Genomic DNA, 246,020 nt, shown 5'->3' on the forward strand with positions numbered 1-246,020 from the left:
ACCCTGGAAGAATGGCAGATGAAGGTGATGGACTATATGGAATTGGCGGAAATGACCGGCAGAATCCGAGACCAGGGAGAAGGGTCAGTGGAAGAAGATTGGAAGAAATTTAAAGACTATTTACCGAAATATTATAAAATTAATGAATGTTAAAATGACGTCGGATGGAGGTTAAGGGGTTATTAGCAATAATGTGGTGAAGGAGTATGGCAAATTCGAAGGCTAAAAATGAAGAATTAAAAATATAACATATTAAGACAAAGATAAGGATAAGACAGAGGGAAGGGATTTGCTGAATAAATATCTGATTTGGAATACAGAGAGGGGAGGGGAGGGGAAGTCTGGGAAACAAGCAAATGTAAGAAATATTATGAAAATGGAACTGTTTTTATCTGTTTTTATTTTTATTTTGTATTTTTCTTTTTCTTTTTTATGTGAAACTCCTAATAAAATATTATATATATATATATAAAAGAAATTGTACTTCTTTTAATTGGCTCCTGGAGCAGTAATTAAAGAGACACCCCCAATTTACCACTTGGCACCCCATCTTCTGGCACAGCCCCCAGGTTGGGTTTAATCCGTGCGATTTTAAGGCCTTTCGCCGCCCCTTCTTTGAACGGAGAAAGCTCCGGGAGGAAAGGAGGAACCTCAGTGGCTAATTCTACCCCACACCCCACCCCAGAACGTGCTCCAATTGTTTCCGGGCACGAGAAACGATGACGGTGAAATTGGGGGGAGGGCCCAGGGGGTACTTTGCAGTGGTACCTTGGTTCTCAAACTTAATCCGTTCCGGAAGTCCGTTCCAAAACCAAGGCGTGCTTTCCCATAGAAAGTAACGCAAAATGGATTAATCCGTTCCAGAAGTCCGTTCCAAAACAAAAGCGTTCCAAAACCAAGGCGCGCTTTCCCATAGAAAGCAATGCAAAACGGATTAATCCGTTCCAGACTTTTAAAAAGAACCCCTAAAACAGCAATTTCACACGAGGCCATTGATCCATGAAATGAAAGCAATAATCAACGCACTGTACTAGAAAATAAGATGGTACAGTGGTACCTCGGGTTACAGACGCTTCAGGTTACAGACTCCACTAAACCAGAAATAGTACATCGGGTTAAGAACTTTGCTTCAGGATGAGAACAGAAATTGTGCACCGGTGGCACAGCGGCAGTGGGAGGCCCCATTAGCTAAAGTGGTACCTCAGGTTAAGAACGGTTTCAGGTTAAGAACGGACCTCCAGTTCTTAACCCGAGGCACCACTGTATTGTAGATGATAAAAATAAAAATTATTTTTTTCCCTTACCTTAACTGATGATAGTCATTGTTTAAATGGGGGGCTTTTATCCATTTCTGCAGTCACACAATCAATCAGTCAGTAGCTGAACTGGGTTCCACACAGTCACAAAAACAAATTAACTGAAAAAGCCACAAAAACAAAAACACAAAATAAATAGCAAAAACAAACGCGCCAAACTTAATCCGTTGCAGAAGTCCGTTTGACTTCCGAAATGTTCGAAAACCAAGGCGCGGCTTCTAATTGGTGCAAATGCCCCGGAAACAATAGCCGACAGCCACATCGGACGTTTGGCTTCCAAAAAACGTTCAAAAACCGGAACATTTACTTCCGGGTTTTCGGTGTTTGAGACCCAAGGTACCACTCTACTTGGGAGTTGAGGACTCAGCTGTACTGGAGGTTTTTAAGCAGAAGTTGGATATCCAGTGACTGCAGGAGATTCGAACTCGCTCCCCCAGGAGGCAGGGAGAGTGGGAAACCTGGATGACTTTAAGAGGACTGAACGAATTTGGCTACTAGCCAGGATGACTATGCTCTGCCTTCACGCAGCAATGCTTCTGAAGACTAGTAGCTGGAAACCGCAGGAGGGGAATGTGTGCTCTGTATTCGAATCCTGCTTGTAGGTTTCCCATGATGGGCATCAGGCTGGCCAATGACCCATCAGGATGCCGGACTAGATGGGTCATTGGTCTGATGAAGGGAACGCAGTGGATGTAGCCTACCTTGATTTCAGCAAGGCATTCAACAAGGTGCCCCATGATATTCTTGTAAAGAAGCTGGTAAAATGCGGTCTTGACTATGCTACCACACAGTGGATTTGTAACTGGCTGACCGACCGGTCCCAAAGGGTGCTCATCAATGGTTCCTCTTCATCCTGGAGAAGAGTGACTGGCAAGCAGACCTAGTGGTGGGAGGAAAAAATCCTTAAATAAGAGACACGGGGGAATGACTAATGGACTTCAATGTCTGTACACTAATGCACAAAGCATGGGAAATAAACAAGATGAGCTTGAGCTCTTGGTACAGCAAACTAAATATGACATAATAGGCATCACTGAAACCTGGTGGGATAAGTCCCACGATTGGAATGTAAAAATGGAGGGATACAATCTATTTCAGAGAAATAGACCAGACAAGAAAGGAGGAAGAGTGGCGTTATATGTCAGGGATGTGTATACCTGTGAAGAGATCCAAGATTTAGAACCTCAAAGCCAAAGTGAGAGCATTTGGGTCAAAATTAAGGGAGAGAAGAATAACAGTGACCTCATTGTGGGAGTTTACTTTAGATCCCCAAGCCAAACGGAGGACATAGATGATGCCTTCCTGGAACAGATGGCCAAGCATGCAAAAGGAAGGGAGATAGTGGTAATGGGGGACTTCAATTACCCAGATATTTGTTGGATGTCAAACTCAGCCAAGAGCATAAGGTCAAACAGATTCCTCACTGGCCTTGCAGACAACTTCATTGTCCAGAAAGTGGGAGAAGCAACAAGAGGAACAGCCATTTTAGATCTGGTCCTAACCAATGTTGATGACCTGGTTAATGGGGTAGAAGTGGAAGGATCATTAGGCGCAAGTGATCATGCTCTTCTGAAGTTTACTATACAATGGAAAGGAGCAGCCAAGCATACTAGGACTCAATTTCTTGACTTTAAGAAAGCCGACTTCATAAAACTTAGGGAAGTGCTGGGTGAGATCCCATGGACAGTAATACTAAAAGGAAAGGGAGTTCATGATGGCTGGGAGTTTGTTAAGAGGGAGATAGTAAAAGCACAACTTCAGGCAATACCAATGAGACGGAAACATGGAAGGTGCCTAAAGAAGCCAGGGTGGCTATCTAAAGAACTTTTAACTGAGTTAAGATTAAAAAAGGATGTGTACAAAAAATGGAAAAGGGGGGAAACCACCAAAGAGGAATTCAAACAAATAGCCAGCACGTGTAGACACAAAGTCAGAAAAGCTAAAGCACAGAATGAACTCAGGCTTGCTAGAGAGGTTAAAAGCAACAAAAAAGGCTTCTATGGGTATGTTCGTAGCAAAAGGAAGAACAAAGAAACAGTGGGGTCACTCAGAGGAGAAGATGGTGAAATGCAAACAGGGGACACAGAAAGGGCTGAACTCCTCAATGCCTTCTTTGCCTCAGTCTTCTCCGATAAAGAAAACAATGCCCGACCTGAAGAATTTGGAGCAAATGATTCAGCAGAGAAAACACAGCCCAGAATAACTAAGGAGATAGTACAAGAATACTTGGCTAGTTTAGATGTATTCAAGTCTCCAGGGCCAGATGAACTGCATCCAAGAGTATCAAAAGAACTGGCAGATGTGATCTCAGAACCACTGGCAATCATCTTTGAGAATTCCTGGAGAACAGGCGAAGTCCCAGCAGACTGGAGGAGGGCAAATGTTGTCCCTATTTTCAAAAAGGGGGAAAGAGAGGACCCAAATAATTACTGCCCAGTCAGTCTGACATCAATACCAGGGAAGATTCTGGAGCAGATCATTAAGCAAACAATCTGTGAGCACCTAGAAAGGAATGCTGTGATCACCAATAGTCAGCATGGATTTCTGAAAAATAAGTCATGTCAGACGAACCTGATCTCATTTTTTGACAGAATTACAAGCCTGGTAGATGAAGGGAACACAGTGGATGTAGTCTACCTTGATTTCAGCAAGGCATTTGACAAGGTGCCCCATGATATTCTTGTAAAGAAGCTGGTAAAATGCGGTCTTGACTCTGCTACCACTCAATGGATTTGTAACTGGCTGACTGACCGGACCCAAAGGGTGCTCATCAATGGTTCCTCTTCATCCTGGAGAAGAGTGACTAGTGGGGTGCCATAGGGTTCTGTCTTGGGCCCGGTCTTATTCAACATCTTTATCAACGACTTGGATGATGGACTCAAGGGCATCCTGATCAAATTTGCAGATGACACCAAACTGGGAGGGGTGGCTAACACCCCAGAGGACAGGATCACACTTCAAAATGACCTTGACAGATTAGAGAACTGGGCAAAAACAAACAAGATGAATTTTAACAGGGAGAAATATAAAGTATTGCACTTGGGCAAAAAAAATGAGAGGCACAAATACAAGATGGGTGACACCTGGCTTGAGAGCAGTACATGTGAAAAGGATCTAGGAGTCTTGGTTGACCACAAACTTGACATGAGCCAACAGTGTGACACGGCAGCTAAAAAAGCCAATGCAATTCTGGGCTGCATCAATAGGAGTGTAGCATCTAGATCAAGGGAAGTAATAGTGCCACTGTATTCTGCTCTGGTCAGACCTCACCTGGAGTACTGTGTCCAGTTCTGGGCACCACAGTTCAAGAAGGACACTGACAAACTGGAACGTGTCCAGAGGAGGGCAACCAAAATGGTCAAAGGCCTGGAAACGATGCCTTATGAGGAGCGGCTAAGGGAGCTGGGCATGTTTAGCCTGGAGAAGAGGAGGTTAAGGGGTGATATGATAGCCATGTTCAAATATATAAAAGGATGTCACATAGAGGAGGGAGAAAGGTTGTTTTCTGCTGCTCCAGAGAAGCGGACACGGAGCAATGGATCCAAACTTCAAGAAAGAAGATTCCACCTAAACATTAGGAAGAACTTCCTGACAGTAAGAGCTGTTTGACAGTGGAATTTGCTGCCAAGGAGTGTGGTGGAGTCTCCTTCTTTGGAGGTCTTTAAGCAGAGGCTTGACAACCATATGTCAGGAGTGCTCTGATGGTGTTTCCTGCTTGGCAGGGGGTTGGACTCGATGGCCCTTGTGGTCTCTTCCAACTCTAGGATTCTATGATCCAGCAGCCTCTTTTAGCAAATGACTTATTTTCCTCTCCCATCCCCTGCTGCCTTTTCTTCTCCCTGCCTTCACTAAACACTGCTGAAGCCTAGAAACTAGTTATTTGTGTTACCTGCACTCATCACCATGTTACTAATACCTTTGCAGGTAAGGAGAAGGGGGAAATGTACTTTCCAGTTTTAAAATGCATTTGCCATTCGGTGTGAATTGGGACATTCACCTCTAGCAGGGCATGACCCACAGAAACAGAAGAGAGGGCCCTTCCTTTTCTAAGCAAGCCCATATAAAACACTGGCCTGCGAGCGCTCCAGGTGGAGAACAGCCTTCACCAAAGGTGTCACGGGCTTTGAAGACGCTTGAACTCAGGATGCAAGGGAGAAAGGTGCTAAGAGGAAGGCACGCTTGGCAAATCCACACCGCGATCAACTCCCGCCCGGAAACCAATGTCCCCACTGTGGAAGGATGTGTGGATCCAGAACTGGCCTCCACAGTCATTTACGGACTCATTGTTAAACCCGTGTTTATGGAAGACAATCTTACTCGGCTATGAGGGATCGCCAAAGAAGCAGCAGCTCCCAGATCTTGGGTTGTACCTACAGCATGCACTTAAAGCAAGTGGCTTTCCCCAGAGAATCCTGTGAGCTGTAATTCTGCCCTTGCAGAGCCATAATTCCCATCAGCAAGCAACAGTTCCCAGGAATGTGATGTAGCATGAGGACTAGGACTAGAAGCCTAGGGTGGAATCTGACGTCTGGTTATGTTGAATGCCCCATCTGTACAAGCATATATCAGTTTGCCAGATAGAATGACAACCTTCCCCTCACAAACTGTACTGGGGGAATTCTCCCGACAGCCCCAGAACCATAGCTGTCAACTTACAGATTTGAAAATAAGGGACCAGCAGCCTCGAAAATAAGGGATCAGCAGCCAGAATAAGGGATTTTCAGGGCACAGGTATGTTCGACTTCTGAGCCCCTCCGAGCCAAAGGCAGAAAGCCCGGCCAGCAGCCCAACGAAGCCTCAAGCGGTGGTTCCCACAGTGCAGCAACCCGGCAAAGGGGATGCAGCAAGGAAAACCACCGTCACCTCTCCGCTGGGAAGCACTGAGCAAAGGCGAGTCCCCAGGCAACGTGGCCGATTTGATCGGCACAAGGCATGCAAGCTCCACCCCCCAGTCGTTCTTAGACTCCTTATTGGGTGAGCAACGCAGCCAAGCAACACAGTTGGAGCCTCCCTCCTCCCTGGCAGGGAGGGAGGGAGGGAGAGGAGCTGCTTCCTTTGAAACCCAGGAAATTTAAGGGACATCATCAATAAGGGACAGCAGCGGGACACGGTGCTGGGATAAGGGACTGTCCTGCCAAATAAGGGACGGTTGACAGCTATGCCCAGAACCTATTTCAGGGAGTGGAACAGCCTTGCTGTGGAAGTGCTCATACAGGGCGTTCGTTGGTGAATCATGCCTCCTATTTTCTTTAAGAGAAAGGCTAAGGTAAAAGCCGTCTCAAGGATCATAAACTTCCACTGCGGAAAAAGACACCACTTTTTTTTTTTTCAAACGCCGCAGGAAAACCCAAGAGCGGCCGTTGTTCTTTCATTGCCGTTTTATTTAATTTTTTAATTTTTTTCTTTTACATAAAAACTTCAGTAAAAATTGGATAAAGTAAAATGATTTAAGCAGTAAAATCAATCTTATCAACATAGCACGCGGCTTGCCAGAAACCCTGAGGCAGCCAGTTCGCAAATATTTACATGATAACAGAGTAACCTTGCAGAGAACGAAAAAAAGAAAGGAAAACGGAAACAAACAAACAAAACAAAAAAAAAAACCCACCCCACCCCTTTCTCAAAACTATTCTTACAAAGTGTTCCCATGATATCAACACGTTTCGGGCTAAAGGGGGGCGGGCGGGGGTGGGTGGGAGAACTCAATATATTCACATATACGTTAAAATATGATACAGATCTCGCGGGGGAAGAGACGAGACGCGCTTTCGAGTTTGTTGCGCTAAAACAGCACCAAACGGACCGGAAGTTCCGGCTTTCCTTGCAGAGAGGGAACGAACGATGGGGTGAGTGAGTCACAACTGTACCATGGGGTGGGTGTGTTTGTGCGAGTTAGTTTCTCCCCCCCCTCCTACACACACACTGCAGTTTCTGCCTGGCCTCCTCAAACCCGACTTGGAAAGATCGAGAGAGAGAGAGCCGGAAATCCTGTGGAAAACAAAAGGAAAATAAGAAATGTCCTTGTTAGGGGAGCTCCTAGATTGGAAGCAAAGATGCCTTTTCTGCCGCGACTGCTACTCCAAGTCCGTGTCCTCTTTGGGCTTGTAAACGGACCCAAATTTCTGCATGTACTTCTTTATGTACTCCTTTGTCTTGTGTTTCACGTTCTCGTTGCACTCAAGGTCCTCGGGGTTTTTGCAGTACTTCAGCTCCTTGTTCATGACCCCGTGGGTCAGCTGCGGGAGAGGAGAGGAAACAGAGAGAGAGGGCGGGTTAAGGAGATTGTAGGGATCCACTGGTGAAAGGAGGGAGCAGCTCTCCACAAAGGCTGAACTGCGCTGGAGAGGGGGAATCAAGACAAAACAAGGCCCCTCGCTCAAGGGATGCTTCGGAAAACCTGCTCCCTTTTGTGCCACCCAGGTTCAAGGGGAAAGCTCCGTCAGCTCAGTCTCATCAGTGGAAATGGGAGCGAGATTTTAGAAAGAAAAAGAGTGTTGGATATGATGAACAGAACTCTAGTCTGTGAAAGCTTAAAAAGGTAAAGGGACCCCTGACCATTAGGTCCAGTCATGACCGACTCTGGGGTTGCGGAGCTCATCTCGCTTTATTGGCTGAGGGAGCCGGTGTACAGCTTCCGGGTCATGTGGCCAGCAGGACTAAGCCGCTTCTGGTGACTGGCCCAATGCCACCCAGCGAGTTTCACGGCTGAGGATTTGAACCTTGGGTCAGTGTCGGAGCTTCATGCTCTGGCACTGGGGGGCGGAGAGCAGGCGGGGCGGGGCTGGCGTGCGTCCCGGGGGGCGTGGTGTGCCACCTGTAGGGGCATAGTGCCCAGCACAGGCAGGCAGCTGCGATGGCACCCCGCCGGGATTGCGCTACCGGTGGCAGTGCGCTCCCCCCGCACGCCTCTTCCTCCGCCGGTGCCCTGCGTCCCCCAGGTCCTAGCCCAAGAAGAAGAAGAAGAAGAGTTTGGATTTGATATCCCGCCTTTCACTCCCTTTAAGGAGTCTCAAAGCAGCTAACATTCTCCTTTCCCTTCCTCCCCCACAGCAAACACTCTGAGGTGAGTGGGGCTGAGAGACTTCAGAGAAGTGTGACTAGCCCAAGGTCACCCAGCAGCTGCATGTGGAGGAGCGGAGACGCGAACCCGGTTCCCCAGATTACGAGACTACCGCTCTTAACCACTACACCACACTAGCCCAACCACTATGCCACACTGGCTCTCGTTGCTTGATGGCTGCCCATTTCCCCCTTCCAGAGAAGGAGCCTGACAGTCGAAAGCTAGCCGCTCTGGTCAGCAGCAGGAGAGGCTGCGGTCAACTGTAGGCCACCAACTGCCCGGGGTATCTTCAACACCACCCTGGGGCTGCTGGCTCTGGGAACAGAGGTGCTGGCTGAGCGAGAGAGCGCAACAGAGCAGTGCTCAGAAGACAGAGGGCCTCGTGCGGGTCCTCTTACAGAAGAGGAAACTTGGCACGGGCTTCAAAGGCAGCACTTTGTCTCCAAATGGTGCTGTTGGCACACACAGTTCCCATTTCCACTCTTCAAGCTCAAAGGCACACAGAGTTTCCTTCCCCTCTCTCCGGCCCCCACACATAAGGCACTTTCCTGCCTGCCTGCCCTGGCTTTTTCCATCCCATCCGCAACTCAAGCCTCAGCAAGCAAGTCTCTGCAACCATCTGGCCTTGCAAGCAGCCAGGTGGATCCCTGCAAATGGCTCCTGCCTTGGAAACGATTCCCACCCTCCGCAGATCAGGGAGAAACGGAATCGCTTTCTGAACCAGAGGAGTTTTGTCGGCGGTAGCTCCTCCCGATGCAAACTCGGAAAAATGCTTCTCGCTGATATGTCTAGGGACCTGGTCTTCCAGAGATGCCTCTGGGGGAAATGGGAGCAAATGCCCAATCCTGTGGGCACCCCTGAAGCAAGAAGGTCCCTACAGTATTCCCAAGGTCAGGCCTTCAAAGGAAGGATAATCCAGGAAATCTTCTGTTTTTAACCCAGGTTTTTTTCCCCCTCCAGGCTTCCTTCCCCTTAAAGCTCATTTCCTGGCCTTAGCTTGGCCGGCGTCACCGGCAGCTTGAGTGGAAACGGAGATGAAGAAGAAGAGTTTGGATTTGATATCCCTCTTTATCACTACCCGAAGGAGTCTCAAAGCGGCTAACACTCTCCTTTCCCTTCCTCCCCCACAACAAACGCCCTGTGAGGTGAGTGAGGCTGAGAGACTTCAGAGAAGTGTGACTGGCCCAAGGTCACCCAGCAGCTGCATGTGGAGGAGCGGGGAATCGAACCCGGTTCACCAGATTACGAGACTACCGCTCTTAACCACTACACCACACTGGCTCTCGAGGAAAAGGCATGCCATACCTTCCGTGCAAGGTGCTTGAAATCTTCGGTTGTGGTTATCCGCCCAACTTTGCAGTCTGGTTTGCGGTAGGGGTTCAGGCATTGCACGATGAACTGAGACATCTGGAAACAGGGGGGGAACGTTAAATGACAATCCTTAGTTAGAGCCACTGACAATTTCTCCCTAATTCAGCAAGAGAAGAGGGGGGCTGGGCTGGGCTGGGGGAGGGAGGGAGGGAGAAAGTGCATGCAGAAGCTGTTGGGACGCATGAGCAAAAACCTTCTTGAAACATCTTCTCAGTAATAATAATAATAAATAAATAATAATAAAATTTTATTTATATCCCACCCACCCCAGCCAAAGCGGCTAACAGTAAAATAATACAGCATTCTAAAATCAATTCATTATAAAATCAGTTCAAATCAAATTGATGGCAACCATTGGGCTAGAGTTCTGTTAGGATTACCAAAGGAGGGGGTCAGGCTGTGCCTTGGCCAAAGGCCTGGTGGAACAGCTCTGTCTTGCAGGCCCTGCGGAAAGATGTCAAGTCCCACAGGGTCTCTTGTGACAGAGCGTTCCACCAGATCGGAGCCACAGCCAAAAAAGCCCTGGCTCTGGTACAGTCATACTTTGGTTTTCGAACAGAACGCAGTCTGTTCAACTTCTGAAATGTTCTGAAACCAAGGCGCGGCTCCCAATTGTACAGGAGCGCCGGGAAAAATAGCAGAAGCTTCATCGGACGTTCGGCTTCCAAAAACAAAATCGAAAACCACTTCCGGGTTTCCATCGTTCGGGAGCTTAAACGTACGAGCAGTGGTGTAGCGTGGGTTGTCAGCACCCGGGGCAAGGCAAGTAATTTGCGCCCCCTAACCCGTGGATTTGCGCCCCCTAACCCTAACCCCCAGATGTTGCGCCCGGTGCAGCCGGCCCCCCTGCACCCCCCACGCTACGCCACTGCGTACGAGTACCAAGGCGTTTGACAACCAAGGCACGACTGTGTATCATTTGGAAACTTGGTCCAGGACAAGAATGCAAGAATGTTGGGGTGGTATCAAACCAAGTGTTACTCAGAGTAGACCCACTGCGATTAACAGCCCTTGGTCATGTTTACTAATTTCAACTGGCCTACTCAAAGTAAAACTTTGTTGACTACCACCCCTTAATATGGCACTACTGTGGATCTTTCTCAAACACCCACTAATTCAAAGGGCACAGGAGGAACCCATCCGCTGCAGCACCAGTAGCTCAGCCCCAGAGGAGGAGCAAAAACGTCACCCACTACGAAGCTGGAAAACTCACCTCCTTCCGAAAGACTTCCTTGCTTTTCTTCGCCAGCTCGCTGGAAGTGTCTGCTTCTGCTGTTTTGGGTTTTTTGGAAGACTGCAAAGAGACAGAAAGGATAGAAATTTCATTTTTGGAGGTGCCAGTTTCATCTCACAGAGAGAATGAAATGCCTGTGGTGCCCGCTGAGTTCTTTCCCTTCTTAGCCAAGCAGCAAAAGACTGGAGCAGATCTCTGTTACATGTCAGCTGAGACAGAGAGAAATTTGGAGACACCTGCCCTGGGAATTCAGAACATTCATTTTTTAAAAAAATAATATTTTATTAAGATTTTCACATAAAAAAAGAAAAAGAAAAATACAAAAACAAACAAACAAACAATTCGGTTTTCATAGTATTTCTTACATTTGCTTGTTTCCCAGACTTCCCCACACCTCCCCTCTCTGTATTCCAATTCAATTATTTAGTCAGCAAATCCCTTCCCTCTATCTTATCTTTATCTTAGTATATTATACCTTTAATTCTTCATCTTTTTAACCTTCCATTTTTCCATACTCCTTCACCACATTATTACTAATAACCCTTTAACCTCAATCCAACACCATTCTAGCATTCATTAATTTTATAATATTTCTGTAAATAGTCTTTAAATTTCTTCCAATCTTCCTCCACCATCTCTTCTCCCTGGTCTCGGATTCTGCCGGTCATTTTTGCCAGTTCCATATAGTCCATCACCTTCATCTTCCATTCTTCCAGAGTGGGTAAATCTTGTGTCTTCCAATACTTTGCGATGAGTATTCTTGCTGCTGTTGTAGCAGGAATTCAGAACATTCAGACTCACACTTTGCATGACGAGGTCACGCTATTTTAGGGGAGCATGTTGAGAAGAGTGTGCAGCTCAGAGAGGAACCCTCAGACTTCTCTTGCCAGATCTGTCATGCTGGGCTGGATCCCAGGGTATGAAAGATAAGCAGCTGGTGGGATCAGAGCTGGTTTGAGGAGCCCAGTAACATAAAATAAGGTGTTTGACTTATACAGTCAAACGCTCGAACCACAGTCTTTTAACAAATGCACAGATAGATAGATAAATAAATAAATAAATTTTATTTATATCCCGCCCTCCCCAGCCGAAGCCGGGCTCAGGGCGGCTAACAACAATCAAATAATCAAACAATCAAATAATGCAACATCCTAAAACATTTTATTATAAAAATTAATTAAAATCAAATTAATGGCAACCGTTAAGCAAAATTCTGTGCAGGTTGCCAGAGGAGGGAGTCAGCCTGGGCCCTGACCAAAGGCCTGGTGGAACAGCTTTGTCTTGCAGGCCTTGCGGAAAGATGTCAGGTCCCGCAGGGGCCTAGTCTCTTGGGACAGAGCGTTCCACCAGATTGGAGCCGCAGCCGAGAAAGCCCTGGCTCTAGTTGAGGCCAGCCTAACCTCTCTGAGCCCTGGGACCTTCAGGATGTTTTTATTTTCAGACCGTAGGTTCCTCTGTGGGGCATACCAGGATAATTTTGCTACTCGGCACTGACGAGAGGAATGAATTCTGCTTCATTTAAGGTGCTTTAATTTATTCTACAATGATGTATCTACGGACAACCTTACATTGCCACCAGGCATGCAAATGTGTTTCTCATATTGTCTCTGAGCACCAGCTGAGTCCACAGAATCTTGCAAAGTTGCATAGGCAAAGACAGGCAAGTCCTTGCCACCAAACAGCTTGCAGTCGAAAATAGACAGCAGGGAAAACAAACAGATATAAGGGGGTAATTCGGTTTGCTTCAGCTGCACGGCATTCTTGCCAAGTTTGGGGAAGCAAAAATTCTTAGAGCAGTTTCTCAAGAGTCTGAAGTAGTGCCTTTTGTTGAAATGTGTCCAAAATAGATTCTACAAATATGAGATCTGAAATGCTTGTTGAATTCTGCAGGGATTTCCCATTTAATACATTTGTTTTTTCTAGATCATCAGGTTTAAACTATTCCACAACAAACTTTTTTTTCCAGTTCTTCTGAACATTTTGGTGTTTTATCAATACAGAATCATATAGCCGCAATGGATCGCAAAGACCACCAGACTCAACCCCTTCTCCAACCTCGTCCCCCGCCAGCAGCTTTCGACTACAACTCTCATGAGCCAAAGCAAGCATGTCCCATAGCTAGGAATGATGGGAGCTTTAGACCAAAGCTGCTGAAGGGCATCGGTTTGGGGAAAGCCAATTTAGTCCACCTGACGCCCCCTCCCTGTTCGTTATTTACTATCACTTTCAGAAGGTCTTTCTCAACATCTTAAACTATCAATCTTGTAAATAAATGGAGTGGGCTAGAGGCTGAGTGGGATGCGGGTGGCGCTGAAACTCTAACTCTTGTTTCGGTGCCACAATACAATTCGCAAACTAATAATAAGAGTCATTTTCCCACAGTCTACCACCATAAATCTCCGTACCTTTAAGTCGTAAATAAATAATCTTCAAGTTTTCTAATATGACTTCCATCTACCTCACTATCGGCCCTTTCTTCCCTTTTTTTTTTTTTTTTTTGAACTGCGTCATTTTTCACCTTATCAATCATCAGCATTACATTATACATCTGTCTTGCAATTTGCGAAAATTAATCAAAGCACACCAAGAATTTTATTTGGGAGCAATGTGCTTTTTTTAAGTGCCCTCCATAGCATTCCCACTCTTTAAATTTTTTGGGGGGGTTGTTTGATTCCTGATTACGGGACCGCCTCTCCTGTATGTCCCACAGAGAAATTTACGGTCTGCAAATAAAAACATCCTGAAGATCCCAGGCCACAGAGAGGTTAGGCTGGCCTCAACTAGAGCCAGGGCTTTCTCGGCCGCAGCTCCAATCTGGTGGAACGCTCTGTCACAAGAGACTAGGGCCCTGCGGGACCTGACATCTTTCCGCAGGGCCTGCAAGACAGAGCTGTTCCACCAGGCCTTTGGTCAGGGCGCAGCCTGACCCCCTCCTCTGGCAATCTGCACCGAATTTTGCTTAATGGTTGCCATCAATTTGATTTTAATTAATTTTATAATGAATGTTTTTAGAATGCTTCGGCTGGGGAGGGCGGGATATAAATAAATATAAATAAATTTTATTATTATTATTATTATTATTATTATTATTATTATTATTATTTCTCTCATTTCCCATTCATTCAGCAATCCAGCCTCCTGGTGCAGAGGCTGTCAGAGTGGAAGCAATGGCACCATGGCTTGCAGGTGTACCTCTAGCCACGAGCAGATTCTGGTTTGCCACCTGAGCACCAACAGGGCTCAACACATTACGATTATCACATGCAACAATAGCTCTATACTACCTTTTGTCTAGGGGCCGCGGGTGGCGCTGTGGGTTAAAGCCTTAGTGTCTAGGGCTTGCCGATCAAAAGGTCGGCAGTTCGAATCCCTGCGGCGGGGTGCGCTCCCGCTGTTCGGTCCCAGCACCTGTCAACCTAGCAGTTCGAAAGCACCCCTAAGTGCAAGTAGATAAATAGGGACCGCTTACAGCGGGAAGGTAAACGGCGTTTCCGTGTGCTCGCCAGAGCAGCGATGTCATGCTGGCCACGTGACCCGGAAGTGTCTTCGGACAGCGCTGGCCCCTGGCCTCTTGAGTGAGATGGGCGCACAACCCTAGAGTCTGTCAAGACTGGCCTGTACGGGCAGGGGTACTTTTACCTTTACCTTTTGTCTGGAGGTTTATGCAACCGGTCTGGGCAGATCAGCTCTGTGGCCTATGAGAAAGCTTAACTTCATTTTCCATGTCTGGAGGAGATAAATCACCTTTTGAGCTAGGAACCTATACTTATCCTTAGTTTGCTAGGAACAAGCCGAGTTACTACTATGCAGGTAGTTTCACCTGCTAGTCAGATGAACTCACCTTCATGGGGTTTTCGTCGTAAGTTGGGGTTCCAAGATCCATTTCAGCTTCGTGCTCAAGGCTGGCATCATCTTCCGGACTGTCCCAGTTTGGAGGGTCCCACTGGGTTTGCCTATAATAATAATAATAATAATTTATTATTTATACCCCGCCTATCTGGCTGAGTTTCCCCACCACTCTGGGCAGCTCCTAATCGAGTGTTAAAAACAATACAGCATTAAATATTAAAAACTTCCCTAAACAGGGCTGCCTTCAGATGTCTTCTAAAGAGAAGATAGCTGCTTATTTCCTTCACATCTGAAGGGAGGGCGTTCCACAGGGTGGGCGCCACCACCGAGAAGGCCCTCTGTCTGGTTCCCTGTAACCTCACTTCTCGCAATGAGGGAACCGCCAGAAGGCCCTCGGCGCTGGATCTCAGTGTCCGGGCAGAATGACGGGGGTGGAGATGCTCCTTCAGGGATACTGGGTCTTTGAGGCCATTTAGGGCTTTCAAGGTCAGCACCAATACTTTGAATTGTGCTCGGAAACGTACTGGGAGCCAGTGCAGATCTCTCAGGACTAGTGTTACGTGGTCCTGGCGGCCGCTCCCAGTCACCAGTCTAGCTGCCGCATTCTGGATTAGTTGCAGTTTCCGGGTCACCTTCAAAGGCAGCCCCACGTAGAGCGCATTTGCAGTAGTCCAAGCGGGAGATAACTAGAGTATGCACCACTCTGGCAAGACAGTGGTGCCTACAGAAAGGAGACCATGATCCATGAACAAGAAAGACTGCTCTGACCCCAAAGACAAGCAAGACGCCACAGCAAAGGCGTAGCATGGGCAGGGCGAGGGGAGCTGTTGCCCCAGGTGCACATTTTGCTCCTCATGCAGGCTTTGCGGGTCTGATCCTACACTCCAGCCTCGCAAAGCAGCATGAAGAGGACGCAACAGCCCTGCACCCTTCCAAGAACCCCAATCAGAGGGATTGGAAGGGTGCGTGCCTGCCCTGCTGTATCATCCTCCCATCCCCCTTCCAGCCCGCACAAAGCGAGGGCGAGACTGGGATCGAAGAGCCCATAGCTGCTGCATCCTTCTCACGCCACCCTCCCCGAGCTGCTGGTGAATGCCCCCCCCCCCATCACACATGTACCCACTCTGAGTGCCATGAAGACACCTTCTGTCACTGGCCGCCAGCTGTAAGGATCAGCCAAGGTTTGAATTCTCTATTTGTTGTTTTTTTAAATATATTTTTATTCAATTTACAACTGAAACAAATTAATACAATTCATACATCTTTTTTACATCCAATCTCTCTTTTTTTGACTTCGCTCAACTTGACTGGTACTCCCTCCCTTCTTAATTTCTGACACATTTCTGAAGTCACACCCATTATTTGTATGTTAAATCTTATTTCACTCAAGTTCAAACATTTCTTTTTTACAGAGATTCATTAAAGCTTACAAGCGTTATTTGTTTTTCACTTAAATTATGCATATACAGTGGTGCCCCGCAAGACGAATGCCTCGCAAGACGGAAAACCCGCAAGACGAAAGGGTTTTCCGTTTTCAGAGGTGCTTCGCAGGACGAATTTCTCTATGGGCTTGCTTCGCAAGACGAAAATGTCTTGCGATTCTTGAGGTTTTTTCCCGCTCCCCAACCCCTTTTTCTAAAGCGCTAAGCTGCTAATAGCCTTTTAACAGCTAATCCGCTAATCCCTTAAGCCTTTAATAGCCGTTAATAGCCCTTAAACTGCTAATAGCGCTAATAGGGTTGCTTCGCAAGACGAAAAAACCGCAAGACGAAGAGACTTGCGAAACGGACTCTTTTCGTCTTGCAAGGCACCACTGTACTCTGTAAACTTTTACAGTTTACAAGGTTTGAATTCTCAAAGGAAATCCGGTCCGAATATGTGATGTGGGAAGGGGTTTCTGGAGGGGATCGGAAGAAAGCAAGTGCTTTCTCCTACAACGGCTCTTCAAAGCATAAGAAGCTAGCTAGCGCTAGATGCCTGAACATCTGGTTTCTCTTAATGCACATGTTGAACAGCGGTTAGCACCAATTCTAAGGGAAGAAGTGGTCCAAGAAACAAAAGACAGTGGATGCTCGGGTTGCGAATGTGATCTGTGCAGGATGCACATTCGCAACCCGTGTCTGTGCGGGTTGCGATTCGGCACTTCTGCGCATACACGAAGAGTGATTTAGTGCTTCTGCGCATGCGCGGCCACCGAAACCCAGAAGTAACCCATTCCGGTACTTCCGGGTGTCGGCAGTCCGTAACCTGAAAAAATGCAACCTGAAGCGTCTGTAACCCGAGGTATGACTGTAAAGTCGTCGGTGAATACTAGCCTTGAAGCCAGCTGCCTCTCAGCAAGGCGACCTGTAGTGGGATGTGAACGCTGCTGTAAGGAAGGTTTCTGATTAAAGCTTCAGGTCTCTGACCTAAAAAAATGCTGTATCTGAGCACAGCGGGCCAAAAGACAGTGAGGCAAGTACAGTGGTGCCCCGCAAGACGAATGCCTCGCAAGACGGAAAACCCGCTAGACGAAAGGGTTTTCCGTTTTGGAGGTGCTTCGCAAAACGAATTTGCTATGGGCTTGCTTCGCAAGACGAAAATGTCTTGCGATTCCGGGGGGGGGGGGGTTCCCCTCCCAGCCTTTTCCCCAAGCCCCTAAGCCGCTGAACAGCTGATCTAAGCCGCTTATCAGCTGATCTAAGCCGCTAATAGCCTTTTAGCAGCTAATCCGCTAATCCCTTAAACCTTTAATAGCCGCTAATAGCCTTTTAGCAGCTAATCTGCTAATCCCTTAAGCCTTTAATAGCCGCTAAACCGCTAATGGACTTGCTTCGCAAGACGAAAAAAACCGCAAGACGAAGAGACTCGCGGAACGGATTCTTTTCGTCTTGCGAGGCACCGCTGTACTTCAAAAAGGGGGAGTTCTAATGCTCTTAACTTGGCTGAACAAACCAGACGCCTTGCAAATCCTGCCACAAAGGTTGTGCTGACACCACCATCAATGCTGTGTGCACTACAGAACAGGCAGGGGCAAAGTCGCAGGTGCCTGTGGGTTGAGGGGCTTCGAGGTCAACAGGCAGCGGGTCTCCTCCTCCTTGCCTCTGTGATAGGAATTTTGAGGTCTTAGATATATATTAAATGTTCGTAAGTGTACCAACCAAGCACGTACATAGATCAGCACAGGAAGGCCAACCTGAAACCATTTTGATTCCTAAACTGAGCAAATGTTTTCTCTGCAAAGGAAAATGGAAAAGCCTCCCCATTGTTGTTTCCTTCACAAATCCTGTCTTAAGGGCACATTTAAGATATGAATAGGGTGTGAGCCTGTGACCTGGCCCAGGAACCAAGTATTTATCATTACAAAAGACTGGCCAGGCTCCTCAGGCAATCCAGTCAAGTAAGCAGGGTATCCAATCGAGTACCCTGCCAGACAGGAGATAAACAGGAAAAAATATATATTCAAATTTCTGTTTTAGACCGCCTTTTCTGTGATGTAGGTATGATGTATCTGAGGGGTGGTCTTAGGTTACACCCCTTCTGTGCTGTATGTATGATGTATGGAGGGGTGGTCTTGAGCTCCAGGGCAGGGAATTAAAATGTCTATATAAGGCCTTGCGCACCATTGTTCTGGGTTCCTCCTCCTTTCCTGCTTGTGAGGGGAGCACCCTGTTGCAACAGATCAATAAAGATCAGGCTTACTAGCTGCTTTGCTTCTCAATATTCTCTGGTTGGCCTCTGTTATTTTCTCCTACCAACAAGGAACCTACGTAAGGACTCTATATGGGCTCTTGGATACCCCATAAGGGAAAAACAGCAGATTTTTGTTTTACAACACCTCAAAGCCACCGTATAAGATGTGCCTTACATTCTCAAATGATAGTGTTTCACTGAGCTGAGAGTGTCATTCAGAAAGTGATTCCCTATCCACTCAGTTCAGGTTCCATGCACCCAGCTCCTCCCCATCATGTGAAATACCCAAAACAACAGACATTAAAAAAGAGAACAACAGGTTGCTGGCAGGCATAAATAGCAGAACAAATATGAAGAGGTCGCTGACCTGGTGGCCACGTGATAGTAGTAGATCTTCCCCTCGGGATCCCGGGCTGTTTTCCAGTTCGGAGGGAGGACAATGGTTTTGGGTTTGGGAGGAGATGGAGGGGGCAGGTCCAAGAGGTTGTTGGTGACCACCAGCTCCGGCTGGAAGGGGCGAGACAAGGAGAGCAAACATGAAAAATACTGATCTGTAGCAACGGAACTGAAAGAGGGCCAAACGCATCAACAAAAAGGAGAGAAGTGGAGCATTTTCTTAAGCGAGGTAAGGACCACAATCCATTCCTGATTAACCTTGAATCTTCTGCTATTGTCCTGTCCAGTAATTTTTCAGAACATTTGTAAAAATAAAAATCCTCTCTCTGAATAGTAATACAGTGGTGCCCCGCAAGACGAATGCCTCGCAAGACGGAAAACCCGCTAGACGAAAGGGTTTTCTGTTTTGGAGGTGCTTCGCAAAACGAATTTGCTATGGGTTTGCTTCGCAAGACGAAAATGTCTTGCGATTCCTGGGGTTTTTTTTCCGCTCCCCACCCCCTTTTTCTAAGGCACTAAGCTGCTAATAGCCTTTTAGCAGCTAATCCGCTAATCCCTTAAGCCTTTAATAGCCGCTAATAGCCGCTAAACTGCTAATAGCGCTAATCCGCTAATGGGCTTGCTTCGCAAGACGAAAAAACCGCTAGACGAAGAGACTCACGGAACGGATTCTTTTCGTCTTGCGAGGCACCACTGTACTCCAAGGATCCAGAAATAGCAACATTGATGTGAAGCGCTATATTTGAGAACAAAGCTGGCCATAATCTTTCAACTCTCTGCCTTCTTCTTAGTTTTATAAAACAGAGTTAGAGCCACTTGGCTACAGTCTTCCTATGCAGAAAGAATTTTGATTAGGAAAACGCAAGAAATTGTGCACACGTCATTCACAAGCCAATTTTTATGCATCTTCTTCTACCTTTGGTAATCAAATCTGCTAAAGTTTTTAAACACGCACCCAGAGAAAGGTTGTGTTATACTGGGGAAAACAGATCCCAGGGCCAAGACACTGAGAACTGCGTTTTTCATTCCTGCATTGCACAAATGATGTCAGATTTTCAAACAGGCATTTCACTTGAACAACTGGACCTAATCTCTTTCATCTGCAACTTGTGAGAGCGGAAGGTTTTGCGAAGGTTCATTCCGGTCGGCTAAGAGGAGGCCCTTCTAAAAGTCCAAGAAGGACCGCACTCCCCAAACCTTACCTGCTGTATGGGCGGGGGCTGTCCTGTGGCTACGATAGTTGTCACTGCCGTCGTAGGCTGCACCACAACGCCCTGGGGGTGAGCAGTGTAAATCTGCTGCCCCTGGATATACTGGAGACCTGGCTGTGCGTAGCTCTAGGGAGAAAACAAGAGAGCAGTGGGGAAATTACTTGGGAGAACCCCACTAGTGCTTCTGAAGGAGGGGAGGAGAAAACAACAGCTTATTTGAGACAAACAGCTGGGTGTCTTCCATACTGCACTGTAACAATTTCTATTGATTTATTATTATTATTATTATTATTATTATTATTATTATTATTATTAGAATTCATATTCATTAATTGAATTCACCCTATACCTGGAGGTCTCAGGGTGGTTCACAGAAAAGTTCAACATAAAAACCACAATATAATCAAAATAAAAGCAACAACCCAATAACAGCGCCTCCGTCAAAAAAAGAGTAGTCCTGTGTTTCCACTAGAAAGATTTAACAGATACTAGGCAGATCTGCATTCCATCGTTTTTTTTAGCATCAGCAGCTGCAATCTCAGGCTCTGTTGTGACAAGGATACTAAATCAGAAAAGCTAAAGAATACCGTATTTTTCGCCCTATAGGATGCACTTTTTCCCCTCCAAAAATGAAGGGGAAATGTGTGTGCGTCCTATGGGGCGAATGCAGGCTTTCGCTGAAGCCTGGAGAGCGAGAGGCATATGTGCGCACCGACCCCACTTGCTCTCCAGGCTTCAGGAGAGCCCCAGCGCCAGCCCCACAAGGTCGGGGGACAGAGGGAGGCGGAACGCCGCCATCCCGCTGTCTCCCGAAGTGGTTTGGAGGCTGACGGCGGGGAGACCCCGTCGCCAGCCCCGCAAGCTCCGGGGACAGTGGGGAGGCGCAGCGCGTCCTGATCTGAAGGCGGGCGGCGGGGAGAAAAGCGCTTCTCCCCGCTGCCTGCCCCACAAGCTCCGGGGACAGCTGGGAGGCGCAGCGCACCTTCCCGCTGTCCCTGGACCTGGTCTGAAGGCGGGTGGCAGGAAGAAGAGCGCTTCTCCCTGCTCCCGGCCCCACAAGCGCCTGGGGGGGAAATAAATTTTTTTTCTTTATTTCCCCCCCAAAAAACATGGTGCGTCCTATGGGCCGGTGCATCCTATGGGGCGAAAAATACGGTAGTTTGAGGTCAAATTAAGCACGTGCAAAATGCTTACCCATCACTGAGTATCAGCAACCAGCCATTAAAAATAGAGATTTGGAGCAGGACTTCTAGGGCAGAGGAAATGACTTCTAGGCAACACATTGCACCTCCTGCCTTGAGAAACTGAGCATTGCAAAGAAGCCCAAGAAGCTACAATGCTTGTGCAGACCAGACACCCAAATGTATAGTCCTTTTATGCTGTAGACAGCATAAGGCAAAACAACTATTTCAGATTAATAGAAGTCTGTTGCCCTAGTCAGTCGCAGCAGTCTTGAACATCAGAACTCAGGAGCGCTTCAGCCTTGTTTTTGAGTTTCTGCCCTGTTTTAGAGCTTGTTTGAAACTTAAACAGCTTATCTCGTATTCCTTTGTAAGTTTTTCTTAAAACCTTTCCTGTAAACTCAGAAAAGCATTCCAGCCTTGCTCTTGAGTTTGCTGGAAATCATTGAAAACCATTTGAGGTTTATAATGTTCTCTTAAATAGGGCTAAGTTTAAAACTTGTCACTGAGGTTTTTATACCTTTTTTGTAAACTCAAGGAAGCGTCTCAGCCCCGCTCTTGAGCTTCTTTGATATCACTTAAAATTATTTAAGGTTTAAAATTCTTTATTTCCTTCTGAGGAAACTGATTAGTTCAGTGAAACGAGTTCTGTAGCCGGCATCTCGTTAAGTCTTTGTTTAATTCTAGGTTAATTTTTCCTTAATTTTTTTTTAAAAAAATTTGTTATTCAATTCTATATCCGATTACCTCTCGTTTCAGGGATTTTCACGGCAATTCTTTTGTTTTGTTTTGTGTAATCGTTGCTGAGGCTGAAGTTCTATCCCATTGCAGTTATATAGTTACTATGCTTCTTGAACCCTAGAAGTTCCTGATGAACCTATTCAACTGCAGGCACATAGGCTGACCAAGGTGCCAGGGGGACTGAGGGTTTGGGCTCACAGATCTCTTCCCTTGCCAATTTCCACTTCTCTCTGCCAAGCGGGCAGTAGATATTTATTTATTTATTTCATAAAATTTATATCCCGCTTGTCCATAAAGAAACCTCAAAGTGGTTTACGGAGGAGAAACAGTAAAATCAAGGGGTGTGTGTGTGTGTGAAATCCACAATCATATTTTAAAACATACAAAAGTTAAGATACTAAAGTAGATTAAAATTACACCAACTTTCTAAGCATCTGGGTAGGCTTGGCTAAACAACGTTTTTAGCAGATGCCGAAAGCAGAAAAGTTCTCAAGAACTGTGCTCTCAATAGACAAGGAGTTCTCAATGCGCAGGCAGCGCCACACTAAATGGCTGAGTTCTTACAAACACAGAACGAGTATTATGTGGCAATTCTGCTGGGCACATGTGGTAAACCGGCCCCAAGTTCTTAAGGGCTTTATATATCAACACTAATACGTTGAATTTGGCCTGGTAGCAAATTGGCCAAAAGGGCAGATCTCCGAGCAGCGGTGCGATGCGCTGACAAGGCCTTGCTCCTGCCAGCAATTGTGCTGCAGCATTCTGCACTAACTGCAGCTTCTGGATTAAGTGCAAGGAGAGCCCTGCCCAACTCTACTGAGTAATGAGTATGGAATGGAGCATGTAAAACAAAAAAACCCTGTTTCTCAAAATGCAATGGACCACTGTACTTCTTAAGCCTTGAAGAGCACACCAAAATCACTTGGGGCCCTTGCACTGCGCAATTTACCGTATTTTTTGCTCTATAAGACTCACTTTTTCCCTCCTAAAAAGTAAGGGGAAATGTGTGTGCGTCTTATGGAGCGAATGCAGGCTGCGCAGCTATCCCAGAAGCCAGAACAGCAAGAGGGATTGCTGCTTTCACTGCGCAGCGATCCCTCTTGCTGTTCTGGCTTCTGAGATTCAGAATATTTTTTTTTCTTGTTTTCCTCCTCCAAAAACTAGGTGCGTCTTGCGGTCTGGTGCGTCTTATAGTGCGAAAAATACGATACCTGCACGATGGGTGGCGTAGTCTGCGAGTAGGGCGACGCGACTCCGTAAACAGCCTGGCAGGCCTGCCCTTGGTAGTAGATGGCCGGCTGGGACTGGGCTGGAGAATAGGGCGGCTGCACTGCTACCGTCTGCTGGCTGGAATCCCAGACTCCATAGCTCTGTCCTTGCACCGGGGCCGGCACCGGCAAGACCGCGACGCTCTGCTCCTGGTGGACCACCGGGTCGCCCTGCGTTACGTACTGCGGAGCGGACACCTCCAGGGTGCCTGCTGCTACGTGCTGAACGACGGGCACCGGCTGAGGGGGGGCCAGGGCCGGCTCGATCGTGTGCCCGACCAAAGTCTGGGGGTGCTCGTAGGCGGCCGGGGAGCACATGGGGTCCATGCTAGGGGTGGGGAGAAGCACCTTCCCGGCATTGGGGTTGCTGGGGTCCACGTAGGCCTGCATGGGGTAGCCGGGCGGGTAGCCCATGAAGGTCTGGTGCGCGACGCTGTAGCCCAGGGAGTCGTAGGGAAGAGGGGAGGCCATCCCAAGGGTCTGCAGCTGCTGCTGCTGCTGCTTCTGGGCCTCACGCTGCGCAACCTCCTGCTCAAAGAGCTTCCGGCGTTCCTCCGTGGACAGCTTGTTGCGGTCCTTGATCCGGACTTTCTTCTTGGAAGTGGTGGCTGGTGTGTCGTATCTGGGGGAGAGGAGACGAAGGGAGTGTCAAACAATCCTGGCCTCAACATGCTGGTATGCCCCGCAGAGGACCTTCAGGTCCATGAATAACCATAGTTTAGAGGTCCCGGGCCCTAATGAAGTCAGACTATCCTCCACCAGGGCCAGGGCCTTTTCAGTTATGGCTCCGACCTGGTGGAATGCTCTTTCCCATGAGACCAGGGCCCTGCAGGATTTAACCTCTTCCGTCGGGCCTGTAAGACAGAGCTATTCCGCCTGGCCTTTAATGTGAATTCAGCCTGAGCTTCTTTTTCCCTTCTCTTCCCTCCCCCCTCCCCTTTTATGAAGATTACCCACTCTGAGACCCCACAGCTAATTTTCCCCCGGCCTCCTTACTGGCCCAAGTAGGACTAATTCAGCCAGCTAGCCCTGGTGATTATCTAACGCTTATTAGATAGATTTCCCCTAAATTGATTTCTGAACTTTGAATTTTATTGTTATTCATGTTTTTATACTGCATTTTATGTTGCTTTTGCAATTAAGTGTTTTAGATTTGTTGTTAGCCGCCCTGGGCCCAGTTTTTGAACCGGGAAGGGCGGGGTATATATACAAAATTATTGTTATTATTATTATTAGCTGCCACTGCTATGATCCCATGGCTATTAGCCTGGGGTAAGTGGGCAAATGCCAGCATAGCATTGTGGCTGGCTGTGAATGCATCATCATTATAATTATTATTATTATTAAAATTTGCATACTGCCCTTCATCCGAGGATCTCAGGGCAGTTGGCAGCAGAGAAATACAAGTTGAAAACGCAAAATGCGTAATAAAAGCAAGAACAAAACAAACCAATAACCCCCCGCCCAACACACACAGGTGAGGATTGGGGCCTTAGGCAAGTCACTTAGGCAAGACTTTAGGCTGCTGGATAAAGCCAAAGGCCCATCTAGTCTTGCTTCATGTTCTTCCAGTGGGTGACTTGAAGTCTATGGAAAGCCTGAAAGCAGGTACAGTGGTGCCCCGCAAGACGAATGCCTCGCAAGACGGAAAACCCGCTAGACGAAAGGGTTTTCCGTTTTGGAGGTGCTTCGCAAAACGAATTTCCTATGGGCTTGCTTCGCAAGACGAAAATGTCTTGCGAGTTCCTGCGATTTTTTTTCACTCCCCACCCCCTTTTTTCTAAGGCACTAAGCTGCTAATAGCCTTTTAGCAGCTAATCCGCTAATCCCTTAAGCCTTTAATAACTGCTAAACCGCTAATAGCGCTAATCCGCTAATAGGGTTGCTTCGCAAGACGAAAAAACTGCTAGACGAAGAGACTCGCGGAACGGATTCTTTTCGTCTTGCGAGGCACCACTGTACTGGCATCCTTTGGGAGGAAGAACAACATCATCATCACCATCACCATCATACCTGGCTTTCAGGTGCTGAAATGAAACCAACTGCAGGAAGAGGGACCTAGCCACTTTTAACTGCTTTGTTTAGATTCAATTTCACATTCATTTTTAATTGTCTTGTTACCTCCCTAAGCCTTCCAGAGGAGTGGAAAAATGGGAGGGATGGAGGAGATTCTCCCCTAATGTCTTTGCTGCAGCCCAGCCCAGGCAGAGATTCATTTTGCTCCTTGCCCTCTTTATCGCCTCTCCCGCTCTCAACTTGAAAATGGGTTCTCTGCCTTCTTCTTATGCGGGGTAGAGTTATGAAAAGGCTGACATGTAGAGTTTGAAAAACCATAGTTTGAAAAGCCACATCAGACATCGCTGACCGATGTCTAGAATGGATCTTCAAACAAGATATAGCACAAAACAATAGATAAGCTTTTTTTATCAAGACTTGGCTCTATGTGGGCCATTATTGATAGTCTTTGGAGAAGAAGCACAGATCATCTAAATAAACCTCTCTCTGTTATTATCACTTGATGATTTCAAACCAGGAAGCTCAGAACCCCAAGCCTTTATCTGGAGACGTGTAAAAAGAAGAGAACAACTTGCCTGTCATCTGGTCGTTTGGTGCCTCGTTCATACGCCGACGGGGGTGACAAAGAATCTCTGCGTTTTTTCTTTTCCTTGCTCTGGCTTTGCCTTTCGGGGTCCCGTTCTCTGCTCAGGTTTTTTGGGGTAGCGGCTGGGTCTCGGCCTGCTGACTCTCTCCCACGATCTGCTGTCAAAAACAGGCAGACGTTGTTAGCGTGGCTTATGTCAACCACCAGAGACGCAAGATCTTCCCAGAAAAAAAGATTTCCTAGATAAGATTTCCTAGCCACTTCAGGAAAGCTATCTGTACAGGGTACGATCCAGCCAAACTTAAGCCATTTTAAGTGCCAATTATTTCAGAATGCTAAACTCTTCTTTGAATGAACTTCGTGCAATACTGAAGTGCGTAACACTGGGTGGATTGTTCCTGTTTGTATTTTAGATCTACAAGAGGTTTTGATTTATTTTTTTTAAATCCTCATAATACAGCTCTACTATTAAAATTTCTGTTTACCTGCTTAAAAAAACGACTGTGGTTCAGACATCATGATAAACCACAGCAAGCCTCGGGCTCACCTCATTCTCCTTTGGTGTAGCCACACGGAGTCTGAAGGCTTTTGCTTCTGTTCTTGACCTCAGCTTATCGTTTTGTCCGTTTGAAGTGGGTTTGTTTGAAACAAACCATAGTTGAGATTTAGAGCAGCTTGTCAAGTAAGGACTAAAGGAGAAGCTGCAGTTAAATCTTTAAAAAGCTTACAAATGCCTTGCAGCTACATTGAAAAGGAACAGGAGCACAGGCTTCAGCAAGTCTGAGGCTTGCTTCAGCTTGTTTCTATTATGATAAACCATGGTTTTGTGGTCAATTGATACTATAAAATATTTTAACTCAAGTTTGATTCCCAGCCTCCTGCCTCCATTTAGGCCACGAAGCCTCAACTTTTTGGGCAGAACTTGCAGATCTGAAGCTGCAATAAACTGAAGGCGTGCTTGCAGTATTTCTGATCTTGGTCAAATTACAGACTATGCAGAAAGTCTCTAAACCTGGGGAATTAAACACTATGCCATTTACTTCTTTGTTCTGTTCCAAATAATCATTTGGCCCTCATGGACCTGTACGCGAAAGTAGAATATTGTTCTGAGTGTGGAGAAGCGAGAAATGTATGGTGTTTGGGAAAGACTGCCACCAACCCAAGGAACTCGCAGAGCAATTCTGTGCATGTCAATAATCCAGATGTCGAGAATATTTAGTTCCAAGTTGTCAGGGAACTGCCATCGGAGCCAGAAGGAGAGGGAGGGCTCCAGAGGGATTCCGGAGAGCGTCCCAGGAGGGAGAGAAGCAGCACATCTTCTGGGGAAGGAAATCAGCGTAGCACCAGTGGAGAAGGGGGACAGATGGGGGAATCTGCGAGGTGGCTCCAAGACTCCTCGCCGGGGACCAGCGGGGAGAGCACGGGTCCTCCGATGCCCACACCCTCCCTGCGCAGAAGGCTTCCACGCAGGGAGAGCAGGCGGCAACTAGGCGTCAAAGAACTTTTATGCTGGAAGAAGTTCAAGAAACGCCCACTGACGGATTCTGCCAGCGATTGAGACAGCCACGGGTGAGTGGCTGTCCAGACAGAAAGGGTTCACTCAGGCAACCCACCCAGGTGTGGCGCCGATTTACACACGAGCAACCCCTAGAACCATTACACAAGTAAAGGGGCAAAGGATTGAGCAAGGGTTTTAACAATCAACACACTCTTCACTGGCTCTTTGGAGTTGCTTCACCCACAACAGTTTTCTTTATTAAGAGACTGAGTTATGAAATCAGGATACTGCCCTGGTGCAAATGTCACCTCCACAGTGAATTCACTACGTGACCTTTGGGCAAGTCATAGCTTTTGCTCCCCTCCTTGACCCCCCTGAATCTGATCTGGAACATGGAGATAATAATACTGACCTAGCATACAGAAGTGAGCCAAAAGAATCACACTAAGGTAATTTATATAGAGTGCGTTCAACACCCTCAATTGTAAATCATTATTTAAGTCCCGTCTGTACACCTGAAGGCAAGCCACGTTAGCTCATGTATTGAAATATCTAACAAAATGTATATACCGTTTGATTGTACATAAACCCCTAAATGGATGACAAAATAACCCAAATGTTAAAACTGTCAGTAAAAGACAAAGTGAAAAAGTTTTTTTTAAAAAATACGATAACCAAGAATCGGCTAAAAACAGATTAAAACACTTGCTAATTTCTATGAATCTGCATAGGCTTGTCTAAACAAAGATCTTTCTAGGTCCAAAAAAAGAGTACAGAGAAGATACCTGACTGATGCTGATATCTTTTATTTAACAAAATCTATATAAGGATTTATGGTACGTGGGTGGAGCTGTGGTCTAAACCACAGAGCCTAGGGCTTGCCAATCAGAAGGTCAGCGGTTCGAATCCCCACGATGGGGTGAGCTCCCGTTGCTCGGTCCCTGCTCCTGCCCACCTAACAGTTCGAAAGCACGTCAAAGTGCAAGTAGATCAATAGGTACCGCTCTGGCGGGAAGGTAAACAGCGTTTCCGTGCGCTGCTCTGATTCGCCAAAGCAGCTTAGTCATGCTGGCCACATGACCCGGAAGCTGTCTGTGACAAACGCCGGCTCCCTCTGTAGAGCGAGATGAGCGCCGCAACCTCAGTCGTTCGCGACTGGACCTAATGGTCAGGCGTACCTTTACCTTTGGATTTATATTTAAATGTAGGGAGATCTTGACTTCCAAGGAACTCCGAGAAATGGTTTTTCAAACTCTCTTTTTGCTCCTGCTAAGGAACAAGTGCTGATCAACACCAGAGCTTGAACCACGTGCCACCTTTAAGCCTGTCCTCCTCCCAGGTCTCAGGGAAGTCTTCTGTGGTCAAGCAAGGCTATGCTGTTTCAGTAGAGCCACAGGAAGAGAGCAACGAAGGAAGAGAAGGATAGAACAAAGGAGCATCCCTATAAAGTCATGCAGCGCTACTGAATCACAGAGTGCTTTAAGTCCCGTCTGTACACCTGAAGGCAAGCCATGTACAGTGGTGCCCCGCAAGACGGAAAACCCGCTAGACGAAAGGGTTTTCCGTTTTGGAGGTGCTTCGCAGGACGAATTTCTCTATGGGCTTGCTTCGCAAGACGAAAATGTCTTGCGATTCCTGGGGTGTTTTTTCCGCTCCCCACCCCCTTTTTCTAAGGCACTAAGCTGCTAATAGCCTTTTAGCAGCTAATCTGCTAATCCCTTAAGCCTTTAATAGCTGCTAATAGCCGCTAAACCGCTAATAGCGCTAATCCGCTAATGGGCTTGCTTTGCAAGACGAAAAAACTGCAAGACGAAGAGACTCACGGAACGGATTCTTTTCGTCTTGCGAGGCACCACTGTATTTAAATATCTAACAAAATGTATATACCGTTTGATCGTACATAAACTACTCAAGAGTCCCAGAGGATTATGCTCTGACGGGGGCTTTCAGTGCAGTGTTTTTGTAATCAATGGCCTTCTTATCAACCTGATCGATACCCAAAGAAGAGCATCTACGAGTACATACCAGTGGTCTCCTTTTCCGCTTGGCTCTTCTTCGGGATCCTGTACACCTCCTGCAAAAACAAGTCACAGAAACCAAGTCAGGTTTGGCGGCTGATTTAGGCCAAATTCATACGCACAGGGCACATGAAGGAATCACAACTACAGAATCCCGAGCATTTCCTCAAAAGGTATTTAAAGACCATGGCTGCATCCTAGTGATCCTTCAAGCCATGGCTTGGGGAAACTGCCAATGAACCAAAAGCTTTAGCGGATGCCCCTCCAGCTGCCTTCGTTCTTGCACTATAGTTTGGACATAATGGAAAACCATGGTTTGGATGGCAACTGGCCAGAATTACAGCCCCTACCCTGTATCAAAGAAAGAGAGAGGGAGGGAGGGGGAAGAAGGAAGAAGCTAAAGGCCATGGCTTGTTCACAATTTTATGACCCTTTGAAGTGCTGCATCTCCCAATGCTTTCCACTGTTGTTCAGAATATATTTGTTTCTTGCTTTTAAGTAATAATTTATAATTACAGTGGTGCCTCGCAAGACGAAAAGAATCCGTTCCGCGAGTCTCTTCGTCTTGCGGTTTTTTTCGTCTTGCGAAGCAAGCCCATTAGCGAATTAGCGCTATTAGCGGTTTAGCGGCTATTAAAGCCTTAAGGGATTAGCGGATTAGCTGCTAAAAGGCTATCAGCGGCTATTAAAGGCTTAAGGGATTAGTGGATTAGCTGCTAAAAGGCTATTAGCGGCTTAGATCAGCTGTTAAGCGGCTTAGATCAGCTGATATAAGCGGCTTAGATCAGCTGATATAAGCGGCTTAGATCAGCTGTTAAGCGGCTTAACGATCAGCTGTTAAGCGGCTTAGGGGCTTGGGGAAAAGGGTTGGGAGGGGGAAAAAACCCCAGGAATCGCAAGACATTTTCGTCTTGCGAAGCAAGCCCATAGCAAATTCATTTTGCGAAGCACCTCCAAAACGGAAAACCCTTTCGTCTAGCGGGTTTTCCGTCTTGCGAGGCATTCGTCTTGCGGCGCACCACTGTATATTGTAATTGGGCTACCTCAGCTTGTAGAGCAAGATTGTGCTTATCCTGTTTTAACTTCAGTTTTCTAAGTTCCCTAGCTAGGCATTTTTTGCTATTCTGACATTCCTTATCAAACCAAGTCTGTCTTTTAAACTTTTTGTTTTTTATCACACTAGTTGTGGTCATCAGTGGGCGCATTCGGTTGATTATGTTCTCATAAAGTCCGATTATGTTTCCTGTTTCTATCAACATTTCCCCCTTTAATAAAGCAAATTCATGGGAATCCAGGATCTGAGTCATTTTTTCTTGGACCTGTGCATTCCATTTTAACCTTCTATTTCCAAGTATCAGATATTCCGTTTCATCCAATAATTTAGGAAAGGCAGGAGAAACGAATTATGTCAGAGGTAAGTATTTTTATGACCTATACATTGGTGCAGACATGGGGGATTCCAGAGGTGGGACCAGAGGCTAAAGCGAGTGGAGCAACTGAAATCATATCCATGTACAGCAGGCTAAAGGGACGCGGGTGGCGCTGTGGGTAAAAGCCTCAGCGCCTAGGGCTTGCCGATCGAACGGTCAGCGGTTCGAATCCCCGCAGCGGGGTGCGCTCCCGTTGTTCGGTCCCAGCGCCTGCCAACCTAGCAGTTCGAAAGCACCCCTAAGTGCAAGTAGATAAATAGGGACCGCTTACTAGCGGGAAGGTAAACAGCGTTTCCGTGGGCTGCGCTGGCTCACCAGATGTGGCTTTGTCACGCTGACCATGTGACCCGGAAGTGTCTCCGGACAGCGCTGGCCCCCGGCCTATTAAGTGAGATGGGCGCACAACCCTAGAGTCTGTCAAGACTGGCCCGTACGGGCAGGGGTACCTTTACCTTTTACAGCAGGCTAGGTTTTACATACACCCCTTTCTATCCCCAACCTAGGCGAACAGAGGCATAGTTCAAACATGTAATTCAACTAGGAAAAAGCAGAGTTGTGCCTGGGGAAGGTTCTGGGGTCAGATAGGTTGTATTCACTCCCTGGGCCTGAGGTTAAGGATCATCTGATTTCAATTAAGAGTTAGGTGAACTGTTGTAAAGGGGGGTGGAACCGTGCCCATTTGTCACCCAAAGGCACCAGTGACCCTCATCTCAGCTTTTGCAATTAATCCAGAATGCGGCAGCTAGACTGGTGACTGGGAGCGGCCGCCGAGACCATATAACACTGGTCCTGAAAGATCTTCATTGGCTCCCAGTACGTTTCCGAGCACAATTCAAAGTGCTGGAGCTGACCTTTCAAGCCCTAAACGGCCTCGGTCCACTATACCTGAAGGAGCGTCTCCACCCCCATCATTCAGCCCGGACACCGAGGTCCAGCTCCGAGGGCCTTCTGGCGGTTACCTCATTGTGAGAAGTGAGGTTACAGGGAACCAGACAGAGGGCCTTCTCGGTAGTGGCGCCTGCCCTGTGGAATGCCCTCCCAGGAGATGTCAAGGCAATAAACAACTATTTTATTTTTAAAAGACAACTGAAGGTGGCCCTGTTTAGGGAAGTTTTTAATGTCTGACGCTGTATTGTTTTTAATATTCGGCTGGAAGCCGCCCAGAGTGGCTGGGGAAACTCAGCCAGATGGGCGGGGTAGAAATAATAAATTATTATTATTATTATTATTATTTGCTTGTTCATGCTGCTGGAACAGGCACAGAGGGTCGTTATCATACCTAGATTTGGAAGTGACCAACCTTGTGGGCTCCCCAACTTTCAAGGGCTGAACAGAGGGAACAGCAAATTGCTGTCTGTGTAAGCCCTTTCTTTATACTTATTTTATCCCTATACTATGCCCCCTATGCTCAACAGCAAGGAAGTATAGGGCAGGGTTAAGGATTGGGGGGCGGGAGGGCGCTTGAATGTAACATTAAATTAGTACTGGATTTGTTGTTAGCAGACAGAGGATCATTTGTTGTCCTTTAAAAACCAAAGCGTACAGGCGGGTGGTGATCTCCTCTGAGCCTCAGAGGAAAGGGTTAGAGAGAACAAAGTCAAGAGTCATTAATTGTTAAAATTAAAACAGAAAATTAAAGCTCTCCTCAGGGAGGCTTGCCCGGTGGCTTCATTACATATCTCTAGGCGCCAGGCAAATACTTTCCTCTTTAACGAGGCGTTTGGCTGATTAGCATTCTATGTCCTTTTGTGTTTGTGGGGAGGGTTATTTGGTTTGGTTTGGTTTTTATTATGTATTTTATTTTTTTCATTATATATTTTTATTATATAAATATGTTTATGTTGTAAATCACCCTGAGATTTTTAGATGATGGATGGATGGTATACAAATCAAATCAAATAATAAAGCCGAACTATTTTGAATAGAAGGAGAAAATGGGAGATTGCTGGCATTAGCTTAGAGAAAGCGGAATGGAAGACTGCAAGGCTACACAGCACATTGTGTCAACCATTTTAGTTTTGGGATGCCTAGTTAGGGCTACATACTGCTAATCAGCAGTGATCAGTGTGTGTGGCATTTTACAAAGTACAAGAACAGAACCCTGATGCAAGGATTGAAAGGACTTTAGAATCTCTAATTTGGTACCTGAAGAGGTGTGCATGCACACGCAAGCTTATACCAAGAACAAACTTAGTTGGTCTAGCTGTGAGTTAAACCACAGAGCCTAGGGCTTGCTGATCAGAAGGTCGGCAGTTCAAATCCCCGCAACGGGATGAGCTCCCGTTGCTTGGTCCCTGCAAGTAGATAAATAGGTACCGCTCTGGCGGGAAGGTAAACGGTGTTTCCGTGTGCTGCTCTGGTTCACCAGAAGCAGCTTAGTCATGCTGGCCACATGACTCGGAAGCTGTACACCGGCTCCCTCGGCCAGTAAAGCGAGATGAGCGTTGCAACCCCAGAGTTGGCCACGACTGGTCCTTTACCTTTAAGGTGCTACTGGACAATTTTTTAATTTATTTTGACAAAGAAGAGTGTGCACCTATTTCCGTTTCCCTAGAAACAGGTGGTCCCTACAGATGTTGTTGGACCAGTTCCAGGCCATGGTCCAGGAAGGATGGGGGTTGTACACCAATAACATCTGAAAGCAGACAGGTTCCACACGAACAGATCACAGCCACATTCTTCAACCAGGGCAGGAAGACACCAGATCTTCCCTGGCTAAGCTGCTGAAGGGCTCAAAACCCAACTTTTGATGGTACCTTCCCTCTTAGAGGGTATCAGCTGCAGCCCCTCTTGAACAAAGGTGGCTGCAAAGGGGGAGCTTTCTCTAAGTTTGCCGGTTCGGAATTGCTGCTTCACATGTTACAGCCAAGCAATGTGTGGGGTTTTGCTTCTGACACAGCAGCTACTGGGGTGAGTAGAAATGGCTGCCAGGTCTTGTTCAGCCAGTGATCTGCCGGTTGGTCACCCATGCGCTAGGACAGGTATGGAAACCTTTGGTCCTCCAGATGTTTTTGGACTGCAACTACTACTTGCCCCTAAATGGTATGGTCAGGGATGATGGGACTTGTAGTCATGCAATTATCCGGAGGGACACAGGCTCCCCATCTATGCCCCAGGAGGTTGTTGAGACAGCGTGATCAACAGCCCACCCAGTCGAGCATCCTGTTTTCACAGTGGCCAACATGATGCCTATGGAATAATAATAATAATAATAATAATAATAATAATAATAATTTATTATTTGTACCCCGCCCATCTGGCTGGGTTTCCCCAGCCACTCTGGGCGGCTTCCAACAAAGATGAAAAATACACTAAAATGTCACATATTAAAAACTTCCCTGAACAGGGCTGCCTTCAGATGTCTTCTGAATGTCAGGTAGTTGTTTATCGCTTTGACATCTGATGGGAGGGCGGTCCACAGGGCGGGCGCCACTACCGAGAAGGCCCTCTGCCTGGTTCCCTGTAACTTGGCCTCTCGCAGTGAGGGAACAGCCAGAAAGCCCTCAGAGCTGGACCTCAATGTCCGGGCAGAACGATGGAGGTGGAGACGCTCCTTCAGATATACTGGACCGAGGCCATATAGGGCTTTAAAGGTCAGCACCAACACTTTGAATTGTGCTTGGAAACGTACTGGGAGCCAATGTAGGTCTTTCAAGACCGGTGTTATATGGTCTCGGCGGCCACTCCCAGTCACCAGTCTAGCTGCAGCATTCTGGATTAGTTGTAGTTTCCGGGTCACCTTCAAAGGTAGCCCCACGTAGAGCACATTGCAGTAGTCCAAGCGGGAGATAACCAGAGCATGCACCACTCTGGCGAGACAGTCTGCAGGCAGGGAGGGTCTCAGCCTACGTACCAGATGGAGCTGGTAAACAGCTGCCCTGGATACAGATTTGACCTGTATGGACAGCTGTGAGTCCAAAATGACTCCCAAAACGACTATGGAAAGCCTGCAAAAGCAGGACCTCAGCACTCTCCCCACTTGTAATTAACTGGTATACAGATGCACAATACCTCTAACCATGGAAGAACAGCATAGACTTTATGGCTAGCAGGCACAGATAGAATTGTCAGTACGCCTTTGAGCCGGTGCCAGCGACTGGGCTCAGTAACTGGTTCTGCCCTGGCTGGGCCAGGTGACTGGAGCACTTCCAGAGACCTTCCAATCCTGGAAAGCAGGTCTCAGTTAACTGGACTCAAAACTGTGCATTGTGAGCACCAACCTCAGCAGAGTATAAACAATGCAGAAGCTTGCTGTGAAGCATAACTTCTTTTATTTCTAATAGCTACTACATAAGAACTAAAGAGCTACTGGCTTGCATGAGTGTTATAGCTCCCACACAGCCATCTAATCACTACATAGATAACACACAGACTCCACACAAAGTCAGGCAGGAACGGAAGAAGCAAAGAGCAGTTTCCGCCCCCTCTGAAAACATCCTATCAGGAGATTCTCGCAATGGGAAGGGGTGAAAATATCAAAATTCTCCTTTTCATACCAACCATTGCAGAATCTAACACATTTGCAATCTATGTACATACGCAGCCATTTGTTCCCTGTTAACAACTTTGGTTAGTGAATCGGCAGGTATTTCTTTCCCTGGCATATAGGACACTTTCACATGAATTTGTCTAGTCCTCTTCTAAAGCCATACAAGTTCCCAGGTGCAAGGAAATCTTCGCCTTGCACAGCAATATATTTATTCCCTTTGATCACTTTTATCTGGAGCTAGCAGCCATCACATCGTAACCGTAGGACTTCACAGTTCATGGAATTGTAAAAGACCACAGGGGTTATCTAGCTCAGTGTTCCCCAACCTTGGGCCTCCAACTGTTTTTGGACTACAATTCCCATCATCCTTGACCACTGGTCTTGCTAGCGAGGGATGATGGGAGTTGTAGTCCAAAAACAGCTGGAGGCCCAAGGTTGGGGAACACTGATCTAGCTCAACCCCCGTAATGCAGGAATCTTTTTGCCCACTGGGAGGGGGGCTCAAACGCACAACGGTGAGATTAAAGGTCTCACACTCTACTGACTGAGCTATCCAGCTGTTGTAACGGGCATGGAAATAGACACCGTCTAGCTGGATCAGACCAGATAAATTCATCCAGTCCCACGTAGTTCGGAGCGATTTGTCTTCCATCACAGGAACCTGCCTGAACCCTGTGGTCACCTTCTTCCGCATCTCTCCCTGCCACCTAAAGTTAGACAAGTGGTGACTGTAAGGAAGGCCTTTGTAGCCTTGGAACTCGGCTTGTTAAACGGGCTTCCCAGAAAGTCTCCCCTCGCCTGGCTCTAACTCTGATGGGCAATAGTGCACAACTTTCTAGGTTCCACCTTGGTTTCCTCATCAGTTTCACGTTTAGTTACCTTTGGCTTTTATTTATTTTGACTTGTGCTTTTTAAAAAGAACTCTTCTTTCCTCGGCTTTTTAAGCAACCTTTTGGATTATTTGTGCCTCTTCCTATCTGTGGCATTCATCTTCGTTTACTCGATTACAGTTGGTTTAACTGAACTCCAACCTTCCTAAAGAGACACAATATTCCTCTTCCCTTTGACTAATCCCCTTGTTTATTTTTATTTTTTTACCAGTTCCTATTCTAGATGTTAAATGTCTGTATTAGACTGTCTGGGCAATTTCTACCATTCATGTGTGTGGAATCAAGAGGTCCTTTCACTTCTGGGCAGGGCCTGATAGACCGGAAGACTTGTTTAGCTTCCCCCACCAGACATTTCATGACGTTTGTTTTACACATCTAGTTGCCATGCAGTATAGAAACTATTTTTTTAATTATTATTTTTAGAAAAACAAGCCTAAAGCCAACTTGGACTTAATTAATGCCACTTTCCTTCAGCGGTTCTCAACCTGTGGGTCCCCAGATGTTGTTGGACTACAACTCCCATCACCCCTGAGCTCTAGCCTTGCTAGCTAGGGGTGATGGGAGTTGTAGTTCAACAACATCTGGGGACCCACAGGTTGAGAAAGGCTGCTTTAGATCCCGGCCTCTTTCTGTGCCATGACTCAAGCTGACCTTTACCTGGTCTGAGGATACTTTTAAGTCAGCCATTGTGCAAGGACAGTGGTCAACTGAGTGGAGATGCCTTATAGCAGATGTGCTTTTTCTCTTGGAATTTCTACCCGCAGTAGTTTCGGGGAAGAGCTTCTTTCAGGATTCCTAAATTTATTTCACACACTGCACCTTTTCCCGCAATAAGCAAAACCATTTTTAACGTAGGCTACTCTTTCATTTCTATAGATTATACACCCAGGGATGACTGTGCAGTAGGTTTCTCATTTGACCACTTTTCAAACCCACTTTCAAAACCCTGCATTTTCAACAGTGCTACCATGTGGATGTCTACTCAGAAGCAAGTCACGCTGAGTTTGATGGGCCTTATTCCTACGTAAAATGCACAGACTGCTGCCTAATTCAACAGTACAGTGGTACCTCGGGTTAAGAACTTAATTCGTTCTGGAGGTGCGTTCTTAACCTGAAACTGTTCTTAACCTGAAGCACCACTTTAGCTAATGGGGCCTCCTGCTGCTGCCACGCCGCCAGAGCACGATTTCTGTTCTCATCCTGAAGCAAAGTTCCTAACCCGAGGTACTATTTCTGGGTTAGCGGAGCCTGTAACCTGAAGCGTATGTAACCCGAGGTACCACTGTATTGGCCTTCTAGCTTCCTGCATTTGTTTCTACATTCCATCTCCCTTTAAGTACCCTTTTGCGTTCCTTTGTCAATTTTAAAAAACCACCACTTGGTTCTATAATTTATGCATGCCTATTCACATTTTCTGCCCAACGACTGCTCAAAGCGCTGCCTCAATCACGGTACTGACAGCAGCCATTTAAATAATCTTGCCTTGCCCAATCCCCACTCTCACACTGCATATTAGTTACACCAAATGTGTAAACTGGAAAGATCAGGCTGTTTATGAGGATGAGCAATGCCACGTGTTAACAAGCTCAAAGCAACTCTGGGTCGAGGATTTGTTTGTTAAGATTTTATTTAATGGCCCTTAAAATTCCACTGTATGTAATATTACACATACCAATGAAATCCTGTTATCTGCTCTGAGCTTTGGGGACGTGATTAAATCTAAACCAATTAAACAAATGAAAACTGTTGACAGGAAAACCAGTTTAGGTTGGTATTTGTAATGCAGACACGATTACTTTTCGGCTCTGTGCCCTCATCAGAAACAACTTGTACGTCCTCACTATAAAGGACAACTACTAGTCAGTTGGGATACAAGCCAAGGCAACTTGTCTTTATTTTTGGACATAGAAGCATCCACAAAACATTTAACATAACAAAAAATCCAAGAGGGAAACATCGAACATTTTGGCTTTATACATTAACCTTATTACTGAAATCTGGAGTGACTGCTTAAGAATTATTACAAAGAAAATCAAAGGCTCCAATATAGACTGTCTCCATGTGTGTGGTGGGAATGTAAAAAAGTGAAATGCTTCTGGGAAATGATTTACAATGAGATGAAGAAAATGTTGAAATATACATTTATTAAGAAACCAGAAGCATTTCTACTTGGAATGGTAGGGAATGAAATTAGCAGGAATGATGTGAAATTGTTTAGGTATGCAGTGACAGCAGCAAGAATTTTGATGGCCCAGAAATGGAAGCAGGAAGAAATGCCGACCAAGGAAGAATGGAGAATGAATTTGACGGAATATGCAGAGATGTATAAATTGACTGGGAAAATAAGGAACCAACGCGATCAGAGATTTTCCGAGGACTGGAATAAATTTACAGAATATATCAAAAATGTATGTGAGGAGCAACTAACGCTTGTTGGCTTTCAAGAAGCTTTGTGAAAAAGATTGATTGAAATGTTGTTTGAAAGAAAGGTTAAGATTAAGAGTGGTGAAGTGCAATATAAATCTAAGAAATGTGAGATGTAGTGAGATTACGGAGAATTGTCAGATAGGCTGATGGAAGTCCAAAAGATGTTGATGTATAAAGCAAATGTTAAATTTGGACAAAATATTTATTGGAAATTGAATAAAAATTATTTATAAAAAAAAAAAAAATAGACTGTCTCCATGTGACCTATGTGGTTACCCTGTTTCCCCAAATTTCTGAAACAAAGCACACAGAGAGGTCTAAGCAATAAACTCCCTTCTTCTCCCTCACTATTGTTGCTGAAAGGCCAAATAGAAATATATTGCAGTAGAATCGAAGGCTGAGGAAACTGTATCAAGGCTGAAAAAATTACTGTTTGAAAATAAACTTTAAAAACTTAGTACAAAAAAAAGGGGTGGGGGAATCCTTTGGCCACATGGGGAAAATGTCTCCCACTACCCCTGGGGGAAATGAAAGATTACTCTGCAAAATGAGACACATCCATAGGGCAGGCGAGTGAATTTATAAGTTCTATTTTCTTCCCTATTTATTATTTTCTTCCCGCACACCCAACATGCTTAGCGGCCTCTTTCCGACAGCTATGGGGATTGGGGTATATTTAGATTGCCATTAACACAAAGCCAGGGTTTGTGTGTAATTTCAAATGCTCTTCATGCTTTCTTCGTTCTACTTTTTTCTCCCCCCCCCCCAATCAACTGGTTTGCACTATAAACAACAACAACAAGAGACACCTTATCTTTGGCACAAGCCATACAAAACCTTAGCACACAGGAGCTACAAACTAGTTTTTAGCTTATACAGTGGTACCTCGCAAGACGAATGCCTCGCAAGACGAAAAACTCGCAAGAGGAAAGAGTTTTTTGTTTTTTGAGTTGCTTCGCAAGACGAATTTCCCTGTGGGCTTGCTTCGCAAGACGAAAACGTCTTGCACCTTTTTCTTAAAACCGTCAATGCATTCCTATGGGAAACCATCAATGCATTTCCTATGGGAAACCGTGCTTTGCAAGATGAAAAATTCACAAGACGAAAAAACTCGCAGAACGAATTAATTTCGTCTTGCGAGGCACCACTGTAGATAAAACAGAAACACACAGGGCATGGCTCAATGCCAAAGTAACACACAGGTATGGGAGAAGGAGTTGGAAAATTGCCTTCATTTTTCCATCCTTAAGCATTCCTGGTCTTGGAAAGGCTGCTCAACAGAACAGTCTTTGCATTATCTTTCAGCCCAGGCTACTGCCTTTCTCCCTTATGTATACTTTCCAGTTTCAGATCTGTCTTACAACAACCGCCTAAGAGAGTACGAAGCCGTATAAAAATCCATACGGATTTCTGTAGAAACATGCTAAAAGCTTGCTCCACTAGTCAGTAGACAAGGTAATTGCTTTGTCCCCAACAGCAGAAGTGAGCTGTTTTGCTATTTAAGCTCTTCCCACTCACACACCTCTCTCGTAACATTTTAAAGCAGGCTTCCTCAACCTTGGCCCTCCAGATGTTTGAGACTACAATTCCCATCATCCCTGACCACTGGTCCTGCTAGCTAGAGATCATGGGAGTTGTAGTCCCAAAACATCTGGAGGGCCGAGGCTGAGAAAGCCAGTTTTAAAGGCTTGAGATTCCGGGGTGCAACACCAGTTAATCTCGGCCTCTTCTAACAAAAGAGTATTGGGTTGAAATAAAAAAAAAAAGAATGAGAAGTTCTTGTAAACTTTTACAAGAACTGGAAGTCGGGAGCTCCTCAAGCTTCCTAAATAAAAGATGAACAAATAACCTGCTTTAAAGACCCTCACCGTTTTAAACAGGAAGTGTTAGCATTAAATGGGCCCAGGCCAGTTCAACATGGGCTGGTGGGACAAATTCCATGGCATAAGAATTTAGCATTTCCTTGGCATAAGCATTTAGACTGCCAGAGACAGTCCCGAAATGGGGCCCAGGCCTTAAACACTGTTATGCCACACAAATTGAAGGGATTATAATGCTAACACGCAGCAACTTGCCCATAAGGCAGTTTAACAGCTCCAGATTTGTCCTCCCTGATGTGCCTTTAATGTATCTTAAGAGCAAATAGCATGACCAGAGATAGCTATGACTATAACCATAACCGAGGCTCTTTCCTTTCTCTCAAGCATCACTGTGCAGCCCCCTGTGTGGAATGCCAGCACAGCCCTGCGAGGAGTTGCCATATCGGCCAACTGAAAGCAACTAAGTGGAGGAGGGGAATGGGAAGGGTGCGCAGTAAATGGACCAAAATGGGGGCAGGGAGAGCCAATTACGGCCTATGAAACCATTTTTACAAAGAAACCTATAATCCCTAAGCCGTTACCAGACCAGTAACACAACCGGCATGTCTGAAGCAAAGCCTAAATCCAATATATGACTGAGGACTAAAACGCCACTTCTGTGTTGGTAGTTCAAAGCGTAAAAAGAAAAAAAAGACCTTGAAATGCCCCCCAGAATGGCTACCCCTTGAGGAAATTCTAATTTCCAGGTTGCTGTTAACTCTGATCTCTTCCTAAAGCATCCCTACATACCTGCATGAGTAACTGAGTGACTGCGAGGGTACCACCCTGCTATGCGCACACAGCACGAAACTAGCCTCAAGGAAACGGGCTGAACTAATCCAGGGCCAGCCTTATTCCGGCCACAGTGATGTACTTCCAAGTTCCCGCCAGAAAATAAGAACCAGAGCCGCTAACCGCCTAATTACCTACTACATACAGACTGATTAAATTGGTCCTCATGCTGAGTCGAAAGCATAATTTCCTGATCCGTCAAATTATTCCAGTGAAAGAGGTGAGCACCTCACACGGTTTGTGGCCACAGATGCTCACCGGCAGCTTTGTCATTCAAATCCAGAGGGGTGGACAGCAGTGGAACCATTATCCATCATACCTTAAGAGATGTTGTGATTCCCTTCCCCGACAATGCCTCAAAGTTTCATCAGTCCTTCCTGGGGGACTTACCTGTTTTTCTCCTACGCCCACTGGTCAAATGGCAGGTCTCCATGCGAGCTAAACGAAGCGCTATGCTGGTTTTTAGCCATTTCCTGTTGCGTGTCTATCCCAGTTCGGAGCACATTTTCAGCACAGGGAGACACATGCACCATTTCCGAAGCTGGCGGGAAACGCTTGCAGAAACCCGTGCTGAAAACGTACCCGGTCTGGGGTTTTGTGTGTGTGTTGCGTGTGGTTGCAGTGGATTGTGTGCTGCCTTTTGCTGGTGTTCGTCCTGGAATTCAAGCCCATGAAGGCCTTGAATTGCTCAAAAGCCGCGGCAGCTGTCTTTTGTGTGAAGAGGTATATATAGAGATATATAGAGATATAAAAAAGAATAGCTCACTCGATCCTTCCCCGCCAGGAAGAGGGGGATTCTCCCAGAGCGACATCCATTGCCGGCAATGGACGCACCAAAATTACGTCGGCATCAATGAGTTAGCCACCTCTGTCCTCTCTTTTTCCACCTATTATATTTCTCATGCATCATCCAGCTTCCCAACCATCTTCCTGCTTTCTTCACAGTACGCACGCTACGTTCTCTCCTTTCTTCAGGGCGGAGTTGAAAATGGAGTTGAGAAAAGGAGACTCATGGTCAGCTGGGGATGATGTTAACAAGCTCCTGGCTGCCCTGAGAAGCTGGATGGAAATGGTTGAAATTACTACAAAGGGGTCAGCATCAAGAGGTCGGGAAGGACATAGCTTTATGTTACAAGCTTTCCACACCCTCCCGCCCAATCAGTCTACGCTACATAGATGACCAGCACTCCAGACTAATATTACGGGGTCGGAAGACCCTAAAGCAACCAGCATCAATCGGTTCTCGCATGGAACATGGACAAATGGGCTCCATGTTTATCTCAGAGGCAACAGGTCCCAATCGTTTTCTTGCATGCTGTTTACAGGTATCTCTTCCGAGCATAAATGCGTTGGAGGTTTTTTTTAAAAGCAGTTAATGTCAGACAGAAGCAGCTAACTCTTAGCGCAATCGTAATGGAGTGCAGAACAGATTAAATTCAGCGTTGTCATACAGCAGCTCCCAAACACAGGAATCTAAAAAGGAGGACTATTGTTTTTGATGGATGGGTGGAAGGAAGGGGCTTGGTTTAGGCTATAGGGATGCTACTGCGCTGAGCACGGGATCAGAATCTATGTCCGCTAGATCAATATATGTAATACTGGCACCAATGTTTTAAACCATGTATTGACCTTCTTAATATTATGTGATGTGATCTGCAACAGAAAGGGCTTAAAAATCCCAAACAGTGACTTTTGATGGATAATGATTCCATAGCTGACCACAGATGTGAGCAAACTGCTCTTGAGCCAGGGCTATCCCAAAAGGGGAGAGGGAGAGTAGAAAGATAACTTAGCAAGAAAATTATGATTTCATGCTAACCCCACCATGAATCCTCACAAGACGACGTATCTGAGACACAACTGGACAACAATTAGGTTTTTGATTTGGTTGGTTTTTTTTAACAACTAATTTGTATTTTCTTTTCAATCCTCAGCACCAGGGCATAGACTGACAAGTAGGTACGGGGGGTTAAAATCAAACACAAAGCCCTGAATCTAGACAAATTAAGGAGTTGCTGATATGAACATTACTCTACTTGAGGTGAGAAGGGAGTGGCTACATACAATGACCTCTCCCTGCATAAAAGCGGCAGGCACTGGGTTCATATATGCCCAGGAGCTCCGTGAACTGGTTGAATGATACTCTGGGATTTCGATCTAGGCATGGGATGCAGATCTGGGGAGCTCCTGGGTACAGATAAACCAGTATTGCACTAAGGCTGCAAGACTTCAAGCACATTCCTCCCTCAAAGGATCGCTGGATCCCCTGGCACAACTACAATTCCCAGCACCCTTTTAAAATACAGTTGTCAGGATTCTTTGGGGAGGTAAAATGTGTTTTAAAGGTATGGTGTGTGTGCAGCCTGTCTTCAAATCTCCATCCTGGGGACAGAGCAGAACAAGGTGCAAGCAAGCCCAAGGCCCGCTCCCTTTCCTGGGTAGAGAAAAAGATTCTCAGAGGTAAAGCCTAAGCCCATTCAAGATGCAATATATACTGGGCATACTCTAGGCAGAAAGAACAAGATGCACAAACTTATTTTTACGCAGACGACACTTGACAGCCTGGCATATATTATTAATTATCCATCTTGTTGTTAGTTCTCTCATTACACTGAAAGAATTAAGTTGTTCTTGTTTTAATCCCACACTCATCTTGCAAATACAGGTCAAGTTCTTCAGAGAATCAGGGCTATTGTTCTTTTTTTTTAAAGCACCTTACTTTGTATAAAACCCCCCTCTCCTGACCTATCTGTATCAACACACACACAGACCAAGTATTGTAAAATGCTTCCTGAAGGACACAGAGGAAATGGCATGATTTCTTTGCATCTATCACACTTCAAAAATAATCATTTGAGCAAATCTCAAAAAGAAAAAAGGAATCATGCCCGATTTTAGAAGTGGGCGATCTTAAGTTGTGTGAATACTGCTTAGTATTTTTCTTAGAAATTCCAACAAGGCAAAAGCCTGGTCTCTGGATTCCAATGTAATGTCTTTCTCAGCCCTAAGTACCACTGAATCTACCCACACATATCCTTGTAGGAAGAACAAAAGAGCTAATAAGACTGTCCAGTGGCGTAGCGTGGGTTGTCAGCACCCGGGGCAAGGCAAGTAATTTGTGCCCCCAACCTGTGGATTTGCGCCCCCTAACCTGTGGATTTGCGCCCCCTAACCCTAACCCCCAGATGTTGCGCCCGGTGCGGACGCCCCTCCCCTGCACCCCCCACGCTACGCCACTGAGACTGTCCACTGATAAAGAAGAGAGGGGCTAACTGGAGAAATTGCTACTCTGCTTCTGTTTTCTTATGTGGTAGCTAATCTAGCCAAACGAAGAGTAGTAACTACTGGTGGTTTGAATCTTTTGGCATCTCAGAGACAACAGGTACAAAGAGGTCTCACTGTGGCCTGCCATCCCCACTATCCTTCCTCCCACCAGGCTAATAAAAAAAGGCAGCAAAACATCACACAAAACTTCAGTAGCATGCCTGTTTCCAGGCTAACTATTCTTGCAAAAAAAAAAAGCATTACAGGATAGCAGCATTTCTCAAAGGTTTCACAGCAGACAGCCTATGTTTTTCGGAACAGGTGATAATTCACTTTTCTGCCAAACAGATTCAAATCGCTGTTACATATTCTTGTGACTTAGCATTTTTAGCAGAAAAAAGTTGTTGATTGTTTCATTCATTAACAGCTAGTTGCACTGGTCTGTAAAACTAGTGAGGGCACATCAGGAAATTTGGGGTCAAAGATGACCAATACTACATTAGTGTAAGAAATGCTCTCTTTGCAAAGTTGAAGTATCTCTCTTTTGCTAACCATCTAATTAACTGCCAGTTAACGAAGTGTAGGCAGTTTTGCTTCAAAAGGAAAAACAGAATACTTATGGAAAGCTTTTGGTCAAATCATTTTCTAATGGAAATGGTATTTCCCCTAGTTTGTCATGTGAACAACAAATCCCACCACCCTTTCCAATCCAAATTTTACCAAGCAGGGCCCATAGATGCAATTTTTGTGAACAGAGGATACAAACTGCATAATTAATCCATTTCCCAGTCTTCACAGTTTGCTGATCATTCAACACTACTGGCTAATAGGGTGGGTGTGAGGAGAAAAGGTCACCATTATGCTTATAAGGTTTTCTCGACAAGCATTAAAATAAAGGTTTTAGCCTGGCCCATTTGGATTTCCCGCTAAAAGAACAAGAGGAAATCTGCAGTCGTTCAGAACACACACACACTCTGCACAAGAGAAACAAGTCGACTGCGAGAAACCTCCATTACCCTCTAAAACGATAAAAGCATCTGCTACAGAGAAGCCAACTTACTTTTAGGTCTTTCCAGCAATCTAGAAGCTTGGTCGCCAAATCACTTGCATCTATGATCTTATCGGTCTGTTCTTGACTCCTCTCACTCTCCACATCTGACACGCCCTCCTCTTCATCTTGAGAGGGTGTTTCTGCAGCCACAGATTCCTCCAGCTTTGCAGCAGAGGTCTCTTTCATCTCTGTCTCGGGCTCCACATCTTGTTCCACAGCTTGGGATTTGCTGGCGTCTGCTGAGACCTCGGCGGCAGCATCCTTGCCAGGCTCCTGCTGGGGTGGCTGTTCCTCGGCCGCCTCTGTTGGGACACTGTCTGGATGCTCGAGGTCCTCCTTGCCCTCCTTCAGCTCGATCTCGCTGGTCGTATCAGAGATGGCGCTGTCCATGCTGTTCTCGCTTATGATCTTGAGCTTCCGGAAAGCAAGCTTCTTGGGCGTGTCGGTGTCACCCTCCACGCTAGGCTTAGCGGAAGGATCAGGCGTGTTGAGCGGAGTATGAGCCCGCGATGTGTTCTCGCTCGAATAACCATCTCCCTCGCTGAGATGTGGAATAGCGGATTTGGTCTGAGCCCAGCGCTGGATAATCGGAAGCACTTTGCTCTCCTCCAACATGTTCTTATTGGGAATAGGCAAAAGTTCCAAAGTCTTCATAATCTGATCACAGAACATGAAAGGAGAATTGTAAACTTTCAGGAATGGTCGGTTTGATTGAAGTTAGAAGTACTGTTTTGGGGGGACAGGGGGCAGGCGGGTGTGGGGGACTCCCTGATCCTGAATGGGGCAACTGTGCCCCTGAAGGACCCGGTGCGCAGCCTGGGAGTCATTTTGGACTCACAGCTGTCCATGGAGGCGCAGGTTAATTCTGTGTCCAGGGCGGCTGTCTACCAGCTCCATCTGGTACGCAGAATGAGACCCTACCTGCCCGCGGACTGTCTCGCCAGAGTGCTGCATGCTCTGGTTATCTCACGCTTGGACTACTGCAATGCGCTCTACGTGGGGCTACCTTTGAAGGTGACCTAGAAACTGCAATTAATCCAGAATGCGGCGGCTAGACTGGTGACTGGGAGCGGCTCCCGGGACCATATAACACCGGTCCTGAGAGATCTGCATTGGCTCCCAGTACGTTTCCGAGCACAATTCAAAGTGTTGGTGCTGACCTTGAAAGCCCTAAACGGCCTCGGTCCTGTTTACCGAAAGAGCGTCTCCACTCCTATCGTTCAGCCCGGACATTGAGATCCAGCAACGAGGGCCTTCTGGCAGTTCCCTCATTGCAAGAAGTGAGGTTACAGGGAACCAGACAGAGGGCCTTCTTGGTAGTGGGGCCCGCCCTGTGGAATGCCCTCCCTTCAGATGTGAAGGAAATAAGCAGCTATCTTCTCTTTAAAAGACATCTGAAGGCAGCTCTGTTTAGGGAAGTTTTTAATATTTAATGCTGTGTTGTTTTTAACACTTGACTGGAAGCCGCCCAGAGTGGCTGGGGAAACTCAACCAGATGGGCGGGGTATAAATAAATTATTTATTATTATTATTATTATTATGCTCTGCCAACACACTAACTGGGGCTCCATTCAGACTATCCTCCGCCTTTGAAGGTTCAGGAACAAGCTCCATGGTCAAGTGTCCCCCTCTTTCCCTCTTCCATTTCCTTCTTAGCATTAACCATAATTTGCTGTGATGTCCGAATCAGCATAGAACAGCTAACATGTGCCCTTCAAGCCAGAAGTCCATTTCAAAGTTTAGTTTCAGATGTTGGTTTGCAGGGGGAAAGTGCGCTAGCCATAGTTTGCAGATCTGGATACCATAGCAAATTATGCTTACTGCTAAAAAGGAAATGGAAGGGAAAGCCACGACTAAACGGGGGGGGGGGGGGGGCAGGGGGAGTGTATGATTCCGCAGCTTGTTCCCAATCCTCAAAACCATGGTTTGGAGAAAGTCTGAACTGAACCAGAGTGCCCCTTAAGCAGATGTAGCCTGAAATTTCTGACAACAAATCAGAAAAATAAAATCCCTTTTGGAGGAAAAAAAGGTTAATTAAATGTCAATGAGCAATTATACAATGCTAGGCATGACTTGAGTAGGTCACATACACAAGAACCAAAATATCTAACAATGTGAGGATGTAAGCAGACCCAGATGGAGGCCTGACCTCTGAAATGACCTCTCTAATTTGGCACTGTTTACATGCCAGATAGAAGGGACGCAGGTGGCGCTGTGGGTTAAACCACTGAGCCTAGGACTTGCCGATCAGAAGGTAGGCGGTTTGAATCCCTGCGACGGGGTGAGCTCCCGTTGCTCGGTCCCTGCTCCTTCCCACCTAGCAGTTTGAAAGCACGTCAAGTGCAAGTAGATAAATAGGTACCGCTCCGGCAGGAAGGTAAACGGCGTTTCCGTGCGCTGCTCTGGTTCGCCAAAAGCGGCTTAATCCTGCTGGCCACATGACCTGGAAGCTGCACGCTGGCTCCCTTGGCCAATAAAGCGAGATGAGCGCCGCAACCCCATAGTCGGTCACGACTGGACCTAATGGTCAGGGGTCCCTTTACCTTTATTACATGCCAGATACACACTACAGCAATTGCTTGAGTCTCTTCCAAATAAAAGCACAACCACAGATGTGCATTCAAAAATTCAGGCTCTGTGGAACTGTGGAAATACACCTCTCTGCACTGGGAGCTATAATCATAGTTTACCTGCACAATCTATATAGCATCCAGTTTTATCTTTTTCCAAATTGTTTTGCTAGCAAGTGGTACGGTAGAGAACAACAGGGAGGGTCAGAGATGTTGGGAATAATCAGCCAGAAGCAGCACCGAGAATGGAAAATAGCTTCCGAATCTCCACCCCACACTGACTACAAGATTCTTAGAACGGCAAATGATTTCCTCACAAATTGGCTTGAATGGGAGAAGCCATAAAGAAACTAACAACAAGGAACTAAAGTTAGAAGCCTGACTTAACTCTGGCGAAGCTATTTTTGAAAACGCAGCAAGACAGAAATCCCAGGGCAGCCACTGACCTCTATCTGGAGTTTCAAGTTGTTGGCTATGTTTCCCCTGCCATCACCGAGCTCTGCCATCCAAATCCAGAGGAGGGACAATCCATGACATTCTAAGAACGTCTTCAGGCAGGCCTGGGAGTGAGTATTCTGTGAAGAGAAAGAAGGGGGGCAGGGAGAGAGAATGACCAAGAGACCACACAGCCACGTTTTCACAGTGGCTGCAAACCAGCAAAACTAAAGCAGACAACTACCCAACAAAGCAAAAGAAAAAAAGAACACACACACACTCTTGGCAAGGATGGAGCTACCAGAAGGGTGCTGCAAATAGCTGTCAACTTATGGATTTGAAAATAGGGGATCAGCAGCCAAAATAAGGGATTTGCAGAGCACAGGTATGTTCGACTTCTGAGCCCCTCTGAGCCAAAGGCAGAAAGCCCAGCCAGCAGCCAAACGAAGCCTCAAGCGGTGGTTCCCACAGCGCAGCAATCCGGCAAAGGGGATGCAGCAAGGAAAACCACTGTCACCTCTCCGCTGGGAAGCGTTGAGCAAAGGCGACTCCCCAGGCAACGCGGCCGATTTGATCGGCACAAGGCATGCAAGCTCCACTCCCCAGTCGTTCTTAGACTCCTTAATGGGTGAGCAACGCAGCCAAGCAACATAGTTGGAGCTGCTTCCTTTGAAACCAGGGAAATTTAAGGGACATCATCAATAAGGGACCGCAGCAGGACACAGCGCTGGGTAAGGGACTGTCCCGCCAAATAAGGGGCGGTTGACAGCTATGATGCTGCACCCAGTATGGCTTGTAAGCTCCTGATAATGGTCATCTGGCTGGCCACTGTGAGAACAGGATGATGGACTAGAATGGCCACTGGCCCAATTCATCAGCCAGACTCCTCTGATCTTCTCATGCTAAAGTCAAAAACCCGCCATCATCGGGCAGAACTGCTTCACCCTAAGCAACAAACATGTCCATGGTCTGAAGAGCTAAGAATTATTCCGATATAGGTTTCATGACTTAGATCTGAGAGGCCTCATGTGTAGCTCTGGGAAACTTACTCCCCCAGGCAACTGTAAAAAGCAATTTCAAAGGGAGGCTCCAATCTGAAACTGCTGAATGGCAATGCATCCAAAAATCTAATTCTATTCATTTCAGTCTGAATAGAGACCATTGTTTCCTTTCCCACCGAAGGTGTTATTTTACCCAGCAATTCCAAGAGTTTTCTATTGTCAATCACTGCTAACTGCAAAAGGTGACTGTGCTCATTGCGCGTACATTTTAAGTTCTAATTGCATTTCCACTCTATTCAGCAAAGCTGAATAGATGACCGGGGGTGGCTAACCTGCAGCCCACATCCGTGCAGGTGAGTGGAGATGTTTGTGACGGAAAAGCCCAAACTCTGCAATTTGTAACAAGATGGGAGGGCAGGAGGTCTTATGCAGACACAATTTGGTTAGATTGTGCTGGGATCAACAACAGGTTTCTGATTGCACCGTGACTAAAGGAACAAAGGAACAGTGGCTGTTCCTCCTTTGAAAACAGAAATACGAGAACTCTTCAGATCTAGCTCCTGAACTAAGGGGAACATACAGGTTCTCTGTAAGGCAGAGAACAGAAGCAATGAAAAATGTGATAGTCCTAATACTAACAATGAGGGAGATTAAATTAGATGATGCACTACATAAAACAGTGAATAAAAGTCAAAAAGGGCATGTAACCCTGCCATAAGCAAAATCCCATCTGTAGGTTCAATGACAGATAAAATATCATGAAGTTGGAAATGTGCCCCCTCCCCCAAGCAAGGCTACTTCAATCCCTCAAAACTTCTCAGCCCCACCATTAAAAGTGAAATATTAAATTAGAATTTATTTAACTTCTTTGCCAACCACTTCCAGGTCAAATAAAAGAAGGAATAATCACCTGTATAAGTTTGAGGCAGGTAAGCTTTTGCTCCAGAGTCTCAATTCGCACCATCAGCCGAGACAAGCTGAGAACTTGATTTTTATCTGAAAGTCCTTCTCCGTTTTCCAGGAGTGCCTCTAATTCTCCGTCCACCTGCCAAAACCAAAAGAAAAGTTGCACAAAGCACAAGTGCACTTCCCTCCCCCAACCCTTTGCGATTTGGCATTTGTTCGGAAGGAGAGTTTATTTACTAGTGGGAAAGGTTTGGAATAGGTCACAATGGATTTCCAGAGTGCTGAAGTTACAAGTTGCGGAGAGATCAAATGAACCCTAAGCAGGAAGAAACTTCCTTATTCTACAGGGAGCTCCAATGCAGTTGACCTTGATCCTGCTTGCTCTTTGCATCCAAATGATAAAAACGTACCCTTTCCATTACAGGGCCAAATTTGTTCAGACTATTTTGCATTGGGGGGGGGGGGGGTGTTTCAGTTTCAAGACAGTGGTCTGAGTCTTTTCCAACCTGATTAATTCTGTAATTCCAGCAAAAGCCACCAATTTAACACCAATACAAACATGCTAAAAATTTGAATTTGGGTGAATAATTATTCCAGGAAAATAATAATAATAATAATAATAATAATAATAATAATAATAATAATTTATTTGTACCCCGCCCATCTGGCTGGGCCTCCCCAGCCACTCTGGGCGGCTTCCATAGAAACAAAAATACAGTAAAATATCACAGATTAAAAACTTCCCTGAACAGGGCTGCCTTAAGATGTCTTCTAAATGTCAGGTAGTTATTTATCGCTTTGACATCTGGTGGGAGGGCGTTCCACAGGGCGGGCGCCACTACCGAGAAGGCCCTCTGCCTGGTTCCCTGAATTTGCACATTACATTTCGAGCATGCCTGACACTCTCCTGCTGCAGCCATAGTCTAAATGTTCCACATCACACAAGGGGCCTGAATCGTGTGGGGCTGTTTTCCACGTCTGCAATGGAGGTGTAGCTTTGGCATGGGAAGCTCCCGTATGATGCAAAGAGCCAGCTGTTCCTGATGTGAAGTGGCACTGGCCATGGGGGGGGGGCAACTTTACTGAAAATTAGGTAACTGGGGAGAGTGCTGGCAAGTCCAGAGATGGTGGAGCCAAAACCAGACTGCAAAGCCACACCCCAGTAAAGGGATCGTAGCTAATGGCCAACGCTACTGGACAGATCTGTCCCACCTGCTTTGTGCAGGATGCTATGGTGCTTTTGTGGGCCCATGTCACTTTGAATGACAGTAACTGCTACGTGGTTTTGTAGGTTTGGAGCATCGGACTGTCTGAACCCAGCAGAGGATCATGCACCCGGTTCTGCTTTTTGAAGAAGTCACAGGAAGGAATATGAAAATCGGCTGCTGGTTTTCAAAACCTCTCAACCCCAGTGGTACACATGTAAGTCCCACTGCTGAAGAAAACAAAAACAAAGCTTCTCCTTCCCAACCCCTCCAACACTCACCGAATCCTTTTTGCGAGACCGCTCCTTCTTCATTTTGCCTCCTGCAGCTCTGATGCTGACCCGGTTTTCTCCCCCAAGGTAACCCCGGCAGTTGGCAGAGCCACAGAAACACTTCTGTGCCTCTTTGCTGTTTTGGAAAGAAACACATAGTACGAAAATGAATCGCTTGAAAATTCCACCGTTCTAGAGTTCAGCTCATTTGGTTGTCCTATCCCATGGCCTCCTTGAAGGCAAAAGCCAACATTTGTTAAAAACCAGAGCATCCATTCCCAGCTCAAACCCAAAAGTATATAGAAAGGCTTTATAGTGCTCCTGGAAGCATCTTGGGCTTTGATCAGCTTCTTAGAAAAGAGAGTGACGAAATCAGTTGTACAAATGCTCAACTGCTTTTTCTTACAATGTTCATCTTTCCTATTCAGGTCTTAAGGTAAAGGGTAAAGGGATCCCTGACTGTTAAGTCCAGTCGCGAATGACTCTGGGGTTGCGACGCTCATCTTGCTTTACAGGCCAAGGGAGCCGGAGTTTGTCCACAGACAGTTTTTCCAGGTCATGTGGCCAGCATGACTAAGCCGCTTCTGGCGAAGCCAGAGCAGCGCACAGAAATTCCGTTTAACTTCCCGCTGGAGCGGTACATATTTATCTACTTGCACTGTGTGCTTTCGAACTGCTAGGTTGGCAGGAGCTGGGACCAAACAACGGGAGCTCACCCTGTCGTGGGGATTCGAACCGCCAACCTTCTGATCGGCAAGCCCAAGAGGCTCAGTGGTTTAGACCACAGAGCCACCTAATTAAAGATAAAAGCTCTCTGAGCGGCTTTTGATACCGTTAACCAGAGGTAGGAAATTATGGGTCTTCAAGTTGTTGCTGAACTACAACTCCCATCAGCTCTTGCGATCATTGGCCAATGGCCAGGAATGATCAATGGGCTCTTCCTGGAGCTGCAGTGGTTCTGCTCCCATCTAAGGGTTTGGTTTCAGGAAGTGACTGCCTGTTAGCCCCTGGAAAGTGTAACGTGGATGCCACTGAGTCCACCATCTGGTTTAATATCTACATAAAGCTCCTGAGTGTGGCCATGAGGGGATTAGGAGCAAGGTGTCACCAACACCCTGTTTTTCCCTGTAACATCTGAATCAAGGTGAGGCCAGACCAATAAACTGAAGCTGAATCCTGCCAAGGAGGAGGCTGTGTGGGTATTCCTGGTATGGAAGATACCGTATTTTTCGCCCCATAGGACGCACCGGCCCTCAGGACGCACCTAGTTTTTTGGGGGGGGAAATAAAGGGGAAAAAAATTCTCCCCCCCCCAGGTGCGCTGCGCCAATCCTGAAGCTTGTGGCGTGCAGAGCTCAGCGCGCCCCAAGCTTCTGGGTGCCGGCAAGGTCTCCGCTAGCCGTGGGAGAGCTGGGTCTCCCACGGCTAGCGGATAGCTTCCTGAAGCCTAGAGAGCGAGAGGGGTCGGTGCGCACTGACCCCCCTCGCTCTCCAGGCTTCAGCGAAAGCCTGCATTCAACCCATTGGACGCACACACATTTCCCCTTCATTTTTGGAGGGGGAAAAGTGCGTCCTATAGGGCGAAAAATACGGTAGTTCTATTACCTGCTCTAGATGGGGTTGTACTATGATAAATTCTTTAAAAAATAAAATAAAAGCTAAGCACAACGCTATCAAATCCAGCCCATGAATTCTACTGAAATAACCACAGGGTGCCCACACACATGCCACAGAAGAATGGATAATTATTGTCACTGGCATTGCCAGAAGTTCAAAACCTGACCTTGAGTTGAATTCCCACCACTATTTCCTTTCATACCATCACCTATTTTTCTTAATTGTTAATTTTCCTTTGCTGATCTCATGCGTGGCTCAGTCTCTACAGCATGCTAGTCATTTATGCAACAGGACAACCAAAAAAACATATTCCAAGCATACTGCCAAATCTGACGTCTCCAACAAGCACCACTCAGGTTTTAAAGGATTTACAAAATTACGGCACAAAATTATTCCAGTAAAACAGGGTTCAAGGGTAAGCAGATTTTAACGAACTTGAAAACTGAGCCTATGATAGCTCACACATGAAGAGAGTACTTTCGTTACAGCTTGCCCATCCCAGCAATAACAAAATGTTCTCAGGGCAGCTTACAATAACAAATAAAAGTTAAAAATTCAACACATAAATGACAAACAACTTATGTATTGTTCAAACAACTTTGTTTCCCCCTCTCCCATCAAAATCAGTTAGAAAATTCCTCTGCTCTGATTTTTTATTTTTCTTTTAGAGAAAAGTAACTGATTCTCTTTTGGGGAGCATCTACTAGGAGAGACTATTCTACTGTGGTACAACAACACAATTAGGTTACGATTAGGGATATGCACTCTTTTAGAAAATGCACTGTTGTTTTTAACTTCATTCTCGTCATCCACCTTGAATACAGTGGTACCCCGCAAGATGAATGCCTCGCAAGACGAAAAACTCGCTAGACGAAAGGGTTTCCCGTTTTTTGAGTCGTTCCGCAAGACAAATTTCCCTGTGGGCTTGCGAGTTCTTTTCCTTTTCCTTAAAGCCGCTAATAGCTGTGCTTCGCAAGACGAAAAAACCGCAAGACGAAGAGACTTGCGGAACGGATTAATTTCGTCTTGCGAGGCACCACTGTACTCTGTAGCCAGGCGGAAAATAATAATGAAAAAAACCACCCACACATTATCTCTTCCAAACCAAGTGAGAACAAGAGCAGGGCAAACACAGATGAATCAGCTAATGAGCACCTGACCTCCGTAGTTCAGAAAATACGATCTACGTTTGATTGTGCGCAAGATCACTTTATTGGCTTCTGTTCAAGGATAGTCATTTACAAACAACAAAGCAAGCTAGTTAGGTCAAGACCTACCCATATCTCTGGAACTGGTAGTCAAAGGTTAGCTCTGAGCCTGACGGAACAAGTTTTGTGGTGAAAAAGCCAACCCGCAGCTGTCCGTTCACTGTCCACTAAAGTGGGGGGGGGGGGGGGGGGAGAGAATAAAGATGATTAGAACAATATGTATATCCATGGACTGTGGGCTCTTGCTGTGTTTTTTAAAGGGCATCTATTCTAGAAAAGGCTCTATCTCCGGAGAACTCAGCAGACGCACAAATCTCTATGCCGAGAGAATCCATTTGAAAGCATACCGTATTTTTCGCTCTATAAGACGCACCAGACCACAAGACGCACCTAGTTTTTGGAGGAGGAAAACAAGAAAAAAAATGTTCTGAATCTCAGAAGCCAGAACAGCAAGAGGGATCGCTGCGCAGTGAAAGCAGCAATCCCTCTTGCTGTTCTGGCTTCTGGGATAGCTGCGCAGCCTGCATTCATTCCATAAGACACACACACATTTCCCCTTACTTTTTAGGAGGGAAAAAGTGAGTCTTATAGAGCAAAAAATACGGTACTTCACACCCAACTTCATTTTAACTGCAATGCTTGGGAGTTCACAGCACTCCGCTTACATTAGGTATGCTGACGCAAGCTCGTTTTGTCCCCCTTCAGAAATGGATGGTGTTAAGAAACGGCCTTAGTTCCTTTCGGTATTAAAAAGCACTCACACAGCTTTTAAACGGGAATGCTGTGCTTTGTCTCATCATCTAAAACTGGGGGGGGGGGGGGTTCCTAAATTGTGTGGGGATCCTCTGTAAGTAGAAAGGTCTCTATGTTCCACGCAGACACCTGTAAACTCACGGAGGCTTGACACAATAAAGCTGATGGGCCAGAGGATATGAACCTATGCTGCCAATTCTCGTAGTAAGGTAAAGGGACCCCTGACCATCAGGTCCAGTCGTGGCCAACTCTGGGGTTGCGGCGCTCATCTTGCTTTATTGGCCGAGGGAGCCGGCATACAGCTTCCGGATCATGTGGCCAGCAGGACTAAGCCACTTCTGGTGAACCAGAACAGCGCACGGAAACGCTGTTTACCTTCCTGCCGGAGCGGTACCTATTGATCTACTTGCACTTTGACGTGCTTTCGAACTGCTAGGTTGGCAGGAGCAGGGACTGAGCAATGGGAGCTCACCCCGTCGCAGGGATTCGAACCGCCGACCTTCTGATCGGCAAGTCCTAGGCTCTGTGGTTTAACCCACAGCGCCACCCGCGTCCCAATTCCCGTAGTACCCCAGTATAAAGTAAGCAGCACATAAGCGGCACACAAAACACTACCAAACCATTCTACGTACTAAATCTTATATTAATAATCCAAAAATTGAGAGAGCTATGTACAAGATCTACTACAGAAGCCACAAACAGAAAACTCATTCAAATTGTGTCCAAAAGGAAGATTCAGTCTTTAAAGGTTCCTTTAGCCAGGCTCCTGTAGATATCAACAGAGGTAAGTTTGATCAAACGAAGTGTCGGTGATGTTACGCACAAGAGTTAGCCAGGGTGCCGGCATTTGTCACCTGTTTCGCCCATGAAGTCTTGGGCTTCTTCAGTAAAATCTCTCTCACAGTTTTGATATAGTTATAAACATTTACGTCCATATGTTACATTTCTTCTTAGATTAAGTTACAATATTTAATTTCTATCTTCAGGAAATTCTCCCTCAGGATCTTGGTGTGTTTACATACATTCAACTCCATATAGCTCTCTCAATTTTGTGATTATTAATATAAGATTTGGTACGTAGAATGGTCTGGTAGTGTTTTGTGTGCCGCTTATGTGCTGCTTACTTTATACTGGTCTACGACGGGCCAGAGGAGGCAGAGCTTGGTGGTGTAACCCCCCTCCATTCGCCCTCAGGATATTTGTTTATATGCCAAGAAGACAAGCGCCTGAATTGGACTCAGACATGCCTCTGGCCAGGTGATGTTGTCTTTTACGCACCTGGCAGGCCACGTGACCCCCAGAGCCAATTTCAGTATTCTTATACTGCTTGCTACTTCAACTCTGTGTGCTTTGAAATAATAAATTCTACACATGTGCACAACTGCCTCTTTGCTCTTTCCTGGCCCCCACTGGGCCCATCTTTCAAAGATCTTTTGCCTGCCTGTGTCACAGCATTAATCTGCTCCTAGGCAACGTTTCTCATCAAAGCCTTTCCGCACTTAGGATCTCCTCCACCCCGGCTGACTCAGCCACTGAGCCTTTGGGCAACTTGTCCCTTGGAATACTTCTTACACAGAATTCCAGCTCCCCCTACTCTCCCAAGCCTGTGTACAAAGGCGCTGTTGTTTGCAAACATCAGAATGCTGACAGCTTCCTGCCCTGGGCAATAAAAATGTTTGTGAATGCAGTGACCTCACAGCAGTTCAGCCAATGGCACATGCAAAATGCACATACCTGAAAAATTAAGGGGGGGGGGATAGGAACCGTGTTAAAATCTATATGGAAATGGCAAGACATGGACAATTTGTTGATTGCCAGGGCTCAACTTTGGAAATTTATCAGCGTGCCTTAACTGACCTAGTTATTTTTATAAAATTCTATTGCCAATGTTTAATATTTGCAAACATGTTTAAAATCATCAAAAGCAAAATAATATCAGGAATACAGCGCATGTGAATGCCATATCTAAGCTTTAGAATTGAATACTGTAATGCATTCTAAGTGGGGCTACCCTGAAGACTGTCTAAAAAATGCCACTAGTCCTGAAAGTGACTGTCAGGTTGTTGAGTGGCACAGCTAGTTGAGACCACATAACACCACTCCAGAGTAACTTGTATTGGTTGCTTATACATTTCAGAGCTGAATTCAAGATACTACTATTGACACACAGTTTGAACAACTTTATTTCTGGCACCAGTTTTAAAGATGCATCTTTTTTACTCAGGCTTTTAGATGAAGTGAAGCTACATGACTTGTTGCTAGTTGTATGTTTTCCCTGCGGTATCACACACGGATTTTGAATTGTTTTCAAAGGTTTGTTTTTTGTGTATAAAATTGCTTTATGGTAACTGGTTAACACGATTCATGTTGCTCTGTTTGGTTTTATGTTATCTGAAGTTCTAATTTATAAATTATAAAATTATATAGATTTATATGAAATCATAGAGGTGACGCTCCCCGCACAAGAACACTGCCAAAAGTGTTTATCTCTGCTGACATTTCACAAGATGAGCATGCATTTTAAAATGCTCTTACCCCGCACATCAAAGTCCAGCAAGTGAAGAGGGGCAAAAGCCTTTTAAAACGTGTCGCTCACTGTGCTGGCTACCCATATGCCTTATGGTCACTTCCATGTAAAGGAGCTGTAACATAAACCCTCATTTAGGCCAAAATCAAGTATAAAAACTGCATCAAGTTTCTTCCTGCGACTCACTTTCTGCGTCTCACAGTTTGGCTCGCAGCTGTGGTTCATAAAACGAGAGCAGTTTCCTTTCTGGGTGGCATCTATTATCTGAAAAGGAAAACATTTGTTTGTATCTCTTCATTAAAAAAATGGAGCCTGACCCATATTCAAAGACTTTCTACAGGGTTTCAACTGGAATTCTGTCTGCTTCAAGTGTTGTTAGGCCACGCTGATGGAGGAAATGACGGCATCCTTATAAAGAACTAATTCAACTTATGTTAGAATTTACTCGTATCAGCAGTAGCCTGCAACTTGAAAGGATCACAAGACCCTCTGTAGAAGTTGTGGGACTTTCTTTACAGTGCACAAAGTACAGTGGTGCCTCGCAAGACGAAATTAATTCGTTCTGCGAGTTTTTTCATCTTGTGAATTTTTCGTCTTGCGAAGCACGGTTTCCCATAGGAAATGCATTGACGGTTTCCCATAGGAATGCATTGACGGTTTTAAGAAAAAGGCGCAAGACGTTTTCGTCTTGCGAAGCAAGCCCATAGGGAAATTCGTCTTGCGAAGCAACTCAAAAAACTAAAAACTCTTTCGTCTTGCGAGTTCCTCGTCTTGCGAGGCATTCGTCTTGCGAGGTATCACTGTACAGCAGTAGGAGAGAGAGAAAAACGAACAATGGGTTCACGCATACACAGTGAACTCTTAAAGTATTCGGACAATGCACAGCCTAAACACTGAAAACGATTTGTAACTCACCTCATCGTTTTTCAATGCCATGAAGTAATAATGGATATTCTTGCTTCGGGCATACTCCTTCACTCGGGTTTTGAACTCTTTGTGATCGAGAACTTCGCCACAGTATTCCAGTACAAAAGTGTTGCTAAGTAGGCCCAAGAAAGAAAGAAAAAAAGCCTAAGACATAGCAGCAACCTGGCTTGGACCTATAATACCTTAAACAATCTGAGTCTGGAATCTCTTAGGGACTGCCTTCCTCCCAATAGGAAACTAACCTCCTGAGCTCTGTGATTTGCTAGAAAGGTCCTGCTCAGAGCTCCACCTCTTAGTGGTGCTAGATTGTTACCCACTAGGAGCGGGGACTTCCTGGTGCTTACTTCAACAATGTGAACTTTCAGAAAGTGGCCAAGAAACTCTCTCATTTGCTAAGCATTTGAGGTTGTTTTCCAATGATCTGCCATCAACCAGGCATGCTTCACTGGGGGGGGGGGGGTGTCAAATTTTGCCTTGTATTCTGTAATTGTATTATTTCTTTTTATTACGCACTTTGGAGATTAGATCTGAAAAACAGTATATAAATACTGTTGATAAATGACTAGACACTAATTAGAAAGAGAATAATAAATAATAATAATAATAATAATAATAATAATAATAATAATAATAATTTGTTATTTATACCCTGCCCTCCCCAGCCAAGGCCGGGCTCAGAGCGGCTTAGAAGCAATAATAAAAACAAGATGAATGATTACAACTTAAAAACAAAAATAAAATACAACATTAAAATAATGGAACATTAAAATATTAAAATGTAGCCTCATCGCAGGAGAAGGAAAAGAAAAAAGAAAGAGAGGGAGGGAGGGAATCAAATTGGCTCCAAGCCAAAGGCCAGGCGGAACAACTCTGTCTTACAGGCCCTGCGGAAAGAAATCAGATCCTGCAGGGCCCTGATCTCATGATTGAATCATGATTGAACCAAAGCCAGGGAGTTTGAACAATGCTGGACATAGTTATGTGTTAATTTTAAAACAGGGGTTCACTTAACTTATTAGTCAGAATAAACAGTACTGGCTTAGATGGACCAACAGCCTGTTTGGATGTAAAACAGTTTCCATGTGTTCAATAAAAAGATAGCATTTGCAAGAAGTATACATCATGGCTCTCACCTGCAGCTTCTGAGTCCTGTTAATGAGCTCTAGGCTCTACCCACACCAGCCTAATTTGGACTGAATACAACACAGAGTGTAACACCCCTGGAACGTGGCATCACCCTGTTTCTCCTCTATGCAGCCTAGGACCCTCGTAGCTATGGAACCGCCTCTCCTGGTATGCCCCGCAGAGGACCTTAAGGTCCACAAATGACAACACTTTGGAGGTCCCAAGTCGCAAGGTGGTTAGACTGGGCTCAACGAGGGCCAGGGCCTTTTCAGTACTGGCCCCGACTTGGTGGAACGCTCTGTCACAAGAGACCAGGGCCCTGCGGGACTTGACATCTTTCCGCAGGGCCTGCAAGGCAGAGCTATTCTGCCTGGCCTTTGGTTTGAACTCAGTCTGACCCTTATGGTTCCCTCCCCTGATGGTTTTGATCTATGGGCTATTATTAAAATGAGGCTGCATTTTAAATTGTATTTTTAACCTGTATTTTAAATTACCCCCCCCCCCCAGTAATATTTTTATTGTAATTTTACTGGTGTTAGCCACCCTGAGCCCGGCTCTGGCCAGGGAGGGCAGGTTATAAATAAGTTTTTGTTGTTGTTGTTGTTATCATCATCATCATTATTACTGCCCTGCCTTCCCCTGGGGAGGAGTTTGAAGGTGTTCGGTTTGATCCTGCTGGCCTTTGGCCTATGACCAGCCTTCTCCTTCCCAAAAGGAGTGTGTGCGCGCACACATACATACACTATGGACCTCGACATCCAACAGGTCCTTCTGCAGAGCACATCCTAACAGTGTCTTCATTCACTGGTACATGGAAAAGTGCTGACCCCCCATATGATGCTTATAGCTAATCCAAAGGCAAGAGAGTGGGAACAGCCTTCCTCTGCAAAATCCCTCTGCTGCCCAGAACGAAACCTTCCCTGCTGCTGTGCCCAAGAGGGGAAAACTGCTAAGATGGAGATCCTTTAAAACGAGGGAAGTCTTACGAGGGTAGGTCTTTTGCTGCTCTCAAGCCCCAGCCTTTCTTCTCTGTCAGAATGACTTCAACATCTGCATGCTGCTTCCTCTGAAACCGCCGGTTGGAGCAGTAGTCCCCATTGGGGCACCTTGAGGAACTAAGCAGAAGGAAAAATTATGTATGCGTTAGTAACCATGTGGATATTCCCTGGCCCGCTTGTAGCAGACACTCTGTAAATCACACACGTTTCTCTAAAGAAGCACAACAAATCCTGCAAGTCTCAGGTTTTGAACTTAAGTACCATGATGTAAGGGACACGGGTGGCGCTGTGGGTTAAACCACAGAGCCTAGGACTTGCCGATCAGAAGGTCGGCAGTTCGAATCCCCGCAACAGGGTGAGCTCCCATTGCTCGGTCCCTGCTCCTGCCCACCTAGCAGTTCGAAAGCACGTCAAAGTGCAAGTAGATAAATAGGTACCGCTCGGGAGGGAAGGTAAATGGCGTTTCCGTGTGCTGCTCTGGTTCACCAGAAGCGGCTTAGTCATGCTGGCCACATGACCTGGAAGCTGTACGCCGGCTCCCTCGGCCAGTAAAGCGAGATGAGCGCCACAACCCCAGAGCCGGTCACGACTGGACCTAACGGTCAGGGGTGCTTTACCTTTACCATGATGTAATCGTACTCTCAGATTAACGAACATTCCGGCATTTTAAAAAGAATCATTAACATTTGTACCTATTCATCATGCAAACTATTTTAGAAGTCTTAATGTGCCTGTTGAGCCAATGTATGAACATCACATATAACATACCAGTATTTATCACATTCAAATCTAACAGCTATCACATGACACGAAGGCCCAAAAGTTTTGCTATAAAGAACCATGAGGATCCAAGGAAATCTAGTACATTGGTCAAGACCCACATGGACCTAAGGTGGGGGTCACACAAGGGTCTTCTTGTCTGATAGGTTAATTTTTTTGAGAAAAGGTGAAAAATAGAGAGAAGTGACAAAGAGGAAGAAAAAAAAGGAAAGGAAATACAGTGGTACCCCGCAAGATGAATGCCTCGGAAGACGAAAAACTCGCTAGACGAAAGGGTTTTTCGTTTTCTGAGGTGCTTCGCAAGACGGATTTTCCTAAGGGCTTGCTTCGCTAGACGAAACGGCCCTGCCTCTCGTGTCATGGCGACGGTCACTGCACGCACGCACGCTCGCTTCCCCGCTCTTCCGGCTCCCTCCCACCTTCTGGCTGACGGTTAGTGCCTCGCGCCGCTGCCCACCCCCCTCGCGCGCTCCCCTCAGAGAGCCATTGCCGCCAGCGCCTCTCTCTCCCTGGAGTCGCGCTCCTGAGCCCCGCCGTCCTCCAGCAGCCGCGTCGCACGGTGGCCACAACGCGCGGGTGAGTCCGAGGTACCGGCTGCGGCAGTTGTCCTGCTTCTCCCCGCCCCTCCCCGCCGTTGTCAGTGTTTAAATGCAGTGGTGCTTCGCAAGACGAAAAAACTCGTACAACGAAAAAACTTGCGGAACGAATTCATTTCGTCTTGCGAGGCACCACTGTAAAGACAGAACTGTTGGGAAAAATGAACCAGACTGGGGAAAAAGGTGAGTCCCAGGTCTACTAGAACTACTGTTCTAGTAATATCTCCTCTCCTATCCAGACAGAAACTTCACACCAAAATGCCTAGGAGACTATGGGCATGGTTCTCCCTCAGGTGAGAACTCCCTGAAGTTCTTCACCTCAGATGAAAGCGTAAATAATTGTTAGGATATTTCCGTTCCACCTTAAAAGGGAGCAGGATGTTTGTGTCACAGCCTGCGCATTTCCTGTCTCACAGGATGTTTCTGTTGTGTCTTTGCTTTCGTTTCTCTCTCTCTGCCGGAACTCTCAAGCAGGCAGTCATGTTTTCTTTGTTCTGATCAACGCTGAATAAACTTGTAAATCATGCTCTCCTGGGTGCATTTTTCGCTGTGCATTATCTGCTGATAAGAGCGCGCATCGGCTCTGGAATGTGGGAAGTTATTTCTGGAGCTCCTGTCGCTAATTGCTGATACTACGTGTCTGTGGAAGATCGATGGACGTCTGGAGACGACGTGGAGTCATGATGGACCAAGTCTCCCTGGCAGTATCCCAACAATAATACAGTTCTCCTCTGTTACAAAAAAATAAAGGAATCCCTGCACATGGAACATTTGCACGCAAAGAGAAAGCGGTTTAGAAACCTGCTCCCTGACATTTAATGAGTTTTCCGCCAACTTGATGACCTCCACATGATGCTGTACTGGAATGCCCATCAGCTGCATCCAGCATGACTAATAGTCAGGTCTGATGGGAGTTAAGAGTTATATAGTCCAAAACATCTGGAAGACACCAGATGGGGAGGAAGGTGGAGCTGGTTTATAAGGCAGAGTATTCCACCATGGGGGATTCCCATTCCCACCCGTGGTCTGAAGTGATAAAGCCCAGACACGGGTTTATCATCCTAGTCAGACCTAAGAGATGATGACAGAGAGGTTTTGCCCAAATAGCAAGTTTTAAAGAGGCATTTGAAACAGCTTCCCTTTGCCGGTTGAACTAAACTGAATTACAGAATCTTCCAACAAAAGGAAAAGAATGCAACTATCATGCTGTATGTACTTTTAACCCTGATATTTCCCTCCATCCTGACTTTTAAAAACTCCAGTACGCTAGTACCAGAAACTTGGTACTGAATAAATTTGAGTGTTTCTGTTTGAATGATGACAGAAGACTACTATAGGCACTTTTTATCTGAAATGTGGAAAATGTATCACTGGGAAGCAGTATACTTGCATAGAGATTTTACTTTCTTGGGCTCCATGATCACTGCAGATGGTGACAGCAGTCACAAAATTAAAAGGCCCCTGCTTCTTGGGAGAAAAGCAATGACAAACCTAGGCAGCATCTTAAAGCTATGGTTTTCCCAGTAGTGATGTATGGAAGTGAGAGCTGGACCATAAAGAAGGCTGATCACCGAATAATAGATGCTTTTGAATTCTGTTGCCGGAGGAGACTCTTGAGAGTCCCATGGACCGCAAGAAGATCAAACCAATCCATTCTGAAGGAAATCAGAACCTGAGTGCTCACTGGAAGGACAGATCCTGAAGCTGAGGCTCCAAGACTCTGGCCACTTCATGAGAAGAGAAGACTCCCTGGAAAAGACCCTGATGTTGGGAAAGATGGAGGGCACAAGGAGAAGGGGACGAGAGAGAAGATGGTGGGACAGTGTTCTCGAAGCTACCAGCATGAGTTTGACTAAACTGCAGGAGGCAGTGGAAGACAGGAGTGCCTGGTGTGCTCTGGTCCAGGGAGTCACGAAGAGTCGGACACGACTAAACGACTAAACAACAGCAACACTGACAGAGGGTTACATTTTAAGGTATGTTGCCTCCCCCACCACATATCTATTTGGAATTTATCCCAGATTTTCGGAAAGAGAAAAACATGATCTCAACTTTTATAATACACCTTTTCATTATGCTCAAAGCTGCTTACAAAGAATATAAGCTTTACAAGTAGCAAGGCAATCCAAACCAGTCTTACTTTTCCTCCAAAGCAGTCGCTTCTACAACACTGCAAGAAGCAGATTCGCTTGACTGTGATCAACAAGAACTCACAACGGAGGTGCCTGCTGTTTTCGACAACCAGAAAGATTATTGCGTTTTACATCAAAACCTCTTTTCCTTGTGCTGTGTGTCATGATGTGGGTGGGGGATGAGAGCAGCAGACTAACCTTCAAAAGGACCCTTACCATTCTATCATGAGTAGACGATTAAGACAGTCTTCTCCACAAGCCACCTCGCCTTGAGCTCGCTCATCTTTTGAAAGTGTGGGACATTCACACAGCATCCGCTTGATGTCACGGTGCGATTTATTCTTTTTCCTATGCAGCATTCCAGAAAACAAAATTTTAATTATGGAACTAAATTGGAGAAAAAGGGAAAGGATTTGCTGAAACAATTACCGTATTTTTTGCTCTATAAGACTCACTTTTTCCCTCCTAAAAAGTAAGGGGAAATGTGTGTGCGTCTTATGGAGCGAATGCAGGCTGCGCAGCTATCCCAGAAGCCAGAACAGCAAGAGGGATTGCTGCTTTCACTGCTCAGCGATCCCTCTTGCTGTTCTGGCTTCTGAGATTCAGAATATTTTTTCTCTTGTTTTCCTCCTCCAAAAACTAGGTGCATCTTGTGGTCTGGTGCATCTTATAGAGTGAAAAATATGGTAATTGTACTAGAATACAAAAAGGGAGGTGTGAGGAAGTCAAGGAAATAAGCAAATGAAAATTAAGGATATGAAAATATTGGCATTTTTTTTCTTTTTTTCTTTTTTTAAAAATGTTTTTGCTTTTTAAATGTTCTTGTTTTTGTTTTGTTTTTTTTTCTTGTGTTCTGATGTTTATCTACTCTGAAGTTTTGTAATCTTTTATTGTTCGTTTTTCTTTTCTTTGTATTTGTTAAACCTAAATATTTTATAAAAAAAATAAAAATAAACCTTAATTCTAAAGTTTAGCAGTAAAAAAGAAAAGAAAATTTAAAACTGAACACATTATACCAACTTTTAAATTTTAACACATGGTACTTCAAAATGCCTTGCGGTAATACAGATGTTTTGAGAATCCCCACTGATTTGCCACAGACCCAAGTCAAAACTGCAGTGGGATTGACACGTCAGCCGATAGCATGAGTTTTTTGCATCTTGAAGAAATTCACAATTTCAGGACTGGGGAGCTAATTCTACCAAGTAGGTTTCCAACTCTTTTTGGTGGGAACAAAACTTTAAAATGTTTCTGGATGCCTTCGAAAGGCTTAGAAACTAAGCAGGTGCTTCCAAAATTGTAACTCTTGAGATTTTTACAGTAGCCTTAACATTTGTTTGCGTTAATATTACTCACTCCTACTGAACAGCACACTGAATATAAAACTACCAAATACAACATAAGGAGAGTGCTGAAAAGCGCCAATACCCATTTTGGAAGGGGCTCTTCTGTCTAACCCCAACTGGGACTCTAAACCAGCCTGATATGAACAGCAACGTCATTTCCCTCTATTCTAATATACTTACTGCACACTACAGCAGTACAGTGGTACCTCCGGTTGCGGACAGGATCCATTCCGGAGATCTGGTAGGATCCCAAGGTTTCCCCAACCTGAGGACCGCTTCTGTGCATGCAGCGAAACCCAGTAAAATACTTCTGGGTTTGCCATGTGCACATCCCAAAGTTTACGTAACTCTCTGGAACGGAGGTTCGACTGTATTATACTACCCTGGGCAAACAATGTTCACGTTACATTTATGGCACGCTATTCCCACATTAGCATAAAAGGCGTTTTTAAAAGTAAGAGGCCTCTTACCTTTCCGTCAAATACACATTTTCTTCAATGAGGTCGAAGTAACAGGGCATTTTCCCCTGCTTGGCAAACTCTTTCCAACGCTGCGAGTCCCTGAAGTCCTCCATGAAACACAGCGGACGAACCATTGAAGAGTCCTGAAGTATCGCTGGCAACCGCTCTCCCTCCGTCTTGACCTTCTTCCTTTCCCGGAAGTCGGCATCGCTCTCCGAGTCACTCTCTAAATCTGTCCTCCTTTTCTTCAATGGTCCCCGCTCTTTCATGTCATTCTTATCCAAAGTCTTATTCGACTGCTCTTTCCTCTCACTTGGGGCCATTGGCTCTTTGGTGGAGTTGCTGCTTATCTCATGGGCCTGCACCGAACCCTTCTCTCTAGGGTCACGTGACTGGAACTTCACGGATTGGTTGGGGAAGAAGGCGTGGCTTTCGTCAACCCAGCGGTCAACTTCTTCATACTCTTCATGGTCTTCTGTGAGCGAATCGGGAACCTGCCCTTGCATTTGCTCGTAGTTCATCTCAGAGGGTCTATTGGTCAACCTTGGATCCCAATAGCCATTGTCATGCCAGTAGTTATGAGGCCCAACAAATGTTCCCGGAGCTGGGGGGTAGACGTAACCTGGGAAGATGCCGTAGCTGCTATCAGGCTGTTGGTATGTACTGCTTGGTTTCTCTGGTTGGGAGAAATCCCACCCCAAGCTGCTCAAGTCTTCTGCCGAATGGAAGCCATCCTCTCTGGAGAAATTTCCAGTTTCCATGGGCTCCCCAAAACCAGACTTCCCCTGCCTGCTGTCAGGCTTGGAAATACTGGTCTGCAGCCTGGACATATTGTCAATCATTTCAAAGTTCTTGGAAAGATAATGCAGCTCCCCTTCTTGCGATACGTGAATTGATCGAGCCACAGACATGCTCTCAGTTAATATTGATCTTTCCTCTGGGTTTGGCTTGTGAATAAAACCTGTCGTCTGCTCTGACTGACTCGTACTGTCAACGCCATCGCTCTGAGGATGGGGGATGCCAGGCCGGAGGTCTCCGCTCTCTGTTCTGTTGAGCTCAGTAGATATTGCTAGCCTCCCCTCTGCGCCTCTAGAAGGCAGATACTTGCTTTCATTTTGCAGGCCATTATTAGATCCCACATCATCCGGCATTTCTTCACAGAATGGCCTGCTGGACTCTGGCCTGCCATCTTCCCAGTGATCCACATAGCGTCTGTTACTTTGGCTGTTCCGAGAGGAACATGAACTGCTCTCCTCCATGGTTATGGTAGAATTCTTTGGAATGACCACAACTGACTGGAGGCGGTTCCTTGGAACAGTGCTATCATCTGAATCAGAGTCCTCGGTGTCACTGTCATCACTCTCCTGTTCACTCACGCTTTCAGCTGTATCAGAATACTCTTCGTGGTGGATGGAAGTGAGCTCAGGGGTACTGCCTCTACTGTCACATCTGGGCACTTCGGCAGCAGTTTCTGTTTCTTCCACCGTCACAACAACATCGCAAGACGGGGACAAAGCGTCTGAAAATGCAGATCCTACCAAGGAGTCATCACTTTTTTCATTTACCACCAGGACTTCAGGAGCGTGGGCCTTCAAGTCAGCAACTACAGTTCTTTCATCAAGGACCACAGAGTCTTCCTCATCACCTGGCTCCTCTTTCTCAGAGTCTTCGGTTGGCATCTCTAAATAATAAGAGTGCTCATTTTTAAAAGGCGATTTTGTTTTCTCTACAACGGAATCAACATGCGAAACATCCAATTCAAGTGCTACTTCAGGACACTCCAAGAGTTCTTCCTTCTTTTCCTCCTCCAGAGTTGTCTCTGGGTGGGACAAGACATTTTCGGAAGCCTGTTGTTGCTGCGCAATACACTGATTGTCAAATTTCTCTTCCACAATATACTCTTCTGCAGAAGAATCTCTGACTGGGCTGCACTCTGATAAGCTGAAACGTCGAACACGTTTTTCATCCTCATGAGCAATTTTTGACGGATTTTGATCTTCGACATCAGCGTACGTAAACCTTTCAGATGACTGAACATCCACAAAAGGTTCTGCAGTAACTGTTGCATTGGAAGGCTCAGCTTCAATTTCAACTTCTGAATAATACAAAGAAAGAGCTGCATCATCTGAAAGATAGCAGGAGACTGGATCTTTGGTTTTATCACAAGGATCTGCGAGATCATCCGCTTTATCTGCATGTATTTTAGAATTATTTACATTCACAATACAAGAAGGTACACAATCATATTCAGAGGGAATCGACTCTTCCGTTTTTTCTTTAAGAAAACTGTTGGAGTCACTCAAGAGGACAAGAGAATCATCCGGATCGTGTCCTTTAGACTGATACACACACTGAAACCCATTAGACGGTAACTTACTCAAATTTGGACTATTGACTTGAAGCGGTGGCTCAGTTCCGTCTAAACTATCATCAGATGTTACAATTTCTTCTATTTTGGGGGCACGGAACAATGCCCTATCACTGGGCCTTCCTTCAGGGGATCCATTTATATTCAATTCTACTGGAGAACAAGTTCTTAACGGTTCCTGTTTTACCTTGATTACAAACTCCTCTTCCTTAATACTGTCATGGCTATCAATTCCTGCAAGTACATTTGATTTAGAAATAGGAGACATCTCTTTTGATTCATGTAACTTTTTGAAAATAGGTGAATCATTCAACTGATTTAACGGAGAAACAGTCCTTTCTGTTTCGGGCTTCTGTGCAGTAGCAGTTTTCGTTTCACAGCTTTGTACACAAGAGGCCTCCAAGTCTATACAATTAGACTGCTCTCTGGTTTCCTCAGATTCTGTACAACAGAAAGAACTTTTAAATTTATCAGACTTTGGAGTAGATGTCTTTGAGGAGGAGGACTTGTGTCGGGAAGAACTTACACTGCTCTCTGCTTTAGAGTGGGATGATGTTCCCCCCCGATGACGCAACTCATTGACCGGAGAGCACTTTTTTGATACGTCACTTTCTGAAGTCCTTTTGGAGTCCCTGTCTGATTTTGTAGGCTTTCCTTTTCTCTCTGAGTCAGTATGAGAGGATTCCAACTTGCTATCCCGCTCTGACTTTGAGTAAGAAAAAGAGGTCCTAGAGTCTCTGTAAGACGAGGAATGAGAGGATGTACGCCTGGAGTCCGTAGACCTGGAGTATGTCCTCCGATACTCTTCTTCTGAATCAGAGCTCTCTCTTGTCCTGCTATCCACGTACGAACGAGAATACCGTGTCTTCTCCCTGTATGGTGAGCTCCTGTGGTACCTCCGGTCAGAGTCATAGTAATGTGACCGTTCAGATCTGGAATAGGAAGAACTGGTTCTGGAACCTCTCTCCGATCTAGAACGAGAACGGGATCTGCTTCGCCTCCTCTCTCTTTCAGATCTGGAACGGGAGGAAGAATACCTCGAGTCTCTCTCAGATCTGGAGGAGTAACTAGAATATTTCTCATCCCTTTCAGATCTAGACCGTGACAAACTTTTCACCTGCTCTTCAGTTCTGACGGAAGTAGAGCTCTTTCGCGAATCTTTTTCCTTCTCTGAGCTTGTCGATGTTTTAAACTCGTGGGATCTCTGACTTGAAGAGGTCCTCACGGAATCTTCATCAGATTCGGAACCCGGCAATGCTCCATCGGACAACTTCCTCTTGGAACTCTGTTTCTTAGAACTTTGGGAAGCACCCTTTGAAGCACTTGAAACGTCCTCCTCCTCCCTCCCAATATGGGAATCTCCTTTCGCTGGGACTGCTTCTGCTTCTTCAGGAATGACCTGAGCTAGCTGTTCTTCGGAGCCTTCCACCACAGCATTTTGCTTAATGTTCAGTTCTAAAGTTTCCTGAGCTGCTTTCACGGAGGGCTCCTTTGCTATGCGGACAACAGTTTCTACAGGCGATGGCAACAGAGGTGCGGCTGCTGTCTGTACTGGTACTGGAAGTTGTGGCAAAATTTCTGGGCTTAGTACTGGTTTTGGCGCTGGTAGTGTTTGTGGAGGGGGCGGAGGAGGTGGGGGAGGAGGAGGAGGGGGTGGCGGCGGTGATGGTGGCAATTCCACAAATTCTGCTGGTCCGACAGTTGCTGGTGGCAGTGGCATGGCGGCAGCAGGGGGCGGCTTTGTTGTAACATTCAGCAGGTGTTTCTTAAAGTGGATCTTGCCCAATTCCACCTTAGGCTTTGGGGGTGAAATTTCCTCCACGACATCCGGATAATCCCCAAGATCCAGTTTAAATTTAGAGGCAATGTCAGTTTGAAGAGGTGTGCCCAGGGAGCTCGGAGCCTCGTTTTGCTTCTCATTCCCAAGGCCGGTCAGAAATCTGTTCTGCAAAGTTTTCTTGGTTAGGCTGAAGCTGAAGGACACCTTTTGTCTGCCTTGTTCCTCAAGGTTAACTTTTGTCCGGGTGCCTTTGGGCAAGAAGCGGCTCGATGCAACTCCTTTGAACACTGTCCCTTTGACAAAGCCAGGTTTCTGCGCATTTTCCGTCTTGCCCTAGAACACAAGAAATAAGCTGGTGAAATCATGGCTTTGAAAATTGTACTCACATTACAGCAAGAAAGGGAAAGAAAGGGAAAGACAAAAAGGACCAGAAGGCAAAAAAATAGGGGTGGTGGTAATTAGGGTCCTCTAACATAAAGACTAGGGACGCGGGTGGCGCTGTGGGTTAAAGCCTCAGCGCCTAGGGCTTGCAGATCAAAAGGTCGGCGGTTCGAATCCCCGCAGCGGGGTGCGCTCCCGTTGTTCGGTCCCAGCGCCTGCCAACCTAGCAGTTCGAAAGCACTTTCGGGTGCAAGTAGATAAATAGGGACCGCTTACTAGCGGGAAGGTAAACGGCGTTTCCGTGTGCGGCTCTGGCTCGCCAGAGCAGCGATGTCACGCTGGCCACGTGACCCGGAAGTGTCTTCGGACAGCGCTGGCCCCCGGCCTCTAGAGTGAGATGGGCGCACAACCCTAGAGTCTGTCAAGACTGGCCCGTACGGGCAGGGGTACCTTTACCTTTTTAACATAAAGACTCATGAGTTGCTTAGACCAGTGGACAAGCTTAAGATACCTAGAAGCCTTATTATAAACCTCGAAAAATATCACCTGACACATGTTGGCCAGCTGCTGTTAAGGCTTCCTTGTGACCCAGATAATACCCCAGTAGCTCATTTTTTTACCACATCCCCACCAGGCACTGCCCCATTTTCCCTTCATTCGGCAAGGTGTGGGGCAGCTGTGGAATCAAGGTGCGTCACCAAAAAACAGGAAGCCACAGGACACAAATTCTGAGCTGTGGCAGTGCAAACTGCAGTATGAACTTCACATTGGACTAGATTACCCTTGGGATCTGTTCCAACTCTAAATAATTCTAAATAAGGGAACAAAAACTATGATGCCTCTCATCTGAGATGTCCCAGCCATGTATTCTCCTTCCTTTCAAGCAAAATGAAACTAAACAAAAGCTTTAAAAAGTTCAGCTGTATCCATTATAGTGTATGTGTTTCTGTATGTATGCACAAAGACACACACATATATAGTTGTATTGTATGAATGTGTTAATGTTTTATATTCTCCACTCCACGGTATAATGTACAGGCAACGCCCAATTGACGTGCGTGACAACTGACCATGCACACTAGCATCACACTGAACCTGAAAGTAACTTTAAAAATGGCAAAAGCGGCCCTAAAAGACCCCAGAATGGGCAAAAGGGTGTGGAAACAGAACCTAGCAATCCCTTGAGCCTTTTAAGTGCAATCCCAGGACTCCTTGCAATGACCATTGAGGCCTGTGGAAAATTGGAGTTTGAGCAAGGAAGTTGTGATGGAGTTTAGTGTCTGGTTAAGTGCAGGTTTTTAAAAGGGTTTTACAAGGGTTTCCAGAGGTTTAGAGGGTGTTTGCAGGCCTTTTCAAGTGTCTTTCAAATATACACGATTTCACATAACCCCCGTGTAAATTGAGAGCTGCCTGTATGATGATACCTTGGTAGTTGAATGGCTTGGCTCCTGAACGCCGCAAACCCAGAAGTGAGTGTTCTGGTTTGTGAACGCTTTTTAGAAGCCGAATGTCCGACACGGCTTTCGCTTGAGTGCAGGAAGCTCCTGCAGCCAATCAGAAGCCGCGTCTTGGTTTTCAAACCGTTCCGGGACCGGGAGTTGAACAGACTCCCAGAACAGATTAAATTCAAGAACCAATCATAGAATCATAGAATCCTAGAGTTGGAAGAGACCACAAGGGCCATCGAGTCCAACCCCCTGCCAAGCAGGAAACACCATCAGAGCACTCCTGACATATGGTTGTCAAGCCTCTGCTTAAAGACCTCCAAAGAAGGAGACTCCACCACACTCCTTGGCAGCAAATTCCACTGTCAAACAGCTCTTACTGTCAGGAAGTTCTTCCTAATGTTTAGGTGGAATCTTCTTTCTTGTAGTTTGGATCCATTGCTCCGTGTCCGCTTCTCTGGAGCAGCAGAAAACAACCTTTCTCCCTCCTCTAGGTGACATCCTTTTATATATTTGAACATGGCTATCATATCACCCCTTAACCTCCTCTTCTCCAGGCTAAACATGCCCAGCTCCCTTAGCCGTTCCTCATAAGGCATCGTTTCCAGGCCTTTGACCATTTTGGTTGCCCTCCTCTGGACACGTTCCAGTTTGTCAGTGTCCTTCTTGAACTGTGGTGCCCAGAACTGGACACAGTACTCCAGGTGAGGTCTGACCAGAGCAGAATACAGTGGCACTATTACTTCCCTTGATCTAGATGCTATACGCCTATTGATGCAGCCCAAGGTACTACTGTTCTTCCGTTTTTAAAAGTTAAGTCACTTGGAGAACTTTCATACTAATTCTTTTTCAAAAAAAGACACAAAGAAACATAGTTTAGAATATACTCACATCATTTTCTTCTTCTCTGTTGTAGTCCATCAAGAAGGCATGCAAAAAAACAGGACAGAGAAAGCATGAAAACTAAGTGGAAACAAAAGGTGCTTGCTTTTCAGGTAAAACTGCTTTGCCTGTGCTGGCTACAGAGAGGGTCCGATCATTTATATATATAAAAAAAAGGCATCACTGTTATAGACTTAAAAGGACTGTTTTCTCCAGGCTCCATTACATTTAGGCAAAAGGGGGATACTCTGGCATCTCATTCCTGTATCTAACAACCTGTTAAAACAAAATGGGAGGAATCTTAAGCTGTCTGCTTTCAAGGAGAATATAGCATGTCAGGGTCCCAGCAGTGAAGAATGTCTATCTTAAAGGTATGTCTTACATCTCTTAATCCCTCCTGTGTTACAATTCATTGGGATTTTAGAAATAGGAATTGAGGCACAGGACTGCGTATGCCAGCCACCTCCAAGGAGGAAGAGGTATTTAATTTTGGAGAGAAATCATTTTCCAGAATTTTCACATTCAACATACATTTATAGGGTAAACCTTGTTAAAGCAAATTAAGCTTTCCGTTTTCAATTATTTTTTTCTTCTTTATACACCCCACCCCCAACTCCCAACGTGTTCCGAATGATTCAGCTTCTATTTTTACTAACAAATTAAGGTGGAGAAATCATATTTTCTAGCAGGAAGTGATGAAAAATAAGCTAAAATAGTAAAAATAACAGAAAATCCATATAGCGAAGGCACTGCCTCTTGCTCTTACACCCTAAAGGACAAATAGGTTATTTAGTGATCTTCATAGGAATATGATCTCCCATCACATTCATCACTAATTACTACAATTAGCACATTCTAAAGCTCACAGCTCAGTGACACAGTACATATTTAGAATGAAGGACTCTGATTTCGGTCACTGGACTCTCTAGGTAGGGCTGAGAATAACTCCTAAAAGGCACTTTATAAAGCAAGTTTAATGTTCTAGTCACCACATACATATTTTATTCCTCCTTTGTGGTTAAACCCTAGTCTGATTTAGCGCACTTTGAATGGGTTTGTCTTCCACTGTATTGAGCAAATTATTTGCTTCTGAGTTACTACTGTAAAACTACAAAAAAGATGCTATTTTTACATTTCATGCTTCAACCAATGGGAAGTTCTGAGATGGACATTCTAAACCAGGGTTTCCTAAACTTGGCTCCCCAGCTCTTTTTGGACCACAACCCCCATCATGCCTAGCTAGGAGGACCACTGGTCAAGGATAATGGGCATTGTAGTCCAAAAACAGCTGAAGACCCAAGTTTGGGAAAGTCTGCTCTAAGGTGTAAAAACAGTTAAGTTGGTATCTATCTCCAGTGCAACCACAATGGCTCGAGGAATGATACCACAAGCACTCCAATAAGACGCATACTAAAATATATGTTATTTTAGTCTCCACCCCGATCATTTGGCCAGGACACTGAGGTCCTCCTTTAGAGGGTCTTCTAGCAGTTCACTCACTGCGAGAAGCAAAGATGCAGGGAACCAGGCAGAGGGCCTTCTCAGCAGTGGCGTCCTCCCTTTGGAATGCCCTCCCATCAGATGTCAAAGAGATAAAGAACTGCATAACTTGTAGAAGACATCTGAAGGCAACCCTGTATCAGGAGATTTTTAACGCTTGACGTTTTTATTATGTTATTAGATATGCTGCAAGTTGCCCAGAGTGGCTGGGGAAACCCAGCTAGATGGGCAAGGTATTAAAAAAATAAAAAAATAAAAAAATAATTAGAATTATTTTTAACTACTTTTATAGATGGATTTTTTTTTTAAACGTACCTGTAATTTTTACATACAGAACAGTTTTTAATTGTAAAACCAGCATTTCTCAAAAACTGTTTTCTCAAAACTGTTTTATTACTAAAGAACACCATCTGATGAAAACAAGAACACCAGAACATGTACAACTCAGCAAAGTGACACGCCTCCAAGCCAAGCCGTGGTGATTTGGTAGCTCTGGAAGCAAAACACATAAATGGGCTTTGCAGGCCCAGAGCAAGCTATTCAACAACAAAAGGCCAGCTCCCTGCAAGAAGATAGCATTCAGTGAGTTAATAAATTCATAGAATCAAAGAGTTGGAATAGACCACAAGGGCCATTGAGTCCAACCCCCTGCCAAGCAGGAAACACCATCAGAGCACTCCTGACATATGGTTGTCAAGCCTCTGCTTAAAGACCTCCAAAGAAGGAGACTCCACCACACTCCTTGGCAGCAAATTCCACTGTCAAACAGCTCTTACTGTCAGGAAGTTCTTCCTAATGTTTAGGTGGAATCTTCTTTCTTGTAGTTTGGATCCATTGCTCTGTGTCCGCTTCTCTGGAGCAGCAGAAAACAACCATTCTCCCTCCTCTATGTGACATCCTTTTATTTATTTGAACATGGCTATCATATCACCCCTTCACCTCCTCTTCTCCAGGCTAAACATGCCCAGCTCCCTTAGCCGTTCCTCATAAGGCATCGTTTCCATCTTCTATGGAAGATACTATACTACAAGTAGTACCAGGATCTCACCAGTATTTTCGTTAGCGTCTATTTTTCCTGGATGAAAACATTTCAAGATAAACATAAACTTCCACTCTTTTATGCCTTTCACACCTGCCAAATGAATAAATGCAAGATACAATTCATGCTTGAGTATCTTCTTAAAAAACAAACACAACTTGTCAGGGCTCCTTCTGTGTGTGATCACAGACAGAAAGGTTCACATAGTGACCAGGAAAACATAATGGCGTTACACAGTCAGATTAGGCTTTGCGAATGTCTCTGAAAAACATGATGAATCCCTCCCAATCTGATCCAACGTCTCACAATGCACCTCTTCATCCACATGTTGCCGCAATTTCATGCAACGGCACCAAGGCACGGGAGCATCTATTTGCTGCTTTAGCAACTGGGAGATGTTTCCCTTTTCTTACCAGAGGCACATGCCCAGCGGTCGAAATTTGCCAGGTGCATTTTGCAACTGGTGATTGGCAACTTGAACAAAATACGGTTTGAAGCTCAACATCAAAAAAACGAAGATCGTGGCCACTGGTCCCATCACCTCCTGGCAGATAGAAGGGGAAGAAATGGAGGCAGTGAGAGATTTTACTTTCTTGGGCTCCATGATCACTGCCGATGGTGACAGCAGTCACAAAATTAAAAGACGCCTGCTCCTTGGGAGAAAGGCGATGGCAAACCTAGACAGCATCTTAAAAAGCAGAGACATCACCTTGCCGACAAAGGTCCGTATAGTTAAAGCTATGGTTTTCCCAGTAGTGATGTATGGAAGTGAGAGCTGGACCATAAAGAAGGCTGATTGCCGAAGAATGGATGCTTTTGAATTATGGTGCTGGAGGAGACTCTTGAGAGTCCCATGGACTGCAAGAAGATCAAACCATTCTGAAGGAAATCAGCCCTGAGTGCTCACGGGAAGGACAGATCCTGAAGCTGAGGCTCCAATACTTGGGCCACCTCAGGAGAAGAGAAGACTCCCTGGAAAAGACCCTGATGCTGGGAAAGATGGAGGGCACAAGGAGAAGGGGACGACAGAGGACGAGATGGTTGGACAGTGTCCTCGGAGCTACCAGCATAAGTTTGACCAAACTGCAGGAGGCGGTGGAAGACAGGAGTGCCTGGCGTGCTCTGGTCCAGGGGGTCACGAAGAGTCGGACACAACTAAACGACTAAACAACAACATCGGCCACTTGTAGCTAAGTGAAGATGCCCGGGCGCCAGGATGGCGTCTGACGTCTCCACCATCTGGAGGTGCCTATCTGGGGATGCTTGGATCTTGACTGTTTTCACACACTAGCTACACATCCTGTAGAATTCCATCTGTTATCTGCACAACCAGACGAATTTCACGAACCCAAAAGTAGTATTGAAAGATACGGCTTTCAAGCTGCCTGGCCCCAAAATGGCAACTAGGCATTCCATTTTGGTGACTATAACCCTGGTGTAAGGAGCCGTCTGGTGCCTATCTGATATATCTGAGTTTCTAACACTGCACATGCAAACCGTTTCGCACAATTACACAATGGCATGCAAAACTTCGCTAAACTGGGAAGGAGGGGCAATTTCCAGGGGTCAAAAAAATAGTTGTGAAATGCAAATCCCCCCCCCCCTTCAGCTCAAAAAAAATAAAGATGAAACACTCGTATTCAAATGGGGGAGCATGTACTACTCGATTGCTGGGAAGCAGCAGTAAAGATCCTCAGAATTTAACTGGCAATTTGAGAATGGTTGTCAATTTAAATATATACCCATAGCGAATTACAGTGGTGCCTCGCAAGACGAAAAGAATCCGTTCCGCGGGTCTTTTCGTCTTGCGGTTTTTTCGTCTTGCGAAGCAAGCCCATTGGCGGATTAGCGCTATTAGCGCTATTGACATTTTAAGGGCTAAAAACGGCTTTTTAAGGCTTGGGGGATTAGCGGTTTTGCTGCTAAAATGCTTTTAGCAGCTTAGCGCTTCAGGAAAAGGGGTTTTGGAGCGAAAAAAAATTCAAAATTTTTCGTCATTTTTCGTCTTGCGAAGCAAGCCCATAGGGAAATTCGTCTTGCGAAGCGCCTCTGCAAACGGAAAACCCTTTCGTCTTGCGGGTTTTCCGTCTTGCGAGGCATTCGTCTTGCAGGGCACCACTGTACTTGCTCTTGTGAATCGATCCTGCATTGAAAATGACAGCATTATCACTCAACAGTATCGGAGCTTCCTGACATGGCTGTTTTTTCTTCCAACAAACTGTGAGCTAGCTGAAAGCACAGTAAGGCCTACGACCAGCAGTGACCATCCTTCACTGATGGGTTTGGATTTCAAAAACACGGCAAAATGATGAAAGAAATATTCCAGGGAGATTACATAGCCTTAGCCTGTCAGTTTGACGTACCGTAATTTTCGCCCTATAGGACGCACTTTCCCCCCTCCAAAAATGAAGGGGAAATGTGTGTGCGTCCTATGGGGCGAATGCAGGCTTTCGCTGAAGCCTGGAGAGCGAGAGGGGTCAGTGTGCGTAGACCCCTCTCGCTCTCCAGGCTTCAGGAAGCTATCCGCAAGCCTTGCAAGCCCGGCGGGAGTTCCCGCGGGCTCGCAAGGCTTGTGGGCAGCAGCCGGCAGCCTGAAGCACGGGGCGTGCTCCGGAGGGCGCCCCGTGCTTCGCACAGATGTCCGCAAGCCTTGTGAGCCCGGCGGCAACTCCCGCCGGACTCGCAAGGCTTGCGGATAGCAGCCTGTTCTGGGGGCTGGGGTCAGGGGAAGCTCGGGCTTCCCCCACCCCAGCCCCGCGGCTGGGGGGGGGGATAATTTTTTTGTTTATTTATTTCCCCCCCCAAAACCAGTTGCAACCTATAGGGTGAAAAATACGGTATTTGCATGTTGGTTAAAAGTCATCTTCTCTATGTCAAGGTGTAAACCTTTGGTTTGAATGGAGGGGGGCAATGCCCAGAGACATTATGCATGTTATGAAAGTCACAAGGCGCAACTACACTGACCACAACTAAAGCGGAATAACGTATGAAGATTATTTTCATGGCACTAACATAGCTGTATTCCAGCAACACCCATGTTTTCTGGAAGAGGTTTCATCGACCGCTTACAAATGAAAAGGCATCACATAAATATCTCCCAGAAGAATTATTTTTTGTCGAAGATAGATCATTCACCCGGAGTATTAAGGAGCATGTAGGTGACCAAAGAGGTAGTGGAACTAGGAAGCAGGTGTTTCTAGAGAACGGGTCAGCAACCTTTTTCAGCCATGGGCTGGTCCACTGTCCCTCAGACCATGTGGGGGTCCAGACTATATTTTGGAGGGGGGGGGGAAATGAACAAATTCCTATGCCCCACAAATAACCCAGCATTTGAAATAAAAGCACACATTCTACTCATGTAAAAACACCAGGCAGGCCCCACAAAAAACCCAGAGATGTGTTTTAAATAAAAGGACACATTCTACTCATGTAAAAGCACGCTGATTCCCGGACCGTCCGCGGGCCGGACTGAGAAGGCGATTGGGCCGCATCCGGCCCCCAGGCCTTAGGTTGCCTACCCCTGTTCTAGACTGTGTCATTCCACAGAACCTGCAAAATTTCAGTAGGCATTCCTCAAAGACAAGCTATTTTTGCTTTTGCTGTGAAAAATGTAACACGTTCTACTACTGAGAATAACTGCATCCAAAGTAGCAAGAATACACCATCTTTTCCAGTTTCTGACGTCTACAAGGGCTGCATAACTCTGTTGTGGCAGGCCACCTCCATCAGACTGAAGCTACACACATCAACTATAATATGGAAAAGTTACCAAAAAACAAACAAACCCAGAAGGTGAATTTTTTAAAATGTGATCATTTTACGTCTGCATTTTGCAGGAACGCTTTACGTCTGAAATAAAAGGAAAACCAACACGAACAATCCTGCAAAATGATACTTTTAACACAATACAGTGGTGCCCCGCAAGACAAATGCCTCACAAGACGGAAAACCCGCTAGACGAAAGGGTTTTCAGTTTTCAGAGGTGCTTCGCAGGACGAATTTCTCTATGGGCTTGCTTCGCAAGACGAAAATGTTTTGCGATTCTTGAGGTTTTTTTCCGCTCCCCATCCCCTTTTTCTAAGGCGCTAAGCTGCTAATAGCCTTTTAGCAGCTAATCTGCTAATCCCTTAAGCTTTTAATAGCCGCTAATAGCCGCTAAACCACTAATAGCGCTAATCCGCTAATAGGGATGCTTCGCAAGACGAAAAAACCGCTAGACGAAGAGACTCACGGAACGGATTAATTTCGTCTTGCGAGGCACCACTGTAATCAGTTTTCTGAGTGGATTTATAGAATTTATATCCCACTTTTTCGCCACGGTGGACTCAAGATGGGATGCAAAGGGGGCCCAGGCAGTTTCCCTCACCCAAAGCACTGACCAGACCCAGACTTGCTTAGTTTCATCAATTTACAGGTAGGTAGCCGGGTTGGTCAGCCGTACTCGAAACAAATATATATATATATATATATATATATATCTATATATATCTATATATATATATATATATCCTTTCAGTAGCAACTTAGACCAACTAAGTTAGTTATTGGTATGAGCTTTCGTGTGCATGCACACTTCATCAAGTTTGCTGTATCATGGACTTTTAGTATCATGCCCTGACAAGATTAATTTTTTTTAGCTAGTATATCAAATATACTGGCAAATCAAGAACTTGTCAAAATGTCCTGCATCTAGACAATTACCTGCCGGAAGGCTTGCCAAACTAAAATTCCTCTGCGGAATTTTAACAGAGGCAAGTGAAGAATATTTCACAACTATAGGAAACCATCATGCCAATAGTCATAAACTTGAGGGGGGGGGGAATAGAAGAGCCCTGTCTTCCTGCCAATCATTCACCCACCCAAGTTCTCTTTAACACCAATGTTCATAGGAAAGTAATGGTGTGGGCAGCCCACATTAGACAAAATTACAGATTCCTTACCAGGACAGGCAATATCCCTTTCCATGATATTAAGGAAACCCAAGAGCTGTTCAGGATCATCAATGAGAGATTACTCAAAAAGCAATAAACCCCAACCATAATTAAATTCAGCTGTTAAATTATCATTGCTGTCACTCAGCAGCTGATAGATGTAGCTATTAGTTGCTAGTGGGGTGTTTTGTTTTGTTTTTTTAAAAAAAGGCAAAATGACTTTCAAGTTTTATCATGTTTGGATAATTACTTGCTAATGTGCCCAGAGATAAAATTACTGCTATTTTCCAGGATTAAGTGAAATAAATGGCACGTTAATTTACTACGAGCAATTATGCAGCTGGTAACACTATACCACTGTCCCAAAGCATCCCCTTCTTTTTTTGGGGGGGGGGGGAACCTTCTCTGTTCTTACCCCATGAAAAGCAGGAAGATCCAACAGAACTGCTGGGGAAGGAGGCTAAGAACTGTACCTGTTTTAAAAGTATGCAACTCAGTATTAGCACAGGTTGCTGTTCGCCTCTACACAGTTACATCTTTATCTGCAGACATTGTGATGTTTAGGTAAAGGTACCCCTGACTGTTAGGTCCAGTCGTGGCCGACTCTGGGGTTGCGTCGCTCATCTCGCTTTATTGGCCGAGGGAGCCGGCGTACAGCTTCTGGGTCATGTGGCCAGCATGACTAAGCCGCTTCTGGTGAACCAGAGCAGTGCACGGAAAAGCCGTATACCTTCCCGCCGGAGCGGTACCTATTGATCTACTTGCGCTTTGACATGCTTTCAAACAGCTAGGTGGGCTAGGTGATGTTTAGTTGGTGATATATCACAATCTTGAAAACCAGGTATCGCCCAGCCCTAGTTGCTGGCATACCTAATTGCTATGAAATAACCATATGTGTGGGATGTGGGTGGCGCTGTGGGTTAAACCACAGAGCCTAGGGCTTGCTGATCAGGTCGGCGGTTCAAATCCCCGTGACGGGGTGAGCTCCTGTTGCTCGGTCCCTGCTCCTGCCCACCTACGTCAAAGTGCAAGTAGATAAATAGGTACCGCTCCGATGGGAAGGTAAACGGCGTTTCCGTGCGCTGCTCTGGTTCGCCAGAAGCGGCTTAGTCATGCTGGCCACATGACCCGGAAGCTGTATGCCGGTTCCCTTGGCCAGGAAAGCGAGATGATCGCCACAACCCCAGAGTCGGTCACGACTGGACCTAATGGTCAGGGGTCCCTTTACCTTTACCCATATGTGTAAACCTAAGTCAGCCTTCACCAGAATAATAGACCCCCGGATGCGTTTTTTTTTCTTTTCATTACAGAGGGCCGGTTAAAAATGAAGCAGGAAACGAGTAAGGGAAGACCAGCCTTGAAGACAAAATTTGTCTGCTGGTGATGGTGTGTGAAAGAGAAAGCAAGATTGGCTGATACATGAATAATTAGCATATACAGGTGTGGCCCGTAGTGTGTGCATGTAGGTGTATAAAGCCTCTCTCTCCTACGATTAGAAAATTGGGGAGGAGCCTGTAAAAAGATGTACAAATCAACAGCCACAACGGGGAAAACACTTCATTAAAAAGTTCCCATGGGTGTGGGAGACACCCCACCGCAGAGCCATGCAATAAACTCATTTCCCTCTCTATAACCAAAGCAAGAAGTAATATACGTATACCTATGGCCAAGTCTCTGTTGAAACCTGGAGTATTCCTTTCTCCATTCTAAAATCGTTTACACAAGCTTTACACTGAGATAACTCAAGCCTTGTTGAACCAATCATCGTCCTGTGAATAAACACAACCTTTGGAAAGGAATAGTACTGTTCTTTGCTGCCCTCAGGATTATATTCTTGGCTGCACAACACATTATTCCAAACAAAGAACCACCCCAGCAGCCAGCAAGCATTTGATACCACTTGTGGTTTTAACTGAATAAAAGGTTTGTTTATACAGCGTTGTAGGTTAAGCGTAATTTAGCTTTCTCGTTCTTTGTAAGCTCTGGATATCAAGCGGCTGGCACAATATTTCGGCTGACAGCAAGCATCAACTCAGGCTCCAAACAGCCCTCACGAGGAGACACCTCCTTTGGCAACTCCACCTAGATTTCAAAAACGTTTGTGTATCCCAAGCCTTAGAAAAAAGGACAAGGAGAAATTCTCTGGTGTGGCAGTTGGAAAGGGATCTGTATCCCATCTGTATGGACACTCTTTTTGCGTGGTGTTCAAAACTCATATACAGTGGTGCCTCGCAAGACGAAATTAATTCGTTGTGCGAGTTTTTTCGTCTTGCGAAACACCACTGCATTTAAACACTGACAACGGCGGGGGGCGGGGAGAAGCAGGACAGCTGCCGCAGCCGGTACCTCAGACTCACCCGTGCGTTGTGGCCACCGTGCGACGCGGCTGCTGGAGGGCGGCGGGGCTCAGGAGCGCGACTCCAGGGAGAGAGAGGCGCTGGCGGCAACGGCTCTCTGAGGGGAGCGCGCGAGGGGGGTGGGCAGCGGCGCGAGGCACTAACCGTCAGCCGGAAGGTGGGAGGGAGCCGGAGGAGCGGGGAAGCGAGCGTGCGTGCGTGCAGTGACCGTCGCCATGACACGAGAGGCAGGGCCATTTCGTCTAGCGAAGCAAACCCTTAGGAAAATCCGTCTTGCAAAGCACCTCAGAAAACAAAAACCCTTTCGTCTAGCGAGTTTTTCGTCTTCTGAGGCATTCGTCTTGCGGGGTACCACTGTATATAAGCTAGGTGCCAAATGGCCCCTTAAAAACAAGGTTACAGTCGCCAAAATGGAATGTCTAGTTGCCATTTTAGGGCAAGACGGCTCTAAAGTCTTGTTTTTCAAAGGATGGACTGGCTGCGATTGATTCTCAGTTAAGCATCTGGCTAGTTCAGATGACAACCTTGAGCTAGGTTAAAAAAGTCACTTGACCCAGGAATAGTCCACACATATATTCGCTTATTCCGACCTCTTTTTCTTCATGGTGACTGCTCCTGCTCCAGGCTGCACAGAAAAAGCGATTTGGTTCCAGAAATTCATTCTGACTGTGCAGATAAAATGTAAGTGATAGAATTCTACAGGATGGTGTCTTAGTGTGTGAAAACAGTCCAGATCCAATGATCTCCAGATAGTGGAGGTGTCAGGTCCCATCCTGGCACCCAGGCATCTTCAGTTGATCGCAAGAGGTCGAAAGCTAGGTGCAAAATGCGCCTGGAGAATTTTGAACACTGTGAGGGAGGAGGAGGAGATTGACAGCAGGGTTGGAAGACGGTGAAGGACTAGATGCGAACTGTTCAGGCACAAGAACACAACCTCAAGCTAAACCCTGGGGTGGCAGTGCTTTGTGCCAGCCTTAGGGGTCCAATTGCGTGACATTCCCAGGTAAGGCACTCTGCGTCTCATGAGCCATGAGAATGTCCCACAGCTCCTGGCCAGAAGAAAGGCCACCCTTAACCAATAGGGAGATGGGAGGTACTGAGAGATGACAATGACAGCAACCTGAGAAGGTGCAACGGTCTAGGCAGATTCAAGTAGACTTGTAGAGGCTGCCTAGCTAAGTCAAGGCCCTACGGGAAAACCAGGAGCAGGAGGAGCTCAAGAGATTGTGATTGGAGGGCGGCCAAGGGAGCAATAGGGCAGGTGACCAATCCAATAGCAGCCTGTAGCTCAGGAGAGGCCCAACAACTGCCTTGGAACTAAATGCACTTCCACCTGGTCCTTTACCTTGATAACAGAAGGCAATAAGGCCTGATTCAACTACTCACAAGGGAGGGCTAGCCTGAACTTGTGCCCTGCAGGTAAATGCTGGACGTCCAAGTGGCAGCTTAGAATCAACGCAAGGCTCCAGGCAGCAGCTTCTCTTTTACACCCAACCATTCTTGGCAAAGCTTGCAAAACAGCAACAGCATCCAGCCACCCCCTTTTCCTGGCAGATTCACAACTGAGAAAATCTGAAGTACTGTGGCAAGTCATCCTATGCCATGCTGTTGCCATAGCAGTGGGCACTGCTAGACAAATCTCGACAACACATTTTCTTCCCTTAGGAGACTTGCTAGGATATGATCAGATGGACCATCTAAATGCACCCTCTGCATTCCAGCCATGTAACAATACTTGTCATTTGTGAAACACCTCAACAGCAGCTAGGCATCCCAGGATCCTCCAATTCTCCTCACGTCTTTTGGAGAATTCTGCACAGGGTCATCCTTGCCAGTTCCATCCCATCCAGCCTCAAAACCCACCGTTTCCCTCTCTTTCACATTCTTGCAATAAACACAACCAGCTCTAAGCTAATCATAAATCACTGGTTGTCTTGCAACTTGCTTCTGTGGATGTCAACAAAGCTTTACAATAATGCCTTCTAGACAGCAACAGAGGGCCCAAGAAGCGCCACCCGAAAGGTAAGCTATGCGATATAGCATCATCGGTGTACATGCTACTTTGCAATAAAGGCATCCCCTCACCTGTGTCCTGCTGACACGTGCCGTTTTCAGCGCCGAAAGGGGGCGGAACGGAGGAATCCCCACTTGCGTGCGCAGCAATGACGCGTGGGAATGCCAGGAACGGAACCCTCATGTAAGTGGGGATTCCCCTGTATTAACATAAGCAAACAGCTAGCTTACATTCCAAGTTTCAACAGTGGAGTAAATGTATATTTGCTTATTTTGCACAAACCCGACCACTAAGCATGCTGTGCTTCTGAACCTGTCATTTGCATTTCTACATAACTATGTGGGTGTGCGTGGCCTTTTTGATCTTTCTCAAAGCCTTAAGATCAGCCAATGATTCCCTCCTACAGTGTTTGAAACTCCCATTGTTCTAGGGGCATTCTGCGACAGGGAATTTCATTAGCACAAGTAGTTTCTGAGCTCTGGGCGCAGGGCTGCACCTAAGATTTCAGATTAAAACTGTAGAGTGGAAGGAAAGGAGGACCTTTTTCTGCCTCCCCACTTCCGGCTACTCTCTGAACACTGGAGCAGAGACCCTCTTAAGAATATTAGGGGGTGGGCAGGGGAAGGACTGGACCATGTGAAAAATGAACATAAGATTTTAGCTGCAGTTCATTTATTTTCAGCTTGTTATAAATTCTTGTTATAAAAAAGCAAACCTAGACATTCCACTGTTGCGTCCATAACCTAGGTTTAAGGTGCCATTTAGCACCTAGTTTTCATATCTCTAACACTGTTCCTCATACTGGGGGCAAGCATGTCATCTACCAGACTAAAGGTTGTATCCAACTAGAATTAATCCAAGTAGAACTAATGTTAGATACATCCTAGAACTGCTTCTGATGTTGCCCTGGAATTATGGAACACGAAATTCCCCTACTTGATTTGGCTCCGTTCTGAAACAGGTGCAAATATTTTTTTATGCCACTAGGCTTTTAAAAATTATTTCTCTATCTAGAACTCACCTACTGTTAGGTTACTTAATGTTAGCTTTTGTTTAATTTTTTAAAGATGGGCTTCCATTTCACTTGGCTAACTGCTCTGTGAACTTTTGCTGAAACCCAAAAGTGGAATATTGTTAATGAATGGTAAACGAGGGAAGAAGAGAAGACTATACAAAGCACAGAAATTTCACTTCATGCGTGTTGCAGCCTTTTGTTTTCAGAAAGACGTTTGTAGGGTGAGGTTTTCAAATGTTTCAACCAGGAACAGAGCTGCTTAGTAAAAAACATATGGCCAGACAGATCTATTCTGAACTTTCCATGCTCAGAATCGCAGGGCAGCTGCTTCCAATACAACCTCTTTCCACTTGCATTCTGAAAAAACAAGGGGTTGGGGGAGAGAGAAGGGGACAGAAAGCTGCAAAAGGCCAAGTCTTTGAATTGTGAGAATGTTCCAGCTACAGCACTGCAAACCAAAACTGGCCGCATGAACGTGTGCATAGGTTGTTAAACCAGGCGTTCTTATACTTAAAACGATTCTCTGGGGCTAAGGAAGGTTGCCAAGTTTTCAGGAAGGCCTCCTGAGCACAGAAAGGTCAGGGAGTCATCTCCCTAGGCAAGCATAAAAGGCGAGATTATTGACTTTTACAGTACTGTTCTGCATCTGAGCTGGTTGCTGTGGATACAACAAACAAAATACTCTGGCGATGAAATGGCAGCAGGGAAAAAAGAAAGTAGAAACCCTTGCAAAACTACAGAAGAGGCTGCGCTGTTTGCATGCAAATAAGAACTGTTACCCCCCCCCCCCAAAAAAATGAAAGCAAGCAGGACACAGAACTACATTATGCTGCCTTAAAAGCACAAGGGATTCTGAGCAAAGGAGCGCTGAAAAAGCATCACTTGCTTTTTCACTTGATTTACACACCAGCTGAAAAGTCCCTTTGTTTAGATGCCGGGTTTGCCTTTGGGTCAAATTATGCAGTTTATGCCTTCTTGAGGAATCTATGTAGTGAACCTAATGGAGGTGAGTGACTGTAAATATTCTGTAACAGTGGTCCACGATCTGCACTACCATCACCAAGGGTAAAATTCGAAGTACAGTGGTACCTCAGGTTACATACGCTTCAGGTTACAGACTCCGCTAACCCAGAAATAGTACCTCGGGTTAAGAACTTTGCTTCAGGACGAGAACAGAAATCGTGCTCCGACGGCGTGGTGGCAGCTGGAGGCAACATTAGCTAAAGTGGTGCTTCAGGTTAAGAACAGTTTCAGCTTAAGAACGGACCTCCGGAATGAATTAAGTACTTAACCCAAGGTACCACTGTACTGCTTTTTACCTACAGCACGGCTTGGACCTGGTCTTAAACACTGTCCCACAAGAGGATGGTATGAGAGAATGTTTCAAGTGTACAACTTTCATGCCAATCTTAAAGAAGGGCAGAAGAGGCTGAATTCTTGATGGCTGCTTCCTAATTCAGAATTTACTTCCTAAGCAAGCCTCTCCTGTTAGGACAAGCATTTAACAGGAAAGGATGAATCAGGCATAGGCAAACCCGGCCCTCCGTAAGTTTTTTTGAGACTACAATTCCCATCAGCCCTGACCACTGGTCCTGTTAGCTAGGGATGATGGGAGTTGTAGTCCCAAAAGTTTGCCTATGCCTGTGATAAATGAAAGTTCCTTCTAGCCTTATCTGTTTTCATAGGTATATTTTAGCAGCTGCATTTTCACTGCCTAATAACTTTAGGACCAGGTTTTTTGCTGCAATAGCTTGCACAGATGCAGATGGCTAGCTAACAGGAGATATTGGGGATGAGGTATGTGGCAAGACACAAAAAGGAGGGTGAAATCACTTTCCAACCAAGTATGTGTATGTTAATATGCACACGTGCAGAAACACACCCATCTTCATTTTAGGCAAAAGGAAAAATTGTGCAAAAGGAAGGCCTGTCCCCAGTACGTTCACCACCTACCCACCCAAATTTGGTACATCAGCTGAACCCAACATTATGCATGCATCCAGTTTATGTAAGGTACATTTTGAAGTGGCGTCTTAGCTCAGTTGGGAAGGGCAGCGTTACCAAGCAAGTTTTCTTCTTCTTTTTTTAAAGACAGATTATACGCCACAGCCGCCAAGCCTTCCTCCCTTCACTTTAATGCCCTCAGAGACAATCATTAGTTTCCTTAATAAGGAAGTGATGGTGAAGAGGTGCAGGTGTAAAACAAATCTTTCTTTTCCAGAGCCATTACTGTCTCCCTGATGCATTACGATTATAAAATAATTGAGGAAGCAACTTTGCTCTGTTTGTCTTTCTCCACGTAAATGTGTTCTGCAAGTAGGAAAACATTTCGCTGAGGGCTAAAGTTACCAATAATCCACTCCGTGGGGAAGAAAAGACAAGACACATCCACAGGAGGTTTGGAAAATAAACCCGCAAAGAACACAAAATTGTCCGAGAGACTTGCACTAGCTATAAGTTTCTAAAGTGATTCAAAATCATGGCAGCTGTGGAGCTTCCGTTTGAGAAGTCTTAATTTCTTCCAAAAGGTTTAAAGGACTTTTTTACTTGAAGCGCCTCATTTCCTTCTGTACTCCAACCAAACCGCCCCTGCTGAGCTTACGTTCTGCATTTGAGGGACAACTCTACACAGAATGTAAACTCAGTCTGTAAAGACCATGCAAATTACACATTCTCCATCTCCTAGCCTGGTCATAGCCAACCTTTGTCACAAGTCCAAAGTATGCGATAGTGGTTCCTGGGGATGCCTGGGTCGCTGATTTGTTAACCATCTCTTAGCTTACTACTGCCACTAAATAAATCTTTTAGTCGTAAAGGCAGCAACGAGCTTGAAAACCAGCTTGTCCTAAAGCATGTAAAAAGGTAAAAGATAAAAAGTAAAGGATCCCTGGACAGTTAAGTCCAGTCAAAGGTGACTATGGAGTTGCAGAGCTCATCTCGCTTTCAGGCCGAGGGAGCCGGCGTCTGTCCACAGTCGGTTTTCCAGGTCATTTGGCCAGCAAGCCTAAACTGCTACTGACGAATGGAGGACCGTGACGAGTGCCAGAGCGCACGGAAACGCCGTTTACCTCCCCGCCGCAGCAGTACCTACTTATCTACTTGCACTGGCATGCTTTCGAACTGCTGGGTTGGCAGGGGCTGGGACAGAGCAACGGGAGCTCACCCCATTGCGGGGATTCGAACCGCCAACCTTCCAATCAGCAAGCCCAAGAGGCTCAGTGCTTTAGACCACAGCGCCACCCACATCCCTTCCCTAAAGCAAACAGAGGAACTGCAGCACCCCATCCGTTGCTGTGCTACAACTTCCATCATCCCTGATACTGGCTGGACTGATGGCAGTTAGGGGTCCCAAAACAACAGAGATTCACAAGTTTCACACCCCTAACTTAGGGCACAAGCCTCTCTTGCTCCAATAATCAGCTTCATTATCATTCCAACTCATAACCTCCTGCACAGCCAGCAAGCAGAGTTCAGCAACCTAGTCCTAGGAAGCTTTTCCACGCTGAATTCTGGCACGCCATTTTTTTCCGCCCTGGCCTCCCACTGTGCCTGCCAGGGGCCAGGCACATCTTGCCACAGGGAACCGGCCTTTCGTGAGGAGGTGGAGATGTCCGAGCGCCAGTTTTGGTGCCTAACATCTCCATCTGGGTGGCTGGTGTGGCTGCAAATGGTCTGAGGGGCAGCAGGGCACAAAAAGGTACGCCTCTTTTGGTGCTGCGCTGCCCCATGAAGCAGCTGATTCGCGCAGAAGTAGAGCACCTAAAGAGGCACATGAGCCAAGTGATTCAAGCGCTTTTCTACCTGGTTAAAGAACAGTATTAGTTTGTGCTTATGAAAATGTTGCTGAATTAAAAAAAAAAATGTGACTAAGCATTCTGTTTTGGTGCCCACAGCACAGGTTCCAGGAGCCATGTGGTAAATAGCTTTTCTATCCCAGTTCCAACACTGGTCCCCCCTAAAGTGTACAGTGGTGCCCCGCAAGACGAATGCCTCGCAAGACGGAAAACCCGCTAGACGAAAGGGTTTTCCATTTTGGAGGTGCTTCGCAGGACGAATTTCTCTATGGGCTTGCATCGCAAGACGAAAATGTCTTGCGATTCCTGGGGTTTTTTTTTTGCTCCCCACCCCCTTTTTCTAAGGCACTAAACTGCTAATAGCCTTTTAGCAGCTAATCCGCTAATCCCTTAAGCCTTTAATAGCCGCTAATCAGCTAATAGCGCTAATCCGCTAATGGGCTTGCTTCGCAAGACGAAAAAACCGCTAGACGAAGAGACTCACGGAACGGATTCTTTTCGTCTTGCGAGGCACCACTGTATTTCAAGCCAGAGTATTCTCTGCAGCAGGCCCCAAGTTGTGGAATTTCCACTCCACATGTAGCTTTTGTCATATGCTGAAGACCCACGTCTTTACACTGGCTTTTGACATTCTGAGAGGTATATTCTGGGGCCACCTTATTCTCTGGATTATTTGTTTAAAATGATTTCTTTGTACAGTGGTACCTGGGGTTACATAGGCTTCAGGTTACAGACTCCGCTAACCCAGAAATATTACTTCGGGTTAAGAACTTTGCTTCAGGATGAGAACAGAACTCGTGCTCCTGTGGTGCGGCGGCAGCAGGAGGCCCCATTAGCTAAAGTGGTGCCTCAGGTTAAGAACAGTTTCAGGTTAAGAACGGACCTCCGCAACAAATTAAGTACTTAACCCGAGGTACCACTGTATTTTAAATAGTAGTAACCTGAGACCATGAGGTGAAGGGAGGGTAATTTTATATATATATATATATTTTTATAATGCTGTGCCTGGGCCACAGCCCATCAAAGTGAAAATGTTAAAACTTAAGGACGTTCTGTTCTAAACTGTTTTGGGCTGTGATGGGAGTCTCTGACGGCTGAATTGTTTTACTGATGTGTGCTATGTTACTGGGGGGGGGGAGGAATGAGTTATATTTTATCTACATTACAGCAGCTCTTTCTTCTACAGTGGCTGCTACTTTCTATTTTATCATTTTGTATTTACGCTGCTTTGTATTTTCACTACCAAGCTGCCTCAACTGCTAGCTTGCAGAAAAGGTAGCGTATAATCTTTCCAAGCACCCCAGAACTGTCCACACTAATCTTACTCTGGGATGTTCAAACCGCCCTTGGATCTACAGTAGTCGAGTCTGATTAAGCGTCCAATTATCCACACAGAAACCCTTCAGATGGTCACCCCAGCAGTAAACCAGCGACAACAGTAGTCCAAATCCAGCCTGTGGTGGTAGGTTCTGTACGAGAGATGCAGCTAAATTATGGCCAAAGGCTGACTTCAGTATTTGCTTCCGTTAACTGTCTAAAATTCAATAATAATAAAGTTAAGCACAACAGGAATGAAGGAAATGAACGAACATATTGCACTCATCCCCTTATTGCGTGTACTTCGGGTTATTAAATAGTGTGTTTTTTCAGGTACAGTGGTGCCTCGCAAGATGAAATTAATTCGTTCCGCGAGTCTCTTCGTCTAGCGGTTTTTTCGTCTTGCGAAGCAACCCTATTAGCGGCTTAGCGCTATTAGCGGCTATTAAAGGCTTAAGGGATTAGCGGATTAGCTGCTAAAAGGCTATTAGCGGTTTAGCGGCTTAGAAAAAGGGGCTGGGGAGTGAAAAAAAATCTCAAGACTCGCAAGACATTTTCGTCTTGCGAAGCAAGCCCATAGGGAAATTCGTCCTGCGAAGCGCATCGAAAAACGGAAAACCCTTTCGTCTAGCGGGTTTTCCGTCTTGCGAGGCATTTGTCTTGCGGGGCACCACTGTATGAAGTGTGGCAGATTTATGACATTGAGGATGAATAAGTTTTTAGGGAAGAGTGGTGAAGGAGCTATCCTGAACTGGACCACTTCAAATTCAACAGACCTTCCCATGCCCCCTAACTTTTAAGCCTTAAGATATGGCCCAACTGCATTTTGGATTTTAGCTCCACAATGAAGTGTTCATTACTCTTATACCAAACCACTTAATCATAAAGAGTATTAATTTATTTCCTTTACATACATAATTAACAGCCCAACGACCATTCTAAACCTAGGGGTCCTCAGAGGCTGCTGGACTACAACTCCCATCTTCCCCCATCTCTGGTTGTGCTAGCTAGGGATGATGGGAGTTGTAGTCCAACATCTGGGGACCCGGGGGTGAGAAAGGCTGGACTTGAATTCAAGGGAAATAATCCTTTTAGCTCGTTACAGCGAAAACCTAAACCTACAGTACTAGAACGGCTCAAGCCAGAAATGCATTACTCTTTAAAGGACCAGATTCATCACTGTTAACGTGAATGTACCCCTTCATTCATTTAATAAAAAATTACACACCGCCTGTTAGTAAAAACAACTTCAAAGCAGTTTACAAAGAGAATTGCTGTTTTGAACCCTCTGCCATGGTAATTAAAAGTACGGTAGATTTTCCCTCACGCTGTTTCAAACCACCCGTGTGGAGCAGATATGCAAATTCCTTCTGAGAATTACAAGTAGAATACAATAACTTACTGTGGATTAATAAACCTGGAGTATAAGAGGCAGGAAAGATAAGCTGCGATTTTGAAGCTTTTGCAGGTTCCTAGACCTCTTTGCTGAACAGGTTTCTTAGGTGATGTTTTCCATTTACAGATAGCCTAGTAGTTTATAAAAAGAAATGCAGAAAAAGTCCTTGCCTAATTTGGCTTACATACTTGAGGTTTGTTGCATCTTCAGTTAACAGATTATTTTCCATAACCAAACTGAATGAACAAACTTATTTTGATTCATTGTGGAACCGGTCAAGGTTAACGGTTTCAACCACAGCAAAGCAAAAGGAATTGTTTCTCCTCTACATACAAATGAATTGAGCCAACACAGCTGATCTTGTCACTTTCTAAAATGCTGCGGATCATCACATAAGGGAGCAGTTACCTCCTACCTCATCCGTCTAGTTTAAAACTCCCTTCTCTGCAGTAATCACATTAAGAAAGAAAAAACTGCACAAGACAGGGCAACGAATTGCCAGCTTCCAGTTAAGAGAGAAAGCCAACTAGCCATTTCTCCAATTTACCAAATTACTACTTTACGCCTCCAGTTTCAAACAGCTGCGCTCCTAGAACGCTACCTGCTCACATTAATTAAACGGGGGAAATTAACGCGCTCTCTCCCATTTGAAGAAGAAAAGAAAAAAGGCCAGAAAGCTGTCTGTAGCTTTACTGTGGATAAGCTGTCAGTGTCTGCCCTATTTAAGGTACCCTATTTGGAGGAAGCCATGTTCTCCAGCAAGCAGAAAATATCCTGCAGCCATGATGGTTTGTTTTCAAATTGCTCCATGCTCCCCCCCCTCCCCATCTGGTTCCAGGAATGCCACCATCGTAGCACATTTAAAACATCTTGTGGCACTTTGAGGGGCAGAAAGGAGGCTATTGTTGAAGATGCAAGTTTAGACGAGCTATTTAAATGCAAGCGCAACCAAACTCAGATGAAAAATGCCTTCATAAAGAACATGCACCTTTACGCCCTTTGCTAAAGAAGAGATCCAGTATTTGCTCTCACATAATGTTGGGCCCTGTATAGCTACGTAATATATAAACACAGGAAACAATGCAAGAGGCCAGCCACACGGCGAAATATCTTTCGGATTACATCTCCACACATCTTTAGAAGACATGTCATATTTTTGGATGTACCTAACAATGCAGCGCTGACAAAAGGAGCCATGAAGAGTGGAAAGCTATTGCGTTACAGAATCCCCCAAATAAAAGGCCAACTTGTTCTGCTAAACTGTTAGGAAGCTCGGATTTAAAAACAAAGCAGTAATGTAAAACAGACTGCAAGAATGGGAGCTTGTGAAACCAGTGAGATTCTGAAAAATAATTCCCACCCAATACTTGAACACTATTTACTATTGTTAAGTAACTACCTGTTAAGGACATTCTTACAAGTACAATACTTTTTATGAGTAGGAAAAAACCATAATCTTATTCTTTATTAAACTTGTATACTGCCCATCATAAAAAGACCACCTGACAAAAAACATGACTACGATTTGAATTAGTAAAATAGAAGCTGAATTCAAATTTGTTTCACACGACACTAATTTCAGAAGTTGTAGAAAACATACTTTGGCACTGGTATTGAAAGATGGTGATACAGTAAGTAGTGTTTTGCAAAAACAAAGGTTTACCCTATTGGCCTTGTCCAAAATTTTACCTTTCTACCTCTTCAGACCCATCCATATTCTGTGGAAAGATACACCAGTTGTCTGTCCCTTTCCACCTCAGAGGTGACTGCATTTCAGGGATGCTGGACGTATTAGGTTTATGATGTCCACTGGGATCCTTCGACATGAAAGCTGTGCTATAAAAATAAAATAGTATTCAAGACAAACGGTTGTGGGTTAGAGGTACATCCGAGAGAAGGGAAGCAAGGAGGGTCTGAGCTACTTAGCCACCTTCTCCGAAAGAAATTAAGAGCAGAAAGCAGGTCACCCTGCTAATATGTGCATTTAGTGAAATTCAGTGGCAAAAGAAAAACAAAGCAAATGTCAATAAAGGGAAGTTTATTAATGGGAAGTTGATTGGCATTTTGATAACTGAATAATTTGGGGGATTGTTATTGTTATAATTTGGCTATTGGAAAACTAATAATAAAAATACGTGTGTCTGTTATCTTCCTTCCATATATGAAGCATGGGCATGGCTCACTCCAGGACAAAATCTCCTTCCCTACAAATGCCCATATGTCTTATGTAGCGACATTATTTAACACATAAAGGTCTAAGGCTGTAAGAAATGTCCCTTAGCGAACTCAAAATGGAGGCAACTGGGCTCATACTCAAGATTGCATCACAAGGATTAGCTACCCCTTTAACTTCTAAGATGCAAGAGGGCCTGCTTAGTGGTGGCACCAAGACTTGTTCTTCTGCTTTAAATGTTTAGGTGGCCAATAGCTTCATTTCAGGGGGCGTTTAAGTGAAAGTTAAACTAAGACTTGGTGATTGATGCGACTGGTGTCCAATTTTGCCATCTAATGTTTATTCCTTATATATGAAGTTTTATTTTTTTGTCTGCCTCTTTGTGGACCCATTTTGGGATAAGAGGTGCAAAAATAAAGAACGGTTATCACCGCACACCCCAAGTTTAATCAGAAAGAGACCCAGTTTGTGGTCAATGGGATTCACACCCTGGGAAGTTTAGGATTTCACCCTTTTCTTCTCATCTTCAGATGTCCCACAATGAAGTCCAAAAAGCTGTCAAGGAAACCATCCCTCCAGCCTTGCTCATAAACATTATTATTTCAGAAACTTTTGGGGGGCAAGCCTCTCTGAGGCTGCTTTGAGGCTCTTTGAAACCATCAAGAGGCATATACATTTTATGTAATAATTAATAATAACCAAAGAAGCAAATGGTGGCTCCAGAGCCCAGTCACCTAAAGGCGATTCTTACTCGCCCCAAGCAACCAGCCAATTTGTGGGTTTTATCTGTCTGTACCCCCCAACACAATGCAAAGTGAAGAATTAAAACGGCGGAACCTGCCTCGGTCCCTTTGAATTAGGGAACAGTTAAATTAAATGAATTAAAACGGGGAAAATGCGGCCTACCCCGCCCCAAACCTTTCAAGAAGGCATGTGCACCCTTAACAATTATTATATTTTAATATTTTGCTGGAAGCCGCCCAGAGTGGCTGGGGAAATGAAAAGCCAGATGGGCAGGGTATAAATTATTATTTATTATGATTCCTGAAGAGACCCACATGGGCGCGCCAAAGCCCCACAAAGAAAGTGGGTCTTTTCAGAGCAACGTTGTCCCTTCCAGGCAATGAATTTCCTGCAAAGGAAGAAGTTTTAGGCTGAATTAAGTCTGGATGATTTGCTCAACTGGTGTCTGGTTTTGGCTTTATGGTGGGGCATGTTTTTTTTTAATGCCTGCTTCTCAGTGGCCCCATTTTGGGTGCAGAAAAGCACCCCAAAACACCTGTTGTTAGGGGTCCCTGAATTAATTTTACAATGAAATGATTTTAGAATGTTGTATTATTTGATTGTTGTCAGCCGCCCTGAGCCCAGCTTTGGCTGGGGAGGGCAGGATACAAATAAAATTTATTCTTATTATTCCCCACGTGTTGCAATGCAAGGGCAGTTTTTCCTCCCCGTTGCAGCCCACCCACCCAAAATAATTGGCATGGCACCCATAACCTCTCAAGCCGGGCAAGGTGCCCAAGGAAGGGGGAGGAAAATGGCACATTTGCGGTGCCCTCCTGCCCCCCTTTGTGAGCATGTGGTGGGGAGGCAAGGCCCCCTTGCCCCCTATTCCTGAAAATATCCATCCTTAATCCTTTTCTCCTGAAAGAAAGGAAACACACACACTCCTCTCACCCCCATTTTCCTCTTCCAGCCCCTCCACACATGGATGGGATTCAGAGAGCGAAAATGCTGGCCCTATATTTTTTATTCCCCCCCCCAAAAAAATAATTAAAATCCCGCTCTGAGGAAAGGGGAAAGTGTCCCTTTTCAGGTGCCTTGTGGCCACAAATGGCTGACAGCAAAACAGCGGCCCGCCATGACCCTCGCCGAGGAGGGCATTCGCCTCACAGGCGCCTTCCTTTTCCCCTCCGAGGTGAGGTGAGGGTTCAAGGCCAGCCTCTCACCATTTTACGAGGCGGCGTGCCGTCGTCCCACACCCACCCGCCGCCCGGTTCAAGAAGCGGCCTTCCAGCTCCCAAGCCCGCCCACTCCTCCCTCCGCCGCTCGCCGCCGAGGGCTCCCCTCGGGCCGGCCAGGGCTCTCACGAGAGGCCGGGGATGCGAGGCCTGGCCCCGCCTGAAGCCTCTCCGTTTAGGCCCGTGGCGAGAAGCTGCTCTTTCCCTCCCCACCGTTATCTTGCAGGAAGGGGGCTATTATTTTTCTGTGGGGAGGAGAGAGGGGTCGCTTGGACCCACGCGCCCCTTTCCTCCCCACAACGGGGTGGCTTTTGGGCCGCCCTTTCGCCTGACAGACCCCTTTGTATGGAGGGGAAGGGGAGTCCACCATGTCTGTACCCCCCAGGGGAAAATAAATACCACCCACTGCACCCCAGGAGTGGGGGGGGGTCTTGTGGGGCACCCCATATTTGGGGGCCAAGGCCTTGCTGAACTTTTCTATGGGGTGGGACATCCCCTTAACATTACAAAACCCTAGAAATGTAGAGCCTAATCCTTGCAATGCAAAGGTTTATTATTGGGGGGGGTATCTCCATTCCCCCTTTATAGCCTCTCCATAAGGCTATAAAGATGGGGAGGGAGGTGTAAATGGAGGATATCCCCCCCCCGGAATTGCCCCACCTCCGCGCGCTCCTGGAAGTGGGGCAACCCGAGTTGGGGTCCCGTTCAGACGAGCACCCGTGTCTGAGAGCGAGGCAGCGTGGTACTTACTCCAGGGTGGGATGTTCCGGGTCGTAGAAATCCCCCATCTTCGGCCTCTTCTTCATCCGATGCAGCAGCCCCGGCGTGGAGGATCAGGGCAGGCGCAGCCTCCGCCCCACATAAGGGATTGCTATGGGGCTGGGCGGCGGGGGAAACGACCACGACCCCCGCCACCAACGCCCAAGCTTGCAAAACCCCCCCAAACAGGCGTGCAGGAAACCCCCAAGCCTCTTCCTGACCTGCCCCCCCAAAAAAGGAGGTCGCTCGGTGGGTCTCGCTCCCGGCGCCTCCTTCACATCCTCTTCGGGGAGCCCCCAAGATAGATATCCAAATTTAAGTTCTCCGGCGGCGGAAAGATGTGCTGTCGCTGCTTTTTAGCCTTTTCTGGCCTCCTTGCCCCCCACTCCAAAGCAAAACAGGACGCCCCCCACCAAAGCCCTCCAAGAAAAGCGCTGCAAATCCTCGCTGGCTGCAGATCAGGCCATGGGTCTCTCTGCAAACTGCTCCCCGCGTCCCAGGCGCGCAAAATAATAATAATAATAATGCAATTTGTAAAATCCTCCAGCGGAGAAAAGGCGAAACGGCGCTCGCTTCTTTGCAAAAGGCTCCTCTCTTTTTTGCTGCTGCTTCTTGCAACCGAAACAATATTTTATCCGCGCGGGCAGAGGAGAAAGTTAGGCCCCAGACGAGCCTTCGAAGAAATGGGCAAGATCGGGAGACGGGCGCCAAAGCTCCCCTCCCCAAAACGCCCTTCTCCTTTCCTTGACCTCCCTCCTCCGGCCCCCTTTCCCACGAGCTCCTTCCCTGGGCAAGATCCAGGCGTCTTCTTCTTTCCCCCCAATGGGCGATCCTCCAGCGGCGGCGGCGGCGGCTTGTATTTTGATTTTTGCAGGGCTTTTTCTTGGCACCAACCTCGCCCTCCTCGCTGCTGCTGCCTCCTTGCCTTCCCTCTCCGAGTTTCCTCTGTCCCTTCTTCCCTGGCTTTATTTCTTTTTTTGTCCTCGTTTAACGGCGGCGATCGCGCTCCTAGGAGGAGCAGCCGCCGCCACCTCCCTCCTCCTCCTCCTCTTCTTCCTCCTCCTCCTCCTCCTCCTCTTCCTCCTCCTCCTCCCGGAGTCCTGAAACGTCCAAACGGAAACTGTAGCTCGTCGACTTCCTACTTGCTGCAAAAGCGCAAAGGCGCAGCTCCGCGCAACCGGCGCTCCTTTCTCTCCTGCAGGCTTCCTTTAAGCGCTGCGCGGCTGCAGGTCGCGGATCTTAAAGGAAGACACCATCCCGACACGCTTCTCCTTCCCCTCCGGCTTGCAGAGCCGCTTTGCAAGCTCCGAAGGAAGCGCGCTTTTGCTGCAAAGCGCCGCCGCGCTCCTTCGAGAGGAGGACGCGTTTCCCAGGACGCAGGCGGAGAGCGTCGCGCTCTTCATCCGGCGGTATTTCGGATTATTGATGTGTTCTGCTTTTAATACTGCTGCTACTAAGACTTTCTCTGCAGTTCTCTCCCCTGTGGTTTTATGGCAACTGATTTGCGTTGTAAGAATGAGCATTGGTATGGATTGCTTCTGCATTTATTGGCGCTGGTGATTTATTTTTTGCTTCATATGAATCATTGTTATCTCTCTCACTGTGCATCAGGTGTTTTTTGTAGCACTATGGGCACAATTTTTCATTGTTTGCAGCCTGATCCTATCTCGTGCTTACTCACAAGTATTTCTTTTGTCTTGTTATTATCGTGTTTTCAAGCTGCTGTTAAACCACCCTGGAATGGGTAAGAAATCTGATAGATGAATAATATTTGTTTGTTTGTTCACAACAGTGCTAGAAATTCCCCAGGTGTGTTTTGCGACAGGTGCATCTCCATCTCGCTGGCCTCTCCAGCTTTCTTAAGCAGGTAAGCAGAACATCTTATTTATTGCATTTATATCCCACCTTTTTCTCCAAGGAGTCCAGGGTTCAAACCCGTCCTCAGCTAATCTCTACATTACAGCAACCCTGTAAGGGAAGATTATAGGTAAAGGGACCCCTGACCATTAGGTCCAGTGGCGGACGACTCTGGGGTTGCGGCGCTCATCTCGCTTTACTTACAGCTTCCGGGTCATGTGGCCAGCATGACTAAGCCGCTTCTGGCGAACCAGAGCAGCGCACGGAAACGCCGTTTACCTTCCCACCGGAGTGGTACCTATTGATCTATTTGCACTTTGACATGCTTTTGAACTGCTAGGTTGGCAGGAGCAGGGACTGAGCAACGGGAGCTTACCCCGTCGCGGGGATTCGAACCGCCGGCCTTCTGATCGACAAGCCCCAGGCTTGTGGTCCGGGGAGCTTACTTAAGTACTTCCAACACAGTGGTTTGACTTCACCCCCTCAGGCACACTCCAATGTCACTCGAGACAGACCCATGCCAGCGACAGAAGATAGCCATTCAACATCACCTGCTTTTATCATGTCCAGAGACTCAATTAACATCTTCCCCTGTTCTGAGGTCCTATGTCTAACACTGGTATGTTGTTGTCTTTACTATTCCAGGAACCATGTCTGCTGTGTGGCTACAGATTGGACAGTGCGGCAACCAGATTGGGCAGGAATGGTGGCAAATCGTTACCGGCACAACTAACCGAGAAGCTGACATGTACGTCTGTTAGAAAAGCTTGCTGGATCAGACCACAGGCTTATAGTTGGGCCTCCAGTCTCTCATGACTTTTCTCATTCATACATATGTATATGTATTGTAATCTACGAAAGCAAGTATATGTATTGTGTGTATACATATACATATATACATATACAGTGGTGCCCCGCAAGACGAATGCCTCGCAAGACGGAAAACCCGATAGACGAAAGGGTTTTCCGTTTTTCGATGCGCTTCGCAGGACGAATTTCCCTATGGACTTGCTTCGCTAGACGAAAATGTCTTGCGAGTCTTGAGATTTTTTTCCGCTCCCCATCCCCTTTTTCTAAGCCGCTAAACCGCTAATAGCCTTTTAGCAGCTAAGCCGCTAAGCCTTTAATAGCCGCTAATAGCGCTAATCCGCTAATAGGGTTGCTTCGCAAGACGAAAAAACCGCTAGACGAAGAGACTCGCGGAACGAATTAATTTCGTCTTGTGAGGCACCACTATATATATATATATATATATATATGCAGGTTTTGGTGTCCTCGGGTGTCTTCCCGTGTAAAAGTTGGGGTGTCTAGGCGACGTTTCGACGAGGTCTCACTCGTCATTTTCAGGCTGGTGCTTTCGGCTTCTTGTTACTGGAACAGAGCAGGATCTCAGTGTTTGAGTTCCTATAAATACTGTTGAGGAGGTGTGGTGTATAGCTTCCAATGTTCTGGGCAGAGAGGAGGTTCCCAGGCTAGTGTGCCTTTTCTTCTTTTGTTCCTTAATTACTTGAGGGATATCTTGAGTGATTTCTTGAGTGATTTCCTGAATCCCACTTAGGTGGGTCATTAGGTGTGGATTAGTTGCTAAAGCCTTCGTGTCTTGAACTCTTGAACTTTGTGAAGAGTTTTTCTGAGAAGATGGCTGTACTGCACTTGGTTGTGCTCTGGCTTGGCTTCGTGTATAGGGGCGAGCTGTGGTTTTGTGGCCTGTGCCAGCCAGATCTGTGTAGGGATTGCAGGGGGGTGCAGCATCCGGAGGTGCCACCCTGGTTTGGATACTGGATGGTGTCTGTAATTTATCTGTGGAGAGGGTCTGGGTTTGGGTCTGGTGTGGTTGATTGGTGATGGCGTTCTGTGTGCCTCTGGATCTGGTGTCAGATTTTGTGGGGAGGGCTAATTTCCAGATGTCTGGCAAGCGGGATGTGTCGTCACGCTTGTTCATGTTGTGAGGGTGTTTCTCTATCTCGATGGCTTCCATGATTATTCTCTTGTGGTGATGTTCCATGTTAAAGAGCAATTTGGAATCTGCAAAATTAATTTCGTGTCCTGTTTCTTTCATGTGTTGGAAAAGAGAGGAAGTTTTTTCTTCTTTTTTGACGGCATTCTTGTGTTCTGCGATCCGTGCATTTATTCGTCTGTTTGTTTGTCCAATGTACGTGGCTGGGCAGACTTTGCAGGGTATTTCATAGACCCCTTGGTTTTCCAACTGAATTTTATCCTTGGGGTTTCTGAGGATATTGGCTATTTTTTGGTTGGTGCAAAAGGATGGTGCAAAAGGATCACCCCTCTCACCGGTCATCGCTAACCTTTACATGGAACACTTTGAAACCAATGCTTTAGACAAGTCAGAACACAAACCCAAACTTTGGCTCAGATATGTTGACGACACCTTTGTAATTTGGCCACACGGGAAGGAAAAACTGGATAGCTTCCTCACACATCTCAACAGCCTACACCCCAAAATACAATTCACTATGGAAATAGAAGCCAACAACCAACTTCCCTTCCTTGACGTCCTAATCTACAAAAAACCTGATGGCTCCCTAGGACACACTATCTACCGGAAAAAAACACACACCAACCGCTACTTACATGCACAATCACACCACCACCCTGCACAAATAAACTCCGTAGCCAAGACTCTCATCTCCAGAACCAAACGCCTGGCTGACGAAGACCACTTGACAACTGAGTTACAGAATCTCTCAAATGTGTTAATTGCCAATGGATACCAGCAAAACAGGGTTACGAAGCTAATCCAAAAAGAAACACCCCCCAAAAACCAAGACACAGAAGAAAACAATGGCATAGCCCTCCTTCCTTATATCAAGGGCACTACAGATAAAATTAGCAAAATCCTCCATAAACACAATATCAAAACAGCCTTTTGCACCAACCAAAAAATAGCCAATATCCTCAGAAACCCCAAGGATAAAATTCAGTTGGAAAACCAAGGGGTCTATGAAATACCCTGCAAAGTCTGCCCAGCCACGTACATTGGACAAACAAACAGACGAATAAATGCACGGATCGCAGAACACAAGAATGCCGTCAAAAAAGAAGAAAAAACTTCCTCTCTTTTCCAACACATGAAAGAAACAGGACACGAAATTAATTTTGCAGATTCCAAATTGCTCTTTAACATGGAACATCACCACAAGAGAATAATCATGGAAGCCATCGAGATAGAGAAACACCCTCACAACATGAACAAGCGTGACGACACATCCCGCTTGCCAGACATCTGGAAATTAGCCCTCCCCACAAAATCTGACACCAGATCCAGAGGCACACAGAACGCCATCACCAATCAACCACACCAGACCCAAACCCAGACCCTCTCCACAGATAAATTACAGACACCATCCAGTATCCAAACCAGGGTGGCACCTCCGGATGCTGCACCCCCCTGCAATCCCTACACAGATCTGGCTGGCACAGGCCACAAAACCACAGCTCGCCCCTATACACGAAGCCAAGCCAGAGCACAACCAAGTGCAGTACAGCCATCTTCTCAGAAAAACTCTTCACAAAGTTCAAGAGTTCAAGACACGAAGGCTTTAGCAACTAATCCACACCTAATGACCCACCTAAGTGGGATTCAGGAAATCACTCAAGAAATCACTCAAGATATCCCTCAAGTAATTAAGGAACAAAAGAAGAAAAGGCACACTAGCCTGGGAACCTCCTCTCTGCCCAGAACATTGGAAGCTATACACCACACCTCCTCAACAGTATTTATAGGAACTCAAACACTGAGATCCTGCTCTGTTCCAGTAACAAGAAGCCGAAAGCACCAGCCTGAAGATGACGAGTGAGACCTCGTCGAAACGTCGCCTAGACACCCCAACTTTTACACGGGAAGACACCCGAGGACACCAAAACCTGCATTCCTGTACCCGTGAAAATCTACGAAAGCAAATATCTCACCTCTACGGGGAGGAAACCTTCCAGCTGACAAGAACCTACGAGAAACTAGAAATCCGAAGAGCCACCATCTTATGTGATCTCTTGTTCCTACGCAACTGCCGAGACAACAACTTAATTCCCACATGCTTCCAACTTAAATTCCACTCTAAAACCCCAGCTACCGAAAGGATCCTAAAACGAACTGAACTATCTCTAATCAGAAACGAACTACACAAGAAAAGATACCTACTAAACCAAACCAACAAAGATCTACTCACTCTTCACCTCAAACTCTGTAACAAAATCCACCCTGCACTCTGGGACAAATGCAAACAACTAGCCGTCTGGAGAGCTGAAACGGAGACCTCACACAAGACAGACACACACACCAACAAACTCCACAAACTAGAGAAACGCCAGAAGCCCAGCCACCCTCCACAACAACCCATGAAACAAACAGTACATAACATATCAGACAGGATCCTCACCTCAACTGAAACCAAAGTACTCTCCAAAGGTTTCAACTTTGCAGTCGCCCCGAGACGCATCCCCACGGAAAACATCATATGCGGAGTCGAAGCTAGCCTAACCAAAATCAATCCAGATGAAGCCAATAAAATCAGACTTGAAGTCACCAACATCCTCTGCTCCAGCAAACCACCCAGAAGCAATTTACACAAAGAAGAACAGAAAGCACTCACCAACCTGAGGAAAGACAACAACATAATCATTCTCCCAGCAGACAAAGGTAATGCCACTGTTGTGATGAACACATCGGACTACCAAGCAAAACTATCAAACCTACTCCAAGACCCTACCTACCAACCTATAAAAACAGATCCCACCACCTATCTGGAAAAAACCACCAAATCCAAAATAAAAGCCTCTCCTATCAGTGAAGAAATCCAGCTAAGAATCATCCCCAGAGAAAAATCATCCAGATGCCCCAAACTCTACGGCCTCCCCAAGATACACAAAGAAGGAACACCACTCAGACCAATAGTCAGCTCCATAGGCTCACCTCTACAAAATCTCGCTAAATTTCTCGCCAAGCAACTTCAGCCCTATGCAGAATCCATCTCTTCACACGTTCCAAACTCCTTCCAGTTCATAGAAACAATAAAGAAGCAAAACCTACAACCCAATGACCTACTTGTGAGCTTCGATGTTGTATCTCTCTTCACACAAGTGCCCATTAATGAAGCCTTGACAGCCATTCAAAACAAATACAATCCCCCCGAATACATCTTGGACCTGACCAACCACTGCCTAACCAACACGTACTTCATCCACAATGGACAAAGATACAAACAGATAGAAGGAGCACCTATGGGATCACCCCTCTCACCGGTCATCGCTAACCTTTACATGGAACACTTTGAAACCAATGCTTTAGACAAGTCAGAACACAAACCCAAACTTTGGCTCAGATATGTTGACGACACCTTTGTAATTTGGCCACACGGGAAGGAAAAACTGGATAGCTTCCTCACACATCTCAACAGCCTACACCCCAAAATACAATTCACTATGGAAATAGAAGCCAACAACCAACTTCCCTTCCTTGACGTCCTAATCTACAAAAAACCTGATGGCTCCCTAGGACACACTATCTACCGGAAAAAAACACACACCAACCGCTACTTACATGCACAATCACACCACCACCCTGCACAAATAAACTCCGTAGCCAAGACTCTCATCTCCAGAACCAAACGCCTGGCTGACGAAGACCACTTGACAACTGAGTTACAGAATCTCTCAAATGTGTTAATTGCCAATGGATACCAGCAAAACAGGGTTACGAAGCTAATCCAAAAAGAAACACCCCCCAAAAACCAAGACACAGAAGAAAACAATGGCATAGCCCTCCTTCCTTATATCAAGGGCACTACAGATAAAATTAGCAAAATCCTCCATAAACACAATATCAAAACAGCCTTTTGCACCAACCAAAAAATAGCCAATATCCTCAGAAACCCCAAGGATAAAATTCAGTTGGAAAACCAAGGGGTCTATGAAATACCCTGCAAAGTCTGCCCAGCCACGTACATTGGACAAACAAACAGACGAATAAATGCACGGATCGCAGAACACAAGAATGCCGTCAAAAAAGAAGAAAAAACTTCCTCTCTTTTCCAACACATGAAAGAAACAGGACACGAAATTAATTTTGCAGATTCCAAATTGCTCTTTAACATGGAACATCACCACAAGAGAATAATCATGGAAGCCATCGAGATAGAGAAACACCCTCACAACATGAACAAGCGTGACGACACATCCCGCTTGCCAGACATCTGGAAATTAGCCCTCCCCACAAAATCTGACACCAGATCCAGAGGCACACAGAACGCCATCACCAATCAACCACACCAGACCCAAACCCAGACCCTCTCCACAGATAAATTACAGACACCATCCAGTATCCAAACCAGGGTGGCACCTCCGGATGCTGCACCCCCCTGCAATCCCTACACAGATCTGGCTGGCACAGGCCACAAAACCACAGCTCGCCCCTATACACGAAGCCAAGCCAGAGCACAACCAAGTGCAGTACAGCCATCTTCTCAGAAAAACTCTTCACAAAGTTCAAGAGTTCAAGACACGAAGGCTTTAGCAACTAATCCACACCTAATGACCCACCTAAGTGGGATTCAGGAAATCACTCAAGAAATCACTCAAGATATCCCTCAAGTAATTAAGGAACAAAAGAAGAAAAGGCACACTAGCCTGGGAACCTCCTCTCTGCCCAGAACATTGGAAGCTATACACCACACCTCCTCAACAGTATTTATAGGAACTCAAACACTGAGATCCTGCTCTGTTCCAGTAACAAGAAGCCGAAAGCACCAGCCTGAAGATGACGAGTGAGACCTCGTCGAAACGTCGCCTAGACACCCCAACTTTTACACGGGAAGACACCCGAGGACACCAAAACCTGCATTCCTGTACCCGTGAAAATCTACGAAAGCATATATATATATATATATATATATATATATACACACACACACACACACACACACACACACACACAAAATTCCACAAATCATATAACATATTTTCTTATCTTACACAATATTTTGGACTTCCATCAACCACATCTGAATATTTTTCAGTCTTTATCACTTTATCTGCATTTCATTAATTTCACTATTACTTTTAATAGTCCTTCACTAATAATTCTCTTCATACTTTCTTCTGTAATATTTCGCATAGTCCTCCTTACAAAACGTCTTGCAGTCCTACTAGCATTGATTACAATTGCTTTTCAAATAGTTCAAATATTTACTCCAGTCCTCTGAGAATCTCCGGTCCCGCAGGTTTCGAATCCTTCCTGTCATCTTATCTGATTCTGCATAGTCCATTAATTTCGTCTGCAATTCTTCTTTTGTCGGTAGTTCTTCTTGTTTCCATTTCTGTACCAATAGTACTCTTGCTGCCATTGTCGCGTATAAAAACAGTTAATTATCTTGTCTATTAATATCCTCTTTTCATGACTTTTCTTGCCGGGTCGTTGTAAGGTTTTCAGTTAGTTGATACACGTGAAGAACTTTGAACGCTTGGGAGTGGTTTATAATCATTACGTTTCTGTAGTAATCATAGTTGTATCCTCTGGGCCCAGGGAAAAACATGGCCTCCTCCTTTTTCCCTGGGTGAACAGGAAAAAAATACGTCAATCAATTCCTCTGCCTTTTTAAAAGGCTTCAAATCAGAGACAGACCTTGGTCCTCACCCCTCAAGTATGTCTCAGTAGCTGAGCCAGGAAGAATAAATATAGAGCTCTGGGTTTAATTTTGAATATAATGATGGGGGGAGAAAGACAATTCTTAATTTCCTTGGCTGTAACTCCTTCTAGAGCTGTTCTGAAAAGCAATGGGCTTCTCAAAACCAGAAATGGTGAAAGCCATCTAACCCAAGGACTAGGATCCTGTGGCGGTCGATCTGCCGCTTGACTCCAGATCCCATCAGCCCCAGCCAGCAGGGCCAGCGGTGAGAGGTGATGGGAGTTGTGATCCCAGCAACATCTGGAGGCTCACAGGCTCACCATTCCTTAAGCAACTCACATTTTTGGGGTGTGTTGTCAGTGACAAAAAGCCATCACTTACTACATTGCCTTGAGTTTAAACAGACTTTGCACTGATCGTTTTGCATAGAGGGATGTCTCCGAAGTTCTGGAATCACTCCATAATTCATAAAGGGTTAAGGGGACCCCTGACCATTAGGTCCAGTCGTGACCGACTCTGGGGTTGCGGCGCTCATCTCGCTTTATTGGCCGAGGGAGCCGGCATACAGCTTCCGGGTGTGATAAATAACTGGTATGTTATATGTGATGTTCATACATTGGCTTAACAGGCGCATTAAGACTTCTAAAATAGTTTGCATGCTGAATAGGTACAAATGTTAATGATTCTTTTTAAAATGCCGGAATGTTCGTTAATCTGAGAGTACGATTACATCATGGTAAAGGTAAAGGACCCCTGACCATTAGGTCCAGTCGTGACTGACTCTGGGGTGGTGGCGCTCATCTCGCTTTATTGGCCGAGGGAGCCGGCGTACAGCTTCCGGGTCATGTGGCCAGCATGACTAAGCCGCTTCTGGCGAACCAGAGCAGCGCACGGAAACGCCCTTTACCTTCCCTCTGGAGCGGTACCTATTTATCTACTTGCACTGGTGTGCTTTCGAACTGCTAGGTTGGCAGGAGCAGGGACAGAGCAACGGGAGCTCACCCCGTCGCGGGGATTCGAACCGCCGACCTTCTGATTGGCAGGTCCTAGGCTCTGTGGTTTAACCCACAGCGCCACCCGCGTCCCTCCAGGATTAATAGAATCATACAATTGTAGAGGTGAAAGGTCCAGTCCAGCCCCCTGCGATGCAGGAATTTCAACTAAAGCTGAGTGGGGTGAGTGGACCGGGGGTGTCTTGGGCCTTCCCTGATGTGAGCTGCTGCTGTATCTCTTCCAGTTACCCATTCTGCTCCCAGGATGGCCATCTGAGCGCCGTCTGTGTGGACAGTGAGCCCAAAGTGGTGAGGAAGCTGCAGAAACAAGTCAAAAGAGGGTAAGTGGCAGGGGGCTCCAGCTCCGCCACCCTGCTTTCCTTCGAAGGCAGCATAAGGAATCTCCAGGCCACTGTTAATAGATTTATTCGGGTAGTGGGTACAGTGGTAACTCAGGTTAAGTACTTAATTTGTTCCGGAGGTCCGTTCTTAACCTGAAACTGTTCTTAACCTGAAGCACCACTTTAGCTAATGGGGCCTTCCGCTGCCGCCGCCACACGATTTCCGCCAGAAGGTCCTCGGAGCTGGACCTCAGTGTCCTGGCAGAACGATGGAGGTAGAGACGCTCCTTCAGGTATACTGGGCCGAGGCCGTTTAGGGCTTTAAAGGTCAGCACCAACACTTTGAATTGTGCTCAGAAATGAGTTGTAGCCTCCCAGTGAGGCCCCTGCTCCTACCTTGTGCTGGCTTGAGCTGTGTGGAGGAACTTGAAGGCGGGGACTGGGCAGACGGTTCTCAGCAGCTCCCAGGGCTCCATCCCCATGCTAACCCCACTGCAAAGCAAGGGACAGGGCATTGAGAAGAGCAGACACAACAGGCATCACCTTCCCCGGAGGCTCCCAAACCATTTTGGGGCTGGATAATAATGATAATAATTTTACACCCTGCCCATCTGGCTGGGTTTCCCAACAGAATACAGTGGTACCTCAGGTTAAGAACTTAGTTCGTTCCGGAGGTCCGTTCTTAACCTGAAACTGTTCTTAACCTGAAGCACCACTTTAGCTAATGGGGCTTCCCGCTGCTGCGCGATTTATGTTCTCATCCGGAAGCAAAGTTCTTAACCTGAAGCACTATTTCCGGGTTAGCGGAGTCTGTAACCTGAAGCGTATGTAACCTAAGGTACCACTGTATTCCATGGAGACGGGGAAGGATACAAGAGGGGACAAGACTTTTATGAGATTGCATAGCCAAGAGAGGCTTGGAAGCTTTCAGTGTCTTCTGAAATCTCAGAAACTGGGGTGGGTAAGCGGGATTTCCAGTGGTGAAAGGTTGCCAGAAGGCTAAAAGGTAAAGGGACCCCTGACCATTAGGTCCAGTCGTGGCTGACTCTGGGGTTATATGGTGCTCATCTTGCTTTACTGGCCGAGGGAGCCGGCGTACAGCTTCCGGGTCATATGGCCAGCATGACTAAGCCGCTTCTGGCGAACCAGAGCAGCGCACGGAAACACCATTTACCTTCCCAACGGAGCGGTGCCTATTTATCTACTTGCACTTTGACGTGCTTTCGAACTGCTAGGTTGGCAGCAGCAGGGACCAAGCAACGGGCGCTCACCCTGTCATGGGGATTCTGATCGGCAAGTCCTAGGCTCTGTGGTTTAACCCACAGCGCCACCCACGTCCCATTTAGCCAGAAGGCTAAATTGTGCAAAATAAGCTTTATATGCACATTCGGTTGGTTCAGATTGCAGAAATCCACTTTCTTGGGGAAAACTTCGTATACAGGCGATGACCAGTTTAGGTGCATCCGGTTGACATATGATCCCTTTTGGAACTGGAAGAAGGTAGAAACGGAGGTGGGGGTGACACAGTGCACTTATATGCGCTGCACCGAAGCGCTCAGGGGCCAGAAACAGAACCCCCACACGAAACATATTTTTATTTTATTGCTTTAGTGCACGGAGACCCGAATAAAGTCTCTGACATCATTATCATCATCATCATTCTTCCTTTCTCATCCCCCCACCCCAAAACCAGGTTATTCAGAGAGTCCAATCTCATCATGGGGAAGCAGGGAAGAGGCAGCAACTGGGCTTATGGTAAGAGCCCCAGATTTCTCCGTTGTAAAGTAAAGGTAAAGGTACCCCTGCCCGTACGGGCCAGTCTTGACAGACTCTAGGGTTGTGCGCTCATCTCACTCTAGAGGCCGGGAGCCAGCGCTGTCCGAAGACACTTCCGGGTCACGTGGCCAGCGTGACAATCTGCATCTGGTGAGCCAGAGCCGCACACGGAAACGCCGTTTACCTTCCCGCTAGTAAGCGGTCCCTATTTATCTACTTGCACCCGGGAGTGCTTTCGAACTGCTAGGTTGGCAGGCGCTGGGACCGAACAACGGGAGCGCACCCCGCTGCAGGGATTCGAACCGCCGACCTTTCGATCGGCAAGCCCAAGGCGCTGAGGCTTTTACCCACAGCGCCACCCGCGTCTCTGTTGTAGTGATACTAATAATAATAATAATTTATTATTTGTACCCTGCCCATCTGGCTGGGTTTCCCCAGCCACTCTGGGAGGATTCCACAGAGACCAAAAATACACTAAAATGTCACACATTAAAAACTTCCCTGAACAGGGCTGCTTTAAGATGTCTTCTGAATGTCAGGTAGTTGTTCTTCTCTTTGACATTTGGTGGGAGGGCGTTCCACAGGGCGGACGCCACTACCGAGAAGGCCCTCTGCCTGGTTCCCTGTAACATGGCTTCTCGCAGCAAGGGAACCGCCAGAAGGCCCTCAGCGCTGGACCTCAGTGTCCAGGCAGAACGATGGGGGTGAAGACACTCCTTCAGGGATACTGGGCCTTTGAGGCCATTTAGGGCTTTCAAGGTCAGCACCAACACTTTGAATTGTGCTTGGAAATGTACTGGGAGCTGATGTAGGTCTTTCAAGACCGGTGTTATGTGGTCTCGGCGGCTGCCCCCAGTCACCAGTCTAGCTGCCGCATTCTGGATTAGTTGTAGTTTCCGGGTCACCTTCAAAGGTAGCCCCACGTAGAGCGCATTGCAGTAGTCCAGCCCCATCATCACTCCGCTCAATGCTGGAGTTAACTTTTTATTAGCAAGAACATCTGCACAGGCTTGGCCAAGTGTCAGGCCTTGTGATCACAGCGGATCATCCCCAGTAGGTCTTGACCCATGGATCACTTGCCGCGACAGAAGGTCCCCACCTCTCCACAGTCGTCTTATGCTCCCTCCTTTCCAGGGTTTTCCCCAAGCAATCCGGAGTCAGTGCCCGCATGCAACCAACCTTTGCTCTGCCCTTTTCAGACCTCTTCTGGTTCTGGGAGATAAGCAGGGAGAGGAGCTTGTCACAGCAGAAGGGCTTCTTCAACAGCCTGACTCATCTCTGCCTCTTGGCTTCCTTCCTCTTCTGCTTCTGCCTCCAATTCTGGACTTTTCTCTGCCACAGACTCTCCCTGCTCACTAGGCTCTGTTGCTTCCAACACGTCCTCTTCCCAGTCTTCTCCCACTGAAAGCTCATCGTCACCCCATCACCACTTCCCAGGCTCTGAGCTCTCTTCCCTTGGGGGCTCCACAGCCCGACACCCCCCCCCCCATTCCTCTGCATCCAACAGCCTCTGGAAAGCGCGTAAGAATGGAAAGACAGCGGAAGGGAGCCAGTATATATGGAGGGAAATGGCGTGTACAATCGGACTTCGGAAGTCGGACGGAATCCGTTCCGGAAGTCTGTTTGACTTCTGAAACGTTGAGAAACCAAAGCGTGACTCCTGCAGCCAATCGGAAGCCGTGGAAGCCTGGTCGGATAATAATAATAATAATAATAATAATAATAATAATAATAATAATAATAATAATAATAAATTTATTTATAGCCCGCCCTCCCCAGCCGAAGCCGGGCTCAGAGTGGCTCACAACAGTAAAGTAATACAGCATTCTAAAATCAATTCATTCTAAAATCAGTTCAAAATCAAATTAATGGCAACCATTGGACTAGAGTTCTGTGAGGATTACCAAAGAACAAGGCTGTGCCTTGGACAAAGTCCTGGTGGAACAGCTCTGTCTTGCAGGCCCTGCAGAAAGATGTCAGGTTCCACCAGATTGGGGCCACGGCTGAAAAAGCCCTGGCTCTGGTCGAGACCAGACCATAAGACACACCTAGTTTTTGGAGGAGGAAAAAATATTCTGGGATAGCTGCGCAGCCTGCATTCGCTCCATAAGACGCGGACACATTTCCCCTTACTTTTTAGGAGGGGGAAAGTGTGTCTTATAGAGCGAAAAATACGGTATATAAAATATGTAGGGATTTATGCTGTGCAAAATGAACCATGGAAAGAGGATATTTTAAGGTTGTTTAAGTGAATACAGTGGTACCTCTGGTTGCGAACAGAATCCGTTCCGGAGGCCTGTTCGCAACATGAAAATAGCGCAACCCGCAGCAGCGCGTCTGCGCATGCATGGGTTGCATTTTGGCACTTCTGCGCATGACATCGTTTTGCATTTCTGTGCATGCGTGAGCAATGAAACCTGGAAGTAACCCTTTCCAGTACTTCCGGGTCGCTGCGGGACGTAACCTTAAAAAATGTAACATGAATCAAACGTAACATGAGGTATGACTGTATTCTGAAATGTGAAACAGAAATTTAATAAAAATTATAATAATAAAAAGCAGGGACCCTCCTGCCCTGTTGCTCGTCTCCAGCAGCTCTTCTCACTTGGGGTCTGTACCTTTTGCGGTTCACAGGTTATCACGGCGTCCGTTCGGACAGCGAGCAGAGCTTGTGCAGTCGGACAATGGAGAGTCTGCGGAAAGAGGCCGAGAAAAGGGATTTCTATGGTGGGACTGTGCTTTTCCACAGCCTCAGCGGGGGCACAGGAGCTGGTGAGGACGTCATTTCAATGAAAGCTATTTTCCCCTCCCCTGACTACGGCCACAGCCATACAATGCATTTCGCCCAAAGAATCCCAGAAACCGTGGTTTGCACCTCACGGCGCTACGCTTCCCAGCACTTGCGGTGAGCTACAGTTTCCAGGATTCTCTGGGGGAAGCCATGTGCTTTTAAAGGCATGGTGTGGGCTGCCTCTGAAGATGGTTCATAATAACAACAACAATAATACAGTGGTGCCTCGCAAGACGAAAAGAATCCGTTCCGCGAGTCTCTTCGTCTTGCGAAGCAAGCCCATTAGCGGATTAGCGCTATTAGCGGTTTAGCGGCTATTAGCGGCTATTAAAGGCTTAAGGGATTAGCGGATTAGCTGCTAAAAGGCTATTAGTGGCTTAGCGGGCTTAGTGGATCAGCTGTTAAGCGGCTTAGCGATCAGCTGTTAAGCGGCTTAGTGGCTTGGGAAAAGGGGGGGAGGGGGAAAAACCCCGCAGGAACTCGCAAGACATTTTCGTCTTGCAAAGCAAGCCTATAGCAAATTCGTTTTGCGAAGCACCTCCAAAACGGAAAACCCTTTCGTCTAGCGGGTTTTCCGTCTTGCGAGGCATTCGTCTTGCGGGGCACCACTGTAAATTTATGATCTATACCCTACCCATCTGGCTGGGTTTCCCCAGCCACTCTGGGCGGCTCCCAACAGAATATTAAAAACATGCTAAAACATCAAACATTACAAACTCCACTAAACAGGGCCTAGGACTTGCCGATCAGAAGGTTGGCGGTTTGAATCCCCGCGACGGGGTGAGCTCCCGTTGCTTGCTTGTTCCCTGCTCCTGCCCACCTAGCAGTTTGAAAGTGCGTCAAAGCGCAAGTAGATAAATAGGTACCACTCCAGCGGGAAGGTAAATGGCGTTTCCGTGTGCTGCTCTGGTTCGCCAGAAGCGGCTTAGTCATGCTGGCCACATGACCCGGAAGCTGTACGCCGGCTCCCTCGGCCAATAAAGTGAGATGAGCGCCACAACCCCAGAGTCGGCCACGACTGGACCTAATGGTCAGGGGTCCCTTTACCCTTTACCTTTTATAAACTCTTTATTCTTGTTATTGGTTTCTATCAATTTATTGGTTTGTTTGTTTGTTTGTTGCTTGTATAGGATATATTTTTTTTAATGCTTGATATTTTGGTGTGTTTTATATATGCTGTAAGCCGCCTAGAGTGGCTGGGGAAGCCCAGCCAGATGGGTGACATATATTTATACTTATACAGTGGTGCCCCGCAAGACGAAATTAATTCGTTCTGCGAGTTTTTTCGTTCTACGAGTTTTTTCGTCTTGCGAAGCACCAATGTGTATTGACGGTTTCCCATAGGAATGCATTGGCGGTTTAAAAAAAAAAGGCGCAAGACATTTTCGTCTTGCGAAGCAAGCCCATAGGGAAATCCGTCTTGCGAAGCAACTCAGAAAATGGAAAACTCTTTCGTCTTGCGAGTTTTTCGTCTTCCGAGGCATTCGTCTTGCGGGGCACCACTGTACTTATACTTATACTTAGACTTAGACTTAGACTTATTTATTATAATAAAAAATATACATTAGCAATTTCAACACAACTTATCCAAACATATCATATTCATTATTGCCCCCCCTTCCCACCCCTCAAACCCTCGCAACCCTCCCCCCAAAACTCCTTCAGCTCCTCTCTCTGATTTCTCAACACATATTATTCTCTGCATGTTGTAAAATTATGCAGATCCTTAAATTATCTATCTACCATGTTATCAATCAATAAATATGTGTGTGTTTATTCAAAACCTGCCAGGGAGTCCAATTCAATTTGTTGTCCTTTTATGTAATTTGTAAAAAGTTCCCATTTTTCTTTAAAGTCACAGTTGTCCTTATCTCGCAATTTGTATGTCAATTTAGCCAGTTCTGCATGATACATCTGTTAGGATATTTCCGTTCCACCTTAAAAGGGAGCAGGATGATCTGTTGTCGAAGGTTGTTAACAGAGAACAACTTAAGGTTTATGTACAGAGGTTGCAATTGGGTTGAACCACAGGTACTACAGGTTACACGGAAAGGGGGAGGATGTTAGGATATTTCTGTTCCACCTTAAAAGGGAGCAGGATGTTTGTGTCACAGCCTGCGCATTTCCTGTTTCACAGGATGTTTCTGTTGTGTCTTTGCTTTCATCTCTCCCTGTGCCGGAACACTGAAGCAGGCAGTCATGTTTTTCTTTGTTCTGATCAACACTGAATAAACTTACAAATAATGCTCTCCTGGGTGCATCTTTCGCTGTGTGCATTATCTGCTGATAGAGCGTGCTTGGCTCTGGAATGTGGGAAGCTATTTCTGGAGCTCGTGTCACTAATTGCTGATACTGCGTGTCTACGGGAGATTGATGGATGTCCAGAGGCGACGTGGAGTCATGATGGGCTCTATCTCCCTGGCAGTATCCCAACAACATCAGTTTCTCTTGCCACTGTTCTTTTGTCGGGATTTCCTCATTCTTATACTTATTATTATTATTAGCAGTGATAATAATAGCAACTCCTTCTTTCCCTGGTGTTAAGCGATGCTAATCCGTTTGCCTTGGGCTCTTCTCCCCTAGGGCTGAGTTCCCGGTTGTGCGAAGCCATTCGAGAAGAGTACCCCCTCAGCCACATCCTGTCGGTCTCGGTGGCACCACACCAAGCTGGTGAGAGCCCTCTGCAGCACTACAACGCCCTGCTGTGCCTTTCTTGGCTCCAGAGGTGAGTAAAGGAAGGTCTATCTCTTACAAGGCTTGGCAAGCAAAAGGAAAAAAGCAACGACACTGGAATATAGCTGACTGAAGATCTACTCAGGGTAGACAGGTCAGAATGAATGTGCCAGAGTTTGGCATTTCCACTTTATTTCAATGGTTCTCCTCCAAGCATGGTGTCAGGGAAATGCCATCGGAGCTGGAGGCGGAGAGAAGGCTCCAGAGGGATGCCGGATAGGGTCCCAGTAGGGAGAGAGGCAGCCCATCCGCTGGGGAAGGAAATCAGCGTAACACCAGTGGAGAAGGGGGGCAGATGGGGGAATCGGAGAGGTGGCTCCAGGACTCCTCGCCGGAGACCAGCGGAGAGAGTACGGGTACTCCGCTGCCCACACCCACTTTGCGCAGAAGACTTCCGCGCAGGCAAAGGGGGAGGAGACTGGGCGTCAAACAGCTTTTATGCTGGAAGAGGTTCAAGAAACGCCCACTGACGGATTCTGCCAGCGACTGAGGCAGCCACGAAACTTGAGGCTGTCCAGACAGAAAGGGTTCAACCAGGTAACCTAGCCAGGAGTGGCGGCAACTTACGCACGAGCAACCCCTAGAACCATTACACATGGCAAGCATTTATTTATTTTAACATCTTTATTGAACGTTCAAAAAGTACCTAACTATATGTGCACCAGACATGGTGAGATGCGAACAATAAGGAGAAACAGAACCCGTGCAAAAGGGAAAACAAGGGGGGGAAACCCCAAACTGTATATTTTACAAGGTTGTTATTGTACTTCACCAGATCTTAACCTATTACGGTGTCTCTAAGAATGGATTCCAAATATCATTGAATTTGTCCATGGCAAGCCTGCGTTTATATGCAAGTTGTTCATATATAAACAGGCGCAAAACAACAACAAACCTCTGGCTACGTGAAAGATTCAATAAACACACAAGACATAACCGGCTTTACATTTGAAAAAATAATATATACTATTCATTGTATTGAATTGTAGATTTCAACAGGAGTAGCTCATGAAGTTCAATGGGAAAAGTAGAAGACCCAGTGGATCATTTCATTCTCTAATCAGTTTATGCATAAGGTCCATATATGTGAAAATGTCTATTCCACCTGTCTGTTCATAGAGTCCAACAATCCACACAAAAGATTGTGGCAGTCTAAGACAAGGATTTCCGGAATATTAGCCTTGTTTCACCATCTTAGGCTTCATCAGTAGTACAAACTCATATATGATATCACAGGACAGTGGATCTTATAGCATAGTAGTAGCTACTGTAAGGCGGGATATCATAGAATGATAGAGTTGGAAGAGACCACAAGGGCCATCGAGTCCAACCCCCTGCCAAGCAGGAAACACCATCAGAGCACTCCTGACATATGGTTGTCAAGCCTCTGCTTAAAGACCTCCAAAGAAGGAGACTCCACCACACTCCTTGGCAGCAAAGTCCACTGCCGAACAGCTCTTACTGTCAGGAAGTTCTTCCTAATGTTTAAGTGGATATATAATAATAATAATAATCACTGCAGATGGTGACAGCAGTCACGAAATTAAAAGATGCCTGCTTCTTGGGAGAAAGGCAATGACAAACCTAGACAGCATCTTAAAAAGCAGAGACATCGCCTTGCCAACAAAGGTCCGTATAGTTAAAGCTATGGTTTTCCCAGTAGTGATGTATGGAAGTGAGAGCTGGACCATAAAGAAGGCTGATCGCCGAAGAATGGATGCTTTTGAATTCTGGTGCTGGAGGAGACTCTTGAGAGTCCCATGGACTGCAAGAAGATCAAACTTCTCCATTCTGAAGGAAATCAGCCCTGACTGCTCACTGGAGGGACAGATCTTGAAGCTGAGGCTCCCAGACTTTGGCCACCTCATGAGAAGAAAAGACTCCCTGGAAAAGACCCTGATGTTGGGAAAGATGGAGGGCACAAGGAGAAGGGGATGACAGAGGACGAGATGGTGGGACAGTGTTCTCGAAGCTACCAGCATGAGTTTGACCAAACTGGGGGAGGCAGTGGAAGACAGGAGTGCCTGGTGTGCTCTGGTCCATGGGGTCACGAAGAGTCGGACACGACTAAACAACAACAACAATAATAATAATAATAAATTAGTCTATCAGAAATGCCCCTGACCCTGCTTTGCCCTCCTCCCAGGTATGCAGACGGGGTCCTTCTGTTTCACAACGACGAGGTGCTGAAGCAGGCAGCTGCTCCCCTGGCGAGGAAGGACACTCCTGAAGCCTTGTGCCAAGTCTCCTTCCCTTCTATGAATGCCTACCTCGCTTCCTGCCTCGCTGGGCTTCTCTGCCCACTAAAGATTTTCACATCACAAAGGTGAGTCCGAGGCAGGTGCTTGGGACAGGGGCTGGCTTTTGCTGTTTGCTGCCCAGCCGGCACTTGTTTTGTTTTTTTAAAAGATATTTTATTGGGTTTTACAATAAGTATAACATAACAAAGAGAAAAACACAATACAACATATAACAGAAAAATACAATAACATAACATATAAACACAAAACAGCAACAACGTGTGAAAGAAAAAAGTAAAAACAATTTTTATCTCATTATAATCTTGGCGTTAACTTGTGTCACCGACCTCCCCAGACCTTCCTTCTCTGTATTCCAGATCTTATATTCTATCAGCAAATTCCTTCCCTCTGTCTTAATTTAATTTCATCATAATTTTAATATCTTAATATAATTGCATTTCCGTATATCATAAAATATTAATCTTTCTTAATCTTTAAATTTTTTTTGCTAATAACCTTTTACATTCGATCTGGTGTCATCAAACATTCATTATCTTATAGTGTTTCTGTAAATAGTCTTTAAACTTCCTCCAATCTTCCTTCACCGTCTCTTCTCCCTGGTCTCTGATTCTGCCAGTCATTTCTGCCAATTCCATATAGTCAATAACTTTCATCTGCCATTCTTCCAGCGTGGGTAGTTCCTGTGTCTTCCAATACTGCGCGATGAGTATTCTTGCTTCCAGCCGGCACTTGACTGAAGAGCCATTCCATTGCATTCTCTTAAGAAAGGCCAAATGCTTTCTGCAGCTGTGTGCGCCTGAGATAGCCTTCCCCAGCCTAGCACCCAATAGGCGTTCCAGAGTACAACTCCCATCCTAAACGTCCTCGGCCCTTTATACCTGAAGGAGCATCTCCACCCCACTGAGGTCCAGCACCGAGGGCCTTCTGGCAGTTCCCTCCCTGTGAGAAGCGAGGTTACAGGAAACCAGGCAGAGGGCCTTCTTGGTGGTGGCTCCCACCCTGTGGAACGCCCTCCCATCATATGTCAAGGAAATAAACAACTATCTGACTTTTAGAAGACATCTGAAGGCAGCCCTGTTTAGGGAAGTTTTTAATGTTTGGTGTTTTTAATACAGTGGCACCTCGGATTAAGAACTTAATTTGTTCCTGAGGTATGTTCTTAACCTGAGGTAGCACTTTAGCTAATGGGCCTCCCACTGCCGCCGCTCCGCTGGAGCACAATTTCTGTTCTGTTAAGCAAAATTCTTAACCCGAGGTACAGTGGTACCTCTGGTTACGTACTTAATTCGTTCCGGAGGTCCATTCTTAACCTGAAACTGTTATTAACCTGAACCACCACTTTAGCTAATGGGGCCTCCCGCTGCCGCTGCGGCGCGATTTCTGTTCTCATCCTGAAGCAAAGTTCTTAACCTGAGGTACTATTTCTAGGTTAGCAGAGTCTGTAACCTGAAGCGTCTGTAACCCGAGGTACCACAGGTTACAGACGCTTCAGGTTACAGACTCCGCTAACCCAGAAATAGTATCTCAGGTTAAGAACTTTGCTTCAGGATGAGAACAGAAATCGTGCTCCGGCGGCGCGGCAGCAGCGGGAAGCCCCATTAGCTAAAGTGGTGCTTCAGGTTAAGAACAATTCCAGGTTAAGAACGGACCTCCGGAACGAACTAAGTTCTTAACCTGAGGTACCACTGTATTCTGTTGGGAAACCCAGCCAGATGGGCAGGGTGTAAAATTATTATCATTATTATCCAGCCCCAAAATGGTTTGGGAGCCTCTGGGGAAGGTGTTGCCTGTTGTGTCTGCTCTTCTCAATGCCCTGTCCCTTGCTTTGCAGTGGGGTTAGCATGGGGATGGAGCCCTGGGAGCTGCTGAGAACCGTCTGCCCAATGCCCGCCTTCAAGTTCCTCCACACAGTTCAAGCCAGCACAAGGTAGGAGCAGGGGCCTCACTGGGAGGCTACAACTCATTTCCGAGCACAATTCAAAGTGTTGGTGCTGACCTTGAAATCCCTAAACGGCTTCGGTCCAGTATACCTGAAGGAGCGTCTCCTCCTCCATCGTTCAGCCCGGACACTGAGGTCCAGCTCCGAGGGCCTTCTGGCGGTTCCCTCATTGTGAGAAGTGAGGTTACAGGGAACCAGGCAGAGGGCCTTCTTGGTAGTGGCGCCCGCCCTGTGGAACTCCCCCCCACCAGATGTCAAAGAGAAATTTAACTACCAAACTTTTAGAAGACATCTGAAGGCAGCCCTGTTTAGGGAAGCTTTTAATGCTTAATATGTTATTGTATTTTAGTGTTTTGTTGGAAGCCGCCCAGAGTGGCTGGGGAAGCCCAGCCAGATGGGCAGGGTATAAATAATAAATTATTATTATTATTATTATTATTATTATTATTACTACTGTGTTGCTGTGTGTATTGCAGGGGGTGATACTAGATGACCCTGCATTGTAGGAGTTTGAACTAGTGGAGGAAATGCCCTGTTGCCCTAGCACAGGCATAGGCAAACTTGGCCCTCCAGATGTTTTGGGACTACAATTCCCATCATCCCTGACCATTTGTCCCATTAGCAAGGGATGATGGGAGTTGTAGTCCCAAAACAGCTGGAGGGTCAAGTCCGGGGATGCCTGCGGGAGCTAGAATGCCGAATCCAGACCAAAGTCTTATTTTCGTTAAAACAGCTCCATTTCAAACAAAGGTGTAGAGTGAGGTCTTTATTTTCATACATAAAGTAGGCAACAACTGCCTCTCGGATGTTATTAGCCCAGAGATAGAAGGAAGAGACAACCCTGAGCAGAGAAGAATGGCAAACTAAGACGATGGGCTATGCCCAAATGGCAAAATTAACTGGGAAGCTCAGGAACCAAGAGGACAAAAGCTTTAAAAAAGAACAGGGGAAAAATTATAGTTTACTTAGGAGACCACTGTAAGGAGATGACAGCATTCGCAGGATTTTAAACACTCTTGTAATGTAATGAAAAATTACGGGCAATTTAGATGGACAAAAAACGAGATAACAAACTGATAAAGGGAAAGGGGACTCATGACCATTAGGTCCAGTCGTGGCCGATTCTGGGGTTGCGGCGCTCATCTTGCTTTACTGGCCAAGGGAGCCGGCATACAGCTTCCGGGTCATGTGGCCAGCAGGACTAAGCCGCTTCTGGCGAACCAGAACAGCGCACGGAAACGCTGTTTACCTTCCCGCCGGAGTGGTACCTATTTATCTACTTGCATTTTGACGGTGATTGCATTTTGCACGGCGATGGAGTCTCAGATTCCGGCGGGGAAAGTGAGAAAGCAAGGGCCTTCAGTCCCCACAGCTGATCTGCTGAGGGTCTATCTAGGCCTGGCTTCCTGAGCTGTTTCTTTGAAAAATTTATCTGACACTGTTTGAGTTATTGCTCCCTACCTCCCTCCATATGGGATTGCCTTTGTGGTGAGCGGGGCCTGCGTTTCATTTCCCCAGGGGGACGGTGTTTTGGGACAGCCTGGCGTCTTCCGTGCTGCAGCCGCTGCCACGCCAGTCTCTGGCTGGAAATCCTGTATCCTTTAAATGAGTAACTTGGGCTTCTCTACCTCTACCTGTGCAGGCTGCAGTGTAAAATTCAGAGGAAGAATCTCCTGCGTTGGATAGCAGATCATACAGTGGTGCCTCGCAAAACGAAAAGAATCCCTTCCGTGAGTCTCTTCGTCTAGCGGTTTTTTCGTCTTGCGAAGCAAGCTCATTAGCGGATTAGCGCTATTAGCGGTTTAGCGGCTATTAGCGGCTATTAAAGGCTTAAGGGATTAGCGGATTAGCTGCTAAAAGGCTATTAGCAGTTTAGTGCCTTAGAAAAAGGGGGTGGGTAGTGGAAAAAAACCCCCAGGAATTGCAAGACATTTTCGTCTTGCGAAGCAAGCCCATAGCAAATTCGTCCTGCGAAGCACCTCCAAAACGGAAAACCCTTTCGTCTAGCGGGTTTTCCGTCTTGCGAGGCATTCGTCTTGCGGGGCACCACTGCATATGTTAACGGTTCATAAGTGTTCCTGTGTAGCACAGGAAGACCGACCTGGAACCATTTTGATTCCCAAACTGAGCATTTGTTTTCTCTGTAAGGTCAAAGTGGGAAACCTCCCCATTGTCTCTTTCCTCACAGATCCTGTCTTAAGGGCACATTTAAGATATGAATAGGGTGTGAGCCTGTGACCTGGCCCAGGAACTAAGTATTTATCATTACAAAAAACTGGTCAGGCTCCCCAGGAAATCCAATCAAGTAACCTGCCAGACAGGAGATAAACAAGGACAGGAGAAAAACAACATTCAAATTTCTGTTTTAGACCGTTTTTTCTATGATGTAGGTATGATGTATCTGAGGGGTGGTCTTAGGTTACACCCCTTCTGTGATGTATGTATGATGTTTCTGAGGGTGGTCTTGATCTACAGGGGGGCAATTTCAAAAGTCTTTATAAGGCCTTGCGCGCCATTTTTCTGGGTTCCTCCTCCCTCCTCCGTGTGGTGAGTGAGGACCCTGTTGCAAGTTTAATAAAGATCAGGCTTACTAGCTGCTTTGCTTCTCAATATTCTCTGGTTGGCCTCTGTTGGATACCCCATAAGGGGAAAAGGGCAGATGTTGTTTACAACAGATGGCGACCACAAAGGGACATTTGGTTGCCCGGGTTCTGGGAGCGAGGAAGGACTGGTGATCCGAGAGTTGTATCCACCCCTAGGCCTGAGGTTCCCCACCCCTGCTCTAACCACTGTTCCACACTGCTGTGGCAGGACGACGAGGGGCAGCAGCAGCAACGAGGTTGACCCTTTTCGAAAACCGTCCGGCTGGATTCCCCTGTTCCTGCTCTGTTTAGCCGAAGGAATTCCTGCTCTCTCGGGAGCATCCGTGGATGCAAGTCCGGGGAAGGGCACCAGGTGGGGCTGGGGTGTGAGGGCTCTTCCATCTCCCTTGTGCTTTGGTCCTTAGCAGGCTTGCCGGCAGCACCAGAGCACAGCCATGCTGGCTGTGGCTCGCGGCCCCCGGGAAGACGCGTTTCTCGCGAACCCCAGTTTGGTCCTGAGGAAGCTGAGGCAAGGCTACCGCTGCGTTTCGTGGAACCCCTTCGCTGCTACTTACTGGACCGGTCAGTCACGCAAGCCCCTGGTTCTGGTTCTGCCCAGGACATTTCTTCTTACTGTTGTTGTTGCTTAGTCGTTTAGTCGTGTCCGCCTCTTCGTGACCCCATGGACCACAGCACTCCAGGCACTCCTGTCTTCCACTGCCTCCTGCAGATTGGTCAAACTCATGCTGGTAGCTTTGAGAACACTGTCCAACCATCTCGTCCTCTGTCGTCCCCTTCTCCTTGTGCCCTCCATCTTTCCCAACATCAGGGTCTTTTCCAGGGAGTCTTTTCTTCTCATGAGGTGGCCAAAGTCTTGGAGCCTCAGCTTCAGGATCTGTCCTTCCAGTGAGCACTCAGGGCTGATTTCCTTCAGAATGGAGAGGTTGGATCTTCTTGCAGTCCATGGGACTCTCCAGAGTCTCCTCCAGCACCATTCAAAAGCATCCATTCTCTGGCGATCAGCCTTCTTTATGGCCCAGCTCTCACTTCCATACATCACTACTGGGAAAACCGTAGCTTTAACTATACGGACCTTTGTCGGCAAGGTGATGTCTCTGCTTTTTAATATTATATCCAAGCACGGTTAGTTTTAAAGGCCTGGCTGAATTTTGATGCCAGGAGAATTTCCCTAGGAAGGCTGTTCCTTGGGGTGGGGGCATCTTTGCATGCAGTTCCCAACACATCCTGATGATGTGCTTTGGACATCTGCTGTAAATCTATATATTTTAGGCTGGCTCCAGTTGTTGTTGTTTAGTCATTTAGTCGTGTCCGACTCTTTGTGACCCCATGGACCAGAGCACGCCAGGCACTCCTGTCTTCCACTGCCTCCCGCAGTTTGGTCAAACTCATGCTGGTAGCTTCAAGAACACTGTCCCACCATCTCGCCCTCCGTTGTCCCCTTCTCCTTGTGCCCTCCATCTTTCCCAACATCAGGGTCTTTTCCAGGGAGTCTTCTCTTCTCATGATTTGGCCAAAGTATGGGAGCCTCAGCTTCAGGATCCGTCCTTCCAGTGAGCACTCAGGGCTGATTTCCTTAAGGATGGAGAGGTTTGATCTTCTTGCAGTCCATGGGACTCTCAAGAGTCTCCTCCAGCACCACAATTCAAAAGCATCCATTCTTCGGCGATCAGCCTTCTTTATGGTCCAGCTCTCACTTCCCTGGGAAGGCTCTTCCATGGAGTGGCAGCATCTTTGCATGCAGCTCCCAAGACATGCTGAGGATGTGCTTTGGACATCTGCTGTAAATCTATATATTTCAGGCTGGCTCCAGAGCTTGTGCTAATTCACCACCTCTGTCCTCCCTCCAGATGCTGCCAGCCTCGTGGCTCCCGGCCGGCACAGCTTGACCGTCTGTGCCAACCACAGCAGCTCAGCTGACCTCCTGCAGCGGGTGGAGCAGCGGGCGAGGGCCATGTACGAGAGCAAAGCTTTTCTGCACTGGTACTGGAGGCACGGCTGCGAGGAAGGAGATTTTGAGCAGGCCTTTGAGACGGTGCGCTCCGTCCTGGGAGATTACAGCCACCTCGGGGAGTGAGTGCGACTGGTGCAGGACCTCTAACAGAGCACATCGTAACACCCGGGAGGAGCAGGGCCCAAGGAAATATGGGGTGACTCTCGTTAAGAATGTGCCACCCCCCGCAATCCACACCCCAGGGTCAGCATGGCTGCGTGACTGTGTAAAACAGGGTTTCCCAAACTTTGCTGTTTTTGGACTACAGTTCCCATCATCCCTGTCTACTGCTAGCTAGGGATGATGGGAGTTGTAGTCCAAAAACTGTGGGAGACCAACTTTGGGAAAGGACCTGACTCTGGCTTTCAAATGTATACCTGCAATCCCTTTTACAGGCACTCTGGCCCACCCAGGAATGCTTTTGGGAATGATTCTCGTGGGAAGGTCAGAATGAGTCCTCTACCTAAAGTTCTCGGGGCACTTCCTGGACTTCAGCTCCCATGAGCCCCATCCAGCATGGCTTTTGGTCAAGGATGATGGGAGCTGCAGTCCGGCGACATCCGAAGGGAAACGGAGCCTCATCCCTCTCTTTGAGCGAGGCCTGTCCATCAGGATCTCTAAAACCTAGTGCCCTGCCTGCTGACTTTCAGTGAAAGAAACACGTGTCCATCTGCGATGGGCTCCCAGATAGTGTCCCACCAACCAGCAGTGGTCTGCGAATGTCCATGCTGGAGAGTTTTAATTTGAATAAATTCCAAAGCATTTATCGCAGTGCTGGACAGTTGCTATACAACAGGCAGGCAGGAGAATCATTAAGTGGTTCGTGAAGACCCTCAGTAACTTTCAAGCGGTCCGTGGAAGGTTTGGAAACCAGTGCTCTGTGCTTTAAAACATCCAGCAACGTCCCTTAGTTGGAGATCCATAATGTACATAGGGCAACCTTTGCCCCACGCCACCCCGGCACTCTCCAGATGTTTGCCACTGCAACTCCCAAAAGGCCAGTACGAAAGGGTGCACTGTGGGTGCCAGGGGGGACCTCTGTGGGTGAGGCCAGGCACTGTTTGGGGGAGCTCTGTCCTAATAGATGGGTACTGTCACAGAGCTGGCAGGGAAGGCTCCGGAGTTGAAGGATGGGGAGAGAGGGGGGCCGGTAGAAGAGGCAGCACTAAAAGAGGGTGGAGAGCAAGGGGGAGCCACTCAGGTCATGTTAGTGGGCACCAGCACCTCTCTTCCAGCTCAGGCACTGTGTTGGTCCCGAGGGTTAACCGTGCGGCGAGGTCAGAGTCCAGTCCGAGGTTGAGGGTGCAGTATGGAGGCTGTTCGTCAAAGCTGAAGCTGGGTCCAAGGCAGGGAGTCGGGTGAGGTCAGGAACTCTGGCAGGAGAGCAGGACAGGGTGCAGGCAGGAACTAGCAACCAACAATGTTGCTCCCGCAACTTGGGACTGGGCTGGCCGGCTTTTATCTGCCCTGAGGCATAGGGCGGCCCCGATCCTCTGGTGACTCGCCTCTCCTGGCCTGAAGGCGAGCACTTCTCCTGTGGGAACTTAGTTCCCTCCGCCTCTCTGCCCTGAGCCTCTGCAGCTCAGGAGAGGCTGGAGGGTTACCGGACCCAGGGGCAGCTTCACCTTCCCGACAGGGCTGAGGGAGGAGCACCTGCAGGCAATGGGTCCTCCATCACCTCAGGAGCCAGAGTGGATTCAGCTGGTGTCTGGTCCGGAGGATCCAGCACAGGTGAGGACCCTTCAGGCTCAAGCCCCAGCCCTGGCTCAGCTGGTTCTGGAGGCGGGGAATCCTGTGCAGGCTGGGATTCTTCAGGTTCAGCACCTGAGTCCGAATCCCAGGCCATCACAGGCACGGAGGGAGAGGGAAGACCTGTTCCGTCAGCTCAGACGTTTGGGATTGCCCATGCTGCTTTGCTGGAGGAGGAGCAGGAAGTTCCCACTCCTGGGATCTGCTGTGGATGAATCGGACGCTCAAAGCGATGCTCTGTACCTTATAAATATGTACAATAAAGGCCGTAAAATACGTCTCTGATTGAGCAGAGGGATTTATTGCGAAGGGCTCAACAAACTCATCACAGGTACACCACAGTTCAAGAAGGACACTGACAAACTGGAACGTGTCCAGAGGAGGGCAACCAAAATGGTCCAAGGCCTGGAAACGATGCCTTATGAGGAACGGCTAAGGGAGCTGGGCATGTTTAGCCTGGAGAAGAGGAGGTTAAGGGGTGAGATGATAGCCATGTTCAAATATATAAAAGGATGTCACATAGAGGAGGGAGAAAGGTTTTCTGCTGCTCCAGAGAAGCGGACACGGAGCAATGGATCCAAACTGCAAGAAAGAAGATTCCACCTCAACATTAGGAAGAACTTCCTGATAGTAAGAGCTGTTCGACAGTGGAATTTGCTGCCAAGGAGTGTGGTGGAGTCTCCTTCTTTGGAGGTCTTTAAGCAGAGGCTTGACAACCATATGTCAGGAGTGCTCTGATGGTGTTTCCTGCTTGGCAGGGGGTTGGACTCGATGGCCCTTGTGGTCTCTTCCAACTCTATGATTCTATGATTCTAGGTACAGAGAGAACCATGTGCAGAGGTGGCAGTTCCCTCGTGTTGCGGCGAAGGAAACTGCTTTCCCTGCCTGTCTGGGAACGGCCATCGGCTCAGGGGCGAGAGGGGAAAAGCCGGATGGATTACAGAGAGCCCCCAAAGATCGTGGGAAGCAGCACCTCCTTAGCGGAGGAGAGTAACCACACCTCCAGTGCAGAGGAGCTTCAGGGCTCGGAGGAGGCGAGGCGGTGCCAGGACACCTTGCCTGGGCAAAGCGGGGAGGAGAGAGGTCCTCCGTCACCCACGCCCTCCCAGCGCAGTAAGCCTTCGCGCCAAGAGGGGAGGCGCAGACTGGGCGTTAAGAAACTACTCTGCTGGGGAAGGTTTAAGGACCGCCCACTCACGGATTCTGCCAGTGAATGAGCCAGCCACGGAATAGTGGCGCTCTGCATGGTGAAGGTTTTTTCTGGCACCAATAACAAGGCTTTACAACAGACCAGGGAGGCATTTGCCTGATTGCTCTCGAGCAACCCCCTGATACCCTTACACTGCCCATCACCCTCCAGTCGCCCATCTTTCAGGGGCACAGAGAGGAGCAAGTGTCAAGACCTTCGCTATTCAAGAGGAAGGTCTGCTCCAAGAGCAATCACAGGTAATGTCGGGCCACCCTTTCACCGAACTGCCTCTTCAAACAGTCCACGCCACTGAAAAATGAGCTGCTTAACAGTGGAAGATTGGCAGATGAAGATGATGGATTTTTGGGAGCTGGCCGACCTGACTGGAAGAGTCCGCGACCAGAAGGAGGAGTAGTACCAGGAAGAATGGAAGAAATTTAAAGATTACTTAGTTCAATACGTTAAGATAACTTAATTGGAAGAGCTTGCAAATAAATCGATAGGCTTAGGAGTTAAATATGTAAGGATAAGATTTAAGGTGTTTAATGTCAAACTAGAACGAATGAAAGAGGTTAAGTGACCCAAGTTAACTTTTTGAGAAAATCGATTTTGGGAAACTGTTAAAAATGAGATGCAATGAAATTCAACCAAGGGGGTTTGAGGAAGTCACTTAATAATGTTACCAAGATCTAAATAGGATGTATGTGTGTGTGTGTGTGTGTGTGTGTGTGTGTTTTGAAATTGTGAAAATCAATAAAAAAAATGAAAAAAGAAAAGAACAATGAGCTGCTTAATTTGGAGACTTGAGTCCCCTATTATGGACTTTTCCTGAAATGTAGGATATGCCCTGAAACGGGTACCCCGCTCTCTTCTGAAGCCCTTGGTCGCTGGGAGGAAATTCCTCTACAAAGATGGCAGAAGGAACATGTAGGACAAAAGGATGCAGTCCTAAACAAAAGCGTCCAGGTAGATTCCTCTTTAGAGGGGAATTGGCCCCATCCTTGAGAAGTGTTTGAATGAAGCCCTCGTCTTCCTCTCTCTCTCTCTCTCTCTCTCTGCCTATCAGCAACAGGATAAGGAGGGTAGGATTCCTAGCTCAGCCTTCCCCAACCACAACTCCCAGCATCCCCTTCTCATTGACATTGGGGACTTGACATCTTTCCGCAGGGCCTGCAAGACAGAGCTGTTCTGCCTGGCCTTTGCTTTGGACTTGGTCTGACCCGTATGTTTCCCTCCCCTTATGGTCTTGATTTATGAGCTATTTTAGAATGAGGCTGCATTTTAAATTGCATTTCAACCTGTATTTTAAATTGCTTTTTTTCTCCCCTCCCTCTCTTTTTCCCCTATTATGTTTTTACTGTGATTTTATTTTATCGGTGTTAGCTGCCCTGAGCCCGGCTCTGGCCAGGGAGGGCGGGGTATAAATAAAATTTATTATTATTGAGGGATTCTGGAGTCATTGCATTACCTATGAGAACATCCAAATTATCAAAGAAGCCTACAGTCCTGTTTTGCTTTTGCGGGGTGAGATTTGGTGAGAAACTAGCCTGAGAGCCTTTCCTCCCACCGACAAATCTTCATTCGCACCTCCCTCAGCAGAACTCGGGGTCTTCTTCCAACACTTTCAGCAAAGTTTATAAGTTTTCTCTCACTAATTTATTACCAATCTCTGTGAATACCATATGGTGAAATGTACAAGTCTTATTAACAATGTAGATTCCCTAGACGTCTGTTATACTCTCTGCCTATTCCAAAAACAAAACATGTTTTGACGCGCTCAGAGGTCCATTTCTTTAGTTCCACCCGTAAGAAATAAGACCCGGCGCGGTCCGGCTCTGCTACACGATGCTGAGGACGGAAGGGGGCTTGTTCTTCACCGCAGCTTGGACGGATCCGGGCTTCTTCCGCATTTGCTCAAGGGTAGACATGGCTCCAGCATATTTGTGCTTTCAAATAGAGAAAGAGACAGGGCTGTTACTCCTGGCAGTCTTAGGGTGCAAGCAGTCTTCCAAAAAAATGCCTTGAAATAAGAGGAATGCAAGATCTTGCTTTTTAGAGCCCTGATAATCTTGGCTTTCAGTTAAAACAAAATCTATTTAAGCCTCCAGCCCATGTGGGGTATTAGAAGGTTTCTTGTCAAGGCCTGGGAGGCTTACAGTAATTTTGGATGGGATGCTCAGTGCTCAAAATCCCACTCTGTTTCTCCTAGGCCTTTTCTCCCCATCCCTTTTAATACTCCAACTTCCCCCACCCCTAACCTTGACGTAAGTTGCAAAAATAGATTCAGCATTCAAACCAATAGTTCAAACAAGCACGAACTTTTTTCAGGCCTCTGAGTATTTATAGAGTGCTGAAGTGCAGAACAAGCTCCTCTGCGTCCGTTTTCGGCCTCATCCTGACCTATTTCTGCCGGCAAAAGGCTGCCAATTAAGCTGCAGTGTTGTGTATGAATTATTGTAGGTTCCGTTGTCCAATAATCATTTCTAGGAGCGGCTACACTCTGGCTTGTCTGCTTACTATTCTAGCAAAGCGCTTGCCACTTTCGATGGGCAGGTGAACGCGGGGAGAGGCCTGCGCCATGCTAACATCCTGCTGGAATTACTGTGCTGGGCCCAGGGGTAAGCCGTGAAACGCGGTCCAGGACCGGACCAGAATCCGAAGGTTCTGCTGGGAGTCAGTCCGACAGGGCCAAGGCAGGACACGAGGCAGGAGACCAGGCAAGGACAGGTACAGGATCTAGCACACAGCAATGTTGCTCCCGCAACCTGGGGCAGGGTCCGACAGCCTTTTATCTTTGTCAGGGTAACGGCCGGTCCTGATCCCCCAGCGACTCACCTCCCTGTTTCACCCGAAGGCGAGCACTCCTCCTGTGAGTACAGTGGTACCTCGGGTTAAGTTCTTAATTCGTTCCAGAGGTCCGTTCTTAACCTGAAGCACCACTTTAGCTAATAGGGCCTCCCGCTGCTGCCGCGCCGCTGGAGCACGATTTCTGTTCTCATCCTGAAGCAAAGTTATTAACCTGAAGCACTATTTCTGAGTTAGCAGAGTCTGTAACCTGAAGTGTATGTAACCCGAGGTACCACTGTACTCAGGTCTCTCCTTCTCTCCGACCTGAGCCTCTGCAGCTTGGGAGACGTCGGTGAGTTACTAGACCCAGAGGCCGCCTCAGCCTCCCCTGACCCAACCGGTAGTGGAGCAGCTGTAAGTGATGGCGCAGCTGAGGGCAACGAGGTCATCCCCGCTGTTATGTTCTGAAGTTCTCACCCTGGGCCAGCAGGGGGATACTGTAGATAGTTATGCAAATGAAGGATCGAAAGTAACGTTCAGTGATTGGATGGATACTATAGATAGCTATGCAAATGAAGGATCGAAAGTGACGTCCAGTGATTGGATGGATACTATAGATATGCAAATGAAGGATCGAAAGTGACGATCAGTGATTTCACTCAGTGATTCAGCTCAGTGTTTCAGATCCGCTCAGAGGGTGGCTGCATCTGGCTGTGCTCTGATGTCCATCGATCCCATCCTCGTTGCCAGTGTTAAGTTGTGGGCGAACATATCAGACGACACAGTGATTCTTCATTTGCAGAACTATCTACAGTATCCCCCTGCTGGCCCAAGGTGAGAACTTCAGTACATAACACCCGCATCTGGAGCCAGGGCAGGCTCAGGCCCCGGACTCGGCCCAGCGGGTGCTTGTTGCAGGGGAACCTGTGCAGACTGGGGCTCTTCAGGATCAGGCCCCAGACTTGGTTCAGATGATGCCTGAGGCAAAGGATCCGATGTAGACTGAGACTCTTCTGGTTCCGAGTCCGAGCCGGAGTCCCAGGCCATCACATACTGGGACAGATCTCTGTTTTGCAAGCTGAGAGCCAGCAGCAACATCCCGCCCTCTGGATTCTAACCAGCAGCGACTGATCAGCTTTTGTCTGCACAACCGGATGAGACCGAAACAGAAGATGAACACCCAAGAACCCGCCCCACCTTTTCACACACCGGTTGCTCGTTATTTGTGGGGCAAAAGGTTCTGCGAAATATGAAACCTTTCAATGCCTTTATGTTCCTGCTCGGGTCTAATAAGGGACATCGTTTTGTTGATTTTACTTCCGTAAGATCAACGCAGGCACCAACTTTGATCCGTTATAGGGCATTAATGGGATGATAAGAAGAGCCTGGCTGCTGAATCAATCCATCCAGTCTCACAGCGGTCAAAATTCCCACCCTGCCCTGCTGTGTTGACTGGGATGCCCCCAAGAAAACCCAGAAGCTCTACATCCCTGGAAAGCAAAGGATACAAGAGATGCCCGGCTGGATCAGACCAAGGGTCCATCTGTTGTAAAATAACAGCCCCAGCTAGATGCCTCTGGAAAACTCAGAAAGAGTTAAAAATACATGTCCTGTATACCTGAAGGAGCGTCTCCACCCCCATCGTTCAGCCCAGACACTGAGGTCCAGCTCTGAGGGCCTTCCGGTGGTTCCCTCCCTGAGAGAAGCCAAGTTACAGGGAAGCAGGCAGAGGGCCTTCTCTGTGGTGGCGCCCGGCTTGTGGAATGCCCTCCCACCAGATGTCAAGGCAATAAACAACTATTTTATTTTTAAAAGACACCTGAAGGCGGCCCTGTTTAGGGAAGTTTTTAATGTCCAACGCTGTATTGTTTTTGATATTTGGTTGGAAGCCGCCCAGAGTGGCTGGGGAGACCCAGTCAGATGGGTGGGGTATAAATAAATTACAGTGGTACCTCGGGTTACAGACGCTTCAGGTTACATACGCTTCAGGTTACAGACTCCGCTAACCCAGAAATGTTACCTCGGGTTAAGAACTTTGCTTCAGGATGAGAACAGAAATTGTGCTCCGGCGGCGCGGCGGCAGCAGGAGGCCCCATTAGCTAAAGTGGTGTTTCAGGTTAAGAACAGTTTCAGGTTAAGAACGGACCTCTGGAACAAATTAAGTACTTAACACGAGGTACCACATCATCATCATCATCATCATCATCATTATTATTATTATTATTAGATAATGGCCATCTCCTGATTCCCTTCAGCATCTGATACAGAACCAGCGGAACCTAGAGGTTCTCAGTTTTACCTTCCGGTCCACCTTTGCTTTGGCATTGTAGAAGGAGACAGAATCCGGGCAGAACGGTAGGACTTCCTGCTGCATCCGCTCAAACCTCTCCTGTTCGTCTTCATCCTGGAAGAAGAAGAAGAAGAGTTTGGATTTGATATCCCGCCTTTCACTCCCTTCAGGAGTCTCAAAGCGGCTAACGTTCTCCTTTCCCTTCCTCCCCCACAACAAACACTGTGGGGCTGAGAGACTTCAAGGAAGTGTGACTGGCCCAAAGTCACCCAGCAGCTGCATGTGGAGGAGCGGGGAATCGAACCCGGTTCTCCAGATTACGAGACTACCGCTCTTAACCACTACACCACACTGGCTCTGAAGAAGAGAGGAATGCAAAAGCCAAGAATAAAATAGTGGGGCGCACAGCAAATTTGACCTACCGGATGATGGGAAGCAGGGCCAGCCCGAGACATTTTGGCACTGGGACGGGGGACACACCACAAAACGGTGCCCTGCCCCACCAGGGGAGAAGTGGGAAGGAAAGACGGTCTACCTGGCTGATGCATGCGCCAAATATCTCTAACTCCAAAGGAGGAGAAGGCATGGTCAAACAGATGCAGGGAGCCCTGAGAAGACTAGGACTAGCCGCCTGAGAAACAGTTTCTATCCAAATGCAATTTTGGTTTTAAATGCAGTGTAAGGTAGCCTCTGGGACACGGGTGGCGCTGTGGGTTAAACCACAGAACCTAGGACTTGCCGATCAGAAGGTCGGCGGTTCGAATCCCCGCAACGGGGTGAGCTCCCATTGCTCGGTCCCTGCGCCTGCCAACCTAGCAGCTCGAAAGCACGTCAAAGTGCAAGTAGATAAATAGGTACCCCTCCGGCAGGAAGGTAAACGGCGTTTCCGTGCGCTGCTCTGGTTCGCCAGAAGCGGCTTAGTCATGCTGGCCACATGACCCGGAAGCTGTACGCCAGCTCCCTCGGCCAGTAAAGCAAGATGAGCGCCGCAACCCCAGAGTTGGCCACGACTGGACCTAATGGTCAGGGGTCCCTTTACCTTTAAGGTAGTCTCTGTGGGAGTATATTGTATTTAATTATGGGGTATCAGAGTTTTTAGGGGGCTAACCAGGCTGGGATAGCAGGCGTGTTGGTTTCTGAATGTCTGGTGTAGATTTTTTTTCAATTTCGTTGTTCTGTATGGGACAATGACAATAAAGATTACCGTATCGTATAGTTCATAGAATCATAGAATCATAGAGTTGGAAGAGACCACCAGGGCCATCGAGTCCAACCCCCTGCCAAGCAGGAAACACCATCAGAGCACTCCTGACATATGGTTGTCAAGCCTCTGCTTAAAGACCTCCAAAGAAGGAGACTCCACCACACTCCTTGGCAGCAAATTCCACTGTTGAACAGCTCTTACTGTCAGGAAGCTCTTCCTAATGTTTAGTTGCAACACCAAGCAGTGTGTAGTGGAGGGAGGAATCGGGAAAGACCTCCTTTTTCCTCTCTTATAAATCATGGTGTGTCCTTCAGAAGATAGGAAAGGTCATCTTCCCTTCAATGAATCTTGCACTGTGCATTGTGTGACACACACACACCCAAACACATCCCTTTTCTCCCCCTCCTAAGGGCACAGGGATTCTTGCAAGAGATATTGGGGTTTTCTGGGGCTGCAACAACTTGGCAGTTGCCAGTGTGGATCAGCTCTTGGGTGCCAACAGCTGTTTAGCGCTTAGCAGCTGATCAGTGAAACAGGGCGAGGAAGGCCCAGGTATGCGTCTCGGCTTCAGTGGCATAGCGTGGGTTGTCAGCACCCGGGGCAAGGCAAGTAATTTGTGCCCCCTAACCCGGGGCAAGGCAAGGCAAGTAATTTGCGCCCCCCCCCCGCTGCACTGTCCCTCCCCCAGATAGTCCCTCGCTCTCTCTCCGCACCGCACGCCTGGCACCCTCCCCTCCACAGTGGGCGGCGACCCGACGGCTCGGATCGGATTCACACAGCCAGCACTGCAGTGAGAGAGAGTGAGTGAGCCAGGTAGGGGCAGAGAGCTGCAAGTGTGAGCGCGACCCCCCAGATGTTGCGGCCGGTGCGGCCGGGGCCCCCTGCACCCCCCACGCTACGCCACTGCTCGGCTTTACTTACCAGAGTTAGGACTCTGTTAATTGGGATCATGCCAAGCCTAATGGCTCCCCCAGGCCTTAAGGCTTCCTGGACCTCCTCTGGGATGAGGAAGGACTCGTTGTACCAGATTTCGAATTCTGAAAGGAGGTGGACATATGGTCAGTTATCTCCTACATCATATATATTGCATGTATTTTGTTTTTTTCTTTGTGTATTTTTCAAATTGCATTTGAGCAACCAAGTCCATTTTGCCTGTCTGTAACCATCAATCAAAACACGCAAGTCACGCCATCCGCATGCTTGTTATCTGAAAATTCACTCATCTGCACTTAAATAATTATGCCCAAACTTCACTACGCTCTGTGGATTCACTTATCTAAACAGTCAACTTCCTTTTTTTCTGCTTTGCTGGTGAGTGGCAGCCGCTTTCAGGCAGAAAGCAGGAATAATAATTTAATAATCATAATTTATTATTTATACCCCGCCCATCTGGCTGGGTTTCATCAGCCACTCTGGGCGGCTTCCAACAGAATATTAAAATACAACCATCTATTAAACGTTAAAAGCTTCCCTAAACAGGGCTGCCTTCAGATGTCTTCTAAAAGTTTGGTAGTTGTTCTCTTTGACATCTGATGGGAGGGCGTTCCACAGGGTGGGTGCCACCACCAAGAAGGCCCTCTGCCTGGTTCCCTGTAACCTCGCTTCTCGCAGGGAGGGAAGCGCCGGAAGGCCCTCGGACCTCAGTGATCAGGCTGAACTATGGGGGTGGAGATGCTCCTTCAGGTATACTGGGCTGAGGCTGTTTAGGGCTTTAAAGGTCAGCACCAACACTTTGAATTGTGCTCAGAAACGTACTGGGAACAAGGGCATATGAATCGAAGAGCAGAAAAATCTAACAAATGAGGGTGGGGAGGTTAGGCAAATCAGTTTTTAAATTTTGCCTCTCTTTTACTGATAGGCTGCAGTGATTTCAGAAAGAAACCGGGGGGGGGGGGGAGTGGACAAATTCCGCATTAGAAATGTCCCCTAGGAAATAATGGAAATTGTGGACTTGTTGTGCAAACACTCTCCTCTAACAAATGATTTCGGGAATGCATTGTGTTCAGTAAGTGGGACCTGTGCGAACTAAGGGCACTGTGATTCTAATTTCAGCCTGTTGCTATCATAATTTCTTTCAAGAATCTGGAAGGTTTCATCTGTTCCCCCAGAGTATTTTCAGGCCCTTCCGGTTTGGGGTTCTCTGTCTCTGCCTTATTCCAAGCCTCTGAAGATGCTTGGGGGCGCTGAACGTAGCCCTCCAACCAGCTAAAAGCTTCTGGTTGTTCCAGCTACCGTATTTTCCGCTCTATAAGACGCACCAGACTATAAGACACACCTAGTTTTTGGAGGAGGAAAACAAGAAAAAAAATATTCTGAATCTCAGAAGCCAGAAGAGCAAGAGGGATCGCTGCGCAGTGAAAGCAGCAATCCCTCTTGCTGTTCTGGCTCCTGGGATAGCTGCGCAGCCTGCATTCGCTCCATAAGACGCACAAGCATTTCCCCTTACTTTTTAGGAGGGAAAAAGTGAGTCTTAAAGAGCAAAAAATATGTTATTTTTGACCTGAGGAAGCCTGCTATGAGACCAACAACATGGATTTCCTGTACTTCTGCCCAACAAGACCAACGCAGGCCATGTGCTAAGGCTTAGCGCATGCTCAGCGCACACTGGGCTTGAAAGCGCATGCCAGGCCCTTTGCCCACCGGCAGTACCTGAGACCAGCCTGTTGCGGCACTGGTCCACCAGGTGCTGGCAATACTGGACTTCCGACCGGAGGTTCCTCAGCTCCTCGTAATCCACCCGGTACTGTTTCTTCAGGTCCTTCAACTTCATAATCAACATGAACTCTTCTTCGTCAATAATGATTTGTCCGTCCTCGCTCTGGTATTCTCCTGGAGGGTCCAAGAACGGGAACAAAGTTTTACGGGTCGGGAGTGCACCTCAAAACCACGATGCCGTCCATCTCGGGGCATACAGAGGAGTTGAAATCGCTTGTGAGCTTGCAAGCAATTTAGCAATTGCCAGGAAATCTCTGGGTTCAGTTAATGTGCATCAGACCAGGGAGAAGAGTTGGTGGAAGAAGATTGGAAGAAATTTAAAGATTTCTTACAGAAACAATGTAAAATTAATGAATGATGGAATGATGTTGGATTGAGGTTAAGGGGTTTTGTTTGAAAGACTAAGAAAAATGGAATGTTAATAGAGGGAAAGGTAAAGTTAAAATATCAAGACCAAAATTAAGATAAAGGTAAAGAGGGAAAGGATTTGCTGAACAAACAATTGAACTGGAATACAAAGGGGGGAGGTGTGGGGAAGTCCGAGAAACAAGCAAATGTAAGATATGTTTTGAAAGATGGAATTGTTTTTAATTATTATTTTTTGTATTTTTTCTGGTATTGTTTTTCTTTTTCTTTCTTCTGTTTGTTTTCTTTGTTATTTTGTGAAAATCTTAATAAAGTATTATTTTTTAAAAATGTGCATCAGCACATCTCCTGAGCTGGTGCTTTTGAAGTGGGAAATGTCACAACAAGGGGGGCACATGGGCTGGCCCACAATGACTTGGGTACAATCGCAGCATGATGTGGTTGGTGGCAGACACGCAGCATATACAATGTCCTGTATTAGTTCTGCCTGTGCCGACTCCATTTCTTTTACTGTCCTCCACCTGCTCTTCATTGAAAGCGAGGGGTCTGGGGAAAGCCCTACCAGTTTCATCAAGGCTGGTGAAACTGGAAACCAGTATAAACTTTGCCAGTGGCCTCTCTCCTCACCACCCACTCGCCTGCTCTAAAGGATTTGGGCGATAAAAACAAACTGAGTGAAGATGGCGGCTGCCAGCAGCGAAAAGACCTTTGGATTGATTTGGCAGACACACCAGCAGGTGAGGAGATGCTGCAGACTTATAGAGGGGAATCATAGACATAAAATTCACACAGAAATACACCATTGTTTCAATTCGCGTATGGGAACAACTCAGAGGCCGCGAAAGAAGGTCAACAACAGGAAGAATTAAGAGGAACCATTGGAGATGACTATGAAAATAACTGGAGTAAATTTATTGAATATTTAAAGAAGAATTGTAAAGAGGTCAAGACACTAGCAAGATTGACATAATACCTCCAATGTATAATAGTACTAATATGAGAATGATGTGTGTGATGGAAAGAGGATAAATATACCAGTTGTGGGGAGGGAGGGGGGTCGTGACTCGGCAGAGTCAAAGGGAATATATGGTGTTATTACAATTTGTTGGAAAAGAATATGTAAGGAAAACAATAAAAATTCACTTGGGGAAAAAAAGAAAAGCAGTAGAAGTATGAGATGATCAGAGCCCTCCGAACTTGAAGCATGGAAGCCTCATTAAAAAAATTATAATTTGGCAGAATATTTGGATTATTTGATATGTATATGTATAATTTGGAATATTTGATGTGATTTGATTGGATTGTTAAAGTGGATTTTTTTAAAAAAAAAAGATAAAAATAGATGGTTTTTCATTTTATTTGAGTAATTTCATTTATTCAAAGATAAGAATGAGAAAAAAGAAAGTGAGAATGGGGGGGGGATACTGTTACATTACCACATATTAATACACAGATGTCTCGCTATGTAACAATTTGGGCATCCAAACTACGGTTTCCCATTCTTGTTGTCCTAACACACACATAATTGTCAATAACCTCATATATTCTGCGTAAGCTCATTCCAAATATCATTGTGCTTATGGGAGGATGCATCAGGGAAGTGGACCGGTTGTTCTGCCTTACCTTTCTCCAGAGCTAGGAGGTGGAGAAGGAAATAGAGAAGGAAAAGGAGGAGGATATGCTGAATTAGATGGTTTATCAGAAAAAATAAAGAATAAATCAAAACAGGAATTTGTTTCTAAATGGGAGGTTTTTAAAGAATATCTGAAAAATAAATATAGTAGTTTAAATTCTGTTGCAGCATTCGAGGAACTTCAGTAATAGTTGTAAGGTAGATACAAGAAATTAGATTTAATGAGAAGAAGTTTAATTATAAAAAAAAAAATGTGTATTGGCAATAAGTAATATGAATTTGAAGTATGGAATAGACGGGAGGTTGGGTCTTTAGTGTTAAGACCAATAGATGTTTTATTGTTTGCTAAGAATATTATGTGTCTATGGTTATTTTTGTAATTTGTGTATAATTTGGTATTTGTGTTTTTTGTTTGTTTGTTTTTCTTGTTGTATAAATAAAAACTTTAAATAAAAAAATAAAAAAGGAGGAGGACTCAGGTCAGGGTGACCAGCAAAAATGCTTCCACACAGAGGGAAATGGCTAAAATGTGAAAAGGCCATTCCCACGTGTGCTCAGCTAGAGAGAAAGGAGGGATGAAAAATGCACCTCAGAATGAATTCTGAACACTAAAGATTCATAAAGGTGGCGAAGGCACATCTTCCTGTTGGGCTAGGAATCTATTTAAGTGCCTGGCAAGAGGCATATAAAACTGCATTTTTATCTGCCACACCAAGGCAGGGTGAGGGAGGAGGTTCAAGGGCACATGAAGCTAATTTAAAAGGTAAAGGAAGCCGTGACCATTAGGTCCAGTTGTAGCCGACTGGGGTTGCAGCGCTCATCTTGCTTTATTGGCTGAGGGAGCCGGCGTACAACTTCCGGGTCATGACTAAGGCGCTTCTGGCGAACCAGAGCAGAGCATGGTAACGCTGTTTACCTTCCCGCCGGAGGGGTGCCTATTTATCTACTTTCACTTTGACGTGCTTTCAAACTGGTAGGTTGGCAGGAGCAGGGACCAAGCAACAGGAGCTCACCCCGTCGCGGGGATTCGAACCGCCGACCTTCTGATCGGCAAGTCCTGGGCTCTGTCATTTAACCCACAGCACCACCCGCGTCCCTGGAAGCTAAATTACATACTTGGAAATGAGTCTCTCATCTCCCCATTTCCGCAACAACTTGTGATTAAAAAAAAATCCACGTAAAAATTCCCTGTGTTAGGGGCGATTTCTCCTAATGAACACATCGTGGTGTGCGGTTTCGACAAACGCATTTCTTCAAGCGATTGCCCTTAGTGTAATATATCTTGGAATGTCGTTTCCCCCTGGATTTGTAAATTGATGGGAGGACTCCATTGCAGAATTTGGAGAACCTCGATTCTCAAATTGCTTCTGAAAGCATGACTTAGGTAGGTTCTCGTTCAAATGCAAACCAAATCAAATTCCTTTCCCCTCCCTAGTTGGCAGGCATGGCACAGCATCTCTCCGCGCCCCAACTTTAACATGAGTCCCTCCCCCTCTCAGGTGGTTGGACTAGATGACCCTCGGGTCCCTTCCAACTCGTAAGATTCTCTGACGCAGCCCAGGCCCTGCTCACCCTGCTGATCGCGTTCAGCTTTCTGGGCGTCCAGTGCCTGCTTGAGGTTGTCCATCTCCGTTTTGAGCACGTTGATTCTCTGGGCGACCTCGTTCATTTTGCCCTTGCGGTCGTTCAGGATGGCTTTGTTCTCCTTGAATATCCGGTTGATTTCGCTGCCGCGCTCGTTCTTGAACTCCTCAAAGGCTGCTGTCTTTGCAGGTGGGGAACTGTTTTCAAAAAAGAGAAGGACAATTAAAAAAACAACCCAGCCATTACAAGCCAGAGGTGGTATGTTTGTGTGTGTGGACCATTTGGGACATTCTGTGGGGAGTCCTCCACACCTGCGGATTATACCCAGCTCTACCTCTCTTTTAAATCAGAAACAGTGAAGGCGGTGAAGATCCTGTGTGAGTGTCTGGAGGCGTTTGGAGGATGGATGGTGGCTAACAGATTGAGGTTGAATCCTGACAAGACAGAAGTACTATTCTTGGGGAAAGGAGGTGGGCAGGTGTGGAGGACTCCCTGGTCCTGAATGGGGTAACTGTGCCCTTGAAGGACCAGGTGTGCAGCCTGGGAGTCATTTTGGACTCACAGCTGTCCATGGAGGGGCAGGTCAATTCTGTGTCCAGGGCAGCTGTCTACCAGCTCCATCTGGTATGCAGGATGAGACCTTACCTACCTGCCCACAGACTGTCTCGCCAGAGTGGTGCATGCTCTGGTTATCTGCTGCTTAGACTACTGCAATGCACTCTACATGGGGCTACCTTTGAAGGTGACCCAGAAACTACAACTAATCCAGAATGCAGCAGCTAGACTGGTGACTGGGAGCGGCCGCTGGGACCATATAACACCAGTCCTGAAAGACCTGCATTGGCTCCCAGTATGTTTCCGAGCACAATTCAAAGGGTTGGTGCTGACCTTTAAAGCCCTAAACAGCATTGGCCCAGTATACCTGAAGGAGCGTCTCCACTCCCATCGGTCTGCCTGGACACTGAGGTCCAGCGCCGAGGGCCTTCTGGTGGTTCCATCACTGCGAGAAGCCAAGTTACAGGGAACCAGGCAAAGGGCCTTCTCGGTGGTGGCACCAGCCCTGTGGAACGCCCTCCCACCAGATGTCAAAGAGAAGAACAACTACCAGACTTTTAGAACACATCTGAAGGCAGCCCTGTTTAGGGAAGCTTTTAATGTTTAATAGGTTATTGTATTTTAATATTCTGTTGGAAGCCGCCCAGAATAGTTGGGGAAGCCCAGCCAGAGGGGTGGGGTATAAATAATAAATTATTATTATCATCTTGTCCAACCCCCTAAAATGCAGGAATCAGCTAAAGCATCCATGAAGATAGCCATCCAAACTCTGTTTAAAAACCTCCAATGAAGGAGAATCCACAACCTTCTGAGGAAGTCGGTCCCACTATTGAACTGCCCTTACTATAAGAAAGTTCTTGCTGGTGTCGAGTCGGGATCTCCTTCCTTGGAACTTGAAGCCATGGGTTCGAGTCCTACCCTCCACAGCAGGAGAAAACAAGCTCGCTCCCTCTTCCATGTGACATCCCTGAAAACGGTGATGGCCAAACTTGGCCCTCCAGCTGTTTGGGGACTACAATTCCCATCATCCCTAGCTAACAGGACCAGTGGTCAGGGATGATGGGAGTTGTAGTCCCAAAACAGCTGGAGGGCCAAGTTTGGCCATTGCTGCCTTAAGATATTTGAAGATGGCTCTCCTATCTCCTCTCAGTCTCCTCTTTTCCAGGCTAAACATACCCAGCTCCTTCAACCGTTCCTCATCAAGATTGGTTTCCAGACCCCTGGTCATCTTGGTCGTCCTCCTCTCTACACGTCCCACCTTCTCAATATCCTCCTTAAATTGTGGCGCCCAGAGATTTCTGAAACTGGAGTGCCCAGTACTGGACACAGGACTGCAGGTGGGGTTTGACCGAGGCAGCCTAGAGCAGTACAGTGGTGCCCCGCAAGACGAATGCCTCGCAAGACGGAAAACCCGCTAGACGAAAGGGTTTTCCGTTTTGGAGGTGCTTCGCAAAACGAATTTGCTATGGGCTTGCTTCGCAAGACGAAAATGCCTTGCGATTCCTGGGTTTTTTTTCCCTTCCCCCCCTTTTTCCCAAGCCCCTAAGCTGCTTAACAGCTGTTAGCTAAGCCGCTTGACAGCTGATGGCTAAGCCGCCTAACAGCTGATCTAAGCCGCTTATCAGCTGATCTAAGCCGCTAATAGCCTTTTAGCAGCTAATCCGCTAATCCCTTAAGCCTTTAATAGCCGCTAATAGCCGCTAAACTGCTAATAGCGCTAATCCGCTAATGGGCTTGCTTCGCAAGACGGAAAAAACCGCAAGACGAAGAGACTGGCGGAATGGATTCTTTTTGTCTTGCGAGGCACCACTGTACTATTACTCCCCTTGATCTGGCTTTGAGTGAATTTGAAATATAAAAATGGTGTGCGTGCAGAGGCGCAGAGAACAAGTCATCCCCACCATCGGTTTTCGGAACCGCATCCTAGTCGGCTACAGGCAGGGCTTGCGACCTCCTTAAGAGGCAAATAACCAACCTGGGCCTCGTGCTGGGCTCCTCTCTTGGCGCGGAGTCAGAGCGATGGGTCTCGAAGCTGACGGCGTCCTGCTCGCGGATCAAGCCCTCCCTTGCCTCCGGGTCCTTGGTGACTGCCCCTACCTGGCTGCGGGACGGCGAAAGCGTCTCCAGGTCCTTCCCAGAAAGAGGGCTCGCCAGGCCTTCCTTCTTCAGAGTGGGACTGGGAAAGAAGAAGAGGGCAACGTTATATGGCCGGATCCAGGGCTGAGCTTGAGCTCCACTGAGGCCGTGACCTGACCCTTCCTCAGCAAAACTGGGAGGTGCTCAGCTCTAGTTTGGGGCACTTGAGGATGCAGCTTTGAGGACCAGCACCCAAAGCTGGCCAAGGGGAAGACCGGTGATGAAGAGATCAAAAGTCCTGCAAGAGCTTTCCGGCCCTCTGGGAGCCTTTGGTGCCTCTGAAAGGGGGCTTATTACCGTATTTTTCGCTCCATAAGATGCACCTAGTTTTTAGAGGGGGAAAGCTAGGGAAAAAAAATTCTTTAAAGGGAGCGCTGAGCAGAGCCTGTATGCATCCCAGGCTCTGCTCAGCGCTCCCTTTCACGAGCCGCGTGGAGCGTGTGTGCGGCGCTTGCTGGTTTTTGCGGGAGGTGGGGGAAGGGGCAGAGGGCAGCCCGTCAGTCCCTTCCTCCACCTCCCAGAAAAGCCCCCAAGAGCCACGCTCCCTTTAAAGAGCTGTGTGTTGGGGGCTTTTCCCTGAGGAGGGAGAAGGGACTGATGGGCTGCCCTTCTCCCTCCTCAGGGAAAAGCCCCCAAGAGCCGCACACACACTCCATGCGGCTCTTTAAAGGGAGCGCTGAGCAGAGCCTCCTGCTTGCATTTGATCCATAAGATGCACACACATTTCCCCTTACTTTTTAGGAGGGGGAAAGTGTGTCTTATGGAGCGAAAAATACGGTATATACAGTTCTCAGAGCCAGGACCAGAGAATTGTAGAGTTGGGAAGGAGCCAAAGGATAATCTAATCCAGCCCCCTGCAATCCATGCTCCGCCATCAGGAGCAAGTCACCAATAAACAGGATCTGCTCAGGAGTGTCCGGCCTAATGAGCACAGCAGCTCTTCTCAGAAGGTCTTGCCCCTATGAGGCAGTTGTGGAGACTGAAGGCCTTCCCACAGCCGCCTAAGTCTCCTCCTCTCCCAGATCTTTCACAAGCAACCCTAGACGACGCCGGCATGTCCGCCTTTGCTCCTCCCGCTTCATGCCTCTCTGGGTTCTGGGAGACCAGTGAGGAGGAGACACCCATGCTTCTTCACCAGCCTGATTCAACTCTGCCTCTTGGCCTCCCTCATCCCACTCTCCTGTTTCTGCTTCTGGACTCCCCTCGGCCCCATTCTCCCAGCCCACTAACCCCTCTTACCTCTTCAGCTTCTGACACCTCCTCCTCCCAGTCTTCCCACCACCACCACTCCCTGGGCTTTGAGCTTTCTTCCCTTAGGGGGTCCCCCCTGCTGGTTCCTCCTACCATTCCTCTGCGTCCAACCAGTCCAGGACGCCTGCTCTGTTCAAGACCTGCTCTGTTCCTCTCCCGATTCAGGGATCAGGAAGATACATAATTCTCCCTTTCTCGGTTGGAGGATGGATGGCGGCTAACAGACTGAGGTTGAATCCTGACAAGACAGAAGTACTGTTTTGGGGGGACAGGGGCAGGTGGGTGTGGAGGACTCCCTGGTCCTGAATGGGGTAACTGTGCCTCTGAAGGACCAGGTGCGCAGCCTGGGAGTCATTTTGGACTCACACCTGTCCATGGAGGTACAGGTCAATTCTGTGTCCAGGGCAGCTGTTTATCAGCTCCACCTGGTATGCAGGCTGAGACCCTCCCTGCCAGCAGACTGTCTCGTCAAAGTGGTGCCTGCTCTAGTTATCTCCCACTTGGACTACTGCAATGCACTCTATGTGGGGCTACCTTTGAAGATGACCCGGAAACTACAACTAATCCAGAATGCGGCAGCTAAACTGGTGACTGGGGGTGGCCGCCGGGATCATATAACACCGGTCTTGAAAGACCTACATTGGCTCCCAGGATACTTCTGAGCTCAATTCAAAGGGTTGGTGTTGACCTTTAAAGCCCTAAACAGTCTCGGCCCAGTATATCTGAAGGAGCGTCTCCACCCCCATTGTTCTGCCCGGACACTGAGGTCCATCGCCAAGGACCTTCTGGCGGTTCCCTCACTGCGAGAAGCCAAGTTACAGGGAACCAGGCAGAGGGCCTTCTCGGTAGTGGCGCCCTCCCTGTGGAACGCCCTCCCACCAGATGTCAAAGAGAAGAACAACTACCAAACTTTTAGAAGACATCTGAAGGCAGCCCTGTTTAGGGAAGCTTTTAATGTTTAATAGGCTATTGTATTTGAATACTTTGTTGGAAGCCACTGGGGAAACCCAGCCAGATGGGCGGGGTATAAATAAATTGTTATTATTTTATCTCTCTGGCCACCTCCTTTCCCCTTATTTTGTGCAGTGCTGTATTTAATCTGCAGTGAGGGGGCACAGAGGAGCCCTGGTTTTGCCCACACTGGCTCCTGTCTCGGCCACAGGAGGGTCCACAACCCAGCTGCCAACCCCCCCAAGCCCGCCACTACAGCAGGCAAAGAAGCAATGCTCAGGGCTCCGCATTTTCCACGGCCCACGGGAGCGTAAGAAATCCGAACTGGAGACGCCTGACTGTGGGAACAGGAGGGAACCAACCTGACTTGCTCCTTGCCTCTCTTTGCTTTCGTTTTCTTCCCGCCGGGCTTGGATGAGAAAGGAGCGACTCCGATGCCAAAACCTTGCCCGTCAACTTCCCCAACCAGGTGGCCCTCGGCATCAACCAGTCCTGCCTGGCGACAGTGGAGATCGGAGGGGCTGCTTAGCGGTTTCAAATCTCTGCCCCTGGAATCTGCAGCTGGGATTCCACTCATGGGGAAATCTGCCGCCTCTCCAGCAACTTACATACATACACACAAGCCCAAACTCTGAGGACATCAGAACATGAGAGGAGAGGTGCTTATTATGGGATGTTTGCAAGCAGGATCTGAGCACAAGAGCCCACTGTCTCCTGCAGTTTCCAGCAAAAAATTCAGAAGCATTGCTGCCTCTGTTTTTAGGATACCAGGATTATTCCATTGAATTGGATTCCATGGGTTTAAATTTGGGAGGCAGGTTAGGAGTGGAAATTGGCTGGGACACGGAAACACTGTCTACCAGCTGCACCTGGTACGCAGGCTAAGACCCTACCTGCCCGCAGACTGTCTCGCCAGAGTGGTGCATGCTCTAGTTATCTCCCGCTTGGACTACTGCAACGCGCTCTACGTGGGGCTGCCTTTGAAGGTGACCCGGAAACTGCAATTAATCCAGAATGCGGCAGCTAGACTGGTGACTGGGAGTGGCCGCCAAGACCATATAACACCGGTCCTGAGAGATCTGCATTGGCTCCCAGTACGTTTCCGAGCACAATTCAAAGTGTTGGTGTTGACCTTGAAAGCCCTAAACGGCCTCGGCCCAGTATGCCTGAAGGAGTGTCTCCACCCCCATCATTCAGCCCGGACACTGAGATCCAGCTCTGAGGGCCTTCTGGCGGTTCCCTCCTTGCGACAAGTGAGGTTACAAGGAAGCAGACCGAGGGCCTTCTCGGTAGTGGTGCCCGCCCTGTGGAACGCCTTCCCTTCAGATGCGAAGGAAATAAGCAGCTATCCTATCTTTAAAAGACATCTGAAGGCAGCCCTGTTCAGGGAAGTTTTTAATATTTAACGCTGTACTGTTTTTAACACTTGATTGGGAGCCGCCCAGAGTGGCTGGGGAAACTCAGCCAGGTGGGCGGGGTATAAATAATAAATTATTATTATTATTATTATTATTATTATTATTATTATTATTGAACCGTGTTTTTCTGATGTGGGCAAACAGAGCCATGTGGAATGTGTGGTCTGCAAAATGTTGCTGGGCTGCAATGCCTCTCATTGTAGGGGGCCATAAGTTTTCCGGGGGGTGGACCTTGAAGTGGAACCAAATATAGAAGAATTAAAACGCAAATGTTGAACCTGGCTCTGGGTTCCAGCCCAATGATCTCGGGCTCCCTCCCTCCCTCCCTCTCTCTCACACACGTGTGCTAGTGCACAAACACCAACCTTTTGAACTGCAGACAGGGTTGCGTAGTCGTTTTTGTCTATCAGCGTGTATTTATTCCGCAGCCTGGCCTCCACTTCCTGCTCTTGCTGGCTAAAAAAGAGAAACACGCACCCATACCGTTGGGCTGAGCTGTCGCGGCCGCATCCTGCACCCGCTACCCCTGCTCCACTGTGCCAGGAGTACGTGCAGGAGCCAGGCCCTGTGACCAGTAGGGCTTCGCAGGACTGGGGCCTTCCTAAGTTTGTTCTGGAGAGGCAAGGCGCGGCCGCACAGGTGAGGCTGATTGGTAACTCACTGCACCTGGTGGCAAGAGCTGGGAAGGGATATAAGGTCAGCATTTCCCTTCGGCTCTTTGCCATAGCAACACGTTTCCTGTCTTGCTGTGTTTGGCTTCTTGCTTTCTGATCCTGGGACCTTGGCTCCTTGACTCTCGACTCTCAGACCCTTGACTTTGTGATTCCTTGCTTCTCGACCCTTGGACCCTTGACTTTGTGACTCCTTGTTTCTCGACCCTTGGACCCTTGACTTTGTGACTCCTTGATTCTCGACCCTCGGACCCCTGACTTCGTGACTACTTGCTTCTTGACCCTCGGACCTTTGACTTTGTGACTCCTTGATTCTCGAACCTCGGACCCTTGACTTTGTGACTCCTTGCTTCTTGACCCTCGGACCCTTGACTTTGTGACTCCTTGATTCTCGACACTCGAACCCTTGACTTCGTGACTCTTTGCTTCTCGACCCTTGGACCCTTGACTTTGTGACTCATTGCTTCTCGACCCTCGGACCTTTGACTTCGTGACTCCTTGATTCTCGACACTCGGACCCTTGACTTTGTGACTCCTTACTTCCTGACCCTCGGACGCCTGGCTTCTGGACTCTCGTTCCTGCTCCCACCCCACCATCTTGCCCCCGGTCCCGACGTCCTCAGCCGGGACTTGGATCGCCCTGACAACGGCATCGTAGGTGGACGTTGTGAGTGAGAATTACAAATACCAGCAAAGGGTTTCTAAGTGCAGGTGTCAGCGGAATGTAAGCACAGGCGAGCCAAAGCACTTACCCCAAAATCATTTTGAACTGGTTGAATATTTCGTGGATTTGTCTGATGCTCAAAATCTGGCAAAGCAGAGGGAATGACATAATGAGGCAGGAAGCCCTGGCCAACGTTATCAAATGTTTCACGGTAAAACGAGAGTGGGGGTCAGCAAACCTTTTCAGCAGGGGGCCGGTCCACTGTCCCTCAGACCTTGTGGGGGGCCGGACTATATTTTGGAGGGGGAAATGAACGAATTCCTATGCCCCACAAATAACCCAGAGATGCATTTCAAATAAGAGGACACATTCTACTCATGTAAAAACACAGATTCCCAGACCGTCCGCGGGTCGGATTTAGAAGGTGATTGGGCTGGATCCGGCCCCCGGGCCTTAGTTTGCCTACCCATGGATGAGAGGGTCAAATTAGCTTCCTGCTGAGGGACTTGGTTGGCTGCTATGAGAATAGTATGTTAGATAAGGGGCCTTTGGCCTGATCTCCCCTTAATCTATCTCCCCTTAATCTACTGTATTTTTTGCTCTATAAGACTCACTTTTTCCCTCCTAAAAAGTAAGGGGAAATGTGTGTGCGTCTTATGGAGCGAATGCAGGCTGCGCAGCTATCCCAGAAGCCAGAACAGCAAGAGGGATTGCTGCTTTCACTGCGCAGAGATCCCTCTTGCTGTTCTGGCTCCTGAGATTCAGAATATTTTTTTTCTTGTTTTCCTCCTTCAAAAACTAGGTGCGTCTTGTGGTCTGGTGCGTCTTATAGAGCGAAAAATACGGTATATGGCCCTGCCTTGTGCCTCACTGCTTCCGAATGAGCAAGAAACTATGATTTGCCCAACTCATCTCTGAGGACACCCCCCGGATCTGCAAGATGACAATTACAGTGGTACCCCTGGTTGTGAACGGGATCCGTTCCAGAGGCCCGTTCACAACATGAGCATGTGAGGGTCGCGATTCGCTGCTTCTGCACATGCGCGTGACATCATTTTGCACATCTGTGCATGCGCAAGCGGCAAAACCCAGAAGTAACCCTTTCTGATCCTTCTGGGTTGCCGCGGGTCGCAACCTGAAGCAAATGTAACATGAGGTATGACTGTACCTACATCTAACTCATCTATGGTTCCATCGAGGTAACGGCGGACTTGAGAGCTGATCTCTGCCACCTGGATTTCATTCAGGGGCTCGTAAGACACTGGAGGACGGTTGAGCTGCAAGCATAAGAAAACAGAAGGTCGGCCGTTACGTGACGGGGCAGAGACAGGCCCATCCCTGTTCTCCATAATGCTAGACGTTCTCCTGGCCATGCCAAAATCGTTTTCCGTCCAATGCTTCACAGAATCGTAGAGTTGGAAGGCCCCCCCAAGATCCTCTAGTCCAGCCTCTCTCAACCTGTGGGTCCCCAGATGTTGTTGAACTATAGCTCCCATCACCCCTAGCTAGCAAGGCTAGAGCTCAGGGATGATGGGAGTTGTAGTCCAACAACACCTGGGAACCCACGGGTTGAGAACCGCTGCTCTAGTCCAACCCAATGCAGGGATCTCGGCTAAAGCATCCATGACAGATGGCCATCACTTTAAAATCTCCAAGGAAGGAGAGTCCACAACCTCCCGAGGGAGTTGGTTCCACTGTCTAACTCAGGGGCCAGCAAGGTTTACCTCGCCTGGGCCAGTTTACTCCAGCAGACATCCCTCTGTGGCCCAGATCATGTGCGCGGCCTCAATTTCTGGCAACTGCGCATACGCCATTTTCAGCGTCTGAGCATGCGCAGACACGATTTCCGGCACTGCGGAAGCGAGTTCCTGCACTGTGCTGATTATATATATATATATATATATATATATATATATATATACACACACACACTTTTATTAGTTTTTGTAACATATTATTTCCGACAATCATATAACATAGCTTCTTATCTTATACATTATTTTAGACTTCTGTCATCACCTCTGATGATTTTCCGTTCTTTATCACTTATTCTGCATTTCTTAAGTTCTCTATTACTCTTAATTATCATTAACTAATAATTCTCCTCACAGTCTTTCTTGAAATATTTCAGATAGTCCTCCGTACAGAACTTCTTGCAATCCTACTAGCATAATCTGCTCATTACAATTTCTTTTCAAATAGTTCATATATTTACTCCAGTCTTCTAAGAATCTCTGGTCCCGCAGGTTTCGAATCCTTCCTGTTAATTTATCCAATTCTGCATAGTCCATTTAGCGCAGCGCATGGGAACTCGCCGTGATTTAGCGCAGCGCGTGAGGACTTGCCGGCTTGGTTTGGGGGCGGCTTGTGGGCTGGTGAAATGACCTTCATGGGCTGCTTGTGGCCATGGGCCTTAGGTTGCCTAATCCTGGTCTAGCAGCTCTCACTGCCAGAAAGTCCTTTCTGATGCTTCGTTGGAATCTCATCTTGTAACTTGAATTCATTGCTTCGAGTCCTACCCTCCAGAGCAGGAGAAAGCAAGTTTGCTCCATCTTCCATGGCCTAGCCCTTGAGATGGCTATTATATCTCCTCTCAGCCTGCTCTTTTCCAGGCTAAACATACCCAGCTCCCTCAACCATTCATCCTAAGGCTTGGTTTCCTGACACTTAATCATTTCGGTTGGGCTATCTCTGCACCCGTTCCAGCAAGTCAACCTCCTCCTTAAATTGTGGTGCCCAGAATGTCATTAGGCAGTGAAGACCACAGCCAGCTTCCCCACTGTACAACCTTCAATTGTACAACTGTACAACTGTACAACCTTCAATTGCTTGCCTAAAGGTAGGGCCATCTACACACCATGGACAGCTGGAATGCTATTAGCATTTCTGGCACTTTAGAGTATGCAAAGCATTTCAAAGACATTAGCTTGCTGCAGAATTTACAACAGCAATGTACGGTAAAAGCTGGAGCAACTGTTTGCACACAGAAGGTCGCAGGTTCAATCCCTGTCATCTCCAGGTAGGACCAGAAATTGAATTGGTCTGACCTGATATACGGCATCTTCCTTAAATAGCTGAGTGATATCACCAGGTTGTGGCAGATGCGGCAGGACAGAACCCAAGAGAATGACCAACCCAGTGAAGTTACGGCTAACACAAGATCTGGACCAGGGTCTTCATGAGTCATATCTCAGTCTCTTAGTCATTGCACTATACCAACCAGCCTTGTAGCAAAAAGCTGCCCATTATGATGTGTGCGTGTTGCTTGTTTCTATGGCTGGACAACTGCAGTACAAAATTCGGAGAAATCTGAATTTCAAAGGACAGCTCTGCTTTGCTTCGTATATTGTTTTGGGTTTGGCAGATTTGCCTTGAAATTGAATTGAAATTGAAATACCTTATTGTCACTTGTACAACTTGTATACAGTGAGATTAGACGAGCACCCCCCACTCGGCTCTCTTAGTCTTAATTCCCCTCGTTTACTGACGCACACCCACCAAACCCAAAAGTCAGCTGCCCTGTTGTTATCTTTTCCTTCAGCAGCCTAACAGCCCACGGATAGAAGCTGTTCTTTACCCTGTTGGTGCGACTAATCCGGCTTCTATATCTTCTGCCCGAGGGCAGGAGATCAAGAAAGTGCTGGCCAGGGTGTAAATAATCATCCCTGAGAATTTTCCTCACTCTCCTGAGGCAACGCTCTTCCGCTATTTCATCTGGCGGATTCACGGGACAGCCCATAATATCTTGTGCTGTATTCACCACCCTCTGTAGGCACTTCCTATCAGATGATGTCAAACCAGCGTCCCACACCGTGATGCAGTAGGAAAGGACACCTTCTATTGTGGACCGGCAGAAGGAGATCATCAAATGTTGATTGACATTGTTCTTCCGCAATACAGTGGTGCCCCGCAAGACAAATGCCTCGCAAGACGGAAAACCCGCTAGACAAAAGGGTTTTCCGTTTTTCGATGCGCTTCGCAGGACGAATTTCCCTATGGGCTTGCTTCGCAAGACGAAAATGTCTTGCGAGTCTTGAGATTTTTTTCCGCTCCCCACCCCTTTTTCTAAGCCGCTAAACCGCTAATAGCCTTTTAGCAGCTAAGCCGCTAAGCCGCTAAGCCTTTAATAGCCGCTAAACTGCTAACAGCGCTAATCTGCTAATAGGGTTGCTTCGCAAGACGAAAAAACCGCTAGACGAAGAGACTCACGGAACGAATTAATTTCGTCTTGCAAGGCACCACTGTACTCTGAGATGGAGTCTCTGTTGGGCTTTCTTAACCACCTGGGCTGTATTGATTTTCCAGGTAAGGTCTTCACTGAGATAAACGATAAACTGAGACAAATGTGAATCAAATTCTCCCTCACTCTCCAGGGCCGGGAGAAAAGTGGCTAAGAACAGTTTATGGGGAAAAGGGAGAGAAACACAGTCCAGCTGCCCACCCCACGCTGTGTATTAAAGTTTCCTCACCATCCCTTTATCGGTAGCTGGCCCAATCTGGGTTGGGTGATGCCACCATCACCGAATCATGCAGCTGGAAGGGAATATCTAGTCCAACCCCCGGAAATGCAGGAATCACAGCTAAATAATCCTTGACAGGCGGTCATTTTCAAAGCCTAACTGCGTCCCCAGAGGCTGTTTCTCACCAGGCTGTTGTGCATGGCCAGCTCCTCCTTCAGGTAAAGGACTTCTTTTTCCAGAATTTTCACCATTCGCTAAGCAAAGGGAGAGAAGGAAAGGTGAGAGTGAAGCGGGAAAGAGAGAGAGAGAGAGAAGTAGAAAGATCCAGAGCTGCGTTTCACTTTCCAGTCCTTCCTGGTTGCCGTCATCTCCCCTACTCTACCTCAGCCAGCAAGAAGAGATTTATATCGCTATATTTATTCTATTTGTTCTATTTTTATTGCAGAAATTAAGAAACAGCCTTCCGGCGCATTTGCAATAATCAGGGTGACTTACAACTATTGAAGGGACGCGGGTGGTGCTGTGGGTTAAACCACAGAGCCTAGGGCTTGCCGATCAGAAGGTCGGCGGTTCGAATCCCCGTGCGAGACGCTCACCCACGAACCATGTGCAGGTAGGGTCTCACAGCCCAAGCAGTTAGTGACCCCATTCACTTCCTACTGTTTAGGAAAGTTTTTTAATGACTGATGTTTTTTTTTTTGGTTGTTTTTTTTAGAGCAGCGCATGGAAACACCGTTTACCTTCCCACCGTAGCGGTACCTATTTATCTACTTGCACTTTGATGTGCTTTCGAACTGCTAGGTTGGCAGGAGCAGGGACCGAGCAACGGGAGCTCACTCCGTGGCGGGGATTCGAACCACCGACCTTCTGATCGGCAAGTCCTAGGCTCTGTGGTTTAACCCACAGCGCCACCCGCGTCCCTAATGACTGATGTTTTAATGTATTTTTAATCTCCTGTTGGAAGCCGCCCAGAGTGGCTGGGGAAACACAGCCAGAAGGGCGGGGTATAAGTAATAAATTATTATTATTATTATTATTATTATTATTATTATTATTATTATTACTACAGTCATACCTCATGTTACGGACGCTTCAGATTACGTCTTTTCAGGTTGCGTCCCACAGCAACTCAGAAGGGGTTACTTCCGGGTTTTGCCGCTCGCGCATGCACAGTGCTAAATCGCGCTTTGTGCATGAACACAAACACCAAATTGCACCGTGCACCTTGCGCAGATACAGCAATTCAGGCTGAGCTCTTTTCAGGTTGTGAATGGGCCTCTGGAACTGATCCCATTCGCAACCAGAGGTATCACTGTATTATTATTATTATTATAGTAAGGTAAAGGTAAAGGACCCCTGGACGGTTAAGTCCAGTCAAAGGCGGCTATGGGGTTGCGGCGCTCATCTCACTTTCAGGCCAAGGGAGCCGGCGTTTGTCCACAGACAGCTTTCCGGGTCGTGTGGCCAGCAGGACTAAACCGCTTCTGGCGCAACGGGACACCGTGACGGAAACCAGAGCAGCACACGGAAACGCCGTTTACCTTCCTGCCACAGCAGTACCTATTCATCTACTTGCACTGGTGTGCTTTTGAACTGCTAGGTGGGCAGGAGCTGGGACCGACCAATGGGAGCTCACCCCGTTGCAGGGATTCGAACCGCCGACCTTCTGATCAGCAAGCCCAAGAGGCTCGGTGGTTTAGACCACAGCGCCACCCACGTCCTACTAACCACTCATCCACTGACCAAACCTCTCTTCCCAGCCAGCCAGCCAGCGGAATTGCCCACACAGGGTAGCACCTACCTCAGGGTTTATTTTTTCGTTCACAATTGGCTCAGTGGTCACCCATTTCATCCTGGTGGCAAAACGCAGCGTGGACAGCTGAAGAGAAATGAATGTCACTTAGCAATTGTCCTGGAGTCAAGAAAACCATGCCCAAGAGCCTATCTGAATGCCAAATAATTATTTTGAATTCCTATCTGCCCTTCACCTCAAGGTTCCAGTGCCGGGGGGGCAGGGGAAAAATCCAGTTCCCCACCCTTGCTCTTAAAGAGGCTTGGAAATGGACTGGCATGTTAATGTATACGGGTTTATGCAGAGAAAAAAGGACAGAAAAGATGGTAAGTTAGGTGTGCTCAGTGCTTTTTTTCTGGGGGGATGCAGGGGAATGCATACTCCTAAACAGTTTGTGAATCTTTGTACTTCTTTTTTCCAAATTCAAAATCCATTTTCGTTTTGTAACATAAGCCTATTACATATACCTACATCTGGTGGGAGGGCGTTCCATAGGGCGGGCACCACCACCGAGAAGGCCCTCTGCCTGGTTCCCTGTAACTTCACTTCTCGCAGTGAAGGAACTGCCAGAAGGCCCTCGGAGCTGGACCTCAGTGTCCGGGCAGAACGATGGGGGTGGAGACGCTCCTTCAGGTCTACTGGGCCTTTGCGGCCGTTGAGGGCTTTAAAGGTCAGAACCAACACTTTGAATTGTGCCCAGAAACATACTGGGCGCCAGTGTAGGTCTTTCAGGACCGGTGTATGGGTGGGGTTCAATCACATACAGGAGAATTCAGGTTGCAGACTGTATACCCTAATGGGCACTCTGCACATGCCCCAACGTGGAACCCAGTGCAGGTGGGCTAAAAGTGGTGTTGCACATTCTGGGAGATGATTTATAATGAAATGAAAAAGGTATTCAAATATACCTTTCTGAAGAAACCAGAGGCCTATCTCCTGGGCATGGTCGGCCAATTGGTGTTAAAGAAGGACAGAACTTTTTTATGTACGCAACAACAGCAGCAAGAATACTTATTGCGAAGTATTAGAAGACACAAGATTTACCCACTCTGGAAGAATGGCAGATGAAGGTGATGGACTACATGGAACTAGCAGAAATGACTGGCAGAATCCGAGACCAGGGAGAGGAGTTGGTGGAAGAAGACTGGAGAAAATTTAAAGATTATCTACAGAAATACTGCAAAATTAATGAATGTTAAAATGTTGGAATTAAGTTATTTGGCTTCAGTAGAAATGTTATAAGGATTTAAGTATAAATAGATTAATGGAATTTTAAAAGTAAAATAAGGTTAGAATGTGTTAAGATAATTATTTGACAGATAACAGAGGAAGATGGAAAGGAATTGCTGAAACATTTGACAGAAGCAGAATACAAAAAGGGAGGTGTGAGGAGGTCAGTGAAACAAGTGAATGAAAGACATTGAAAGTGTTTGAGTGTTTTAAATTGTTTTGTTTGGTTATGTGTTTTGTTTAGTGTTATGTAGTGCTTTTTCTTTTTTTTCTTTTATTGTATTATATTGGCTTGTATGTTTCTGTTTTTTGTGGGGTTTTTTTGGTTTTGGAATGTTTGTGCAAAAAGCAATAAAAATTATTTAAAAAAAATAAAATAAAAGTGGTGTTGCACAGATATCCCACCGGCAGTCTAAAGTGGAACAGTCCACTCTCGTTCTGCTGCCTATGTAGAGCACACCTTAAACCAGGGGTACCCAATAAGAATAAGAATAAGAATATTTTATTTATACCCTGCCCGTGATGCCCTCCAGCAATTTCCAGACTCCAGCTGCCATCAAACCCAACCAGCACGACCAAAGGCCAGGGGTGATGGGGAGCTGTAGTCCATATGGAGGCTGCTACATTGGGGCTCCCTGCCTTCAAACAATCCCAGTTTTGCATTTTGGGTGCATGTGCCCTAAGCACCTGGAACGGTCACTTCACTTCTATCCATGTCTCAGTCCCTTGAGTGCCCGCCAGGAGGCTTACCGTCTCCACAATGTGGATGGCTTCACTGCAGATGTTGGCTACGAGGACCGTGTTGCAATTCCCGCCTAGGAGAGACACAAAGGAAATGAAGGCTGGAATCTGAGTCTCTGATTCTACTTGAAGGGCACCATTTATTTGCTGACATCCATCCGCCAAGGAACTCCTGAGTGCCCCAGAGAATTCTGGGAGAAAGCTAAGGAGCAGGACCCATGTTCAGTGCCCAAGGCATGTGGGTGGGTGGACTAAAGGTAAAGATAAAGGTACCCCTGCCCGTACGGGCCAGTCTTGACAGACTCTAGGGTTGTGCGCCCATCTCACTCAAGAGGCCAGGGCCGGCGCTGTCAGGAGACACTTCCGGGTCACGTGGCCAGCGTGACATCGCTGCTCTGGCGAGCCAGAGCCGCACACGGAAACGCCGTTTACCTTCCCGCTAGTAAGCGGTCCCTATTTATCTACTTGCACCCGGGAGTGCTTTCGAACTGCTAGGTTGGCAGGCGCTGGGACCGAACAACGGGAGCGCACCCCGCCGCGGGGATTCGAACCGCCGACCTTTCAATCGGCAAGCCCTAGGCTCTGAGGCTTTTACCCACAGCGCCACCCGCGTCCACCGGGTGGGTGGACTAGTTGGGCCTTTAATAATAATAATAATAATAATAATAATAATAATAATAATAATAATAATAATAATAATTAATAATAATTAATTTCTTATTTATACCTCGCCCATCTGGCTGGGTTTCCCCAGCCACTCTGGGTGGCTTCCAACAAAAGATTAAAATACAGTGGTTCCTCAGGTTAAGTACTTAATTCGTTCCGGAGGTTCGTTCTTAACCTGAACTGTTCTTAACCTGAAGCTCCACTTTAGCTAATGGGGCCTCCTGCTGCCGCCGCACCGCCGGAGCACGATTTCTGTTCTCATCCTGAAGCAAAGTTCTTAACACGAGGTACTATTTCTGTGTTAGTTGAGTCTCTAACCTGAAGCGTATGTAACCTGAGGTACCACTGTAGTTTGTAAAGCATTAAAAGCTTCCCTGAACAGGGCTGCCTTCAGATGTCTTCTAAAAGTCAGGTAGTTGTTTTTCTCTTTGACATCTGGTGGGAGGGCGTTCCACAGGGCGGGCGCCACCACCGAGAAGGCCCTCTGCCTGCTTCCCTGTAACTTGGCTTCTCGCAGGGAGGGAACCGCCAGAAGGCCCTTGGAGCTTGACCTCAGTGTCCGGGCAGAACGATGGGGGTGGAGACACTCCTTCAGGTATACAGGACCAAATCCATTTAGGGCTTTAAGGGCATTTCTGAGCCCTTTAATATTTTAAAGAACTTTAAGCAGTACACGCTATTTATAATATAAAAACGATATCCATTAAAACAAAAGTGCTATCTAGAACCAATGAAACCAAGGCTAAAGCAAGAAAAAGGGATTTGAGGGATTCATCTGCATAAATGCATAAAAATCTCCACTTAAATGGCTTGTTGAAAGAGGACCCTGGCCTTTCAAGAACCACGGAATTCCCTATAAACCTGCCCACTGTCTCTTCAAGCCCTGCTCTGTATACCCTGCAATCTGAGGTCTGGTGATTAATAAAGGCAGGGTCTTTTCTCTGATGGCCCCCAGGGTGATTTTCAACAGTGGACAGGGCCAGAGCCAAAAGTGAGGCCAGATTTGCACACTCTTAACAGAGATATGGGGACGCGGGTGGCGCTGTGGGTTAAACCACAGAGCTAACTAGGACTTGCCGATCAGAAGGTCAGCGGTTCAAATCCCCGTGACGGGGTGAGCTCCCGTTGCTCGGTCCCTGCTCCTGCCCACCTAGCAGTTCGAAAGCACGCCAGTGCATGTAGATAAATAGGTACCGCTCTGGCGGAAAGGTAAACGGTGTTTCCGTGCACTGCTCTGGTTTGCCAGAAGCGGCTTAGTCATGCTGGCCACATGACCCGGAAGCTGTACGCCGGCTCCCTCGGCCAATAAAGCGAGATGAGCGCTGCCACCCCAGAGTCGGCCACGACTGGACCTAATGGCCAGTGGTCCCTTTACCTTTAACAGAGATATACATTCAACACAAACCATCACAGTCACACAGAGACTTAATGCACACACTATCACTGGGATTTGGTTAAGCTCATTCTTCTCTCATTTAGGCTACAAAGCATCCTACTCAGAAGATGCTCTAAAACAGGGTTCCCAAACTTGGGTCCCTAGCTGTTTTTTGACTACAACCATGTAGATGATGGGAGTTGTAGTCAGTGCTTTTTTTCTTTAAAAAAATGTTTAGGGGGTACTCTCATTTTGACTCAAGAAAATCACCATTTTATAGTTCAAATCGGGGAAAATAAATACAGCAGATGGACAGAAGTTCAAAGATTCACAAAATGTTTAGGGGTATGCGTACCCCCAGAAAAAAAGCACTGACTACAACTCCCATCCTCCCTAGCTAGCAGGACCAGTGGTCAGGTCAGGGATGATGGGAATTGTAGTCCAAAAACAGCTACAGACCTAACTTTGGGAAACCTAGCTCTAAAATGCTACCTGCTGCTGTTAAATGTTTAACTTTTGAAACTGCGAGGTGGGAGGAGAGAGAGAGAGATTATTTTCTTTTTAATGGGAACCTTGCAAATAAATTATAGATTTTAATGGCAATTTTTTCCCTGTTGGCCACTTTAGGAGCTGTTTAACAGAGAGGGGGAACAGAAGCAACTACATTTTAGAGATCAGGTGAGGTTAAACCAAGCTCAGAGTGACGCCATTGTGTATTAACAGCCCTGTCAAGGCCAGATTTGACATGAGCAGGGACTTGAACCCGGGTTCGCCCAAACCCAACACTCCAGCCAGTACCACAAACCCAAGTCCTTACCCAATGAATCCTTCAGGGTGTAGGTGAGCTTGCTTTGGCGGAAAGGAACGTGTTCCCGGTTACGGTCGGCCAACGCAATAATAACTTGTTCCAAGTACGACAGAGACCTGTTGATGTAAGTTGCTTCCTTCAGTCCAAACCCCTCCGACTGTTAAAAAGGGGGGAAAAGAGGACACCTTAGAAAGTGCGGTTTACGTTTCATTTGAATTATTTGATCTGGCCTTTCTGTATAAACTACCTGTCAGGGAACTGCCATCAGTGTCCGAGGGAGAGAGCAAGCTCCGAAGGGATCCCAGAGAGCGTCCCGGGAGTGGGAGGGGCAGCCCATCTTCTGGGGGAGAGAATCAGCGTAGCTCCAGTGGAGAAGGGGGGGAGATGGGGGAATCGGCGAGGCGATCCCATGACTCCTTGCCAGGGACCATAGAATCATAGAATCATAGAGTTGGAAGAGACCACAAGGGCCATCGAGTCCAACCCCCTGCCAAGCGGGGAGAGTAGAGGTCCTCCGCTGCCTACGCCCTCCTTGCGCAGAAGGCTTCCGCGCAGGGAGAGTAGGCGGAAACTGGGCGTCAAAGAAGTTATTTGCTGGAAGAAGTTTAAGAAACGCCGACTGACGGATTCTGCCAGCGATTGAGACGGTCACGGGCGAGTGGCTGCCCGGACAGGAAGGGTTCACTCAGGCAACCCAGCCAGACGTTGGGACAAGCTTACGCACGAGCAACCCCTAGAACCATTACACTACCCAAGGTGGCTAACACAGTTAAAACAGAGTAGGCACACAACCACATGATTACTAAGCAACAACTACAAATTTAAAACAGAATTAAAATGCAAGAGTAGGTTAGGCTGTGTACAACCCACACATTAAAAGCACATTTCCTTGAGATATTTGAAGACGACTGCCGTATCTCCTCTCAGTCTCCTCTTCTCCAGGCTAAACATACCCAGCTCCTTCAACCATTCCTCATAAGGCTTGGTTTCCAGACCCTTGATCATCTTGGTCGCCCTCCTCTGCACACCTTCCAGCTTGTCAACATCCTTCTTAAATTGAGATTCCCCAAAATTGGACACAGTATTCCATGTGTGCTCTGACCAAGGTGGAATAGAGTGGGACCATTACTGTACTTCTCTTGATCTAGATACTATGCTTCTGTTGATGCAGCCTAGAATAACATTAGCCTTTTTTGCTGCTGCATCACACTGTTAAGCTTGTGGTCCACCAAGATCCCAAGATTCTTTTCACATGTACTGCTAGTAAGCCAGGAGTCCCCCGTCTTATATTTGTGCATCTGGTTCTTCCTGCCTAAGTGCAGAACCTTACATTTGTCCCTATTGAAATTCATTCTGTTAGTTTGAGCCCAGTTCTCCAATCTGTTAAGGCCATTTTGAATTCTGATTGTCTCTTCTGCGGCATTAGCTACCCCTCCCAGTTCGGTACCAGCCGCAAAGTGAAGAAGAAGAAGAGGAGTTTGGATTTGATATCCCGCTTTATCACTACCCTAAGGAGTCTCAAAGCAGCTAACATTCTCCTTTCCCTTCCTCCCCCACAACAAACACTCTGTGAGGTGAGTGGGGCTGTGAGACTTCAGAGAAGTGTGACTGGCCCAAGGTCACCCAGCAGCTGCATGTGGAGGAGCGGGGAATCGAACCCGGTTCACCAGATTATGAGACTACCGCTCTTAACCACTACACCACACTGGCTCTCGACAATGAGCATCCCCTCGACACAATCACACAGAGACAGACACTTAAGGCAGACATTGTCACGGGGATTTCTTTTTCCGTTAGTGTAAAAGGAAAGCCAGCTTCTTGATCACTTAAAACAAAGTTAGCTAACTCACCGGCTGCAGGCAATAACAAGTTCTCCCGAAGGACTTACTTTCGTCTTTGCCAGCCTCTCTGAGCCTGCTAGATCCACCAGGTTAATTTTGGAGGTCACGTAACGGGCATCAGAAAGAATTCTGGAATGACACTGAGGTGGGAGATCAGGGACATTAGCACACCTTGAACACAAGAGGACTCATGATTTTCCTGACCACCCCATGAAAACGCCGCCAGCCCTAAATAAAAGGCTCTCCAGTGACGCAGTTTTTAATCGGGATCCGCCATTACGAGACAGGCTATGTTGCAGAGATTAATAGCCATAGGGGGAGGCGAGCCATTACTTTGTTATCATGTTTGCATTCTAAGATCGACTTGGCAAATCTTCCCCGATAAGGCTAATTTATGGTGCAACTTGTCTGGGAAAATTAATGAGCAAACGCCTAGATTCTATTTCATCGGAACTGAGAAAGATGGCGCCTGCCATCCGAGGAGGACTTTTGGGAGGATTCGGCATAAATAACAGCGTGTGAGGATTTATTGCAAACAAAAGACTTACCAGCTTTAAAAAAAGGGAGAGCCTTACAAAGTTCACACAGAAGCATAACAATGCTTACTTTAACTCGCCTGTGGAAACAACTCAGAGGCTATTAAGAAGTAAAAGGATAGCAACAAGAAGATTGAAAGAGGGGACTGGTGAATACTAAAAACAGCAGAAATATGAGATGATCGGACCCTACTGAACTCGAAGCATGGGAACCCCCAACAGAAATTTATACTTTGGCAAAATATTAGGACTTTATTATATGTATTGGTATAATTTGGAATAACGAATGTGATATGATTGGATTGTTAAAATGGAAAAGTTAATAAAAATTATTATAAAGAAAACGACGCCAGCCCTGACCTCGATGTAAATAGTGAAGATGCAGTGAGACCGGGAGGAATTCCTGTTCAGAGCGTGTTGACCAACAGATCTATTGGTGTCCCCCTGGAGAAGGAAGTGAAAAGCGGAGGCATAAACCAAGGACAGAACGAAAGGAGTTCGTTTCTCTGCTACATTTATAGGCCACAGCAACATTCTCAGGACAGCTGACAGCGAGGAATAAACACAAAGGGTGCCTTCAGACTGCCTGTCTTCTGAGCAGTCATTCTGAGTGGTTTGCAGGGAGACAAGATGACACTGGGTCAAAGGAGATTCTACCCTTTACCGTATTTTTCGCTCTATAAGACGCACCAGACCACAAGACGCACCTAGTTTTTGGAGAAGAAAAACAAGAAAAAAAATATTCTGAATCTCAGAAGCCAGAACAGCAAGAGGGATCGCTGCGCAGTGAAAGCAACAATCCCTCTTTCTTTTCTGGCTTCTGGGATAGCTGCACAGCCTGCATTCAGTCCATAAGACGCACACACATTTCCCCTTACTTTTTAGGAGGGAAAAAGTGAGTCTTATAGAGCAAAAAATACGGTAATTAAATTATTATTATTAATAATTTTATTATTGCTTGTTAGCCACCCTGAGCCTGGCCTTGGCTCGGGTGGGCGGGGTATAAATAAAAAGTATTATTACCCTATATTATCCCATTCTTTATTGCAAAAAAAGTCCAATCTTTCGGGAAAGAAGGTTTGTCGTAAAATACTTCCCAACCAATTATTTCAGTTTGGGCACTGCCAGGCAGTTGCTGTTTTAATAATAAAAATAAAACTATTTATACCTCGCCTCTCTGGCTGGGTTTCCCCAGCCACTCTGGGCAGCTTCCAACAGAATAGTAAAAACATGCTATAACATCAAACATTAAAAACCTCCTTAAACAGGGCTGCCTTCAGGTGTCTTCTAAAAGTCAGATAGTTGTTTTATCTCCTTGACATCTGGTGGGAGGGCGTTCCACAGGATGGGTGCCACTACTGAGAAGGCCCTCTGCCTGGTTCCCTGTAGCTTCACTTCTCCCAAGGAGGGAACCACCAAAAGGCCCTCGGCGCTGGACCTCAGCGTCCAGGCTGAACAATGGGGGTGGAGACACTCCTTCAGGTATAATGGGCCGAGGCCGTTTGCATGGGTAGGCAAACTAATCCGGCCCAATCGCCTTCTAAATCCGGCCCGCAGACGGTTCGGGAATCAGCGTGTTTTTACATGAGTAGAATGTGTGCTTTTATTCAAAACGCGTCTCTGGGTTATTTGTGGGGCATAGGAATTCATTCATTTCCCCCTCCAAAATATAGTCTGGCCCCCCACAAGGTCTGAGGGACAGTGGACCTTGCTAAAAAAGTTTGCTAACTCCTGATTTAGGGCTTTCAAGGTCAGCACCAACACTTTGAATTGTGCTCAGAAACGTACTGGGAGCAGATGTAGGTCTTTCAGGACCGGTGTTATGTGAGTGGGGTTCAATCACCTACGGGCAAATTCAGGTTGCACAACCCGGAAGTAGCCAATTCAATGACTATAAAAAACGCAACACAGCACAGAAGTAACACGGAGGAGAGAAAGCGCGAGGCCACGCTGACTCTTCTTACCTCGAACAAGAGATTTAAAGCAATTTCTTCGTGGGGGGCTGCGTGCACCGACAAGCCTTTCACATAGACGCCTTGCGGTCCCTCTCCTATAGACAGAGGAATGTCACTGGGCGTCGTGGCTAAAAGGTCAAAGATGATCTCGTTGTGGATTTCCAGGTACGAAATTCGAACGGTGATGAACTGACTCCCGTGTTCCTCCATCGACTTGAATACCTGTAGAGAAAGTTGGACGGGTCTCAGCAAAGTTGAAGAAGAGAAGAAGAAGAGTTTGGGTTTGATATCCCGCTTTATCACTACCCGAAGGAGACTCAAAGCGGCTAACATTCTCCTTTCCCTTCCTCCCCCACAACAAACACTCTGTGGGGTGAGTGGGGCTGAGAGACTTCAGAGAAGTGTGACTGGCCCAAGGTCACCCAGCAGCTGCATGTGGAGGAGCAGGGAAGCGAACCCGGTTCCCCAGATTACGAGACTACAGCTCTTAACCACTACACCACGCTAGCTCTCTCTGAGTGGCTTTCAATCAGGTTACCTGTGCTTTTTTCAAAGATGGGAAGAGGGGGTTTGGAGACCTCTAAATCCAGCTCAGAGTGGACCCGCTGATATCAATACACCTACAGTACTTGTGTCTGTTAATTTCATTTGGGTCTTCTCTGAGTAGGACAAGCGTTGAGTACTACCCAGGGGTGGTAAATTAAGGGCACAGCCCAGTCGGAAGTTTTCTCATTCAAGTGGGAAGCTCATCCTGAGCAAGAAATAAGCAGGAACTGCAAAAGAGGCTCTTTCCAACCCAACTAGCCGAGAGCTCCCTTTTTTAAAAAAAAACTTTTTATTTCATTTTAATATACCACATACAAAAAGAAAATATGAAGATACACAAATATCCATCACCTCCTAACAACTAAAAAAGAAGAAAAGAAAAATAAACAACAACAACACCAATACATTAAATATTACTCACAATACATTGAACATAAAAATGACTTTTCCCTATATAGCTGACTTCCCGTCTACTCCTCACTTCTATTTCTCATCCATTATTCACTACCATATTATAGCATATTTTGGCTTTAATGTTTTTTATTCTATCCTAGGTTTTACATCGGATTTAAAACTCCTACTGAAGCTGACCGGACACGGGTTAGAGCTCAATGTCGAGCCTACCAAGTGGCGGTAGCGACGGCGAAGAAGACTTTCTTCACCGCCTCTATTGCATCTGCAGAAAACAGCAGCAGGAGACTTTTTCAGGTGGTTCGCAATTTAGCAGAACCACCTGCTACATCAGAGCCCAGTATGGGCCACATGATCTCCTGCAATGCATTTTTTTGCAGATAAAGTCACAAAAAACCCAGCCAGATGGGTGGGGTATAAATAATAAATTATTATTATTATTATTATTATTATTATTATTATTATTATTATTATTATTATTACTGAAGTTATTCAAATGCTGCTACAGACTTCAAACTGCCATTGCTATTTTTCAAACAAATTTTAAGGACTTCCCATTTTGTGGTAAATACTTCCTTTGATTTATTTTTTATTCTTTCTGATAAATGGTCTAATTCTGCATATTCAGTCATTTTTTGAGAGCTCCCATTAAAGGACCTCAGATAGCCAGATGGAGAAAGTCTCTTAAAGTTTAACAGGATATGCCAGGGATTGAAGTGTCACCTGGATGGGGGCCAAATAGGTGCAGAATCAGGCCCTCCCGTGCCCCTTCACTGCTCCTTGTCTAGGAGGTAGGGACTACCCCAGGGCTCCCCCCCCCCCCACTTTATGTTCTGTCAGCGACAACAGCCTTAACCGTCACAGGTTGGCAGGAATTCCCATGTGCCCACATGGACAACTGTTTTAGCTTCCTCCTTCATCGGCATCACTGCATCGTGGAAAGGGTTACCTGTTGGATAGCTCGGGGTATGATCCCTCGATGCTTGTAGTTTCCCGTTGTTCCCGTCATAGTGAAAGTCTTGCCAGCTCCAGTTTGCCCATAGCATAATATAGTACCTGCAAGTTTCAAATGCATAGCTGTCAACTTACAGATTTAAAATTAAGGGATAGCAGCCTCGAAAATAAGGGATCAGCAGCCAAAATAAGGGATTTTCAGGGCACAGGTATGTTCAGCTTCTGAGCCCCTCCGAGCCAAAGGCAGAAAGCCCGGCCAGCAGCCAAACGAAGCCTCAAGCAGTGGTTCCCACAGCGCAGCAACCCGGCAAAGGGGATGCAGCAAGGAAAACCACCGTCACCTCTCCGTTGGGAAGCGCTGAGCAAAGGCGAGTCCCCAGGCAACACGGCCGATTTGATTGGCACAAGGCATGCAAGCTCCACCCCCCAGTCGTTCTCAGACTCCTTATTGGGTGAGCAAGGCAGCCAAGCAACGCAGTAGGAGCCTCCCTCCTCCCTGGCTGGCCGGCAGGGAGGGAGGGAGAGGAGCTGCTTCCTTTGAAACCCGGGAAATTTAAGGGACATCATCAATAAGGGACAGCAGCGGGACACGGCACTGGGATAAGGGACTTTCCCGCCAAATAAGGGACGGTTGACAGCTATGTTCGAATGAGACACCGTGAACTCATAAGAAGAGTCTTCTGGATCAGGCCAATGGCCCGTCTAGCTCACCATGGCAGGATGGTTTGAGAATATTGCACCGATCCTGGATTGACTACACTGACTGCCAGTTAGTATCCAGACCCAAACCCAATTAAAAATGCTAGTTTTGACCTATAAAGCCTTCAATGGCTCAGGACCGCAAAATCTCAAGGACAGCCTCTCTCAATATGTGAGAGACAGTGGTGTCTTGCAATAAATAAAGAAGAATCAAAGGATCACACAGAGTCAAAAGATTCACAGTAAAGGAAAAACTTTCCTGAGGTGAAAAGAACTTCGTTACAAGCACCGTGCAAACGAAAGTAAGAGAGAGAGAGAGCGGCTCGCTGAGCACAGGAATTTATTTCTCCTGGCTCAGCATGACCTTGACATAGTCAGCATGACTAAGCCGCTTCTGGCGAACCAGAGCAGCGCACGGAAACGCCGTTTACCTTCCTGCCGGAGTGGTACCTATTTATCTACTTGCACTTTGACGTGCTTTCAGACTGCTAGGTTGGCAGGAGCAGGGACCGAGCAACGGGAGCTCACCCCGTCACGGGGATTCGAACCGCCAGCCTTCTGATCAGCAAGCCCTAGGCTCTGTGGTTTAACCCACAGCGCCACCCGCGTCTGGTACTGCATGCCTAACAAATTGGACCATCAGAATAGGATACAGGGCCTCAAGGAACATTCCGACTAGGCTGCCAGAGGAGTGCTGAGTAACACACATGCAACGCTGCTCCCATTCCCGATGGAAACTGAAGACTGCACAGGCAATGATAAGAACATTTACCGTTATATCCATTAAGGGCCTGGGCGACCAAGTCTCTGGCTACTGCATCATAAACCACTTCCTGTGGGGCATCATGAAGAACGCCATCTAATTTAAAAGACCAGTCTGTCTGTTTGTTGTTGACCACGCCTTTCGTACGGTCTCTCTCAATGTATATTTCCATTGTCTGAAAAGTACAAAGAAAACGGAGTGTGGAAATTTGTAACCTTGAAGGGCGTAAGAACACGGCGTGAATTGTCATCCCCCCCCCCCCCGAACCATATTCTGCTTTTCCTTAAAAATTAATTCAAAGCATCCTCGAAGCTTTAAAACAGAAACAGGACCGGTAAGAGACAAGCACAGAGGTAGACCAGAACTGTTTTGTTTCTTGCTGACCTGTGTTCACTGACCTTATTGTCTTCCCCAAACTTGATCATGTCTTGTGGGAAGTCACCTGTCGGCTTGACTCGGGCAAAAGCGCTTACTCTCTTTGGACAGGCGCACATGGTGATGTGCACTGGGGGGGGGCAGAGGAATGGAAAGGAAAAGCAGGGGAAAAATGAATTTCTTCAAGGTTCAATTCACATCAGCACTTGAATATCAAGGTTAAAAAAAAAAAAGATTAAAGCAGTGCAAATGATAGGAGCTCAGATTAAACACTTCCAGTGTTTAATAACAATAATAATAATAACAAATTTTATTTATATCCCGCTCTCCCCAGCCGAAGCCGGGCTCAGGGCGGCTAACAACAATAAAACAGTACAACAGTACAACACAACACTCTAAAATCATTCATTATGAAATTAATTCAAATCAAACCAATTGCAACCATTGGGCCAGAGCTCCGTGAAGATTGCCGAAGGAGGGAGTCAGGCTGTGCCCTGGCCAAAGGCCTGGCGGAACAGCTCCGTCTTGCAGGCCCTGCGGAAAGATGTCAAGTCCTGCAGGGCCTAGTCTCTTGTGATAGAGCGTTCCACCAGACCGGAGCCACAGCCAAAAAAGCCCTGGCTCTAGTTGAGGCCAGCCTAACCTCTCTGTGGCTTGGGACCTTCAAGATGTTTTTATTTGAAGACCATAAGTTTCTCTGTGGGACATACCAGGAGAGGCGGTCCCGTAGGTACGAGGGTCCTAGGCCGTATAGGGTTTTAAAGGTTAAAACCAGCACCTTAAACCTGATCCTGTACTCCACCGGGAGCCAGTGCAGCTGGTATAGCACCGGGTGAATGTGATCCCGCAGCGAGGACCCCGTAAGGAGTCTCGCAGCGGCATTCTGCACCCGCTGGAGTTTCCGGGTCAGTCTCAAGGGCAGCCCCACATAGAGCGAGATACAATAATCCAGTCTGGAGGTGACCGTCGCGTGGATCACAGTGGCTAGGTCAGGGCGAGAGAGGTAAGGAGCCAACTGCTTAGCTTGGCGGAGATGGAAAAATGCCGCCTTTGTTATAGCTGCAATCTGCACTTCCATGGAAAGGGAGGTGTCGAAGATTACACCCAAACTCTTAACGGACGGTGCTGGCACTAATTGCACCCCCACAAGAGATGGGAGTTGCCCCCCCCCCAATCCCATATCTTTTGACACATGGAAGGTGAAATTCCAGTGTCAGAGGCAATATGGGAGTGTAGTTCTTCCCAGAGCCTTCCTAGCAGAAGTAGTTCCTTCCAGGTGTTGGTGAACGACAACTCACATAATCTCTAACCACTGGTCATGCTGGCTTAAGGATGAAAGGAGAAGAGGCCTCCATGTTGCCTAGAGTGGTGAGGATCTTGATGCCTTCCAAACACTGCATATAAGGCAGACGCTCTGAACAGAGCTACATTCTCCTGCCACAACTTGGAAGCAGCAAGACTGTTCCCTCAGTTTCCATGCCCAGCTCCCACCGGCAAGATGGAGTGGCGTGAAAGAAGAGTTGATTAAACTCCCCCACCCTCCTTTTTGCGAAGGCTTCAGATCAGAGACAGGCCTTCCTCCTTCTCACCTGCCACCAGTATGTCTCAGCGACTGAGCCAAGAAATATACGTAGAACTCTGGGTTTAATTTTGAATAAAATGAAGCTGGCCGGGGTGTGCGTAAGTCTTCATTCCCTTGAGTGGAACTACTTCTGGAGCTATTCTAAGAAGCAACAGGCTTTTGGAAACCAGAGATGCTAAAAGGATGCTACACCATCTAACCACAGGGACTAGGATTTGGTGGCCTTCCAGATGTTGCTGCACTCTCATCAACAGCATCTGGAGAACCACAGCGCTTCACCGCTGCCTTAGGCAAAAAGGTTTAGCTTTTCTGCTTCCTTACAAAGAATCCTGAGTAACTTGGAGGTGGGAAAATAGAGATGTGAGCATGTATCTCCCCAACTACAATTGCTTCCAGATGGCCTCTTCATTGAGCATTCACCCTGATTTTTGTGTGGATGGCAGGTGCTTCCAGACGCCATCCCAATCAGTGATAATTTGGCAACCTGAATTCTCCGGGATGTACAGTGGTACCTCAGGTTACATACGCTTCAGGTTACATACGCTTCAGGTTACAGACTCCGCTAACCCAGAAATAGTACCTCGGGTTAAGAACTTTGCTTCAGGATGAGAACAGAAATCATGCTCCAGCGGAGCAGCGGCAGCGGGAGGCCCCATTAGCTAAAATGGTGCTTCAGGTTAAGAACAGTTTCAGGTTAAGAACAGACCTCCGGAACAAATTAAGTACTTAACCTGAGGTACCACTGTACCCGAATCCTACCTGCAAACAGCAGACTTCTGGAAGTGGCTGCTAAATGAGCATTAATTCTAATGTCTTTGCAGGGAGGGTGACATTGCATCGAAGGACATTCCAGCGCATTCCCTCGCCACTTTTCCTTATTGCAAGAAGTCTGATCTTTGGGAGAAGCACATTTAATGTGCAAGACCTCCCGGTCAACTGTAATTGTGGAACCTGAATTTGCTGGGGGTGTTTTTTTTACTGAATCTCACTTGAAAATAGCAACATTCTGGAAGCGCCCCCAGCAATCTCTTGTTGCTCAAGGAAGAACAGACAACAGGAACCTCACTGTACTGCACAAATCACCTATCTCTCAAGGGCCAGGGCAACCTGCAATTCACTGGGGAGGGCTGCTTCTGCGACTTGGGGTCTTTATTATCCGTGGCCTGCCAACCCCCACCCATCCTAAGCTCTATTTTATTTTACAAATTATTTTTATTACTTTTCCAAATCGTGGCCGACTCTGGGGTTGCGGCGCTCATCTCGCTTTATTGGCCGAGGGAGCCGGCGTCCAGCTTCCGGGTCATGTGGCCAGCAGGACTAAGCCGCTTCTGGTGAACCAGAGCAGCACACGGAAACACCGTTTACCTTCCCGCCGGAGCGGTACCTATTTATCTACTTGCACTTTGACGTGCTTTCGAACTGCTAGGTTGGCAGGAGCAGGGACCGAGCAACGGGAGCTCACCCCGTCATGGGGATTCGAACCGCCAACCTTCTGATCGGCAAGCCCTAGGCTCTGTGGTTTATCTCACAGCGCCACCCACGTCCCCTCTGTGGAGTTTACTTCTATCTAAATATTGCAAAGGAAGGAATGTGCAGCACAGGTTAGTAAAGAAGTAAATAAGAATTAGTCATGAATATTAACTGAACTTCTGTGGACAAGCACAGCAGCACTCCCTCTGACTGTAAAACCCAAGTGATACTGGGTGGTGGAGGACAGTTATTGAGGGCTGCTGAAGAAAGAGATCAACATGCTCAGGGAAAACCCAAGTGGCACACATTCAAAAAACATTGTTGGGGAGGGTTGCCATATTTCAAAAGGTGAAAATCCGGACGCAAAAGGTTTTGGCGCAAAGTTGTTGAGCTTTTTTTTAAAAAAAAATCGCCCAAAAGTTGTTGAGCTTTAGGCAACACCGAGTGCTTCTAGACGGGTATTTATTATGGGATCAGCACATGCCCTTTTCTATCTCTTTCTACTCTGAAGTATCCATGTGATGTCCTTGTCATCCCCAATGCTAGCCCAACCCAACAACAACTATTTTAGCCCAGTCCCACCCGCATCTCTGAGTAGCCGGAGGACCCAAGGGAAAGCTGCAGCTGTTGCCCTAGAGAGAGAGAGAGCCCACCCTATGCCCCTTGGGGGGCTCCCTCAAGAGGGGCAGATAGAAAAAGAAAGAAAGAAAGAAAGAAAGAAAGAAAGAAAGAAAGAAAGGCAGACAGGCACACGCGGAGGCACTGACCCTCCCCCGGGGAGGCTTCTCCTGCTCCCGCCGCCGGCGAGGGAGAGAGCGAACGGGAGCGCGCGAGCGAGCGCCTGAGGCATTAAAAGTGCGCCGGCGGGAGCGCGCGGGCAGGACGAACGGCGAGAGGGAAGCCCGCCGTCGCCATGGCGACCGCCGCTTCCCGTATCCGCCGTCGCTATGGCGACCGCCGCTTCCGGCTTCGAGCGCCGGCCTTGGCCGGAAGGGGACGCTCTCGCGCCCAAGGGGCGGGTAGGCGGGGCTAGTAGCTTCCGGCGCGTCTTTCTCTCTCTGTCTCTTTCTCTGTGTCCCCCCTCCCTCCCTCTCGTCGGGCTGAGGCGAAGAAAGGGGCCGGCCTCGTCCGGGTTACGGTGGCCGGGCGGGGCCAGGCGGCGCCCGAAGCGAAAGCGAGGAGAAGGAGGGCTGGCTGCCCCTGCCTCTCTCCCTCCCTCCCTCCTCCGCCTCTGCGCGCGCGGCGGGCGCCGGTCCCGGCCGGACCCGGGGCTTGGCAGGCAGGAAGGCAGGCAGGCAAGATGCTGGAAGCGGCCGGGCCGGACCCGGAGCTGGACCCGGAGGACCTGGTGCACTTCTCGGTGGGAGACCTGCCCAGCCGGGGCTACGGGGTGATGGGCGAGATCCGGAGGCAGGGGAAGCTCTGCGACGTCACCCTCAAGGTAGCGCCTCAGGCGGCGGGGGGGGGGAGGAGAGGAGATGGGGGGGGTCTTTTCCCTGCAGGGGGGAGATGTGGGGGCTGGCACTGAGGGGGAGGGGAGAGAGGTGGGGGCTAGCCCTGAGAGGGGAGGGAGGGGGAGAGATGGGGGTCTTTACCCTGAGGGAGATTTGTGTGGGGGGGGGTCTTTTCCCTGAGGGGGAAGGGAGAGAGATGGGGGGCTGGCCCTGGGGGCTGAGGTGTGGCGGGGGTCCCTGAGAGGGAAGGGAGGGGGAGAGATGGGGGGGTCTTTTCCCCGAGGGAGAGTTGGGGGGGGGCGTCTTTTCCCTGAAGGGGAGGGGGCAATTGTGGGGGCTGCCCCTGAGGGGGAGAGGAGAGAGATGGGGGGGGGCTGCCCTGAGGGAGAGGTGAGGGGGTCTTTTCCCTGATGGGGAGGGGGCAATTGTGGGGGCTGCCCCTGAGGAGGAGGGGAGAGAGATGGGGGGGTGAGGTGTGGCGGGGGTCCCTGAGGGGGAAGGGAGGGGGAGAGATGCGTGTCTTTTCCGAGGGAGAGGGGGGTCTTTTCCCTGAAGGGGAGGGGGCAATTGTGGGAGCTGGCCCTTAGGGGGAGGGATTGGGGGCTTTCCCTGGGAGGATGAGGTGTGGCGGGGGGGGGTCCCTGAGGGGAAGGGAGGGGGAGAGATGGGGGGTCTGCCCCTGAGAGGGAGGGGAAGCGGTGGGGGGGGGGTCTGGTCAGCATTCCCAGGGTATAAATGCTGGAGGTGGGTATAAATAAATGGGGTGGGAAACGACAAATATGCAATATTTGAATCGGCGTCAGGGCCAGCAGCAGTGTGTTGTGTTGGCTGCTGTCTCTCCGGTAGAGTTTATTCAGCTTATTTTATGGATCCCCACTCCCCATAAAAGGTTGCTTTTGCTATGGCAGCTAAGGGAAGACGGTCACTTCCCTGTAAGCAGCTGGAAATCAGGATGTTATGGAAGGAGGGCCTGTTGAAGAAAAACCATATAGGAAAGATGGTGGATGTGATTTGGGATGGGGTGGGGGTGGGGAGGCAGGAGCAGGAGGGGTTGCCCTGCCCTTAAATCTCCAGATCAGCTTTCCCCAACTAGGTTCCCTCCTGGTGCTGTTGGATTTCAGCTCCAGCTCCCATGGCTATTGGTTGGGGGTGCTAGGAATTGTAGTCCAGTAGCCTTCAAAGGGGTTAAACCACAGAACCTAGGACTTGCCGATAAGAAGGTTGGTGGTTCGAATCCCCGCGACGGGGTGAGCTCCCGTTGCTCGGTCCCTGCTCCTGCCAACCTAGCAGTTCGAAGCACGTCAAAGTGCAAGTAGATCAATAGGTACCGCTCTGGCGGGAAGGTAAATGGTGTTTCCGTGCACTGTTCCGGTTCGCCAGAAGCGGCTTAGTCATGCTGGCCACATGACCCAGAAGCTGTACGCCGGCTCCCTCGGCCAATAAAGTGAGATGAGCGCCGCAACCCCAGAGCTGGCCACGACTGGATCTAATGGTCAGGGGTCCCTTTACCTTTTAGCCTTCAAAGGCTGCCCTACTGTCAGTGGGGAGGGCCAGAGGTGTGCTTTAAGAGAGAAGATGCAGCAAGTTGGGACTAAGGCAGTACCTCCCACCTGAAGGAAATGCAGGTATATTTGGCATCCCTGAGTGGTGTAACCCTGACGGGTAGAGGGACCGCAGGGAAGAAGTAGGGACCTATATGAGATGGGTTTTGGGATCAGATTGGGACTGGGAAACAGGTAGAGCCCAAGTAGCAAAAAGGTGCGGTTGAGGGCGATACTACAAAGCCCATGTTTTTGTTCAGGTTAAAGTTTCCTGCTCAGCGTTTGTTTGTTTGAAGGTATTATAATGAGGTGGCAGCACCTTGTTTGGGGATCTTCTCATCCTGGGTTTGCCCTTTGATTATAATCCAGCGGAGGATAACTTCAGTCCCAATTATTAGGAGTAACCACATTTGCATAGCATTGCCCTTTAGTCATTGCAAGCTGTGCAACCTCTCAGGAATGTGTTCCAGGTTGCCCAATGGGGTTTTGCAGCCTAGGTTGCCGGTGACAGCAGTGCTTCCTAGCTAGTCCTGGTTTTGTGGGTGGTCCGTGTGTAAATTGGATTTCGGCATCGGCCCAGCTTGTGGTGTTCCACCTCCTGCATGCAAATTGCAGCTGCACGCTCTCCTCACAGGAGAAGCAACCAAAGGACTGAATGACTCATGGAATGAATCCTTCTTCCCGGCTTGGCATGTGGCTGCTGTGAAGCAGATTGGCAGCAGTGGTTTGGCAAAGGGCATCATCAAAGGCTCTCATCCTTCTTTAAAGCTGGGATGCTCCAGCTTCAGCGTTGCAATCCTCCGGAAGTCCAGAAAACATTATCTGATCCTCCCTTTTAGACCTCCTACACAGTTCCAACAGGCATTATAGCATTAAAAACTTGCCCTGCTGGGTCTGACCTAGGTTCTATTTACCGTATTTTTCGCTCTATAGGACGCACTTTTCCCCCTCCAGAAATTAAGGGGAAATGTGTGTGCGTCCTATAGAGCGAATGCAGGCTGCACGGCTAAGCCCAAAGCCAGAACAGGGAGACGGAGCGCTGCCCCTCCAGCCGCCTTCGCGCCGCTCCCTGACCTGGTCTTTGAGGCTGGCGGTGGGAGAAAGCAGTGCTTCCCCCCACCGCCAGCCCCACAAGCTCAGGGGGCAGCAGATCTTTGAGGCTGGCTTCCCCCCCACTGCCAGCCCCGAAGAGCAGGTCAAAAGGAACCTGAAGCCTCTGGAGCCCAGAGGGAACTACTGCCGAGCTCCAGAAGCTTCGGGTTGCTTTCACTGAAGCCTGGAGAGTGAGAGGAGTCAGTGCGCACCGACCCCTCTCGCTCTCCAGGCTTCCAAGGTAGCCGCCTGAAGCCTCCCGCTGCGCTCTGGAGGCTTTGGGTGAATGCACCTTGAACGCACCTTGTTTTAGAGGGGGAGAACAAGAAAAAAAATTCCCTGTTCTCCCCCTCCTATGGTCCGGTACGTCCTATAGAGCGAAAAATACGGTAATTAAGCAGTTCTGTTTCCAACAATGAGGGTATGAATTCATCATACTGTCCCTACTGTGTTCTCACAGTATCCTGTATTCAGAGAGATGCTCACTTTAATAATAATAATACATTTTATTTATACCCCGCCCTCCCCAGCCAAGACCGGGCTCAGGGGAGGCAGAGCACACGGACCCCAATAATAAAAACAAGTTGATTAAAATACAATTTAAAATACAACATTAAAACATTAGGATGCAGCCTCTTCACAGGAGGAGAAAGGACAAAGAAAGAAGGGGAGGGAATCAAACCGATTCTAAGCCTAAGGCCAGGTAGAACAACTCTGTCTTACAGGCCCTGCAGAAAGAAATCAGATCCCGCAGGGCCCTGGTCCCATGAGACAGAGCGTTCCACCAGGCTGGAGCCAGTGTTGAGAAGGCCCTGCCTCTGGTTGAGGCTAATCTAACTTCCTTAGGGCCCGGGACCACTAGGGTATTGCTATTTATGGACCTTAAGGTCCTCTGTGGGGCATACCAGGAGAGGCGGTCCCGTAGGTACGAGGGATATATAGAGGTCCCAATCTAAGCTAGTATGTTTTATCACCACTAAGGTTTATCTTTCATGAGCCAGTTTCTGACCTTCCTCAGTCTGAAGGGTACCAGATTGAAGGCAAGTTCAATTCCTTTTTTAAAAAAGCAGGCATAACCGGTTGCCTCCTATATCAGGGCTGGGGAGTCCCTCTGCATGTTGTTGAACTGCAGCTTCCCTCAGCCTCAGCTAGCATGTTCACTGACTAGGGATGATGGGAGTTGTAGTTCAGCAACATCGGGAGGGTTCCCCTGTCCCCTGTTTAAATCCATATTTTTGGGGGGTGGATAGGTTTATTAGGCATAGAAAACCAGTATGAAGTCTCCCACTACAATGCACTTAAAATCCAGACAGCTCCATATGGTTATCCTTCAGCTGTCATCTAACATCAGCTGTGCCACATGGCAGTAGCCCGATGAGAGATCGGGAGCAGGGCCCACCTCATCAGTTCCACAGAGATACTAGCTGTTGCTGGCTCCTCCTCCCGCTGAACCATTTCCATTCAAGATGGTCATTGCAAGAAGTTCCTAACATTAAGGCCTCCCTCCCTCCCTCCCCACTCCATTTGCCTTGTGCGTCATGTCTTTCACAAGGTTAGCCTGTGGGCAAGAACTGTCTTGTTCATTATTGATCTTAATACTAAAGCTCTTTTGGCCAAAGAGCAGTGGTACAAAATGTTTTAAATGAACGACATCCCCCAACCTCATTTAACCCACCATTTCCCTACCCCTGAACTAGATAGAGAAGTCCTGTAATATCTGAATGAAATGTTCAGGTTTTAGTGGGTTTCCGAGAAGGGAATGTTCGTTGCTGAACAAATCTTTCTTTGTGCGCATGGTTTGTTCGCAGAGCACACAGACCCCTTATTGCAGAGGTTTTCAACCTTCCTGAGTCCACGGCTCCCTTGACCAACTACATTCTTTCTGAGGCAACCCTGCGGGGCTCAGGAGCCCAGTTATATCACCCTTTGCTTGCAGAGCTGGGAGCTTCTCGCCCTTTTTCAAACACCCTCCCTTGTCCGTTCCCAACAGCAGGGGCTGGCAGACTGGCTGGCTGGGCTCCCTCGACCGCTTGCTTGCTTGCTTGCTTGCTTACTCTGAGGAACCTCAGCTCCTGGCAACCAGCACCCCCTGATCAGCCCCAGAGGCACCATTCACCTGGGGAGCTTGTAGCCAGGGCTGCTGCAACTAACAGCTGTGCAAGCCTTTGGGTGGCAGAGGTGCGAGAGGGCATCAGAGGGAGGGATGGAAGGAAAGAAGGACAGAGGCCAGGGTTGCCTGTGACACTGCTGACCCTCATTCAAGGCACCCCAGGGTGCCACGGCACACTGGTTGAAAACACTGCCTTGTTGAATAATGGTTATAATTTGGGGGTGCTATAAAAATCATTGTGGACCAGAAGTATTGTGGCAAGTATTTTCTGCTGTTCCAAAGATCCCCTTTCTCTCTCATGGTCATTTAAAGAAACGTTCTTTCAATGCACTTGTGATCCAATTGTTTGCTCAGCATTTCCTCCCCTTGATATTCGGAACACAGCTGACTTTGCACAGAATGCGATATTTCTCCTTGAGGGAGAGACCTTCCTTTCCTGTCCTGTAGGACACCTTGTCCTCTTTCCCACTTAGCAGGCCGACCCCGAATGAAAGCAAAAGTCATTACCGTATTTTTCGCCCTATAGGACGCACCGGCCCATAGGACGCACCTAGATTTGCGGGGGGGGGGGGGGGATAAAGGAAAAAAAATTTAGCCCCCAGAGCGGGTTGGAGAGCGCTGGCGAAGGAGCTTGCCAGGCTGGGGGGATAGCTTCCTGACACCTGGAGAGCAAGAAGGGTCGGTGCGCCTGCATTCGCCCCATAGGACGCACACACATTTCCCCTTCATTTTTGGAGGGGAAAAAGTGCATCCTATAGGGCGAAAAATATGGTACTCTCAGGAGAGTCTCTCAGGCAGGTATAGCTGACAGCGGAATCGTTTTCCTTAATCTGGTACAAAGCAGTCAACATTTCCTGGCAGAGCATTGGAGAAGCCTGAAAAACTGGGTGGAAGATCTGCCCAACAGGACAAGGTGTTTGGCAGCTTGTTTGTATTACATTCAGCATATTGAACTTTATGCTAGCTTTATTAGGATAGGTAAAAGATGAAGAAGATCTGGAATAATTCTCGGTCAGGGGTTCCAAAACTGTGATCCACTAACCCTCAGTGGTCCACAAACTTCATTCAGGTGCTCTGTGGATGTGTGACCGAGGATGGTCCATTGCATTAAAAATCTTGAGTTTTAATCATATTTTAATTGCTTCTTACATTGTATTTTATTGCGTTACATTTTAGAATCTATGGAGCACAATAAAATCATATAAAAATGAAGTATGCTATAAAAATGCCCTTCAGAATCATAGAGCATCTAGCACAGAACATTACAACTGCTGTACTGGGCACAAAAGCCATTATTAAGTGGTTTGCTAAGACCCTCAGCCGTTTTCAAGTGGTCTGGGGGCGGGGAGTTTGAGAACCATTGTTCTAAGCCACTTGCTCGAATGGGCATTTCACTAACAATACATTGAGCTGTGTAGGCAGAATTGCACTTTAATTGGAGGAGGAAGCAGGATTCTGTGCGCTTGGTGATAGATATAAGCAGCTGTTGTGAATAATACCAGCTAGCAGTGCTATGCTGTGTCTTCTTCTTCCTGTCTTCATTGACCCTTCTGCCCAAGGGCTGCTGCTTAATGCAGTTTTGGGCTCTCAGACGCTGAGTGAGTCACAAATGGCAGGCTATATTGGAGAGAGGTTGTGCTGCTTGGGCCGGCTTCATAGTGATTAGTCACAACATTTTCCCCACAGTAAGCAAGGCCAGAGAGGGCAAGTGTGGTTGGACTACAACTCCCATCATCTCAGGCCATAGGCCTGGCTGGTTAGAACTGGCAAGCGTTGAAATCCAACATCTGGGTTTCTACGGACACCCAGCTCGTGGTACAGTGGTACCTCGGGTTACATACGCTTCAGGTTACATATGCTTCAGGTTACAGACTCCGCTAACCCAGAAATAGTACCTCGGGTGAAGAACTTTGCTTCAGGATGAGAACAGAAATCGTGCTCTGGCGGCGCGGCAGCAGCGGGAGGCCCCATTAGCTAAAGTGGTGCTTCAGGTTAAGAGCAGTTTCAGGTTAAGAACGGACCTCCGGAACGAATTAAGTACTTAACCCGAGGTACCACTGTATAAGGAAAATTATGTATACATGTATCTTATCACCAAAACCGATTTGGTTTCAAATTGTTGAATGTCAGCTGTCATCCACTGCAAGTATTACTTATTTTTTATAACCTGAGATCACTTGCCTTTCATTTTAGTGCAGCAACAACTGGGACTGGTTTTTCCTCTCTAAGCCCTTCCCTTTTGTTTGTCACAATTGGATTTTCATTCTCCGACATAATTAGATTTCAACTTGTGACGGCTCCTAAACGTTTCCATATTTATGAATCAATACAGCTGTTACGTTTCTATTTGGAGGTATTGAATTACTGCGATCTGGCCTTCTGCTTCTCCTCTCCACGCCCCCGTTCCTTCTTCAGAGGATATACAGTAATAGCATTACAGCATTACAAATCCATAATTGTAAACAATTGGTAATGTAACCAACCAGATGTACAGGATATCATTTTTTTCACATATATGCTGGGGTTTTCAAGGTGGGAGGTGTCACAGAGCAACACCTGCTCAGAGATATTATACCTAAGCAATCCTGATCCACAGTCCCACCCCCCTCCAAAAAAAACCTCCCCAGCTCCAGAGAGGTTTGGGGTGGAGAGGACTCTCAGAACAAGGTTGGAAGGTGCCATGGTGGAGGCTGTGGGAAGGGGAAAGACTCTGGTGGCTTCAGCTAGTTGTTGTTGTTTAGTCGTATAGTCATGTCTGACTCTTTGTGACCCCCTGGACCAGAGCACGCCAGGCACTCCTGTCTTCCACTGCCTCCCGCAGTTTGGTCAAACTCATGCTGGTAGCTTTGAGAACACTGTCCAGCCATCTTGTCCTCTGCCGTCCCCTTCTCCTTGTGCCCTCCATCTTTCCCAACATCAGGGTCTTTTCCAGGGAGTCTTCTCTTCTCATGAGGTGGCCAAAATATTGGAGCCTCAGCTTCAGGATCTGTCCTTCCACTGAGCACTCAGGGCTGATTGCCTTCAGAATGGATAGGTTTGATCTTCTTGGAGTCCATGGGACTCTCAAGAGTCTCCTCCAGCACCATAATTCAAAAGCATAATTCAAAAGCCTTTGTGGTGTAGTGGTTAAGAGTGGTAGTCTCGTAATCTGGGGAACCGGGTACGCGTCTCCGCTCCTCCACATGCAGCTGCTGGGTGACCTTGGGCCAGTCACACTTCTTTGAAGTCTCTCAGCCCCACTCACCTCACAGAGTGTTTGTTGTGGGGGAGGAAGGGAAAGGAGAATGTTAGCCGCTTTGAGACTCCTTAAAGGGAGTGAAAGGCGGGATATCAAATCCAAACTCTTCTTCTTCTTCGGTGATCAGCCTTCTTTATGGTCCAGCTCTCACTTCCATACATCACTACTGGGAAAACCATCGCTTTAACTATACGGACCTTTGTTGGCAAGGTGATGTCTCTGGGAGTTTTCTTGGCAGGGATACTGGAGTGGCTTGCCGGCTCCTCCTCCAGGTGGATCATGTTTGGTCAAAACTCTCCACTATGACCTGTCCATCTTGGGTGCCCTGTTCGGCATAGTTCATAGCTTCTCTGAGTTATTCAAGCCACGGCAGTGTGATCCATGAAGGGGGGCTTCAGCTAAGTAGAATACAAAAGGGGGAATTTCTCTTTTAACTAAACTCATGCTTGTGAAACTGCAACTGGAACAGAAACCGACTTCGGTGTTGAATGAAACCTATAGTCAGGGAAAGTGGGGTTGTTGAAAATGAATGCATTACCAAATATTCTTGTTTTGTCTTCTGTTGAACATTCTGTAATGAGTGGTGTGACTGTCTTGAAAGATGGCAGTAGGAAATAACCTTTTTTTGTTGTTGTTTCCTTTTTGTGGGAGATTGGGAAGACCACCTAGAGTTGTTTCTGAAACTAAACTACGCTTTGGAGCGAAACTTCCTTGGTGTCTCTAAATCATGCATCTAAAACGCAAATACTCATCATTTTAGGAGTGTAATGGTAGCGATGCCTATCCACTCCAACAAGGGGATGGTATGGAGAAGCATACATTTGCCATGTGAAATATATGTGTGTGATATCCTGTGATCTTGTAGGATAAATCAGATGTTGAGGTGTCAGTTGAGAGGGCAGAAAAGCAGCCAGAGGAGAAGAACTCCCTTTTTGCACTATCTAGGGTCCCCATCCCTTGCTGTGTTCCTATAAGATGTTTCAGGATGGTAGCTCCAAACCTGAGTCCTATAGTGATAGGAATATAAGGAGCTTCCTCAAACCAGGTTGTGCTTTTGGCTCACCTCGCCTGACACTGCCTGCTCGGACTGGCAGCAGTTCTTGAGAGCCTCTGTCAGAGAGAGGAGTCTCAGCCACCATCTCCTACCTGAGATGATTTTATATGGAGACGCCAGAGATTGAACTAGGAAGAAACACATGCTCTACCCCAGATCTCTTTATAAACGATGATCTGGGTAGCAGCACAACATCTCTGGATGGAACCCTGTCTTTCATAGAGATTGTAACGTGTGAACGAACCAAAACTTAATCAGCAAGGTGATATGGCTGTTGCTATGTGCATCCGAGTCATTCTAAAAGCCCCCGTTGTCAATCTATTTGTTACCCAGGGAGATCAATTTACTGAATTTGCAAGCTGAAATTTTTAACCCGGCCCTGTACATGGCTGGTGCCTAAAACATTCCTACTCCGAGGAAATTGAAATAAGGAATTTGGGCAACTTCTCCAGCCCAGGACTGAAGTCCTTACCTCAGAGGCTTGTTATGAAGTAAAAAAAAATAATGAATGTGTTAATCACATTTGGTTTTGCCCTTCCTCCAAGGAGTATAGGAGACTTTAGATGAGATCATTCTCCTATAAATTAGGCGGTGGACTTTGGGAATCTGAAATTCTTGTATGCATTCTGCCAGCTACGTGTTGGTTGATCGTGAACCAGTTTTTCCCCTCTCTCTCTCTTTGTCTAATAGGCCTCACAGGGTCACTTTAAATTAAGGGAGAGGGGGCAAGGAGAGCTGTGTGCATCCCCCTCCCCAAATCTCATGGAGAACAGGGTCAAGTAAAAATGGGGGAAAAAACCAAAGAGACTATTTTCCATTTTAAACGACATTCCACAGAGCTTGAATCAAGGATATGCTGTTAAACTTGCAGCATCTAAAGAGATGCTTTGTTGTTGTTGTTGTTGTTTAGTCGTTTAGTCATGTCTGACTCTTTGTGACCCCCTGGACCAGAGCACGCCAGGCCCTCCTTTCTTCCACTGCCTCCCACAGTTTGGTCAAACTCATGCTGGTAGCCTCGAGAACACTGTCCAACCATCTCGTCCTCTGTTGTCCCTTCTCCTTGTGCCCTCCATCTTTCCCAGCATCAGGGTCTTTTCCAGGGAGTCTTCTCTTCTCATGAGGTGGCCAAAGTATTGGAACCTCAGCTTCAGGATCTGTCCTTCCAGTGAGCACTCAGGGCTGATTTCCTTCAGAATGGAGAGGTTTGATCTTCTTGCAGTCCATGGGACTCTCAAGAGTCTCCTCCAGCACCAGAATTCAAAAGCATCCATTCTCCGGCGATCAGCCTTCTTTATGGTCCAGCTCTCACTTCCATACATCACTACTGGGAAAACCATAGCTTGAACTATACGGACCTTTGTTGGCAAGGTGATGTCTCTGCTTTTTTTGCTTTAAGAGATGCTTAAATAAACCAAAAACCCTACATAAGACTGGTGGCTCTGTTTCTAACATTTTCCTGACTCCTGTTTGATGCTTGTCAGAGCTCTACCAAATTCCAGGGCCTTAATAGCTTACTTCTGAGAACAGGTGTGCCCTTGGCCATCAGTACCTGGAACAGGACGAGTCCGTAACTCAAGTCAAGAGTCCCAGAGGGCCTGCTTAACAAAAGCGCTTAAGAGGCCTTACAAAATTGAGTTTGCCTTCTGCCAGGGGCCATGCTTTCAGCCAGGCAGCCTGACATATTTATGGCACCTGCAGCGTTCTGCGGAAGGCTTTATTGGGAGTTATTAATATTCAGGTGTGGGTGTGTGCAGGGGAGAAACAGCCTCTCTTTAAACCGGCACCGAGTGCTATAAAGGGAAAGCTTTGTACATCCTGTTTCTGAAAGTGGATCTGAGCAGGCAGGTGGCTGCGATCGCACATTCCTTGCAAACTGTCTCATCGCCATGGAACGACATCGCAAGCAGAATAACCTACTAAAAATCTCAAAGGTGAAACACGGGCTTCTTCTGCATGCCTACTACATACAGGGGTCCATAAGCGTTGGCTTAGTTTACTTGCTGGACATTATTTGTGGCTGTTTCTGGATACAGTGGATGCTCAGGTTGCGAACGTGATCCGTGTGGGAAGCACGTCCGCAACCCGCAGCGCCGCGTCTGAGAGCCAGTGTGGTGTAGTGGTTAAGAGCAGTAGATTCGTAATCTGAGGAACCGGGTTCACTTCCCCGCTCCTCCACATGCAGCTGCCGGGTGACCTTGGGCCAGTCACACTTCTCTGAAGTCTCTCAGCCCCACTCACCTCACAGAGTGGTTGTTGTGGGGGAGGAAGGGAAAGGAGAGCGTTAGCTGCTTTGAGACTCCTTCGGGTAGTGATAAAGCGGGATATCAAATCCAAAGTCGTCGTCTCTTCTTCTTCTTCTTGTGATTCGGCGCTTCTGCGCATGCGCAAAGCGTGATTTAGTGCTTCTGCGCATGCGCAAGTGCCGAAACCCGGAAGTAACCCATTCCGGTCCTTCCGGGTTCGGCGTGGTGCACAACCCAAAATCGCGCAACCCGAAGCGTCTGTAACCCGAGGTATGACTGTATTGTTATTTCAGATGTCAGATTTGTGCCTTTGTGTCGCATGACACATGTAGGGCTGCTTTTGAAGACAGGTTGGAAACTTCATCTCGGGCAGAATTCGTCAGCCAGGTTGCTCACCGGGGCAAGACGGTTTGAGCATATTACACCAATCCAGACCCGACTGCACTGGCTGACCATTAGTTTCCGGGCCCAATTCAAAGTGCTGCTTTATAAAGCATTAAACAACTCAGGACCGCAATACCTCCAGGACAGCCTCTTTCCATATGAACTGACCCAGACCCTGAGATCGTCATCTAAGGCCCTCCTTTGTGTGCCTCCTCTAAAAGAGGTCCAGAGGGTGGCAACACGAGAACGGGGCCTTTTCTGCAGTGGCTCCCCGTCTGTAGAATTCTCTTCCTAGGGAGGTTCGGCTGGTGCCTTCATTATTCACCTTTAGGCACCAGGCAATGATGTTCCTCTTTAACCAGGCCTTGGGCTGATTGGCACCTGGAGCCCTTTTAAATGTGTTGTGGGCGAGGGGATCATCAGTTTGTTTTTGTTCTTATTTTTATTATGCATTTTGTGATTTTTTTATATTGTAATTTTATGTTGTGAACTATGAGATCTTTGGGTATAGGGTGGTATACAAATTTAATAAAATAATAGTAATAATAGTAATAACAACAACAACAACAATAATATAATGTGAAGACTGGACGCGGGTGGCGCCGTGGGTTAAACCACAGAGCCTAGGACTTGCCGATCAGAAGATTGGCGGTTCGAATACCTGCGACGGGGTGAGCACCCGTTGCTCGGTCCCTGCTCCTGCCAACCTAGCAGTTCGAAAGCACGTCAAAGTGCAAGTAGATCAATAGGTACCACTCCGGCAGGAAGGTAAACGGCGTTTCTGTGCATTGTTCTGGTTTTTCCAGAAGCAGCTTAGTCATGCTGGCCACATGACCTGGAAGCTGTACGCCGGCTCCCTCGGCCAATAAAGCGAGATGAGCGCTGCAACCCCAGAGTCGGCCACGACTGGACCTAATGGTCAGGGGTCCCTTTACCTTTAATGTGAAGACTGCAGAAGAGCATTGCTGGCAAATGAGAGCATATATTCAGAGCAGGTGAATGAGCCTGTGAAATTGTGGCTGATATTTTTAGGTCCTGTAATAGTGTGGTCTGAGTAGAGATGGGGAAGAAATTGGCAGCTGGGCTTGTTTCAGAGGTTTGTCTCTGTATTTGTATCTATGTTAGGTATTGTCTTGTTGCTGATGTGTAGTTTGGGGCGGATGCTGCTGCTGTACATTGAGTCAAACCGTTGGTTCATCTCATTGTTGTCAACACTGACTCTCCCCACCCCAAAGTGGCTCTCCAGGCAAGGATCTCTCCCAGCCGTATCTGGAGGTGCCAGTGATTCAACCCAGGGTTCTTCTGCGAGCCAAGCTCATATTCTGCTGCTGAGCTGTGGCCTTCCTCCAAGCTGATATTTGCCCTGTTCATCTCTGCCCATATTCTGCAGACAGCAGCAAGGAGCTTTACAACATACTGTTCCGGAATTGCTTTATCCGACTAGTAATACATTTTATTAAACACACCCAGATGGCACTCACAAGCGAGCTTTCCATCACAGATGCTGAAAATAGCACGTTGGCACAAATGTTTCTGCATGGAATGTTAATGAAATGCTGGTATGTCAACAATAGGTTTGAGATCCTGCTATAGGTTATTTCCTGGTGCCAGTCAATCTGAAGTTTGTTCTCTTCAGCACTGTGGTGGCAGTAGCTCTCAACATGTAAAAAAAAAAAAAGACTTTTCCTGGGGGCTCGCTCTACAATCTGCTACAGATGGCTTGGGCGCCTTGCCAAACCTCTTATTCTTCCCGCCATCATCTTGGAATGTGTGTTTGATAAAACCAGGGAAGAGAAGTGGATTCTGAGCTCACCTGAACTGAGTAGCTTCGACTGGAACTGAACCGTCCTGGCCAGATCCCTTTCCCCCACTTTCCCCCATTGCTCACCCCACTGCTTGTGTTTATACATCAACACAACTTGGCATCCTTTGCGCTTAAGAATTTGGGCACAGGTGGTGCCAAAGATTTTGCTCAGAGCAAACCCGAGAGAATATTGTTTTGACTGAGAGAGAAAGGTGCAAATCCAAGCCTTAGCACTTCCCACTCAGAGCTGACATATGAAATGTTCAAGCTAGAGAGTAACGCTCATGACTCGATGTTTTGGACTACAACTCCCATCAACCTCAGCCAGCAGGCTCATGGGAGTTGTAGTCCGGCAACATAGGGAGGGCACTGTGCTGGCTATCCCTGCAGTACCGCAGCCTCCCCCAAATCTGGTGCCCCCTGATTCCTTGGAATACAACTCCCCTCATTCCCAGCCAACATGGCTGTGCTGCCAGAGGTTGATGGGAGTTGTAGTCCGAAGCTTCGAGAGGCAGGGAAGGATGCTGTAAGCATAAGCTTTCTCGTTCTATTTATTCATTTATTTATTTTTTAAAAATTATTGAACAAGGAGAGTCTTAAAATACATGCAATACCAGCAAACAAACATAGAAATTATTGAGAATATACATACAAAAGAACAAAAAGAAAGCAAAAAAAGAAAAAGGGGGGGAGGGAGGGAAGAAAAGAAAAAAAGAGAAGAAAGAAGAATAAAATTATGAATAGAGTAAAAAAAGTAGTAATATCTCATATTTCAGTCTGCAAAGAAAATAAACTTCCGACTATACCTATTGTACTAATTTTCAAATAAACTATTATTTACACAGTTACACAACGTTGTTTTTTGTTACCTTAATTTAACTTTATCTGACATGTACTTTGTATTACAAGGCTCATTCAATATCTGCCAGAAAACTTTTACTATTGCAGTACCCTTTGAGTAAGCATTCTCATTTTAGACCCACCCTTGTGCTGGCAGCCTATCAAACTCTAAATATAAGGACGATACCGACTTTCCCCATTGGTCTGGCTAGCCCTGTATTGGCCAACTGATTGGCTCTTCGGGGTCTTGGGCAACTTGCTACCCAATCTCCTTTTGAACATCACTGCCAGAGATGTCAAGCATTTACTCTGCCTCAAAGCTTACATCAAACGTGGATGTCAGGGAACTGCCATCAGTGTCCGAGGGAGAGAGCAAGCTCCAAAGGGATCCCAGAGAGCGTCCCGGGAGTGGGAGAGGCAGCCCATCTTCTGGGGAAGAGAATCAGCGTAGCTCCAGTGGAGAAGGGGGGCAGATGGGGGAAGCGGCGAGGCGGTCCCATGATGCCTTGCCGGGGATCAGCGGGGAGAGGAGGGGTCCTCCGCTGCCCACGCCCTCCTTTGCGCAGAAGGCTTCCGCGCAGGGAAAGTAGGAGGAGACTGGGCTTCAAAGAGCTTCTTTGCTGGAAGAAGTTTAAGAAACGCCCACTGACGGATTCTGCCAGCGATTGAGACAGCCACGGGCGAGTGGCTGCCCGGACAGGAAAGGTTCACTCAGGCAACCCAGCCAGAGGTTGGGACAAGCTTACACATGAGCAACCCCTAGAACCATTACAGTGGACTAGTATCCCATTCTGAAAGGGCACATTTCCTGATGGAACCAGATAGCTGATGTCTCTTCCTTTCTCTTTTACTGCACAGGTCGGGGACCACAAATTCAGTGCCCACCGGATTGTCTTGGCGGCCTCCATTCCTTACTTCCATGCTATGTTTACAAATGACATGATGGAGTGCAAGCAAGATGAAATTGTCATGCAGGGCATGGATCCAAGGTAGTAATAATAATAATAATAATAATAATAATAATAATAATAATACAGTGGTGCCTCGCAAGACGAAAAGAATCCGTTCCGTGAGGCTCTTCGTCTAGCGGTTTTTTCATCTTGCGAAGCAAGCCGATTAGCGGATTAGCGCTATTAGCGGTTTAGCGGCTATTAGCGGCTATTAAAGGCTTAAGGGATTAGCAGATTAGCTGCTAAAAGGCTATTAGCAGCTTAGTGCCTTAGAAAAAGGGGGTGGGGAGCGGAAAAAAACCCCAGGAATCGCAAGACATTTTCGTCTTGCGAAGCAAGCCCATAGCAAATTCGTCCTGCGAAGCACCTCCAAAACGGAAAACCCTTTCGTCTAGTGGGTTTTCCGTCTTGCGAGGCATTCGTCTTGCGGGGCACCACTGTAATAATAATAATAATAGTAATATTTATTTATACCCCGCCCTCCCCAGCCAAGGTCGGGCTCAGGGACGGCTAACAAGCAATAATAAAAACAAGTTGAATGAATACAACTTAAAAACAAGATTAAAATACATTAAAATATTGAAACATTAAAATATTAAAATGCAGCCTCATCACAGGAGGAGAAAGGAAAAAGAAAGAGGGGGAGGGAATCAAATTGACTCCAAGCCAAAGGCCAGGCGGAACAACCCTGTCTTACAGGCCCTGAGGAAAGAAATCAGATCCTGCAGGGCCCTGGTCTCATTAGGCAGAGCGTTCCACCAGTGTTGAAAAGGCCCTGGCTCTGGTTGAGGCTAATCTGACTTCCCTAGGGCCTGGGACCACTAGGGTGTTGCTATTTATGGACCTTGAGGCTCTCCGTGGGGCATACCGGGAGAAGCGGTCCCGTAGGTACGAGGGTCCTAGGCCGTGAAGGGCTTTAAAGGTCAAAAGCAGCACCTTAAATCTGACCCTGTACTCCACCGGAAGCCAGTGCAGCTGGAAAAGCACTGGGTGAATATGCTCCCATGGCAGAGACCCCGTGAGGCGCCTCGCTGCAGCATTCTGCACCCGCTGGAGTTTCTGGGACAGCTTCAAGGGCAGCCCTACGTAGAGCGAATTACAGTAGTCAAGCCTGGAGGAGACCGTCGCATGGATCACTGTGGCCAGGTCGGGGCGGGAAAGGGAAGGGATCAACTGCTTGGTGGTAATCCATGGGGAGTTCCTTTCGGGGGTGCAGCAGCTTAGAAACACTGAAAAAGGGATCTGATCCTTCTCAGTTGTGGAAAAAGGTCACCCCCGAAATGAAAAATTGGAATCTCCCATTTACCACTCAATGAAAATGACTTCGAGAATTTGTCAGACATATTGAAACCTTACCAAAAATTGCTGGTACAGTCATACCTCGGGTTGAATGTGCTTCGGAATGAGCGCATTTGAGTTGCGCTCCACGGCAACCCAGAAGTAACGGAGCGCATTACTTCCGGGTTTCGCCGCTTGCGCATGCGCAGACGCTCAAAATGATGTCATGCGCAGAAGCGCCAAAACATGGCACGCACACATGCAGACACGCGGACATGGGTTACGTTTGCTTCTAGATGCGAACTGGGCTCTGGAACAGATCCCGTTCGCATATAGAGGTACCACTGTACTGGAGAATTGCTTGAAGCAGGAGCCATCCTTACTCCAGATACCAGGAAGTAATCAGCGCTCAGAACGTACAAAGTAAGGTGGGAACTTTATGGTGCTTGTAACCAAGACAAACCACAACTTCCATTTATTCTAAACAATAAGAAGTGATATACAGAGTACAAAACATTGCACAAGTACAGTGGTACCTCGGGTTAAGTACTTAATTCGTTCAGGAGGTCCGTTCTTAACCTGAAACTGTTCTTAACCTGAAGCACCGCTTTAGCTAATGGGGCCTCCTGCTGCCGCTGTGCCGCCGGAGCATGATTTCTGTTCTCATTCTGAAGCAAAGTTCTTAACCCGATGTACTATATCTGGGTTAGCGGAGTTTGTAACCTGAAGCGTATGTAACCCGAGGTACCACTGTACTAGAAAATTTGTAACCTCTGGTTTTCCTGCATTATAATCCATAATTATAATCATTACATAATTCCTTATACAGTTACATATACAAAAAAATGTTTTATTGATTTGGGGGTGAGTTTTTCTCCCCAAAACATTTGGAAACTGCAGTTCCTTTGCTTTTAGGCAAAAGTCCATCTAACTAAGCCACAGGAACATGAGGTTGTAAAGATGTTATAACCTTAGTACATCACAGCTTATCTCTGCAATCCCAAGGTCTAGAAGCGCAATGTTCTTGTTGCTGTCGAAGGCCGGGAATCCTTGGAATCTGACAAAGGTCTATCAATCAACACAGACCTTGCCAGGGGTTGAACGGTGCTGCCCCTCCCCACCGCCCCTCACTCAAACACACACACACACACACACACACACACACACTTGTTTTGAAGTGGCTTATAAAGTCGTGTGTGTGTTTACTACAGCTCACGCTCTCCCATTCTTCCCTGGCCTGTCTAGCGCACTGGAAGCTCTGATCAACTTCGCCTACAATGGGCACTTGGCAATCGACCAGCAGAATGTCCAGTCCTTGCTGATGGGGGCAAGTTTCCTGCAACTGCAAAACATCAAGGATGCCTGCTGCTCGTTCCTCAGAGAGAGGTGAGGGGGCTGCTTCCGGATAATCTCGCTGCTATGACGCAGGGTGTGGTTTTTATTTTATTTTATTTTTTCTATTTTAACAGATAGAACATATACCGTATTTTTCGCTCTATAAGATGCACTTTTCCCCCTCCAAAAATTAAGGGGGAATGTGTGTGCGTCTTATGGAGCGAATGCAGGCTCCATGGCTTCAGCGAAAGCAACGCAAATAATAATAATAAAAAATTTTATTTATATCCCGCCCTCCCCAGCCGAAGCCGGGCTCAGAGCGGCTCACATCAAATGTATAACACGTTAACATAAAATCAGACAATCAATTAATATACATCCTCAAATCAGATCAGGTTCAGAATAAAATCCAATCAGATGGCAACCCGCAGATTAGGACCATAAATGCTCACCAGGCCCAACTGTTTGTGCTGGACTTATATGGGCCTGTGAGAAAAATTGGGAGGCCACTTTCATGCAAGTTCTTATGAAAGGGGAGAGGGAGTCAGGCTGAACCCCGACCAAAGGCCTGGCAGAACAGCTCCGTCTTGCAGGCCCTGCGGAAAGATGTCAAGTCCCGCAGGGCCCTAGTCTCTTGGGACAGAGCGTTCCGCCAGATCGGGGCCACGGCCGAAAAGCCCTGGCTCTGGTTGAGGCCAGCCTAACCTCCCTGTGGCCCGGGACCTCCAAGATGTTTTTGTTTGAAAACCGTAAGGTCCTCCACGGGACATACCAGGAGAGGCGGTCCCGTAGGTACGAGGGTCCTAGGCCATATAGGGCTTGAAAGGTCAAAACCAGCACCTTAAACCTGATCCTGTACTCCACCGGGAGCCAGTGCGCCAGGGAGAAAAGGCAGGTTATAAATACATACATATAAATAATAATGATGATACATTTAAAGCTAGATGAGACTCAGCTCTTCTTCTAGGTAGTTGGGATTGTCCTGTCCCAGCAGCTTTGGATAGGTGCCCCGTTGGGGTGAGCCAAGGAGGCTACTGGAAGATGGTTTCTCATGAGCAAGTCCCAACAGTTGAGGTGCCTGGAACTCTCTCTTCACCATTTTGGAACTCCCCCTCCCCTTAAAGGTTGGGCTGACCAACCTTTGAACCAAAAGCAATAGTAATAATAGTAATAATAATAATAATAATATTTATACCCCGCCCATCTGGCTGGGTTTCCCCAGCCATTCTGGGCAGCTTCCAACAAAATATTAAAATATAGTACAATGATTCATCAAATATTAAAAGCTCCCCTAAACAGGGCTGCCTTCAGATGTCTTCTAAAAGTCCGATAGTTGTTTATCTCCTTGACATCTGATGAAAGGGCGTTCCACAGGGCGGGCGCCACCACCGAGAAGGCCCTCTGCCTGGTTCCCTGTAACTTCACTTCCCACAGTGAGGGAAGCGCCAGAAGGCCATCGGAGCTGGACCTCAGTGTCTGGGAATAATAATAATAATAATAATAATAATAATAATAATAATAATTTATATAATGCCATTTATCAAAAGATCCCAGGGTGGTGGGAGCTTTGTTACATCTTAAAGACGAACTAATTTATTGTGGCATGGCAATCTTGGACTATAGTGTACTTCACCAGATCTATGAAATGCTAATCAGTAGAACCAAGTGTAAAGGGACCTGGGTGGTGCTGTGGGTTAAACCACAGAGCCTAGGACTTGCTGATCAGAAGGTCGGCAGTTCTAATCCCTGCAATGGGGTGAGCTCCCGTTGTTCGGTCCCAGCTCCTGCCAACCTAGCAGTTTGAAAGCACATCAAAGTGCAAGTAGATAAATAGGTACTGCTCCGGTGGGAAGGTAAACGGCGTTTCCGTGCGCTGCTCTGGTTCTCCAGAAGCGGCTTAGTCGTGGCCACTTGACCCGGAAACTGTACGCCGGCTCCCTCGGCCAGTAAAGCGAGATGAACGCCGCAACCCCAGAGTCGGCCATGACTGGACCTAATGGTCAGGGTTCCCTTTACCTTTACCTAGAACCAAGTTTAGCTTACTCACTCTAAAAAATATTTGGTGGCCAAGGTTACAGAGACGAATCCCTTTAACAACCTATTTGATCTCTTCCACCTTACTTACTTCTTTTTAAATACTGACGATTCCTTTGCGGTGTTGCCTGGATGGCTTTAAAAGAGGATTAAACAAATTCATGGAGGATAAGGTTTCAGTGGCTACTAGCCTTGATCACTGTGCTTAGAATCAGAACGAGCCACAATCAGGGGAATACTATTTCAAAAAGCAGGCGCTAAACAAAAGCCAAACCCTTAATTTGTCCACCAAATGTAGTCCTCCGTAGTAGCATTGCTCCTGAAATCTTTGGTGCCGTGCCCCAAAAGAGTGCATTTGTGGACAGGTTAAACAGCCAGGGTCCTTGATGCAGAAAGTGGAGGCTGTCTTCCTTTGCCCCTCTAGGTTGCTGCCGTTCCCTTTCTCTGTAGAGGACGTTGCATTCTTCTCAAGTTCACAGTAAGGCGCAGTAAAGGCAGGGGCCCTATCCACTTCCTTGTCCATTTGCGTCTAGGGCAAAGGTAGAGTGACCTAGAAGAGGAAATTGCTGAGCAGTCTGGCTTTATAGCTTTTGGACCGGTTTCACTGGAGGGAATGCCTGGCCGAAGTTTCTGTGGAATGCTGCCCTGTAACTTAGGCTGGGTCAAAAGACATGCACACTTGTTGCCAGTTCATCAGAAAAGGAGAATTTGAAATATCTGTGGCCTGCCAAGAAGCCATTCTCTTCCCCGCTCCCTTCCACTCATACCATTTGAGTTAAGCCGCATCGTTGACGTGCCTCTAGTTAAAGGGTCAGAGGACCGGGTAGGTCTGCAGCCAGCAGGGCTGTTCCACTGCTACCCGTATTGCTTTATTTCTCTCTCCCTCTCCCTGATGCAATTGTAAATACAGTGGCGCCTCGCAAGACGAAATTAATTCGTTCCGCGAGTTTTTTCGTTGTTCGAGGTTTTTCGTCTTGCGAAGCACCACTGCATTTAAACACTAACAACGGTGGGGAGAGGGGGGAGAAGCAGGACAGCTGCCGCAGCCGGTACCTCAGACTCACCCGCGCGTTGTGGCTACCGCGCGACGCGGCTGCTGGAGGGTGGTGGGGGTCAGGAGCGCGACTCTTGCTGCAACGCTGGCTGAGGGGAGCGCGCGAGGGGGGTGGGCAGCGGTGCGAGGCAGCCAGAAGGTCGGCCGTCAGCCGGAAGGTGGGAGGGAGCCGGAGGAGCCGGAAGATGGGAGGGAGCCGGAGGAGCGGGGAAGCGAGCGAGCGTGCGTGCAGTGACCGTCGCCATGACACTAGAGGCAGGGCCGTTTCGTCTAGCGAAGCAAGCCCTTAGGAAAAGCCGTCTTGCGAAGCACCTCAGAAAACGAAAAACCCTTTCGTCTAGCGAGTTTTTCGTCTTCCAATGCATTCGTCTTGCGGGGTACCACTGTAAGTGCTTCAATAGAAGAGAGGACTGTGAACTTCACGTCAAAGCCTGCTTTGGGTAATCTTTTAGACAGGGTGAAGAGGACAGAGTGTTGGCCGGGAGGTGGGGGCTGTAGCTAGCCATTGTCATAGATAGATTCCAGATGTCAAATCAAAGAGCCAATTACCGTATTTTTCGCTCTATAGGACGCACCCAACCATAGGACGCACATAGTTTTAGAGGGGGAGAACAAGAAAGAAATTCTCTCCCTCTCTACACAGCGCCCCTTCGAGGAAGCGGCAGGAGAAACGGAGCCCCTTCCATTTCTCCTCCCACTTTGCTAAAGAGGTGCTGCGCATAGAGGGAAAGCTGCGCAGCGCCTCTCCAGCGAAGCCAAGCCAGGAGAGCAAGAGGGGTCGGTGCGCACCGATCCCTCTTTCTCTCCTGGCTTCAGGCGGCTATCCCTGAAGCCAGGAGAGTCTTGCTCTCCTGGCTTCAGCGAAAGGAACCGACCCCTCTCATTCTCCAGGCTTCAGCGAAAGCAACGCAAAGCCTCCAGAGCGCGGCGGGAGCGCTCCCACTGTGCTTCGGAGGCTTCGCGTTGCTATTGCTGAAGCCATGGAGCCTGCATTCACTCCATAAGATGCACACACATTTCCCCTTAATTTTTGGAGGGGAAAAAGTGCGTCTTATAGAGCGAAAAATACGGTATATAGATTTCCAGAAAAGGAAAGGAAAAAACCGGTGGCTTTGCCGGTATAAGATATGCACACACGGTGCCGGAAAGGTTCCCCCTGAAAGAGACAAGAACCTCATGTAAATGCAGGCTGCTAAGTAGGGATTTTATTTTATTTTATTTTATTAGATTTACCATACATTTCCGTCTAGTTTGTTGTTGTTGTTGTTTAGTCGTGTCTGACTCTTTGTGACCCCGTGGACCAGAGCATGCCAGGCACCTGAACACACCCCAGAGTCAGCGTGGCTGTGTGACTGTGTGAAACAGGGTATCCCAAACTTTGCTGGTTTTGAACTACAATTCCCATCATCCCTGACCGCTGGTCCTGCTAGCTAGGGATGATGGAATTTGTAGTCCAACTACAGCTGGAGACCCAGGATTGGGAAAATCCTGTTCTAGAGGGTGACGGGGGATTGGGGATTGGGCTTTTGCTTAGGTCAGGCACTTTCTTAGCTGTTCAACTCTCCCATGTTCATCTGCACCATCCTTAAAGGCTTCACCCAAAAAACTGCCTGGGCGTGCGCCAGTTTGCCGAAACTATGATGTGTGCCGTACTCTACGATGCTGCCAACAGCTTCATCCACCAGCACTTTGTGGAGGTTTCTGTGTGTGAAGAGTTCCTGGCCTTGCCCTTGGAAGACGTCCTGGAGCTGGTCTCGAGGGATGAGCTCAACGTTAAGTTAGAGGAGCAGGTAGGTGCCTCCAAGGTCTCAAGGTGCATTGGTTGCTCATCACAAGGTTTGCCTTCCACCTTTCCCGGTATGCCCCACGGAGGACCTTAAGGTCCATAAACAGCAACACCCTCATGGTCCCGGGCCCTAAGGAAGTTAGATTAGCTTCAACCAGAGCCAGGGCCTTTTCAACACTGGCTCCGGCCTGGTGGAACGCTCTGTCTCATGAGACCAGGGCCCTGCAGGATCTGATCTCTTTCCGCAGGGCCTGTAAGACAGAGTTGTTCTACCTGGCCTTTGGCTTGAAGCCAATTTGATTCCCTCTTTCTTTTTCCTTTCTCCTCCTGTGATGAGGCTGCATTTTTATATTTTAATTTTCAATATTTTAATGTTGTATTTTAATCTTATTTTTAAGTTGTATTCATTCAGCTTGTTTTTATTATTGCTTGTTAGCCGCCCTGAGCCCAGCCTTGACTGGGGAGGGTGGGGTATAAGTAAAAATTATTATTATTATTATTATTATTGAAAGCCAGAAGGGCTCGCGACAGCTAGCAGGTTGAATTAGAGGCAGATTTCAGTACAGGACAAGCGTAAAGAAAACCAGCAGCGTAGCTGCAAAGTGGTAACAAGGAAGGGGGCAAGCAAAACCACCCAGGCGCAGGCCAAAAGCCTTCTGATGGCAAAAAGTATTCGAGAGACACAAGGAAGCGAGTGAAAGGGTGAGTTCCACACACCCTTCCCTTGAGAGCGGCAATAGAAAAGGATTATCTTATTTCCGGGGGACGCAGGTGGTGCTGTGGTCTAAACCACAGAGCCTAGGGCTTGCTGATCAGAAGGTTGGCGGTTCGAATCCCCGTGACAGGGCGAGCTCCCGTTTGTATGATTCTATTAATCCTGGAGGGACGCGGGTGGCGCTGTGGGTTAAACCACAGAGCCTAGGACCTGCCGAACAGAAGGTTGGCGGTTCGAATCCCCGTGACGGGGCGAGCTCCCGTTGCTCCGTCCCTGCTCCTGCCCACCTAGCAGTTCAAAAGCACGCCAGTGCAAGTAGATAAATAGGTACCGTTCCAGCGGGAAGGTAAACGGCATTTCCGTGCACTCCTCTGGTTTGCCAGAAGCGGCTTAGTCATCTGGCCACATGACCCAGAAGCTGTACGCCGGCTCCCTTGGCCAGTAAAGCGAGATGAGCGCCGCAACCCCAGAGTCGTCCACGGCTGGACCTAATGGTCAGGGGTCTCTTTACCTTTATCTTATTCCCACTGATGGTAACTTCAGACGACCAACTTGCCAGCTTCCTAGGTCCAAGTGCAGAGACCTTTCTTCTGCTAGGTCATCTTGGTGGCCAACCAAATATCGTTTGGTAGCTGCCTCTGCCATGTGGCCTCCCAGGCATCACTTGTCACGCACTATCGCCAGATAAAATGCCACCCTATGCAGCATTTTATCTATGTCACTCTTTGACATGGTGCTTTTGATGGCCACAAGCTGACCTTAGCACTGCAAATCTTGAAGGAGAGTAAGTTGAGTGATCCTTCTGCCCATAAATCAAGGCTCAACCGCACATCTCCACGCTAAGGCAGCTGAGAATTATTTGTGTCTCAAGAGGGGTGATATGATAGCCATGTTCAAATATATAAAAGGATGTCCCATAGAGGAGGGAGAAAGGTTGTTTTCTGCTGCTCCAGAGAAGCGGACCCGGAGCAATGGATCCAAACTACAAGAAAGAAGATTCCACCTAAACATTAGGAAGAACTTCCTGACAGTAAGAGCTGTTCGACAGTGGAATTTGCTGCCAAGGAGTGTGGTGGAGTCTCCTTCTTTGGAGGTCTTTAAGCAGAGGCTTGACAACCATATGTCAGGAGTGCTCTGGTGGTGTTTCCTGCTTGGCAGGGGGTTGGACTCGATGGCCCTTGTGGTCTCTTCCAACTCTATGATTCTATGATTCTATGAGTGGGCTTGTCGAAGGGCTATCCTAGTGAGGACAGATGGTTTTATGGGGGTAGATTATTAGGGGGAAGTGAGTGCGGCAGCCACAGAGGAAGTGTCTAGATAAGTCGTTGATGTAAGTGGAGGTTACTCCCAGCTTAGTCCTGCTGGCCACATGACCCGGAAGCTGTACGCCTGCTCCCTCGGCCAGTAAAGCGAGATGAGCGCCGCAACCCCAGAGTCGTCTGCGACTGGACCTAACGGTCAGGGGTCCCTTTACCTTTACTATAAATGCAGTAAATAAGATCTTCAGTTTACCTGCTTAAGAAACTAGAGAGGCCAGCCAGGTGGAGATGTCAGTCGGCAATCTGGCACCCAGAGATCTCTCATGTGGACCAGGGAGAATAGTCGATGGAGGAAGATTGGAACAAATTTAAAGTATATTTACAGAAATATTGCAAAATTAATGAATGTTAGAAGAATATTGGAATGAGGTTATATGGTTTTAGCAGAAGTGTTATTAAGAATTATATGAATATTAAGTGTTAATGTGATAAAGTGGAAAATTAAAAGTTAAATTGTGTTAGGATAAATTATAGAACAAAAATTGAAGAAGAGGGAAAGGATTTGTTGAACCAGTTAATTTGAACCAGAATACAAAAAAGGGAGGTGCGAGGAAGTCGAGGAAATAAGCTAATGAAAGATATAGATATAAAATTTGGATGTGTGTTTTTGTTTTTTTTATGTTGTATTGTATTTTTTTTATTGTTGATGTATTGTTTGTTGATTCTATGTATTGTTTTTCTTGATTGTTTTTTCTTTTCATAATTATAAAATATCTAATAAATATTATTTTAAAAAAAAGAGAGATCTCTCATGTGGTCGCAATGGACTCCCACGCCAGTCGCAAAACATGCCTGGCGCCTGGATAATTTCTAACACTGCCTATGTGTAAGGTGGGTTTCAAGGCTGAAGGCGTGTCGGCGCTTCAAGAGGACTGCTGCTTTCATCTCTTCCAGAGTTTCCTAAAACAGGGCATCATAACCTGGAAACGTCCCGGGTAGCCTTTTTATATATATATATCTCCCTCTCCGCTTCCAACAGGTCTTCGAAGCCGCTCTGGCCTGGGTGAGGTACGACCGTGAACATCGAGAGCCCTTTTTGCCGGAGCTCCTCTCCAAAATCCGCCTGCCTCTTTGCCGACCCCAGTTCCTTGCGGACCGCGTCCAACAGGATGACCTCGTCCGCTGCTGCCACAAGTGCAGGTGGGTACGCGAGGGCTGAGCTACCTGCAGCAGTTCTGGGAGGGGAATCACAACGAGGAAGCGCGTGGGACAGTGGCAGGCACGTAGCCCCAAACTCAGAATCCCTTTTCCACCATGCAGGCAAAAGAGAGTTTTCATCCAGGTGACACGGCCAGGTCAGATTGTGGAAGCACAATGCCCTCCTCTCTCTTGTGTCTCCTCTGTCCCTTAAGCTCAGGGCAGGCAATGGGCTATGTGAGTTTTGTGTCATCCAGTACAGTGGTACCTCAGGTTAAGTACTTAATTCGGTCCGGAGGTCCGTTCTTAACCTGAAAATGTTCTTAACCTGAAGCACCACTTTGGCTAATGGGGCCTCCTGCTCCTGCCGCTGTGCCGCCAGAGCACGATTTCTGTTCTCATCCTGAAGCAAAGTTCTTAACCTGAAGCACTATTTCTGGGTTAGCGGAGTCTGTAACCTGAAGCGTATGTAACCTGAAGCGCATGTAACCCGAGGTACCACTGTATCTTGATCTGTGTTCACCATTCAGACAGGCAGGTGGTGGAATTCTGAGATGCACCGCTGTAGACATTCCCTGAGACAGAATTCTTCTGCACATAATAAGTAATAATAATAATGATGATGATGATGATGATTTATTTATACCCCGCCCACCTGGCTGAGTTTCCCCAGCCACTCAGGGCAGCTCCCAATCAAGTGTTAAAAACAATACAGCATTAAATATTAAAAACTTCCCTAAACAGGGCTGCCTTCAGATGTCTTTTAAAGATAGGATAGCTACTTATTTCCTTCATATCTGAAGGGAGGGCGTTCCACAGGGCGGGCGCCACTACCGAGAAGGCCCTCTGTCTGGTTCCCTATAACCTCACTTCTCGCAATGAGGGAACTGCCAGAAGGCCCTCATAGCTGGATCTCAGTGTCCGGGCTGAACAATGGGGGTGGAGATGCTCCTTTGGGTATACTGGACCAAGGCCGTTTAGGGCTTGAAAGGTCAGCACCAACACTTTGAATTGTTCTCGGAAACGTACTGGGAGCCAATGTAGGTCTTTCTAGACCGGTGTTATGTGGTCTCGGCGGCCGCTCCCAGTCACCAGTCTAGCTGCCGCATTCTGGATTAGTTGTAGTTTCCGGCTCACCTTCAAAGGTAGCCCCACGTAGAGCACATTGCAGTAGTCCAAGCGGGAGATAACCAGAGCATGCACCACTCTGGCGAGACAGTCTGCGGGCAGGGAGGGTCTCAGCCTGCGTACCAGATGGAGCTGGTAGATAGCTGCCCTGGACACAGAATTAACCTGCGCCTCCATGGACAGCTGTGAGTCCAGAATGACTCCCAGGCTGCGCACCTGGTCCTTCAGGGGCACAGTTGCCCCATTCAGGACCAGGGAGTCCTCCACACCCGCCTGCCCCCTGTCCCCCAAAAACAGTACTTCTGTCTTGTCAGGATTCAATCTCAATCTGTTGGCCGCCATCCATCCTCCAACCGCCTCCAGGCACTCACACAGGACCTTCACTGCCTTCACTGGTTTTGATTTAAAAGAGAGGTAGAACTCCACTGCATACAGGAATTTGGAGGCAGAGTTAACATGTGGCTGGTTGTTTGACCACTTTTAGGGTAGATTTGCACACAGGAAAAAACCTCTGTAAATAAATCAGAAATTAAATCGTTATAACGAAAGAAAAAACACACGCTATGGAAAATCGCATAGAAATTTTCTTTGCTCTCCGGCGCCATCTGGTGTTGCATGTCTATAATGCATTCGAAACACTCTTTTTTTGACTAATGTAGCTGAGTCCTCAGTCTGAAGTGGTCCAGTCCAGAATTACACTGCACCGCCCTCATTCTGCAGACTGTGGAGCAGCTCTGACAAAGCGTTATGTACAAATGAAAATGGAGTCGCCTGAAGGGGAGGAACACGGCAGCGGCTGCCCGACTTCAGGAGTTCTGAGTTGTAGGTCTCATTCACACATGCATTCATAGCATAGGCGCTAAGTTCCTGCCTTGCAGCAGAACTTAGGTTTCTCTTGTTAAATAATTTTTATTAATTTTCAGTTACAAAAATCCAATATGCGCCATATTATATTAATACCAAATAGCAATACCAATTCAAATAAATATCAATTACATAGCTAATTATAAATTTTGTGTGGCTTCCCACGTGCTGTGGTCTGATTCCCTTTCATTTCGCCTCCAGACTATTGCTCAAACCAAATACAATCGACTCTTGTTAAAATCCCTTGTACCACAGCTATAATAATTAACTTCAGTTCGCATTAACACATATAATTATTTGTAAATTCGCAAGTGAAGTTCTCCTTTCTTCTTCCTGTGTGAGGTGGTAATTTTCATCAATTGTCCCTTTAATTCTTTATCAAATATTATGTCCAAATTAGTTGTTTCTGATCTCCTTGTGCCTTGTGGCTTTGTTGACTCACAGTTACTCTGGAGAGACCTCTCTTGTTCTCAACTCTTCTGATTGCAGCTGTAAAATTCCGCTTTCGATTTCAAGCAGGGAGTCACCCAATGTCCTGACGGGCCTCCAAATTCTCCCCTCCACATCCAGTCAAAACAATTACCGTATTTTTTGCTCTATAAGACTCACTTTTCCCCTCCTCAAAAGTAAGGGGAAATGTGTGTGCGTCTTATGGAGCGAATGCAGGCTGCACAGCTATCCCAGAAGCCAGAACAGCAAGAGGGATTGCTGCTTTCGCTGCATAGCGATCCCTCTTGCTGTTCTGGCTTCTGGGATTCGGAATATTTTTTTTCTTGTTTTCCTCCTCCAAAACCTAGGTGCGTCTTATGGTCTGGTGCGTCTTATAGAGCGAAAAATACAGTAATCATAATTATTTGTAGAAGAATGATCTGGTGCCCCGTCAAAGCCCCGGCAACTCTTCAAAGTCCAGTCCCTCCTCTCCTCAATCAGGGGGCAAGTAAGAAATTAACTCCGCAGAGGCTCCAAGTCTTTTTTATACTTATTCCAAACATTAATATTATCCTCACACAGTCCCATTTATCTTTATAATCCATATCTATACTCCCATCTACTTTCTTCTTCACTTCATTTTTTGGCATTTTTTGGGGGGGGTGTTGCTGAGCCATTTATGTAGCAAAGGATTTATAATTAAGTGATTGGCTCCCCGCCCCCCAACACATACCATCTCGTTGCTCAAATGAAATCATCTTTCCTAATAAAATCTGTACGACCTTGTAGCTGTTTCGGTTCGGCAGTCCTCAGTCTTGTTCCACTATTACCAGCACACATCTCCCTGCCTCTCACACAGTGCCGGATTTACGTATAAGCTAAACAGGCTATAGCTTAGGGCCCCACTCTCTTGGGGGCCCCCCAAAAAATTAAAGGGAAAAAACTGGATGTACATTTCCAAAATTTAAGATAAAAAACAAATAAAATAAGACCTACATACAGCAACAGTGTTTTGTGTTGTGTAGGCTCCTATATGTAAGTCATGGGCCCCGCCTGCCAGCCTGCTCCCTAAAAAATCACTGGTTTGCTCATTTTTATATATAGGGTGGCTACATTCTGCATGGACTGGTTGTGCAAATGGCTTGAGATACCTGTTAGGTTCATAAATTACCATATAGCATATATTCAACACAAACAACAGTGACAATTTGTTGTTGACAAAGGACAGCTGGACATATAAAGGACCCCATTACCTTCAGTAGCTTAGGGCCTCATCAAACCTAAATCCGGCCCTGCTCTCACATCCATGTCGGAGTGAAAGCCATGTACCGAGACGATCCGCAAGGGAAGCTCATCCCCCCCCCCCCCGGGCTCTGGGGGGAGTTTATAAAGATAATTGCCCTCTATCATCTTTGTTTATTGCTTCACCCATGGTGTCCGCTATCGTGGGAGCTGCACCATTAAGGCAACCGGAAGCCGGAAGCCTGCAGCAGAACTTATGAACTGCCACCATGAAAGGGGACACAAAAGCCCAGGCCTCTGTTTGAGATGTAGTGTCTATTTTGACAAGTCACCACTTAATTTTGCAGCCAATCAAGCATGCATATATGAACAAGACTTTGCCTGACATCCAGTAAGAGAATGATTTGTTTAAACAGGTCCCTGCAGCGAGGAAGAGTATTAGGCCCTCTTAATTACTTGCTCTGTTACCGTATTTTTCGCTCTATAGGACGCACTTTTCCCCCTCCAAAAATTAAGGGGAAATGTGCGAATTCAGGCTCCTTGGCTTCAGCGATAGCAACGTGAAGCCTCTGAAGCGCAGAGGGAGCGCTCCCTCCGTGCTCCAGAGGCTTCGCGTTGCTTTCACTGAAGCCTGGAGAGCGAGAGGCGTCGGTGCGCACCGACCCCTCACGCTCTCCAGGCTTCAAGGTTAGCCCCCTGAACTCTTTGGAGCACAGCGTGAGTTCCCGCTGCGTTCTGGAGGCTTCAGGTTCCTTTTGCTGAAGCCAGGAGAGTCTTGCTCTCCCGGCTTCAGCAAAAGGAACCCGAAGCCTGAGGAGCACAGCGGGAACTTGTGCTGCGCTCAGAAGGCTTCAGGGATAGTCGCGCGCATCCTCTCCGGCAGGGAGAGGTTGTGCGGGGCTAAAGAAGCCAAAACAGTGAGCGGGATCCATCCCACTGGCCCATACGGTAGTTCGTGCAATAGGCTACATTTCATCCACGCAGATACTTGAGGTTAATACAGTGGTGCCTCGCAAGACGAAAAGAATCCGTTCCGTGAGTCTCTTCGTCTTGCGGGTTTTTTTGGTCTTGCGGATTAGCGCTATTAGCGGTTTAGCGGCTATTAGCGGCTATTAAGGGATTAGCGGCTATTAAGGGATTAGCGGATTAGCTGCTAAAAGGCTATTAGCGGCTTAGTGGATCAGCTGATAAGCGGCTTAGATCAGCTGTTAAGCGGCTTACCATCAGCTGTTAAGCGGCTTAGGGGCTGGGGGAAAAGGGAGGGGGAGGGAAAAACCCCCCGCAGAACTCGCAAGACATTTTCGTCTTGCGAAGCAAGCCCATAGCAAATTCGTTTTGCGAAGCACCTCCAAAACAGAAAACCCTTTCGTCTAGCGGGTTTTCCGTCTTGCGAGGCACCACTGTATTCACTTGTTCGCTGTCCCCAATCCAGGCAAGCCAAAGGCACTGTCCATTTTCAACGACATCTTTTAGCCAGGCGGGATAATTGGAGGAGTTGTTGCTAGGGAGGAGGTGTGGCCTGGGAGGGTCCCACATGCCGGGTAAGGGGGCTATTTTCATTCTCCAAGATTGGGGTTTCCCACTCCTGATTTTATGCTTCCAGTCAGCAAAGCATTCTGCTCAGGTAGGTCATTGCCACGCCCATTTTACTTAAGCTGCTCTGAAGTGCAGGCTGTTGCCTAAATGTATGTGAAACGTCATGCGTAATCGATGCTAAATTTCTGGTTTTCAGCTGAATTCAAATGTTGCGGAAATTGGGTTGGATTTCTTGGAATGTAATAAAAAGGAAATTGGAAATTTGGAATAGAATGAACTTGTCTCTTTTAGGAAGAATATCAGTTATTAAGATGAACGTATTGCCAAACATGCTGTTTTTATTCCAACCAATCCCGATAATAAGCAATATGGAATGTTTTGAAGATGAGCAAAAGGATATTTCAGAATTTATCTGGCAGCATAAGAAGCTGAGAATAAAATACAAATTATGAACAGATACTAAAGATAGTGGAGGCTTCTCACTGCCTGATTTGAAATTATATTATGAAGCCTCTTGCGTTAGTTGGATTCAGGAATGGATAAAATTAACAAATACAGATACACTCTATGAGCTTTGCGCATGTGGAGAAGCGCTTTGCGGCGCCGCATGTGCGTGCAGAAGCGGTCCTCCGGTTACAAAATTTTCAGGTTATGGCCAGGCCTCCGGAACAGATCCCGTTCGTAACCAGAGGTACCACTGTATATCATTTCCCATTTGGATTTCAGGGACCTCGTGGATGAAGCGAAGGATTACCACCTCATGCCAGACCGACGGCCGCACCTCCCGTCTTTCAAAACACGCCCCCGTTGCTGCACCTCCATCGCAGGCCTGATCTATGCCGTGGGAGGCCTCAACTCAGCAGGTATCTTTCAACTCTGTTCCTTGCCAGGGATGCGTGCCTAGGAAGCACCGTGGAATTGTAGAATTGGGACCCCGAGAGTCATCTAGTTCAACGCCCTGCGATGCAGGAATCTCAGCTGAAGCATCCATGAGACTGTCAGAAAGTTCTTCCCAATGCTTAGTCATAGAATCCTAGAGTTGGAAGAGACCACAAGGGCCATCGAGTCCAACCCCCTGCCAAGCAGGAAACACCATCAGAGCACTCCTGACATATGGTTGTCAAGCCTCTGCTTAAAGACCTCCAAAGAAGGAGACTCCACCACACTCCTTGGCAGCAAATTCCACTGTCAAACAGCTCTTACTGTCAGGAAGTTCTTCCTAATGTTTAGGTGGAATCTTCTTTCTTGTAGTTTGGATCCATTGCTCCGTGTCCGCTTCTCTGGAGCAGCAGAAAACAACCTTCCTCCCTCCTCTAGGTGACTTCCTTTTATATATTTGAACATGGCTATCATATCACCCCTTAACCTCCTCTTCTCCAGGCTAAACATGCCCAGCTCCCTTAGCCGTTCCTCATAAGGCATCGTTTCCAGGCCTTTGACCATTTTGGTTGCCCTCCTCTGGACACGTTCCAGTTTGTCAGTGTCCTTCTTGAACTGTGGTGCCCAGAACTGGACACAGTACTCCAGGTGAGGTCTGACCAGAGCAGAATACAGTGGCACTATTACTTCTCCTTTCCTGTAACTTGAAGCCATTGGTTAGAGTCCTGCCCTCCAGAGCAGAGGAAAACCAGCTTGCTCCATCTTCCCTGTTACAGCTGCTTGGCTATTGGAAGATGGCTCTCCAAAGCAGCCTCTTTGGACCCTGTTTTATGCTGGCCTGTCATGGCTCCCTTCCAAAGGACAATGGGAATTGTAGTTTGGTGCAGATGCCACAGTGCTCAGACGCACTGAATTAAAGTCCTGTGCTGGCAAGGGGGATTAAGAGCAGTGCCTGAACCCATGGTATATCTGGGTTGGTCACCCGGTGATTTAAGTGTCACAATCCTGTTCTGATCCAAAAAGGAGATATGTTTGCTTTGGCTTCCCCGATCTCCCTAGGTCGGGCATGGCCAAAATTGGCCCTCCAGCTGTTTTGGGACTACAACTCCCATCATCCCTAGCTAACAGGACCCAGTGGTCAGGTGTGGTGGGAATTGTAGTCCCCAAACAGCTGGAGGGCCAAGTTTGGCCATGCCTGCCCTAGGTGAAAAGTCGAATAAAGCTGTGAAGCTCATCCAGCTCATCCTCCATTTTAAAAAAATGCCATGCCCAAAGCAAATCACACAATATAAACCGTGTGTGGAACAAAGCAGAGTTGGATCAAGAGCAGGGGATTGCAATCCGTGGATTCTCAGCAATGCAAGAATTGCTGTTTGGGGCCCTTACCCTTTGCTGCTTGCTCGGTGACAAGCCTCGTAAAAAGGTAAAGGTACCCCTGCCCGTACGGGCCAGTCTTGACAGACTCTAGGGTTGTGCGCCCATCTCACTCAAGAGGCCGGGGGCCAGCGCTGTCCGAAGACACTTCCGGGTCACGTGGCCAGCGTGACATCGCTGCTCTGGCGAGCCAGAGCCGCACACGGAAATGGCGTTTACCTTCCCGCTAGTAAGCGGTCCCTATTTATCTACTTGCACCCGGGGGTGCTTTTGAACTGCCAGGTTGGCAGGCGATGGGACCGAGCAACGGGAGCGCACCCCGCCACGGGGATTCAAACCGCCGACCTTTCGATCGGCAAGCCCTAGGCTTTTACCCACAGCGCCACCCGCGTCCCATGACAAGCCTCGTAAACCCTGGCAAATATGTCATTCCGTGGTATCCTGCAAGGATTGTTTGGGATTCTACCTGGGGCATGCAGTGGCAGCTGCACAGAGAAAGGCGAGCCCGGCAGCCGTTCACCATAAAAGATGAAAAAGGCCTGACCTTTCCCTCTGACAGCGGTTTATCACGCAGTCTGAATCACTACAATTAGGTGCAATAAATGCGAAGCTGCTGCGTATGATTACCGTATTTTTCCGTGTATAAGACAACCCCATGTGTAAAGGGTAAAGGGACCCCTGACCATTAGGTCCAGTCGCGGCTGACTCTGGGGTTGTGGCGCTCATCTCGCTTTACTGGCCAAGGGAGCCGGCGTACAGCTTCCGGGTCATGTGGCCAGCATGACTAAGCCGCTTCTGGCGAACCAGAGCAGCGCACGGAAACGCCGTTTACCTTCCCGCCGGAGTGGTACCTATTTATCTACTTGCACTTTGACGTGCTTTCGAACTGCTAGGTTGGCAGGAGCAGGGACCGAGCAACGGGAGCTCACCCCGTCGTGGGGATTCGAACTGCCGACCTTCCAATCGGCAAGTCCTAGGCTCTGTGGTTTAACCCACAGCGCCACCTGCGTCCCACAAATACAAACAAATACAAACGCTGTAGAAAAAATGCTGTGGATCATATGATACCAACATATGAAGGGTTTTTTTTGGCGGGGGGGGGGAGTACTTTTAAACATTTTTTACACTTCATTGTAGATTATTTCCCCATACTCTTTTACCCTTTTACAAGTCCAGTGATGACCACTTTTTAAAACATGAGCAGCAAATTTCTATGCAGGCGACTCCCTGAACGTGGTGGAAGTCTTCGACCCCATTGCCAACCACTGGGAGAAGTGCCAGCCAATGACGACGGCCCGCAGCCGGGTGGGCGTCGCCGTGCTGAACGGGCTCTTGTACGCCATTGGTGGATACGACGGGCAGCTGAGGCTGAGCACCGTGGAAGTTTACAACCCAGAGACAGATTCCTGGTCCAAAGTGGGAAGTATGAACAGCAAACGAAGGTGAGTGAGGTTAATAATAATAATAATAATAATAATAATAATAATAATAATTTATTATTTATTCCCCGCCCATCTGGCTGGGTTTCCCCAGCAACTCTGGGCGGCTTCCAACAAAGTATTAAAAAACAGTAGTCTGTTAAACATTAAAAGCTTCCCTAAAGAGGGCTGCCTTCAGAGGTCTACTAAAAGTCTGGTAGTTGTTTTTCACTTTGACATCTGGTGGGAGGGCGTTCCACAGGGCGGGCGCCACCACCGAGAAGGCCCTCTGCCTGGTTCCCTGTAACTTGGCTTTTCGCAGTGAGGGAACCGCCAGAAGGCCCTCGGAGCTGGACCTCAGTGTCCGGGCAGAACGATGGGGGTGGAGACGCTCCTTCAGGTATACTGGGCCGAGGCCGTTTAGGGCTTGAAAGGTCAGCACCAACACTTTGAATTGTGCTCGGAAATATACTGGGAACCAATGTAGGTCTTTCAAGACCTGTGTTATGTGGTCTTGGTCGCCGCTTCCAACCACCAGTCTAGCTGCCGCATTCTGGATCAGTTGTAGTTTCCGGGTCACCTTCAAAGGTAGCCCCACGTAGAGCGCATTGCAGTAGTCCAAGCGGGAGATAACCAGAGCATGCACCACTCTGGTGAGACAGTCCGCGGGCAGGTAGGGAAAGAGAGAAGAGGAGTGATGGGATAGTTAAAAAAAACTATCTTGAGTTGTATGTCCTTGTTTCTCAATGTGATCCTTTTCCTGTATGTTTAGTGATATTTGATGCATTGTGACTTGCCGTTGTTTTTATTATCGTTTAGTAATTCTTTATTGCAATTGTTAAATTATTGTTTGCTGATGCACAAATTTTACTCTTTACTATTATGTGCTAATGGATTATGGTGGAACCTCAGCTCCCGAACGCCTTGGGAGCTGAACGTCCCGGCTCCCGAACGATCAAAAACCAGAAGTGATTGTTCCGGTTTTCAAACGTTCTTTGGAAGCCAAACGTCTGTCATGGCTTCCGATTGGCTGCAGGAATCTTCTTGGCTTCCAATTGGCTGCAGGAGTCGGAAGCCGTGCCTTGGTTCCCAAACCATTTTGGGAGTCGAACGGACTCCCAGAACAGATTAAGTTCAGGAACCAAGGTTCCACTGTATTGAACATTGCTTTATTTGATATAAGTTGTTTATTTGAAAGTTACGTTTTTATTATGACTTCTTTTTTGTATCGGATCAGATTGTTACTATGCATGTGATATTCACTGTCTATTTTGGGTTTTTTTGTTCAGATTGTAAACCTCCTTGTGGGTAGCGATAGAAAAAGGTGGTATACAAATTTTAAAAAATGAAACAAACGAAATCTCTGGTACTCTTGCAGCACTTAGAAGAGAAGCAAGAGAAGCAAACCTTTTACAAACATATATGTGCCCACATCTTCCTGGATCTGTGTTAGCAAAATGCTCTGGGGGAGTGTCAAGCTGGATTCCTTAGTTTAAACTGGAGCCCTTGAGACTCCAGCTCCCATCAGCCTCAGCCAGCATGTCTAGTGGTCAGAGGTGATGGGAGTTGGAAACAGAGCAACGTCTCGAGTGTCACAGCTTCGCCCTCCCCTGGTCTAGCTGGTACAAAGTCCAGGAAGGTTGGTGCTGTCCCTCAGCCAGCCAGGCGGCAGTTCCGGTGGGACCGGAAGAGGTGAAAAGGAAGGCCTTCAGTGTTTTGTGATTTCCACAAGCTCACCAGACAGGCCAATGGGTTCAGAACGAGACAGCAGAAGAAACTGGGCCATCGCAATTGGTCCAGGTAGAAGTGGAACCAGCCTGTAAGAAAAGCTTGTTGCCAAAAGCAGTCTTATGGTGTAGTGGTTAAGAGCGGTAGACTCGTAATCTGGTGAACCGGGTTCGCTTCCCCGCTCCTCCACCTGCAGCTGCTGGGTGACCTTGGGCCAGTCACACTTCTCTGAAGTCTCTCAGCCCCACTCACCTCACAGAGTGTTTGTTGGGGGGGAGGAAGGGAAAGGAGAATGTTAGCCGCTTTGAGACTCCTTAAAGGGAGTGAAAGGCGGGATATCAAATCCAAACTCTTCTTCTTCTTCTTCTTCTTCTTCTTCTTCTTCTTCTTCTTCTTCTTCTTCTTCTTCTTCTTCTTAACACCTGGCCCTTGTTTCAGTGCCATGGGGACAGTCGTGCTGGATGGGCAGATCTATGTCTGTGGTGGATACGACGGCACCTCCTCCCTCAACTCCGTGGAGGCCTATTCACCTGAGACGGACAAGTGAGTACATGATATAATAATAATAATTTATTATTTATACCCCACCTATCTGGCTGGATTTCCCCAGCCACTCTGGGCGGCTCCTGACAGAATATTAAAAACACGATAAAACATCACACGTTAAAAACTTCCCTAAACAGGGCTGCCTTCAGATGTCTTCTAAAAATCAAAACAAAATTCCTTCCAGCAGCCCCTTAGAGACCAACTAAGTTTGTTATTGGTATGAGCTTTCGTGTGCTTGCACACTTCTTCAGATACCTTCTTCGTGTGCATGCACACGAAAGCTCATACCAATAACAAACTTAGTTCCTCTCTAAGGTGCTACTGGAAAGAATTGTTTTATTTTGTTTTGACTACGGCAGACCAACACGGCTAGCTACCTGTTTCTAAAAGTCAGATAGTTGTTTTTTCCTTGACATCTGATGGGAGGGCGTTCTACAGGACAGGTGTCACCACCGAGAGGACCCTCTGCCTGGTTCCCTGTAACCCAGGCATAGGCGAACTCGGCCCTCCGGATGTTTTGGGACCACAACTCCCATCATCCCTAGCTAACAGGACCAGTGGTCAGGGATGATGGGAATTGTAGTCTCAAAACATCTGGAAGGCCAAGTTTGCCTATGCCTGCTGTCTTCTAAAAGTTGTGTAGTTATTCATCTCCTTGACATCTGCTGGGAGAGCGTTCCACAGCGCAGGCGCCACCACTGAGAAGGCCCTGTAACTTCACTTCTCGCAGTGAAGGAACCACCAGAAGGCCCTCGGAGCTGGACCTCCGTGTCCGGGCTGGGGGTGGAGATGCTCCTTCAGGTATACTGTGGAGTATGTCTGGACATCTCCTCTCTGCCTCTAGCAGTCCAGATGCAAGGTGTGCTTTGAAGCCTTCAGCTTAAATGTGGCTGCCGCTCAGTTCCTTTCATTTTCTGGTCTTTTGCAAAGGTGGATGGTGGTCACCCCGATGAGTTCAAACCGCAGTGCAGCTGGTGTCACCGTATTCGAAGGCAGGATATTTGTATCTGGCGGGCACGACGGACTGCAGATCTTCAACAGCGTGAGTTTTTTTGCTCGCCGCACCTCTTACCTTTCCCCCCATCACGCTGTTTCTTTCCTGCCTTCTTTTGAGGGCTTGTGGCGGGCTGTGACATCCTTGCTTTCCACCTTCCGACAGGCCTGTCACGTAGGCCGGGCTGGTCAGTAACTTGACCCCACAACTTCGATACTGAAACACAATGCATTGGCTGTAGGCTTTGCACAGAGGCTCCAGGGCATGGGCTGGCAAACTAAGGCTCTGGGGGCTGGATCCAGCCCAATTGCCTTCTGGATCCGGCCAACGTTCTGGGAGTCGTCGCGTGGATCGGCATGGGGATTCTGATCGTTTGGACGGCACCATTTTCCGCCCCTTTCCCTCACACACACTGCGACGGCGCCTCCTCCCTCCCTCCTCCTGGCTTCTCCCCGCCCTGCCTAGCGGAGGAAGGGGGCTGGGCTTTGTTGAGCGCCCTTTTAAGCAGCCCCTCTCCGCAGCCAGTCCTTACGTGCTGCTCATTGTCCCTCTGCCGCCGCCAGCCCTTGCCGCTCGCAAGGCACAGGTAAGCAGCCACTGGGACTCATCCGGTGCTGTGGAGAAAGGAGGGAAGAGTCGGGGGGTTCCCCCCCAAAAAATATAGTCCGGCCCCCCCCAAGGTCTGAGGGACAGTGGACCGGCCCCCTGCGGAAAAAGTTTGCTGACCTCTGCTCCAGGGTCTGGAAAGTGGGCACGACCTATTTTTGTCCTATTGACTTATTTTTGTTCACTTGACAGAGCCAGTGAAAAGTTTCCTTGACAGCAGCGTTTGGGTCCCTCTCTAGTCTTTTCTTTTCTTTTTTAATAATATTTTATTATGATTTTCCATAACATTACAAAAAGAAAAAAGAAAAATACAAATACAAAAAACAATTAAAAACAATTCAATCTTTCATAACATATCTTGCATTCGCTTGTTTCCCTCACCTCCTCACACCTCCCCTCTTTGTATTCTAGTTCAATTTGTTAATTCAGCAAATCCTTTCCCTCTTTAACTTTCTCTTTATCTTGATCTTAATATATTATAACTTTAGCTTTTCACCTTTTAACATTCCATTTTTGCGTACTCCCTCATATCATTGTTACTAAAAACCCCTTAACCTCAATCCAACATCATTCTAACATTCATTAATTTTACAATATTTCTGTAGATAGTCTTTAAATTTCTTCCAATCTTCTTCCATCGACTCTTCTCCCTGGTCTCGGATTCTGCCGGTCATTTCCGCCAATTCCATATAGTCCATCACCTTCACCTGCCATTCTTCCAGAGTGGGTAATTCTTGTGTCTTCCAATACTTCGCTCTCTAGTCTTTGCCCCTGCTGTGCATCGTGACTGTGATCACCCAAGAAGGCTCTGAGCACTAAATAAAACATTCCGCCCCCTTCCATGTCCACTTCCATCCTGTTTGAATTTGCTCTTCTGCTTTCCAGATTCCAAATCTTTGGTTTTTAAATCTTGGGACTCGGTCATCCCTCACTGGTAGGGTCATTTAAAAATGTACATAAAAGATTCTCAGTTGACACCTGAAAAACGTTAAGCTGTGATAGCACCAAAAATACAGTGGTACCTCGGGTTACAGACGCTTCAGGTTACAGACTCCACTAACCCAGAAATAGTGCCTCAGGTTAAGAACTTTGCTTCAGGATGAGAACAGAAATCGCACAGCGGCAGCGGGAGGCCCCATTAGCTAAAGTGGTACCTCAGGTTAAGAACAGTTTCAGGTTAAGAACAGACCTCCAGAACGAATTAAGTTATTAACCCGAGCTACCACTGTATATGCGGGACGCGGGTGGCGCTGTGGGTAAAACCTCAGCGCCTAGGGCTTGCCGATCGAAAGGTCGGCGGTTCGAATCCCCGCGGCGGGGCGCGCTCCCGTTGTTCGGTCCCAGCGCCTGCCAACCTAGCAGTTCGAAAGCACTCTCGGGTGCAAGTAGATAAATAGGGACCGCTTACTAGCGGGAAGGTAAACGGCGTTTCCGTGTGCGGCTCTGGCTTGCCAGAGCAGCGATGTCACGCTGGCCACGTGACCCGGAAGTGTCTTCGGACAGCGCTGCCCCCCGGCCTCTTTGAGTGAGATGGGCGCACAACCCTAGAGTCTGTCAAGACTGGCCCGTACGGGCAGGGTACCTTTACCTTTACCACTGTATATGCGGGACGCGGGTGGCGCTGTGGGTAAAACCTCAGCGCCTAGGACTTGCCAATCGCATGGTCGGCGGTTTGAATCCCCGCGGCGGGGTGAGCTCCCGTCGTTCGGTCCCAGCGCCTGCCAACCTAGCAGTTCGAAAGCACCCCTGGGTGCAAGTAGATAAATAGGGACCGCTTACCAGCGGGAAGGTAAACGGCGTTCCGTGTGCTGCGCTGGCTCGCCAGATGCAGCTTGTCACGCTGGCCACGTGACCCGGAAGTGTCTCCGGACAGCGCTGGCCCCCGGCCTCTTGAGTGAGATGGGTGCACAACCCTAGAGTCTGTCAAGACTGGCCCGTACGGGCAGGGGTACCTTTACCTTTACTTTACCACTGTATATACACAAGCACAACTTTACAAGGTATAATTTTGTTGTCTGCAGGTCCTTCCTTGGGTATGTATTTGGAGACAACACCTAAATCTGCAGCTTTGTAATGTCTTGGAACATCCGCCCCCCCAAATCTAGCATCACTTATCATTATTATTGTGATTAAGATTTGTATACCGCTCTATACCCACAGGTCTCAGGGCGGCTCACAATCAAATCACAATATAAAAACACAAAATACATAATCAAAATAAAAACAACCCAATAATCTCCCCTCATGCCATAGCTGTCAACTTTCAGATTTGAAAATAAGGGATCAGCAGCCTCACCTGTCCCGGGGACAGCCTACGGGATATCTAACAATAAGGGAATAAGGGAATTTCCCGCCAAAAAAGGGAAGGTTGCCAGCTACGCCCCATGCTGTCCTAGAAAGCTTCATAAAAACATGGGTTCAGAAAATGGAATAATTACAGAGAAAAACTGATGTCGCTGGATCAAGTTCATCAGTTTTGTTGAAATAGTTTCAGCTGGATTCTGAACACCTGTGCAATTAACTGTTCCTGTTTCGAATTTCATTGTGCTATTACACTTGTACCTTGGAATGAGTTTTCGTCCGTTCGACTTCCAAAACGTTCGGAAACCAATGCGCAGCTTCCAATTGGCTGCAGGAAGCTCCTGCAGGCAATCGGAAGACCCGTCAGAAATTTGGTATCCAAAAATAGTTCGCAAACCGAAACAGTCGCTTCCGGGTTTGCGACATTCGGGAGCCAAAACGTTCGGGAACTAGGCTGTTTGACTTCCAAAGTACCGCCGTACCTTCCTCAGTGAGTTGTGGAAACTGCTGCTCTGAAGAATGAATGAATGAATTTATTATTTCGGTCACAGACCAGTTCCAGCCCACATACAATATCAAGGAAGTCTTTTTTTTTTATGGCTGAATAATAGTTTTCAAAGGGTGGGCTAGGGGGCACTGGGGATGGGTTTGTGAAACCAAGGGGGAAGTGGGCCCCCCAAAGAAAGTTTGGGAAGGTGGCAACAGGTGGTCCTGTGGGGTTTGTGCTTGCTTGCTCTCCTAATAATAATAATTATATATATATATATATATATATATATATATATATATATATCCCGCCCTCCCCAGCCGAAGCCGGGCTCAGAGCGGCTAACAATGGTAAAAATAACACAGTTTACATAAAATCATAATCAGGCGATTGAAGTACCGTATATACTTGAGTATAAGCCAACTTTTTCAGCACATTTTTAATGCTGAAAAGCCCCCCTCGGCTTCTACTTGAGTGAGGGTCCTATCGGGCTGCTGGTTCTTCCTCTGCCGCTGCCGCCACCACCAGGTTTGTGGTGTGGTGAACTGGCTTACACTCGAGTCAATAAGTTTCCCCAGGTTTCTTGTGCTAAATTAGGTGCCTCGGCTTATATTTGGGTCGGCTTATACTCGGGTATATACGGTACATTCTAAAATCAAATGAATGGCAGCCATTGGGCTAGAGTTCTATGAGGATTACAAAAGGAGGGGATCAGACCGTGCCCTAGCCTGACTCCTTCACCCTTCCTTCCAGGTGGAGTACTACAACCACCACATGGCTTCCTGGCACAACGTCTCCAGCATGCTCAACAAGCGCTGCCGTCACGGCGCCGCCTCCCTGGGCAGCAAGATGTTCGTCTGCGGCGGCTACGACGGCTCCGGCTTCCTCAGCATCGCCGAAGTCTACAACTCCATGGCGGACCAGTGGTACCTGATCGTCTCCATGAACACCCGGCGCAGCCGCGTCTCCCTGGTGGCGAACTGCGGCCGCCTCTACGCCGTGGGGGGCTACGACGGACAGTCCAACCTGAGCTCCGTAGAAATGTACGACCCGGAAACCAACCGCTGGACGTTCATGGCCCCCATGGTGTGCCACGAGGGAGGGGTTGGGGTGGGCTGCATACCACTCCTGACTATCTGAGCGGAGGGCGGGAGGCGGCACGAGCCTGCAACGCCCGAAAGCCAGGACTTCCGCAGCCGGGAGCCTCGCCTCGAGGGGGTGATCTGCAGAGAGACTCTACTTCGACATCGTTTCCATTGTCATTTGGGAAGCGCACAAACAGCCCCATGGATCAGGGCCACGTGGCCGCTGAGCGAGGTCCCGCAGTGTCACGAGAGTTTGGAGATTTCAGGCCGGGCGAATGAAGCCTCACCTGCCTCTTCCTCCTGGACTCTGCCAAGCTCCTTCCGTGCCTCCTCTGATGCTGCCTTGGTCCCTTGTGATTGTGTCGTGGGTGTACGTCTGCTTAGGTCAGGTGGGCTTTTCCTAGGAGTAATAAGATGCTTCTATCGTCGTGCCCCTTAAAAGCTTGAAAGGGAGCTCCCTTCTCTTCCAGGGCGAGGACAGTACGTTGGCCGGGAAAACACCCACCGCCTTTTATTCGTGGTCAACACAGAGGTGCAATTATCCCCTCTCCCCAAGGAAAAATGAAGTCATTTTCCGCAGAGAAACACAGTTCAGGAAGAGTCTGCCCCTTCCTACACCTGGCCACTAGGTGGCGCAGATACACACGCAAAGCTCTGTTTGATGGTTTCGTCTCCATTTGCTCCACAGGCAAGGATAGTTCCCCTCTTTCATTCTAGCTGCGTGCAGAAAGCAAGAAAAGGCTCTCATGTCTTCAGAAACAGGAAGATAGGGCCACGGTGCAAGGAAGGCTTCGCAGCCTTTTGCCACTGACCCACAGCCCAGGAGAATGTCATGCCATTACAGACTCTGCCAAGCTTTTGGGATGAGGCTTGCATCCCTGAAGTTCCTGGAGGGTTGTATTTTTGCATGCCAGAGCCTGTTGGCCGTGGGAACCATTCAGACGCAACGCGTGTAGCGTAAGGGGGCCCAATCCTGTCTCTGAAGAACTCCGAAACAGCAAATCAGGCTGTGTGTCACCCGAACAGCAGTAGTTGGCTTGGCACCGTCAACACATCCATACAATTTCCTGGAAACTAGATGTTTCGGCTGAACACCGTCATTCCCACAAAGTTGTTCCTGCGCCGCTTGCAGCGACCGTTCACACCTAATCAAAATTCTCATCCCCAGATCTGAGGTTTTTGTTTAGACAGGAAATGCTCTTCCGCCTAGGGCTATCTTTGGAGACACACAAGCCTTAAGCAAAAAAGCGTATCTGATTTCTGACAGGGAGGAACTGTGACCACGTCCTTTTGTTCTTGGGGATTTTGAACTCTCAGATGGTGGCAGTTTGTGCCCTGCAGGCTGTCGGGTGTCTGTTTTGATAGCTGTTGTAGGACATCCATTGTCTTGCTCTGGAGAGTGAGAAATGGCAGCTTCTAAGAGTAAATGGGAGGTTTACAGATTTGTGAGCGAGGGCCAAAAAGGCCAGGGAGAAACCTGTGAGTTAGGATAAGTATACACACCCAATTCTTACGGGGGCAGCATTTCTTTGTGGTGGTCCTTCCTCATCCCACCCCCCTTTAAAATTCTCAGCTGTTTATCAGCACAGGGGCTACTTGGTTTTCAGACCAACACTTTCCTTACTCAAAATCTAGCTTCTACTCTGTCCTCCGTCTATGCTAAGTACTATCAAGTTGCCAAATTTCAAGCTGGAAAAAGCTGTGTGTCTTCCCTCTCTCTCTCCACCTTTCGAGGAACTGGTAGCATCAAAGCCAAATCGAGGTACTGCCGAATGTGTGTGTGTGTGTTTTTTCAAAACCACTGTAGTTTAACACAGTGGCAACGAGTCTGCTCTGCTGTTCCGCCCCCATCATTCTTCTGTCTGAACATTACACCGCTCCAGTTTTGCACAAAGGTCGAAAGGCCAGTTGGGTCCTCTGAACCCCCCCTCCCCCCCTTAAGTTAAATGGGCTGTGCCCCTATCCGTAGGTAGCTTTTAAATACCTGTTAGAGCTGCTTCCATTTCAAAACGACTCCTGTCACTGCCACCTACACTCCCGTTGGGGCAAGAGAGATTCCGACACCCGGTCTTGAAATGAGACGTTTTCACACAAGTGGCTCCGAGGAACTTAACTCAGTTGCAAGACTTGCGAGCTGAAAATTGCAGAGGGAGGCTGTCGGGAGCGAGTGTTGAATTACGTAGGGCTGGATGCGCTTGGGATTTCCGTAGGCTGTGATTCTGTGCATGCCCTTCATCCGTGAACAGTATTGTGAATTTCCATAACTGCCAGGAGAAAACCGGTTTGGGGCAAGAAAATTGAAACGGCGGCGAGAGTCCTGGATCGAGAAGGGGCTTCTGAGCATACCAGCGAGCCTTTCCATGTAAACGTAACAAGGCCATCCACTTGTGTCAATGTGAAATCATGTACTTAAAAAAAAAAAGTGTTGTCCGTTCTTGTGGTGGTTGGTGAAATCCGAGGCAGAGTGAAGGTTAGGTGACGATACCTCCGCTCTCCCTAGCCCAAATATATTTAACTTGAAAGAAACTTTATTTCTCGGCTGCTCGGTCGTTCTTTCCTGTTTTATAAATGTGTCTTGCCTTCGGCGTATTTTGCCTGCATTTTCTCTCTAAGCCAGTTTACTGAAATCCCATTGCGGCATCATTCACACGGGTTCAGAAGTCATCATAGAAATTACATGGCTATAGATTGCACACTCGTTTTTCCATAACTCCAGGAAAATGAAGATTCAGGGCCCTGGTGTACATTCTCATCTAAGTGTGGAAGGTCCTCTGCATGGCACAGCTGTTTCCCCACCTGGTCCAAACTAGGCTTCATCACTGCCCTTGTCCATGTTCCCACAACCACCACCTTGTCCAGTGACACTCATTCCTGTTTTGAGCATTCACTCCCAGGTGTGGGGTTTTCAGTTCCCATACTGAGTAGCAGTCTTGGTGTTCTTCAAGAGAAGATCTCAAGGTGCTACTTCTCAGTAAGGTAAAGGTAAGGGGACCCCTGACCATTAGGTCCAGTCGTGGCTGACTCTGGGGTTGCGGCGCTCATCTCGCTTTATTAGCCGAGGGAGCCGGCGTACAGCTTCTGGGTCATGTGGCCAGCAGGACTAAGCCACTTCTGGCGAGCCAGAGCAGCACACGGAAACACCGTTTATCTTCCCGCCGGAGTGGTACCTATTTGTCTACTTGCACTTTGATGTGCTTTCGAACTGCTAGGTTGGCAGGAGCAGGGACCGAGCAACGGGAGCTCACTCCGTGGCTGGGATTCGAACCGCCGACCTGATCGGCAAGTCCTAGGCTCTGTGGTTTAACCCACAGCGCCACCCGCGTCCTTGCTTCTCTGTAGTGGACCATATATCAGATGGGGTCAACCTGGGAAGGTATCTGTCATGGTCCGGTTCATGGGCGATAAAAGTCCCAGCAGGGGATGTCAGGACTGGGGGCAAGATGGCGGGGTGGGAGCAGGAACGGGAGTCCAGAAGCCAGGAGTCAGAAAGCCCGAGGGTCAGAGAGCCGGGAATCAAGAAGTCAAGGGTCCGAGAATCAAGAGTCAAGAAGCCAAGGATCAGGAAGCAACCATCCCACAGCCAGCTTTTCACAGGTGTGTGCCCAAAAAGCCGATCTGCGGGTCGTTGTGAAGGTACGTTCATACTGTCCTCTGGTACCAAAACCAAGCCACCCACTTCCAAGCTCTCACACTCTCCAGGCTACCGTGTTCTGCAGGGATTGGACTGAATGGGGCTTTTAAGAACAGAGGGGCTTTGGGAGGAATTGCAATGGGACGGGAAAGTATTTCTTGTCTAACGCAGCCTCTGACATTGCTGCTTAATAAGGAAGCCCATGACCTTGTAACTCGATGGATGTGTCCACTGTGGTGGTTACAGGTGTAGGGACCTGATGTCTTTACAACAACCACAGTACACGTTGTTTAGTCGTTTAGCCCAGTGTTTCCCAACCTTGGGCCTCCAGCTGTTTTCGAACTACAATTCCCATCATCCCTGACCACTGGTCTTGCTAGCTGAGGATTATGGGAGTTGTAGTCCAAAAACAGCTGGAGGCCCAAGGTTGGGAAATGCTGGTTTAGCCGTGTCCGCCTCCTCGTGACCCCCTGGACCAGAGCACACCAGGCACTCCTGTCCTCCACTGCCTCCCGCAGTTTGGTCAAACTCATGCTGGTAGCTTCGAGAACACTGTCCAGCCATCTCGTCCTCTGTCGTCCCCTTCTCCTTGTGCCCTCCATCTTTCCCAACGTCAGGGTCTTTTCCAGGGAGTCTTCTCTTCTTTTGAGGTGGCCAAAGTCTTGGAGCCTCAGCTTCAGGATCTGTCCTTCCAGTGAGCACTCAAGGCTGATTTCCTTCAGAATGGATCGGTTTGATCTTGCAGTCCATGGGACTCTCAAGAGTCTCCTCCAGCACCATAATTCAAAAGCATGCATTCTTCGGCGATCAGCCTTCTTTATGGTCCAGCTCTCACTTCCATACATCACTACTGGGAAAACCAGAGCTTTAACTATATGGACCTTTGTTGGCAAGGTGATGTCTCTGCTTTTTTAGATGCTGTCTAGGTTTGTCATTCTATGTACCACAGTACATAGAATCATGGAATTATAGAGTTGGAAGCTTGAACCCCCCCCCAAAAAAAAATCATCTTGCCAACGTGGAACCCGAACCCAGAACCCTGAGGTCCATTGAATACATTGAAGTGCTTGATGCTGAAGCAGAGAAACTTGAGTGGGCGAATAAAATCTGGTCAGAGCCCGGGTGGGAAAACCGCCAAGTGAGCCAAGGGTTCAAGCCATGGAATAGGCATGTTGACATTTTTTTAAGAGTTTCCCAAGAGAATTTCCCAAAAGCAGGAATGCAACCCCAATCTCTGCTGGAAGAAGATTTCACAGCAAGGAACCATCGACGTTAAACACCTTGACTTCTAGCCAGAACCATAGCTGTCAACCGTCCCTTATTTGGCGGGAAACTCCCTTATCCCAGCACCGTGCCCCGCTGCTGTCCCTTATTGATGAGGTCCCTTAAATTTCCCGGGTTTCAAAGGAAGCAGCTCCTCTCCCTCCCTCCCTCCCGGCCAGGGAGGAGAGAGGCTCCTACTGCATTGCTTGGCTGCGTTGCTCACCCAATAAGGAGTCTAAGAATGACTGGGGGGTGGAGCTTGCATGCCTTGTGCCGATCAAATCGGCTGTGTTGCCTGGGGACTCGCCTTTGCTCAGCGCTTCCCAGCGGAGAGGTGACAGTGGTTTTCCTTGCTGCATCCCCTTTGCTGGGTTGCTGCGCTGTGGGAACCACAGCTTGAGGCTTCGTTTGGCTGCTGGCTGGGCTTTCTGCCTTTGGCTCGGAGGGGCTCAGAAGTTGAACATACCTGTGCTCTGAAAATCCCTTATTTTCGAGGCTGCTGATCCCTTATTTCCGAGGCTGCTGGTCCCTTACTTTCAAATCTGTAAGTTGACAGCTATGGCCAGAACCAGTTTGGCTTCCTGGAAATAAACACACGGGAGCTATTTTGTCAAAATGCCTTTGCCAGCAGTTCTGTGCACATGTTTGTGATGGATTAGTGCCAGAGAATATCCTTTGCAAAGAAAAGGAGGGCAGGTCTTCCCTCGAGAGGCTTACAGTCTAGAAAGAAAAGGACCGCGGAGGCAACGGAGAGAAGGGAGCCTCTGCTTTGCACACGGAATATCTGGAGGTGGAGCCGGGAGCAGGTCAGCAAGAACCCACACGGTGTCAGAGAAATTAACTCTCTTTCAAAGAAACAGGACAACTCGGGAGCACAGCGACTCTTCCCGGGAGATCTTGCCCCTATGAGGCAGTTGGGGGATGACGACTGAAGGTGGGCCTTTGGCCTGATCCAGCACTCAGGCTCTCCTTTATTCCCATGGACAGTCCCAGCCCAGGGCAGCTACTCTCTTCTCGTTTTTTTTTTTAAATAAAAATAAAAAAGGCTACGCAGGCAGAAATCACACAGCCAATGTCAGCATCTAGTTTGGCCCTAAGTTCTCTTGAAATAATAATAATAATAATAATAATAATAATAATAATAATAATAATAATAATAAAAAGCTGGATCATAAAGAAGGCTGATTGCCGAAGAATTGATGCTTTTGAATTCTGGTGCTGGAGGAGACTCTTGAGAGTCCCATGGACTGCAAGAAGATCAGACCTCTCCATTCTGAAGGAAATCAGCCCTGAGTGCTCACTGGAAGGACAGATCCTGAAGCTGAGGCTCCAATACTTTGGCTACCTCATGAGAAGAGAAGACTCCCTGGAAAAGACCCTGATGTTGGGAAAGATGGAGGGCGCAAGGAGAAGGGGACGACAGAGGACGAGATGGTGGGACAGTGTTCTCGAAGCTACCAGCATGAGTTTGACCAAACTGCGGGAGGCAGTGGAAGACAGGAGTGCCTGGCGTGCTCTGGTCCAGGGGGTCACAAAGAGTCGGACATGACTAAACAACAACAACAATAATAATAATTCCTTCCCCTCAATTCCTTCGTCCAAGTCATTTACAAAGACATTGGGCCCAGGATAGAACCCTTCGGCACCCAACTTGTCACTTTCCCTCAGAATGACGAGTAACCATAAAAGAATAGATTTTGGGCTTGGTCAGCCAACTGGCTACAAATCCACCTAACCTCATCATCCAGCCGACATTTTACTACCTTCCATGGGTGTAGCCGGGGGGGGGGGCTAATGTCCTGTCTTTGGGGTATTATTCTTACCTGCAATTTCCCAAGAAAAGCTCAACAGGTTTGGCTGCCCCCCCCCCTAACAAAAATCCTGGCTATGCTCATGCGACTTTCGCTACAAGAATATCATGGGGGACTTTGTCAAAGGCCTTCCTGAAATCAAGATATGCTACACAGCATCCCACTGATCCACCAAGCTTGTAACTCCATGAAAAAAAGGGGGGGTGAGATTCATCTGGCATGACTTGCCTGGGATTGCTCAGTCTGTAGTAATAATAATAATAATAATAATAATAATTTTTTATTTGTACCCCGCCCATCTGGCTGGGTATCACCATGAAACTCTTGGCAGCTTCCAACAAAGATGAAAAATACATTAAAATGTCACACATTAAAAACTTCCCTGAACAGCAACATGGCTCTTTAAGTTGGTGTGTGTCTCCCCCCCCCCCCCAGGTGAGTAAAAACTATGGGGTGCCAAGGGGGCAGGGGGCAAACCAACCGGTGTGGCTTGATTATTTTCTTTCATGTTTTATTTAACGGCAGAGAGAAAATACCACGTGTTTTCTCTCCTTGCGTGAACTCTGCAGACTTTGATCTTGTGTGTTTCGGCTCCAAGGTTTGTTTGTTTTTGTAGGAAGAGGCCTTGTAACTCTACCCAGGCTTCCCCAAAGAGAGGAGCGCAGAAAGTCCTTTGATGCCGACCTCCCAATTTTGGAATTTGTCTTGCAGAAGAATGGAAGAACTGGACCTTCCGCTTTATCAGTGTAATAAACGAAAATCTGCCCTTTTCCCTTATGGGGTATCCAAGAGCCCATATAGAGTCCTTACGTAGTTTCCCTATTGGTAGAAGAAAATAACAAAGGCCAACCAGAGAATATTGAGAAGCAAAGCAGCTAGTAAGCCTGATCTTTATTGAACTGTTGCAACAGGGTGCTCCCCTCACCCGCAGGAGAGAGGAGGGACCCAGAACAAAGGTGTGCCTGCCCTTATAGAGACATTTTGAATTGCCCGCCCTGGAGTCCAAGACCACCCCCGGACACATCATACATACATCACAGAAAGGGGCGGTCTACAGCAGAAATCTGAGTGTGTTGTCTATCTCCTGTCTGGCAGGTTACCTGTTAATGCTTACTTGATTGGATACCCTGGGGAGCCTGGCCAGTCTTTTGTAGTGACAAATACTTAGTTCCTGAGCCAGGTCACAGGCTCACCCTATTCAAACACAGACATACCCTTTAAGACAGGATTTGTGAAGGAAAAGACAATGGGGAGGCTTTTCCATTTTCCTTTGACCTTGCAGAGAAAACATTTGGTCCGTTTGGGAATCAAAAATGGTTTCAGGTCGGTCTTCCTGTGCTGATATATGTACGTGCTTGGTTGGTACATTTACGAACATTTAATATATATCTAAGATCTTAAAATTCTTATCGCAACCTTAAGCTTTATCAGAGAGACCTCGATGCATGTAGGAGTGCTCTTAATCTTTTTATATATATATAATATTTTATTAAGATTTTCACATAAGAAAAAAGAAAAATACAAAAACAAATAAAAACAATTCAGTTTTCATAATATTCCTTGCTTTTGCTTATTTCCCAGACCTCCCCACACCTCCCCTCTCTGTATTCCAGTTCAATTATTCATTCAGCAAATCCCTTCCCTCTACCTTATCCTTATCTTGATCTTCGTATATTCTACCTTTAGCTTTTCGTCTATTAACCTTCCATTTTTCCATATTCCTTCATCCCATTATTACTAATAACCCTTTAACCTCAATCCAACATCATTCTAACATTCATTAATTTTATAGTATTTCTGTAAATAGTCTTTAAATTTCTTCCAATCTTCCTCCACCAACTCTTCTCCCTGGTTTCGGATTCTGCCAGTCATTTCCGCCAACTCAGGAGTGCTCTTAATCTATTCATGTCTCCTAAATGTCTTTTCTCCTGGAAGTTTTTCACAGAATCACAGACTTGTTGAGTTGGAAGAGACAGGGAGAATCATCAAGTCCCACCCCCTGGAATGCAGAAATCTTCCATCCGATGTGGGGTCAAACCCACAACCCTGAGATTAAGAGTCTCATGCTCTGCCAAGCTATTCTGGTCACAACATAAATATTACAGCACACTCGCAACTCTCTGGGAATTTCCAGGAACCCCAGGGGGCTCACATAAAAATCAGTTTCGTTTCTGACAAAGTCTCCGGAGGCTTGCTGGCATCTGAAATATTTTTGTGTGTTTACAAATATACCCCTTGTGGATAACCATGGTCTGGTGGGGGGTCCTGAATCGGTCAGGGGTTCGGAAATTCCCATGATCACCAAAAGCTATTGAAAGAAACATAAAGACGGATGCCAACAAATTGTGGATAGTACTAAACATCTTAAAAAGCAATCAGCTTGCCAACAAAGATCTGTATAGTAAAAGCTATGGTTTTCCCAGTAGTGATATATGGAAGTGAGAGCTGGACCATAAAGAAGGCTGATCGCCAAAGAATGGATGCTTTTGAATTATGGCGCTGGAGGAGACTCTGGAGAGTCCCATGGACTGCAAGAAGATCCAACCTCTCCATTCTGAAGGAAATCAGCCCTGAGTGCTCGCTGGAAGGACAGATCCTGAAGCTGAGGCTCCAAGACTTTGGCCACCTCATGAGAAGAGAAGACTCCCTGGAAAGGACCCTGATGTTGGGAAAGATGGAGGGCACAAGGAGAAGGGGACGACAGAGGACGAGATGGCTGGACAGTGTTCTCGAAGCGACCAGCGTGAGTTTGACCAAACTGCGGGAGGCAGTGGAAGACAGGAGGGCCTGGCGTGCTCTGGTCCATGGGTCACAAAGAGTCGGACACGACTAAACAACTAAACAAAAACAACACTAAACAGTCCAACAGACATTTCCAAGTTAAAAAAGTGGATGCATTTATATGCCGACCTCCAGAACAGATGCATTTTTATACCCTGTATTTGACTGGAGAACTGGATTGCAAAATTCATAGAAATGCAGATTTCAAGGGAACGGCTGTGTTTTGGTTCACGTATTGTCTTGAAAAATGCAGATTAGGCCGATTTGCCTTTAAATGAACCAAAGCAACTTTCCCCCACATTACCACAGTCGTGAAGCACATATTGCAGGTTTCTCTTCTCTCACACACATAACCCCACCCACCATAGCCCTTCTGTGCTTCTCAACCGCTTCTAAGTGTCTGACTTGGAACAACAAAAAAAGAGAGATTCTCTGAGCATGTGCAGTTTCATGTTTTTATGCTCCCTGAAATCCTGGCACCATGGCAACTGCAGCAATAAAACAGTGTTTCCTTCTTGGTTCCTGAACGGCTTAGTTGTCAAACAAATCGGCTCCCCAACACTGCAAACCCCGAAGTAAGTGTTCCAGTTTGTGGACGCTTTTCAGAAGCTGAACATCCGACGCAACTCCGGCTTGAGTGCAGGAAGCTCCTGCAGCCAATCGGAAACCACGCCTTGGTTTTCGAACGGTTTCGGGAGACGAACGGGCTTCTGGAACGGATTAAGTTCAAGAACCAAGGTAACCACGGAACTTGGAAATAAGCTCCATTTTGCTGCAGGAAAGCAGAATGTGTTTCCCTAGTAAAAATAATAAAACAAGCTTCTGTAACCATATACTTGCCCAGTCAACTGCCTAAAGGTAAAGGTAAAAGTACCCCTGACCATTAGGTCCAGTCACGGATGACTCTGGAGTTGCGCGCTCATCTCACTCTATACGCCGAGGAAACCGGTTTTTGTCAGCAGACAGCTTCCAGGTCATGTGGCCAGCATGACTAAGCCACTTCTGGTGAACCAGAGCAGCGCACGGAAACGCCGTTTACCTTCCCGCCGGAGTGGTACCCGGGGATTAGAACTGCCGACCTTCAGAGCGGCAAGCCCTAGGCTCTGTGGTTTAGACTACAGTGGCACCCGCATCCCTTTACTGCCTAAAAAACATTTTTTCAAATAAGGAGGTACCCTGAGTCCAGCCGGACCCAGGTTCCCCTTAGCAGGCCCATGCCAGCCTGTTTCCTGCTTGCTGCATTAGATGCCACTATGTGGTTATTTGTCGGCCCTCCAAGCTGTGGGGGATGTGGGTGGCGCTGTGGGTTAAACCACAGAGCCTAGGACTTGCCAATCAGAAGGTCGGTGGTTCGAATCCCCGCGACGGGGTGAGCTCCTGTTGCTCGGTCCCTGCTCCTGCCAACCTAGCAGTTCGAAAGCACGTCAAAGTGCAAATAGATAAATAGGTACCGCTCCGGCGGGAAGGTAAACGGCGTTTCCGTGCGCTGCTCTGATTTGCCAGAAGCGGCTTAGTCATGCTGGCCACATGACCCGGAAGCTGTACGCCGGCTCCCTCAGCCAATAAAGCGAGATGAGCGCCGCAACCCCAGAGTCGGCCACGACTGGACCTAGTGGCCAGGGGTCCCTTTACCTTTACCTTTACCAAGATGTGGGGCCCTGGACACCAGCTCTGAGCTCCACCCCAAGCTCCACTGCTTTGTGTGGGATCTTCTGGAAGCTTGCAGCTGAGCGAGGAAGGGAACAGATTCCCTGCAAGCTGTGCCCTATATCCTTATTAATTTGGGGGCACCATGTTTATCCTGCTGCGTAAAAATCCCATTCCAAGAAATTGGCTCAAAGAGCAGAAGCAAGCTCTCTTGTATCCGCTCCTATAGAAACTGAAAGCCTTGCATGTTATCCTAGCTCAGCGACGCACGTTCCCAAGTGGATTCACTGTTTAGGTTTTAGGAGGATGTGGGTGGCTGGAGTTTTCTGCCAAGTTGATTGAGCAAGTTCACGTCCTCCCACAGTTTGGCTTTTGATCTGGGGCTTCTGTCTCTGTCCCGAGACTAGAGAGCAGGGGAGCATAATTCTCTTGCTCAAGCAGGAAAGAGGATAAGCTATGGAGCTCCTCCTGGTAGGAGCGATTTTGGGGGCCCTGGGAGTCTCCACAGCAACACTCCCGGGCTCAGAATCCCCCCCGGCGCTGCTCCCCCGGAACATAGCCAGGATGGCCGTCGAAGAATACAACCAGGAATCGGGCGGGCAAGCCGTCTTCAGGCTGTGGAAGATCAGAAGCACACGCAAAACAGTAAGTATGACAGGGGTTCGATTCCCTGAAACGTTCTCCTGTTCAGGGATGGGCAGATCTGTCACTTTCAGTTTATTTCCATTGCTCATCTTTCCTTTAAAAATATATATATATATTGGAAATTTTATTTACAACATAACACAACAATACAGAAATACAATAAGCATAACATACAACAATACAAACAACCAAATAAAAGACTTCCTTTATCCTGTATCTGGCCTCCTTATTTACTTCTTCTAAGCTGTTTCCTTTATGAATAATTATTAAGATTTTTCCAATTATAACTTAAATATCCACAAAGTTTCCTGCAGACATTAATCGGAACAAGTCCAGGTATGTATTTTAGGGCACTGTTTTGTGAAGTATTCTCTGCGTTTCCCCCATGCTTTTTGAAGCTCTTGTCTAGTGTGATCTCTAACTGCCTCTGTTAATCTAGCCAGTTCAATAAACGCTAACAGTTTGTCTTGCCATTCCATTTTTGTTGGCACAGTTCCTTTTTTCCAGTTCTTAGCAGTTAGGATCCTTGCCGCTCCTGTGGCAAAGAGGAATATTTTCTGATCTTCTCTTGCTATACCTGTGTCCGTTATCCCTAGTAGAAAAGCTTCTGTATTTTTCATAAAGTTATACTTAAACATTTTTTTTAGCTCATCATATACTACATTCCAGAAGCTTTTGATTTTTTCACAGGTCCACCAGACATGTGTAAGTGTCCCCTCTGTTTTACCACACCTCCAGCACAGATTTGTTTTTGCCTTATACATTTTAGCTATTTTGGTAGGTGTTAAGTACCATCTATAAAACATCTTGATTAGATTTTCCCTCAATACTTCATAGGCTGTAAATTTCCAGTTCTTTCTCCATAGTTCTTCCCATGCTCATCTTTCCAATCATACCTTCAGTGCCCCAGATGAAAATTCAGCACTTTAGTGGCAATCTTACCTTATTTGCACATTTCCTCTGTTTCTCCAGTCTTAATTTCGGTTATCCATTTTTTGCATTAATAATAAAAATAATCCTGAAATTTTTATCGTCACTTTAGTGCAAATCTCTCCCAACAAAGCATATTTTGCAAAGCAATTTCCTGTCTTTACAACAGAAAGTGCAAGGACAACATGCAAGCTTGTCTTTCTAAATAACTTTTGACATGGATGTTAGGATCCCAGCAAGGGAAAAACTGGTGGAGGGCTATACATTTGTCTTTGCACTATAAGAACTTGTAGATTTTGGCTGTCTTCCACTGCCTCCCGCAGTCCATGGGACTTGCAAGAGTCTCCTCCAGCACCAGAATTCAAAAGCATCCATTCTTCGGCGATCAGCCTTCTTTATGGTCCAGCTCTCACTTCCATGCATCAGTACTGGGAAAACCAGAGCTTGAACTATACGGACCTTTGTTGGCAAGGTGATGTCTCTGCTTCTTAAGATGCTGTCTAGGTTTGTCATAGGTTTGTCATTGATAAATACTTAGTAATGATAAATACTTAGTTCCTGAGTCAGGTCATAGGCTCACCCTATTCAAACACAGACAAACCCTCTCACCCAGGGGGGCCAACTTGAATAAAATATTGGGGGGGGGTCAGGTTAGCCTCATCCTGCATAATCAATCACATGACGTGGCATGCAAGCACTCCTTGAATGGCAATGGCTATCAACTTTGGGGGGAGCCCAGCCCCCTCAAATATATTATTGGGGGGGGGCAGTCTGGTGGAACGCTGTGTCACAAGAGACTATGGCCCTGCGGGACTTGACATCTTTCCGCAGGGCCTGCAAGACGGAGCTGTTCCGCCTGGCCTTTGGTTTGGACTCAGTCTGACTCCCTTCTTTCTATGGGACCCTTTATCTAAGTCGCCTCCTTGGCTCTTTGTATCCCCCCCCCCCCCCAGCACGGGTGGCCGGGCCTGGTGAACGTTTAATTCCTTGCCCCTGCTTTTATGATTCATGGGTTCCCACTTAGTTTTATTTTGATTTTAAATGTGGTTCGAATTGTATTTAAACTAATCATTTGATTTTGTGTTTTTAATGTCTTATATATTTGGTGTTAATACAATCATTTGATTGTATTAAACTAGTCATTTGATTTTGTGTGTTTAATGTCTTATATATTTGGTGTTAGCGGCCCTGAGGGCAGGGTATTATTATTATTATTATTATATAAATTTTATTAGTTTTTTAACATACCATTTCCAGCAATACTTAAACATACTTTTACATCTTATTCAAAAAAATTTGACTTCCACCAGTCCTGTCTGAAAACTTTCCAATCTAATCTCTCAGTATGCATTTTCCCTATTACATTTCAAACTCACAACCGATATCTCTATCCTTTTTCTACTTTGTAACACTTCGTATATTTCTCCTTACAAAACTCGTACTAGCGTAATTTGTCGATTACAATTGCTCTTCAAATAATTCATATACTTCTTCCAATCTTCTGTAAATCTCTGGTCCCGCAGGTTTTGAATCCTTCCTGTCATTTTGTCCCATTCTGCATAGTCCATTAATTCCGTCTGCCGTTCTTCTTTCGTCGGAATTTCTTCTTGCTTCCAATTTTATTATTTATTTATATTTATTATTAATTAATTTATTTATTATTCTATTCCATAGAGATTTGAATGGGGGGTTCACTTCAGCATGGACTTCACCATCAAGGAGACCCTGTGTCAGAAAACGGGCAAGTATAGGATTGGAGACTGCAAATACAAACCGAATGGGGTGAGTGACAGGGTTGGGCTCTGGTTCAAATACCTGATGCATGTGGGTCCTGCCTCCGGATGCTGCTGTTGTTGCTAAACTGGACCCCCCCCCCCAATCATTCAGTTTGTAGAAACACCACACACACACACAAACACACACACGACATACGAGACGCTTCTGTTATAAATTCATAGAAAATCAGCCGTACATTGGATCTGTACCGTTCCACCATGAAGGAAGGGCTATCAAAGGGGGGAGACTTGACACAAGGCAGCCATAACCCCCCAAACGTACCAACAGGTCCGCAGCGAGCCCTACCCAGTTGGCATGCCAACCTTGATGGTCCTAGACAGAAGACCATCACACTCACAAAGGATCTGCATATGGAAGTGGATTCAGTACGGACTGAAACCAAGGACAGTGACCAGCCCTTCCCTCTGGGGGCAGGAAACTGCGAGCTCCTCTTTGTCCTCTGGAAAGTACTCATGGGGAGGGGGAAAGGAGGAAATGGACAGGTGACAAGACACTCAGGTTACCACCACAACTCCTCCCTCAACCTCTCCTCTTTGTGATGTGTCAATGATGTAGTCTTAGGGGTGTAGCATGGGGAATTAGTAGCTGATAAAAGTTGGGGTCTTCTTTTGTTTGTGGTTTCCATCTTGTTCCACCTTGTGGCAGGTGGGAGTCCTGTCGCGACAATCTTCAATAAAGACCAAGTCTACTGGCTGCTGTTTTGCTCTGGTATTCCTGGCTGGTGTCCTTGTTTTTTTGTCCAAGGGAGCCCTCAGATTTCTCCTTTAACAAAACTATAACTCTCATTGTCCCTGGCCATTGGTCAAATTTGCCGGGGCTGATGGGAGTCCAACAGCTTCTGGGGGGGCACAATGCAGATCCCTCAAACTGGCAGAGGAAGGTGGGTGTAGGCCACCATGGGTGTCATCCCTGAGGAGGGGGGTAACATTGCCATCCCACCCCCTGGGATGTTTACCGTTGGCGGGGCCTTCCTAGGACACTCGCGCCACCCCCAGGTGCACAGCTAGCTCTACCTCCGCCTCTGGGTCCCCCTCTTTGGTCTAGAACAGGCACGTCCAACAGGTAGATCGTGATATACCGGGAGATTACTGGACGTTTGTGGCAGATCACCAGCAGATCACTGTCTCCCCCCAAAAAAAAGCTCCCCTAAAAAAAGCTCAAGAACTTTGACCTGAACCCCTAAAAATGGGCCTTCTCCTTCCTATAAAGCTCAAGAACTTTGACCTGAACCCCCCAAAAAACAGGGCTTTCCTTCTCGTCCCTAAAAAAAACCTCAAGAACTTTGACATTGTTACCGGAAAAATCCGAGGGCTCCCTTGGACAAAAAGTAAAGACACCAACCAGAGTAAATTGGAGCAAATCAGCAGCCTGTAGGCTTGGCCTTTATTGAACTGTTGCAGCAGGGTGTTCCCCTCACTCGCAGGAGAGAGGAAAGACACAGAAAATGGTGTGCAAGACCTTATAAAAACTTTTGAAATTCCCCTCCTCTAGGTCAAGCCCACCCCCAGAAACATCATGCATACATTACAGAAAGCAGGGGTTGAGGGAGGAGTTGTGGTGGTAACCTGAGTGTACTGTCACCTGGCTGGTTCCCTTCTCCCCCTCCCCATGAGTCATTTTCTGAAGACAAAAGGTAGTCGCAGTTTCCTGCCCCCTGAGGGAAATCTGATCATGCTGAATCCACTCCCATATGCAAGTTCTTTGTGATCTTGATTGTCTTCTGTCCGGGATCATCAGGATTGGCATAGCAACTGGGCAGGGCTCCTGTGGATGTGCTGATATGGTGAAGGGATTATGGCGCCCTGTATCAAACCCTCCCCATTTTGTAGTCTTTCCTTCATGGAGTAAAATAAAAGTGGAACAGTGCAAATCCGATGTATGGTTGATTTTCTATGAATTTATAACAAAAGTGTAGCGTATGTAGTGTGTGAGTGTGCGTGAGGTTTGTACAAACTGAATGATGGGGGGGGGGTTCCTGCTACAACATGAACCCCCAAAAAGGGGTGTAGATCACTGCCAGTTTTTAACTCTGTGAGTAGATCGCAGTCTCTGGGGAGTTGGCCACCCCTGGTCTAGAAGCTCAGGCTGAACCCTAAGAATCCTGACCCATTTTCCTCCTCCCCAGACCACCAGGGATTGTTCTGCCGAGGTCTCAGTTCATAACTTCATGCAAGATTCACCGCTGACGTCTGTGAATTGCCACCCATTGCAGGTGAGCTGTTTGCCGGCTGAACTGGGACCATAAATGGGGTTACTGGGAGTGTGTGGCTAATTTAAGACTCCCATACGTCTGGAATCTTCCTTCCTTCCTTCCTTCCTTCCTTCCTTCCTTCCTTCCTTTCTTTCTTTCTTTCTTCTGCCCTTCCTCCAAAGATCTCAGGGTGGTTCACAACATACAGACCCTCCGAGTGTCCCTATTTTCCAGGAACAGTCCGGGATTTACAGAAGCCCACTCCCAGTTTCTGAGTTGATTCCGGAATATCCCTCTTTCCCTTAGGGCATCCCTATTTTCTTTGGAGAAATGCTGGAGCGTTTGAACGTATTGGATGCTTTGATTCAATCCCTGTGCTGCCTGTTTTGTTTGTGGTTTTTTATCGCGAAACGGAAGAAGACCTCTGTTGACTCCTCCTCTCGTTCTTCCGAATCTTTGCAGGCAAACAACCCCAACAGCAGGAACGCCAGACCCCAAGCGATGGAGGCCGCCCAGCCCAGAATATTTGTGGAGCAGTATTTCCCATCTTCCTTTTCTACTGCAGCTCTGACAGCCCCCGAAGAAGAGTAAAAACACCCCCTTGCCCTCGTCCGCCAAGCTGAGCATCCCTCTCGGAGTTGGAACCTTTACGAAATCGCTTTGGTCCCATGGACATTTGATTTTCCGAACTCATTTGGCTGGTTAGAATATTACTGTAGACTCATGCTATCCAAATATTTCTGTGTGTTTTAAATGCAGTGGTACCTCGGGTTAAGTACTTAATTCGTTCCAGAGGTCCGTTCCTAACCTGAAACTGTTCTTAACCTGAAGCACCACTTTAGCTAGTGGGGCCTCCCGCTGCCACCGCGCCGCCAGAGCACGATTTCTGTTCTCATCCTGAAGCAGAGTTCTTAACCTGAAGCACTATTTCTGGGTTAGCGGAGTCTGTAACCTGAAGCGTCTGTAACCCGAGGTACCACTGTGTTGCCTGTTAGCAACATACAAAGGGACCGCTTAAAGACACAGACTTTCTTTGGATAAATAGAATGATACTTGGAATGTGGGACGCGGGTGGCACTGCGGGTTAAACCACAGAGCCTAGGACTTGCCGATCCAAAGGTCAATGGTTCGAATCCCCGCGATGGGGTGAGCTCCCGTTGTTCGGTCCCTGCTCCTGCCAACCTAGCAGTTCAAAAACACATCAAAGTGCAAGTAGATAAATAGGTACCACTCCGGCGGGAAGGTAAACAGCATTTCCATGCACTGCTCTGGTTCACCAGAAGCGGCGTAGTCCTGCTGGCCACATGACCCGGAAGCTGTATGCCAGCTCCCTCGGCCAGTAAAGCGAGATGAGCGCCGCAACCCCAGAGTCGGCCGCGACTGGACCTAATGGTCAAGGGTCCCTTTACCTTTACCTATTAGCAACGTAAAAACAGACCGCTTATAGACGCAGACTTTCTTTGGATAAATATAATGATACTTGGAATGACTTTATGCAAACTATACGAGCTTATTGATAAAGGAATTTGTATCGGGATAATACAACTCTCTACATTTGTATACTAACGTGTGGAAACGTAACTGAAAATTTTAATTATTTTTATATTCGTTCACTTTTCCACCCTCCTCACCGCTTTTTTTTTAATAAGCGAAATTATTTTAATAAAATATCAAATAAAAATCTAAAAAATCGTTGATTTTCTAAACTCATATGGCTGGTAGAATATTACTGTAGACTCTTTGTATCCAAATATTATTAGTATTCTAAGATGCGACTGAGATGTCCATTAAACTTTAATTAGTTTAATGTTAAGTAAACGTCCAGTGCGCCTCCAACGCCATAAATCTTATCTCAGCAGAGAATTTCGTGCAGCGGTTGAAGAAGGCAGGAGAGTCAGTACCTTTCAATGAAGAATCCTGGAGCAAGCACTTTGGAACTCAGGAAAAAACTTTATTTACAAAAGAAAAACCCTGGCGATAAAGCACACATGCTTTTATCTCCGGCATAAAGAAAACTTTACTCTAAACTTAACTCATATCAGCAAACACGCCCATGGCCACAAACTGAGTCTGCGAGTCAGGTCAAAAAGAGAGCGGGGGAAAACACACGGGTGAACTGACTATTTATACAAACTAACCCACATTCCTGGGTGCTTAATGACTTCCAGCTGCTCAGTGATTAGAGCGACTTGTTACCTCTTAACCCTTTAGTACCAACATGAGAGGTGTGTGTGTTTTAAATGTTGCATTTTCCCAACACCACTGAAAGAGTTTGACAGTCATTCTGGTTCTCATAGACCAGGGTTTTCCCAACTTGAATCTTGTGGGTCTTGGCCTGAAATAGTGGCTGCTTTTAATCTTAGTGCAATAAATACTTTTTACAACTTTGGGTTTCGTTGGTGTCTTGTAACGCTGCCTCGGCACCTGAAACCGAGCAACAGAAAGGTTCAATTTTTACATTTTAATGTGGCCTCGGCTGGCAGATCCGATGATGTTTTGCCACAAGTTGCCCATAAATTGCTTTGAGTGACGATTACAACTCGGTTTGCAGTCTCCATCAGAGGTTATCTGCAATAGTCACTCATGGAAACCGTCAATAAAAATGAATAGTAATAATAAAACACCTTTTGCAGCTACCTTGTGGCGAACCAACTCCAAAACCGTTGCCAGGATTAGTTAATAGTTAATCCAAGGGTTATGTGGTTTGCTTAGTCGAAATAAGAAATAATACCATTGCCCTGTGTGTCAATAATGATCCAAGACTGGCAACAAGCCAACATTTCATTGACCTGCTCAGTGGCAAATTGCAAACTCAGCCATCCCACAGAAACTTGCCACAATGGACTTTATCATCAGAGCAATTAAAAAAATATTCAGTTATATCTGACGTTGCTTAGGTGGCAATGTTTTTAGAGCTTGTGAAGCAATATCCTACAACCAGACCATTGGTGTTCTTGCTGTGAAGAGTTTTGTAAGTGCTATAAATACTTTGACAAATTCCACATGACTAGGGAGGCAGAGTGAAATTGGCCTGGATTCGTCCGGCGCACTGGTTATAAAATGAGCAAGTCTGCGGTTAAAATGCACACGGTTGACGGGACCCAAAGACCTATGGCAAAAAAAATTCCACATGACAATAAAATGCCCAAGAAAGATGTTAAATTATTTTTGTATGCCACAACGGCCGCCCAAATATTACTTGCTAAAAATTGAAAAACACAAGAACTACCAACAGTGGAAGATTGGCAGATGAAGATGATGGACTTTTCGGAGCTGGCTGACCTGACCGGAAGAATCTGCGACCAGAAAGAAGAGGAGTTTCAAGAGGACTGGAGGAAATTTAAGGACTATTTGAATAAATATTGTAATATAAAAAATTAGAAACTACTTGAAAGAAGCAAATAGGCCTAGGATTAAATTAAGTTATAATTAAATAAATGGGATTTAGAATGTTAAGAAAAGTGAATAAGATGGACTATAATTGGAAATTGATTTAGTTTAATAATGATATTAGAAAGCTGTTACTTTTAATTACAAGGAAACTCAGAAGGGAGGATTTGAGGAAGTCAACCAAGATGTTTAAAAGGTTGGATTTGTGAAGAATTGAGTTAGTTGTTATTGTTTATATGTTTATTGTCCCTTCTTTTTTCTTTTTTCTGTTTCTTATTTTTTCTATTTCTGTTTTTGTGTATCATCTTGCTTTGTGGTTTGTGTTATCACGGTGGAAAATCTAATAAAAAAAATATTTTAAAAAATAATAAAATGTTGGGTTGCCACTCCAACTAAATTTGGACACGCCTGGAATACAGTGTCCAGTTCTGGGCGCCACAATTTAAGAAGGATGTTGACAAGCTGGAAGGTGGGCAGAGGAGGGAGACCAAGATGATCAAGGGTCTGAAAACTGAGCCTGATGAGGAATGGTTGAAGGAGTAGATTTAGCCTGGATAAGAGGAAACTGAGAGGAGATATGAGAGCCATCTTCAAATATCTTTTTTATTTTTATTTTTATTTTCAGTGCAAAATTACAATTACAAACATTGAATCCAAAATAAAACAGTACAAACAGTCCCAAAAAAACCACAAAAGAAAAAAGAACACACAAAAACACACATCTACAAATAAAACGATATCATCATTCTAATCTAGTCATTACATACATATTCACATATTGACTTCCTTACTTTGTTGTAAGACCTCGAAATTTTTACTCTTTCTAAATTGTTGTGTCTAATTTAGATTACCTCTATCTTTATACTTTTTGCACCATTTTTCTCTTTCTTTAACCCTGCAAAGCTTCATTAATTACATACCGATATGCTTACTCCAGAACAATGTTTTTTCATATACTCTTTAGCACATCCCCATTCTTTCAATAATTTTTGGTCTGATTGTCCCCTTATGAATGCTGTGAGTCTTGCCAGATTTATATAGTCACAAAATTTAATTTGCCATTCTTTCATTTATGGATTTTTTTCTCCCTTTCCAATTTTTTGCTATGAGCATCCTGGCAGCTGTTGTCGCATAGAGGAATAGTTTCCTTTGATTGTCAGGAATATTGATTGTGATTATGCCTCTGGGTTTTTTTACTAAAAGATATTTTAAACACCTTTTTGACTTCTTCATATATTTCATTCCAAAATTGTTTAATAGGCCATCTTCAAATATCTTAAAGGATGTCACATGGAAGAGGGAACAAGCTTGTTTTCTCCTGTTCTGGAGGGTAGGACTCGAACCCATGGCTTCAAATTACAAGGAACGAGATTCCGACTCAATGCCAGGAAGAACTTTCTGATAGTAACAGCAGTTCAATAGTGGGACCGACTTCCTCAGGAGGTTGTGAGTTTTCCGTGACATTTCAGCTTACAAGGGCTGAAAACGGGCTGTGTCTGTGAATTTCCGAAAATATTGCAGCCCTATTTTTAAGCAGAGGTTGGACGGCCAACTGCCATGAATTCTTTAGCTGAGATTCCTCCATTTCAAGGAGGCTGGACTAGATCATAGCTGTCAACTTTCCCCTTTTCTTGCGAGGAATCCTATTTGGAATAAGGGAACTTCCCTTAAAAAAAGCGAAACATTGACAGCTATGGACTAGATGACTTCCAACTCTACGATTCTGTGATATATATATTCTTTTTTGCAAAAGACAGGCCTGCTCTCGTGAAAATGCGTAGCGAGGAAGAACAACAGGATTCAAACAGTGCAATAATTTATTCTGAATAGATTACAAGCAGGCGGGAAATCGAAAGCAGGGTCTAAATGGGCTCCTCAGCATTCAGCAGAAGAAACTGCTTTGCAGGCAAGCGGCCGGATCCTGCCTTGCGTCGTTCCTAAAGCGGGAAAGTCTTTGTCAGGCTCTGTTAAAATACCCGTAGCAACAATGGAGTCTTCTCCCTTGGGCGGCAACATCTCCATCTTCTCACGCTATCCGCCCATGGCGTCGCCCACATCCCACGCAGGCAATCGGAGAGAAACTTCCAGGCCGATGTTTCCAGAACTTCTTCTTGACTTTCTTTACACCCCTCCTGGCCCGAATCCGCTAGAGGGAGAAGAGAAGCAGAGTTAGTATAGTGGTACCTTGGTATATATTATAAGTTATTATTATTGGTCCAGAGATCTGCATTGGCTCCCAGTACGTTTCCGAGCACAATTCAAAGTGTTGGTGTTGACCTTGAAAGCCCTAAACGGCCTCGGCCCAGTAGACCTGAAGGAGCATCTCCACCCCCATCGTTTTGCCTGGACACTGAGGTCCAGCTCTGAGGGCCTTCTGGTGGTTCCCTCCCTGCGAGAAGTGAGGTTACAGGAAACCAGACAAAGGGCCTTCTCGGTAGTGGTGCCCACCCTGTGGAACACCCTCCCATCAGATGTCAAGGAAATAAGCAGCTATCTTATCTTTAAAAAACATTTGAAGGCAGCCCTGTTTAGGGAAGTTTTTAATATTTATGCTATATTGTTTTTAACACTCGATTGGAAGCCGTCCAGAGTGGCTGGGGAAACTCAGCCAGATGGGCGGGGTATAAATAATAAATTATTATTATTATTATTATTATTATTATTATTATTATTATTATTGGTTCTCGAAGAGGGACGTGGGTAGCGCTGTTGGTTAAACCACAGAGCCTAGGACTTGCCAATCAGAAGGTTGGCGGTTCGAATCCCCGCGACGGGGTGAGCTCCCGTTGCTCGGTCCCTGCTCCTGCCAACCTAGCAGTTCGAAAGCACGTCAAAGTGCAACTAGATAAATAGGTACCAGAGCCTGGAGAATACTCCAAAATCAAAGTGGCCATTTTGACCTTAGTCACGCATGCCAACGCCACCAACCTCTCTTCCTCTGCTTCAAATGTACTGGGCGGGTTTTATGTGCCACGTGGAGGATCCGCAAAGAGCGCCCTGGAAGAGGGCGCTGTCATCCCTGCTGTGAAACAAGCCTTGTCCATCTCTGCCACACTGCAAGACAGGTTTCGCTAACCTGAGGCCTGCAGTGACTGGCGCTGATGGGAGTTGTAGTCTAAAAATATATCGGAGACAGGTTGGCAAAGAAGGCTTTCCCAGTATCGTGCTTCGTATTGACATCCATGCACAATCCTCCTAGAACTCTAGCCCAGTGGTTGCCATTAGTTTGATTCTGAATTGATTTTAGAATGTATTTCAATTAATTGATTGTGATTTTATGTAAAGTGTGTTACTTTTAATGTTGTTAGCCGCTCTGAGCCCAGCTTCGGCTGGGGAGGGCGGGATATAAATAAAAATTGTTATTATTATTATTATTATTATTATTAGTATTACTATTACTATTATTATACAGATCTAAGGTTTTTCATCCATGCGCTAAATTTACGGTTTCGCGCCTCTAGACACTTAGGAGAGAAAATCAACCCCACATTTCATTCACTCCTGAGGTAAACTTGCCTCCTTTTGACCCACGGGGTCACAATTGAGCTGGACAGGAGTCTGCAGCTGGATGGAGAATGTTCCGGAACACTCCTTCACCACCTGCGGAAATTCAATAAATTCAATTTAATAATAATAATAATAATAATAATAATAATAATAATAATAATAGGACAACAAACCGATTGGTTCAAAATTGGGAAAGGAGTACGACAAGGCTGTATATTGTCTCCCTGCTATTTAACATATGCAGAATGCATCATGCGAAAGGCTGGGCTGGATGAATCCCTAGCCGGAATTACAATTGCCGGAAGAAATATCAACAACCTCAGATATGCAGATGACACAACATTGAAGGCAGAAAGTGAGGAGGAATTAAAGAACCTTTTAATGAGGGTGAAAGAGGAGAGTGCAAAATATGGTCTGAAGCTCAACATCAAAAAAAAAGAAGAAAAAAAGATCATGGCCACTGGGCCCATTACCTCCTGGCAAATAGAAGGGGAAGAAATGGAGGCAGTGAGAAATTTTACTTTCTTGGGCTCTGTGATCACTGCAGATGGTAACAGCAGCCACGAAATTAAAAGACGCCTGCTTCTTGGGAGAAAGGCGATGGCAAACCTAGACACCAACTTAAAAAGCAGAGACATCACCTTGCCAACAAAGGCCCCTATAGTGAAAGCTATGGTTTTCCCAGTAGTGATGTATGGAAGTGAGAGCTGGACCATAAAGAAGGCTGATCGCCAAATAATGGATGCTTTTGAATTCTGGTGCTGGAGGAGACTCTTGAGAGTCCCATGGACTGCAAGAAGATCAAACGCATCCATTCTGAAGGAAATCAGCCCTGAGGGCTCACTGGAAGGACAGATCGTGAAGCTGAGGCTCCAAGACTTTGGCCACCTCATGAGAAGAGAAGACTTCCTGGAAAAGTCCCTGATGTTGGGAAAGATGGAGGGCACAAGGAGAAGGGGACGACAGAGGACGAGATGGTGGGACAGTGTTTTCGAAGCTACCAGCATGAGTTTGACCAAACTGCGGGAGGCAGTGGAAGACAGGAGTGCCTGGCGTGCTCTGGTCCATGGGGTCACAAAGAGGCGGACATGACTAAACGACTAAACAACAAACAACAACAGCTATAGGGGAAATACGTGGGGCCACTTACCCCATCTTCCTTGAAGTCGCAGTCGGCCGCAGTCAGCAGCTCAGCAGCTGAGCACATCGTCTCTTTCACCGTGAATTCCACATCCTGAGGCTCTTTGCTCCGGGGGTCCTAAGAAGAAGGCGGACATTCCCAGTTAGATAACCGTGAATTCTGGGAACAGCTCCATCTTTTCAGTCCCGGGTGGGGATTAATTTCTGAGCATCACAGCCGGCCGCTCTGCTCAACAGCTCTTTGAAGCTCTTTTTAATTTTGGAGCTGAACCGGTGCCAAGTGGAACAGCTCTGCTTCAGAACCACTGTGGGAATTGGCTTCCGATCAAACTTAGGCAAGTGCCTTGCATTTTATTATTATTAATTGTTTGCATCGAGGCAGCTCGATGCAAAGGACGTGCCCATTTTGACTCACAACAGCCCAGCCCAGAAATTTAAACTGCTGGTGTGTTTTGTAATTTATGGCTGTTTTTCCCCCCAAAAAGAAAAAAATAAATAATTGTTTTAAATGTTTTGAGGAATTGATCTTGCTGTTTTATTCTTTCTATAAACAGCAAGATCAATTCCTCAAAACATTTAAAACAATTATTTATTTAGTTTTCTAAATAAATAAAGGTTTTCCACAGTCGGGCAGTATATAAATTTTACGAAATGAACTAGAACAACTTTAGGTTGTATGCTATGCAGAATTTGTGTGTTTTGATGCCAGAGACATATCTACCCGGGGGGTGGGGTCGCTAGTTGTTTTTTGGGGGTCTTTGACCCGGGTGAAATAAAGCCTAGTTTTGGTCCTGTTTGATGCTATTAAAATCATACACACAAACATATACATGAGCACTGGCGAGCATCGCAATAATCCAGTGTAGAATATACCAGAGGGACGCGGGTGGCGCTGTGGGTTAAACTACAGAGCCTAGCACTTGCCAATCAGAAGGTCTGCGATTCAAATCCCCACGACGGGGTGAGCTCCCGTTGCTCGGTCCCTGCTCCTGCCCACCTAGCAGTTCGAAAGCACGTCAAAGTGCAAGTAGATAAATAGGTACCACTCTGGCGGGAAGGTAAACGCCGTTTCCGTGTGCTGCTCTGGTTCGCCAGAAGCGGCTTAGTCATGCTGGCCACATGACCCAGAAGCTGTACGCCGGCTCCCTCGGCCAGTAAAGCGAGATGAGCACCGCAACCCCAGAGTCAGCCACGACTGGACCTAACGGTCAGGGGTCCCTTTACCTTTTTAGAATATACCAGAGTATAGTTAACGGGCCCATTTTACAGAAGAAAACCGAGGCAGGGAGGCACAGGTTGGCCCCAAGTCACATAAGGTCCCAAGTCAAGCGCTGTTCAGCGGACAGTGCTCTGCACGGTACAGCGGATCCGGCCGCTCACTTACCCAGTCTGGCTGTGGCTTGGCTTCCAGGAGCCGGAAGGCAAAAGCCACCTCTGCAGTTTGGCTGTAGAGTTCAGCGGTTAAGGAAACGGCTTTCTCGTAGCTCAGCTCCACTCGCTCAGGGGCCAGAGCAACGGCGGCTGCAGAAACGCCAAGGACGAACAAGATTCTCCAAAGACAGTTTATCATCTTGAGTGCAGCTTGGCTGCAGCAAGATCTCAGATCTCTTATCTGGTCCCCAAAGAAGGTCCTTTTTAAATGCTGCTTAAATACTGAGGTTCTCTGGGTGGGGAGAGGGTTTCATAAGTCCCTGGGAAAGCCCTCGAAGGGACTTTCCCAACAGATACCCACCCCTGGTCCTTTCACAAGACATGCGTGCCAGTCAAGGCGTCACCGAGCCAGCAGAGCATCTTCGGAAGGAATTTCCCAATTTTCTCTTTCCTCTGCTCAAAAAGGAAATTGCAATAGTCCAGATTTTTTTTGTGGGGGATATTTCTGCAACTTCAAAGGTGAAGCAATGCATTCCTTCCTGTCTAATGATCCCCACTGATGATTGTTCCTATTTCTTTCTTTTTAAAAAAATAATATTTATTAGTGGTTTTATAGTTACAGAAGAAAAAAGAGAAAATATGAAAGAAAGAAAAAACAATAAAAAATTAAGAAACAATTCGTCAAAAATAGAAAGAAAAAACAATACATCAAGACAAAAAATAAAAAATAAAAACATTTAAAAACACATCCAATTTCCATAACTTTATCTTTCATTTACTTGTTTCCTCGACTTCCTCACACCTCCCTTTTTTGTACTCTAGTTCAACTTCACTAATTCAGCATATCCTTTCCCTCTTTCTCAATTTTTTGTTCTATAATTTATCTTAACACAATCTAAATTTAAATTTTCCACTTTAACCCATTAAAAATCAGTTTTTGCTTAAATCTTTATAACATTTCTGCTAAAACCTTATAACTTCATTCCAGTATTCTTCTAACATTCATTAATTTTACAGTATTTCTGTAAATATACTTTAAATTTTTTCCAATCTTCTTCCATCGACTCTTCTCCCTGGATTCTGCCAGATTGTTCCTATTTCTTTTAGCTGCAGAACATAAAGAACACCAGCTGTGGGCCTTATCTTTAAAAAATTTATTTTAAAAAAACCACACAAACACTCAGTTGTGGAGCCGGCAAAACTGCACAATGTTCCCCAACCACAAAGCACTCAGGCGTAAGGAAGCAGCGGCAATAGCAGCAACAATTCAAGAGAATTTATGGGGGGGGGGGTTCAAGTTAAACCCCCAGACCATGCCCCAAACCAACACCATTCAATTTTATAAATATCCCCATAAAACCCACCACAGTTTTGCTACATTGAGTCTTGTTCAAGGTTTCATAATATTTGCCTTCCCCTGTAGCAGAAAACCTTCAGATTTACGCCACTCCAATGTTCTCTTCAGGAAGGAAATGGCTATCAAGCGTGGAGCTTGGGACAGCCATATTCCCGAAAGCATGAGCCCACGTACTCAGCAGCCCCTCTGCCTAGGTGATAATCTCTGGTCACAAATCCAACTCAATGGTATAATGCTGGAAAATGTTGATCACTTCTCCTACCTGGGCAGTTGTCTTTCCACAAGGGCCGACATTGATGCCGAAATCCAGCATCGCCTGAGCTCTGCGAGTGTGCCTTTCTCCCGATTGAAGTGCAGAGGGTTTGAGGAACATTTGCAGGGAAACCAAAATGCTTGTTGACAAAGCTATTGTACTACCAACCTTGCTGTATGCTTGTGAAACATGGACCACTTATAAACGCCATCTCCAACTCCTCAAAAAAATCCATCAATTGTGTCTCTGAAAATTTTTACACATCACTTGGGAAGACAGGTGAACTAATATCAGTGTACTGGAAGAAGCAAAGATCACCGGTGTTGAAACAATGATTCTTCAACATCAACTTCATTGGACTGGTCATGTTGTGCGGATGCCTGATCATTGTCTTCCAAAGCAACTACTCTATTCCGAACTTAAAAATGGAAAGCATAATGCTGGTGGTCAACAAAAGAGGTATAAAGACTGTCTCAAGGCAAATATTTAAAAATGTAGTATAAACACCAGCAACTGGGAAACACTGGCCTGCGAGCGCTCCAGTTGGAGAACAGCTTTTCCCAAAGGTGTCATGGGCTTTGAAGACACTCGAACTCAGGATGCAAGGGAGAAACGTGCTAAGAGGAAGGCACGCTTGGCAAATCCACACCATGATCAACTCCTGCCTGGAAACCAAAGTCCCCACTGTGGAAGGACGTGTGGATCCAGAATTGGCCTCCACAGTCACTTACGGACTCATTGTTAAAACCGTGTTTATGGAAGACAATCTTACTCGGCTACAAGGGATCGCCAAAGAAGAAGAAGAAAATCACTAAAGCATGAGCCCATGCATTCAGCAGCCCCTCTGCCTAGGTCAGGCATGTCCAAGGTATGTTTCGGGGGCCTTATCTGGTCCGCTGGTCGGTTTAATCTGGCCACTGTGGCAGTTTAGTTCCTGGGGTAAAATCCTTAAAAAAACCTCAACAACAACAACTTCAATCCTAAAAGAAGCTCAACAACTTTGGGGTAAAATCATAAAAAACCCTCAACAACTTCAATCCTAAAAAAAGGTCAACAACTTCACCCCCACAGCCCTTCATTTCATCAAATCTGGCCCTCTTTGAAAAAAGTTTGGACACCACTGGCCTAGATGATAATCTCTGGCATCCTGACACCTGGGTGCCAGAAAGGTAGCCATTCTGGAGACAATATGTATATTGATATTCAATCTTGCAAATCAGACTCTTAAGCTTAAGCCAAGAAAGAGTATTTTCTATAAGATTGAATATTAATATACATATCAAGACTTTGAGATTAGAGCACTGATGGAGCCCAGAAAACCACCTTGAGAGTGTGCTACCTGCAAGTAAAAGGGCCCCATTGGGGACGAACAGCAGCCTCTTGATTACTTGGACTGCCAGGGTGAAACTGGTGCCAAACGCAGGCACCCTGTCGTCTACAACTTCATTGTCTACAGTGTCTAAACATCTATCTACAACTCCACTAGCTGGACCATAAAGAAGGATGGTTGCCGAAGAATGGATGCTTTTGAATTATGGTGCTGGAGGAGACTCTTGAGAGTCCCATGGACTGCAAGAAGATCAAACCTCTCCATTCTGAAGGAAATCAGCCCTGAGGGCTCACTGGCAGGACAGATCCTGAAGCTGAGGCTCCAAGACTGAGGCTCAGGAGAAGAGAAGACTCCCTGGAAAAGACCCTGATGCTGGGAAAGATGGAGGACACAAGGAGAAGGGGGTGACAGAGGATGAGATGGTTGGACAGTGTTCTCGAAGCTACCAGCATGAGTTTGACCAAACTGTGGGAGGCAGTGGAAGACAGGAGGGCGTGGCGTGCTCTGGTCCATGGAGTCACAAAGAGTCGGAAACGACTAAATGACTAAACAACAACACAATTCCACTAGCATCTCCTGGTATTGTGAATAACACCAAACTCACCTTTTGTTGGTATCTTCATGAACTTATCTAAAGGACTGAGTTAAGCATTTGAAAAATCTATTGAAACCAGAAATAATAAATTCATTTTAGGCTGGGTAGTTCGTGGGTCTCTGTGGCTTTGTTTAATGTTTTATATTTTTCTCAGAAGGTTGATAAAGTATGCATAATTATTGTTCTGTGTATTTTAATCGCCAACGTGTTGCATGAGTCGCACAACTTCCATCAGCAGCACAGGTTGCATTTTTCTAGAATTCTGGAGACAGTAGCAAACCCAGCTCAAGACAAGAGCGTGATTATGTTGGCTGGGAAACAGGAACAGTAACAAGTTGGCTGGGAAACAGGAACCTTGTATTACTTAATGGGTGTGAGGTGGAGGTCAAGAGAGGGACAGGGGCAAACCTGATACTCAGGTATCTGTCAGAAAACCCCTCCCAATTTGTGACATGGTTATGATGTATGTGTGATGTTTTACTCAGGGTGTTTTGGGTAGCTTACAGGTAAAGGTAAAGGGATCCCTGCCATTAGGTCCAGTCGTGGCTGACTCTGGGGTTGCGGCGCTCATCTCGCTTTATTGGCCGAGGGAGCTGGCGTACAGCTTCCGGGTCATGTGGCCAGCAGGACTAAGCCGCTTCTGGCGAACCAGAGCAGCGCACGGAAATGCCATTTACCTTCCCGCTGGAGTGGTACCTATTTATCTACTTGCACTTTGACGTGCTTTCAAGCTGCTAGGTGGGCAGGAGCAGGGACTGAGCAACAGGAGCTCACCCCGTCGCAGGGATTCGAACCACCGACCTTCTGATCGGCAAGTCTTAGGGTCTGTGGTTTAACCCACAGCGCCACCCGCGTCCCCATGGGTAGTTTAGGAAACTTATAAAAAGGGGAGCCATTCTTTGTTCGGTCCCTCTTCCTGCTTCTTCCATGTTGTGGATGAAGATTAAGTCTACTGGCTGTTGTTTGGCTCTTATATTCTTGGCTAGTGTCTTTGTTTGGCAATCCCAGTGAGTCCAAGGATTTTCCTATAATACCCCAAAGCACCTTTAGCTTAATGGGGCACAATATTTGAGCAGAATGTGACCTTGGAGGTTAGCTATTGGACACCCTCACACCCCCACATCAAAATGCAGGACCGGGAACGTAGAACAACTTTGCAACTACAAATCTGGTGTGACACTCAGGTCACAAATCCAAAAGTTTCTTTTAGCATTCTTTACAGATTTGTAGTTGCAAAGTGGTTCTACGTTCCCAGTCCTGCAAGTATTACATTAGTCATTGGGAAATTGTCAGTTTGGATTCCTCTCAAAACTGGAAGAAATAAGAGGAACTGAAATTAATAGATGCGTAATAACTTAGTGACCTCTGTTCTTTTCTCCACATTTCCACATCTATTTGCACTTTTAAAAAAGTTCACCCCTTGCCACTGCCACAAGTGTGGCAGAGCTGGAACGATATCTGATAACTGGACGACATTAATGTTATTTACTTGGACTTTGTCATTTCAACCCAAGTGCAACTATTTCAAAACTTTGGCGGTTTTAGGTCTTGGCAAGGTATCCTTTAGTCTAACATCAAGTTGGGGGGGGTGCATTCATGCTCCCTCCCCATGCGGCAGCGCTTGCAGGGCCCGTTAAAGGGCAAAAACCGGGCGTCCCTGGCCCTAGAGCGGCGGCATGTAGTTCAAACTCCCGGGACGAGGTCAGTGGAAGGGCAGGCTGTGTAAGTTTGCGCTTTGCAGTCCCCTCTCGCTGGACCTCATCAGCCTGCATATCCTCAGCCAGGCGGGCTGAGAGGGTTGCCTGCCAAGGCCTGTGCCAAGTTTCCCACATCTGAAGCTCAAACTCATGGGCAATTCGAACCCCATACTCTGGTCTCTTGTCTCATCATTTGGGGTAAAGGGGTGGGGGCACCACAGACAGGGTTTAGCGTGTGTGCCCGCTAAGGAATAATAATAACTAACTAACTAGTAACTAAGGAATAATAATAATACAGTGGTGCTTCGGTTTACAAACTTAATCCATTCCTGAAGTCCATTCTTAAACCAAAACCGTTCTTAAACTGAGGCGCGCTTTCCCTAATGACGCCTCCCACTGCCGGTGCCCTTCCACCGTTCGGCTTCCGTTCTTAGACCGAGGTGAAGTTCGCAAACCGGGACACTACTTCTGATTTGGCAGAGTTTGTAAACCAAATTGTTCATAAACAGGACTGTTCTTAAACCGAGGTACCACTGTAATTATTATTATTATTATTATTATTATTATTATTATGACTTTTAGAAGACATCTGAAGGCAGCCCTGTTTAGGGAAGCTTTTAATGTTTGATGAATTAAAATTTTTGTTGGATGCCGCCCAGATGGGCGGAGTATAAATAATAAAATTATTACCCTGTCCATCCGGCTGTGTTTCCCCAGCCACTCTGGGCAGCTCCCAACAGATTAAAAACAGAATAAAGCATCAAATATTAAAAACTTCCCTAAACAGGGCTGCCTTCAGATGTCTTCTAAAAGTCAGATA

General features: G+C 47.0%; 7 protein-coding genes across 13 annotated transcripts; 4 read left to right on the forward strand and 3 right to left on the reverse strand.

Annotated features, from left to right (window-relative positions):
* Positions 1-6,676: 6,676 nt before the first annotated feature.
* Positions 6,677-98,695, reverse strand: SETD2 (SET domain containing 2, histone lysine methyltransferase). Of its 4 annotated transcripts, none has more exons than XR_014503647.1 (23): positions 97,581-98,695; positions 94,386-94,532; positions 73,343-73,358; positions 66,487-70,958; positions 64,887-65,018; positions 61,151-61,279; positions 59,028-59,151; positions 58,299-58,376; positions 54,902-54,999; positions 52,018-52,144; positions 50,536-50,670; positions 48,636-48,764; positions 45,629-46,276; positions 42,071-42,363; positions 29,425-29,473; positions 25,891-26,056; positions 23,243-23,921; positions 20,101-20,235; positions 18,870-19,009; positions 14,823-14,934; positions 10,961-11,041; positions 9,682-9,783; positions 6,677-7,552 (listed from the first exon to the last, which is right to left on the reverse strand). XR_014503647.1 is itself a non-coding variant. In XM_083405883.1 (22 exons), the coding sequence occupies exons 1-22, from the start codon at positions 97,634-97,636 to the stop codon at positions 7,391-7,393; spliced, it is 7,917 nt and encodes a 2,638-aa protein (XP_083262009.1). In that variant the 5' UTR covers positions 97,637-98,695; the 3' UTR covers positions 6,677-7,390. The 4 variants fall into 4 exon arrangements, 2 of the variants coding, with proteins under 2 accessions (XP_083262009.1, XP_083262008.1); XR_014503648.1 differs by having other exon boundaries at positions 25,891-26,059; XM_083405883.1 differs by lacking the exon at positions 42,071-42,363.
* A 1,401-nt stretch (positions 98,696-100,096) lies between these two features.
* LOC310660999 (tubulin delta chain-like) lies at positions 100,097-126,546 on the forward strand (the record flags this gene model as incomplete). 2 transcript variants are annotated; one of them, XM_083406695.1, is made up of 10 exons in its annotated part: positions 100,097-100,194; positions 108,324-108,419; positions 110,113-110,174; positions 112,830-112,967; positions 115,570-115,711; positions 117,866-118,045; positions 119,812-119,907; positions 121,438-121,513; positions 122,942-123,083; positions 124,370-126,546. In XM_083406695.1, the coding sequence occupies 10 exons, from the start codon at positions 100,097-100,099 to the stop codon at positions 124,594-124,596; spliced, it is 1,257 nt and encodes a 418-aa protein (XP_083262821.1). In that variant the 3' UTR covers positions 124,597-126,546. The 2 variants fall into 2 exon arrangements, with proteins under 2 accessions (XP_083262821.1, XP_083262822.1); XM_083406696.1 differs by lacking the exon at positions 108,324-108,419.
* LOC310661341 (uncharacterized protein) lies at positions 100,299-106,894 on the forward strand (the record flags this gene model as incomplete). The annotated part of the gene is made up of 3 exons (XM_083407189.1): positions 100,299-100,316; positions 103,207-106,052; positions 106,883-106,894. The coding sequence occupies exons 2-3, from the start codon at positions 103,254-103,256 to the stop codon at positions 106,892-106,894; spliced, it is 2,811 nt and encodes a 936-aa protein (XP_083263315.1). The 5' UTR covers positions 100,299-100,316; positions 103,207-103,253.
* A 2,537-nt stretch (positions 126,547-129,083) lies between the features above and the next one.
* Positions 129,084-170,845, reverse strand: KIF9 (kinesin family member 9). Of its 2 annotated transcripts, XM_083406269.1 has the most exons (21): positions 170,647-170,845; positions 166,851-166,957; positions 166,462-166,627; positions 164,986-165,092; positions 163,089-163,301; positions 161,485-161,568; positions 160,636-160,728; positions 158,757-158,904; positions 155,908-155,972; positions 153,937-154,014; positions 152,321-152,389; positions 148,848-148,952; positions 147,764-147,819; positions 146,706-146,796; positions 145,285-145,418; positions 142,560-142,760; positions 140,018-140,226; positions 136,381-136,560; positions 134,653-134,768; positions 132,537-132,641; positions 129,084-129,396 (listed from the first exon to the last, which is right to left on the reverse strand). In XM_083406269.1, exons 2-21 carry the CDS (start codon positions 166,944-166,946, stop codon positions 129,289-129,291), a joined length of 2,424 nt encoding a protein of 807 aa, XP_083262395.1. In that variant the 5' UTR covers positions 166,947-166,957; positions 170,647-170,845; the 3' UTR covers positions 129,084-129,288. The 2 variants fall into 2 exon arrangements, with proteins under 2 accessions (XP_083262395.1, XP_083262396.1); XM_083406270.1 differs by lacking the exon at positions 160,636-160,728.
* A 10-nt stretch (positions 170,846-170,855) lies between these two features.
* Positions 170,856-216,395, forward strand: KLHL18 (kelch like family member 18). 2 transcript variants are annotated; one of them, XM_083406493.1, is made up of 10 exons: positions 170,856-171,320; positions 186,498-186,628; positions 189,113-189,253; positions 193,882-194,080; positions 197,090-197,250; positions 203,173-203,309; positions 205,919-206,141; positions 208,284-208,388; positions 209,322-209,433; positions 213,533-216,395. In XM_083406493.1, exons 1-10 carry the CDS (start codon positions 171,180-171,182, stop codon positions 213,917-213,919), a joined length of 1,737 nt encoding a protein of 578 aa, XP_083262619.1. In that variant the 5' UTR covers positions 170,856-171,179; the 3' UTR covers positions 213,920-216,395. The 2 variants fall into 2 exon arrangements, with proteins under 2 accessions (XP_083262619.1, XP_083262618.1); XM_083406492.1 differs by having other exon boundaries at positions 170,976-171,320; positions 205,904-206,141.
* Positions 216,396-225,290: 8,895 nt separating this feature from the next.
* On the forward strand, positions 225,291-232,945 carry LOC310661072 (cathelicidin-4-like). The gene is made up of 5 exons (XM_083406835.1): positions 225,291-225,642; positions 228,247-228,354; positions 230,495-230,581; positions 231,023-232,342; positions 232,786-232,945. The coding sequence occupies exons 1-4, from the start codon at positions 225,454-225,456 to the stop codon at positions 231,149-231,151; spliced, it is 513 nt and encodes a 170-aa protein (XP_083262961.1). The 5' UTR covers positions 225,291-225,453; the 3' UTR covers positions 231,152-232,342; positions 232,786-232,945.
* A 2,804-nt stretch (positions 232,946-235,749) lies between these two features.
* On the reverse strand, positions 235,750-240,317 carry LOC310661064 (cathelicidin-related peptide Oh-Cath-like). Its single transcript, XM_083406826.1, has 4 exons — positions 239,982-240,317; positions 238,608-238,715; positions 237,467-237,550; positions 235,750-236,096 (listed from the first exon to the last, which is right to left on the reverse strand). The coding sequence occupies exons 1-4, from the start codon at positions 240,165-240,167 to the stop codon at positions 235,977-235,979; spliced, it is 498 nt and encodes a 165-aa protein (XP_083262952.1). The 5' UTR covers positions 240,168-240,317; the 3' UTR covers positions 235,750-235,976.
* Between the last annotated feature and the right edge of the window lie 5,703 nt (positions 240,318-246,020).

Source organism: Podarcis tiliguerta, assembly GCF_965153285.1.
Source record: "Podarcis tiliguerta genome assembly, chromosome: 12".
NCBI classification, from domain to species: Eukaryota; Metazoa; Chordata; class Lepidosauria; order Squamata; family Lacertidae; genus Podarcis; species Podarcis tiliguerta.

Coding starts and splice junctions, on each gene's coding strand:
- LOC310661064 (XM_083406826.1), bottom strand. CDS start 240,167: ATGATAAACTGTCTTTGGAGAATCTTGTTCGTCCTTGGCGTTTCTGCA. Junction 238,716..239,981: donor CCAAGCCACAGCCAGACTGG/GTAAGTGAGCGG, acceptor CCTTCTTCTTAG/GACCCCCGGAGCAAAGAGCC. Junction 237,551..238,607: donor GCGACTTCAAGGAAGATGGG/GTAAGTGGCCCC, acceptor GAATTTCCGCAG/GTGGTGAAGGAGTGTTCCGG.
- KIF9 (XM_083406269.1), bottom strand. CDS start 166,946: ATGTGCGCCTGTCCAAAGAGAGTAAGCGCTTTTGCCCGAGTCAAGCCG. Junction 140,227..142,559: donor GAGCCCAGCACGAGGCCCAG/GTTGGTTATTTG, acceptor TTTTGAAAACAG/TTCCCCACCTGCAAAGACAG. Junction 134,769..136,380: donor CCGCAACAGGCTGGTCTCAG/GTACTGCCGGTG, acceptor ACCTCCTTTCAG/AATTCGAAATCTGGTACAAC.
- KLHL18 (XM_083406492.1), top strand. CDS start 171,180: ATGCTGGAAGCGGCCGGGCCGGACCCGGAGCTGGACCCGGAGGACCTG. Junction 197,251..203,172: donor CGCTGCTGCCACAAGTGCAG/GTGGGTACGCGA, acceptor TTTGGATTTCAG/GGACCTCGTGGATGAAGCGA. Junction 209,434..213,532: donor GACTGCAGATCTTCAACAGC/GTGAGTTTTTTT, acceptor CCTTCCTTCCAG/GTGGAGTACTACAACCACCA.
- LOC310661072 (XM_083406835.1), top strand. CDS start 225,454: ATGGAGCTCCTCCTGGTAGGAGCGATTTTGGGGGCCCTGGGAGTCTCC. Junction 225,643..228,246: donor TCAGAAGCACACGCAAAACA/GTAAGTATGACA, acceptor TCTATTCCATAG/AGATTTGAATGGGGGGTTCA. Junction 228,355..230,494: donor GCAAATACAAACCGAATGGG/GTGAGTGACAGG, acceptor CCTCCTCCCCAG/ACCACCAGGGATTGTTCTGC.
- SETD2 (XM_083405882.1), bottom strand. CDS start 97,636: ATGAAGAAGAGGCCGAAGATGGGGGATTTCTACGACCCGGAACATCCC. Junction 94,533..97,580: donor CCGGAACATCCCACCCTGGA/GTAAGTACCACG, acceptor TTATTTTTATAG/CACAGCTTTCATGTCGAAGG. Junction 52,145..54,901: donor TACCAGTTCCAGAGATATGG/GTAGGTCTTGAC, acceptor TTTCCAAAACAG/CAAAGAGGCACAGAAGTGTT.